At 39.7% G+C, this 226,362-nt stretch overlaps 3 protein-coding genes across 5 annotated transcripts; 1 reads left to right on the forward strand and 2 right to left on the reverse strand.

Moving 5' to 3' along the window:
• Positions 1 to 25,484: 25,484 nt before the first annotated feature.
• Positions 25,485 to 29,232, reverse strand: LOC127436931 (protocadherin-8-like). Of its 2 annotated transcripts, none has more exons than XM_051691464.1 (3): positions 27,054 to 29,232; positions 26,498 to 26,705; positions 25,485 to 26,320 (listed from the first exon to the last, which is right to left on the reverse strand). In XM_051691464.1, exons 1-3 carry the CDS (start codon positions 29,202 to 29,204, stop codon positions 25,980 to 25,982), a joined length of 2,700 nt encoding a protein of 899 aa, XP_051547424.1. In that variant the 5' UTR covers positions 29,205 to 29,232; the 3' UTR covers positions 25,485 to 25,979. The 2 variants fall into 2 exon arrangements, with proteins under 2 accessions (XP_051547424.1, XP_051547423.1); XM_051691463.1 differs by having other exon boundaries at positions 26,805 to 29,232.
• A 43,862-nt stretch (positions 29,233 to 73,094) lies between these two features.
• Positions 73,095 to 219,229, forward strand: LOC127436996 (proton myo-inositol cotransporter-like). The gene is made up of 10 exons (XM_051691568.1): positions 73,095 to 73,819; positions 91,676 to 91,835; positions 98,583 to 98,791; positions 150,386 to 150,494; positions 196,781 to 196,944; positions 197,836 to 197,956; positions 211,389 to 211,514; positions 217,196 to 217,314; positions 217,800 to 217,952; positions 219,000 to 219,229. Exons 1-10 carry the CDS (start codon positions 73,261 to 73,263, stop codon positions 219,224 to 219,226), a joined length of 1,947 nt encoding a protein of 648 aa, XP_051547528.1. The 5' UTR covers positions 73,095 to 73,260; the 3' UTR covers positions 219,227 to 219,229.
• Positions 219,230 to 221,261: 2,032 nt separating this feature from the next.
• LOC127437021 (uncharacterized) lies at positions 221,262 to 226,036 on the reverse strand. 2 transcript variants are annotated; one of them, XM_051691649.1, is made up of 8 exons: positions 225,965 to 226,036; positions 224,811 to 224,883; positions 224,653 to 224,704; positions 224,345 to 224,372; positions 224,182 to 224,255; positions 223,753 to 223,929; positions 223,244 to 223,664; positions 221,262 to 221,497 (listed from the first exon to the last, which is right to left on the reverse strand). In XM_051691649.1, the coding sequence occupies exons 1-8, from the start codon at positions 226,011 to 226,013 to the stop codon at positions 221,265 to 221,267; spliced, it is 1,107 nt and encodes a 368-aa protein (XP_051547609.1). In that variant the 5' UTR covers positions 226,014 to 226,036; the 3' UTR covers positions 221,262 to 221,264. The 2 variants fall into 2 exon arrangements, with proteins under 2 accessions (XP_051547609.1, XP_051547610.1); XM_051691650.1 differs by lacking the exons at positions 224,182 to 224,255; positions 224,345 to 224,372.
• Between the last annotated feature and the right edge of the window lie 326 nt (positions 226,037 to 226,362).

The raw sequence follows: 226,362 nt of genomic DNA on the forward strand, positions 1-226,362 counted from the left end.
GAACATGGAACTTGGTTCAAATGTAAATTTAGTAGTAGATGTCTATGTTGGTGTTTGTTTAGTACTATTATTATTTGTAGAAGTGTATTCTTGAGTTGTAAACTAAGTAGTACTGGTACCTGGAGTTGTGTGTTCAGTGGGAGGCATTGTGGAAATCGTCACAGATGTCACTGAAGGGGTCGTTGTTGTCATCTTTATAGTTGTAGTGTCCACTATTTGGGGTATTGTTTTTGTTGTGGCATTGGTGATGAAAATAAATAAATTAATAACATGTTATAGATTAACTCCTATTTGCATGTAAATGTGATCCCCTTTCTCATGTAAAGTAGACTGTATCACTACCGAGTTTGCACACAACAGCTCACGCCTGATAATAATTTTATAATTTGTTATTAAACAATTGAGCTAACAAAGCAAATACTCATTGTAGTAGCCCATAAACCAAGTTAATTTATATATAGAGCCGTAGCTCTGTTATGCAGCAGAAATATTGTTAGTGTGAAAGCCCAACACAGTTAGTAGTACTGAGTAGTACTGGTACCTGGAGTTGTGTGTTCAGTGGGAGAAATTGTGGAACTGAGCACAGATGTCACTGAAAGGTTTATTTGGGGTCCTGTAGTAGCATTGGAGTTCTCTGGGCCAGTTATTATTGTGAATCCTATTGGGAAAAAACAACATGTTTTTGACATATTCCTTTATTATGTAAAAAAAAAAAAAAAATCTAGTGCAGGGATAGGGAACCTGTTTTTGTTGTAGTTGTGAGTTCTGCTGTAGTTGTATCTGATTGTGTTGTGCTCTGGGAAGTTGGTGATTGTGTTGTGGTTGTGCGTTCCATTGTAGATGTATCTGATTGTGTTGTGCTCTGGGAAGTTGGTGGTTCTTTTGTGGTTGTGGGTTCTAGTGTAGCTGGTTGTGTTGTGGTTGTAGGCTCCATTGTAGTTGTTTTTGTTGTGGTTGTAGGTTCTACTGTAGTTGAATATGATTGTGTTGTGCTCTGGGAAGTTGGTGATTGTGCTGTGGTTGTGCGGTCCGTTAAAGTTGTATGTGATTGTGTTGTGCTCTTGGAAGTTGGTTGTTCTGTTGTGGTTGTGGGTTTTAGTGTAGTTGGTTGTGTTGTTGTTGTTTTAGGCTCCATTGTAGTTGTTTTTGTTGTGGTTGTGGATTCCAGTGAAGTTGAATCTGATTGTGTTGTGCTCCCAGAAGTGGGTGATTGTGTTGTGGTTGTATGTTCTGTTGTAGTTGTATCTGATTGTGTTGTGCTCTGGGAAGGTGGTGGTTCTGTTGTGGTTGTGTGTTCCAATGTGGTTAGTTGGGTTGTGGTTGTAGGCTCCACTGTAGTTGTTTTTGTTGTAGTTGTGCGTTCCGTTGTGGCTGTATCTGATTGTGTTGTGCTCTGGGAAGTTGGTTGTTCTGTTGTGGTTGTGGGTTTTAGTGTAGTTGGTTGTGTTGTTGTTGTAGGCTCCATTGTAGTTGTTTTTGTTGTGGTTGTGGATTCCAGTGAAGTTGAATCTGATTGTGTTGTGCTCCCAGAAGTGGGTGATTGTGTTGTGGTTGTATGTTCTGTTGTAGTTGTATCTGATTGTGTTGTGCTCTGGGAAGGTGGTGGTTCTGTTGTGGTTGTGTGTTCCAATGTGGTTAGTTGGGTTGTGGTTGTAGGCTCCACTGTAGTTGTTTTTGTTGTAGTTGTGCGTTCCGTTGTGGCTGTATCTGATTGTGTTGTGCTCTGGGAAGTTGGTTGTTCTGTTGTGGTTGTGGGTTTTAGTGTAGTTGGTTGTGTTGTTGTTGTAGGCTCCATTGTAGTTGTTTTTGTTGTGGTTGTGGTTGTGGATTCCAGTGAAGTTGAATCTGATTGTGTTGTGCTCCCAGAAGTGGGTGATTGTGTTGTGGTTGTATGTTCTGTTGTAGTTGTATCTGATTGTGTTGTGCTCTGGGAAGGTGGTGGTTCTGTTGTGGTTGTGTGTTCCAATGTGGTTAGTTGGGTTGTGGTTGTAGGCTCCACTGTAGTTGTTTTTGTTGTAGTTGTGCGTTCCGTTGTGGCTGTATCTGATTGTGTTGTGCTCTGGGAAGTTGGTTGTTCTGTTGTGGTTGTGGGTTTTAGTGTAGTTGGTTGTGTTGTTGTTGTAGGCTCCATTGTAGTTGTTTTTGTTGTGGTTGTGGTTGTGGATTCCAGTGAAGTTGAATCTGATTGTGTTGTGCTCCCAGAAGTGGGTGATTGTGTTGTGGTTGTATGTTCTGTTGTAGTTGTATCTGATTGTGTTGTGCTCTGGGAAGGTGGCGGTTCTGTTGTGGTTGTGTGTTCCAATGTGGTTAGTTGGGTTGTGGTTGTAGGCTCCATTGTAGTTGTTTTTGTTGTGGTTGTGGCTGTATCTGATTGTGTTGTGCTCTGGGACGTTGGCGGTTCTGTTGTGGTTGTGGGTTTCAGTGTAGTTGGTGGTGTTGGGGTTGTAGGCTCCACTGAAGTTGTTTTTTTTGTTATTCCAGAAGTTTGCGTTTGTGTTGTGGTTGTAGGTTCCATTGTAATTGTTTTTGTTATGCTTGTGGGTTCTGTTGTCGTTGTATCTGTATGCATTGTACTCTCGGAAGTTGGTGGTTGTGTTGTGGTTGTGTGTTCAGTTGTAGTTGAATCTGATTGTGTTGTGCTCCCAGAAGTGGGTGATTGTGTTGTGGTTGTATGTTCTGCTGTAGTTGTATCTGATAGTGTTGTGCTCTGGGAAGGTGGTGGTTCCGTTGTGGTTGTGTGTTCCAATGTGGTTGGTTGGGTTGTGGTTGTAGGCTCCATTGTAGTTGTTTTTGTTGTGGTTGTGCGTTCTGTTGTGGCTGTATCTGATTGTGTTGTGCTCTGGGAAGTTGGTGGCTCTGTTGTGGTTGTGGGTTTCAGTGTAGTTGGTGGTGTTGGGGTTGTAGGCTCCATTGAAGTTGTTTGTTTTGTTTTTCCAGAAGTTTGCATTTGTGTTGTGGGTTTCATTGTAGTTGGTGGTTTTGTGGTTGTAGGCTCCATTGTAGTTGATTGTGTTGTGGTTGTAGGCTTCGTTATGTTTGTAAATGTGGAGGTAGACGTAGTTGTAGTTGATGAAATACAGACAATGTTTCCCTTAAGGCATTTACTAAGGGAAAAGAACATAAATTATAATCAATAGTTTATGTATATTTAAATTCTTTACATTTGTTATCTAGAATGTTTTTTTTTTTTTTTTTTTTTTCAGCATACAAAAAGTCCATACAATGACTTACCAGCACCGATATGGAGTACAAACTTCATCAAGAGGTGTCAACACTCTGTTCATGAAGTGACAAGTGCAGTTGTCCAAGGTGGAGCATTTGGCTGTGTTCTCATCATAGTATGGTGCCTTTGCAGGGCATCTTGGATAACAGCCTGAATAAAAAGTTCATGTACTGCTTAACACCACAATACTCAAATTAAATATCAAAGGCCCTGTCCCAAATGCACCCTCAGCCCTCACAGTGAGTGAGAGATTGATTACCTTCAAGCTTTGCTGTAAAGAGGTTATTAGTGCCGCAGGTCTTAACCTGGCCACAGGGATCGTAATGCCAGCTGCACTGGCCCTCTTCATTGTAATAGTCACAATACACCGCTGTGGACATGAACAAACACTATAATCACTTGACTAATCCAGCAATGGCTCAAGTATGCCTGTACCAGGAATTGCTTATTCTGTGAAATTTATTAAGAGTTTCCAGAATATAATACAAAAATTACAATAGAATATAATACATACGACACAAATCTGGGGTTCTCCAGTTGATGCAGACGTCCTTTGCATTGCAAGCCTCTGCGTAAGCTGCGACAGCAGTACAGAAGCCAAGAAACTTTCCCTCAAACTCACAAGAACAAGACTCCAAAACACAGGCTTGGTAATAAGGCTCTGGATCCACCTATGAATCATAAAAATTACATAGTATGTTGATTAAAGAAGCTTGCCATTACCACAGTTTGTCCATAAAATTCAAATGGTACAAGGATTTGCCAAAATGCTATCACATGTTTGCAAGATATACTAAAGTGTACTTGCTTTTAAATGCTTAAACTAATCTTTCAAAGATTTCATGCCATGAAAAGAATAAATTCCTTGCAAATTTTGGCAAATCCCAGTAACTAGTTCCTCTCCTTACGTGCTTATAGTAGCAGCTTGGTAACTTGTAAACACAACTTTTTATTACATGAGGAATTAGAAACTAAACACCTCTAAAGATGTTCAACAAATCAAAGAGGTTGCAAATATTCTAAATAGTAAGCTAATTATGTCTCTGGTCACCATGCCAATATTTCATTCAGTTTCATTATGGGGCTTCCTCTTATTTAAACAATACCAGTGTGTTCCAAAGTCATTTGTTTAAATATAAATAGTTGTGCCCTCCCATGTAATTAAAACACCCCCTCGGTTATATCATCCTGGCACCAGCCCTGTGATTAATGCAAATCCTTCCATATTTTCTCACTCAGAAAATCAGTTAGGAGTATGTGTCATACATCAACAAACCTAAAACTTCAAAACCTGAAAACAGTCCAATGAACTAGAGCACAGAGGTCAGAAATGGTTGATATAGAAACTGCATTTTTTTTAGTTAAAGTCAATGAACCAAGAACAACTGCAAGCAACTAAACTTCAGAAGCTACAGTGCACCATTAATTTTGTTAAATGAAAGAACTGGAAGGTACCTTCAGGTGGCAATCTAGGAAGGTGTCCGATCTCAGGATCATGCAGCGTCGCTGGGCCCAGGCTGCACAGTAGGAGTGGCGTTCACAGGGAAATATTTCATCCATCACATCCGAGCAAGGCGGAGCTGCCGTCTTCCAACTGTTCCCAAAGTCCCGCGCACTGAAAACTTCTGAGGAGCTGCTAGTCAGAAGGTCGTTTGTCACCTTTCCATCAAAGTTCCCGCAAAGACCCAACACTCTACCCTAAGGTTCAACAGTTGAGAGAAAACATCAGCATATTGTTTCCACTCACATTATCATATAAAGCATAATGTGATTTACCCAAGTTGGATATGTTTCTGAAACAACAACTTTTGTTGGTCTTGTAACAAGATTCCTCTCCAAAAATTATAGCCATAACCCAACCCTAACCTACACCCTGACCCTGACCTTAACCCCATCCTACCCCTAAAATCTGAGAGAAATTATGTCTCAATAAGAATCCTAACCCTAAACCTAACTTTATCCCTAACCTACCCATGCAATCAGAGAGAAATTATAGGTTGATAAGAACTGGGACTGGGCCAGCATTTAGAGGAGCATTTCTACCACAACAGTGAACTCAAAGACACTTTTTTTTTGGCCAGATATTGTTTTGAAATTATGTCACACTCCTTTCTTCAATTTAGCTAGAAGTACAGTATATTGGCTCTTTTAGTCATACACGACTCCAAAATATTTACCGAAAATATTTGTCATGCCAAGTCTACCATCACACTTAAGATTGTAAATGAATCTTAGGCAAAGCAAGAAATGGAATGTGACTCCTTACTCTCCAACGAGACTCCAGCTGGATGGTGACTCTCGTGTGTTTGTCCCAGATTACAGTGATGCCTAGTCCTGGTACTGAGATGATGATGTAGAGACCCACAGTGTTGATGAAGTACAGAGGCTCTGCCTGCAACACCTTGGTAATCCCTGCCTGGGGTCTCTCACTCACCTTCATATCGCTTAAGATCAGAATCACCTCACCCTATTAAACATTGAGCAGCCATTTGTGTTATTCAGTACCAAATCAACCAAATTTCTGAAACTTCCCTGGCTGAAAATATTGACATTGTTAATACTTTTTTCATAAGAAACATAAAAATAAATGATGAAAGCCAAAACAATAAATGGATGGATAAATATTCGAGAGGGGGTCAAAATGATCATATTCACCTATGATTTTGAGCAAAACAAGATGTGAAAAAAAAAATAATGGCAGCATTATTATTTTACATTTACTCAGAGATAAGTAGGTTTATTACTAAAACCAGTTGACTTCAGCACCCCCTGTTGTATTACATGGCAATGGTGTAAGTCCAAAAATTGAAAAAACAACAACAACAAAAAATACAGTTTTGTTTCGATTTTTTTCCCCAAGTTGGAGTGCCTATAGCTCTAGAAGTATTTAATATATCTTAATAACCTTTTAGATTCTGGTTCAGAACAAACTTTCCTTTTGGTTAAATCTCATAGATATGGGGCTCTCAGTGTGGCTCCATGAAAAACAAAAACATTTTTAATGGTCAGAAACCAAATCTGGGTCACATGGTATGAAGCTATAGGTTTGACATGGAATGACCCATTTACAGTTTCAACACTACTGAAGCATAATGCATCATTATAAGTAATAAACTTTTCACCAATCAAACAACTGCACTTTTAGCAGCAGATTATTTAAGAATATGATTAAACTAAACATGAATCACTTCAGTACTTTTTACATTATAATCAAATGCTGCAGAGACTTTGAATATTAATCTAATTTTCTACCCTTGCAAAAAAGTACTGTGGTAGTACCGTGGGTGGTAAAGTTTTAGTATTAGATGAAAATATCATGGTACTTTTATATACAGTGGCCTCAAAGTATTTGGATTTTTAAACCACATTTAATGTATGAATTTAAGATAACAATATTAATCCAAGCGTGATTACTTTTAATTACTTTTAAATTTTAAAGTCCATCTTTTTACAACATCCAACAACAACAATTATACAGAGGTGATCAGGTACCAGTAGCTCCACTGATATGGCGCGGGAACACGTCAAAGACTCGTCACAGCAAGGAACACTCTCAGTTTTGATTGCAAATTGGCCATGTCCACCAGAAGCAGCATCCTTATACAGAGAGAAAAGGTAGAGGTTGATAAAAAAAAATAAAGTATGGCTTATTGTTTGCAACTGCAGAATCATTCTGTTAAGTTTTTAAGATGATTTCTCATGCAGCAACCACTCACCTTCACTAGGGTGTACTGGCAGTGCCCATCGAATCGGTACCATTTGGAATCAAAAGTGCGGTACTGCCCATTTCCAAACACCTCACAGGCTCCAGAACATGCTTCATCGATACAAGACCACTCACCTCCTCTACAGGTGCTGTGAAACACAAAATCAGATGGTCATTTAAATCAGTCATGTTTGCATGGTCTTCTATATAGATGTTAATGTAAAAATATGTGGAGTATGATGGCCTTTGAACTGATGTGAAAACTGTGAAATGACTTGGGTCTTCCTGTCATTTTAATTGGTCAGGATATCTCAAGGGATAAAATCTTCTCTTTTTTTAATCCAAATATCTCAACGCTCAAATCTTGCAGTATTTACGCTTGCGACCATTTAAGCAATATCACACAAGCAGAAGGGGCATCCTTGATGTCAAATCAGGTGTGTGCATCTTCAGTTTCCAAGTTTGAATGTGTACAGAGCTACGACGGAGAGGAAGATAAAATTTTAGCCTTTACTCATACAAAGCAAAATATCTCCTTTTGGGTTCCACAGAAGCAAGAAAATCATACAGATTTGGAACACCATGAGGGCAGAGTGAATTATAAAATTAAATATGCAGTATTGGATAAATTACTCAAAAAAGTAGTTCATTGCAGATTATTAATTACTTCTCTATATTTTAATTAGATTTCTTAACTGATTACTTAACTGAAAAAGTAATCACATTATTAATTAACTTGCTTTTAAGACACTTTCTTAAACACTTTTCACAGACAAGTGTTTTTCTGCTCAACAAATTCAAAATTATGTCTATATAATAATGTCTACTGACACCCTTTAGCTGTCACAGAAATGCAGACATACATATGAATATAATTCATGTTTTAGATGTATGTGACAGAAAACATATTACTTAGAAATATGTGTAACCCAATTAATGTACCAATTAATGACAGAGAATTTCAGTTACAAGAACTACAAGAATTTAAATGAATGCATTAAACTACATTTTGACTAAAATTAATTATATTACAGTAACTAATTACTTTGTAATCAGATTACACCCAACACTGAACATATGTGAGCTAAAGTGAGGATTCTAGAAGACAGGACTCTTACCATATTTTACAGTTTGTCTCCACACTCTGTCCAGTTAAATACACCCTCCCGCTGAATTGACAGGTGCAGTTATCATGAGTCACACAACCACCATTATGATCCTCAAAAAGGCCTTCTGGACAATAACAGCCACTGATACAGTTGTTGTCTTCCCTCTGTGGATAAAGATCAGCATTTTCACTCAAAGACTCTTGCAGAAAATGAATACTCTTGCGAATGGCAAGATATAATGCTTATTTCCACATTTTAGAAAAATGCTTACAAGTGGCTTGGTCAAGCTTTCACATGTCCTATAAGCTGTGTTTACAGGTATTTGCGAGCAATCCATACAAATCTTTCCCACTGGACAATCTACAAAAGAAGCATAGTAGAATGTACTGTAAATGTTGGATATTGAATCTTGGAATTTACAAAAATCAAATTGTAAGATTACTACTTGATATTGATATTATATTAACTCAAGTTTCAACATGAAGAGGGAAATTCACTGAGAACTTATTTCGCCCAATGATAGCATTGTTTATTTGCACATGCTGTATGCATTGTTTTAGCACCTGGTTCATGAAATTAGATGACAACGTGAGCCCAAAAATTAATACTGAACGTAATTTGCATGGAGCAATTCCTCAGCTTGCAGGATGGTTCTGAGTGCTAGTATATATGGATATTTTATTATATTATATTTAAAGCTGTCAATCGATTCAAATTTCGATGTATAAAGTAAATTACATGATAAACCGATTAATTAATCAAATAATTGCAATTAATCACAGGTAACAATATTTGTCGAAAAAGTCGAGAAAGGCCCCCACATAAAAATAATTCTCCAAATAATGATTAAATAATTAAAAATAATTAGATTTAAATAACTATAAATATAGTATATAATGAATATAATAATTCAGATAATTAAAATACATTGCTTTATTGTGGCACATGAGTAAAGCTTCGATAAGGCAATACAAAAAGTGGCTTTAGAAGACTTGGCCTTTTTTGTTTATTTTCATTTCATTGAACATAAGACCTTAATTTTGCAGTTGAATTTGTCAATCTGTCCAAGGTAGACTTATTATAAGGGCTTTTTTAAGAATGCGTCTATGTACACATGTCAGACGGACGCTTTCGTTTTCGAGACCCCTGGATCCAGCCGTGTTTGAGCGCAAGAACACGTCCTCGTCTTGTGCTGTCTGCTGTCAGTGAGTGTGGTTTGTTGCCAGTACAGCTGAATTTATGTTTACTGCCCCCTGCTGACTGGGACTCGTAAAAAAGATGAAGGTGGTACTGTACAGCAAGCTTGGTGGAAAATTTCCTTATTATGATTAATTGCGTTAATTTTTTAAATGATAAAACAATATAATAAATATTATAAAATTGCATTTACCGCTGATGGTAATAGCAGTTATAGAACTGGCAGTGAATTGCGGCCCCCAAATTTTTATGCAACATTATTTAAAAAAAAAAACAGGTGATTTAATTTACCACAAACATCGACACATCGAAGTTGTCCATTTTCACACATGCTGGAAGACAAGGAAATGTATATTTATGCATTGCATATTGACAATATACACATAAACTTAAGGCTCTTATTTCTACATTCAGCACATATACAGTACTTACAGTGCATTCAAGGGAAACATTTTATCAGCATATGTGTTCCCTGTGAATCAATCCCATAACCTTGACATTACTAGCACCATATTCTACCAGCTGAGAAACCCTTTATGAATGATGCTCATGATGGATATTCATGGAACATAGGCTCAGCATAAAAAGTGTACACAACTGAACACTTTCTCTCACATTTATGATCCTTACCATTGGCGTCTACCGATGACCACTGGACCTGGAGGGACGACGCCGCCTGGGTGGTGACAGTTGCAAAATGCATGAGGGCTACAGCTGTGTTGGTTGTTCAGGTAAGTGCCTGATATACAGCTACACCCCTCCACAGGGTCATCCACCACCTCACAGGTGGGATCAGGGCCCGAGACAGAACGGCAGGTGTGGTTGCACGCCAAAGTAGTGTAGCCAAACCGCAGGTTTCCTTGGCACGAATGAACTGAAAATCAAAATGATAGTGTGTTAGATGTTTGTGTCCTGTCATTTAAAGACAGCTTGAATCAAAACTAAATGTTTGGGCGGTCTTAGAATTACTACCAAAACTTTTCAACAGTGTTTTAAATGATGTTTCGTTTTGGTTACAAGTTATTTAATGAGCGCACAATGGACAGCAAATACACCGACAAAACCATGACCAAGTGCTTTAACATTTTGCAAAAAACTTAAGTCTTAAGATCCTATGAAATCAAAGTGTGGGTTTTGTGGCTTTTAGAACATTTCTGTTTGCTTTGAATCCATCTTTATGTTACTGTACTCCTAAATGTTAGCACTTTTAACATTAAGACGATATACACAAGTCTTTCTTATTCAAGAAAGTGGACCAAAAGATTGATGACTCATCTTACATGGATTTTTGTCAAATAAAATGCTCTCTAGAATGAGAATGCTTCTACTCCTAATACCACCAGCAACTAACTAGCATGTAGCTATCATCGCTTCCTTAGCTGGTCTCTCAGGCTGGTTATTAATATTTACATTGTGGCCTGAAAATTACCTACAGAAATCTTTAAAAGCTTCTAAGTGGACCAAATATCACTGTATAATTTGAACAATGTATAAAGGTTTGTCATCAGCACAACTTCTGTCACTCACGGCAGTTTGTTGTCATTCTCCAGTCATCAACAATGATCCCCTGAGCTGCACACGCTTTGGCGTAATTGCCAAAAGAGATGCACAAGCACTCCTTTAGTGCAGACGTGCACTGACATGTTCTTTGTACACAAGCCTGAGAAGAATCAAACATGGATTAAAAATCAGAACACAACAATGAATTTCAAAAGCATCAAATGTGTGTAGACAAAAGTATATATCCATGCCTCGACAAACGGCGAAACAGGTACGAAGTCGTGACACACAGCAAACACTCCATTCAGATCTCTCAGTTTGTCACAGTTCTCCTCAGCAAATATCTCTACAAACACAAGTTATTATCGTCATTAGACAAAAATCGGACCTCTTAAAGGAATGGTCCTCCAAAAATTGGATTTCTTTTCAAACCTGTATGACTTTCTGTCTTCTGCGGAACACAAAATGATACGTTTTGTGAGAAGTTTACCAGCATGGACTTATTACTACATATTATTTTGTGTTCCACAGAAGAAAGAAAGTAATATTGGTTTGGAACGAAATGATGACCGAATTTTCAGTTTTGGACAATATACCTTTAAATTAATGGGTATCATTGGGGGAATCAAATTTATGCACATACAAATGAGTAGTAACCCATGGCAAAACTGTTAGGCTACATGATATTTACCATTGTCAGTGCTGATGCATGTTGGTATTGGGGCACAGCTGTCCATTGACCAGGACTGGGTAAAAAGCTGAACTGAACTCTCTACAATACCACTGAAAGTGGTGAAGTCATCACTGGTATCATTATTAAAGGTTCCACAAAGTCCTATAATTAAGACAATTGCATTAATAACAACTTTCAAAATGAACCTCTTACACAGTTAGATTTTGTAAGTGTCTTTAGGTTTGCTTATGTTGGGTATGTATGTAGGTGAATCGCAAGAAGCCTTTTAAGAATTTAACATATCTAAATCATATTTTATCAGGAAAAAATTACATATATATATATATATATTCTTATCATATTTATATAAAAAAATTACATTTTATATTTTCTTAAAATTGTCTTAATATTGCTTAAAATTACTTCTGATTATCATAATGGCAAAGCATAAATTAATTAATTAATTAATAATCATCCCATTTATTATTATTTTTTATTATTATTATTATATGGGAAAAACATTATATATTATTTCAATTATAAAGTATACACCATGGAAGTACTGCTGATTGATAAAAAAAAAAACAAATGTAGTACAGTATTTACAGTTTACTGCATTGCAGTATAGATAATCTGATAAGAATGATCATTGAGTATAATAAAATGTACAATAATACTCAAAAGTAAAGCACATTATGGCAATGACAATTTCAAAATGTGTTTAATTATCATTAAAATAATGTCTCAAAATAAATAAATAAATAAATAAATAAGGTCCTAAAAATAGGCATAATTTTATATTTTGCATGTTTTCATGACATTCACTCATATTGTGTTTGTCTGTACCTTTGGTTGTTTGGTCTGGTGGCAAATTCAAATATATTTGAATTTCTGGAGAAACCTGAACTTGCATTTTAAGGCCAAATGAAGTCTGAACTTGAATGAACATTGAAGACTGCCAAAATACTGTGGTGGACTCTGAAACAAAACCCAATAACATGCATAAAGGAGAAAACCAATGTTGTAACACTATTATGAATATTTTTTATCAAGAACCTACCAGTCTGTGACAGATCACTGATATCTATATTGTTCAGCTGTACACTGTTTGCAGAGAAGGTATATCTTTCCTGGAATAAAGACAGTATTAGTAGTGCTATAGAAAACATTCAAGAGGTGCACAAATATACCACAAGTGAATAATAAAATAACAAATAACAAAGACTAACCTGGTTTATATTAAGATATGTCTTTTCAATGTTAACAGCTTGCCCAGAAAACTGGATGTTCAATGTCCAGTTAAGCCCCTGTATGACATGACAGAATATTAGATATTTTCATATATACTGTAAATAAAAATCACATAATGTCCCATTTGAAATCAAATCCTTGCATAAAAACCATTTAGTTTACCCTTGCAGCCACATAGGTGCATCTGTCAGGTAGAGAATACTGTTTGCCATCAAATGTAGTGATGAACTGGCCCTCTATAATACACTTGGGTGGACATGTGTTTGCAGAGCATGACCATTTGCCTCTGATGCAGGTACTAGAGAGAAAAGACAACAAAAAGTTCACAAGCAGTTTTCAAATCTTTTTTTCTTTTTTTTAATTTTTTTTTATGTAAAACTCGATTACATTCAAAAACTAAAATAATTTCTCAAACCTATAATTATTGTCTACAAATCGGTGCAGTGAGGCAGGGCATTCATTTATAAATTTACAATCAGATATTTAGAATAAATGCACCTTAACTAGTCATTTAAAATGATGAAATTATAAAGTTAGCTAACTAGAACTCCTTGAGTTATATAATAATACATAATCTTGTTGTCAAGAATCTCTAGAATTAGGGCTGACAAAGATTTCGGTTCTCACCAGGTCTGGCACTTTGTTCTGCGTTTCTGCCCTGGTAAATATGTTATCCTTGCATGCACACATGGACAGTCCTCCTCATGTATGGAATGGTAACCATCAATACGATCATTCAGGACCTTCCCTGAGAATATAAAAGATAATATTAGAAATTAAATGATATTCACAATGTCATAAGACATACTATGTAGCATAAAATACCTGCATAGCATAATACTCTTTGCTTATGAGAAAAAAAGAAGAAACAAAAACTCTAAAAAAGTGTTTAAATGATGAAGTATGATAAATAATATTGCACTACTACTAATTCCTTAGTTATGGGTTTAGTTCAAAGCAAATCATATTTTCCAAAGAGTCATTTCAAAGTCTTGTTTATTTTTAGAGCCAACGTCAAATATTTGTTTTTTCATGAAAATGTGAGAGACTATAAAGTAAAAATAAACCAAAAGATTTTTACATTTAATACAAGGGTAGGGTGTACTGGTTGGTTGCTTATTAGCCCAAGTGAAAAGAGCCCACCCCCAAGTCTCTATGATATTGTGATCTTTAGATATGTCTTGGGTAGCTTCTTTAATATACCTTTTGGGTTTTTGGCCATTTTACCATACAACAGACGAAAGGTTTAATTCTTTCGAAAAGCAATATTACACTTCTCAATAAGTCTCAAAATCTGAATATTAATTATGTCTGACACATATTATAATGGACAAGCTACAGGCCAAAATGTAATACTTAGGGTGATGGATCAATCCCTAATCACAAGTATTAACAAAACAAGGCAAAACAAAAACGAAACACAAAACAAAACAAAAGGCATGTCAAGGCAAGGCAAAAAACAAACAAACAAACACAAAAACAAAACAAAGAAAAACAAAAAAGCCAAAACCTAACACAAAGCAAAACAAAAACACAAAACAAAACAAAGCAAAACACAAAACAAAGCAAAACAAAAAAGACAAAATCAAACACAAAACAAAGCAAAACAAAAACACAAAACAAAATACAAAACAAAAAGGCAAATCAAAACACAAAACAAAGCAAAACAAAAACTCAAACACAAACAAAACAAGGCAAAACAAAAACAAAATGAAACAAAAACACAAACAAGGCAAAACATATCAAGGCAAAACAAAAACAAAACAAAGAAAGGCAAAAAAATAAATTAAAAAAAAGCAATAAGCAAAACAAAGCAAAACAAAACAAACAAACCAAACATCTGGAAAAACACATTTCCCTTTAAATCTTTGTTTTCAGTTTAATGAATGACCAACCCTGAGCAGGCAGGCAGGTGCTGGTTATTTCTGGGAAAGGCTGTGGGTTGGTGCAGGTCGGGGGGAATGCATGTCCCAACTCTATATATTGCAGGTCTCCAGGACATTTAGGCTGGGCTGCAAACAACATGAACTCTTAGTATTTCAAACATGGTATAAAAAATAATAATAACATTTGTCATTATTAATTTGTAAAAATGGCACTTACAGCAGTTGCTTTTTGACCGCCACACTGTCCACAGTGGACTGGAGCTGCCGCACATCATTGAGAGCTCTTTAAAAAAGGAGCAGTTTGCTTCTCGATGCCTGATGCCATGCATATTTTTATGACACAGTTTCTTGTACTTTGAATATTTATTACCGAGGCAGTCACGGGCATGGGACATGACTTCTCTGCAAATCTAAAAAAAAAAAAAAAAACATCAGCACACATCCACAAACATTAGCAGACGCACATACAACAGTTGAATGTCTTTTCATAAATATTTATTTATTTGAATCATGGTGTTGAGTAGTTTTAATGCAGTATATCATTTCAAGGTAACCATGAAAAGGTTTCTAATTATTTTTATGTTTAAATGTGCTCACAATTATTTACTTGAATACAAAACTGGTTATAGGGCATATGCCTATGGAAAGTAAGGAATAATATACAATCCACCGGTCATTATTGCAAAATAAACCCTGACAGGGTGTAAAGGGTAAAAATGAGAGTAGAATCTCTGAGTTGCCATCTCGTAATTACAGTAATCCCAACACGATGTGATCGCAGCACTAAAATGCATCATAATGAATTATGGATATCAGTATTTAATGGATTATATATGCAGGCTTCTCTATGAAATGTTACTTCAGAGAAAATTATATTTGTTCAGATGTGCGAAAACTCACTTCGTTTGACTGATCTACAGAATCTTGAGTCAGACATTTCCCATCAGAGACAACGTTGTCGAATATCAACTGCTGCATGGTTTCTAAAAAAAAAAAAGACGTATAACACACTTTTGAACAAATGACACCACTATACCAAATAAGTATATGTCATAAAGCTTGAAAGTTTGTTTGTTGAATTCTGTCATCATTTACATCATTTACTTTGTCATTCCAAACCTGATTTTCATTTTTGAGTAAACTATACCTTTAATACTAACCTGAGCTATTTTGGTGCCCACAAAGTCCACTCATACCCTCCACTAAATCCTGATCCATTTGCACCTATAAGAAACATGCAAGGATTACATAAAAATTATAGTGCAGCCAATGCTGGCTTATAGGTTGACAATAAACTAACAACCACATACTTTGATTTGTTGGTTAAATCAACAAATCAAAAGTGTAACATAGGCTAAATCTGGTGTCTAGTGACACAAAAGTGCTTTCTTAAGGTATCTTTAGGATTGTTCCTTTTGTTCAATGGCAACTCACCCTGACCAAACTGACACCATCAGAAACATTGTACCAGGTGACAGACAATGGCAATAATTTGCTTCTGAGCTTGGTATAGATTCCATAATGAAACACATGTTGATAGGTGTGGTCGTAAGGAAGTGAAATTCTGTAAAAAGATTTTACCAATCAGTTACATAACAGCTTTATCAAGAAATATTTCTTAAGCTACTCTTGAGGTTTAGTTAATATTTCTCTTAAATGTCTTTACTGACATGCCTCAAATGGTTTCCTACAGGAAATAGGTGGTTTGTTTAAATTGTTTTTTATAGTCTGGTATAATCCCAATTCCGAAACACTGATTTTGTGTCAAATGTGCCCAAAGTGTAGGTCATGGAGTGATATGCTATGTTAAACTTTGAAAAGCATAGCTAACATTTCCTCCTTAGAATGCATAAGAATGGTAAGAAGCAACTTAGTTTTGCGTTTCTTCAAAATTGTTTTGTATTCCCTCATTATAAGTTTGAGTTCCCTCGCAATAATTTGCACTCCCTCACAATTCATTTGCATTCCCTTTTAAGAGCTTTGCATTCCCTTTACAGTAGTTTGTGCTCTCTCACAATATGCTTCGCGTTCCCTCACAGTAAGCTTTGCGTTCATGATAGTTTTGCATTTCCTCACAATAGTTGCAGTTCCCTCACAATAGTTTTGTGTACCTTCTCAAAAAGTTCTGTGTTCCCTTGCAATAGTTTTGCATTTCCTCGCAATAACTTTGTGTTCCCTCACAATAGCTTTGCATTCTGTTTCCAATAGTTTGCATTCCTTAGCAATAGTTTACGTTCCCTTACGATAAGTTTGACATTACCTCACAATAAGTTTGCGTTCCCTTTTAAGAGCTTTGCGTTCCCTTTGCAATAGTTTGCGTTCCCTCATAACAGTTTTGCATTTCCTCGCAATAATTGCCAATCCCTCACAATAGTGTTGTGTACCTTCACAACAAGTTCTGCTCCCTCGCAAAAGTTTGTGTTCCCTCGCAATAGCTTTGCATTCCCTTTCCAATAGTTTGCATTCTTTAGCAATAGTTTATGTTCCCTTATGATAGTTTTGTATTTCTTCCCAATAGTTTCTGTTCCCTCACCATAATTTTGCGTTCCCTTGCAAAAGTTTGCGTTCCCTTTTAAGAGCTTTGTGTTCCCTTTGCAGTAGTTTGCGCTCTCACAATAAATTTTGCGTTCCCTCGAGAGTTTTGTATTTCCCCGCAATAGTTGCTGTTCCTTTGCAATAGTTTTGTGTTCACTCACAATAAGTTTTGCATTCCCTCTGAATTATTTAGGGATCCCTTGCAATACGGTTTGCATGCCCTCTAAATTGTTTTGTGCTCTTCACAATTATTTTGGGTTCCCTCGCAATAACTTTATCCATCGCTGACAAAAATCAACAATGGTTTCAATACAGTAGCTATAGTTGAACTATGGTAATTATTTAAACCCACAGTAACCATAAAATGTACTGGTATTACTACAGTTTTTTAAATAACCATGATATTCATGGTAAAACCATTATAATAATACAAGAAAAATAAAACTATGATCATTAAAATCATATTTATTCAGCCAAAAAAAGTTTGTTTTACTATAGTAATAACATAGTTAATTTCCATAAGGCATACTGTAGATAAAGTTTTTGTGAGGGAACCAAAAATAATTCAGAGGGAATGCAAAACGTATTGCGGGTGAATGTGAACTATTGCACAGGAACACAAACATTTTTGTGAGTGAACGCAAAACTATTTCAGAAAAATAAATTCCCTCCCTGCCTTACTTATGTGATACTTATGATTAGAAATATATTCTTTATAACACTGCTTTTTTTGTCAATGGAAATACATTTTAATAATTGTATGAGTGTGGGTCAGGTTTTGTCTACAGTTTGGGGACCAAATGTTTCCACAAGGATATTAAAACTTGAAGTCAGTTTATAAGCACTAAATAATGTCTTGGTGAAAAAATGAAACTGTAGAAAGGTTTCTGTGTGGGTTAGGTTTAGGGGATAGACAATATCATGAGCTCAGCAGAAGTATAAGAAACATCAGAAGTGCTCAGCACGGAAATTCTTACCTACTGCCTTCCACAGTCAGTGTGTTGTTGTGAATGAAAGTGATGACTTTATTCACAATGATCTCCACTCTATCCATTAGGCCATTCGGCCCACGCTGAATGATGATGTGACAGTCCACTCCTGCATGTGTGAAGCGTGTGAGTGTTACAGGACAAGTGGACTTCAGATGAAATGCAGTGTTGCTGAACGTCTCAAAGATGCCACTGCCATACGTCTTACAAACATCTGAAAAAAACAAAGACCAGAAAAGTGACAGACCATTTTAGAGTTTTTGTCACTGGTTCGTCACAAGACCAAACAACAACAACCTACAAGACAAAATCTCATTGCTCAACAATATACAAATACTGTATTTAATTGGAAAGTAGATAAAATACAAGACTTTCTTACTTTGAGCGGTAAACACAGAGTTGATATAGCCTGCAAATAAAAGTGAGAAACAGTTTCAAATTCATTCAAACTTTTGCACTAACATACTGTACATCTGCAAAATAACTCTTTTCAAAATCTATTTCAAAAATAATTTTCTACTCTGTATATTCTACTTGTTTTTCAGTAATATATCCAAACATCTTTAAAACAAGTTAAAATAACTTAAGAAGCAAAGTTGTGTAAGATAACTCTTGTTTTTAGAGAATATATCTTAATAAGATGCTAAGATAGTAAGATAAGTTTATTTTTTCTTACTCGACTGGCAATTTTTAAGCATTAACAACAAAAAATTATTAATATATTCTTTTAGATTTCTGCTTAGAACAATAAAAAACTTGTCAAAGCTGTTAGGAAAATAAATGTGATTCAAGATTTATTTTCTGAAAACAAGACAATTTCCTTATAAATTCAATTTATCTTGTTTCAAGAATGTTTATATATATTATTACTGTACAAAAATACTTGTTTAAGATTTTTTTTTTTTTTAGTTTTTTTTTTCATTTATATATATATATATATATATATATATATATATATATATATATATATATATATATATATATATATATATATAATGTTACATATATAAAAATAAAACACAATAATGGAAATGTTAAAAATCATTGCATAAATACCACAAAAATTTGTTACATTTGCTTAGAAAATTTTTAAAATAATAATAATAATAAAACAATTAGCCAATGCGGTAAAAAAAAAAAATGCAATCCAAGATATATTCTCTAAAAACAAGACAGTTTTGCTTATTAAATAAATGTATCTTTCACTGGACAAAAAAATGTTTTATGCTGAGGGCAATCAAACCCTCAGGATCTGTAACATTTATATCTAAAAATAAATAAAACAATAATGGCAATAATAAAAGCTTTCACATAAGACATTTTAAATAATTTAATTTAATTTAAAAATCAGTTAAATTGATTAATAATTAGTCTTTAAAATAAATTATTTAAATAAATAAAATGTTAAAAAGAAATTTGAAAAAGAAATCAAATGGGCTAACCTGAGAATACAATCATTATTCCTAAAAGTGTTGTCTCTTGTAGAGCCATGTTGTCTCATAAACCATCTGCTCATGGGTGACCAAATGCATCAAGATACCAGAAAACCTTCATGCAGCCCTTTTATGCTGAAACAAGCTTCACTGATTTGAATAACATGAGGAAATACTGTAGAGATTAAACATTGACTATATTCACATGAACAAATCAGGAGTTATGGAACACTAAAACTAACAAAGGTTTTTTTATTGCTCTCATTAGACAACTGAGGAGAAATGCTAGCGATTAATGTGGGAATTCTGGTATTTGGCAATGCTTTGTTATTTGAAGGTATATGGGCAGATCTCTTTGACATTGTTCCTGGTTTGGCTCTGTGAACAGTAGGATTTGATTTCAGGAACATGGCAATTTGATCTGTCAGATCTAAATCACACATAATAGCAAATACCTTTTGAAATGGACTTTCAAAGAACTCAAGTCCAAAAAAAGAATATGTGGAAGGCTTTTGAATGTATGCACATTTCCTTCTCGACATCTTTTAACTCCTGTTTGAAAATGCCCTCCTACTTTCTGCATTTATTTCCAGTGAACTTGAGGGAATAAATAAAGCCCAGGAGAAAATCTTGCTGCATTGTAATTCTCTTGAGTACAGATTCAAGAAGGAAATGTTTGCTAAAGGTGGTCAAGATTAAAAGCATTGATTTTGTTATAATGGGTGTTTTTGCAGTAAGTTAAATATTGCATCCTTCTTCTCCCCAAAAAAGCAGATAATATGTATATACATGCCAAGCATGAGAAAGATCCTCATAGCAGCATGACTATTGGACTAAGATAGAGAGTAAACATTAGAGAAATATTAATTAAATCACACAGAGCTGGTTAAGGAAACCCATTGAAATGGAAAACAGCATTTACAGTGAAAGATAATATTATACAAAGCTAAAATATAAAAATAAAATATAGGCCTATTATCATGATCACTTCTTTTCAAAACATACTATAAATAAAATAGTTCCACATACATAGTTCTTATCAGGACATGTCCTGCAGTCTGATATGCTATTCTTCATATAGCCAAAGTGTTTTATGTTATTTTCTCTGAAAACAAGATTTATTATATGTATAACAATAACGCTGCATAAGAAAATGGTTCAGAATTTTTTTCCAAGTGTATTTTTTAAGCATAAACCTCTCTAAATTTTGTTAGATGTTTGCTTAGAACAATAAATAATGCCAATAATATAAGTAAACGTAATTCAAGATAAATTCTCTGAAGACAAGACTATTTTGCACATCATGTTAATTTTTGTTTCTGTATCTTGTTTCTACTTTTTTTTATTTATTATTATTTATTTATATATTTTTACTGGACAAAAATACTGCTTAAGAAAAATTACAATTAAAGCATAAACTTCACTAAAGTTTGTTAGATTTAGTCTAGATTTATTTATTTATTGAAAAATAAAAACACTCAAGATCTGTAATTTATATCTAAAAACAAATAAATCACAATAATGGTAATACAGTAATTAAACTTTTCACATAAATAACATTTTTTATTTAAAAATCAAACATATGTATTACTATTTTGTCAATATAATATTTTTTTCAATAAATAATGTTACAGTTTATTTAAAAAAAAAAAACTCTGACCTCAGAATACAATTATTATTCCTCTTATTAATCTCTTCTTAATTATCTTATTAATAAAATATGTTAAACAAACAAAATTTTTCAAATTATTATATAATTATTAGTCTATACCTGCAGTTTTTAAGATCTCACAGGAATTGAACTGAGAGACTGCATGTGATATATATATACTGTATACACACACACACACTACCGGTCAAAAGTATTGAAACACTTGACTGAAATGTTTCTCATGATCTTAAAAATCTTTTGATCTGAAGGCGTATGCTTAAATGTTTGAAATTAGTTTTGTAGACAAAAATATAATTGTGCCACCATATTAATTTATTTCATTATATTAATAAAGAAAAGCAGCCAATAAGTGCCCAACATAGATGGGAACTCCTTCAATACTGTTTAAAAAGCATCCCAGGGTGATACCTCAAGAAGTTGGTTGAGAAAATGTCAAGAGTACATGTCTGCAAATTCTAGGCAAAGGGTGACTACTTTGAAGATGCTAAAATATAACACAGTTTTGATTTATTTTGGATTTTGTTTAGTCACAACATAATTCCCATAGTTCCAATTATGTTATTCCATAGTTTTGATGACTTTACTATTATTCTAAAATGTGAAAAAATAAATAAAAAAAAAAAAAAAATTATAATAAAGAATGAGTAAGTGTTTCAAAACTTTTGACCAGTAGTGTGTATATATATATATATATATATATATATATATATATACAGTAAATCCCCCCCAAAAACACTGATGTCGTAAGGGGGTGGAATGAGGTCTCAGTTTTATCATAGTAACAACAGTATTTTGGCAGAAACTACAGCTACAATGGTAGTTTTTATAAGGCATACAGTACAAAATATATTAAGGGAGTCATATTTTTAAATCACCTATTTTTTTTTTTCTATGTAAATGTACATATATTTTTATGTAACTTGAATGTAATTCACAATTGTTTGTTACCACAACATCCCTTAGATGAGGCCTCTAAAACTACACAAAACAAACAAGATTCCCATTGTGAGTATAAATGCTAACTATATCCTTTACCTTGTAAGTCGTAATTCCCATAGTTCCATTTATGTTATTCCATAGTTTTGATGACTTTACTGTTATTCTAAAATGTGAAAAAAAAAAAAAAAAAATATATATATATATATATATATATATATATATATATATATATATATATATATATATATATATATATATGTATGTATGTATGTATGTATGTATATATACTGTATATGTACTTTTTTTCTTTCTTTCTTTCTTTGAATGTTATACATCAACTACCCTTAAACACCAAAACATCTAAACTCTTGTCACTTATGATTGTTAATCTCACAATTATCACCGTTCAACAAGAGGCTTGTGAGAAGCTTGAAGGTGCCACTTACAAGTTGTTTTCTGTCCAGCAGGTGGCAGTATGTCTGTTTGACTGGTTTAATTCCTGCTCCCAGCTCATCCTCAATCTACCACAATAATGAAGGCGAGCGGGCCTGACTTCTGACAGCTATGCTAGGGTGGGCTGAGGGATATCATAGGTGGGCATTTGGGATGGGGGAGGGGTTACTCAGACTACTAATTTAATGTCTTTAATTGGCGTAACATGGCGTAATTGTCAAGATCATAAGACCCAAAATAACTATATTTTACACTTTTTCCACATATTAAAAAATATATTGAAATAAATAAACTGATAAACATTGTATATAATCATACGCACACACTTAGTTTACTAATTTTAACCACTAATAGTTCTAAAGATAACTAATATTGGCATTATTTTCATTCATTTTCTGTTATAGCATAATTTACAGCTGCTTTGAAACAACGGCTGCTGTGAAAAGTGCTATACAAATAAAATGGACTTGTCTCATAAGATTGAAGTAATGGAGGTAGTATACTACCTTCATTACTGAGAAACAAAATAAAGCAATACACTTACACTTTTAGATCAATTAGAATTACAGCCTTAAAGCAAATTACAAAGACAAATCAGGGTCCCCACGAATGCAATGATGGAGTGGAGAGAAATAATGTAAAGGAGGAAAATAAGGATGGAGTGAAAGGAAATATATTAGATGGAGAGATCAATAATCCATTCATGCATTATTTCGACCAGCGCTGTGGCTTTGTTGTGTATTTCTTGTCAAGTGTCAAAATTATTGCTATATTATATATGACAAAGTTAATAAATGGCTTTTATTGACATGAAAATGTAGTCTTCTAGGCTTTTTAATTAGATTAGATACAGTTGTTGGGGGGGGGCTTAAGCTGTTATATGGTCTTTTTCAGACCGGCCCAAGCCTTTATGGGGCCCTAAGCAGAATTTGATTTGGGGGCCCCTCGGTGCCGCCAATACGATTGACTATTGTCAATGCTTGATTATTCACACACTATAAATCTAACACACCCATTATCAATTTTATTAGTTGTAGCTGTGTTGCTTACATCATACCAATGTCTGCCTGGCATGTTTTTACCCTTCTACGGTTTTTAATGGTAACAGTAGCAAACCCACAAGAGTGGTCAGGTGTTAATTTGCACTTTGAATATTCGAAGTCTTACAGTACTAAGTGGCATACTTAATGTGGTGTAATGACAAGTAGCAAAATAAACCAGCAGACAATGCATTTACTGTAAACAAGTTAACCACTTGAATTGCTTTTGGTTAAAAAAATTAGCAACATGCAAAAGTGCAGAACAATCAACTACAAATAAAATAACTTAAGATAAACAGTATTACATTAATAATTATAGTTAGAAATATTAATCTTAGGATATTCTACAGTAAACTGATCAAATACAAAGGCTGCTGTGCTATTAACTTACCTGCCACATCCGCTGAGGTTGAAACAGACATGGAAGGAACAGTAGGATCAGTGGATGCAGGTGCTGGTGAGTGCCCTCACCTGCAGAGGATGGACCTGATGAAAGATGAAAATAATAATAATAATTGTTATTATTATAATTATATTTCACTTTCTTTTTTTCAAGGTAGATTGCAAAAAAAGTATATGCTGTATTCATGAAACAAGACGTGTAATAGACACGTGTGAAATTAATGTGGAAAAAAAGTTAAATACATAGAACCCCAAGTACACTTACACAAACTTAAGAAAACCAAACAGTGTTATTTTGAGTGGGCTCATCCCACCCCTGCCCATGCAAGACAGCATAAACTTGTCGAAAAAAATCCCAAATGAATCAATCCATAAGGCTGGATCCAAATGCAAAAGCAATGTTTACATGTCCAGTTGTGGACACACATGATGAAATTACTTAATAACATTTTTTTTTTTAATTTATTTATTTATTTATTTTCAGGATGAAATTATCAACAATCACTTCATGAGCTCAAACATCTGTCTCCTCAGTGAAATGGTGCTGATTTACTAGCAGTTCCTGTTATCTAAATAACCACACTCGTCATATGTTCTTTTCGATTGTATGTGTCAAATACGTATCCAATCAATAACATATATATTTATCTCACAGAAGTAATGAATGGGAGTCGGTTCACCAATGACCGTCAACTTTTAAATGATGTCAGTGCTCAAAGCGCGTGCGGATCAAATCCGCGTGCACGTACTGGATCAGACGCAGCGAGTATAAGCAGGTATAAAGTAGATAGTCACCTATAACACAATATAGATCTATATACTCTTCACAATTGTTTATTATAATGCATTTTCAAATCCCAATCACTGTGATCTTCACATCTACATTTAATTAAACGCTGTTTGCCCACGGCACTAATGTCAGCCATTGTTGTCTCAATGTCTCTGACATGTTTATGAAAAATAATCTAATATGCTAATGAAGAAAAGTGAAAAATGTTAACCAAAAAAATAAAATCTACAGAACCATTAGGGAACGTTCTGTATAAATTCTAATTATAGGTTATCCTGCTAGCTGCAGCATTCTGGGAAGGTTATATGGTTATACAAATAAAACCTAAAACCAAGAACGTTTTATATAAGTTATTTTAATGGTTGTCACTTAAAAACATCCCTGCAACGTTCGGGGCATGTTAGTTTATGGTTATCAAAAATAGAACCTAAAGAGAACGTTCCTACAGTAGAAAGTTGGGCATTAGTTCTAAAAAAAATAAATAAATAAATAATAAGGAAATAAATAAATACATAACCTAACAGGAATCATATTTGAACGTTCAGTGTATGCTGGGTTATTACAATTTCATCCCTTGCATACTTGTAAACAGCGCCCTCTCGTGCCAATAAATAACAATCAAACAGGAAAAAAAAACAAAAACAAAAAAAAGACCAAGTGCAACTCAAACATAATACCCAGTTTATTTTCAAAATATTGCAGATGATATAAAATAAAGAGACATTATTTTGCATTAGCTGCTAACATTATTAGCAGCTTACTTGACTGCATCCATTTAAAATTATGCATATCATTTCCAACAATCATTTTTATCATGAATATAATTGTAAAAATATACTCTTTATTTACAAAAAGCTTAATAAACTATAAACATTATCCACAACAAGATCTGATAAAATCTAAGAGCAGGAAGCTGTAACACTTAAATACACAAAATTACTGATTATTTCTTTGTAAAGACATTTAACACACTCAAAAATAATTTTATAGCCTATTTTTAAGATTTATGCATTTCAAATTTCATAACAAAATTCCATCAAAAGGAATAGCATAATCTTTAACAAAAATGTAATTAATAAAACTTGAAAGTTTATTCATTTAAATTTATCAAAGATTACACAATTCCATTTGTTGGAATTTTGTTATGAAATTGAAATGCGTAAATCTTAAAAATAGGCCCTTTACACTTCACGTGTGGAACAGTGAATTGCTGGCGAACACACTGAGATAGTTATATCTTTCATTTCTTGCACTGTGACTGCTCGAGGTGAAGGAGCTATAGTCAGATAGTCATATTCTCTGTGCAGTACTTTCTCATAGACACTCTGTAAACCAACTGTTTTTGGAATTTGGGCTTGGTTGTTCTCCCTCCTGAGACTGTCTCGAGGAAGCGAACCTGTCTTCGTAAAGGAAGGCAGTTGTTGTCCATGTGCAGAATTGTCATTCGCCCTGGCAGCAGATGGACTCCAGCAGCGGTCTGAATGGCCCAGAATCTTGCACTCACTTGTGCATGCCCACAGACCTTGAGTAAAAAAAGAGTGTGTGAGAGAAAGAGAGAGAGAGAGAGAGAGAGAGAGAGAGAGAGAGAGAGAGAGAGAGAGAGAGAGAGAGAGAGATTACAATCAAGCATAAGCTTTTTGGCCTACATACAAAAACAGAAATCTTATCAACGCAGATGTTTGATATAGCGAATGGCTACCGTTCTGAGCGTTGTTTTGAGGTTCGCCTGTTTTTAAGCCATTGCCGCTTAAATCTGAATCACTGTCACTGAAGTCGCTGTCTCCTTTTCCACTGTCCTTGCCACTGAAATGAGGATCTCGTGTTGAGATTGCTGTGTGTGAACTGCCTTTCCAACTCATAATTGGTTTCACTGCTTCTTTCCCTAAACCGGGCAAAGTGGAATACCCCTATGAAAACAAAGAACACAATCAGAATCAGATGACAAATGCTTACAAATGTGTATTCTATGATATCAAATACAGAATGTGCGAAACATTATAATTTACCTCTAATTTCACACCACGGCTGTTATCCTCTGGTTTAAAAGCACACATCGTCTGAGTGCCATCTTCAGAGCTGCAGCATATGTCACTACCCATCTGGATCGAGCCCGTGAAAACGGGCTTGTTTGAGTGAGGAAGAACTTCAAACAATCTGTCATTCAGGATCGGAATAAGCGGGTCGCTATTGTTTCCTGCCCCTTCCAAATGCATGCTGTCCTCCTTTCCAGAATGAAATTCCGCTAGCTTATGTACCTTACATTTATTGCAAGTGGTTGCTATAAGAATGATGGCTAAAAGTAGAAGAGTGCAGCTCCCCGCCAGTATGACAATTATTACAATTGAAAAGTCCCATTTCTGCATCTTTTCGTCGCTTTTGTGTCTGAAAATGTTGCGGTCACTGGGGAGAGGACCTACAATTATGCTGAATTGGATGGTGGCTGTTGTAGTTAGGGAGGGTCTGCCATTGTCACTGATAGTGACTGATACTCTCAAGTTATCAATAACTTCGTAGTTGAGTTCTTGATTCAGATAAATCTCTCCAGTTGCTCTATTGATGGAGAACATAGAGGTGTCCCCCTCGAAGATTTTGAATGACAGTTCTGCATTGACACCTTCATCAGCATCCCTAGCATGTATCTGGGTTATAACGTACCCAGCAGGAGAGTCTTTGGGCAGTAGAACCACGGCAGAACCATTATTTAGCACTGGCTGAGTGATAAAAGGAGCATTGTCATTCTGATCGACAATTTTTAGATTGATGGTTGCACTGCCATGGAGTTGTGGCGAGCCCCCATCACTCGCTTGAATCCGTAGCTCTAACTGTTTGTGGACCTCGTAGTTGAAACTTCTGAGAGCATAGATTGAGCCAGTAGCAGGATCTAGAGAGACAAAAGTTGACACCGGAGAGCCCATGATGTAGGTGTCCACAAGCTTATAGCTGACTTTGCTGTTTTGTCCTAGGTCGAGGTCTCTGGCCACCACCGTTGTGATGTATGCACCAGGAGCATTGTTTTCCACCAAAGAAACTTCGTAGAGATTTTTACTAAACACAGGGGCATTGTCGTTCTCATCACTCAATCTGATGGTATACTGTGCAACTGTTCTAAACGAGGGTGATCCCATGTCTTCAGCCACAATCGTTAGGTTATACTCAGCAATCTTTTCTCTGTCAAGTAGAGCTGCTGTTACAATCATATAGCTGTCTTCATAGGCTTGTTGAAGCTTGAAATGATCGTGCCCATGTAGTGTACAGTGAACCTGTCCGTTTGCACTCGAGTCCCTGTCCGAGGTGCTTATCAGAGCCACAAAACTGTCCTTAGCAGCCACCTCTGTGACATGTGCTACACCTGCTGTGATGGAGGTCATTGGAGTGATGGTGATTTCTGGTGCATTGTCATTCACATCCTGCACCTGAACGACAATTTTACAGATAGATGGGCTCGGATTAGGACCCAAGTCAGATGCTTGTACATCGAACTCATAAGTTGCTTTGCTCTCAAAGTCAATTGGGCTCTCGAGTGTCAACCGCCCAGATTTTCTGTCCACTTTGAAAAGTTGCTGGATCTCCGTGGGTACCTGACTCCCGAAAGCATACACAACTTCCCCATTTAAACCATCGTCTGGATCAACCGCATTCAAGTCCAAAAGCAGGAATCCCACTGGCACGTCCTCTGGCACATCAACTGAAAAACTGTTGCGATCGAAAACAGGGCTGTTGTCGTTAAAGTCTTTCACTTTGACATTTATCTTTGTGGTGCCAGTCCTTGATGGTTGTCCTCCATCTGCTGCCACGAGCTCTAAAACATATAATGCCTGTGTCTCCCTGTCCAACTCTTTCATTAGCATCAATTCCGCATATTTAACCCCATCAGCTCTGCTCAGCACATCAATGGTAAAGTGACTGTTGACTGATATTTGATAGCTTTGAATGTAGTTCGAGCCCACGTCCTCGTCTACGGCAACATCTATGGGAATTCTAGTGCCCAGTGCTGTGTTTTCTGAAATTTCCAAAGTGGATTCCTTTCTGGGGAATTCTGGAGCATGGTCATTGATGTCCTTTACCTCCACTTCCACGTGAATTAATTTGAATCGCTCCTTAGAGACACTCACAACGTCAAATGCAATGAGACACTGGATCGTATGCTTGCAGATTTTTTCTCTGTCTATTCGCTCTCCAATCGTTAGCTGTCCGTCGCTTTCTCTGAGCCTAATAAAAGACCCATTGAACTGCTTCATCATTCTGAAACTGGTCTTGGAGCTGGCTGAAGGAATTAAGGACAAGTCCTTGGCCAGGTTTCCGATAACAGTGGATGGAGCTTCCTCTTCAAATGTCTGATATTTTATTGTCCTTCCAGCTGCTAATGCTGACAGAAAAGGCAGTGACACAAAGATGAAGACCCCCATCCACCAGTGCCACAAAACTCGACTGCAATGTGTCCTTCCCATGATAGTTTGTTTAAAAAAAAAAAAAAAAGATGCAGCACTTCAAATGAAAAAAAAAAACGATTTTAAAGCAAACACCTATTCAAGTTAAAAAAGATTTTGTTTTGTTATTATACCCAAGCCAGGTTACTCTACTTTGAGATAAAGAAAAGTTGTCTCTCTGCACGCACACCGTCGTGCATGCGTCTTTAACCTCTACACGTATACCAGAAAATTGCAGAGGTAGGGTGGTTTATAGAGAGCCTCATGCAAATGAGGTAATGTCAGGGGCCGTTCTAAGACAGGGAGTGAGAGGGGGAGTAGAGGGTTTCATCTGCACTGAGAATTCAGTGACCCAACATCATGGGAAATAGTCTAAACAAATTATATTTAGACAAAACACAAATTAATAATGAATGCATAATATTTTAGTTGGGGAAAAGTTAGTTTCGACTTTGATATTCTTTGAAAATTTGCCTACAGTGCTAAAGGAACCATCTGAAAAGATCACACACTGTGTGAATTTTTAGACGGTCATTTTTAGAATGCAGCATGATCAACAGGCACACATTTTTTTTTTTTTTTTTTTTTGTTAATATGGGTAACTGACACGAAATCCTTAAATTGGGAAAATCCTTCACTTTTTAAACACCATTTTCTAATTTTGTATAGCCTAATTATAATACATGCATTTATATATATATATATATATATATATATATATATATATATATATATATATATATATATATATATATAAAACCTCACAGTAACTGAGATATTAGGCTATGGAAAACTATTTAAACGTTTAAAAATGCATTTGTTACACTGTTGCACCATTTAAAATGAAATATAAGTAAAATGTGCATTAAAAAATCGACAATCTTAAAAGAAATGGTGAACATTTACAAGACCTATACACTTTTCTTATAGCTAGCCTACTATTTAAATTTTATATTATGTCATTCATTTTACTCAATCATATCCTTGCAGGTGACTGCAATCATTACTTTAATAGCCTATTAAAACAGCAGAGGACATTTAAGGAATAATGCAGTTGGACTTGTGATGATGGACATATTTAGGCTATGTCCTTTTATTTTATACTACGTCTTGGATTTCTTAATTTTGGCATTCATCAAATAATAGTAGCTAAGACCGACAGCGGAGGAAGAAACTATAAACTCACGAGATGTCGTGTGAGCGAATTTGCGATCTCTGTTCTTAAAGTCGTTTAACATGCATGTCACTACTTCCCGCGTAACCTCGCCTGTTGTAGCAGGTGAAGTAACCCCGTTTCAAATAAGATTTATCTCAAGCGCCTGGAGATTTTGGCGGATTTCTATAGTCAGATTATATCAAAGGCTTAGAGTCAGATTATATCAGAGGGATAATAGCATAATAGGGTATCCCATTGGCGACATCAACGTCTGTATTATTCTGCAGTGGCACTCAGAAGGAGCAGAACTTCCAGCAGGTCTCACAGAGGGCTGCGCCTTAAATTGAACATAATGAGGCAGCGCCGCATGCATCCTTTGTGCCATCTCCTCAATACACAATCACGGCCGTAACTCTTTTGACTAAATGAAGCTAGCCAATGAATAATCCCACAGCTCAAACCCTTATTAAAATACATTTAACGCTCGTAACGATCTCAGGGTGCGACTGAGTTCGTCATGGCTATTCAAGAGATTTTCTCTCTTTTTTTCTTTCTCCTTCGCTGGGCAACACTTGCTGTTCAACGGAGGTACAAAGCATTAGTGGGGACAAAGAGAAAGAAAGTCCATCTGTCACCAGTAGCCTACGCTGGAGAGATGGGTGTAGAGTATGCGGGGGATGCGGGAGACACGTCCCCCTCACATTCAATAAAACCAAAGTTCGGCCCCATACTTTTTCACAGGGCAAATGTGTTTACGCTGTGTCTTTCATACAGCAAATGTCTAAATGGGTAAATGCAAAAGTTAAAATTCACTGGTCAATTGTGTAATTAATTCAATACAAATTTTTTATTGATTGAGAGCCTATTTTTCTTTTCTCCCCAATTCGGAATGCTCAATTCAGAGGATGAATCTCAGTTCAATCCGCGCATTTTATCATGTGGCTTGTTGAGCGCGTTACTGCAGAGACATAGTGCGTGTGGAGGCTTCACGCTATTCTGTGTGGCATCCACGCACCGAGATGTGGCTCTACCCACCCTAGCAACCCAATTGGTTGCTTAGGAAGCCTGACTGGAGTCTCTCAGCACGCCCTGGGATTCAAACTTGCAACTCCAGGTGTGGTAGTCAGCATCTTTACTTGCTGAGCTACCCAGGCCCCCCAGCCTTAAAAATATTTATTATATATTTAAGTTCCTCTTGCACTAATCGTTCTGTCCCCCTCACTTTTGAAATGATTGCTATGCCCCAGATGTGTAACTATTACTGCCTGCAGCACATAACATGTTTGCGTGTTGTCTGTTTCACAGATATGATTGACAAAAAATAAAAATAAATTAAAAATAAATTAAATAAATAACTTGTTCTCATTTTGATCTTAGAAACGTGTGACATACTGTATGCCTATCACTGTTTGCACGCAAATTTCTCACAAGTGGAATTAGACAGACTTTAGAGAATCACATCATCACGCGCTGTATTTACATTTTCTAAAGAAACAAGAATCACATAGTGACCATGCCATTGTCAGAGCAATTGTTCTCACGCGAGCATGAGCGTTTTTGTCTAAAGCTGGTCATTTTTGTGAGAGGGCTTAAGGCTTTTGGTATGATAATAGGAGATTGGGATTCTTTGTCACTCACAAAAGCATTAGAGTAGAATTAAGAGGGTAGAGGTACGTGTGTGTGTTGACTAATCGCGCTGCCTGAACGTTTCTCACACACACGCGCGCGCGCGCGCACACACACACAGACACACACACTTTACTCAAAGGTAGATATTATTATAACGCCCCTTAAGAATTTCTTTCTTTCTTCTTCTTCTTATTAGGCTATTATTGTTGTTGTTATTATGGTATTTTCTATTTTGCTACAATGATGTAGAGTCCAAAAGGGCTAAAAAAAAAAAAAAAAAAAGGAAAATGTGCTTTTTTTAGGTCACAAAATGTATCAAGATCTAAAGAAAATATATTTCTATTTATTGAATCTTTATGGAGCAACATAATTGTGAAAAGAAATAATAAAGGTTTTTCGATTCAAATTCAGTTTTTAAAAAAGTTTGCGAGGGAGCCTTTAACCCCATGATTGGGGTAAAAGGCCCCCAGGGGGTTATAGTGATATCGTGTAGTCGTAGACTAGTAATAGTTATAGGGCAACATTTGTCAACTAATGTAAATACTTTTGAGACAGCAAGAGTAACAAATTAAGATAATGCTTATTCAAAATAACCACTTCAGAAAGTTTATTCTGTTAATTTCAATCACATTTGACATTTTATCACATCTCAAGTATTCTATAAATAAATGAATCTCCCCTGTGATTGCATCAGTCACTGTGAGCCCATTTTAAACATTCTTCAATACAAATCTATTCGCCCCACTTAAGAAAAACAATGTGTTTAAGAGGAGCCTTTAGCCCCTGCAGCAGGGGGATTTTTACCCAAAATACTATCCTTTCACGTAATGGACAGTTACTGAAAAGAAAAAATATATATATTTAATCACACTGGAAAGAAAAAAAACCTGTATTTTTTGGTCTCATTCTAAATGTGATAATTTCAGGGATTTTCATTAGCTAGGCCCTATTTAAAAATGATTAAATACTTGATCAAATTGCCTCAAAATCTTTTTGCACACAAACATCTCATGGATCGGGATATTTTGCAGTGTATAGTGACAAGCAGGTGTTTAGGAAAGTACTGTGGTGGATTTTGTTGCTATTTAGTGTTTTGGGAGAAAATAAAATCAAAAGTGCCTTTTACCCCAGGGGGCCTTTTACCTCATTGTATTCTAATCCTGAGGTCTGGAACATGTTGTTGGCACAGAATCACTCTGCGATAAGTATTAATATGGTACACTGAAACTATGATGACGTATGTAACAGCATGCATCTGTCTTCAAGCTCTTACAGAAAGACTTTGAATAAATTCCCCATTAAGAAACAAACTGGTTAACTCATGAATGCAACACATTCGAAAGGGGTAAACATTTTATAGGTCTGCTATAAAGAATTCTGTCGGAAAACCACTCCCCCTTTCCAGTCCATTTAGCATTATCTAAAGGCACTGCATTTACGAGCTGCGTGCAATCTGTGCAGCCCACCCCGACAGATTTCTAATGATTTTCCAATGATGATTAAGAAGGACTTGTCGTCTCGCCTCCTTTTCAGTCTGAGCAAGACCTTTGAATTTTTAACACCTTGGTCTACTTCTCGCTCCATCGCCCTTATTGCAGCTTTTTTCTTCTTTTTCTTATCCTTCTGTCTTTTTTGTTTTTTTCTTTGAGCTGCAGTTATTCTAAAGAAAGACTTGCAAATTACGCTCCCCCTCCATGAATGGTATTTAGTCTTAGATGGAAAGTCCACAGCTCTAAGTAAACCAATGCATAACTGGTCAACAGTAACTTGCAAAATTCAAAAGGAAATGTAAAATATATATCATATGTGGAGCCCAATAAATTGTAAATGTCACAAGAAGCAATGTCATTGAAAGAGTAGCCTATAAGATGAGGGCACAAAGGAGGACAGTAATTACTGAAAAGTATGCCTATGTTCGATTACGTTTTTAAGCATATCCCACAAACCCTCTTTGCTCAGTAAAAACGCTGCTGAAAGTATATGAACTCCATTGAATTCCACAGCATTCTTAATGTGCATTTAGATGTAGTTAATTTCAGGTTTTAACTCACTGTTACATAATTTATATATTATATTTAAGGAATGCACTAACTTATTTGTCCTTTTCAGACTCCTACTCCTTTATTTTCTGCATCTTTTCTACATCTCTCTCTAACTACATATTTCATTATGTGTGTTAATGTATCCGACACTCAGTATTCATGCTATTTGTCTTGCAAGCATTGAGCTTGTTGTTTCCAAAATAAGCAAAAGGCTAACCATAGTCAGAGGTATTGTACTTAAAGGGATATTTCACCCAAAAATGAAAATTCTCTCATCATTTACTCTCTCTCATGCCATCCCAGATGTGTATGACTTTCTTTCTTTGTGTATGACAAAGATTTTTAAGAAGAATATGTTGGTACATTTTAATGCAAATGAAAGGTGGCCAGAAATTTGAAGCTCCAAAAAGGATATAAAGGCAGCATAAAAGTAATCCAGACAACGCCAGTGGTTTAATCTGTGTCTTCAGAAGTGATATGATGGGTGTGGGTGAGAAGCAGATCAATGTTTAAGTCCTTTATTACTATAAATCAGTGGCGTCAATTCACCAAAAGCCAAAGTATGGCAAGTTCCGATGACATCATCCAGTCTTACTTCATCACGTGACAGCATCAAATCAAGTCTCAAATATTTTAATGAATTCCTGACGACATCAATAAGTGCTGCTGCAGCCATCCTCAAATATCATATTGAAGCGCCTATTTACATGCCAAATACTCTATGAAAAGCAGCTTCATATGACTCATTCAAATACATAGTCTACTTGTACTGTACATACTGAAGCCATTCCACAGATTGAAATGCAAGCACAGGTAAAATGATAGTAGAGAGAAAAACAACAAAAATGCAACAGCACCAGCTTTAAAATATGACACACACATCTAAAGATAAATCACATAGCTTTGTCTATAACCCAGCGAATTAGAAAGTTGCTGTTATAAGAATGAACAAAAGTATAACAATAAAACAAAGTCTCACCTTCTGATGATCTTAATATCTTTTAATCTGAAAAGCAATCAATTAATCCATTAATTTAAATTTATTTGTAATTTAGTTGTTGGCTCCTTTATTTAAAATGGTTTGATATTGATGTAAATATTAACAAATTAAACTAAAACAATGATGCCTTCAAGTGTTTCTCCTAAACATTGCTTCAAGTTTTTAAAGTAATTATTCAAGAGCCAGTAATAGGCCTAAAGCAGAGTAATCAAATAAAGAACAGTGTAAACAGTGCTTGAATTTTTGCAGTAACAGTAGCAATTAAATTTTAAAAAGTGATTTCAAACATTAAAAAGTAATCTAATGATAAACAGAACTACTTAAAATATTGACATAATCTTTACTGTGTGATTATTAGATTTACATTAATAGAACTAATGCATTCACAGTTTGACTGATAAGCAGACCTTTCACTGAAATGTATTAATGTTACTAAAGTTATCCAGCCAAGGACGGTGAGTGATTTTCTCTTTTTCTTGTCAATAGCCTATTGATGCTTGATTAATATTAACAATAGGCTTGTAAAAGCTGAAGAAGGTCTATAAGGCTCAGATCAGATATTTTAAGATTTTTTGATTTTTGTCATGTCTGCATCACGTAATACATAACAGCTATATTTACATTAATATCGTCTTACGTCAAGACGGTGAAGATTTTTGTCCCATCTGTTTACACACTTGTAATACATTAATGGCTGTGTCTTTATATTATATCGCATCGAGAGGGGCATTTTAAAGTGCATTTAAATGTTCACGAGCGCAGTTCACCATGAGATAGGAGCGCTCTCTATAGCACGCGCAGACTTTCGCAAGTAACCGTGGATGTAGTCAAACAAACAGCCCGCAGGTACGGAATTGAGTCAGTTAGAATTATTTTTGAAACAAAATTATTTAAACTCGGTTAATCCTGTAATTAAAATGTATTCCTTGGCATTGACCAGGTAGCCAGGGTATGGCAGCTGCCATACGCAATTAACGCCCCTGCTATAAATTCTCCTCCCTGTCCAGTAGGTGGTGATGTGCATGAAGAATGTGAACTGCCAAAAACAAAAGAAGAAGAATGTGTAAGTGAAAGTGGAGATTTATTGCAAAAAAAAAAAAAAAAAAAAAAAAAAAAGGACTTCAATATTTATCTGTTTCTCAACCTCACCTAACATATAACTTCTGAAGACATGGATTTAACCACTGGAGTCTTATGGATTACTTTTATGCTGCCTTTAGGTGATTTTTGGAGCTTCAGAATTTTGGTAACAATTCACTTGCATTGTATGGACCAACAGAGCTGATATTATTCTTCCAAAAATCTTTGTTTGTGTTCTGCAGAAGAAAGAAAGACTTACTGGGATGGCATTGGGGTAAATGATGAGAAAACTTTCATTTTTGGGTGAACTATCTCTTTAACAGTGTTATTACTTAAGTAAACATGCAGTCCTTTAGAATTTGTCACAACATACACCCACTTCTTGTGAGACACAATAGCCTCACATCCAAATAAAATAAAAAAAAAGCAACTTAAAATCTTTAATTTAATTAAAGACTGAAACAAATACAACTTAAAATGAAACCCTGGTCATATAGCATTCTACTCAGCACCCAGCGAAACTATGTTGTAAGAAATATATATATTCCAGATACATTTTTAATCACATTAATTTGATCTAGATTATATCAACTTTAAACATTTAGTGGAATTACGTAAAGAATCCCCAGTCCTTGCAAATAATTATTATGAGAGCTTTTTGGCGGCAGATTGGCTTCTTGATGATCTTGGGGCTACTTGGTCTCACCCAAATGTTCCAGAAGAGAATATCCCTCAAGATGGAGCGTAAAATCGTTAATATGCCGTGACAAAGCTGTCAGTAGCCAGAACAATCAAAGGCGATTCATTGCCGGTCATTACTGCATTAATTATGTCATTGTGGGGGAGATGAAAAGCCTCACACAGATGCCTTCCAATAGAATAAGAACACCTCATGATCATTAGCATCATGAATGAGAAAATGATGTGGGCCTTGTGGGAGAAATTCATTTATTGATTATGTTTCTGACTACATTGACTACTGAATGCATTTATGATATTAATGTTTAGATGTTAAGTTGAATATTAATCCTTAAATTATTAGAATGACATTTTATAATGAGAGTTGTTGACTATGATTCTGCTGATGTGTGTGTGTGTCTAGGCACTGACAAAGGAACGCAGAGCTTTCTCTGAGGCGCCAAGTGGCTAAACATAACAAAGGCTTGTGGTACATTCACACATGTTACAGAATCATAAGGGTCAATATGTCCTGTTTCTAGGCATGTTGTTTATTTAAAGAAATGTAACAAATCAGAATTAATCCTTAGAACTGCTAGATAAAAAAAAAAAAAAAAAACTTTACTCAAAGATATAAATTGTGTTTGGTTGAATTTGCTTGTGTGACTTCTCCGTTCAAGCCTCTCACACTTGTGTATGAGAACTTCACTCGGTACCGAAATAAACTTCCTTCTCTGAGAAAAAGATACAAAGACTTCTCTTGAGTCTTTCTTTATTAGATAATTTCCCTGACAGTTTGGCAACGAGGATGGGATAGGGACGGTCAGCTGATTCGAGATCCTCAAGCTGGCAAAAGGAAAAGAGAAAGTCCATTGAACTTGCAACAGAGACTACAAAAAGAGTCCTGTTTGTCCCGATCAGTAGAGCCCCTTCCCAGTCATACAGGATCAGAAAAGAACCTACGGGTTGAGTTTATATATGCAAGTAGAAGAAACGTTGTTGAATAGGGACATGCTTGGCAGCCTGGGATCGCAAGCTACTAGTAGCCATTGTCTGGGACAATAATGGTGTGGGACCATTAAGTGGTTCTGGATGACCACTGCTAGGAGCAGTGAAGTGAGTCTGGGACTTGAGTGATCACTACCTGTCTGGGACAGGCGTGCAATCCAGAGCTAGATAATTGCAATTGGGCATGTTGCAAAACTGAGAAATTCAAAAAAGTATTTTGTTATCTGTGAATGTTTTTTGTTGACTAAGTGTTGTGTTCAAGAGTTCATTAATAATGTACAAATACTATTGAGAATTTAACTCCCTTCCAAAATTTGAGAAAGAGGAAAAAAGAGAATTTTGTGAGCTGTGCTTTGTGCCATTCTCAGGGCTGTGAAATGTGAGGAACCAGTGGAAGAATCAGGGTTTACATTTTAAATGTTATTAAGCCACTCCTGTATCATCAGCTCCAGTCTGTAATTGAGAGATATCATTAAGAAAAATTACATCATCAGAAGTCAGCTGTGTGGGTAGACCAGTTAGATGGTAAGTGGCTTGATGCTACAGTGAAATAGTCTGTGCACACAGTGTACACTATACTTAAGGATCCATCAGGCAGTCTTAAAGAAAAACCGTCAACAAAGACACAATCAGTGTTGTGTAAAAGTACGTCCAGTAAGTCACTTTTAATGTCAGTAGCCTCAATGCAGTAATCACACAGTCACACAGGTCCTCAATCTACAAAATAGTAGAAGGGTTCAGAGTCACATAACAATGTAAAGTGATATGTGAAAGTGTAAGCAGAACATTCTGATAATGCAGTGAGCACACAGTGGTTAAATGAGCAGTCCGCGCCTGCATAAGTAAGGAATAGACAGAATGGGGAACATGCACTCAAATAGTATGCATGGCCACCAAGTTAGAACATGAAAGCACAGTCAAAGTGTTTGCTGCCACTTGAACGAAGACATGGCACAAAGCCTCTAGCGACTGGGTCCAAGCATTTAGAATAGTATGCAATCGGTCGTTGTTTGTCCCCATGACTCTGAGTAAGAACAGCAGACATGATACACGAGTTTTCAGACACATGAAATCAAAATGTACATCATAATTTGATAAGCCCAAACAATATGCTGTTGTTAAAGCAGTTTTGAGGTGCACAAATGCCAATTTTGCCTCTTTTTTACCACTGCATGTGTTAATTCATACTTTTTGTGGTACCGTGAGCCAATTCCAGCTGTGGTTGGGTAGTTTCCTCATAATACTGGATCCAGGGGTGACAATAAACAGCCAAACTCAAAAATGTCATGACTTGTTGTTTGTGATTGGTTTTGGAATGCTCAAAATAGCCTTAACCCAACTTAGTCCTAAAAGTGAAGCCTAAAAAAAATATACTTCCTGTTTCACCGATTTTAATTTCTTTGTGCTGACCTTGTGACCATTCTCAGCCAGGAAGAGGAGCAATGCCTAAATGTTCTCTTCACACACTTCTCTGAAATTAGAACAGAGCGGTAATTCCTAGAAAAAAGCTGAAGTGCTTCCCTGTTCTGACATAAACCCTTTTAAGTTCTTTGACAGCTCTTCACTTCTCCATATTTTTTCCCTTTTAAACGTAAAAGCAACCCAAATTGTGAATCTTTGTGTACAGGTATGTTAAACAAAACAAAACATTAGCTAGGCCAATAACAGGAAACCAAGATGCAGTGTTAGGAATTGATGATAGAATAGTGGCAGGGTTTGGCATTAATGATCTTCAACAATGAATTGCATCATTTCTTAAACAATATCTTTCAAAGCAGGGGTTAAAATTATACAAACTTTTATACATACGATTTAAAAATGTAAAAAGTTACGGTATTTCTATGACAGTGAAGGCCCAGGGCCCCTTTGTCTGAGATGGTTCTCAAAAGCCAAATCTGTTTCCCATTCTATAAATTATGACCTTTTTTCTTCTCAGGGTATGGTTACCTGGCACAATAATATCAGATTGTGAACATTTGTTCATCACTGAGAGTAAAGCCGTTTGAGTGTGGTTTATTCACTCTGGGTTTAGTGGAGTTCAAGGTTTTGGGGCAGATTTCTATTTCCCCCAATTGTTTAATGCTTTTGACCCAAGAAAGCATACAATCCACTTCCTCTACCCATTTCACACACCTCCCTTTTCAGCAGGTACCCAGGGCAGTGATGCCCTGCCATAGGTTGCCCCCCTTGTGGCCATTTGAGAGTCTTACCCATCATTGGGTCATCACCTCATGCCTCTGGTCTTTTACCACTCAGTCCCATTAGGCAGTCTTTGATCATTTGGTACAATAAAACAAAGATTTCTTGGGTTTGGGATTAAGGAACTCTAGAACCATCACAGTCAGTGGAATCGCTTAAATGTTCTAAAAGAATCAGACAGTTCAACCAAATTCTGAAAAGGCAAAGCATCCTTTCAGTAGTCAAACTCCATTTACAATGGCTATAGTGGCAAAAGGAATGTTGAGATTCAGAAAGAAAGCAGGTCTTCATTGCGAAAGTACAGTGGAGATTGTTCTAGCCAAAGCAAGATTCTTCATTATGAGAGCAAAGTCTGATAAATCTAATGTAAATTAATACATATAAATTAAATATATAATAAAAAATATTCTCTCTCTCTCGTATATATATATATATATATATATATATATATATATATATATATATATATATATATATATATATATATTATTCAAAGCCATCTTCTTGTATGCCAATCTAATTATGTCATCCTGATTATGCCAAAAAAGCAAATTGCACTGATAAGCACACACACTCTGATAACAGTATTTTTTGGGGGGGGGGGTGCTTTTTCTCCCCTTTTCTCCCCAATTTGGAATGCCCAATTCCAAATGCGCTATAAGTCCCTTTTTTTTTTTTTTTCTCAAGCAAAGTTAGCACATGGTGCTGACCATGTGGCTAAAAGGAGGGATGATAGATATTGTAAATAAATGTTGGTTTTGCAAGTAAATTTTGGTTTGTTCCAGGGTTTTTCCTCAGATGCTAAAAATAAAATAAAATAATGTTTTATGCTAAATGTAACATAACAGAGGAGGAAAACACCCAAATGTCAGCTCAACCTCAGCCAATTGAACCATTTGATCATCTAATGATAAATTTCATTTATAATACTAAATGGGTTTTCAAGTGATAAAAAATGGTAATTCAATGTATCTCTGAATGCCTGAGTGTTATTCTAAAAACAGACTGTGCTTATCGCCCACACAGTGGTGGTCCAGTGGAGAGAGCTAATCAGACAATTAAACTACATTGATGAAAGTGATGGCAGAAACAGAACTGACATGGATGCAAACTTTACATGTGGTATTGATGTACTGTATATAAGGTGAAGGGCTCACAGACTGACACGTCTGAGTCCACATGAGATGTTGACAAGGAAACCAATGAATATCTTTGCAGGTACAGGGAAGAGACAATTGCTGTCCGAATGTGGAGCCCTGGATCAGGGGCGTCATGCACCTATTTTTTTTTTTTGTTTTGTTTTTTTTTTTGAGGGGGCACCAAGCTTAATTGGATTTGGACTGACAAAATTTAGACATGTGAATGAATATTTCCACCACAGACATTCTTTTTTACGTGCAATAATCTTTTAACTTAATTATTTAAGGTGCATATACGTTTTTGGAAATTTAAATAATCCAATCAAAATCCTCTTGGCTCAAAAATCTAAGGGGGCACGTGCCCACTTATTCTCAGTGGCCATGATTCCTCTGCCCTGGATGACGGTATGGTTGAGAAACATGTTGAGAAATCTGCATTCACAGGTGAAAGTTGCCCTCCCGGAACCAGGAAAAGGATTGATCCACATTGAACACAGGCGATTGGATCCTTGTCAAGGACCTGAGGAGAAAGACTTGCCACTAACCACGTTGGATGGGCCCGCGGCAAGTGATACTGGCCACTTCAACTGCAGTTCGAGTGGCAGAGAGAGACACATGGATTCATGTGTCACATTGCAAAAAGGTGACAAGGTATAACCAACAAAATGTATAAAGTGTTTCAGGTCAACTGCTAGTAACCGCTCCCTGGTTCACCAACATTGCTGCTGCTGTGTAAAGAGACCACCCCGGTGAAGAAGAAAAAAGGGCAATTGAGATCAACACATGGGAAAGATTGCCCATGGCTGGGAATGTCTAGACCCCGGAAAGGATGTAGCGAAGAAAAGTTTTCAAGGTACCAGTCATATGCGTTTGTGTGATCTCTGTTATATTTGTGATTAAAACAATGTTGATGTTGGAATGTAATGCAAACAAAATAAAAGAAGGTGAACACCAAGAAAGGCAGAGTAGAGTAAGAAGAGAAGAGGCAAGACCACGGTTTGATAAAATAGCATTTGTGTGATAGCAAGGAGATTGTGATGAGGGATATTGAATACTAGCACAATGTGAGGGTATTAAAGGAGGAGGTACTTTTGTAACACTGAACAAAAATCACATGATGGTCCAGAAGTTAACATTAGGAAGCAAGGAAGCGAGGTGAGAAAGACTATTCGTTTATGATAGGATGTGATCATTATGCGACATCCTGGAATGTGAGATCTGAAGCAGAAACCCATCATTCTATGTGTGTACTGACTTACAATGTGACCAATATAGGATATAATTATAAAGTAAAATTGATAACTGTGGCAAGGAAATTGAATATAGACACAATAGATTTGACTAAAATAAAAAGAAGGAACAACTGGAATTGAGGCTTTAAAAATTGTAATCTACTATAGATTAGGAACAGAGTGAGAGACCGGAGAGAATTCAAAATTATCCCCCTCCTCTCACTCTCTCAGTCTCTAAGTTTGATTAACGTGTGCTTGAAACACGAACCGTCATGGTGAAGAAAAATTTAAGTCTGTGAAATGCACCTCTCTCTATTGTTATAAAAGTATAATAATAGCTACAGCTTTCCTCAGCTTACTTAAAGATTTTGTATATTCAGAGGGCAATTTGAAGTTAAGAGTTAATACATAAAATAAGAGATTCAGTTTAAATGTTGCATGTTCATTCAAGATGCAAGCATAGAAGTAGAGGATTTGTTAAAGTGGTCCATCAAAGGTTTACTCAGACACACAAGGATAATGGATAATTTTTGGATGGACCATGGGATTCTTGGTTAAGTGGCATTTTTATTAAATAGATGGAGGTTTGAAACCAATTTTAAGCATTTTAGGTGTAAATGTATTTCTGTTCTGTTGCTGATCAAGATAATCTTGATCAGGGAATGAAAGAAGCATGCAGAGGTGATACCACTCTACATGTGTGAGGCTAGTGAGTAGATGGAATTGCACAAATTTTTAGAGAAATACAATTTTATTAGAGAAATAATTGATTTTATGGGTTCTTAATTCTCTTTCATTATTTCTGTGTTGAATGTTCTATATCATTTTTCATAAATCAAACACCATCAGGGTAACACATGTGAAATTAAAGTAATGTAATAACCATGTAGAGTCAGTGCTCAGTGATACACACAAACACTAAACACCATCATATGGTAACACGTATGAAATTAAAATAATACAATAAACATGTAGACACGGCACTCAGTGTCACTCACACAAACACTAAACACCATCAGGATAACACATGTGAAATTAAAATAATCAACGTAGGGCGCCACACTCCAAACACTCCCATCAGGGACACGGAGCCGGACGCTCAGTGTCACTCACACAAACACTAGACAAACACTAGACACCATCAGGGTAACACGTGTGAAATTAAAATAATGCAATAAACACGTAGAGACGGCGCTCAGTGTCACTCACACAAACACTAAACACCATCAGGGTAACACGTGTGAAATTAAAATAATGTAATAAACACGTAGAGACGGCGCTCAGTGTCACTCACACAAACACTAGACAAACACTAGACACCATCAGGGTAACACGTGTGAAATTAAAATAATGCAATAAACATGTAGACACGGCACTCAGTGTCACTCACACAAACACTAAACACCATCAGGGTAACACGTGTGAAATTAAAATAATGCAATAAACACGTAGAGACGGCGCTCAGTGTCACTCACACAAACACTAAACACCATCAGGGTAACACATGTGAAATTAAAATAATGCAATAAACACGTAGAGACGGCGCTCAGTGTCACTCACACAAACACTAAACACCATCAGGGTAACACATGTGAAATTAAAATAATGTAATAAACACGTAGAGACAGTGCTCAGTGTCACTCACACAAACACTAAACACCATCAGGGTAACACGTGTGAAATTAAAATAATGTAATAAACACGTAGAGACAGTGATCAGTGTCACTCACACAAACACTAAACACCATCAGGGTAACACGTGTGAAATTAAAATAATGTAATAAACACGTAGAGACAGTGATCAGTGTCACTCACACAAACACTAGACAAACACTAGACACCATCAGGGTAACACGTGTGAAATTAAAATAATGCAATAAACATGTAGACACGGCACTCAGTGTCACTCACACAAACACTAAACACCATCAGGGTAACACGTGTGAAATTAAAATAATGCAATAAACACGTAGAGACGGCGCTCAGTGTCACTCACACAAACACTAAACACCATCAGGGTAACACGTGTGAAATTAAAATAATGCAATAAACATTCAGACACAGCGCTCAGTGTCACTCACACAAACACTAAACACCATCAGGGTAACACGTGTGAAATTAAAATAATGTAATAAACACGTAGAGACGGCGCTCAGTGTCACTCACACAAACACTAGACAAACACTAGACACCATCAGGGTAACACGTGTGAAATTAAAATAATGCAATAAACATGTAGACACGGCACTCAGTGTCACTCACACAAACACTAAACACCATCAGGGTAACACGTGTGAAATTAAAATAATGCAATAAACACGTAGAGACGGCGCTCAGTGTCACTCACACAAACACTAAACACCATCAGGGTAACACATGTGAAATTAAAATAATGTAATAAACACGTAGAGACGACGCTCAGTGCCACTCACACAAACACTAAACACCATCAGGGTAACACATGTGAAATTAAAATAATACAATAAACACGTAGAGACGGCGCTCAGTGTCACTCACACAAACACTAAACACCATCAGGGTAACACGTGTGAAATTAAAATAATGCAATAAACACGTAGAGACAGCGCTCAGTGTCACTCACACAAACACTAAACACCATCAGGATAACACATGTGAAATTAAAATAATGCAATAAACACGTAGAGACGGCGCTCAGTGTCACTCACACAAACACTAAACACCATCAGGGTAACACGTGTGAAATTAAAATAATGTAATAAACACGTAGAGACAGCGCTCAGTGTCACTCACACAAACACTAGACACCATCAGGGTAACACGTGTCACTCACACAAACACTAAACACCATCAGGGTAACACGTGTGAAATTAAAATAATACAATAAACACGTAGAGACTGCACTCAGTGTCACTCACACAAACACTAAACACCATCAGGGTAACACGTGTGAAATTAAAATAATGCAATAAACACGTAGAGACGACGCTCAGTGTCACTCACACAAACACTAAACACCATCAGGATAACACATGTGAAATTAAAATAATGCAATAAACATTCAGACACAGCGCTCAGTGTCACTCACACAAACACTAAACACCATCAGGATAACACGTGTGAAATTAAAATAATACAATAAACATTAACTTAACTACATGACATATACTGTAACACAGAACACCCCAAAGTACATAACTGATATTAAAAATAAGAAGAAACAACAATTCTCATAAAATATAATGAAATGTAATGGGTCACGCAGGGAATTCTGGGAATGGCTGATCATTGTTTTTTACTGTAATTTTAACAATAATGCACTGTAAAAAGTACATGTACTCTCTTGTTAAATATAATGTACATTTTTACCATTAATTATACAGGAAACTTATACTTTTTACATCTACAAAATTATACAACATTTTATTGTAAATCTACAGTATTGTCTTTTTAAATATATTAAAAATGTTTACTGAATATTTTACAGTTAATACTCATTAATCAATTAATGTTTTTTTTTTTTCTGTAGCATTTTTACAGTTTTTACCATTAAAATTACAGACATTTTTTACAGTGTAGTTTTGAATGAGTAGTTTGAAATATTATAACTATATAGCCACAGTGGTTTTATTGATTGTGATTTCAATGATTGAATATTTTTTTTCTCTTGCAGGTTTTAAATGAATTTCAGGTACAATGATAATGTGTTGATTGATTAATCAAAAAGGTATACAGTAAATTGTGTTTGATTGATTTTGCTTGTGTGACTCCGCTCAAGTCTCTTGCTATTGTGTATGAGAACTTCAACCAGTACCGAAATAAATTTTCTTCTCTGAGGAAAAGATACAAAGATTTCTCTTGAGTCTTCTTTTTTGGATAATTTCCCCAACAGTCTCATTTCTCAAAAGCATCGTAAGCCTAAGTGTCAGAGAGGAAGATTAAGAGTTTCTAGTAGCGGAGGAAGGTGAGAAGACGAGCCGATAAAGACAATTTTCTCCTTAAAGGGATAGTTCACCTAAAAATTAAAATTCTCACCATTTTCTCACCCTCATGCCATCCCAGATGTGTATGACTTTCATTCTTCTGCTGAAGTCAAAGAAGAATTTAGAAGAATCTCTCAGCACCTTTGGTCCATACAATGCAAGTGAATGGGTGTCAACATTTTGAAGCTCAAAAATCCCCAAAAAGGCAGCATAAAAGTAATCCATAAGAATCCAGTGGTTAAATCAATGTCTTCAGAAGTGATATGATAGGTGTGGGTGAGAAACAGTTCACTTTCACATTCTTCTTCTGGTGTTTTTGGTGATTCTCATTCTTCATGCATATCACCCCCTACTGGGCAGGGAGGAGAATTTCAAGCAAAAAAGGACTTAAATATTGATCGGTTTCTCATCCACTCCTATCATATCACTTCTGAAGATATGGATTAAAACACTGAAGTTGTATGGATTACTTTTATGATGCCTTTATGTGCTTTTTGGAGCATCAAAATTTTGAGCTGAGATATTCTTCTAAAAATTATAATTTGTGTTCTGCGGAAGAAGTCATACACATCTGGGATGGCATAAGGGTGAGTAAATGATGAATTTTCATCCTTAGGTGAACTGTCCCTTTAACATTTGTGCGGTGTTGTTCGCGGGTCAAAAATGACCCAAACAGACGTGTAATATTTTACTTTTTTCTTATTTTATTTTATTATTATTATTATTATTATTATTCACATTTAGATTTTTTTAAAAGATATGTTAAAATGCTAATTTTAATTTTCATATAAAATAAGCAGATTTTATATTATTTTCACTTCTATTAAAAACCATTTCATTTAATTGAAAGAGTGTCAAAACGTCACAATTTGTCATGCATTGGTGGTCTCTGGTGACATCTGCTGGAATAAAAAAAAACAATTACATGAAATAACAAATATGGCCAATAGATGGCCTCATTGCTCTATGTATTTGCTGACCTCTAAATGTTGTAACAAACTTAATTTTTAGATATTATCAAAAGTTACGCATTGGATATATTATTTAGACATTATAAAAAATTCTTATTTGTCAAATTGTAGCATTTTTTTCTCTACCACTTATGTCGAAGTTTCAGATTTTGCAATGATGCTCCAATATGCTGCCACAGTCAAATCTGATTGTGCTACAAAGAAAAGACAGAGTAATTAGTGTGTTACCTGTCATTTATTTCAAACATCAAAATTTCACCATAAACTTTGTCACACAGGGGTCAGACTCAGACTTCAACCTGTGTGGTACATGTGGTATAAATAGACAGGTTTTTCTATACTTGTAAGGGCCAAATGTCCACATCATTAAAAAAAAAAAAAAGTGCTTAAATGGGTCAGATGATGTTGATCTTCAAACCTGTATTTGTGTGGGTGTGTGCGTGTGCTTGTGTTTTCTGCATTGTGGATGTTTTATAGTCTCACCCCTACATTTATGTGTGGTTGTGTTCTGCATTGCATCTGATTTATTTATTTATTTTTTGACAAATTAAAAAAATTTCTGTAAAAATAGTATTTTCCATTCCTTTCCTATGGTGGACCTGAAACACCACAAGTGTGGCTTTTCTCCCAATTTGGAATGCCCAATTCCCACTACTTAGTAGGTCCTCATGGTGGCACAGTTACTCACCTCAATCTGGGTGGCGGAGGACAAGTCTCGGTTGCCTCCGCTTCTGAGACAGTCAATCCGTGCATTTTATCATGTGGCTTGTGCATGACACCGTGGAGACTCCACATGGGAGGCTCATGCTACTCTCCGTGATCCATGCACAACTTACCACATGCCCCATTGAGAGCAAGAACCCCTAATCGCGAACACAAGGAGGTTACCTCATGTGGCTCTACCCTCCCTAGCAACCAGGCCAATTTGGTTGCTTAGGAGACCTGGTTGGAGTCACTCAGCACGCCCTGGATTCGAACTCATGACTCCAGGGGTGGTAGTCAGCGTCTTTAATTGCTGAGCTACCCAGGACCCCCACACCGCAAGTGTTGCTCTTTTTCTTTTTCTTTTTTTTTCTTTTTTTAAACAACTTAGACTTAGCGAATCAAGTCCAGATCTTTGTGTGTGTTTGTTCAGATAGCTAGTGGAGGAAAAGTCACCATGTCTTGTACCACTCAGATAAAGGATGCAATTTTTATTAAAGGAACAAAATCAAAATGGGTCAAAAATGGCCTGAACACCGCATGAAGGTTAAATATAAAATCTACATTCCCTCTGACTGTTTAATGTGTAAAAAACAAAATATGTAGGTAATTTATTTATTTAGGCCTAATTTACTTTCCTTTCATTTATATATTATTTGTATTAGGGTTGTGCCCAAAGCTGAATAACTTATTCGGAAAGGCACAAATAATTCAAAACTTCAAAGAAAATAACAATTTCTACCGGATAATAGAAAAAAACAATATTTATTAGACTGATTGTTTAAAAAAAAAAAACACTGGGATATCATTATTATTATTATTATTATTACAATTGTATTTATGATCTAATTTATATTGGTATTTTTCCACCTGTTGTCGTTAAGTGATTTATAGCGCCACAGTAAATGATAAATAAATATTTGAACCAAATTTTTAAATGAATTCTGTTATTCATTTATTTTTTAAATGTGTTTTTACTTTTTTGACAGCATACATTTTTGAGTTTGCGAAATGCAAATTGTAAAATGAATAAATTAAATAAATAAAGCAAATTAATCCATAAACTATTTGTGGCGAGTAATCGAATTCCTTATCACCGTTTCAGGTGAAAAGTGGGAACGGGAGTTACGCTGTCTGGCCAATTTACCGCGCTCTTCTTAATTATAAAAATGTTGTCTGCTATATACTTCAGTCAGAGCTCAGATGCTCAAAGGCTAAAAGAAGGAAATGGATTTAAAAAAGAGAAATTTACTCAGGATAAGGATTTAACTAAATAATTTATCTAAAAAGTGCTAGCATGAGTGGAGAGATGCGACCCTCATGACAAGAGGTTTAACTGTACGTTTCCACTGGCGCGTGGTGAGAAAGGTGAGCAAGCGTTTTCAATTCATTTCTATGACAGCCGAGCACCACGCTCGCGAGGTGGATTGTGGATTGTCAGCAGAGCAAAGCAAGCTGTTCCCTAGCATTGTGAGCAGCTTTAAGTGGATTTCTTCCGCGCCACTGAAAATGCAGCGTAACACCAGCATTCGGCTGTTCAAATTGTGAGTACAGCGGTTTACTATCTTTTGCTGTGTTTTTTTTTTTTTTTCATTCATAACAAAATACCATCAAATTGAATTGAGTAAGTTTTAACTAAATTAAATGAATAAAATGGAAATACTATAAGTAGGTTTTAGTTAAATATTACTAAAATTTCATGGAATTTTGCTACGAAATGTGTAAATCTTAGACTAAATAGAGGCAATTTTTGGAATGTGAGCTCAAGAGGATCATTTGATTAGACATTTATAAGACAAAAATTTTTAGATTTCGCTTTTGTTTATTTTATTTTTCTTTTTGGCATAATTTTAAGTGCTGATATGCCACGATTTCAGACACATGTGTACAGGGAAGGAATAAAGAAGTGTCTTCTGGCTGCAGCTGCTGCTTCGCAACAGTAACCAGGAAGTGAACATATGTAATATGCTCTGCTTTAGGAGGTGTTTAGGTTAGTGTGGTTGGCAAGCCTCAATCCAGTTTTTTTCGATAAAATGTTATTGTTCTCTCATTAGTAATTTTAGTTACTGTTTTCTTTCTTTTTTTTTCCTTTTTTTTTTTTTTTAATTAACATTTTCATCTTGCTTATTTTTAAATAATTCATTATTATGATGGCAACAAAGCTATCAGGGGAAAAGAAACTTTTAGGGTAAAGTGACATCTGTGCTCCCTTTGACATTTCAAATATCCCCTCAGGTAAATTATTCTGGCGCTGACTCTGAATGTAACCGTCCTCATCAGTTTATATACGAATGCAGATACAGATTAATAGAATTAATTCTTGTTAAGAGAGCAAACACGTTCTGGTTTCCAAGTGGCACAATGAGTAGTAGCCTATTTGTGTGTGTTTTGATCAGAAAGGCAGATCAAAAATGGATGCTCTAATCAGCTAAGGAATGAGCTATATCTTGTGCTGTTTAACCCTGAAAAAGGGCAAGCATATAAAGGTACCTCTGAAAATTAATTCATTGCTATTTGTCAACACATAATAGAGCCAATGTAATACATTTCCATGTTTTTTTTTTTCTCTAAAATATTACATTTATTTAAAATGTTATAGCTTGTAGAAATCATGAAAATAACAATGAAAAGATAGGAGCGTTTGCCTCGAGGTCAGCTGCCTTCCAAAAAAAATGCTGCTTTTTTACTTTTAGCTTAAGATCAATGGGAAAACACAGCGTGGGTTTCTTTAAGGCAGATGCTATTTGCACCCTGGTGCAAATAATGGTATTTTCTGTTTACACTCCAGTGCAAATAGTGTCAGATACTATTTCCACCCATATTTATATTTTAACATACAGTATATGGGGATCACTGAAGTGTGTTTATTGTGTTTATTTAGAGTCCCACAGACACACTACATTAACCCCTACCCCTAAACCTAATCTTCCCTTAGAAAAAATAACCTGTGTTTTACTACAGTAACCGTAGTTTAACCATGGTATTTTTAGTAAATTTAAAGTAACCACAAAATTAACCATGGTTACTATATTATCAACATATTACAGTGGTAATACAATGGTTAATTGCATTAAAACTATGGTTTCTGCCAAAAAAACATGGTTACTACAATATTATTATAGTAATACGGGATGCAATCTACACAAGCGATGCCGTGCCACAGGAACGAGTGCGATCGACAGCTCCCGCCTCTGGATCAAACCCTTCTCTGCACTCCCCGACATTCACCGTGACCAAATCACTGCGATGAAATCAACATTTATATTAAATTGTATCTATTTTTAAGTAGTATTAAAGGAAATATTAAGAGTGGAAACATAAAATTGGATGGGAAAAAGAGTGGGACAAAAGGTGGAATTGAACCGGGGTCGCTAAGACGACATTACACATTCACACCATCTTTACACCCCACACCACTGCAGCAACATATATTGCCTAGTTTTTCATATATTCCTGTGGTTTCACCAGACTATTGTGGTGCAAATAGCTGCACTGTGTGGCAGATGCTATTTACACCAGGGTGCAAATAGTCGCTCCGTGTCTTTAATCAGCCATGGATATAGTTAGCATAAAACCAAATCAGAAGCCGTAGGGTTTCCCTTTTAACAATACAGATTTAACATCTAAATTATAACAATTAAATATAAAAAAATGGAAAAGATATATTATCATCATACTTGGAAGTTGGAATGTAAGTCAATTAAGAATGTAGTAACTTAAGTTTTAGCATATGCCATGAACAGATAACAGACTAATTCATACTTCTCTCAATGCCAGAGTTGGGGGAATTCAGCTTGGCCCATAAAGAGACACTATGAACAAAGTCAAGTCAAGTCATTTTTATTTGTATAGCACTTTTCAAATAAAATGTTTGCAGTTTCTCCCCCTCTGCACCCATGGAGTGCAGAGAACGCCCCTGGGCACTTTGGCAGAATAACAGAAAGAGAATATTCTAAAAAGAGTATATTTTCATTCTAAAAGAGCGGCATACACGGAATGTCTTTTTAAAGATGACTTTCCGTTTGCGTGTTATTCCTGGTTGCGGTTGTTATCGCTCCACTTCTGACGGCCACAATCGCTGTCTAACGTGTCTGGGCGCTGCCCACGGCGAGACATCGTTCGTGGATGGGTCTTGTCCTCATTGCGAGAACATGACCATGGCAACGTTGCGGTCGTGGCTTGCATTTGTAAGAAAGCAAGCCACCCCAGCGGCTCCCCGCCTCGGTCCTTCTACCTACGGGTATGAGGCTGTGCCGGTTAGCACTGGGGGAGATTTGGGGACCTCAATGGGAGCACCTCCGCTGGATAAACCCCCACAGACCTCCCATTCCCCAACACGCTCGCTTGCCCCGGTCGGGCTCTCGGATGAGACCGCCGGCTCGTCTCACGGCGAGTTTGACCTCTTATTCGGAGCCCGGGAAGACGATGAGTTATCGAGTGCAGCATCGGAGAGCGGGCTCGTCCACTCTGACGCAGATGCCTTGGCTGGGCTCCCTCCTTCAGGTGTGGTCGCCCAGTCTCAGGCCGACGCGGAGATGATGGACATGCTTTCCCGAGCAGCCGTGAGCATAGGGCTAGAGTGGAACCCCAACCCTCTGATTGGTTCCTGGGCCCAGAGTGCTGCTCATGTCTTCCCGAAAGTGTATGAGGAGCTGACAAGATTGTGGGGGGCACCTTTTACCCCCGTTCGTGTGTGCCCAGCCTTGGCACAAACATGCCCACACTGGGTTGGCTCCAACGGACTGCGGGGACAATGTTCTTCCTCTGCCCTCCTTGACCAATCTTATGGTGGGTATCAGGAGCCAGGTAAGTGCTTCGATGTCCCTGGACTCAGCACAGCCACGGGGCTCGAGCCCCCGTGATATGGCGCATCAGGCTCTGCCCCGCCGTGAGGTCCCACCCACCGGTACGTCCGACGTGATTATCCCCTTGGTCCCCCTCGCCCGGAGTTTGGACGCGTGGCTTGCACTTCCCAACCGCGATGGCTGACCCAGACCGTCTGACTCGGCTACGCAATTCAGTTCGCCAGGCGCCCGCCCAGGTTCAGTGAAGGGCGAGAGCACCGCTACCTTGCGTGCGGAGATCGCGACCCTTCTGCGCAAGGGCGCAATAGAGCCTGTCCCTCCAGCTGAGATGAAGAAAGGGTTTTACAGCACTTCATCATACCAAAGAAAGGCGGTGGGTTGCGGCCAATCTTGGACCTGTGAGTTCTGAACCGGGCCTTGCACAGTCTCCCATTCAAGATGCTAATGCAAAAACGCATTTTAGCGAGCGTCCGGCATCAAGATTGGTTCAAGGCAGTAGATCTGAAGGATGCGTACTTCCACGTCTCGGTTTTACCTCGACACAGACCCTTCCTGCGGTTTGCTTTTGAGGGCTGGGCGTACCAGTACAAGGTCCTCCCCTTCGGCCTTTCCTTGTCCCCGCGCGTCTTCACGAAGGTCGCAGAGGCAGCCCTTGCCCCACTAAGGGAAGTGGGCATCCGCATACTCAACTATCTCGACGACTGGCTGATTGTAGCTCACTCTTGAGAGTTACTGTGCCCACACAGTGACCTGGTGCTCAGGCACCTCAGCCATCTAGGGCTTCAGGTCAACTGGGAAAAGAGCAAGCTCTCCCCGGTTCAGAGCATCTCTTTTCTCGGCTTGCATTTGGACTCAGTCTCAATGACGGTGCGCCTCACGAACGAGCGTGCACAGTCGGTGCTGAACTGTCTGAAGGCGTTCAGACAGAAGACAGCAGTTCCACTGAAACTTTTTCAGAGAATTCTGAGGCATATGGCATCCTCTGCAGTTGCCACACCTTTTGGGTTGATGCATATGAGACCGCTTCAGCACTGGCTTCAGACACGAGTCCCGAGATTGGCATGGCACTGCGGGACACATCGTGTGGTCGTCATGCCAATCTGTCACTGCCTCTTCAGTCCTTGGAATGACCTAGCATTTCTACGGGCAGAAGTTCCCCTAGAACAGGTCTCCAAGCGCGTCGTGGTTACAACAGACGCCTCCAAGACGGGCTGGGGCGCCGTATGCAACGGGCACACAGCCACTGGCTCCTGGAGAGGCCCGCGGCTGCGTTGGCACATCAACTGCCTAGAGTTGTTGACAGTACTGCTCGCCCTGCGGAGGTTCTGGCCATTGATCCAGGGCAAGCATGTATTGGTCTGGACGGACAACACGGCGACGGTAGCATACATCAACCGTCAAGGTGGTCTACGCTCAGGTTGGATGTCACAACTCGCCTGCCGTCTCCTCCTCTGGAGTCAGCAGCGCCTCAAGTCGCTACGAGCCACTCCTGGGCGACCTCAACATCGCAGTGGACACGCTGTCATGATAGGTTATGCTCAGGGGAGAGTGGAGACTCCACCCCCAGGTGGTCCCGCTGATCTGGAGTCGATTTGGTTGAGCACAAGTAGACCTGTTTGCTTCCCGGGAATCCTCCCACTGCATGCTTTGGTACGCCTTGACCGAGGCACCCCTCGGTATAGATGCGCTGGCACACAGCTGGCCCCCTGGACTATGCAAATATGCATTTCCCCCAGTGAGCCTACTTGCACAGACCCTGTGCAAGGCCAGGGAAGATTGGAGCAGGTCATCCTAGTAGCACCCTACTGGCCCACCCAGACGTGGTTCTCGGACCTCACGCTCCTTGACGACCTGATCATCAGGTTCCTGAGAGGCACTAGGAGATTGAATCCCTCCAGACCACATCTCATCCCCTCATGGGACTTCTCTGTAGTCCTTCAGGGTCTACAGAGAGCCCCCTTCGAGCCCCTGGAGTCAGCTGAGCTGAAGGCACTTTCTTTGAAGACTGCCCTCCTGACTGCACTCACTTCCATCAAGATGGTAGGGGACATGCAGGCGTTCTCTGTCAGCGAAATGTGCCTGGTGTTTGGTCCGGGCTACTCTCACGTGATCCTGAGACCCTGACCGGGCTATGTGCCCAAGGTTCCCACGACCCCGTTTAGGGATCAGGTGGTGAACCTGCAAGTGCTGCCCCAGGAGGAGGCAGACCAAGCTTTGGTGTTGCTGTGTCCAGTGCATGCTTTATGCATCTATTTGGATCACACGCAGAGCTTTAGAAGCTCTGAGCAGCTCTTTGTCTGTTTTGGTGGACAGCGGAAAGGAAGTGCTGTCTCCAAACAGAGGATTTCCCATTGGGTCATTGACACCATTGCGATGACATATCACGCTCAGGACGTGCCACCCCCCATGGCGCTACGAGCCCACTCTACTAGGAGCGTAGTGGCCTCCTGGGCCCTGACCAGTGGCGCCTCTTTGGCAGACATCTGCAGAGCAGCGGGCTGGGTGACACCCAACACCTTTGCAAGGTTCTATAATCTCCGGGTTGAGCCGGTTTCGTCCCGTGTGTTTTCAGGTCTGAACAGGTAAGTTCTGGGACAGCTGGCCGGGTGTACTGCTTGCATATAGCACCTTCCCCCTCACATGAGGTGAAGACATGCGCCTTTGACTCCCAGTCGTGTTCACAAGTTGTGATCCCTGGATGATTTTCCTCCTTAGCCATGTGCTAACTAAGCCCTGTACTGGGGTAGGTGCTCCACATGCTCTGGTTCCCCATAGGTGACCCCATGTGATATATCTTCCGTTAAATCGTTTCCCTGTCAGTAAACTGCGTCTTCTTTGGGCAGAGGCCCCGGTCACCATGCTTGTATAAATTCCTCCCCCCTCGGGTAGGACCTACCAGGTGACTTCTCCACATGACATACTTCCGACAAGACTCGGAAAGACCATGTGAAGTATTTCCACTCGAAATACCCCCCCCCCCCTTCTCTGGGCAGGGTGTGGTCTCCATGGTGTCTTCCCTTTGGGAGTGACACACCCCCAACGTAGACATTTATGGCCCCCAGTCGGTTAACAAATTCCACTCTTTTTGGCGAGAAAAAATAGAAAAAGAGGCCACGGCTGGGCTAGCTTTTCCCTATTTGTTGGGCAGTCGACTTGTTCCCGAAGGACCGTTCGACGCTCATAAGAGCTTTGGGGGAGGTTATGTGACGGCCTGGTGCGCTGGCTACGAAGCACACAGAGCTCTGCCCATCTCGCACCACTAGTCCACGTAACACAGTTACCCCTAGTGTCACTACATCGACACAACATCGAGTGAGTGACAGATAGGGAACGTCCTGGTTAATTTCGTAACCTCCGTTTCCTGATGGAGGGAACGAGACCTTGTGTCCCTCTTGCCACAATGCTGAACTACCCGCTGAAATGGCCGGGACCTTGTCTCGGCTCCTCAGCACAAAACCTGAATGAGTGGTTGCTTACCAGCTCCTTTTATACCCGTATGTCCGGGGGACTGGCATGCAAATTCTACTCGTCAATTCCCATTGGCCTTTTTTCAAAGATCAGAGGAATTTAGGGCTCCCAAGAGTGACCCCTAATGTCACTACATCGACCCAACATCTCATTCCCTCCATCAGGGAGGGAATCTATTGGCATGTGCTCTCCTGTCCCTTCTGTCTTTAGTTTTAAAGTTTTTTTTTTTTTTTTGTGGAGTTATGATGAGTGGATTGACACCGTGATTAGCAAAAAGTTGCCAACCCCTTTCTTAATCGAATACCTTTTATGCACTTTAGTGGGACATTAACTGTTTGCATCCGAGTTGTGAATTTCATTAATGCAATAAAACATAAAATGGCACAAACAATATGTGAATATAGCCACATTTCTATCTCATGTGTTTAAAAAAAAAATAATTTTTTTGTTTATAAATTGAAGCCACATCCAGCTGTTTTTATGTGACATCCAAAAATATTGTTAGCTGATTCTCTCTAAAGAAGAATTATTTCCTTAACCTCTCTCTTTCACTTCATCATCTATGTGTCTGGTAGTCTCTGCAAAGAAAATGTAGATAACAGAGAACATATAATTTCACATTGTAAAACATACTGTAATGTCAAAATCAGGTCTTTTCAACAACTTCCTTTCAAAGGTCAGATTATCCAAATGAAACATTTTTAGGGCAATTAACAGATTTTAGATCTCTCAATATAAATCTAACATGGTAACATGACAAAAGAATGTAATGAACTCTCTGCTGAGCTTGCTGCCGAGAGTAGTCCAGCAGTTGCAGTGATTCCTCAAAATCACAGGGCCTTAAAGAAAGACTAAGGGAAAATATTTGGACCATGGGATAGCTAAACTGTAAATTGATGTTCATTTAGTAAACATGTAACATGTTTATTTAAATTTCTATTTGAAATTTTTTTTTTTTTCTGTGCTGTTTTTGTATCACTTTGTAGACACTAATAAATAAGTAAATTTGCAGGAAGAGCTCACATAAACGCTTTCAGCGGAGATGCTGTTATACACCGATCAGCCACAACATTAAAACCACCTGCCTAATATTGTGTAGGTCCCCCTCGTGCCGCCAAAACAGCACCAACCCGCATCTCAGAATAGAATTCTGACATGATATTCTTCTCACCACAATTGTACAGAGCGGTTATCTGGTTACTGTAGACTTTGTCAGTTCAAACCAGTCTGGCCATTCTCTGTTGACCTCTCTCATAAGTCATTTCCATCCACAGAATTGCTGCACACTGGATGTTTTTTGTTTTTAGCACCATTCTGAATAAATTCTAGAGACTGTTGTGTGTGAAAATCCCAGGAGATCAGCATTTACAGAAATACTCAAACCAGCCCATCTGGTACCAACAATAATCCATGCGATTATCTAATCAGCCAATCGTGTGGCAGCAGTGCAGTGCATAAAATCATGCAGATATGGGTCAGGAGCTTCAGTTAATGTTCACATCAACCATTCACTCCAGAATGGGGCAAATGTGATCTCAGTGATTTGGACTGTGGCATGATTGTTGGTGCCAGGGGACTGTTGGATTGGTCTTGCCTATGGAGTTTATTTACATGAAGTCCCTCTCCTCACACCTATATGCCCATTTCGGCGTGTCTTATGATTTATGACCTTTGCTTTATAAAAACTTAACTAATCATCATAAACTAGGTATCATATGAAAGCTCAAACACTCAACATTCATCCTTTGAAATCCGTTTTGCAATCGGAACATTACAGTGGAAATATGACTTTAAAACAACATTTTAAACATGACGTGAGCGACAGTATGGCCACTTATCTTTTTCTTATGACTACTGATTATCTTTTCCGTATGATTGATCCAATGATTGTTGGAAACCAGCATACATTTCACATTCGTGGATGTGTGGTGTCACGTGATGAAGACGCTGTATTACGACCAGGAAGAAAGAAGCATTGGGATCTTTCTCAGCAGCTGCAAAACACAAGAATCCTCTCACGTGCAAGACAGGTCATATGGGACAGAACACAATTCAGTTAATAATAACTTATACTGTATATGATTTAACTGAAAAATACTGTTTATTATCTGCAAAACATTTATAAAAAAAAGAGAGACTTAAACATAAATTGTATATTTTGTAAAACGTTCCCTGTTTTATTTTCATTGTGTTCACTTTGTAACAAGCAAGCAATGCATTAATGTGAACATTCAAATATCTTGACTCATTTCAATGAAAACTCTACTCTTTGGTTTCACAGGTTCTTTTAATGATAAGCCATTTTCCAATGTCATACTCTACCAAATAATTTCACTGGTCCTTAAAAATAAAGCAATGCAATACTGCCACCTTGTGGGCTGTTAGCATTATATCACTAATACAGCCACACAGGTTGAGTGAAAAACCAATGTTATACACTGAATTCAAGGGCATATCAGCTGCGGGGGACGTGGGAGTCACATCCCCCGTACTCTTTAAAAAGGTGATTTTTGTCCCCTGCACCTTTCCAAGCTAAACCCATACGAGTCCAAATGGTGGATTTGTATATAGTATTCTTTACGTTTTGTTACTTTTGGCTGATTGAGCAACCATCCAGCCAGTCACAGGTGAGTTTCATGAGCCGAAACAACCCTTACATAATAGGCCGTCAGTCAGACAGTCTAATCAACACGGCTCCGTTCATTTCTACAAAGTTGATTTCAACAATGCTCATTTATCCATGTTTTTTTATTGGCATTGATGTTGATCTAACATAATAATCTATAGATATTTATCATTTTCAAGACATACTGTATCATTCTTGATTGGCAGCATTACGTGAAATGCACTGCAGAAAAAACCCAAAGATCAATCCTTCTTTTGAGCACACATTGTAAGTGGAGTTTATATCAGCGTATGAGTCTTCATTAAGTTATGCTTTTTACATTATGTTTGTGAGGTAATAGTTTGATCGGTTGTTTTTGCCAAGTTAAGCAGATTACTACATCTGTGTTAAATATGTGAAGCTATTTTAATGATCAGCTCCTGTTTTTTACCTCTATGTTGGTGTGCAGTCGACAAACTGTAGGAAAAAGATAGATCTGCTGTGTTCTTAGAACACTTCAACATTTTACTGAAGTGAATAGATATGCAGACATGCTTTTTTATACATGAAAACGTACGGACGTTATTGAAACTCATTATAATTATTATAAGGCTATTATTGTTGTCTTTTGATAAAAGTCATACTCAGTAGCTCACAAATTGTAGGGAAATGATAGATTTGCTTTGTTCTTATAATGCTTAAAATTTCTACTAAAGTCTCTTTGTAGGTCTGTAGTACGCCTGACGGGATTATTAAATAACCATCTGATCACGGTTATTTGATCTAATTGTGGTTATTTGAGACAACCTGATTATTGGGCATTCAAATTTCAATCACATTTAATGCCCAAATGAGGGAATTGTAAGTTACCGGTAATATACTGTATAAATGACATGAATGGCACGTTTGTGTGTCATTCAGTTTAACTCTGCGTTCGAGCGTCACTGAGCCACGCCACGGAGGTCAACCAGCTCCTGTCCTGAAGAGTGCATGAAGCGCTTTGCACACTGTCAGCAGAGGCTTGTGCCAAACTCCCACGAAAATATAAACGAACAAGTATAAACTTTGATAGTGAACGCAAAGTGCTCCGGTTTCACTTTAAATGATTGTGTAATGGCAAATGTTTCTGGTTCATACACGCTGTGTTAATGACACGCAGTGATAAAGAGGAGGAGACGCACAATTACTCTCTTCCTGTGAAGTGATAAAATGATTAAATGAAATCTCAAAGGTTTAATCAGAGCATTAAAATAATGTGTGAAGGTGAAGAAATTAGGAAAGAAATATTTTACTATTGCATAATATAATAAAACTAGAATAATATATATATATATATATATGTAATTATAAAATATATGTGTGTAATATATGTGTTGTAATTTTAAAATTGACCGAAATTAAAGTTGACCAAAAAGAGAGACATATTTATTTTTCATGTCATTCATACGTTTTTAAAGCTTTCAAAGGAAATCATAGTTTATTAACATTTTATTATTTGATTTATATATTTGAGGGTAAATATGTAAAAATGACTTCTTAAGGTGTATAAAACAAACAAGCAGAAAAAAGCACACCTTAAAAATTATGACAATTAATCGTAAAAGCCCTTAACGAGACAATTAATTGTAACAGCCCTGTATTATTTGTTTGACAATTAATCGTCAGCGGGGGATCTCCAAGTAGGATTTTGCTTAGGGCCCCCATATGCTCAGAAATGGCCCTGTTTCAGGCCAAAACATCTTGAATGATATCTCAAGAATTATGATTGCTAGCCTCATGCAAATTGGTAATGTATACATTTGTTACCTTCTAGTCCAAATGCTTCAGAGTCTCCTCATGATATATATATATATATGTTTTACTTTTTTCCAACTTCAGAGGCCAGTTGAAGTTGAACATTTATACCCTGATGACAATGTAGCATTTAGATTGAAGAGAACAAGGCTGTTGCTCCACAGTCTTAGATTTTGTTTATAGCTTGCTTGGTTGTTGGTGAACTAAAACTAAGGTCTGTGAATGATTTCTTGCAGATTCTATCATTTTGATATTTTGTTGAGCCCCTTGAATTTCAAAGACAAGATACATATTTTTTTTCTCTCCTTTGAAGTACTTCAGGGGCCTGAACAAAACCTCAAAATGAACTGACCCTTATACTGTACAGTATTACTCATTTGTAATTTGCTTTGGATAAATGTCTGCTAAATGCATGTAAATCTAAAGAAATAGGTCAGACATCAAAGGGCCTATTACAGCCAAATGACAGTTCATTTAATTATTATTATAAAATGTGAATAAATATATATATATATATATACGCACACACTACCGTTCAAAAGTTTAGGGTCACTTACTCATTATATATATAATCACATTTTAGAAAAGTCATCATAATAGTAAAGTCATCAAAACTATGGAATAACATAAATGGAACTATGGGAATTATGTTGTGACTAAACAAAATCCAAAATAAATCAAAACTGTGTTATATTTTAGCATCTTCAAAGTAGTCACCCTTTGCCTAGAATTTGCAGACATGTACTCTTGACATTTTCTCAACCAACTTCTTGAGGTATCACCCTGGGATGCTTATTAAACAGTAGTGAAGGAGTTCCCATCTATGTTGGGCACTTATTGGCTGCTTTTCTTAATTATTCGGTCCAAGTCATCCATTACATAAATACTTATATAATATGTTTTATTATGTTAATGTTGTAAAATATTACACAATTATACAGTGTGTGTGTATATATATATATATTTAGCCTAGTCCTTGGTACAAATGAACAGGTAGAATTCAAATAATTGATTTGATAATCTGATATCAAAAAAATGTATCAAATCTATTTCATTATATTTTTTATTGCATCTCTTCTCTCATTCTTATGATGTATGACGTAGACAATATAACATATAATTTAATCTTACCATTCAGTATATAAACAAGAAAGTTTGATGCAAAATATTCTTATATTTGTGTTTTTCCCCCTTATATTTATTAATTCATTGCCCATGGAAATTAGGCCAGAAAAAAAAAAAAAAAAAAAACAGCATATTGGTGATAACAGGGCTAGTTGTCACACTTGTTTTGTGTTGCAATTTTGTGTGATTTATATAGTGTGACAACATTCCCCATCTCTCCAATAACTTATTTGAATACACATTCACTGATCATTTACATGAATACATTATTACATTAATAAATACAATATATGTTGTGTAATTAAATAAAAACACCCTTAAAGCAATAAAGTATAGATTTTTATAGTTATAGGGCCCTATTTAAAAAAAAGTTTTAAATATTGATCAATTTCTTACACACACATAGTGTTTTGCTTCAGATGACATCAGTTAATCCACTGGAGTCGTATGTATTATTTTTATGATGGCTATATGTGCTTTTTGGAGATGGAAAAAGTTGGAACCCTTTAACTTGTATATTATGGACCCACAGAGCTGAAATATTCTTCTAAAAATCTTCATTTGTGTTCTGCTAAAGAAAGAAGTCATACACATCCACGGTGCAAATTAAGGGGAAAGCTATTTTGCGAATAACCTGATTGTAGTCTCAGCCGATGCAGATCTGAGCAGATCCGCTCCTGTTCGCTGTAAGTCCGCCTCGGCACGTGCCTCAAGCCCTTGTAGAACCGGCGCCAGTCTGTGTAGGGTACAACGGGGCTAAAGGCTCTGCGGGGTAAAAGGCACATTTGATATTATTTTCTCCCAAAACGCTAAATAGCAACAAAAACTACCACAGTACTTTCCTAAACACCTGTTTGTCAATATACACTGTAAAATTTTCTTATTCCATGAGATGTTTGTGTGTGGTGTCTAAATGTTGATTTTGGGGCAATTTGATATAATATTTAATATTTTTTTACATTTTGAAAATGTATGTAGCTAATGTGAATCCCTGAAATTAACTCATTTATTTTGAGACAAAATACTTGTCATATTTGTCATTATCAGTTATTGTTGAAGGTGATCAAATTAAAGGTTTTTAATAACTGTTCAGTAAGTGAAAGGATAGTATTTGGGATAAAAATGCAAGGGCTTAAGGCCCCTATTAAACACATTGTTTTTCTTAAGTGGGGCAAATAGATTTGTTATGCAGAATGTTCAAAGTGGGCTCACATTAACTCATCCAATCATTATGGAGATTCATTTGTTTATAGAATAATTGAGATGTTATGAAATGCCTAATGTGGTTGAAATTAACAGGAAAAGGAGCACCCTTTTCTGAAGTGGTTATTTTGAATAAGTACAGTATTATCTTAATGTGTTACACAAAAAAGCATCTTGCTGTCTACAAAGTATTTGCATTAGTTGGCAAATTTTGCTCCATAGCTATTGTTGCTTTTTCTACACGATATCACCATAACCGCACTCTTACACTTTTCACTAGTCTATAATTAATTGCTTCACGGTTGCTTTGTATTTTATTACGAGTGTGACAACTAGCTCTGTTAACCTAAATATGTTTTTTTCTGGGCCAACTTCTGCAATGAACTTCTTAATATAAGGAAAATATATATTAAATATGCTCAGAAACGGCCCTGGTTGTATTGTTATATTTAGTGGCATTAACAAACTCTTCTATAGTTTATGGCAGAATTCTTATATATATATATATATATATATATATATATATATATATATATATATATATATATATATATATATATATATTTGTTAAAATTTAAATAGTTGCTGGCTTCCACTGTTAACAAGATCTATATTGTGACCAAGGATTATAAAACTTATATAATAAGTATAATCTTTTAAACATTTCATATAATGTTTTGCAATAAAATATTGTGTCTTCATATGTGGTTTGAGAACAGTAAGATACTAGACTTTATATCTTACTGTCCCTACCTCCCCATATGACTTTTTATGAAAAAACACCTAAGCCTGTCCTTAGAAAAATCCTTCATAAAACTCATCTTTTGCAGTATCATTTTCAGATTTATATTAGTAGACAAAAAGCAGACAAAACATCCGCGCCAAATAGCGAAAAACTTATATCCACATCGCTTCGGTGCGCAGGCTCAAAAAATGTAATCCAAGGAGAGAGAAGGCTCGCACACAATGTCCATAGAAAAAAAATATTTTAGGAATTTTATTAAGAGGCCAGAAAGTGAAAAGTGCTGGGAGTGTGCCACATTTATTTAACATTGTTTGTTTATAATGACGGTTACCGTTGTGTGTGTCAGAAAAACTGCCAGTTAAAGAACTGACCTTGAACCTGTTTCGTTGTCTCCTGACTCCTCCATTGCCCCGAACTAAGAACATTTTCACAGTAGTGCCGAAAACCCGGCTTTGAAGGAGAACGCTGTTATGGAGTCCTCACCGCTGGGCGAAGTCTTCAAGACCCTCACCAGCATCCAGCAGTCACAACATCAGGCCCTCATGGAGGTACGCCGGGAGCAGGAACAACGCTTTCAAGTCCTGCTCTAGGCACAAGCGGAGGACCAGCAGGTGCTCCAGAGCTGGATCGCCAGGGAGGGGGCTGGCGCTGCGACCTCCTCGGAGACTGTTCCACCGGTGGCCCTGACCAAGATGGGGTCGAACGATGATCTGGAGGCCTTCCTCGACCTCGTTGAAAAGACCGCAGAGGTTTGGAGGTGGCTTCCCGATCAGTGGGTGGCCCGCCTGTTGCCCCTGCTCTCCGGGGAGGCACAGCTGGCGGCACAACAACTTCCCGCCGCCAGCCTCCTGGATTACAGCCACCTAAGAAAGGCCATCCAGCAACGGGTCGGTCGGACCCCGGAGCAGAGTTGACAGCTTTTCCACTCTTTGTGCTTCAGGAAGGACGGCCGCCCGTTCGCTTTTGCGCAGCAGCTCCGTGACGCCTGCCGGAAATGGCTGCTGGTGGGGGGAACCCGCGGCGTCGTGGAAGTCGTCAATCTGGTGGTACTGGAGCAGTTCATCTCCCAACTTCCCCGAGGCATGTCCGAGTGGGTCCAGTGCCACCACCCGGCGTCATTGGAGGAAGCCATCCAGTTGGCAGAGGACTACATGGCGGCGTTCCAAGGAGGCGACGAAGCAGTTTCTTCGTCTCTCTCTTCTCTCACTCCACCCCCTGTGCCTATGCCGCCGCATATCTAGACGACAACATCATTTACAGTAGTGTTTGACAGCGGCATATGCAACATCTGAGGGCTATCCTTAGAGCACTGAGACAGGCGGGACTCACGGCCAACCCAAAGAAGTACGCAATTGGGCGGGTGGAAGTTAGGTATCTGGGGTTCCACTTTGGTCATGGGCAGGTGCGTCCACAGGTTGACAAAACCGCACCAAATAGGGGGTAAGGCAGTTTTTGGGGCAGGCTGGCTACTACCGAAGGTTTGTGCCTAGTTATTCTGATGTCACCAGCCCGCTGACTGACCTTACTGAAAAGGGGGCTTCCATTCCGGTCCAGTGGACAGAGTTGTGCCAACAGGCCTTCCTTAAGGTAAAGTCTGCACTGTGTGGGGGACTGCTTTTACATGCACCTGATTTCTCTCTCCCCTTTATTTTGCAGACTGATGCATCTGAGAGGGGGCTGGGCATGGTGTTCTCGCAGGAGGTGGGAGGGGAGGAACGGCCAGTGCTATTTATTAGTCACAAGCTCTCCTTAAGGGAGACAAAATATAGTACCATCGAGAAGGAGTGTCTTGCGATTAAGTGGGCTGTTCTGACCCTCTGCTACTACCTGCTGGGGTGGGCCTTCGCCCTCTGTTCCGATCACGCTCCTCTGCATTGGCTCCACTGCATGAAGGATACTAACGTGCAGATCACCCTTTGGTATCTGGCTCTCCAGCCCTTTAAATTCAAGGTGGTCCACAGACCAGGGGTGCAGATGGTTGTGGCTGACTTTCTCCACAGAAATGGGGTGGGGGGGGGAGTAGGCAGGCCGGATGTTGCCCCAGCCTGAGTCAGCGGTGGGGGCATGTGGCATTGGGGGCGAGGTCAAGTGTCGGTCTGCAGGAGAGAGAGAACGGTAAGGCTCGTCACCTGGCTCATAATTATCTCTAACACTTGTCTCTCATTATAGTGATGGTGGAGGGAGACTTAAAAGGCACTCCAGAGCATCAGAGAAGGGAGAGAGTGACCTTAAGCACAACAGCCAGAGTGACTGGGAGTGTGCCACATTTATTTAACATTGTTTATTTATAACGACGGTTACCGTCGTGAGTGTCAGAAAAACTGCCAATTAAAGAACTGACCTTGAACCTCCTTCGTTGTCTCCTGATTCCTCCATTGCCCCACACTAAGAACATTTTCACATGCCTGCACACAAATTCCAACCTAATTCTCAAGTGTATCTAAGAGAATGTCATGATCTATTGTGTCGAATGCCGTACTAAGATCTAAAAGCACTAGAAGGGAAATGTAGCCATGGTCAGATTCATATAGATTTTAATTTAAAATGTTTATGTAAATGTCAAATACCTTTAAACACCAAACAAACTGCTAAACTCTTGTGACTAATGATTTTATATCTCACAATTATCACTGTACAACAATTGAGAAACTTGTGAGAAGCTTGTGAGAGGCCACTTACAAGTTCTTTTCTGTCCAGCAGGTGGCAGTATGTCTGTTTAACTCGTCTAACCTGCTGCCCTCTCATCCACAATCTACCCCAATGATCTACTGCCATTAAGACAAGAAAATGTTGAAAAGATCTCAGCCTGAATGAATAAATCAACTCATAAAGCTGGATCCAAATGCAAAAAGCAATGTTTCCATGCCCAGTTGTGAATATATAATGAAATCACTTTATAACAATACAGGATTTTATTTATTCACCTCATTGTCAGGATGTGATGATGTAATCACTTCATGAGCTCAAGCAGTGTCCAACCATATCTGTCTCCTCAATGAAATGGTGCTGAATTACAATAAATTCCTGTTATCTAAATAAGCACACTCATGGAACATATTCACCCTAGATTAGCACTCTTATCATGAGAAGTCAGTAACCTTAGTGACCATTTCAAACATGAAGGCTAGAACACTAAAATCAAATAGCTTCCGCTCAGTATACGGCTGGTGCAAAACTCCTTTTGAAGGTAGCGATAAACATGTCCAACAGAATTGATCAGCTTTTACTTAAAAACTGAAGCGAAACAGTTTTTGTTTTCTGTTATTTTCTTGAAGTTAAAAAAAAGTAACTAGCCATGCATTTCAAAGACCCCATGAAATGGTTTCCTTTCTTATGTTGGGGTATTCACTATTGAAACAGAACATTTGTGGCCCATTTTTTTCCCAGGGAAAACTTTATATACATACATATATATATATATATATATGTGTGTGTGTGTGTGTGTGTGTGTGTGTGTGTGTGTACTGTATATATGGATACATCATATATACAACATACATTTTACAAAATGTACATCATATAAAACATTTTCCCCCCAACAATTGGCTAGGTGCATAAGATGGCGCCTGAGTGCTTTCACCACACGAGGGTGTGCATGCTTACTTCCGGTCAATGAGTGCACATTTAAACTGAGTGAGATCACAGTGTGATTGTGGTGTGAGTGGGGCTTTATTGTTGCTGTTAGGGTTGACTTTCAAAGGAGACTTGTTAGAGACTTTGCAGAAACTAGAATTAGCATGTTTACAAGTAAAGAAAGAGAGGAGAGTGGTCCGTCCATAACATTATCTACATAGTTGCATGCCTCTGCCAGCAGCGACGAGCTGACCAACATGGTAAATTGTGGGTGACAATTTTCTATATGGTTCTATATGTAAACATTAATAAATGCAACAGCTAATGTGCAATAACAACTAACAATACTTTTACAGCATTTAGTAATCTTGATTCATGTTCATTTCTATGTACACATTAAAGGGGTTTTGTCATGCTTTTATTTTATTTTTTTACTTTATTATTTTCATTGAAGATTACTTATAATTTTAGTAAAGGTTTATGCTTAAATAAAGTCATAATATAGTATGAAATCTCCTTTTTCTACCCTGTTTCTGTTCTCTGTGCTGTCCCCTTTAAAACTTCAATATACACACCCACTGTGTTATGATTGGCTAACATCTTTATAGAGCACACAAGCCCCATCAACACTTTTTTTCCAACAATAGAAGAATTAAAACATGCAAGCAATTTACAAAATCCCCTAAAAGCACTTGGTCCAGGCAATCATTGATAGCTATGTCCCAATTTATGTGAAGCACGCAAGCAAACTAATACAGTTGTGCAGACTGAAATAACAACAGAAAACTGAACAAAGTCAGCACACTGTTGCTCCCCAATACTTATATTATAAGGCAGACCAGATTTGGTGATACGGTAATGCTATATAAAGCTGAGAACAGTGAAAGTAGTACAGACTTGCACAAGCTGCGAATGTAAAGGGTTAATAAATCTGTATCCAGCTGTAATGGGTGGTCAGCTTGTGTGTTCGCCTCTGTAATGGGAAATTGCACCCCTGATAATTTCACTGGTGGACTAGGGGAGGGGATAGCCCTCAACTGTTTCGCTTAATATGGGAAAATGGCTGTCACGATGCATTCATTTCGGGTAAAATATGGGACGTCCTGGCTAATATGAGACACATGAGAAAGCAGCCACTAGCATATACTTCACCACTATCTTCCGTTGCACTCCACACTATCCTTTCTTCTTACATAATAAAATAATTTAATCTCATATCAATATTGAGTGAGCTATTATGCATTTCTTTGGTAATTAACTATGTAAAATGCATGATCCGCTCCACGTTGTCCTGATTGTGGCTTATTTTGCAATAAAAACAACAGAATATACAATTCCTTACATATCAACAAACACAGACAGAAACAGTAGATTAAGTTTGTTACTCATCGGCATTACTGTCGTGCCCAATTTAGCTGGCTTTGCTCCATCTTTTAATATAAGTTTCTTGGCAAAGTCTGAATCATAATTGTTCTCAAAAGAATCCTTAGAGAAATGTGCCAAGCAAAACATATAATCCCACGATGACTGATCAGGAACTTTGTTTAAAATAAACTCCGGTCACCCTTTCCTAATGTTGTCATCCTTCAGAAAGCTATGCAGAGATGCTAAATTTCCACAGCCAGGAACGGCACAACATTTTCTAATTTTCCCCGACATGGCAGTCTCTTTGAAAGTTAAATAACAACTCCATCAATGATCCCTCTAGATGTGTAAGAATGCCTGTACCGGTCCACAGGGGCGGACTGGGCAGAGAAATCGGCCCGGGATTTTATATAGAAACTGGTCTTTTCTGCATATCGCTGCCCCCTTTGGCATAGCGCGGCGCCGTTTTGTGGCCCGTTCTGCATAACGCGGAGGTGGTTATGCATTAATGAAGGCCCCCTAGTGTCTTAGGGAAATCGCGGAAGTACAGAACGAGCCATTTTGGCAACTCGGTGTCAATAAATGCTCTTTTTGGACCAAGGAAGAACGTTTTGAGCTCTGAAATTTACTGTATGTTTTTGTTTTACATTAAATTCTTATATGTCAAAAGATGAACGAAATGAATATTGAAAAAGTGAATATTTTTAGAAGAGTATCTCAGCTCTGTAGATCCATACAATGCAAGTGAATTGGTGCCAAAATCCACATAAGAGCAATATAAAAGTATTCCACACAACTCTGGTGGTTTAATCCATGTCTTCAGATATGATATGATAGGTGTGGGTGAAAAACAGATCAATATTTAAGTCTTTTTTTTTTCACTATATATTCTCCTCCCTGCTCAGTCAGTCTCCACTTTCACTTTGACTTTTACATTCTCCTTCTTCTATTTTTGGCGATTCACGTTTTTCATGCATATCGCCCCCTAATGGGTAGGGAGGAGAATTTATGATAAAAATGGACTTAAATATTGTTCTGTTTCTCACCCACACCTATCATACCATGTCTGAACACATGGATTTAACCACAGGAGTCATATGGATTACTTTCATGCTGCCTTTATGTGATTTTTGTAGAATCAAAGGTCTGGTTACCATTCACTTGCATTGTATGGACCTACAGAGCTGAGATATTCTTCTAAAAATATTCATTTGTGTTCTGCAGAAGAAAGAAAGTCATACACATCTGGTAAATGATGAGGAATTTTCATTTTTGGGTGAACTATTCCTTTAAATGAGACATTATTGAGAACTCCTGAACACCCTCCGAGCAAAACAATTCTCTTATGGGAACTGTTAAGATACAGATCTCAGTATTATCACATTTTGTGCAGGCAGACAGCCGCCATCAGAGCTGTTAAAAGGGCGACTGAAGCTTCTGGTTATAACACTAATTCCTATATGGTATGTGCAGGGACTGATTAATGACCATATCTAAGTGTTGTTGCATGTGGTTTCTTGTCGACCACTGACAGCCTTAACATTGTCTGACTTTTCCTAATAAGAATTATTTATATTTTTGCGTTTGATGAACTAGAAAACAAGCAAAAAATTTGATAAAATGAAATTGGTTTATACTCAGGAAAACAAGTTTCTCTGAACTGACATTTGACCCTACATGCATTTTTGAATCAGACATGCAGGTTATTGAGTAAAATATTTCTATCTGCTTGTCACATAAATAACAATTTGACATTTGTGACTTTATTATTTGCTGTGCTGCATTTAAAGGGCTGTTCAGTGATAACTGGCATAAGGAACAGGCCATTTTCAAAATGGAACATGATTAAACTTTAATGATTGACAGGTTGTGAATCGAACCCATGACCTCATCATTGCTCGTGTCCTGGTCCACCAGATGAACTACAGAAATGCAAAAAACATCTTAGAAGCAAATAAGATCCTCCTGAATAAACTGAATTCCTATTTCCAGATTTTACATTTTTACAGTAGGATCTTAGAGGACAAGATTTGTGTTCAAAATCACTTGTTTAAATGACTGGCATCCTGTTGCTCTGACCCCCATCATCAGCAAATGCTTTGAAAGACTAATCAGAGATTACATCTGCTCTGTGCTGCCTCCATCACTGGACCCACTGCAGTTTGCTAACCGCAACAACCGCTCCACTGATGATGCCATTGCATCTACAATGCACACTGCTCACTCCCACCAGGAAAAAAGGAACACATATGTGAGAATGCTGTTTGTAGACTACAGCTCAGCATTCAACACCATAGTGCCCTCCAAGCTTGATGTGAAACTCCAGGCTCTGGGCTTAATCAGCTCGCTGTGCAGCTGGATCCTGGACTTCCTGTCAAGCAGACGCCAGGTGGTTAGAATGGGCAGTAACATCTCCTCATCACTGACCCTCAACACTGGAGCCCCACAGGGCTGTGTTCTCAGCCCACTCCTGTATTCCATGTACACACATGACTGTGTGGCAACACACAGCTCCAATGCCATCATTAAGTTTGCTGATGATACGACGGTGGTAGGTCTGATCACTGACAATGATGAAACAGCCTACAGAGAGGAGGTGCACACTCTGACACGCTGGTGTCAGGAGCACAACCTCTCCCTCAACGTCAGCAAGACAAAGGAGCTTGTGGTGGAATTCAGGAGAAGAGAAAGAGAAGTCCCATCACCATCAATGGAGCACCAATGGAGAGAGTCAGCAGCTTCAAGTTCCTCGGTGTCCATATCACTGAGGAACTCACATGGTCTGTCCACACTGAAGTCGTTGTGAAGAAGGCTCATCAGCGCCTCTTCTTCCTGAGACGGCTGAGGAAGTTTGGAATGAACCACCACATCCTCACATGGTTCTACACCAGCACTGCAGAGAGCATCCTGACTGGCTGCATCTCCGCCTGGTACGGCAATAGCACCGCCCACAATCACAAAGCCCTGCAAAGGGTGGTGCGAACTGCCAGACACATCATCGGAGGTGAGCTTCCCTCCCTTCAGGACATATATACCAGGCGGTGTGTGAAGAAAGCTTGGAGGATCATCAGAGACTCCAGCCACCTGAGCCATGGGCTGCTCTCACTGCTACCATCAGGAAGGCGGTATCGCAGCATCAGGACCTGCACCAGCCAACTACATGACAGCTTCTTCCCCCAAGCTATCAAACTTTTGAACTCTTGATCTCCCACGATCAAAATACATCAGCACTGCACTTTATTAATCTTATTATCTCACACCGGACTGTCATAAATTATATTCTGTCTTAACAACACACAGGCAACTGACTATCAACCGACAGCCTGAATGTCAATACAGTACAATACAACCTACTGTACATTTTATATATATATATATATTTATATATTATTGTATAATGTGTATTCTATATTGTGTGTATTGTATACTGTACATTGTATGTTATTATTTGTATATTGTGTTGTGTGTAATTATGTGTATATTAGATTTTAAATTGTGTTGTGTTAATCTGATGTTTATTGTATACTGGTATATGTCTCATCACTGTCACGACTGCAATGTTGCTCGGAACTGCACCCAAGAATTTCACACACTATTGCACTTGTGTATATGGTTGTGTGACAATAAAAGTGATTTGATTTTTATATATTTGAGATTGAGAATTTATTTATTGATTTTTATTTTATTTTAGAGATGCCTGTTTGTTTTCAAGCAACTATACAGTGTGATCCACCAATGCTTCTATTTTGCACTCTTTGAATAATTTAAATACAAAAATATTTTCTTTACAAATCATACAGTATTATAAGCGTAAAAATTTAAGTTAAAGGTTGAAAAATTAACACATTCAGAATAAATTCATGTTAACACAGCCCTTTACTATGATTATATAATTTGTAATGAATTATTTGTGATTTACTTAAGTAAATTATAAAAGTGAATTATGTTTTTGGGGGGATTTAGAGGATTCCTTGGGTGTAAGCTAATTGAAAAATGATTTTTGACTGGAATAAACCCAGTTAATTTAGATGTAACCACATGAAGCGCATTTAAGGTGAAATTTTTTTCAGTGCAATCCATAAACTTTTCTTTAGTAAAAGTTGTAAAGACAGGTGTGAATGAAATGTTTAGGTTATGATTCTAAACGAAAATCCAGAGTTATTATGCTTAAAGACAGGCAGAGCTTTAAAAGGCTATTGTGGAGAAGTGCAGACAAACTCTAGAATAGATGATGCTCTGTGGCATCTGTTGCAAATAGACAAGTTTCTCTGCACGTGTGTTGGTGTGTATCTCTGTGACGTCATGCCACGTCATGATGATGCTGAGCGCTACCTTTTGCCTCCACTCTCATCATTCTCTTATCCTTGAGACAGTAGGCACAGAGCAGAGTGGCACAACTTATGAGGAGTCTGCAGAGATCATTCATAAACAAACAAACAAAAACTCAAGGAGACAGCACCTGGATAAAGATCAGCCTACTTTTTCCAGGAATTTTTCAGCGTGTCTTTTCATTATAACTCATCCTGCAGATTTTATTCTTGAGGTTTTTCACTTATGTCCCGCAAATCTAGCGATGACTATCACTTGCGTAGCATGAGCAATCTTATGGGCGAGAGGAGGAAGCGCGCGTCGGATGATGGAGAGCGAAGTCTCATCAAAGCTCCGTCCAGCATCAGCATCAGCAGCAGCAGCAGCGGCCACACGCCCGCCGCATCCTCGGCGCCACCATCTACAGCGCCCGCGGACCTGGAGCGAGCGGCGCGTAAACAGTTCCAGCAGGATGTCACGCCGGGCTTCGTCTACGTCCTGGCCGTGTTCTCCGCGATCGGCGGATTTCTGTTCGGCTACGACACCGGGGTGGTGTCCGGGGCGATGCTTCTGCTCAAAAGGGAGATGAATATAACTGCCCTGTGGCAGGAGTTGCTGGTGTCCGGGACTGTGGCCGCGGCGGCGGTGTCCGCGCTGTTCGGCGGTTTACTCAATGGGCTGTTCGGGCGGCGGGTGTGCATCCTGCTGGCCAGCTTTACTTTCTCCGTCGGGGGAATAGTGTTGGGATCTGCTTCTAATAAAGAAGCGCTGCTGGTTGGACGCCTCATAGTGGGACTTGGGCTGGGTAAGTGACACACACCTGACAAGTTACTATTGTAAACTTGTCGTTGTTTCGAGTTGTCTGTAGTGCTCTAAACCTTTGTGGCCTGATATTATCTGTAACAGGCTTAATGTAGCCTAATTATTATCCTCTTGAGACCCGACCATGACTGCTGTGTGCTAGTAGCCCCTAATAAACATCCAATAATTAAATAAATAAACTAATATATATATATATATATATATATATATATATATATATATATATATATATATATATATAATTATTATAATTATTATTTTTATTTATTTTGTCCAAAAAATATATGCCCTCATATAGGGACAGTGGGACTAAGTTGTGAAGTTTTAAGTCTAAGTTTTTTAATTTTTATTATTATTTATTTATTTATTATTGTTTATTAATGTATTTTTCCAGGAGTGTTGGTTATTCATGTTTTTGAGCCTTAACAGACGTTACAGCTGATTTTCTGTTCAGCTGCTTCGGAAAAGTGTGTATTGGGAAAAACACAAATAAAAAACTATACAATAAAAATGATTTGACTTGATCTGACTTTTATGTTACAAAGTTTTCTTCTACTTTGGCAATAAAATCTCAGTGTTCTTTCTTTGCACTGTCAAACAAACAAGTGATAGCCAGTGCTGAAGCATGTTACTAATTCGAAATTAGCATAATTTATGATACAAGTAATGGCCAGCATCATTCAATCAATGCCAACCATGTTAAAATAAAATTATACATGATAAATTCTGAATCTATGTATTGATTATCATTGTCCCATGTCTGCCAAACATCTTGAGTGGTCCAAACATCATCTGCAGCCTGAAACTGAACTTTTGGTCGGATGTTAGGAGTGAATGCATTTGGATGCATAGAAAAGCTATTGGACACTCCCTTGCTCCCTATTAACCTTCCAGTGTGCTGTCTGACTGCACTGGTATCTGAAAAGTTTGAAATACACCTTATTTTCATCCTTACTCTATATAAAGCCTCTGAAAGCAACATTTTTCAGCTTTCGGATGAACCCATGGATTCTCAATGTGATAATGTACAATAAATATGGGATTTCTTAGGGGAAAATAGACTCATAGTCCACGTCAGTGGTCATTTTGTTTAACAGTGTGCCGTTTTTAAAATGGCATATCGGATGAAACCATAGACTCTAATCTTTTGACTCAAACAGTTTTCAATATAAAAAACGTAATTAGGTTTCTTACCAGATGTAGTTTTGTTGGTGTTTCTCCCAAAGACAAACTCGTGGTTTTGGCACATAACTTGGTGTGTCAAAAGCTTAACCCTTTACTAACCTAAACACGTTAAAGCTAAACTGAGCCGTGGTTAAACGATACCACACGCTCTCTTAGACCACTGTTCAGACAAGCCAAACGCAAGTGGAAAAAGAACAAACTTCAGGTGTACTATGAAGCCCTGAGGGATGCTTTGTCTAACTTTCGAAAAGCGGCTAAGGTTGCAAAAGGCTAAATACTATTCAGACATTATTACACAGAATTGCCACAAACCTAAAATTCTCTTTTCTACAGTCAATTCTGTACTCAATCCATCTGTAAAGACTCTCCCAGAGTCATCTCCCATATCTTATGAGAACTTTCTCAGACTTTTTGTAAATAAGATTGCTGATCAGGGATCTCAGATCTTGCCAACCGCTTATTGCCCATCTGAACTCTCTTCTTGCAAAAATCTCTGGAGTGAGTTTGAACCCATTTCTCTTTCCATTCTTCAAGAAATTATTGTTCAACTTAAGCCCACGTTTTGTTCATTTGATATCATCCCACCACGTATTATTAAGCAGTTGATCGATACTGTGGGGCCAAGTCTCCTCTTCATAATAAATAAATCGCTTATCACTGGTACATTACCCAGTGATCTCGGACATGCCTTTTGGCACTAACTTTCTGGACCTCACACCGCCCCTTTAATATTTTTTTATAAAAAGAAAATATATAATATCACCTAACATGTCTGTGTTCAATGAAATGAGGGGCTGGAGTGGGTGTGGCCTTTTGTCTGGGGGTGGAGCAGTCCTTTCAGGAAGAAAAGCTGCATGGGACACAGTGCCACCAATTGGTAAGATAAATATCACTTTTTAACATGTTTAAATTGAAATAATTTATATAAAAAAATATATGCATGTGCATGAGCATGTAAAGAATAAATCAATATTTTTATTTATATATTAAAACTGTGTTTTTTGGTTTGTTGCCTCAGGGCAACATTGTGCAGTTAGACCACTTTTGTTCGGGCAATATCATGCTAAAGTGTGGAGATGTGCTCGGATGCATAATTAGGACCATATCACCTGGCTGCTCTACCGAAGAGATTGTGAAGGCACTGGCATGAGAAAGAAGGAACACATGAAGCTGTATAACATCAAGTCATACATTGCTGAAGGCCTATGCAACACACACACACACACACACACATGTTGGTGCAGCTATCATTATGAGGACTCTACATAGACATAATGATTTTTATACTGTACCAACTATAGATTCTATCCCCTAACCCTACCCCTACCCCTAAACGTAACCCTCACAAAAAACTTTCTTAATTTAAATTATGGGGACACTAGAAATGTCCTCATAAACCACATTTATAACATAATACCCTTGTAATTACCAGTTTGTAACCTAAAAAAAATGTCCTCGTATACCACTTAAACCTGCCCACACACACACACACAAACACACACACACAAACACACACACACACAGTCATTTGGATGTTGGTTTATATTTTTATATGAAATGTGAGAAACATTTATACATGAGGTGTTAGTGGTAATTAGTAGTAGTTTGTTTATTTGATTGTTTGATGTTTGTGATTAGTTGGAACCAATTGTTTGGTTGATGTTTGTCAAAATAAAAGTTTTTTCTAATGCATATATTGCTTGTTTTCCTTATTCCACGTATCATATGTACTATAGAAAACCTTGGTGCTTCAGTACCCTCATAGCACATTGTTGCCCTGAGGCAACAAACCAATATCTGGTTGTGGGGGGACGGACGGACACATTTTATGATGGATATATTATCAGGGTCCCCCAAGCTCCCAAAAAATGGGGTGAAATATTTTTTTCCCCCCCAAAATACAAATTCATGCCATAGAGGGTTAAGAGACCAAACCTTGACCCTGCTGATCCTATAAATTACAGGCCCATATCTAATCTGCCTTTCATCTTAAAAGTAATTGAGAAAGCAGTCTTACTCCAGTTGCAGTCTGTCTTGACTTCAAACTCCACTTATGAGACATTTCAGTCGGGTTTCAGAGCATTTCACAGTGCTGAGTCTGCTTTGTTAAAGGTTTTAAATTATATTTATTTGACAACTGATGCTGGCGACAATGTGATTCTTGTACTTTTAGATCTTAGTGCGGCATTTGACATGGTCGACCATGACATACTTATTTCTCATCTTGAACACAGCGTGGGTTTAAAGGGAATAGTTTTGAAATGGTTTTGCTCTTACCTGATGTGTAAGTGCAAACTCTGTCAGTTTAGGCACCTCAACGTCATTTACAGCACATCTTCCGTGGGGAGTCCCTCAGGACTCCATACTGACCCCTGCTCTCTTTTCATTATATATGCTCCCAATTTGATCTATTTTTAGAAAACATGGTATGTCCTTTCACTGTTACGCTGACGACACACAGACCTATTTGGCCCTCAAACGTACAGGAAACAATATTTTTGATTCTCTTATGGCTTGATTAAATTATATAAAACTTTGGATGTCCTCGAACTTACTAAACCTAAATGAAAATAAAACAGAGATCATCTTGTTCGGTCCTTCAAATAGTTCTCTTTCTAGTAATCTTAATCTAGATCACCTTGCTTTTTAAGTTAAAACATGTGTAAAGAACTTAGGTGTCCTACTAGACAGTGATCTCAAACTTGATAAACAAGTAAATTCAGTTGTTAGAGCTAGTTTCTTCCATCTCCATCTTTTAACCAAAGTCAAGCCTTTTCTCTCATTGCGTGATTTCGAAAGAGTGTTTATTTCATCTATCTTAGATTACTGTAATTCTCTGTACTCTGGAATTAACTCCACCACTCTGGTCTGTCTCCAAATGGTCCAGAATGTAGCAGCAAGACTCCTGATGGGTCTTCGAAAACGAAAACATATTACACCCATTTTAGCCTCGCTTCACTGGTTACTGGTTCATTTCAGAGTTTATTTTAAAATTCTCTTATTTGTTTATAAATCCCTGAACAACTTAGCCCCCACCTATCTGTCTGATCTACTGTGTTCCACTTCCTATAAGCCCTCTAGAGCTCTTAGATCAGGAACACAAAGACATCTTACTCAACCCAGGTCTAGATTAAAGCAAAGGGGTGAACGTGCATTTGATAACGCTGGTCCCAAACTTTGGAACTGCACATCAGATCCACACCAACACCACCAATTTTTAAATCACTACTAAAAACTCATTTTTTCTCTCTGGATTTTAATGTTGTCTAATGAGTGTTTTGTTTTATTCTTTCTATGTCTCATTACATTTGTTTTTAGATTGTTGAATTATGTGTTTATAGATTTTCTGATTTTGTAAAGCACATTGGTCAATGGCTGTTGGATAAACTGTGCTGTATAAATAAACTTTGACTTTGACTTTACTGACAGCACAGAGTGTCCTGAACTGAGATCAGTCGGTTTAAATTAAATGAAATTATGCATAGTGCATAGCGAAGACAAAACACAGTCCATTCATGCAAGGACGTGGGGTCGCACGAGGTTATAGCCTAAGCTATCAACAAAATAATGGTAAAAATATCAGTAACCATTTACATTAAAGTTCCTTTTGTTAAGAGATTATAAAGAGTTTATTAATGTCTAATAAGTCATTTACAAATGCATTATAAATCATATATAACATGCTTAAAAGGGTGACTTTATGCAATACCTGCCAAAGAGTGACTCATTTTACCTCACATGCTAACAATTATTCAACATTATTAACCTGTGAAAATGTACCTTAATGCAAAGTGGACATGTTTTTATTGTGTACTACTGTTGTATCTATTCTTTAAATTAACTATTACGTTTTTGGAGAGGCAAGTGTATTTTGTTACTTAGTTATTAAGCAGATCTATAAAATATGTCAAGCTGAATTATTACTGTTTGTGATTGGCAGAGACAAAGATAACTAGAACAGTTTATTTTACTTGTGTAAAACTGTGTTTAAGTTGATTACAAATGCACACGCTTCTACGTGTTATTATATGCTAATTTGACAAAATAATAATGAAATATATGATTATATTTTTATAGCATATAGTAATGAAAGGGCAGTACATTTCTAATTTTCCCTTTCAAATCTGATTCTAAGAGATTATTTTCAGATTTACAGTCACTTAAAGCTGTAAAAACATTTAAAGACTAATTTCAAATTGCTTTAATAAAACATATTTAGTAATGGTGAACAGAGCTTACAGCTGTTGTTTCCAGTTTGCCAATTTCCAAATTTCTTTGGCACTACAAGCTGGTTTGATAGCAATATTATACAGCATATACCAACCTCAATATTTAGTTATATATTGTGTGTGTGTCTTTACTGTGTCTAATGCTTGTAATGAGTGTAATTAAAGGTCAAATGGAGCCCTGCTGCAGAAACCAAATAAACCAAACCAAACATCAAAAATCAATCAAGACATTCCATTTTGATATCTGAACATATCTGAAGAAATTCATTTAACAAATGCCATATTCTTGATATATATTTCAGTGATCATTTTGTTCATCCAAATTATTAAATACCTGATAGTTTTAGTTTGACTAATTTTACTATATTAATGAAGGGTTTTCACTGTTCTAAAGAACGTATTTTCCACCTATAAGACAAAATGCTTGTGTTTAAGACTTAACAAAAGCTCACAGTTTTGTTCATTAATGTGAGTTCAATATGCCTGATTATTCTAAAAGATTTCAGTCAGTCTATTTAATTGCTTTGCTTAAAGAGGACTGAGTGAGTCATAAAGTGTGTATAAGATCAAAGGCTCTGATAAGATTTCACGCTGCGCGTCATTGAAAATTCGGAACTATATTTAACGCAGCTAATTAGTCCTGAGTCATAAGGAATCACATGATTTGATTGGGTGGTAAGACTGACAGAGCTCCACTCACTCGAGAGGTATTTCTCATTAATGTGCGTACCACGTGGGGCTTCCAAGAATGAGCCAAACGTCCCTTGAGTGATAGGAAAGAGCAATTTGGCTTAAAGCTTATGGTCTAGGATTACACACTGTCATTAGGGAAGTTTGTTGTGTTCTCAACCTTAATTTTGTCTGGCCGATGCCTTGATTGCTCAAATATAGAGAATCACTTTTGCTTTTCATTCATTTTAGTGACCATACTTATACAAAATACACTTATGGAATCTGCATCCAATTAATCTTATTTTTAAGTGCACATTTCCAAACAACATTAGGGGTGCTTTTCTAAGCAAGCATCAATATAAAGCAACAGTCTGGTTCTGGAAGTTAAAATACCATTCATTTCCTCCATAGGGGAATTGACTTCTAACAGTAATTTATAAACTTTTAAAGACAGGCCTACTGTGAGCACTGAAGTTGTAAATCGATGGTATATGCTTCTGTTGAAGCCATCAGTCAGCATTATTTCATCTTCATTAAAAAATATAAATAATGTTTAATAATGAACTTCTGTTGAACAACTACACTACCTATAATGCTGGAGAGAAAGATCAACCAATCAGAGAATCGTGACAAACAAAGTGCGCCAAAAGTGCTGCGTCCACTCATATGACGCACTGTATATGATGCAATTGAGTCTCCCTACACTCTTAAACTACTTATATGTTTGCATATATCTGAATATTTTGCAATAACATTTTAATATACTGCCTACAGTTGTGCTCAAAAGTTTTCATACCTTTGGAGTATTGGTAATATATGTACCATTTTGAAAGAAAACATGAGTGAGCAGGCAAAACACATTTCTTTTATTTCTTATGGGATTCATATTCATCTGTAGGTTATTACAGAATGGCACAATCATAAAACAAAACATGGCAACAAAGAAAAAAATTAAATGACCCCTGTTCAAAAGCCTGCATACCCTTAGTTCTTAATACTGTACATACCCTTTAGCATCAATGACAGTGGCAGTCTTTTGTAATAGTTGTCTATGAGGCACCAAATTCTTGCAGGTGGTATAGCTGCCCATTTGTCTTGGCAAAATGCCTCCAAGTCATGCAAAGTCTTTGGTCATCTTGCATGAACCGCACGTTTGAGATCTCCCCAGAGTGACTCGATGATATTAAGGTCAGGAGACTGTGATGGCCACTCCAGAACCTTCACCTTTTTCTGCTGTAACCACTGGAGGGTCCACTTGGCCTTGTGCTTAGGGTCATTGTCGTGCTGGAAAGTCCAAGAGCGTCCCATGCGCAGCTTTCGTGCAGAAAAATGCAAATTGTCTGCCAGTATTTTCTGATAACATGCTGCACTCATCTTGCCATCAATTTTCACAAGATTCCCTGTGCCTTTAGAGCTCACACACCCCCAAAACATCAGTGAGCCACCACCATGCTTCACAGTGGGGATGGTATTCTTTTCACTATAGGCCTTGTTGACCCCTCTCCAAACATAGCGCTTATGGTTGTGACCATAAACCTCTATTTTGGTCTCGTCACTCCAAATTACAGTGTGCCAGAAGCTGTGAGGCGTGTCAAGGTGTTGTCGGGCATATTGTAACTGGGCTTTTTTGTGGCATTTTGTGGCAAATACAGGCTGCTCTGGAAAAAGACGGTGTGGTTGTTTCAAGGAGCACAATACGAAAAGAAAGAAGCCTTTCTGGCAACTCGACCATGCAGCTAATTTTTGTTCAAGTTTTGTGCTCCTTGAAACAACCACACATCTTCTTGCAGAGCAGCCTGTATTTCTGCAGCACAACTGTATATACTTATAATAATAAAACATTGAATCAATAGTTTTATATTTTCGTTTTTTTATAAATCGGATTTGCAATGTTGGCTCTATTGACTTGGTCCAATAAGAAGCAACCTAGCAACCACCCAGAACATCCTAGCAACTGCATAGCAACACCATGTCTACCACCCACAACACCCTTGAACTGTGGTGGACATTGTTGCATGGTAAGTACTACTTACATTTTCAAATATAAAAATCTAGATTTTTTTTCTCAGTTCATTCAAGTCTATTATAAATACCACAGTAATCTTCACACATCAACTGTCTTGAACTTCCCAGATAGGTCATGCACCCTTTTTTATTCAGAAGAAAAAAAAATCTAAGAACTGTACTTTAAATCAATAGTTTTATATTTTTTCATTGTTTTTCATTTGATTACGCCCTCGCAATGTAGGCTCTCTTGGTTGGTTTAGGCGTGGGCTCTTTTGACTTAGTACAATAAGAAACCACCTAGCAACCACCTAGCAATTACCCAGAACTAGTGTCATACCGATATATCTGTTATGCCAATAAATCAGCCGATATTTGGCCATTTTGCAATTATCGACATCGGCCACAAACCATGTTCGCTTGGCCAATTAACAGAAGTGTTAACTTGTGTCAGTTCCTAAATTAACCAATAGACAATGGAAAGTAAAAAATGTTATTAAGATTAAGCAAATTTGAGTAAATATTGTGTAAAATAAGCTTTCGTTTCACTTTGGAAATTTTGTGTACATCTGATTTTCAGATAAATTGTATTACTTATTTTGGCATTTGTATCGGCCCTCTGCAATCCTGCTCTCTAGGTATCGGAATTGCCATCGACCACTGAAAAACCCATATCGGTTGACCACTACCCAGAACCCCCTAGAAATCACATAGCAATGCCATGGCTACCACCAACAACACCCTAGCATTATGGTGGAGAGTTTTGCATGGCAATGATTTTCTTACATTTTTATACATATATTGTCTTGTAGATTTCCCAAAAGCTTACTGTGGCTTTTTTCTTTTTTTTTTTTCTTTTTTTTTTTTAAGAAATAAAAATAAATCTTATAATTGACCACTGACTTAAGCTTTAAACGATTGAGTCCAATTATTCTTGCACTGACCTTTCAGGTAACACAAAATCAGAAGGGCAAAACCAGGGTCTAGAAGGGTTTAACCATAAAATGAATGACCTTTTCAACAGCCCATTATCTTCATTTTGGGAGTATGACAGCGAAATCACTCTGGATGCAAGTCATGATTACAGTGTTCAGAAAAACCACCATGAAGTCTTGGTGTGCAAACATACATATTTTCAAAAATACTACAATGTCACTAATTGGTCTTAAGGAAAACCAGCATAATAAGTTTGGTTTTGGGTTCACATGACCATCGGACATGTTTCATAGGGTGGGAGGGGGGGTTCAAATGTTTACATACAATAGGTTCAAATGTTAAAAAAAAATAGTTACACAGAGTGCAACAAAATTGAAAAAACTTCTGGGTCTCGAGATACTTTTCAAAAGTTTGACCATTTTCAACTTGAGATCGTGGCAGCACGCTAAAAACAAACAAACATTCAACTAGACTTTTTTTTTTTCAATAACTAGTGAACTGTTCAGCCATGGTCACCCATGCCTAAAGGGTTCTGGCAATTCCTCACTCTAATGATCCTTCAAACTGGGTGCCAGCCCTTCATACAGATCACAGATGGTGTAAAGTAGCAGTTCAGTTGGCTTGGTGACGTCTGAGCTGATGGTGTGATCAGAGAATTTAAACTGTCCGCAATAGTCTGTAGTCTCCATGACTCCACCACTCTTTTGGAGTGAAAGGCCATTAGAGCGATGGCCTCTCACGTTAAGTGTCTGGGGGAGGCAGCTGGCTGAATGGACGAGTTGTAGCTTTAAGACGCTGTCACTGATAATAAGGGACAGCAACAGCTTCAGTGTGAAGTCCCACACTAATGAGTCCACTCTTTGAAGAACAGTAAACTTAAGCAAAAACATCTATGGTTTCTGCTGAAATATTGGTATTTTTATGTATTATACTCTTGAAAACTTATTTTGTATAATGGTGTCATTGAATTGATACTTTATGTTAAGGATTTCCCAGTGCTTTAAAGCAGTTTTCATAAAAGCCACATATTTACTGATGGCCATTAATGTAAATACTTGCAGTAGAGGATCACTCTTGGCTCACTATAAATTTAAAAGCTTCAATAAGGGTTCACATGGCCATGGAAAAACCTGAATATAAATTCTTAAATATGAGTCTAAAAAAATTTGAAGATAATGCATTTCTAAGTGAATATAAATTCCTACATGTTGAACACTGGAAAAGTCATGAAAATTCTTTGATCATATAGAAATCTGATATATGTATATCACATGTATGGATACATACGTTAGATTACAGTATATAAGATTGTTTTTTTCCCAACTTCAGCCAAGTTTGTGTCCCTGGGTTGATTTTTCTTTTTACAACAAATGTAAACTTTTTGTTTATGTTATATGAAGGTCACATTAAAATGAAAACATTTTATTTTATTTTACCAGGTGTTCATAATTTACTTTTGGTACTTTTCATATGCCTTTTCTGAATAGATTTGACTATTTTAGCCTTATCCCAAACCCACACTTTCAATATTAAATGATGGAAATCCATGATAAATATACAAATTGTTCTATGTTTAAAACTATAATCATCTAAACAAAGAGTTAAATGAGCATACTCTCTCAGTCCTCTTTGCACCTTACAGTGCTTGAGGCAAAGGCAAGGGAGCACCACCTGTTTCTGTCAGCTGCTGTTGTGGGGGCTGTCTGGAGGGTCAGTTTTCTTGCTTTCAGCTCTCTCTCAACTGTCCTGCGCCATGTTACCTTGGGTCTGCCACATTCCTTTTTCCTTGTGGTGTCCAGTGAAGAGCTGTCCTGGACAAGGAGTTGGGCAGCTTCCTGCAGACGTGTTCAAGCCACCTCCAGCGGCACAGCTGCACAACTTCTGAGATGGTTTGCACCCCTGCTCTGCTCAGGAGATCTTCACTGGGGATAATGTTGGGAAAGAAAATCTTCAATATGCGCCGAAGGGATTTGGTTTGGAAGACGTCAAGCTTGGGCTCGATGATGATAGTACAGGAGGACGTACAGGAGGACACTAAGGAGTTTGCTCTTGAAAATCTTGATCTTGGTGTTCAAGATGGTGGACCTCCATATGGGCTTTAAAATAGCAAACCATTGGTTTGCTCTGCTAATCCTGCTGTTAACTTCTTGTAGGCAGTCACCATCAACTGTGATTTTGCTGCCAAGGTAGACAAACTGTTCCACCACTTCTAGGGGACTATCATCAAAGAAGATGGGTTCCTCTACTCTTGAGTTCTTCTTCATCAGTTGGGTCTTTTTGGTGTTGACTTTAAGGCCGATGGTGCTTGCTATATCTGAGAGGCTTTCCACTTTCTGATGCATATATTGGTGTTCGCCCTATGTCATCAGCGTAGTCCAGGTCTTCCAATGCCGACATGAGCATCCACTGGATCCCCTGTTTCCTTCCCTCAGTGGTTCAGCACATCAGCCAGTCGACTGCCAATGAGAAGAGTATTGGGGAGAGGATACAGCCTTGCTTGACACCAGTGTTCACCTGGAAAGCTTCTGACAGATGGTTCTGGTGGATGACTTAATGATGTTAATTAACTTTTGGGGTATCCCATAGTGCCTAAGGATCTTGCATAGCGATGCTTGTTGTAGGCTATCGAAAGCTTTCTCAAAGTCCACAAATACAGTGTAGAGTGTGCTGTTCCATTCATGGGACTGTTCAGTAATTTATTTTAAAACATAAATGTGATCAATACAGAATCTTCCTTTTCTGAAACCGGCTTGTTCTTGGTGGAGAATGGTATCTACTGTTTCAGAGATATGTTAGAGTATGATGTGACTGAAGACTTTGCTGGTAAGTGATATTAGTTTGATACCTCTCCAGTTGTTACAGTTGCCAAGGTCCCCTTTCATTGGTATTTTGACTATGATGTCGGTCTTCAAGATGTCAGGGGATTCTTCCCTGTCCCAGATTTCCTGTAAGATGCCTTGTAACATGTCTTCTGCCTTCAGCATCTCAGAGCATATGCCATCTTCGCCTGGTGCTTTACCGCTTTTCAACTTCTGGATGGATTCCTTTACTTCTTCGATGGTGATTGGGTCCCATGTTTATTTCTAGATCTATTTCCGCCTTTGGAATGTCAACTGTTGTTGTTGGTTCTGGGCGGTTCAAGATGTTCTGGGAATGTTGTTTCCTTCTATCCAGTTTAGCCTGTCCTTCGGTGATGATTGTTCCATTTTCTGATTTAACAGGGAGGTAGTGGGTCTGTCTGTAGTCACCTTTTAGTTTCCTGGTGATCTAGTAAACTGTTTTCATGTCTTTTTGTTCGGCGGCTTCTTCTGCAAGTTTGTCGATGTATTGTCGTTTGTCTCTTCTTGCCGAGGACTTGACTTCCTTGTCTTTTTCTTTGTACTGTACTGAGATTCTGGTGACTTGGTATTCCTTGGTATTTCTGAAATCCATTCCACTTTTTTCTTTTTCGTGGATCCTAGAACCGCTTCTCCAGTTTCCCCTCATCGCTTGATTGAAGGTGCCAATGGGAAGCACTGTTTCATCTTGGAGGACATTGAACCGGTTTTTCAGGGTGATGCCAAATTCTCTCTGGATAAGAGGGACGTTCAGCTTGGCTTCTTCAATGTGTTGGAGTCTGTTCTCCCCTGTAATCGCTCAGCTTGAGAGTCAACTTCAACCACTAGAAGACCTACCAATGTCTGCGTGTCTCATTACCTGTACGTCTTGAAGGAGCGCCTCCACTTGCTGTTGACAATTACATGATCAGTCTGGCTCTGGGTTCTGCCAACTGGGAATGTCCATGTCAACTTGTTGATGTTTTTATGAGTGAAGAGGGTGCCGCCGATGACAAGGTCATTCTCTTCAAAAAGACTGATGAGCCGTTTGCAGTTGTCTAAGCATTCGCCCAGGCTATGTTTTCCCATTGTTATTTCTCTGCCTTCGTTGTTATTGCTAACTCTTGCATTGAAGTCTCCTATAAGGAGGAGTACATCATATCTTGGGATTCTTTGAGAGTGTCTTGTAGTTGGCTGTAGAAACCCTCTTTTACTTCTTCATCCGTATCTTCAGTTGGTGCATATGCAATGAGGATGGATAACTTAGCATATTTGGAATTTATCCTCATGTACAGTAGAATTTCGTTGAATAGTTTCCACTGTAGGAGTGAGTCAGCATTGTTTCTGCTGAAAATGATGGTTACTCCTAGATGTTTGTCATCCTGTCTCGCTGACCAGATTATGGTTTCTCCTGTGTTGAGTTTTTGTTTTCCGGCGCTGGTCCATCTTGATTCTGTGATGCCAAGCAGGCTCAGGTTGAAGCAGTTCATCTCACTCACTGCTTGCACCAACTTTCCAGTTTGAAACAGAGTCAAAGACTGCGGCCGCAGACCTTTTTTTTTTTTTTACAAAGCCTAAAGCTATCACTGAGACCGGTGAGATATCTCAGAACACTTAGTTCAGTGATATCTTTCAGGGAGTAGAAACATTTTCTGCATACCATTCCATAAAAATAGCTTACAGCACCTTTAAATATGCTTATATTTCATACTGAAAAGTATTGATAAAAAAAAACTCCAATACTCTAATTCAAATTGACTACTTGAGCCAAGTGTTTGTGTGTACTATGTATTTTCAATGGTTATTAGAGTATCACATCATTAGCTTAGCAACATGCTAATGCCAAACTCTACTGAAATCAATTGTGTATTAAGTCTCCCATGCGCTTCCAATGAGGAGTGCTGTTTTTATGTGTCACACAGGCTTGCAGCCTATGCAGAGCATTACAAATCCGTCACTTATGATGTTCCGTTTCAGTTACTGTGCTGCCTTAGAAGGTAGCTGCCTATATAAACAGCAGACAGCAGCTCATTAGGTTTTGAAACAGTGCCTTTGAGACTCCTGGAGCAAGCTGTTATTTAACTGTATAAACTCATGATTTGAATTTTGATGTTTCATCATTTCAGATACAAATGTTTGATATAGAATGAACCCTTGGTGAGATGTAAGAACAGGTGGTGTGCATTTTCACCACATTTCAAACAAGCTGCTTCAAGCATGCTACAGTACATTCAGACAGACATCATGATCCAAACAGGCATCATGCCCTGCTTAAACCAGCCAGGTGTTAAGATGGTCTCCCAGCCTGGACAAGCTGGTTTGGCTGGCCTGTTTTGATGGTTTTAGAGGGTTTTTGGCACTTGTCAGCAGAATAACTTCTGAAATGTAATCCAATACGAATTACAAATTAAATTAAAAGTTAAAATTGTAATCAGAAATGTTATCTTCGGATTTAATTTTTTTAGGTAATCTAATCTGATTTCTTTTGGATTACTCATTGGTTGTTTTGATAAATCTAATAATTAATTAAATGTATTAAGTACCAAATGTATTACCTAAATGTAAACCTATCATTAAACATTAGTAATACATAGGAAAAAGTCCTGCACATTGCTGTTGCTTGCAAAAAATATTTAAAAAATTTTAAAACAGTGTTTTGGTCATCCAACCTTTGTCAGGCATTAATGTTTAATTATTAATATTAATTTAAGAGCATAATTAGTAGATTGTGCACTTCTGTTGATTAATTTGTATTGTAATACAAAATTGTATCATTTGACTAATCAATTCTAAAGTAACTGTAATCTGATTATGAACATTTTAAAATGTAATGTAATCCCATTACAAGTATTTGATTTTTTATAATCTGACTACATAATCCAGATTACATGTAATGCATTACTACCCAACACTGCATTTCAGACGGTCAGCCTGGGAGACAAACTGGCTGACCAGCTAAACCAGCTAAATACCAGCTTGGCCAGGATGAGAGAACAACTTAAACAGCAGAAACCAGTTAAACCCCTTCAGGTTTTTTCAGCAGGGTGGTTATAGCTTTTTTGTTATTTTGAAGGCATGCCTAGGTTGTTGTGACATAACATTAGTCTTCCAGTGTGTTTAAAAAATAAGAGGTAAACTGTATCAAACACTTCTGTGTTAAAGGAGAATACATCCATCACCTGAGTGAAGTCGGTGTCTTTCAAAACGTAAATGAAATGCCAGTAACAGCTGATGTCTCACAGTATTGATTAACCTCCTTGTGAATCAAGCAGTGAGGCGTTCCCATGGCAACAGATACGTTGTCTGCCGGGCAACGAGAGCGACAGCAAGCAGTGAACTGGGGCTATTAATAGACTTTATTGCAAGCAGTGATGACATGGACCTTGTCAGATAAATGTGGGCTCTCACTTTTAGTTTGCTCTCTTGTGTAAAGATCATGTAAACATTGGTTCTGTCATACTACATACTAATAAAAGGGAAAGTTTGCCCAAAAAAGAAAATCATCAATTTATTCACCTTCACCTTTGTTCTGAACCTGTATGACTTTCAGTTTGTTCTGTGGAACACAAAAGGAGTTGTTTTACAGAATGTCATACAGGTTTGAAAAAAAAAAAAAAACATTAAATGATGACAGAATTTCATTTTTGGGTGAACTATCCCTTTAAATTTAATTCCCATCCAAATATGTTTGAAGCACATTCACATTTTGATTCCAAGAATAACTTGCTGGTAGGTGATTTGCATAATGTGACAGGTCTGTAATGTATTTGGCGGGAATGAGCAGGATGTGGCTTGGCTATGGCATTGCAGTCCTCTTGAGCCTGATTTGATGGACAGGGAACATCGGCAAACAAAGCATATTTGCAATGTGTTGTCATATGTTCTGTTGTGCAGTTTGGTTTCTCTTACAAAGCCCACCAAAATGAGGTCAGTGTGATAAGGCTTTCAGTGTTTATTACAGTACTGTATTTACATTGCCAAAACATATGGTGAAAATAACATTGAACATATATAAATATACATTTGCATACAGTACTTACAGTATATACAAAAAAAGTGGTTTACTTTTGCAGCTAGTATACTATTATCACTAGCACAATACAAATTATTTATTTATTGCTCAAGGTACTTCTCTGCCCAATACAGTCCGTCTTAAGCATTTTGCCTTTCGACGTGGGGTGGTGTTTGTTGGGGGGAGGCATCTCATATTCAGTGATGCCTTCAGTATGGGATATTCTCCATTTCACTGGCCTTTCGGCATGTAAATACGGGACAGTAGGCATCACATACAGAATGTCTTATTTTCGGCCAAAATACAAGACGGTGTGGCTAATATGGGACAGTTGGCAACCCTAGTCCAAAACTTCTCTTTCCAACCACTGATTTCTTTTTTGCCAATTTTTTCACCATGAGAACATGGAACGCTTGAGCATTTTGAGCACTACAATACAATGCCTTCAATACGGGATGTTTCACCATCCAACAAGAGGGGGCAGGGGGGTCCCTGTTGAGAGAAAATTCTTAAAGATGGGGAAATAGGTCTTCCGTAGCTCTTCATTTCATCCAGAAAACAGGCCATCCCGGCTAATGTGGGACAGTTAGCAACCCTAGTCCAAAACTACTCTTTCCAACCACAGGTTTCTTTTTTACAATATTTTTCACCATGAGAACATGGAATGCTTGAGCATTTTGAGCTCTACAATACAATGCCATCATTATGGGAGGTTTCACTATCCAATGGGAGGGGTTCACATTGAGCGAAACATTGCTGTTTAAAGATGGGACAATAGGCATTCCTTATGGACTTCATTTCGGCCAAAAAACAGGACATCCCGGCTAATATGGGACAGTTGGCAACCCTAGTCCAAAACTACTCCTTCTAACCACTGACTTCTTTTTTGCCAACTTTTCACCAACTTTTCAGGAAACAGGATGCCTGAGCATCGTAGTATCGTAGATACATGTCGTTTTGCTGTCAAACCAGTGCCACGATACCTTCAGTACAGGACATTTTGCCATCCAATGAGAGTGAGACGTCACTGCTCCAAAACAGAACAATAGGCATTCTGCACAGGACGTTTTAATTTAATCCAAAAAAAAAAAAAAAAAAGGGACATTCCGGCTTAATACTAGACAGTTGGAAACCCTACTGTTTTTCAAAAAAAGTTTTTTTCAATACGAGGTACAAGTCCACCATGTTCTGTCTGATGGCTTTTTCTTTATTATCATTGACGTTTACTGCTTCCTCTAGCCATTCAATGAACTGCAATAATGTAAGAAAATAAAACTATAATAATAATTAAATGATTTTGCTACTCTTTATTATCTAATAACGCTTCATTATGTCAAAAAGGCAGTAAAAGATTTTATGATCTAATTAGCATTTCAGAAGTGTAATTGTTGTTATATGTCCACCATCACACCAGAAATCAGTGAATGACCTTAGGGAAAACTAGGGAATGGCTTAAGATCACACATAAATCATTAGCAGCCTCATCTTAAGAAAATTATGTGACTCTGGTGACATTGTTTGCAAAATGATATTATATAGTTACTTCCATGTACCGCGGCAGTTCCAAGGTGAAATGTCCACTGTGTGGTGCTAAAAATGACTTAAATATTCTCCTAAACAGTTGAGGATTTTTAGGTTCATGCTCTATCGAGTTTAAATCTACAAAACCTACCTCTCTATTTTAAACCTTCAACCTAAACCTAACCAAGTGTCATAAAAGCAAATGTGAGATCAAAAAGGCAATTGGTGAAGAAACTACATAATTTTGTGGTGCATCTATGACACTTTTGACTCATGTGTCAACTCAAGTGCTCTTCAGGACTCGTTCCCCCGTCCCTTGCATTGCAATCACAGCACTCTTTTAGTTGAGCTACCACACAATTTGGTAACACTTGAACAAACATCTGACACTGACAATGAGCCATGTAAAAATCATGATTATATGTGATTACAACACATTTTTTTCCTGTCTCTCCTCCATTCAGGTATTGCCTCCATGACCATTCCTGTGTACATCGCTGAAACCTCGCCACCCCACCTGAGAGGACGACTGGTCACTATTAACACGCTGTTCATCACAGCTGGCCAGTTCACAGCCAGCCTTATTGATGCCGCATTCAGCTATATGAAACATGAAGGCTGGAGGTATGAGCTTAAGAAGAAATCTGTACAGTTTTGGTTTCACTGTACCCATGGCTCAAGTGGCAAAGCATTGCACTACCAACAGCAATGTCATGGGTTTGAATCCCTGGCAATACATTCTGATAAAATGAACCTTTAATGCAAGTTGCTGTGGATAGAAGCATCTTTAAAATCCATTAATACAACATTCTAGCATTCAAAGCATTAGTCAGGGGTGTCCAAACTTTTTCGGTCAGGGGCCAAATGCAGAATAAATAGGGTGCCATGGGCCGTATCACTGTAATAATTAAAAAAATGGCTAGAAGCTACTAGATTGCCACTATGCATGATATTTATATTGTACGCCTAATATTATGCAAGTTTTAATCATAATTTGTGCTCTATGGTATGCTTGTGTAGGCCCTACATGTAAATAAAGGATAGGGTATTTCAGTCACAAAGAACTCTTATAATGGAACAGTGATGCGTCTTATACAAAATATTATACTAATTTATTCACATTTTTATCTTTTTGACGTCCATTCAGTGGCACTGCAATTACTCTTTATAGGTATACAATTTTAATTTCTGTTCTGTTGTTACTTGTGTTACAAATACTATTTTAATTTGATCAAAATTATTGCGCTTCATTTTATTTTGTAGACGTGCAAGTGTTTTAAGTGCTCTCTTCTACAGTACAGTATGTCCTCACTCAAATGGCGCTGGGAAGCCCGTGAATCATTTTTCTTGTTTCAATAAAATATCAGAACGAACCAATTAATTACAGTATACTTCCCAGTGCTACAGAGGACATTCTGAAAGAGTATGCTCGGTTCGCACGTCTCTTCGGTGCATGCTCAAGAAACTCTGCGTAGCTGCTTGCACAACAAAGTACATGAGTAAAGTATCTGACCTGATGTCAATCCTTTAATAAATGCATCATTCTTTCTGCGGGGCGCTTCATCCTTGGAAATATGGAGTAATCAAAACTTCTGTAGAACTTCGCCAGTGGATGAAGCTGGTGACGACACAGAATGCATACCTGAGATGATGCTGTGAATAGCTGCATGTGATAGCAACATCCAGTGCCCAGAATATGAATTTCATATAATTTCTCCATAGCGGGCCTAATTCTGTTCCATTTCTAAAGTCTCTCGTGGGCCACATCAGAACATTCGGAGGGCCACAGATGGCCTGCGGGCTGGACTTTGGACACCCCTGGCATTATTGAACAGCCTGTCTCAGCATACAAACTCAAGTTTACAAGGTAGCAGGTTATTATAACAAGCTGAGAAAAAGAAAATTATTGCTGAAAAAGTTTGTGACATCAAAGTTTTGTTTGAGTCACCAAGGCCTGATCCACACTAATCCATTTAAAGGCTCCAATACACTCACAGTGAAGTTCTCGTTTGTTCTTCTATCAGACTTAAAAAGAAGGTAGAAATAGCTGATAAATGGTGGAATGTTTCTGAACAATCAGACACGGCCCACGCTGCTGGGACTAACGTTTAGAAGAACATTTGAATATGAGTTGCACGCTGTCCTGTCAGCAAGCTATATCTAAAATATTAACTAATCCCATACAAAAATCTTGAGTTCATGGTAAACTTGCCGCAAATTGTCCATTGTAGCCAAAGGTTTGCTGCAGTTTTACCACTACCTGTAAATTCTGCCAAACATTTGCAACAAATCACAAGCTCATTTGCATGTGAAAATAATGAGTGTCAAATTTGCGGCAAGTTTAAGGATAGTTTGCCAGAACTCTAGATTTTTTGTAAGGGATATGACATTAAATGTGTTTTCAATGACTACATGCCTCCTACTATGAATAGAATTCACATGAGACCAGTTAAAGAAGATGTTTTAACGTCTCACTGATGATTTAAAGGAATCTATATGCAGTAGATAATGTGTAATTTGTCATGTTTACACTCTGCATTCATGGCATTAATGCAAACACTCTGCACATGGTTATAATATGTAGCCTACCAGTTACCATCTGTTATTATGTCTGTAGACTTTATCTATAGAAAAATCACATGGCATGGTCTTAGAAAATGCCTCAAAGCAAATGATCGTACAGATGTATTTAAATTTGCACAAGCTGAAACACTTCAGCATGTTCATGTTGACTGATCTCGACTGAGTGTAAAAATGAACCAGAAAAGGATGCTGATGTCAATGTAGGTGGAGCACCAGGTCACAGCCACAGATAGCATGGACCAATGGCAGTAAGAAGGTGTTTAACTGCAGGCACAACATTTTCCTGAATCACCGCAATGAACTAAAAAACACCTTTTTTGGTCCAGATTTTGTTCAAAGTAATGTCTATATTTCTTAGGTTTTAGAAGCACATTGGCTCCTTAAGTTTGAAACCTTTGTTTTCAGTTCTCTAACATCATCATTGTCCAAAGTACCCGGAAATGGAGAGTGTTTTCAAAATGTTTCACTTTCAGTGGAGGAAAACACCATTCTAGTGAGGATACACACCTGTATCAGTGTGGACAGGGCCTTAGTAACAAATAAACTTTGTATATTTCTTTATTTTTTTCAGTTATGTCTGTGACATACACCTAATTGGGGCCCATTAGTTTGTACGGGTAGAGATATTGCGCAAAGCTGACACATTTTGCATTAATTTCTCTGAAAAACCTGTTTGCGGTTACTGCTCTGCCATTATTTGAATGTACTGCCACATTATTGCTTGCTGGTCTATTATTGTGGCATTGTAAATTTTAGATTTGTAAAAACAAAGCGAACTGTGATTGGTCGCTTGTATAAATGGGCTGTACTTGGCCAGATTAAGCTACAAAATAGTCTGGCTCTAAAAGACTTTATTTGCACTGACCTAGTGTCATCTGGTGTCTGTCTGCTTTCTGTCTTACTTATTTGCATTTTGAATGGCTGTCTAAAGCCGAGCTGTCTTTGGCAAAAGTTAAAGAGACTAAAATCATTAGGATTCTTTTGGATGGATGAATCTTACAGGAATGAATCCAATGTCTGGATTTGTCTACCTCAGTGTAATGTGAATGTCAGCCCTTTTGAAAAGAATGTCTGTAGCCTTACACAATACACCTTCAGAACAATACACAATAAACCAGAGCAGCTGTAAAATATCCCCCTCGCCATGTACAGCCATTGTTCTAGTTGGAGATAAGATCTGCTAAAGAAGTGAAAATGAATTTATTTATGCAGAAATGTCCTACATGGTCCCGTCTATGCCATTATCTTGTCAATTGAATGGATTGGTGGACATATTACTGATTGTTTAATTGTCTTAACATTACATTCTGTTGTGGTTATTTCTGGTAATGAGTCAGCAAATTAGCATAATCATAAAAAAATTTTTTAGTTCATGATAGTTCTCAAGGTGGCCTATTACAGCACCCTCCACAATCAGCTCTTGTCTCAAAAATAAACTAGTACGCAAGAGATAAATCGATTTGTTTACAGATGATTAAATGCTTAGACACCATGTAATCTTTTCAACAAAATCACATTTGTACGAAAGGGGATGCTAGCACACATATATTTTTGTATGTTTGTGTAGACATAGAAACTTATAATATTACAATATTAGGGCTGTGCTGATACAATCATATATTGATATGCTGCCATACTTTTTCTAATGATATTGTAGCAATATTGTAGATTCCTGATATTTTTGTTTATCTAGTTGCGTATTCATATCAATAATAAAAACGCAGTTTGTCTAAATTAGCACAAACTGTGAGACCAGCGTTTCACAGTACAGTAAGAACCATGGGTATTGTGCGAGAGACTGAAACTGAAACCACAGATTCACATCTCTATCAGAAACACTGGATCTCAATCGTGATTCAATTATGATATGCATCATAATTAGGGATGCACCAAAATGAAAATATTTGGCCGATACCATTTTAACAAATACGTATTGGCCGATACTGATGCAGATACCGATATTTTGCCACTTACCTTATTTTGTCATCAGATCACTGTTTTAAAAACGTACAAAGAGGTACAAAAGCTTTTGTTCTAAAAATAAGTAATATCCACTGAAAATGGATTGAATCGACTGAACACATGACAGGCCAAAATTTTAAAGAGAGCCACAATGAAAGATAAATAGAAGATAAAATTTTAAAAAGACAATATTGAAAAATAACTGAATATCATAGCATGATGCTTGATGTAAATAAAAGTTTATTTTATACTTCTAAAACATTTTTGCACTTCTGTTTTTGCAGTTCAAAACAACATAACTCACATTTTATATGTTTGTACTGTATATAATAGAACATCACAAATTAATATTATGTAAACATATTATGTAGGGCAATTCCACGGAAATATCAACCACATCAGTTAAAAATAAAAAGTTATAAAAGGAGTAAAACACCCTTTTAAATTCTATAGTGGTGTAATAGGTAATGGAAAATGCCATCCAGATGGCTAGAAGGCACCGCTTGCTCACACAATGCTGACTGAAGCTCTAACTGAAGAGCTGATCGCAGTCTATTTTTAAAGCTATGTAACTTTTGGCCCTATAGCGGTTGAAGCATAGAACTGCAAGTTACTTGCGTAGGAACACTGTTTTGGTAATTACGTCAGTTGGGCTTTGGCTCTGGTCTTCTGCACAGATGAATCGTCCTGGTTACTTTCATCACCTCCATTCCCTGATGGAGGGAACGAGACGTTGTGTCGATGTAGTGACACTAGGGGTCGCCTTTGGGAGCCCCAAACATCTCTGATCTTTGAGAAAAGGCCAATGGGAATTTGCATACCACTCCCCCAGACATACGGGTATAAAGGAGCTGGCTCGCAACCACTCATTCGAGTTTTGTGCTGAGGAGCCGAGACAGGGTCCCGGCCATTTCAGCAGGTAGTTCAGAGTTGTGGCAGGAGGGACACAATATCTCGTTCCCTCCATCAGGAAACGGAGGTTACGAAAGTAACCAGGACATTCCCTATCTGTCATTTACTCGACGTTGTGTCGATGTAGTGACACTAGGGGTCCCTATACGAAATGCCACAACTAGCTGAACTGTGTTACGTGGACTGGCGGAGCGAGACAGGCAAACCATTGCGTGCCTCGTAGCCGGCTCAGTAACCTGGCCGTCACGTAACCTCCTCCAATGCACCTACGAGCGTACGGTCCCCTGCACCTCAGGGACAAGTCGACAGCCCAAAATGGGGACAGGCCGCCCCAGCCGTGGCCTCTTTTCTTCTTTTTTCTCCCCAAAAAAGAGTGGAAATCATTCAGCTGGGGGCCATAAGTGTCCGCGTCACGGGAGTGTCCTTTTCCATGGGGAAGACACCGTGGAGATCACACTCTGCCCAAAGGGGAGGCAATTGTGTGGAAATACGTCACATGGTCTTGCCGAGTCTTGTCGGCAGTGTCGCATGTGGAGAAGTCCCCGTGGTAGGTCCTACCCAGAAGGGATGGAGCTTTACAACACGGCGACCAGAGGCAGAGGGGGACTCTGCCCAAGGAAGATGCAGGTTTACCAATGGGGAAACCGTCTAGCAGAAGATACATCACACAGGGTTACATACAGGCAACCAGCGCATGTGAAGCACCTACCCCTGTACAGGGCCTATTAGCACATGTACTAGGCCGGCAGCGAATTTCTCTGTGATCTCGCCTGCCACAGGGCTAAGGAGGAAGGACAACCAGGGTCCATGACCTCGTGAACACGGCTGGGGGGTTAAAAAGCACACGTCTTCCCCTCCAGGAGGGGAAAGATGCTGTACGCAAGTGGTACACCCAGCCAGCTATGTTAATGGTTTTTCCTCATTAATGTGAGAACGAGAAAGAATAAAAATGAAATATTACATGTTATTTGGAGTTCCAACCCTTCTACATCATTATTTCTGAATTGTGCATTTGTTTTCAAAGAGTATTTACAAAGTGTGATGCTAATTAATTATAAATGAACCATCGGTTTTTCATGTTGCCGTTTTCATGTTTAAATCGATTTGCCAATGGTTTTAATTTGGTCATTAATTGGCCGATATATATCAATAAATAAATATCGCGCAATAGTTTGCATTCTCTCGCAATAAGTTATGCATCCCTAACAATAAGGGTTGCATTCCCTCACAAAAAGTTTTGATTTTGTGGTTATGGTTTTACTACAAATACCATAGTTGAACTATTGTTACTGTTGTAAAACCATGGTAAATTTGGTGGTTACTATGGTTTTATTACAAATGCCATAGTTTGATGAGTTTCAGACTCGAGATCGGAGGAGCGAGGAAACGATTATGCACAATTTAGAAAATGAGAAGCACCATACTTTTCACTCTGTTCCTCACACAATGCTATCTTATGACATCAAAACACTTTTACTATAGCGCATATAGCATACAGTAGCTCAGCTGATATAGCGTGGCATTTACGATGCAAAGGAACAGGGAAAGAGTTCTAAAGAGAATGCGAGTTGACATGTGAGCCCGAAAGTGTCATAGATGCACCACAAAATGTCGTGGTTGCTTCAACAATTGTGTTTTTCACATCACATTTGTTTTTTATTACACTATATCGGTTACATTTAGGTTTAAAGGTAGGGAGGTAGGTTTTGTTGATTTAAAACTTTATAGAGCATTAACCTTTTGTTTGGGAGAACATTTAACTCGCTTTTACTGGACATTTCACCTTGGAACTGCCACGATAGGTGTAATGAACCATGTAATATAATTTTGCCAAAATGTTGCCACAGTCACATACTTTTCTTGAGACCAGTCTGAGCTCTTCACATCCAAAATGCTTCTTTTTCATCTGTTTAGATATATGTTGGGTCTGTCGGTGGTCCCAGCTTTGCTGCAGTTCCTTGGGTTCCTCTTCCTCCCAGAAAGCCCTCGCTGGCTCATTCAGAAGGGTCTTACACAGAAGGCTCGACGTGTGCTCAGTCAAATTCGTGGCAACCAGAACATCGACGAGGAGTATGATACTATCAAAAGCAGCATTGAGGATGAGGAGAAGGACAGCGGAGGAGGTGAGAAGATAGTCTTTCACACACTCGCACATGAAAGGAACTCATACTAACACAAATAGTCTCAGAAGTTTTCCATTTCCATTGAGGATTTCATTTATAAATGAATTTGCTATTAAATAGTTATTTCTCAGACTTAGATTCTGATACTCAAGTATAGATCTCTGTCACCAGTGTAACGGTAGCCAGCTGGTACGTGCTGTGCAGTGTGTGCAAACCTCACTCCCCTGGCCTCAAGAGGCGCACTTGCAACTGATGCTAGAGTCTGTAGCCTTTTGCCTCCTCATTAGCATGCCCTGCCGGAGATGCTGGCTTGAGTCCTGTTTGGAGCGGGTCCAGCAGGACCAGTTACAGTGGTGCTGTGACCTGGATGGAAGTTAGGTTTAGGGGGATGAGGTTTACACAGCATGTACCAGCTGGCTACCCTTACACTCACACCTCTAAATCTCACTCCCATCAAGTTCTCGACATTCACACCATAGAAAGATGAGACTGAGGAGAGCACATGAGTACAGGTTTGAAGTCTCTAAGTTGTCCCAGTCTGGAGATGTGGAGATCCCATGTCCAATCTATACCATTTATAAATATATTCTGTTCATGGATGGTCTATTTTTTAGGTTTTAAAGGGTGTTTTCTGTTTAGGGGGAACCATATAGTCACATAAATATCAAATTGATGCTGGATCTTGTCACATATTGCACATGGGATCATCCCAGATACAATTTATTTTAGGACAACAAATAGCTGGTCTATGGACAATCATATTTTAGGACATTTATTAGTATTTACATGTGATGATATTAATGAAACCACCTATGTACATACTATTAAATGTCCTAAAACATGATTGTCCACATGTAAATACTAATAAATGTCCTAAAACATGATTGTCCACAGACCACCTATTAGCCAGCCTTCTAATAAGTTGTACTTGAATAAGGGCACTTCCTGCATGACTAAGCAAAAATACAGGAAGTGCTCACATGCAACTTATTTGAAGGGCGGCAAATAGGTGGTCTGTAAACAATCATGTTAATGGCTTTTTTTGGTATTTACATGTAATATTATTAATCAAACACCCTGTATAGCACTCAGCATACTCAATGGAACACACTTATGCAACTTACAACTCATAACAATGTATAATTTGCATTAAAATGATTGTCCATGAACATGTATTTGGAGGCCATGAAATAAGCTGCAGATGGGACCTTGCTTTTGGATCTTTGGAAAAAATTGCCACACTTTTTATTTCTTTGACTTTATTAGCATTTAAATTAAATATTGTAGGACCTTAAGTGCACCAGGCAGTGAAACACTCCAAAGAACACACAAAGTAATAAGCGAACCTTAAGGAAGAATGACCTTAGGGCTTTTCCAGGCCATAAAACTATGAATCTATTCATTTGGTGGAGAAAGTCTCCGCCAGCTGCATCCTGTGACCCTTCACTAAACAAAAGAACTGTGAGAAAGCTCACATTCCCCTCGGGGAGTCCCTAGTTGAGAGACTGAAACTCCTTTCAGGTTGTTGATTTGAGATAATTAATGGTTGTGCCAAATGGCTGGTCAGGAGATTAGCTGTTCTAATAAACAGAAAATCAACTTGATTTAAAACAAATGGGCCATTGGTCAAGGAGGCCCTGCACCCCACAGGACAGTGACACAGGGTAGACTCAGTATGACCTTCTGAACTTTTGACTCTCTATGCATGTGGGACCGAACGTACAAGATCATTTTATACACAAGGCTTAGCCTGACTATATCATCTACAATAACAGATTTTCAAGCATCACCATGCTCTAAATTAATGGAGTAACCATTATAACTTTTAATCTGGTATCCTATTAGGAAGTTCTCAGTCTAGGAACAAAGGAGGGGAGGTCCCCCTCCTTCTCGAAGTACACTAAAGAGAGCGAGATCTGAAGCTGTGAAGTTCCCAAGACTGGGTTTACTAATATTTTACCCTCTTAAACATATAGAACTAACATTGTTCTTGTCTTTCTCATATGTATATATACCTTAGATATTGTCAGACCTCCTCATGTAATGTTATCCTCACTTTAACCATATGATTGAATGTGTCATGAACGTTATTACCATTGCAATTATTATTATTACATGTTTGGTATCTATGAAGTCCATAGATAATTTCCAGAATGTTGATGTTGGGTAAAATCCTATAACTTGCATTGTATTGTTGCTATCAAAGTTTAGGATTAAAATAAATTTAGTCAGAGCAGGAAACTAAGGAAAAGCATGTAACAAGAGAATGATATGCTAATTAACTTAAGGTGGGAAAAGCTGTTTACGCCTGTGGTCAAGTTAATTTCTGACTGGTCAGAAGTCTTCTGGGTTGTGCCCAGTCAGAAAGGTTAAAACCTCATGACACTGAACGAACCATTGAGCTGAGTTGAGTCGATTCTGAAAACAGAGTCCATGCCTACTTAGAATCTATGCTGAACACAAAGTTTACGCTGAGCACTAAATCTATGCTGAACACAAAGTCTACGCTGAGTCTACGTTTTCTTTTGAGCTGTCAGCATTATCATCCAGTCTTTGTTTTCTGCAAAGTCTTTTGCGATAGTAGTTTACTTCGCCGCAACTGCCTTCGGCCCTTAAATGCACCGCAGCAACCTGCCTGTGAATGAAACCCAGCTCATTCATCTCTTTACTCATCATTCTCGATTGGCTTCTCTGAACCCTTATGTCATCTTTGGCTCGACTCCCAGACCGCCTACACAATGAAACATCCTGGTTACTTTCATAACCTTCATTCCTTGATGGAGGGAATGAGATGTTGGGTCGATGTAGTGACATTAGGGGTCACTCTTGGAGCCCCAAACACCTCTGCTTTTTTGAAAAAAGTCCAATGAGAACTGGCGAGTGGAATTTCCATGCCATTCCCCCAGACATACGGGTATAAAAGGAGCTGGTATGCAACCACTCATTCAGGTTTTGTGCTGAGGAGCCGAGACCAGGTCCCGGCCATTTAAGCGGGTAGTTCAGCATTGTGGCAAGAGGGACACAACGTCTCGTTCCCTCCATCAGGGAACAGAGGTTACAAAAGTAAACAGGACATTCCCTATCTGTCACTCACTAGATGTTGTGTCGATGTAGTGACACTAGGGGTCCCTATACAAAACGGCACAACTATCTGAACTGTGTTGCATGAACTGGTGGTGTGTGATGGGCAGACCACTGTGTGCCTCGTAGCCAGCGCACCAGGCCATCACATAACCTCCCCCAACGCTCTTATGAGCATTGAATGGTCCATCAGGAACAAGTCGACTGCCCAACTACAGGCCATTCCAGTCGAGGCCTCTTTCCCTCTCTTTTCTCCCCAAAAAGAGTGGAATTTGTTAACTGACTGGGAGCCATAAGTGTCTGCGTCGGGAGGTGTCCCTCCCAAGGGCAAGACACCGTGGAGACCACACCCCACCCAAAAGGGGGGGGGGGGTATTTTGAATGGAATATGTCGCATGGTTTTACCGAGTCTTGTCAGAAGTATGTCATGTGGAGAGGTCCCATGGTAGGTCCTACCCAAAAGGGGAGGAGTTTCTACAGAGCATGGCGACCGGGGGCAAAGGGGCCTCTGCCCAATGAAGACGCAGTTTGCCGACAGGGAAACGATTTTGTGGAAAATATCACATGGGGTCGCCTTCGGGGAACTAGCACATGTGGAGCACCTACCTCAGTACAGGGGCACATTAGTGCATGTACTGGTCTGGTCAGCGAGTTTCTCCACAAACTCAACTGCCAGAGGGCTAAGGAGGAAAGTCATCTAGGGATCACAGTCTGTGAACATGACTGGGAGTCAAGAGCACACGTCTTCACCTCAAGGGAAGGGGAAAGGCGCTATGTGCAAGTGGTACACCCGGCCAGCTGTCCCGGAACTTACCTGCTCATGCCTGCCAATACACAGGACGAGACCAGCTCAACCCGGAGATTGTAGAACCTTGCAAAGGTGTCGGGTGTTGCCCAGCCCGCTGCTCTGCAGATGTCTGCCAAAGAGGCACCACTGGCCAGGGCCCAGGAGGCTGCCACACTCCTGGTAGAGTGGGCTCGTAACCCCGTAGGGGGTGGTAGTGGGCGATCCTCTGTTTGGAGACAGCGCTTCCTTTCCACTGTCCACCAAAGCCGACAAAGAGCTGCTCGGAGCTTCTAAGGCTCTGCATGTGATCCAAATAGATGCGTAAAGCTCGCACCAGACACAGCAACGCTAAGGCTGGGTCTGCCTCCTCCTGGGGCAGCACTTGCAAGTTCACCATCTGATCCCTAAAAGGGGTCGTGGGAACCTTGGGCTCATAGCCCAGTTGGGGTCTTAGGATCACATGAGAGTAACCCGTACCGAAATCCAGGCACGATTCGCTGACAGGGAACGCCTGCAGGTCCCCTACCCTTTTGATGGAAGTGAGCGCAGTCAGGAGGGCAGTCTTCAAAGAGAGTGCCTTAAGCTCAACTGACTCCAAGGGCTCAAAGGGAGCTCCCTGTAGACCCTGAAGGACTACAGAGAGGTCCCATGAGGGGATGAGGTACGGTCTGGAGGGATTCAACCTCCTAGTGCCTCTTAGGAACCTGATGATCAAATCGTGCTTCCTCCCAAGTACTTACCATCTACTGCATCATGATGAGCCGAAATAGTGGCTACATACACCTTCAAGGTGAAGGGGGACAGCCGCCCCTCCAGCCCCTCCTGCAGGAAGGAAAGCACTGATCTGACTGCGCATCTCTGGGGGTCTTCGCATCTGGAAGAACACCACTTAGCGAACAGACGCCACTTCAAGGCATACAGGCACCTCGTAGAGGGAGCCCTAGCCTGAGTGATCGTGTCTACCACCGTGGGTGGTAGGACACTTAGGTCTTCCGTGTTCTGTCCAGGGGCCAGACGTGGAGATTCCAGAGGTCTGGTCGCAGGTGCCAGATGGAGCCAAGTCGGACGGTCCAGGTCAACCATCGCGACGGGTTGGAAAGCGCAAGCCATGCGCCAAAACTCCGGGCAAGGGGGACCAAGGGAATGATCACGTCGGACGTACCGGCGGGTGGGGCCTTGCGGCGGTGCAGAGCTCGAGGTGCCATGTCGAGGTGACTCGAGCCCCATGGCCGTGCTGAGTCCAGGGACATCGAAGCACTTACCTGGCTCCTGCCACCCACCATAAGATTGGCCGAGGAGGGGGGTGGAGGAATCTCATCCCCGTAGTCCACTGGAACCAATCCCGTGTGGGTGTGTATGTGCCACAGCTGGGCGCACAGGGGCGGGGGGTCCACCGCTGGAGCGCCAATACCTGCCAAAATGGGACATGGATGGTGGTTATGACAATGGCCATGCGCACCGGATATGTGACCCAGGAGACGAGGGAACCATTCTTTTGTCAGGCTTTTGGGTGCCGCAGCCTCCTGGGCATGCGGCAACAAAAGATTCTCCTCCCGGCCCTCCACCGGGGGATAGAGTGGTCTGTCGACCAGCCCCAGAGAAGTGGGTCTCCTTGCCCCTGAGTCGCCCATCTCGGGGGCGCTTCGAAGCCTTCCTCGGGTTCTTAGTGGCCGGCCGCGAGACGGGTGGGCTCGTCGTCGGAGCCGGGCCACAGAGGCGGGCTGCGGTGGAGCCGGTGTTGTTGCTGCAGGAGGATGCCCTTGGCGATGAGCAGACAGGGTGCAGGGTCTTAAGCCATGCCGGGGCAGGATATGTTGTAAGGCCTCCGTCTGCTTCTTCACCGCCGAGAACTGCTGGGAAAAGTCCTCGACGGCGTCGCCAAACAGGCCAACCTGGGAAATGGGGGCGTCAAAGAACCATGCCTTGTCCGCCTCTCCCATCTTGACCAAGTTGAGCCAAAGGCGGCGCTCCTGGACCACCAGGGTGGACATCGCCTGCCCGAGAGACCGCGCCGTGACCTTCATCGCCCGGAGAGCGAGGTTGGTCACCAAGCGCAGTTCCTGCATCAATCCCAGGTCAGAAATTCCCTCGTGCAGTTCTTTTATCACCTTGGCTTGGTGTACTTGCAGGAGAGCCATGGCGTGCAGGGAGGAGGTGGCTCATCCAGCGGCACCGCAGGCCACAGTTGTCAGGGATGACATAAACCTACATGTCCTGGACGGGATCTTCGGGTGCTCATGCCAGGTGGCGGCGCTCTGCGGACACAAGTGCACCGCGAGCGCCTTATCCACCTGGGGGATCACCGAATACCCCCTGGCCGCTCCACCATTGAGGGTAGTGAGAGCGGGGGAGCTGAAAGACCGGGACCGGGCAGTAAAAGGTGCCTCCCACGATCTTGTCAGCTCCTCATGCACTTCTGGGAAGAAAGGAACGGGGGTGGGGCGTGGCCGTGGGTGGCGCCCCGAGCCCAGGAACCAATCGTCGAGCCACGAGGGTTCAGGGGAGAGTGGAGGGTGTTGGGGAATGGGAGGTCCGTGGGGGGATACCCAGCAGAGGTGGTCCCATTGATGTCCCCACATCATCCCCAGTGCTAACCGACACGGCCTCAAACCCGTAGGTAGAAGGACTGGTGCGGGGAGCCGCTGGGGTGGCTTGCTTTCTTACGAAAGCAAGACACAACCGCAATGTTGCCATGGTCATGTTCTCGCAATGAGGACATGACTCATCCACGAACAATGTCTCCGCGTGGGCAGTGCCCAGACACTTAAGACAACGATCGTGGCCATCAGAAGCGAAGAGATAATGACCGCAACCAGGAATAACACACAAACAGAAAGGCATCTTTAAAAAGACATTCCGTGTGTGAGCCGCTCTTTTTGTGAATGAAAATATACTCTTTTAGAATATACTCTCTTATTTTCACTCTGCCGGTGTACAAATACATTGATTGGGTGTTAAATATTAATTCTGTTAGATTCCCTAAAGATTAGATCATTACTCCCCTTTTAACCAATAGTGAGCTAAAATTCTTACAATATTATCAATAAAACATCATGTTTAGCACTCAGGACACTATGCAGGGACAAAAACGGTTCAAAGAATGGAAACGAAAACCGAAAATGACCAAAAGTCTTTGCAGAACTTAATTTTAGTTGTTCCAGAGTGAAAATGTTATTTTGAAATGCTGGGAACTGGTTAAAAACCGGTTAATTTCATTTGATAATGTTTCATGAAATCAAAGAAGTAATTTCGTTCCGATAATTTTTCATGAAATCGGAGAAGACAAAATAATTTTTCATTATAAACGTCCTGTTCGTCAAAAATATAAAGTCCATGGAAGTTTCCAGAGTTGACAGCTCTGTTATAAAGCATACGATAGGAACGCTGCACTTTTCTTGTAGACTAATAAAAAGAAAAGTAAAATACACAAATTAACTAATGGTTTAAATTGTAAAGCCGTGTCCCTCAAAGTTTGGGAAGAAAATCTTCTAGAAAAATAACTGTCACTTTAAGTTCACAAGTCAGCCAATGAAGCACTTAACAAGATCATACAGGCTTTAAACTTTGCACACTGTCTTAGGGGCCCCTGAGAAGCTATAAATATTAAATTTGTGTCATTTGGACCTTTCTGAGAGGTGTCTACGAAACACCTATGGAAATGAATGGAATAGATTGCTCTTGGGATACGCCCTGGCATCGCAACCAGAGGAGCTTGTGACCCCAAATTTCACATGCTGACACGTCAGATGCCCCTTGAAGACATACTTACGGGGACTAGGCCTAGGTTGCAAAAAAGTATTTTTTATTGTTTTTCATAGATCTTTCTGTCTGCCATAGAAGCCTATGAGACAGACTGCCTGAGAGGCCAGAATGCAACAGTACATTCATCAGATCATTTATCATTATTAGGATGAATTTTGGGATTAAACCATATGCACGGTGCTTAGGGCTTCCCACTGAACACGTTCATCTAAACCACAATGTTTATTTTTCATGAAAAATTACTTTCCATGGACCACCTATTTGGCAGCCCTGAAATAGATTGCACGTGGGCACTTCCTGTGTGACTTCGTGAAAATAACCTTAAATTTGGCGCAAAGACCCGGGGGCTTCTAATGCTTCATCGGAGGGCCCTTAGAAACAACATATTAAAACTCTGTGTGTCCCTCAGAGTTTGGGAAGTACTTTTAAAAAAATCAAGAAAAATAACTGTCACTTTACATTTACAAGTCAGCCAATTAAGCACTTAAGTTCATACAGGCTTTAAACTTTACACACTGTCGTAGAAGACGTAGATTTCAAATTGGAGTGATGGGTGTCCACGAAACACCTATAGAAATGAATGGAATAAATTGCTTGTGGGATTCATCCTGACAGCATGCCCAGAGGTCCCAGACACCACAAATTTCACAGGGTGACCCCTTGAGGGCCTCTTGAAGACATACCGAGAGGGCTAACAATTTCAGTGAAGTTTTGGTCGAATGTCAGAGAACGCCTTTAAAGGGCTCTGGGGGGCACAGTGGGCACCCGCTGTGTGCCCCACAAGGAAATAGATTGAAAAAAAAGTCCACAGAAGGGGTACGATCCATCGCACCAACTATGAGTCCAATGGCAATTTACGTGAATAGGGCTTTCTCCCATGAAACGCATACGTTGCCTTTCTTACCTTACCTTAATAAGACTACTTGAAATACAGTCTGACTATTCAGACCTAAGTGCATTCAAAACAACCAAATTTTAGGCCATGTGCACTATATGTTTTTGTTTGAAAACACATTTGTTTCAAGTTTTTGGCTCTCATCCACACCAGAATGGCGTTTTCCTTTACCGAAAAAGAAGAGTTTCAAAAGAGCTCTCCACTTCCACAAACTTCTGAAAATGAAAAGTGTAATTTCAAATGAAAATTGATTAGTAAGGACATGGTCTTAATCTGAATTTAATTAGATTTTAAACCACATATGGATGTTGTTTAGATTGAGTTTGAAATTATTTTTAATTTCATGTCCTTTTTTGCTGCTAAGACTACAAACAACTAAACCGATCTGAGTTGGATGCAGCAAACATTGGATTTTTGCTGCCTGTCTGAACAAAGCCTTAGACGTGACTGACAGGTTGTTATGAGATACTCGTCTGAAGCAAGATTGGATTCATCCTTGATAAAGGTGTCTGGCCCCAGCCATGTCATTGATATTTAGAGCCATAAGCCAAAGTCCTCTGGGGCATCATGGACATTACACCTTTGACCAAATGTGCACATGCTTTTTGGTCACACAGCTGGGTTTGTGATAGTGCTATGCTCTCACCTCTCAAACGTGTAGGGTCAGTGGTCATTCAAATTGGCAATTGGTAATTACTGAGAGAAGATTACACCAACAGATATTATCAGGTGTTGGTGTGGCAGACATTGGGTCCAAGTCATTGTTCTTAACAGGAGTTCATGCTGAAAGTGATTTGCAGTGACAAAGCAACCAAAAGTACTTCATTTTTAGTGAGAATTGGCAATTTTAGAGAGAGAGGTAAATGTTCTTGTATGACAACATTTGAAACCATTGAGAAGATAATTATAATTGCTTTGTAATCAAGATACGGTGTCTGTTTGTAAGTTGTTTTGCTTGTTTCTCATCTTGTTTGTTTTGATTTTTTTACTGCCATGGAACACCCCTGCACTGATAGAAAAGGAAGCGTGAGATGGGGAGAGGTTTGAAGGAAATGTGATGAGAAATCATCTGTGAAAATGAGGTGACACTGTTAAACATGCCATCTGCAACTGCACAGACTGCGACAGCTAAACTTAAGCATAACATGCAGAGACAGAAAGAGAATGGAAACAGAAAGGGGAAAGAGAAACTGAAAACCTGTTTAGCAGTTTCTTCAATAAAACCGCTTTGATTTAGAATATACAATATAGTCAATGCTAATGTCCAATATATCCCAGCCTGTCAATTCTTATTATGATAATAGCAATAATGTCTTAATTGTAGGTTTTAAAGACAAATGATTTCCTTTTTTTATTAAATCCATAAAGAATATCCTTCAAGGCATTGGTTGCTAAGGTGTTCTGGGAGGTTACTAGAGCATTGCTATGCGATTGCTATAGTATTCTGTTTTTAGCACTTTGCCATGCGGTTGCTAAGGTGTTGTGGGTGGTTACCAAGGCATTGTTATGTGGTTGATAGGATATTGCTTGATTGTTGCTGTAGAATTCAAACTTTTTCTAGCACATTGCTGTGTGGTTCAGTAGTTTGTATGTTAATGTAATCTTGTGTTGAAGCAGTAAACGTATTTGGCTTGCTGTCCGTATACTGGAGGGCTCGGAGCTCGAGACTCGACTCGAGTCCTGATTACCCCCCGGACTTTACTTATTTAGATAATGAATCTAGAGAATAGGTGGAGATGGGGTGGAGGTGGGATGCCAGGAGAGTTGTCACAGGAAGCAGGTAAGCAGCGGCTTATATACTCCTGCTCATGAGCTGTGATTTGTCAGATTAAAATTAACATACTCCTCCCGAACCTCTGTTAATTAACTCCATTTCAGTAGTTCATATGTTAATGTAATCTTGTGTTGAAGCAGTAAATGTATTTGGCTTGCTGTCCATATACTGGAGGGCTCGGAGCTCGAGACTCGACTCGAGTCCTGATTACCCCCAGAAAGGCGCTAAGATGAAAGAACAGTACCATGACTATGGCAGGAAGTATTTAGAACAGCAAGCCAGCAACAATTCTATTTGGTAAATTGGCTTGGCGGATGCTTCTGAATTGTTTTCCCCCAAAAAAATTGTACAGAGGGAGTGCTTTAAGCATTTGTTTGAAGGTGCGTTCTTGTACGATTGCTGGTCGAGAGGGCTACGCTGCGATTAGAAAGAGAGACCACCACTCGTCATAGAAGTGGGTGGGCTCACAGTATGCGAACAGGGAAGGTGAAAATGAGAGTTGGCTCGTGCTGCGTTCGAAAGGGAGGGCACACACTGCGATTCAAACAAGAGACTGTTCTAAGAGAGAGAGGTTTAGCTCATGGCGTTTGAACGGGTAAGCCCAGCAAGCAGTCGAACGGGGATGGTGAGAATGAGAGTTGGCTCACACTGTGTTCGAAAGGGAGGGCTCACACTGCAATTTGAATGGGAGACTGCTCTTTAAAGAGAGAGCGCTCACGGCATTCGAATGGGTAAGCCCAGCAAGCAGTCGAACAGGGAAAGTGAGCACTAGTTGGTCGTGCTGCGTTCGAAAGGGAGGGCTCACACTGCGATTCGAACGGGAGTCTGCTCTATAGAGAGAGAGAGTGCTCACGGCATTCAAACGGGTAAGCCCAGCTAGCAGTCGAACGGGGAGATTGAGAACGAGAGTTGGTTTGTGCTGCGTTCGAAAGTTAGGGCTCACACTGCGATTCGAGCGGGAGACTGCTCCATAGAGAGAGCACTCGCGGCATTCGAATGGGTAAGCCCAGCAAGCAATCGAACAGGGAGAAGGCTTGCACTGTGTTCGAAAGGGAGGGCTCACACTGCGATTCGAGTGGGAGACTGCTCTATAGAGAGAGAGCGCTCACAGCATTCGAACGGGTAAGCCCAGCAAGCAGTCGAACGGGAAGAATGAGAACGAGAGTTGGCTCATGTTGTGTTCGAAAGGGAGGGCTCGCACTGCAATTCGAATGGGAGACTGCTCCATAGAGAGAGAGCACTCACGGCATTCGAACGGGTAAGCCCAGCAAGCAATCGAATGGGGAAAATGAGAAGGAGAGGAACGGGGCTTGTTTGCGTGGGTAGCCTCACTCAATAGACTACCCATAGATAATATGGGAGAAGAGGAGGTGGTGACCGCTATCTCCTGTAATGCTAGCTGCAGCTGCTGAGAAGCGAAGAAAAAAGGCTTCGGTGGAAGCATGGTAAAAAAGCTGCAGTAGAGTAAAGTGGGCCTTCTGTGGGAGCGAGTTTAAAGCACTGCGGCGGCAGTGGATTGAGTATTTACGGGCATAGTGAAGGAGCTCCTGTGGGAGCGCTGCTGTGTTCCCATTGCTGTAGATGCACTTCTATGAAAGTATGGAACTTAGACATTGAAAGCACCTGTGGAGAAAATATTAACAACTGTGTACACACAATTGGGTGGGCACTGTTGCTGTGGTATCGACAAAATCCCCAAAAACTTTACAGATTATCAGGGAAAATACCGATGGTAATTATACTATCGACGTGACAATACAATAATTACTTTTTCCAGTTATCTGCCATTAATATATCAGCCACCAATATATTGTGCATTCCTACTCCTGAGAATTTTTAGTGTGTTTGGGTGTTCTAAGTGGTTGTTAGGGTGTTCTGAGTGGTTGCTAGGGCATTGCTAGGTGAATGCTACTTTGTTATGGGTGGATGTTAAGTGTTTGCTTACTGGCCCAAATGGCCCAAATCTCTGTTGATATTCAGGTCCCTAGATATGACTCAAATCCATCTTTTAAAAATTCTGAATCTATATTGCTTAGAAATGTTACACAAGTCACATGATTTGAGGTATCATTCATATCCGTAGTGCGCATGTTGTGGGATGAGTTACTGTAATATGCAGATATTTAATACTTAAGGGGTTCGTTCAATTCAAGGATGAGCAATAGTAATAGTATTGCTTGCCCTAACAAACACCACTAGTTACAGTATATGGTCAACTTAGTTTCTTGTTTCAGCCTCTTTATACAGTGTTACCAAATTAGAGAATCACTTTATGAGGGTACATTTGTAAAACATGAATCTGAAATAAATGAAGGCAGTATTAAGAACTCATTTCCAGAATGATTTTATGAAACTCTTTTGGAGCCTAGGCCTCTGGGAAACTTTATTATACTGTATACCCAGTACATAGACTATATTTGCATGTGAGCTGGTGTGTTTATGTGTGTACATGTGTGTTGCTTATATTTGTACAACTGTACATCTTGTACTGTGAGCTTTTCTGAACAGTGAAACATCTTTTAACACCTCATGTTTAAATGTCTGCTTTCATCTCCCCACTTCATTATCTTATAAATGGCAAGATTTGCAAGTCTTATTTATAACATGGCAAAATGTAAAATTAAAAAGCATTGTCTTTAATTTTTTTTCACAATCTGTACCTATTTTTGTTCAATTTTATAGCACAAAAGAGAGAAACCCACTCTATACTAGCACAGAAATGCAGAAGTGATTACTAAGCAAAGTCATTGCATGCAAATGGACCTTTTGTACATAATTAAAGCATGTTCTCATTAACACTGGCAGTAAGAAACATTAGTACTCAAGGGGGCGATAGAGTTAAAATGTCTGCACTATTAAACCGGCTGTGTTATTATGCAGGTAGCTAGCTATAAACATGTTGCCAACTGAACTAACTTTTGCTTACTTGATCAGCAAGATTCTCTTCAAACTGTTGCTTCAATGTGACAGAAATTGACCTGAAAAAGAAAATTGTCCATATGTAAAGACAGTTTACGCTACTCCCCACTATAGCGCCCCTTGTGGCAACACTGAGAATTAGTGGTTGACCAATATATCGCCGAGGCCGGCATCGAGGCGATACATTTTCCTGTTTGGCTGATTTGTTTCTTGAGGGCTCTGAAAATTGTCTGCTTGCATGTGAAGCGACTGAGACATGTAAATGACCAGTCACAGTTCATTTTGTTGTTACGTGCCATCGTATTACTACAATATCAGAGCCGCAGCAGACACGTTTGAGCTCATAATGTTAAAGTGCTCGCCTGTTTCATTCTCTCTTTAACTTTTAACTGTCTTGTCTAATGATAAAAAGGCAAATATCAATAAAACTGATATCATATACTGTCTGCAAATATGCGCATATCTCGTTTAAACAGATGTAATAAACAAAGTTCACAAAACTTGAGCAGATCCAGCATCCAGTGGAGTTCTCATAAATCTTCCCCTGAAACAAATATTATAACAGTCTTTCCTTAACAGTTCCCTGTAACTTTTAACGTTCTTTTCTAATGATAAAAGGCAAATATCAATAAAACTTCTATTATTTACTTTCTGCAAATATGCAGATATCTCGTTAAAACAGAGCGCTCATCTACAGTAATATCTTCCTGTGAAGCACGTATTGTATCAGCCAGAATCAAAACTTCAGGACCAGGATCAAAAGTTCCTCTGATCCACAAATCATGACGGTTACTCCATGACAATCCAAGCAGGCGATCCAGGACGTTTAAACTGTCAGTAGATTGCTGCTCACGCTGGATCCGCACGAGCGCGTGAGTGCAACTTCAAAGTAAAAGCGCTTCATGTGTGCTATGTAAATAAGTAAATGTCATATTCGCTATGCACTGTATATGCAATTTGTTACATTCAGTTTTTTTTTTGTGGTTTTTTTTTTTGAGAGAAAATGTGATTGCTAATGTGGACATGCCATCCATGGTTGCTGGACTACTTTGTGTGCTGTTATTTCCTTTTTCCTAATATATTATCAATTTCTTCATGGGCAAATAAATTACTCAAATTTGATGACTAAACAGAAATCAGAAGAAACTGCTGTCTACTATTTAAAATACAATATTATTTTTTTAGATGATTTTTTACAAAGTTTTTTGTGAAAATGTGTAAATATAGTGCTAAATAAGAGTATATTAATTTTTTAGCAATTTTATGTTTGTTATTTACTATATTAAATTGTGTAATATATCCGTATTGTATCAGCCTATTGGCCACCCTGCATTCTGGATATCAGCATCGCCATTAAAAAACCCATATCGGTTGATCACTACTGAGAATGCAACACATATTTGCACTAATTTATATAGTATGTTGTGTTCATACTGGCTTTCGATTTAATGCATTAATTCAGTACAATTATATAAAAAAAATTGCGTGTTGAAAAAATGACACTACCATAGGACCAATTCAAGCATGAATTACCATGTTTTTGCAAGTTGCAGTCAACAGGGGGCAATCAGCACAATCCAGTTGTACATTTTCTATATTGTGGCAAATATTTATATTTGATATGCAATTAATTTGATTAATTAATCAGCGTATAATGGAATAAATTCAGTTAAAAACTATAAGCGATTGATAGCCCAAGATGTGACACATTTCAGAATCCAGAGTTGTGTGAAACTGAGCTTGTGTAGCTTGAAACGCTTGTGTTCACACTTGCATATGATATGTAAAAAAATATCATATCAATGACATCACTTTTGTATTACCAAAAAAGCACATTTCTATTTATTTTGTATCAACATACAAACTACTGAACCACACAGCAATGTGCTAGAAAAAGTTTGAATTCTACAGCAACAATCAAGTAATACAAAAAAAATTTGTATTAATTTTTATTTTTATTTTTATAGAGTGGGACATTGAAAATTACCAATATTATCCTTTGATGAAAGCATAATATGAGAAGATTGGAGCCAAAGGCTTTCAAGTATGGTAATAATGACACCAGAGAACATTAGATCATAATGATCTATACTGGAGTTCTGTGATGATTGCCATGCCATGTCCATTCAACATATTGTCATTAGCTTTTATATTATAATGCTTCCAGTAAAATGATATGGCCAATCTTTTGCGGCTGCTGTATCTTATTCGTTTGATGCATCCTGAAATGTTCTCATTCCTTTGGTTTTGGGGCAACTGTTCCCAAATGAGCAGTAACAGGGACTAGAGGTATTTTAAATTGTCCTACAAACTCTTATCTTTGTCATATCTTTGAATTAATTACACTGACACACGCATTCATTCTCTTAAGCAGGCTAGTACTGTCATTGCTAATTCTGCCATTTTGGTGACATTTATGAGGGATTGTGGGAAGCTGAAAAGAACAATGTCCCAGATACCAAGTTGTGTACTGTCCCTGATGTTCTCTGTCAAGTGTGAAAGCATCATTTTGCATCACACTGTATAAACAGCATTAAGTTATAATGTGCTGTTGACCTGTTTTTACATAACACTCAATACAAAACTAATCAAAAAGGTGCTATTCTGGTTTCATGTCTGTTACGTGTCCTTAAACTTTTGACTTTAATGAGTAAATGTTCTTTTAGTCTTGTGTTTCCAGACAATCTGGTACACATCGCAGCTTATTCTGGCCAAAAAATGGATAAAAAGACAGGAAAAGGTTGTTTGACCTACATGTAAAAGCGACCAACCACAGTTTGTTTTCTTTTAACATGTTGTATTGACGCAGGTTTATAATAGTTCATAATACGTAATACACTTTGCATACATTCGCAATAGTTTTGCGTTCCCGAGCAATACATTTTGCGTTCCCTCACTATATGCTGTAGGGATAATCACACAGCAACCCAATTGTATAGTGGACCTCACCCAAGACACGAAAGTATGTGTTGATCACACATCACTTAAGGTGTAAACGTATGTATAAATGTCAGATGGCCCCTCCCTCTGTTTAGCCTGGGGCACCAGCTAAGAAATTTGACCTTAACAATATAACATAAATTAGAAACATGTAAATTGAAGTGAGTTGGTCATCTGAATAATCTTAAAGATTTTGTGAAATTCTGCCTAAATTTTCACATCAAAAACACATCAAAGAAAAAAATAATTTTATTTACAAAAAGATACACAAGAATATCTAACAACAACTACAAAATGGTACTAATATTCTATAGAAAACTATGAGTGGAGAAGAAAAAAAAATGCATAGGATGGATGGAAGATAAACTGCTCTTTCTCTGGTAACTAATAAGGTAAATACTTTATTTCCAGTTAAACAAATAACTCAAAGTTTATTTGCTAGATATTGGACCAACAGGTTATGCAATCTAAAGAATAGTAGATAATTTATAAGCTGATAATATACACAAATGCCAAGGTCTCTGGAAAGAAGTTTGGATAATTATATTTATATTATACTTGATTGAGTGATGAGCTCGATTATAGCGATGTTTATCACAGGTTGTGCTGGGGTGCGCTGCAGTGGGAAAGGAACTGGATTCCATTTTGCCAGCATGGAACATGAAGCATTGAGGAATTCTGATCTCCTGGAGCTCTGGAACACACAGATGCAGGAAAAAGAGATGGTTTGCTTGCAAGAGCTTAACCTTGTTGCTGGTTGTGTCTGTTATTGTCTCTCTGGATGGGAGACTCAGAACCTGTAGTGTTACTGTTACTGGCTCCTGGAGTGGGGATTCAGAACAGGGTGTATCCATTAAAAGGGTACATTTATCCCTTTATCATGAGGAGGAGATTGCAATTTGGCACCTTTCTGTTTCAGTGTTCTGATTGGCTGTCCACATAAGAGGTGGTACACACAGTGTGGCACACCCTACCTTCTCAGTGTGGGATCACAGTTAGAACAGTGTTTTTAAGGTTTTACCTATGCATTGTTAACTTTCCAAACCACTTCCAAAATATAATTGACAATATGCTGATTGCATAGTGTCTAAATATTATGCTGAAATGTTGGATGTTCATAGGTCAACTTCTGTGAATAATGTGTTAATAAAACAACTGCATACCTGCCAATACTCCCGATTTTACCGGGTTTCTCCCATTTTTTAAACCCCCCCCCCCCTCCTGCTATACTCCCAATTTACATTTTCTACCCATAAACTCACAATTTTCCACATCTACACTTTGCTTATGAGAATGTATTTGACATCCAGGTAGCATTGCCACCTGTCCCATAAAATATGGGATCATCCCATTTTTAAATATGAAATTATGCTTCCCGAATCAAATCAATAGCCTACGGGACATGATTTGTCCCATAAGCTGGTCAGATGCTATCACGGTCAAGTCATTCCCGATTGTTAATGTAACACTGATACAAGTTGGGTAAGGCGTGAGTAAGGGATCGTCTGAAAAGTCCACTCATTGTGATGAAACGCGCTAATACTGTGTGGAGGATGTGGTAAGGGACCATCTGAAAAGTCCACACATTGTGCTAAAACTGTGGATTTGTTTTTTTTATTGAAGAACAGAAAGTTCTCCCTATTTTTCACAATCCAATGTTGGCATGTATGCAACTGCAGTTAACACACAAACAGTTATGTGAATTAACTTAGAGTGGATGTGTTGCAGTTTACATCTATTTTAGGTATTCCAAGCATATGTATGGATGAATTTGTCTTTCTTTGTGGCCTCTCTTTGTTTTAGTCAGTTAATTAACATGCTGCATCTGGAGGTTTCTTAGAAATTTGTATGGACATAGGATGGGAGAAAAGATGTGCCAAAGGAGTTTGGCGCTAAGAAATCATCCATGGACCAATGAGAGGTCCCTTCCAATGTGTAGGTGGATCCAGAGCCTTCCTTCTTGCCCAGTAAAAGATGTCTGGCAGTTGTCTGAGCAGCTTTATCTGATGGCTGCTTGGCATTTGTTTGTGTTGGTCCACCACAGTCCAAACAAAATGTAGCAACTTCACTTCACAGTGGCAATTAGATAGGGGCCCAAGAAACCATCTTGTCTGATATTCACTAAAATTATTTTTGTTCCCTCACAATAGGTTGAAGTTCCCTTGCAATATTTTTGTTTTCCATCACAAAACGCTTTGCGTTCCCTCACAATATGCTTTGCGTTGCCTCACAATATGTTTTGTGTTCTTTTACAACAGGTTTGCATTCCCTCAAAATAGTTTTGCGTTCTCTCACAATACATGTTGCGTTTCCTCTCAATAGTTTTGTGTTCCCTCACAAAAGTTTTGCGTTTCCCCAAAAAAGTTTTGTGTTCTGTCGCAATAGTTTGATGATCCATTTTCCTTGCAATAATTTTGCTTACCCTCATAAAACGCTTTGCATTTCCTCACAATAGTTTTGCGTTTCCTCATAGTAGTTTGGTGTTCCCTCACAATAATTTGCATTTCCTCACAACAGTTTTGCATTCCTTTGCAAAGTTTGGTGTTCCCTTACAGTATACTTTGAATTCCCTCACAACATGTTTTGCCTTCCCTCACCATACATTTTGTGTTGAATCGCACAGTAACCATAATTGTTAACGATGAGATTTAAGATGGTTTCCCAAGGGGAGGACACCACGGAGACCACACCTCGCCCCAAGAGGGGGGGGATATTTAAGTGGAAGAATACATCACATGGTCTTTCCAACCATGTGGAGAGCCTTCAAGGTAGATCCTGCCCAATGGGGGAGGAGTTACTACAACATGGAGACTGGGGCAGAGGGGCTCTGCCCAAGGAAGACGCAGTTTGCCAGCAGGGAAATGAATTAGCGGAAGATATAGATCGCATGGGGTTAGCCTTACAGGGAACCGCCACATGCGGAGCACCTACCCCAGAACCGGGCTCTTAGTTAGCGCGTGTACTGGGCCGGCAGCGAGTCTCTCCGAAAACTCGACTGCCACAGGGCTCGGAGGAAGTCAACCAGGGAACAACTTTTGTGAACACTACTGGGAATTAACAGCGCACATCTTCAGCTCAAAAGGAGGTGGAAGGCGCTATGTGCAAGCGATACACCCGGCCGGCTATCCCGGGCTTATCTGATTGTGTTGCATGCCACTACCTGGGAAGAAACCGGTTCCACCCGGAGGTTGTAGAACCTTGCAAAGGTGTTGGGTGTTGCCCAGCCCGCTGCTCTGCAAATGTCTGTTAGAGAGGCACCTCTGGCCAAGGCCCAAGACCACGGGTAGAATGGGCTCGTAGCCCTACCGGGGGCGGCATGTTTTGGGCGAGATATGCCATAGTTATGGCGTCAATGAGCCAGTGGGCGATCCTCTGCTTGGAGACAGCGCTTCCTTTCCGCTGTGCACCAACGCAGACAAAGAGCTGCTCAGAGACTCTAAAGCTCTGCGTGCGATCCAAATAGATGCATAAAGCACGCACTGGACACAGCAACGACAGGGCTGGGTCTGCCTCCTCCTGGGGCAGCGCTTGCAGGTTCACCACCTGGTCCCTAAAAGGAGTGGTGGGAACCTTGGGCACATAGCCTGGTCGGGGTCTCAGGATCATGTGAGAATAGCCCAGACCGAACTCCAGGCACATTTCGCTGACAGAGAACGCTTGCAGGTCACCTACCCTCTTGATGGAAGTGAGCGCAGTCAGGAGGGCAGTCTTCAAGGAGAGTGCCTTAAGCTCGGCTGACTGCAAAGCTCAAAGGGGGCTCTCTGTAGACCCTGAAAAACTACAGAGGTCCGATGAGGGAACGAGGCACGGCCTGGAGGGATTCAACCTCCTGGCGCCTCTTAGGAACCTGATGATCAGATCATGCTTCCCTAAGGACTTACCGTCGACTGCGTCGTGGTGTGCTGCTATGGCAGCAACGTACACCTTCAAGGTGGAAGGGGACAGCCTCCCTTCCAACCTCTCTTGCAGGAAGGAAAGCACTGATCTGACTGCGCATCTCTGGGGGTCTTCCCGACGGGAAGAACACCACTTAGCAAACAGACGCCACTTAAAGGCATACGGGCGCCTCGTAGAGGGAGCCCTAGCCTGAGTGAACGTGTCTACCATCACAGGTGGGAGACAGCTTAGGTCTTCCACGTCCCGTCCAGGGGTCAGACATGGAGATTCCAGAGGTCTGGGCGCGGGTGCCGGATGGTGCCCCTTCCCTGAGAAAGAAGGTCCTTCCTCAGGGGAATCACGGGGGAAGCTGTCGCGAGGAGCGTGAGGTCCGAGCACCACGTCTGGGCGGGCCAGTAGGGTGCTTACCAGGACGACCTTCTCCTCATCCTCCCTGACCTTGCACAGAGTCTGTGCAAGCAGGCTCACTGGGGGAAAACGCATATTTGCAAATGCCAGGGGACCAGCTGTGTGCCAGCACGTCTATGCCGAGGAAGGCCTCGGTCAGGGCGTACCAGAGCGGGCAGTGGGGAGGATTCTTGGGAGGCGAACAGGTGCACCTGTGCCTGTCAAATCGACTCCAAATCAGCTGGACAACCTGAAGGTGGAGTCTCCACTCTCCCTTGAGGGTAACCTGTTGTGACGGTGCTTCCACCGAAGTGTTGAGGTTGCCCGGGATGCGAGTGGCTTGCAGCGACTTGAGGTGCTGCTGACTCCGTTGGAGGAGACGGTGGGCGAGTTGTGACATACAGCGGAAGCGCAGACCGCCTTGGCAGTTGACATATGCTACCACTGCCGTGCTGTCTGTCTGAACTAGCACGTGCTTGCCCTGGATCAATGGCCAGAACCTCCGCAGGGCGAGCAGAATTGTGCCAACGCAGTTGATGTGCCAACGCAGCCGCGGACCCGTCCAGAGGCTGGCGGCTGCGTGCACATTACCAACAGCACCCCAGCTCGTTTTGGAGGCGTCTGTCATGACCACGACGCACCTGGAGACCAGTTCTAGGGGAACACCTGCTCATAGAAATGAGAGGTCGGTCCAAGGGCTGAAAAGACAGTGACAGACTGACGTAATGGCCACGTGGTGTGTCCCGTGGCGCCATGCCTGTCTCGGGACTCGAGTCTGGAGCCAGTGCTGAAGCGGCCTCATACGCATCAACCCGAGCGGGGTGGCCACCGCCGAGGATGCCATATGCCCCAGGAGCCTCTGAAAATGTTTCAGTGAAACCGCTGTTTTCTGTTTGAACGCCTTCAAACAGGCCAGCACCGACTGGGTGCGCTCGTTCGTAAGGTTCGCCGTCAAGGAGACTGAGTCCAACTCCAAACCAAGAAAAGAGATGCTCTGAACCGGGAGGAGCTTGCTCTTTTCCCAGTTGACCCGAAGCCCTAGTCGGCTGAGGTGTGAGAGCACCAGGTCCCTGTGTGCGCATAACACGTCTCGAGAGTGAGCTAAGATTAGCCAGTCGTCGAGATAGTTGAGAATGCGAATGCCCACCTCCCTTTACGGGGCAAGGGCAGCCTCTGCGATCTTTGTAAAGACGCGAGGAGACAGGGACAGGCCGAAAGGAAGGACTTGTACTGATACGCCTGACCCTCGAACGCGAAACGCAGGAAGGGTCTGTGTCGAGGAAGGATCGAGACGTGAAAGTACGCATCCTTCGGGTCTACCGCCGTGAACTAATCTTGATGCCGGACGCTTGCTAGAATGCGTCTTTGCGTCAGCATCTTGAACGGGAGTCTGTGTAAAGCCCAGTTCAGTACTCGCAGGTCCAAGATTGGCCGCAACCCACCGCCTTTTTTCAGTACAATGAAGTAGGGGCTGTAAAAACCTTTCTTCATCTCGGCTGGAGGGACAGGTTCTATCGCGTCCTTCCGTAGGAGGGTAGCGATCTCCGCGCAAGGTAGCAGCGTTTTCGTCTTTCACCAAGGTGAAGTGGACACCTCTGAACCTGGGAGGATGCCCGGCAAAGTGAATTGCGCAGCCGAGTCAGATGGTCCGGACCAGCCCTCGTGACGGACTGGAAGGCGCAAGCCATGCGTCCAAGTTCCGCGCAAGGGGGACCAAAGGGACAACGTCATCGGATGTACCGGCAGGTGGGGTCTCGCAGCGGGGCGGAGCTCGAGGTGCCACACCACGTCGTGGCCGTGCCGAGTCCGAGGACATCGAAGCACTTACCTGGCTCCTTGTGACCACCCCCGGAACAGCCTGGGACGGGGGAGGAAGAGGCCTGTCCTCGTGACCCATGGAGACTGTCACATCGGGGGCTGTCACATTTGTGCCACAGCTGGGCGCTCAGGGCGGGATACCGCCGCTGGAGCGCCAACCTGCCAAATGGAGTGTTGGACGGTGGTCGTGATGCCAGCCGTACACACCGGATACGTGACCCAGGGAACAAGGAAACCACTCTTGCTGAGCTCTTGAGTACTGCAGCCACTTGGGCATGCAGCGCAATTAAATGCAAAAGGTAACAAAAAGATGAAGATCTGCTTACCAGCTCCAGAGCAGCGGGTTTCATTGTCCCTGGGTCGCCCATCTCAAGGGTGCTTTGAAGCCTTTCAGGGGTTCTGGGCAGCCGCGAGACGGGTGGCTTCTGCTTCCTGCGGTGGGCTCCACGCCGGGGCCAGGCCAAAGGGGCGGGCTGCGGCGGAGCCGGTGCAGTCACCGTAGGGGGACACCCTTGGCGATGAGTAGATGGGGTGCGGGATCTTGAGCCGCGCCGGGGCAGGATATGCCGGCTAGCATCCATCTACTGCTCTACCATCGAGAACTGCTGGGCAAAGTCCTCAACGGTGTCGCTGAATAGGCCCGCCTGGGAAATGGGGGCAGCAAGGAATTGTGTCTTGTCGGCCTCACCCATCTCGACCAAGTTGAGCCAAAGGTGGCACTCCTGGACCACTAGTGTGGCCATCGTCCGCCCGAGAGACCGCGCCGTGACCTCCGTCGCTCGGAGAGCGAGGTCAGTTGCCAAGCGCAGTTCCTGCATCAATCCCGGGGAGGAACTACCCTCGTGCAATTCCTTTAGCGCCATGGCGGACTTGCAGGAGAGCCATGGCGTGCAGGGCAGAGGCGGCTTGTCCAGCGGCACTGTAGGCCTTGGCCGTCAGAGACAACGTAAACCTACAGGCCTTGGATGGGGGCTTTGGGCACCTGCACCAGGTAGCGGCACTCTGCGGGCATAGGTGCACTGCGAGCGCCTTTATCCACCATCGAGGGTAGTGAGAGCGGGGAAGCTGAAAAGATCGGGACCGGGCAGTAAAAAGTGCCTCCCGCGACCTTGTCAGCTCTTCATGCACTTCCGGGAAGAAAGGAACGGGGTGGGGCGTGGCTTTGAGAGGCGCCGCGAGCCCAGGAACCAATCACCGAGCCGCGAGGGTTCAGGGAAGAGCGGTGAAATCCACTCTAACCGACGCTCGCGGCTGCCCGGGAAAGCATGTCGTCATCTCCGCGTCAGCCTGTGACTGGGTGATCGACCCCGAAGGGAGGAGCCCAGCTGAGGCTTCCGACTGGACGAGCCCGCTCTCCGATGCTGCGCTCGAGAGCTCATCACTTTCGCTGGCTCCGAATAAGAGGTCGAACTCGCCGTGAGACGAGCCGGCGGACTCACCCGGAAGCCCGATCGGGGCAGACGAGCGTGCTGGGGAATGGGAGGTCCGCGGGGGGATACCCGGCGGAGGCGGTCCCATTGGGGTCCCCAAATCGCCCCCAGTGCTAGCCGCGCTGGCCTCAAACCCGTGGGTAAAAGGACCGAGGCGGGAGCCTCTGGGGTGGCTTGCTTTCTTACGAAGGCGAGCCGCGACCGCAACATTGCCATGGACATATTCTCGCAATGAGAACATGACCATCCACGAACGCTGTCTCCGCGTGAGCAGTGCCCAGACAAGAAAGACAGTGATCGTGACCGTTAGAAGGCAAGAGATAGCGAGCACAACCAGGAATAACACACAATCAGAAAAGCATCTTTAAAAAGACGCGTCTTTAAAAAGATGTTCCGTGTGCGCTCTTTTAGAGAAATATATACTCTTTTAGAGGGGAAAAATGCTCTTTCAGAAAATATACTCTCTGGTTTTTCTGCCGAAGCGCCCAGGGGCATTCTCTGCAGTGCACCAGTGCAGAGGAGGGAGAAGCCACTGAAATGCGCCATCAGATCCAGCAGAGGTGAATGAACAGTAGTATTCAGCTCAGTGAGCATGACCGTTCGGCTCCGAAGAGAAAATCTGAATGAGTGGTTGCATAACAGCTCCTTTTATACCCGTATGTTCGGGGGAGTGGCATGCAAATACCACTCACCAATTTTCATTGGCCTTTTATCAAAGACCAGAGGTGTCTCGGGCTCCCAAGAGTGACCCCTAGTGTCACTACATCGACACCAACGTAGAGTGAGTGACAGATAGGGAACCAAAACTATTTAAATAAAAATCTTTATCATTCTACAAAAAAAAAAAAAAACATGGTAACTAAAGTAATGGTAACACCATGGTTAATTAATGGTACAAGTATGGTTTTTAAAACCATGGTTTCCACCAAAAAAAAAAAAAGAAACAAAAAAAAAAAAAATGCCCTAACGAAAATGTACCATTGTTTCACTGTAGTAAACCTGCAGTTACCATGTAACCATTTTTCTGTGGTAAGAACCGTGGTTTTAAAAATCTTGGTACATATACCACAAATTAATCATGATATTACAATAGTGAAAAAAACCATCAATCATATATTTATTTTTTTTTTACATAAAAACACATTTCGTTTTATTACAGCCATGTTAATAATTTCAGTGGACAATCTGTGGGTGGTCCATAGGCTTGCTGTCTGGCATTAATGTCCTTTAAACCTGTTTAGGGGTCATTGTCTTTTGATCTCTATCATTGCTCTGTATTTATTTTTTTCAGGACTGCTGTTTACTCCTTGTTACAGTGGGTGCGCATGTGTGTACAGTATATGTCTGTTTTCCAATTGCTAACATTCAATCTGTTCCCAAACCTAGTGAGCTGCCTTGCCTCTTCTGTCTTTATAGGCAGCTGCCTTCTAAGACTGCATCCTAACTGAGGTAAAACCTCATAAGTGACTGATGTGAAACACTCTATAAAGGCAGCAAATCAGTGTGCCTCACAAATAGCTTTCCCGATATGAACTGCACAGAACAGGAGACTCAATAATAGATACCAGTAGAATTTGCTGTATGTTGCAAAGCAATGGCGTACTTTAACGAGTATGAAAATACACAGCACACAAAAATATTGGGTAGAATAGTCCAGTGTTTAATTCGATTTAACTATTTTTAATAATACTTTTCAGTTTCTTTTACAATATTTTTGCACCAAGCTCATCATGCTCATCATGGGCTTGCCTCCTCCATGAGGCATACATACTATGCCACTGTAGAATTTGGACAGAACACGGTTTCTGAGAAGACAGCAAAATGTTCTTGCCTACCTTTCTGATACAGGCTTTGCGTCTGAACAACCACATCTTAAATGCTATCTATATAGACAGCTCACTAGTTTTTGGAACAGAGCTTGTCATGTTTATGTGTTTTGTTCTTGTTTTCATGTCTTTAATTTTCAAGTTTAGTTCCTGTTCTGGTCATGTCATTTCCTGTTCCCTCATGTGACCTTGTCATATGTTTCCCCTGTTCATGTGTCTTGTTTTCATTGGTTCATTGTTTGATAACTTTGTTATTAGTCTTGTCTTTTCATTGGTTAAAGTTAATTTAGTCTTGTTATCTTGTTTATAGTTTAGTCTTGTAATTGGTTGTCTTGTTTACCTGTTACCCATGTCCTTGTATTTAAGCCCTCATGTTTGCCATTGTCTAGTGTCAGGTATTGTGTATGTAACTTTGTATCTTTTGAAGTCAAGCCAAGTTTAAGTCAAGTCATGGTTTGTTTATGTTAAGTCTAGTCAAGTTGTTTTTGTTTTGTTCACGTTTGTAGTCAAGGTTTTTGGATATCACGTTTGGAAATAAACTACACTTGGGTTCATCACTTCACCATCTCTTCGTCTGCCTGTTTCCAGCATCGTTACAGAGCTATTGACTTCAGAGTTATCACTTGTTGTGACAGATGATTGTAATGAAGCTGAATGTAATCGATCAGTGCTCACATCAAAGGTGCCCTTGTTTGATGTCTTCATCAGAGGATATGAAATCAGGTTCCTAATGTCAATGTGAAGCAGTCTAACAGAATTCGAGTCTGTAGAAATAGGAAGGAAAATGTAAGTCGTCTTTCAGAATTGAACTTAAACATAAATTAGTTGTTTCTAAATTAAAACTCCCAAATACTGACCGGTTTGGTAACGTTTAATAAAGCTACAATAAGATGATGATAATGTAAAAATCTTCACTCATATACATATAGACAGTTGAAGTCAGAAGTTTACATACTCCTTAGCCAAATGCATTTAAACTCAGTTTTTCACAATTCCTGACATTTAATTGTAGAAAACATTCCCCGTTTTAAGTCAGTTAGGATCACTACTTTTATTTTAAGAATGTTGAATGTCAGAATAATTGTAGAGAGAATGATCCTTTCATCACATTCCCAGTTGGTCAGAAGTTCACATACAGTTTGTTAGTATTTGGTAGCATTGCCTTTAAATTGTTTAACTTGGGTCAAATGTTTTGGGTAGCCTTCCACAAGCTTCTCACAATAAGTTGCTGGAATTTTGGCCCATTCCTCCAGACAGAACTGGTGTAACTGAGTCAGGTTTGTAGGCCTCCTTGCTCACACATGCTTTTTCAGTTCTGCCCACACATTTTCTATCGGATTGAGGTCAGGGCTTTGTGATGACCACTCCAATACCTTGACTTTGTTGCCCTTAAACCATTTTGCCACAACTTTGGAGGTATGCTTGGGGTCAATGTCCATTTGGAAGACCCATTTGCGACCAAGCTTTAACTTCCTGGCTGATGTCTTGAGATTTTGCTTCAATATATCCACATTGTTGGGCCTCATGTGTTCAGATAGAAGACAAAGGCAGGCCTAACAGTCATAAAAACATAACTCAAGCCCCCACCTTCTAAGTCGTAAATTTTACTGATAAAAATCGCACCAAAATCAAACAAAGGGAGTCCAAAACAGACTACAGATCCATGAAGCCTTGCCCTCTAAAGGATCGAGCTCTCAACTCCTATTGGATGAGGCACACCACAGAACGACCCTCAAACATGACATCATCAGGACTTCAAATAATTCTGAAATGCTTCCAAAGTTGCTTCCAGCGACTTAGTTCACCGAATACGGACGTAGCTTTTTGCTGCTCTCCGGTGCAACCTTGTGGCTTAAGGAAGTAATGTCCGACTTGAAATTGTTGCCATACGATCTCCATCTCGCTGGACGAGTTGAGATTACTCTGTGTTCAACCGAACACTCTAACGGATCCGAAGATGAGAGCTGAGCAATTCGCATCTTCATCCGTTGGCCTACAGAAGTGAAGAGATTAAAGATTTCTCTTCCATCTTCAATCAAGTCGACATTTCTGAGTTCTCCGCCAGCCCGCCGAGAATCAACAGCCGTACCGCCCGCCGACAGCGCGAGGAAACGGCCCCCGTCATCACCCGAGCCTCAAGGAACCGGGTCAAAGTTAAAGGATGGAGGAAAACACATTCTACCTGTGTCCTCATGCGATTCAAGTAAGAGGTTTACGTCTGGGCAGAGATAGAATATTATAGCGTGTTATTCTTGTGTGTCAAGGTTTTTGCTTGTACAGTTTACGGACCGCCATGTCCGCTAATTATTAATACTCAGGGTATTAATTATCACGAATTTGTTTTGCTGTATTGTGGTCCAACCAAATTGGACTGTTGTGCATTTTCGCCATCGCGGGTGAGACAGCAACTGAGTTCATCCATTAAAGAGTCAAATAACAAGGGACTTTTACGAGCCCCGCTCGTAAAACCGCGTCTCTGAGTGATGAACACGGCTGCTTTATCTCCAGCTATCGCGAAATCGGCTTTCGGGCTGTCACTTAATCATCTCTCTCTCTCTCTCTCTCACTAACCACACTGACACACACACACACACACTGTCACACACACACCTTATGTGTTATAGAATTATTTTTATTTCCATATCTAATCATATCACTGTTTAGTTTGTAGTTGTAAGTCGGAAGTTTATTGACTGCATTGTATTAATTATTAATTGATATTACTGCATAAACAAACTTTGTTTATATTACAAAGAGAAGTGTTTTGGTTTGTTTTGCATACGCCTGTGTCATGCTGACGGGATGTCAGTGCTCGGATTCAAACCTTCATTCATTGTTTTTTTCCCGAAAATCGATATTCTTCGGATGTCGATTTTCCTAAGAAAACAATCTAATATTGAGACTGTTTTAATATTCGGTTATTAGTCCCTGATTTCAGGGTGGTGCCCCGTCAATGTTAATCCTTATTAATATTCTATTGATTTTTGATAATTGATAATTATCTTTGATTGAATTTGAATGATCAATAAGCTAGTGTTAATTTTAATTAACGTTTCAATTAACGATTATCTTTGATAACTGTTGATTTAAAGGATTAAAAAAGCTAACATTGATTCTCATCAATGTTCTATTGACTTTAATAATTAATAATTATCTTTGATAATTATTAATTATTGCTAATAACCAAACTTGCTCCTAAACGTAACACACTACATTTACTGGTCATTATGGCCAAACAGTTAAATTTTTGTTTCATTAGACCAGAGGACATTTTTCCAAAAAGTAAAATCTTTGTCCCCATGTGCACTTGCAAACTGTAGTCTTGCTTTTTTATGGTGGTTTTGGAGCAGTGGCTTCTTCCTTGCTGAGCAGCCTTTCAGGTTATGTCGATATAGGACTCATTTTTACTGTGGATATAGATACTTGTCTACCTGTTTCCTCCAGCATCTTCCCAAGGTCCTTTGCTATTGTTCTGAGATTTATTTGCACTTTTTGCACTAAACTACGTTCATCTCTAGGAGACAGTATGCGTCTCCTTCCTGAGCTGTATGATGGCTGTGGGGTCCCATGGTGTTTATACTTGTGTACTATAGTTTGTACAGATGAACGTGGTACCTTCAGGCTTTTGGAAATTGCTCCCAATGATGAACCAGACTTGTGGAGGTCCACAATTATTTTTTCTGAGGTCTTGGCTGATTTCTTTTGATTTTCCCATGATGTCAAGCAAAGAGGCACTGAGTTTTAAGGTAGGCCTTAAAATACATCCACAGGTACATCTCCAATTCAATACACCTCCTATCAGAAGCTAATTGGCGAATTGTCTAAAGGCTTGACATCATTTTCTGGAATTTTCCAAGCTGCTTAAAGGCATACACATAGTGTATGTAAACTTCTGACCCACTGAAATTTTGATATTGTCAATTAAAAGTGAAACAGTCTGTCTGTAAACACTTGTTGGAAAAATTACTTGTGTCAAGCACAATGTAGATGTCCTAAAGGACTTAACAAAACTATAGTTTGCTAATATTAAATCTGTGGAGTGGTTAAAAGTTTTAATGACTAAGTGTATGTAAACTTCAACTGTGTATATACACTACCGGTCAAAAGTTTTGAAACACTTATTCTTTATTATAATTTTTTTTTCTTCACATTTTAGAATAATAGTGAAGTCATCAAAACTATGGAATAACATAAATGGAACTATGGGAATTATGTTGTAACTAAAAATCCAAAATAAACAAAAACTGTGTTATATTTTAGCATTTTCAAAGTAGTCACCCTTTGCCTAGAATTTTCAGAAATGTACTCTTGACATTTTCTCAACCAACTTCTTGAGGTATCACCCTGGGATGCTTTTTAAACCGTATTGAAGGAGTTCCCATCTATGTTGGGCACTTATTGGCTGCTTTTCTTTATTATTTGGTCCAAGTCATCAATTTCAAAAACTTTTTTTTATTATTAAATTTTAGTTATATAATGAAATAAATTAATATGGTGGCACAATTATATTTTTGTCTACAAAACTAATTTCAAACATTTAAGCATACGCCTTCAGATCAAAAGATTTTTAAGATCATGAGAAACATTTCAGTCAAGTGTTTCAAAACTTTTGACCAGTAGAGTTTATATATATATATACACTATATTGCCAAAAGTATTCGCTCACCCATCCAAATAATTGAATTCAGGTGTTCCAATCACTTCCATGGCCACAGGTGTATAAAATGAAGCACTAGGCATGCAGACTGCTTCTACAAACATTTGTGAAAGAATGGGCCGCTCTCAGGAGCTCAGTGAATTCCAGCGTGGTACTGTGATAGGATGCCACCTGTGCAACAAGTCCAGTCGTGAAATTTCCTCGCTACTAAATATTCCACAGTCAAATGTCAGTGGTATTATAACAAAGTGGAAGCGATTGGGAATGATAGCAACTCAGCCACGAAGTGGTAGGCCACGTAAAATGACAGAGCGGGGTCAGCAGATGCTGAGGCGCATAGTGCGCAGAGGTCGCCAACTTTCTGCAGAGTCAATCGCTACAGACCTCCAGAGTTCATGTGGCCTTCAGATTAGCTCAAGAACAGTGCGTAGAGAGCTTCATGGAATGGGTTTCCATGGCCGAGCAGCTGCATCCAAGCCATACATCACCAAGTGCAATGCAAAGCGTCGGATGCAGTGGTGTAAAGCATGCCGCCACTGGACTCTAGAGCAGTGGAGACGCGTTCTCTGGAGTGACGAATCACGCTTCTCCATCTGGCAATCTGATGGACGAGTCTGGGTTTGGCGGTTGCCAGGAGAACGGTACTTGTCTGACTGCATTGTGCCAACTGTGAAGTTTGGTGGAGGGGGATTATGGTGTGGGGTTGTTTTTCAGGAGCTGGGCTTGGCCCCTTAGTTCCAGTGAAAGGAACTCTGAATGCTTCAGCATACCAAGAGATTTTGGACAATTCCATGCTCCCAACTTTGTGGGAACAGTTTGGGGATGGCCCCTTCCTGTTCCAACATGACTGCGCACCAGTGCACAAAGCAAGGTCCATAAAGACATGGATGAGCGAGTTTGGTGTGGAAGAACTTGACTGGCCTGCACAGAGTCCTGACCTTAACCCGATAGAGCACCTTTGGGATGAATTAGAGCGAAGACTGCGAGCCAGGCCTTCTCGTCCAACATCAGTGTCTGACCTCACAAATGCGCTTCTGGAAGAATGGTCAAAAATTCCCATAAACACACTCCTAAACCTTGTGGAAAGCCTTCCCAGAAGAGTTGAAGCTGTTATAGCTGCAAAGGGTGGGCCGACGTCATATTAAACCCTATGGATTAAGAATGGGATGTCACTTAAGTTCATATGCATCTAAAGGCAGATGAGCGAATACTTTTGGCAATATAGTGTGTATATATATATATAAACCATGTCTTTACCCAAATACACTTTGATAAACCTATGATAATTATATTTGATTTTGAGGGAAATTGCATACAGATGTCATTCGCCCATGCGTGTTCACGTCATATCCGTACACAGAGAAAATAAGCTCCAGCTACTGTAGCGAGTGTATGGTGTGGGAGTAGCGTGAAGCTGAAAGTTTGTCACAACGAATGAGAAAAATTGATCACTGATCATTCAAAATGGCAAACCTCCAGGGAATCACTTTGTAAAAACAAAGAAAACCCGAACAGAGCAGAGTCTACAAGCAAAAATGGAAAGCGAATCAACATCGGCTTGGCTTTTAAGAGGTGGCGACAACTCAGAGAACTGAAAGGATTTAAAAGCGACCCAGAGATGGCTTTTTCTTACTCAACAGGTAAGATATTTTATTGATAGGTGTAACCCAGATGTAAAATCAGAGTAAATTATATTTTAAGTTATAAGTTTAAAACTAACTAAAGTGCATATTTAACTAAAATATGTGAAGAAACAAAAGACAAGTAACTAGAAAGAGAATGAAAACCAAAGAGTCAGAAAAATATGCAAAATTGTATATTTATTATTAATACTTGCAAATATATGTAAAACATATTGCAGATAAACTTGACCAATAAGTTTGGATCAGCACTGCAAATGTAATTTATCCAATCAGCCAATCTTGCTGTAGCCGCTGACTTCACCCTAGAGTTAACGCAGACAGACACAGAACAGACGAAGAAGTAAAGAGCAACGAGATGCCGATCAACTGCGCTGTTAGGAATTTATAGCAGCAAAAGTCTGAAAAATAGAAAAGATTAGTTTAATCTTAAACTAAAGCTCTAGAAAAAGAGAAAAATACATACCTGAGAGTGAATCTTGATGTCTAATCGAGATAAAGCTGAGTGATGAAGTAGTCACTGTTCGTCCGGATAAAACCTGGAAGAAAAGAACAAGTTTAGTTAATTATCGAGGAAATCGGTAAATTTAATCTTATATTCTAAATATAAATGAGAATCAGAAACGTAAACTTGTTTGAGTAAACTTAGTTGAGAAACTGTGTTGTGTAAATGCTACCACGAGGCATAGCATTTAGATCTAAAGCTAATGTATGTATTGTAAGTTAAGAAAGTTAAAATAATTGTCTGAAATGTTAGGAAATGTTTCTGAGAAAGTTTTCCTGCTTTGTGCAGGCCAGTTTTTGTATATATGTGTTTTGTTTGAGTTGGATCACATTTTCAATGAGGATAGTGAACATTTCATCCTGGATGTTTCTGCACGAACTTTCTGGAAAGTTTGATGGCGAGTCAAAAACATAAGAGTCTTATCTGAACTGTGAATATCTTCTGTTCGTGGATTTCTGAATAATGTTAAATTCATCTTTACTTTGAATTCATTTGACAACAAAAAGGTCGAGGTATTTGTGAATCTGGACATTTATTGAATGTTATTTAGTATGTTTGGTAATTCAGTTGATTGATTATTGTTTTTTTAATTGTATAATTGTTTATTTGAATTGTATAGGTAATTAATAGGTAACTGTAATTTTATTTGTTTGGTTTCAATTACATTTTATTGACTTTATTTGGGGTAAGAGTTACAAAAAAGTTCAATTTGATAATAGATTAGGAATTAAAATTGTTAAAACATATTATTAACTTTCAAATAAACTAAACAGGCGTAATTAGATTAAATTAACAATTTGAAGGGAAGAACATTGAATTTAAATCTCTGACTGTGTTTATTGTATTTTATTTAAGATTTATTTGTTGTATTGTTTATTGTTTTGTCTGTAAAGTTATTCAAGTAAATCAATACAAATCAGTTATTTCACTAAAGTCGGTTGTTGAGTGTGTATGTGTACATTTTGCCTCCTCCTTGGCCCAAACTCTTTGCAGCCCAGGTGCCATCACACGTGCTACCCATACTATGTGCATGCCACCCGCTACATATGGGTTATGTATAGTTGTGTAATCACATACACACACACACACACACACATCTGTGTGTTGTGAAATATAATATTTATACTGTAATCGGCACAGAAATCTTCACTTGCTAGCACACGTGTGTATTTTTCTTTATAATGGCAATAATTTATATAAATAAATCCTTTAGTCCTAGGCTTGCCAAGGACATGTGAGTCTTGGAATGATGTTGACCACTGGTTGGTCACAATGACAATCTATAAATGAGTAACTATAGTGGTCTGTTTGGCCAGAATATCCTGCAGTTATAAAAACTTTACAACGTTTGACCTTATCAGACTAGCAATCGTTATGTCTAATGTTAACAAACGTTACCTAACTTTTATAATGTAATTTATTTCAAAACATCAATGTTTCCAATAAGTCAAAACAACAGCATAAGATATGGCACTTATCTGCTCAGATGACGTGTTTTTTTTTTTTTGTTTTGTTTTGTTTTGTTTTTTCAAAATCATTTTAGGAGGGAGAAAAGTTTGCTTAATTGAAGAATCACCCAAAACACAAATGTGTGTGTGAAGTTGTGAAGCATATGGCTCATGCCAGCAGACTGCACTCACACTGCCAACGGCTATACTATAGTGTGATCTCGTCACATTTGGGTGAACTTCACAGTACATCTTTAATTAAAAAAGGTGACAGTGAAGGTGCAAAAGAATGAGAGAGAGAGAAAACCTCTATTCCCCTGCAGGATTTTTCTTGAGTTATTAATATTAAATGAAAGTGGGAGTACAGCATAGCTCCATCATAATCCAAGCTGCTGCAGTTGTCAGCAAACCTCCTCTGACTTTTACAAATACTAGAGTCTTGCTTCTATATAATTAGAATGAGAAGTATTCTCAGGGCTGCATGGACTATAGCCAACATTGAATTTCTGGAGGGCAAATATATAATGAGTTATTCACTGCTGTAATTAGTAACTATATGAAGACTCTGTACTATTGTTGGGGTTTTATAACTGAGAAGATGATAAATGTTGGACTTAGAAGCTCTTTGAATTAGGATATAATTATATAAACAGCACTGGGAAATCCAATTCATCGTAACAAATCCATTTCTTTTTAAAGAACCATTTCAAATAACTGATTCACAGAGGCGTTTGAGTCCTCACTCTGCAGCTGCTTCTTTGCGCATTAAGGATAATGTCTTATGGTGTGCAGTGTGTTTGATTGGCTGACAAATGTTATGTAAGTCATCCCTTTTGGATGACAAAAAAAAGTTTAAAAAATAAAGTGTATTGGTCACTTGTCCAGTGTCCTGCCTGACCAACTAACTGACTGGAAAATTACACTTCTCAAGCCTCCTGTCCTCCATTGTTAACCTTTCCTCTTCTGTCTGCCATGACCGTTTTAAGTTTTCTTTTACACACTGGCTGCAGGGTGCCATCAGCAAACAATATGCTTTTGTTCCCTTCATCACTGATGTCTGTGCACTCTATGCCTGGCGAAATGTCACTAGCCATCTGGGAACATATAGTCCTTTCCAAAGGCCATGAAAGTGAACCCTTATATTACAAAACCTGTGGCTTGTCTAAGTGATAAACCTGTCAGTATACTGATCATTAATGTCTGCATGGTGGAAAATGTTGACATTTAGTCAGTCATGGTGTAATATACTGTTAAGGGAGTTTGAACTGTTAAGGGAATGTAATTCAGTCACTGCAGTTGGGGAAAATCTGTTATGATGGTCCATTGTTATGTTTGCAATAAAAAATTAGCATAATGCTTATTGGATATTGTGCAGTATGAACTATATACTGGCTACTAATTATTTATTGTATACTTTTATTTAAAGGCATGAATAATGACCTCAAAATGAATAACGGATTCATCTGAATAATAGAAAAAATATTTGTATGCCTGATTATCCAAAAAGCACAAGGACCAAATAAACATATCTAAAATTACAACAAATTTATGAATCTGTGCAGCCAGTATTTTTAAAGAGTAAACCTTATGAATGAAAATGTGCACGGTGTGATTTCAGATCGGATGGCCGCGGTCTCGACTCCGTTTGTGGTCTCTGTTAATTGTGCATGTCTGGAGCTTGTCAAGTGTAACATTAACTAAGATATGACATCATGTATACTTTCCACTTCTTGAAATGTCTATGTTAATGTATCACATGATTCACATGTGATTCTCATGTATTCATTTATAGCCTAAACCTGAGCGCGATGTTAAATTCCTGACTTGAATTGATTTAACATCGGAGCCTGTCTTTCCATCTCTTAAAGTTGAACACATTTATATTCACATCAGCGATTAAGGTTATTAACTGGATAAGACTTTATTCCAAAAAAAAAAGTTAAAATGCTCCATAACGGTTTAAATGCTCCACAGAGTATTCATCTATTAGGAATATTCCTCCTAATGTAAAACGAAGAAACTGAAACATGCTAAAGGTTTCTTTTTCTTCTTTAAACTGTGCTAAATTTGAGAATGTTAAGTGTTCTTGACCTCTGGTAAGGTGCTATGTAATTTAACATTATTATTATTATTATTATTATTATTATTATTATATTATTATTTAACTAAATAATGGTGTCTTATCGTAAAAACAAATCCTGATAGATTTACGGGACTTTCACCTGTTTGTAGGCTATATTGATTTAATTTTAATTTACTTTAATGTTTGAATTTGTATTTATTATTCACTGCAAAAATTTGTGTTTTACATTTTCACATTTAGCTTGTCACCTCCTGCCTTCAGAATAATGTTGTTATACATGAACAGACAAACAAAAAATCTGTTTCATGCAGATATTAATATCTGAAATACCAGGAGAAACCAAAGTTAACAACATATTCCACAGTTAATATAGCCAACAAATTCAGCTTCATCTGGTAAGAAAAAAAAAAAAGAATAAAATACTATTTTTTAAAATAATAATTGTATAATAATAATAATAATAATAATTATTATTATTATTATTATTAGGTTATTATTATGAAAAGGCATACACAAGGCCTATTTTCTTAATAGAAACTATAAATGTAAGAGTAACACTTAAAAATGGGCATTTCATTTAGTTTTGACGCACTTCCGGGTTAAGCCCAGACCACAACCGGTTCAATATGAACAGATACAGATACAAATACAGATAATGGCTTTGCTGCACACCCCTGCTTTTATTGATAGGATAATAAAGAGGTGACAGGAAACAATAGGTGGTGTGTATTAAGAACCGGATTCAAACTGGGGTTACTTGCATTAGCACCACTGTGCATTGTGTCACTTAAAACAGTATGCAGTATGCAAAAATAAATGTTTCCTACAGTAGGATGCTACATTGTTGCCAACATGATGCCACGGGAAGTCTGCATATTATTTCAGAGAGTTCCAGGATCCTAGGATTGGCCACATTATGCCAACTCACTGACAAGCGCCATCTCCTATCAGACATGTTCGCATCGGCTCCGTGATGTTTACCTTCCCCCATGGCATGCCCCGTGGCACGCCCCACAGTGCGTTGTGTCAACAGCGTGGGAGACCCAGGTTCATGTCCCTGTTTCACATTTCGGTAAGCACCGACTGATTTTAGCTAAAGAAAAGTCAACCTTCTGTTTCCGATTTCACTGTGAGATCAGTCTGATGTTGCAACAAGACCTCATTACGTTGCATGTTTGAATCAGTGAGTGACACAAATAATGCAGTTCCCTATCTGTCACTCACTCGACGTTGTGTCGATGTAGTGACACTAGGGGTCACTCTTGGGAGCCCCAAACACCTCTGATCTTTGAGAAAAGGCCAATGGGAATTGGCGAGTGGAATTTGCATGCCACTCCCCCGGACATACGGGTATAAAAGGAGCTGGCTCGCAACCACTCATTCAGATTTTCTCTTCAGAGCCGAGCGGTTGTATTTCAGCAAGCTGAATTCCTCTGTCAATCCATTCACCTGTACAAAAGCTGTTGGATTTATTGCACATTACAGCGGCTTCTCTCCCTCTTGCACCGGTGGAGTGCAGAGAACGCTCTGGGTGCTTCAGCAAATTAAAGAGTATATTCTTCCTCTGAAAGAGTATATTTTCCTTTTAAAAGAGTGGCACTCACAGAGAGCTTCTTTTTAAAGATGTCTTTCCATTTGTGTAAAATTCCTGGTTGCGGTCGTTACCTCTCCGCTTCCGATGGCCACGATCGCTGCCTCACGTGCTTGGGCACTGCCCATACAGAGGCGGCTTTCGTGGACAGATCATGTTCTCACTGCGAGAACATGACCATGGCAACGTTCCGGTCGTGGCTTTCCTTCCTCAGAGGGAAAGCCATCCCAGCGGTTCCCCGCCACGGTCCTTCTACCTACGGGTTTGAGGCCGCATTGGTTAGCATTGGGAGCAATTTGGGGATTCCAATGGGAGCCGCTCCGCCAGGTAACCCCTCACGGACCTCCCATTCCCCAGCACGCTCGTTTGCCCCAGTCGAGTTCTGCGATGAGAACGCCGGCTCCTCTCAGGGCGAGTTCGAGATCTCATTCGGGGTTTCTCCTCGGCACAGGCCCTTTCTTTGGTTCGCCTTCGAGGGCCGGTCGCAACAGTACAAGGTCCTCCCCTTCGGTCAGTCCCTGTCACCTCGCGTCTTCACGTAATTCGCAGAGGCAGCCCTTGCCCCGCTAAGGGAAGTAGGCATCCGCATCCTCAACTGTCTTGAGGACTGGCTGGCTCTAGCTCACTCTCGAGACTTGTTGTGTGTGCATAGGGACTTGGTGCTCAGGCACCTCAGCTGGTTGGGGCTTTGGGTCAACTGGGAAAAGAGCAGCTCTCCCCAGTACAGAGCATCTCTTTTCTCGGGTTGGAGTTAGACTCAGTCTCTATGATTGCGCACCTCACGAGCGCAGCAGATGCACTGTCATGACAGGTCATGCTCAGGGGAGAGTGGAGACTCCACCCCCAGGTGGTCCAGCTGGTTTGGAGTCGATTCGGTCAAGCGCAGGTAAGCCTGTTTGCTTCCCGGGAATCCTCCCACTGCCCGCTCTGGTATGCCCTGTCCGAGGCTTCCCTTAGCAAAGATGTGCTGGCCCTGGGGGCCGCGATAGTATGTGTTCCCCCCAGTGAGCCTACTTCCACTGACCCTGTGCAAGGTCAGGGAAGATGAGGAGCAGGTCATCCTAGTGGCACCATACTGGCCCACCCAGACTTGGTTCTTGGACATCACACTCCTCGCGACAGCCCCTCCCTGGCAAATTCCCCTGAGGAGGGTTTCCCCTCTCTGAGGGACGGGGCACCATCTGGCACCTGCGAACAGACCTCTGGAATGTTCATGTCTGGCCCTTGGACGGGACGCAGAAGACCTAAGTGGCCTACCACCCATGGTTATAGACACAATCACTCAGGCTAGGGCTCCCTCTACGAGGCGCCATATGCCTTGCAGTGGTGTCTGTTCATTAAGTGGTGTTCTTCCTGATGTGAAGACCCCAAGAGATGCGCAGTCTGATCGGTGCTTTCCTTCCTGCAGGAGAGGCTGGAGGGGTGGCTGTCCCCCCACCTTGAGGGTGTACGTGGCCGTTATGGCAGCGCACCACAATGCAGTTGACGGTAAGTATTTAGGGAAGCACAACCTGATTATCAGGTTCCTTAGAGGCACGAGGAGGTTGAATCCTCCCAGACCGTGCCTCATTCCCTCATGGGATCTCTCCGTGGTCCTACGGGGCCTACGGGGAGCACCGTTTGAGCCCCTGTAGTCAGTTGAGCTAAAGGCGATCTCTTTAAAGACTGCCCTCCTGACTGCACTCACATCCATCAAGAGGGTAGGGGACCTGCAGGCGTTCTCTGTCAGTGACATGTGCCTGGAGTTCGGTCCGGAATACTCTCACGTGGTCCTGAGACCCCTACTGGATTATGTGCCCAAGGTTCCCATGACCCCGTTTAGGGATCAGATGGCAAGCACTGCCCCAGGAGGAGGCAGACCCAGCCTTGTCGTTGCTGTTTCCAGTGTGTGCTTTATGCATCTATTTGGATCGCATGCAGAGCTTTAGTCACTCTGAGCAGCTCTTTGTCTGTTAAGGTAAAGGGAGCACTGTCTCCAAACAGAGGATCGCCCACTGGGTCATTGATGCCATAGCTTTGGCATATCATGGCCCGGACGTGCTGCCCCCCTTGGGGCTATGAGCACACTCTACTAGGAGTGTGGTGGCCACCTGGGCTCTGACCAGTGGGGCCTCTTTAGCAGACATCTGCAGAGCAGCGGGTTGGGCAACACCCAACATCTTTGCGAGGTTCTACAATCTCCGGGTTTAGCCGGTTCTGTCCCGTGTGTTGTCAGGTACGAACAAGTAATTTTGCAGGACAACTGGCCAGGTGTACCGCTTGCGCATAGTGCCTTCCCCCTCCTGGAGGCGGAGACGTGCACTTTTACCCCCCAGCCGTGTTCACGAAGTCATGGACCCTGGATGTCCTTCCTCCTTAGCCCTGTGGCAGGCGAGTTGGTGGAGAAACTCTATGCCAGCCCAGCATGTGTGCTAATAGGCCCTGTGCTGGGGTAGGTGCTCCACATGTGCTGGTTGCCTGTATGTAACCCCATGTGATGTATCTTCTGCAAGACAGTTTCCCCGTTGGTAAACCCGTGTCTTCCTTGGGCAGAGTTCCCTCTGCCACCGGTCACCGTGTTGTAGAACTCCTCCCCTCTGGGTAGGACCTACCATGGCAACACTTACATTGGTAAGACCATGTGATGTATTTCCACACAATTACCTCCCCTTCGGGTAGGGTGTGGTCTCCGCGGTGCCTTCCCCTTGGGGAGGACACCTCCCTGACATGGACACTTATGGCCCCCAGCTGAACAAGATGTCCATTCTTTTTTGGGGAGAAAAAATGAGAAGAGGCCACGGCTGGGGCAGCCTGTCCCCATTTTTTTGGGCAGTCGACTTGTCCCCTGGGTGCGGGGGACCGTACGATGCTCGTAGGTGCATTGGAGGAGGTTAAGTGATGGCCAGGTGCGCTGGCAATGAGGCACGCAACAGCCACATAACACAGTTCAGCTAGTTGTGGTGTTTCGTGTAGGGACCCCTAGTGTCACTACATTGACACAACGTCGAGTCAGTGACAGATAGGGAACGTCTTGGTTACTTTCGTAACCTCCGTTCCCTGATGGAGGGAACGAGACATTGTGTCCCTCCTGCCACAACACTGAAACGGCCGGGACTTTGTCTCGGCTCCTCAGCACAAAACCTGAATGAGTGGTTGCGAGCCAGCTCCTTTTATACCCATATGTCCGGGGGAGTGGCATGCAAATTCCTTTTCTCAAAGGTCAGAGGTGTTTGGGGCTCCCAAGAGTGACCCCTAGTGTCACTACATCGACACAAAGTCTCATTCCCTCCATCAGGGAACGGAGGTTTCGAAAGTAACCAAGATGTTATTTTTAATTGAAGTTTGTATAAAGACCTTTTTGTCCAGTCAGACAATGAGTAAACTGGAAATGGAAAGTCGAGTGCATTGCATTGTGTAATACAATACCCTAAACAGTGTGCTCTTGCTTTGTACCATATATTTTGACAAATGTAGAAGATCTTTTAGATATTCCATGCATACAAAATATTTGCATACTGGTAGTGTTTTTGTTGTTGTTGTTTATATATATATATATATATATATATATATATATATATATATATATATATATATATATATATATAGGTCATAAATTGTTGATACTGATATAAATATCTGGGTCAATGCTGTTTTTTTTTTTTGTTTTTTTTTTTTGGATCTATTATGTTATTAAAAAAATCATCAAAATTCCAATTCACAATTTTTTTTTCTTCAAAGTGATGTAACCATCTGGACAGTAAAATAATTTATAAATAAATGAAAGTCTCAAAATAAAAGTCTTTAGAATAATCTTTTAATATTATTAACATCTAGATATTTCAGTCACAATCTCCTGAAGTTAGGTAAAAATTAATGATTATGTTTAAGGTGCGAGGAAAGTATTTGAATATCTTTTTCTTAATGGTATTAATAAGATGCACACAGTTTTGCTGCATTTTATAATATATTCACTCAGAATCACTAATCAATATTTTAATTCAGATAATGTGCACTATCTACTGACAAGATTGTCGGCAGACTTTGAAACTGAAATTAGGAACAATGATCACTTCCGTTAATCATCCAATTGGTACAGTTATCAGCCAATGCAATAATCTAAAAATGGCCATATTTTAGCAGATTAATTGGTCACTTGTGCAGAGCATAAAACAAAAATAATATCCTGGAAAAATAGTATTGTTTTTTGGAAGTATGCTATGTTAGTATAATGCAATCTTCACACCCTTATGCAACCTTGCAGAAGTTTATTATTATTATTATTATTATGTGACACCTTGAACAAGTAAAAAAAAAAAAACCTGATTTTTCTGTTATGCTTTTTTTTTCTTCTTCTTTTTTTTTTTTACAGCACATCATTTTAATGCATAACAATGAAGCATTTCTGTCTGTATTTCTTTCTTCCATGAAACACAAAGGGAGATTGCTAGGCAGAATGTTAGCCTCTGTCACTATTCACTTTTATTGCATCTTTTTTTCCATTAAATGAAAGCGAATGGTGACAGAGGCTAACATTCTGCCTAGCAATCCCTCTTTGTGTTCCATAAAAGAAAGAAACTCATATGGGTTTGAAACAACATAGTGTTGAGTAAATGATGGCAGAATTGTAATTTTTGGCTAAACTATGGCTTTAAGTATTCTCTGTTTGGGAACCACTGTTCTAGAAGACAAGAGAGAAAAAACGTGAGAAAGCTAGAGCGAGACCACGCTCCCATCTCCTGGGTATGTCTGGAATCCTAGCAACCAATCGTCCAGGGCACTCATAGACAACTACCCACCTGCCAGGGTGCATCTGTGTAGTGGTGTGCATTGAACTTAACCAAGCCCAGTGAAAGAAATTCAGGGATTGAAATTCGGGGATGCCTGGCAACCAGTCCACCTGAGGTTCGGTCCGTAAAAAATATCAGACAGCCTTATGACACATTAATGTCATTGTGTCTTTGTTGCCATGGTGTTTATGAAAGACTAGAGCTCTAGTCTCGATGTGCATTAAAATGACACACAAGTGGTCAGCCGCACTGGCAGGAACTTGTAGCCCAATTAGCCTGAGCATAATGCTTGATTAGAGAGTGATGAATGCAGTTGACTGCCTTTTGTGCTTCGCACATCGATCTGTCTGTTGTCTTTGAACCAATTTGTGAATGGGAGTCGCTTGATCATAGGCAACCCTATTGATTATGGGTTTGTCTACAGTTCAGTTGGTCAGTTGTTCATTGTTTTTTTTTCTTTTTTTTTCTTTTTTTTTTTTTGGTGCTGGTGGCTATGGTGTTTAAAGGTACAGAATACAGTCACACTAAACTTTGCAATCCATTTACTGCCATTCATATGCGCGCGAACTTGGTAGAGCAGAAACGCTAGCTCAGGTGAAGAAGTTTTGTCTTTCACTGCACACAAAAGTTCCAACCTGGTCTCATGAATTCTCATTACTGTACCTACATTTTTGCAGTCTGATTTTTGGGGGGCTCGTTGTACGCATCATGGCAGTTTCCTGGTGAAGTGAACACTAGAGGCGCTACAACAACAAATCATGAGTAGAACTGTGTCTTTCATGTCACTTTTGCTTCTTCTGACAGGTTAGGCTAAGTTTAAGGTTTAGGGTAGGGAGGTAGAGTTTGTGGATTTAAAAACTCAGGTTACAACTGTAACCTTGGTTCCCTGAAAGGAGGGAACGAGACACTGCGTCAAATTGCTGATGCTATGGGGAGCTCCTTGCAGGAGCGGAAATTTGTGAAGCCCTTTATAATCGACGTGTACGTCATCGCAAGTGTAGGAGCCATACATATTAGTTTTATTTTATAAAATGTATGTGTTCATTTCAATTGTTATCAAACAAATCCATTTCAGTTTATTATAAGAGTAATATTGTTGATGGTTTAAGTGTGTGTTTATGTTCTGTGAGTTTGTGCCCTCTATAGGTATGGAGGGAAAGAAGGTTTAAAAGGGTGTATGCCACCCCTGGCAGCTGGGGGTGCTGGTACAAGAGCACACAGTCATTTGACCGTGCATATGGTGCTCACAGCTCATTGTAATACAAACTTTAAAGCTGCTAAAATGTTATCTGTTTGTTTTATTTTCTTTCAATGAATTCAAGCAACATTTTGTTTCATTCATCTGCCTCTGGATCTATTTTTGCACGCGTCAGGACATCATTGCATTAACATCTCCCATTGTGGATTTAAATCAAGGGACAACACTAGGAACATTTGGAAAAATGTAACCTTGCTTTTACCACTACAGCAAGCATAAAAGTCGGAATTTGTCACCATCTCTTCAGGATTTCTTCTGAAGGGAGAAATCAGTAGTTCGGCAAGAATATGCAGCATCTCATCCCTCCTTTCAGGGAACCGAGGTTATAGTTATAACCTGAGCATTCCCTTTCAAGTCAACACTGTGTCAGTTTGCTGATGCTATGGGGAACCTACTGTATGCCACAACTCTATGCTGCTGATGGCATGCAAACAATGTGCTACTAACCACAAAAAGGTAGAAAAGCGCAAACAAAACTCCACTTCATTTACCAAATAAGATGGAGGAAGAAACAGAGCCCCTTTTCAGCAAGGGGCAGAAATGCACAATGAAACTAGCCAATGAGTAGAAATTTGTTTTCCTGAAAACAACCACCAAAGGTAAGAACCAGCAAAAGAACAAAAATGCCACTAGCATGTGAAACTTAAACATTACAAAGTGCCCAGCAGAACAATTAAATCAACTCTCCTGGCTAGGACTTGGGAAAAGAGACATCCAAGTTATAGAACCTGGCAAACGTGTTAGTGGAAGCCCAGCCTGCAGCCAGGCAAATATCCCACAGGAAAATTGACTTTGAGACCCAGATGCTGCAGGTGAGTGAGCAACAGGTCCCTGTGCTTCCAAGCCAATTCCTCCGAGTGGACCAAAAAGAGGCCTGTTGTTGAGGTAGTTCAGAATTCAGGTGGCACTCAGCCCCAGTAGACATCACCACATTTTATAAATGTGCGGAGATATGGAGACATGGTCCGGGCCTTCTTCGGAGCTGGAATGAACAGATCTGAGGACTCTGATCCGCGCTTCACGATGCTGACATCATCAAGAGCGCTTGCTCTGCCCAAAAGGAGCCTTTCCGCTGGGATGGGAGACTGAAAGCACAATTTTGTGCAGTGGCGAGGGGCGTTGGGGCCTGACCGGCATGTTAACTTTTACTGTTAGCAGAGCCTGTGAAGGAGGCTGAGCACTGACTTTGGCAGGACGTTGGCCTGAGGAGGAGCGCGAGGGAGTCGGTTGCACATTTGACACACTAAGCCTTGGCATAATGTGCTTAATGGCCTGCAACTGCTTCTTTGCTGCCAGGAACCTTTCGGTGAAAACCTCAATGGCATCACCGAAAAGTCCCTGCTGTGACACCAAAGCATCAAGCAAGGCAGTCTTGTCTTTGACACATATCTTGGTTAGATTAAGTCAGAGATGACGCTCCAAGGACACCAGGCTACACATTTACCTGTTGATGGACTGGGCGGTCACTTTGGTAGCCCGGAGCGTGAGGTCAGTAGCGCGACACAACTCCTTGAATTGCTCAGGATCTGGACCACTGTCGTCCATTTCGTTAAGCAGGTTAGTCTGGTAGGCCTGCAGCACCACCATGGTGTGCAGAGCTGAGCCAACCTTATCTGCTGAAAGGCTTGCCCGCAAGCAAAGATGTAAAGCAACACGGTTTGGACAGAAGAATCGGTCAGGCTTTCCATCCCGGTGCGGAAGAGGGGTAGAGATGGGCCGCTACTGCCTCCTCCACCAGGAGAATCTCAGTATAGCCTTTGAATGGGTGAATGCCACAGGCGAAAATGCTGTATGTGGAGACGAGGAGACCCACAAGGCTTGCGCCAGTGACAATTCCTCCTCAATATCTCTATACTCTGAATCCTGGCTTGCACAACTCGTGTCGTCCTTCCGAAAGAAGGCTAGCTGTGAGTGTCTTGGCCCTCATGTGCTCGCAGTGAATGCAATCTGTGTCACCGGGTGCAGCTTCAGCGTCGGCACGGCCCAGGCACAGAACACAGCACTCGTGCCTGTCAGAGAGTGGGATAAAACACTTGCAGAGTGGAAATAATATTTATAAAGACGTTGTTAAGCAAATGGTTCTTTTAGTGCTTGTGCAAACAGTGAAATACACAACTCACACACAGTAAGTTTTGTTAGTATCAACTTAGCTTGATAAAGGATACGGATGAAGCTTCCATGCTTGAACACAGCATGGAAGATAAAATTAATCCACTTCAGATGAATTTCAAATCCAGCGGCGACACAACAGCTCATCCGTCTTCTCACGCACGCAAAGCAGAGAATCCACTCATTATGATGTGCAGACATGACTCTGAAGAACAGAGAGGCTTAATCATCAGAGCACCAAAGGGAAATAGAAAAAAAAATCTACTTGCTTTGAAGGTGTGCAGGTATCAACGATGAAGCAAAGATTCACACATTCAGATAACAGAGATGTGAAACGCGAGCCTGAAGAAGAAAATTTTGATGAGGTGGCAACACATTTGTACTTTTATGCTCACGATGATGCACGCGTCAAGGGCGGGACGCTGAGTACCATCTACCAATGAAATTGACATGATTATAAAGGGCTTCAGAGATCGCCACTTCTGCAAGGAGCTCCCCATAGCATCAGTAAACTGATGCAGCATTGTAGTGATTGACTTGAAAGGGAAACCAATAGTGCAATAACCTTATAAATTTAATCTATTTTTAATCTCACATTTGTTTTTATGACACTATCAGTTAGGTTTAGGTTTAAGGTTTAGGGTGGGCAGGGTTGGGAGGGTTACTTTTGAAATGTATTCCACTACAGATTACAGAATACATGATGTAAAATGTCATTTGTAATGTATTCCGTTAGATTATTCAAGGTCAATAACGTATTCTAAATACTTTGGATTACTTCTTCAGCACTGGTAGATTTTTTCACTTGTTTTGACTGTAAAAATTCTTCCAGTACAGTAAGACAAAATACACATGTTAAAAATACATTCTCTGATAAACCAAAATATCTTATGCAGTGTTGTTTCTAAAACAAGATCATTCAAATGTGTTTTAAGGATTTTTTGATATTTTTACAGGAAAATACAAAAATTATTATCAAGAATAAAATTTTTGCCCTAATATCAAAGGTCTTACCAGAAAAAAATTAATTATGATCTAACGTGAATTTTCTTGATAAAAAATATGATTGTGCCTGGTAACGTGCATGTAAAATGGCTAGAAATAGCATTTTAGCTTAGTGTAAAGCTGACAATTTACACAAGTTTTATTTCTATTTCTTCTGCCCCAAACTTACTTCAGACTTACTTCTCTGTCTGCTCGTATGAATGTAACACATCATAAGAAAGTGTTTCACCGCTGTTCAAATGCACTTTGGATCGCATCATTTATATGTATAAATGTTTTCCATCTGAAAGGACTAAATATTAAATGAAACAAATGACAATAAAATGCAAAGTAATCTCTTCAGTAATCAAAATACTTTTTGAATGAAACTGTATTCTAATTACCAATGATTTAAATTGTAACTGTAGTGGAATACAGTTACTTACAGTATATTTTGTATTTTAAATACATAATCCAGTTACATGTATTCCGTTACTCCCCAAGAGGGTGGGTAAGTAGGTTTTGTTGATTTTAAGCTTGATAGAGCATTTACATTTATCCTCATCTGTTTGGGAGAAAATGTACCACACTTTTAGCAACACACTGTGGACATTTCACCTCGGAACTGCTGCGACACATGTAATGAACCATGTAATGTCATTTTGCATAAATGTCAGCACAGTCACGTAATTTTCTTGAGATCAGGCTAAAAAGTTACATTTGGTGAACCCTGTTCTGCAAATTCGTATAGCAATAAGATGCCTGACCAATAGAGGATCTTAACTTCACAATTTGACCCATCGCTCAGTGCAGTTCAAATTAATTTAAAACCTCAACAAAATGTTCCACAAATGCTGCAGCTTGGTCTTGTATTGTTTTTGTGGTAAAAATACTTTATCTACTTAAAGAAAACCTACCAGGCACTGCAGGCAGGTATTTTAACAATTTTAACAGTTAAAATAAAAATGGTTGCATAAAATTATGAGGTACAGTAACGTACAGTAAAAAGGTGTAGTGTAGTATTTTAATTACACTTTATAATTGACCAATTCAAATGTACAGTTTACATTCATTTAAAACCTCGACAAAATGTTTCACATGCATTGCAGCTTGGTCTAGTTTTGTTTTCAAAGTAAAAAAACAAAAACAAAAAAACCTTGTCTACTTAAAGAAAACCTACCAGGTAGGTATTTTAACAACTTGGACAGTTTTAAAGTACTTTAAAACTTCAACAAAATGCTCCTCAAATGTTGTAGCATGGCCTGGTTTTGTTATTGAAGTAAAAATACATTATCTGCAAAAAAACAAATACCAGGTAGGTATTTTAATGACTTTGACTTGTCTTACGTTGAATTTTGGTTGTATAAAAGACATACACTAATTCCAACTTTTCTCAAAGTTGTTTTGAATTGCATATCATTTCATGGTTACATTTTTTGTTTATATGGTAACATTGTTTTATTTAAGGTGTGGTTTTAAGAACATTTTTAAAACAATGTACTGTATTTAACCCAGCTGCAACCAAAGTGCATCATCATGAAATGGTGTAAAACATTTTGTTCATTCTGGGTTAGAGACAGCAAATTTAAGGATGAATATACAGTAGTATGTTAATTAAAAAAAAAAAAAAAAACCTCAAGAGCTTGATTGAAGACCTTATTCAATAGGCTATATTCGGAAGGGTACAATATCAGCTCACATATTGTGGTGCTTCTATGACACTTTGTGATCACGTGTCAACTCGTGTGCTGTTCAGGACTCGTTCTCCGGTCCATTGCATCTTAAGTTCAATGTTCAATCACTTAATAAATTGTGCCGTTTAATCACATTTAAACAAGCTTGTAAATATAGTTGGTTATATAATGCAAACATTAAAATGTATCACCTTACAAGTCATGCGCTACAGTAAAAGTGTTTAGATGTCATAAGATAACATTATGTGAGGGTGAAAAGTATGTGTTTTTGAACTCTATAATCTAATGTTTTACTCTTGATTTGTGGTAAAATTAATAAAAGTCATTGCTGTTGTAGTGCCTCTAGTGTTCTCTTCACCAGAAAACTGCTGTGATACCTACAACAAGCTATGTAAAAATCATTTTGCAAAAATTTAGGTATAGCAATGGAATCCAATGAATATGAATGTCTTGACAAAACTAACAATTTAATAAAAAATTTAAAAATCTAAATGGATGAATCAGACCAGATTGTCAAGGAAAAGCAGCTAACAAGTGTACAGTGTACATGGGAACTCATTCAATACTGTTTGAAACTTATGAAGTTGAGAGAATGGCCAGAGTTTGTGTTACAGTATTTCATGGTTTTGTTGATGCTATTATTTGAGTAATAATAAAGAATGAGCATCTGTGTTCAAGCTTTTGACTGGTATTGTACTTGTGGGTGTATTTCTTCAGATATCTCTTGATATTTATGAGTTTTCTATGGTAATCTCTCTGCTGTGCTTTAAGTAAATGTTGAAATTAATTTAATAAATGTCATTCTCAGGGAATGAAAAAAATGATTGTACTAACAAATGCATGTACTTTATTTTAATGTCATGGATTAGCCTCCTATTCGAAATTAGCTAATTTTGGGAAAACCAGGGGTGAAGTATCTCTAATTTTGTTATTTTAACCCCAAAATGTGTAAAAAAAAAAAAATTATTGACTATCTGTCTACTTTTTTAATATAATTTTTACATTCATTGGTCTTTTCATTTGACACTTCTCTAATGCTTCACTTAAGGTGCGTTTGCCCTTAAACCTGTAATTACCTATGAAGTACTGTAAGTCTAACAAATTTTCATTCAGCCGATGCTTTTATCCAAAGTGCATGACATTATACCTATTACACAGGAACAGTCCCCATGGGGCAACCTGAGGTTAAATGCCTAGTTCACTTCAAGTGCACAATGGTAATAGCTCCTGGACCCCTTCTTAATGAATTTGAACCAGCAACTTTCCTTTTTTCATTTCAAGTCTCTGTGCTCGACATATCTGGTCTAAGAGCAAAAGGAGACCAGGCTGTCAGCCGCCCACTCAAAGCTGTTACCCGCAGAGCAACAGTTTCTCTCATTTTAAAGAGACTTGTTGATTAGATGCTTAAAATTTTCCACAAAGACTTTGCTTCCTCTGATTCATTCTCAAACAGTTACCCGAAGACTCTGTGGAGTAACTTCTCATTGTCTGATCTGGTCTACAAAAAACATCATTTAATTTCTTTCCTCATTAACATATGGTGTTATTTTAGCGGTGCTGTGGGCGGTTTCCTTTTTATGCAGCCTTAATTGTTTGTGCTTATTGTTAGTATAACAAGATCCTTAAAGGAACTTTAAGATCCTTTTGGTTGTTGTTGACCATAATAAAGTACAATATAGGACCCTTGCTTACTGCCTCATTTTTGGCCTTGCATGTTCAGGCAGTCCATTTATGAAGTCAGAAATGATTGCATTGAATATCCTCATTTTGAAGACATTTCGTCACACAATAAAATCTTCATCTGTGTGATTTTCACTGCTAATTAAATTCCCTTTGGAACAGTGCTGACAGAATCAAACACTTTTCTTTTGTAAGTTTTAAAATGTGAATTTATATTAGAACTTACTGAGAATAGCTTGTGATGTCTTAAAGGTGAAGTGTACCATTTTTTGAGATTAAAGCACTCTCTCCTATTCTAAAGACAGCTAGCATTCATAGATTGACTTCCTGAAAAGTTCAAGGGTCAAGCAATGGTTCATTAGGATGGTACTACCTGTTTGCCAACCAAGGGAAGACAGGGCCATGTTTGGGAAACCTGTCTGGAAGCAGTCATTATTCTTGCAATTGTGGTTTGTGCTGTGGAAATTACACATTTCACCTGTAGGCTAGAAACATATTTACACAGATGTGAGGACTTGGCCAACGCATTGCTAAAGCGTGGTCTGGTTGAACATGCTGAACGTGCATTCATGCACTACTGTAACAATGTTCAGTACTCAAGGGGGCAATATAGTTAACTTCAAATGTCCATGCCATTAAACTGGATGTGTTATTATTCTAGTAAGTTTTTATAAGTTTATTGACTTGACCTTACTTGCTCAGCAATATTCTTCTCAAACTGTTTCTCCGCCATGACAAAAGTTGACTTGAAAGGGAAAGCTCACAGTAGAAGCGGACAGTTCACTCTAAAGTCTGCTAAAGCGCCCCTGGTGGCAACTTTGAGAATGCAATTTTGTTATAAATCACTGTCTGACACATTTCGGAACGCAACAATGGATGTAATCGACCTTGCGTAGCTAGAAGCATCTAAGTTCACATACTAGCGTAGAGTACTCAATGGATTAATTTATTGTTGATATTATCTCAACATGTCATTCAGATGTCATTCTCTACATTCACATCTCGAAGATGTAATTTTTGAGCATTTGTAAACGTTTTCTCAAGTGGTGGGTTGCGACCTAAAAATGGGTTAAATGCCATGAAAAAAATTTAACTAACCAGATAATTGTGCATAGTTGTGAAAGCAAAATAAATAGGTTAGCCAACTTTCAAAAGGTAGGAGAAAACATTTCCTTTTTGTTGTTGATGTCAAAGGTCATATGTAAATTCATCAGTCACTTGTAAGTAAGCCAAATTAGGTAGATACTAATATAGATAGGTTGTGTGACATGCCCTCATCCTATAAAACCACAATAAAACTATGCAAGGTAAAAGTAATATTAATAAATATTTTGTTTTAAGGACAATTTTGTTTACTACAGTTTTGGTACCATATTGGATCGCAGCTTGATGTCCAATGTAAAATCTTCGTCTTAAAGCAGTTGAGCACCACTCAAAATGAATGTACAGTATGTGAGTCAGCTCTTTTTATCAGATTTGATCAGTTTGTATACACAATAATTATGGGACAGGGATCATTCTCAGATTTGCTCTGACAGACGTCTTGATGTATGCTTACTGGGGACGGAGGCATTTCTCATAATGGCAAGCGTGAGTCACTCTTGTTTGTGTTGATGAAGGTTTATGTGTTGACATAAGTGTGTGTTTATATTTGTGCTTGCAGAGGGCCCAGTGATCTGGCGCATGTTGACCTACCCTCCAGCTCGGCGTGCTCTCATTGTGGGCTGCGGACTCCAGATGTTCCAGCAACTTTCTGGCATCAACACGGTCATGTAAGTCTCATTCACTTTATTTACAACTCAACTCAAGTCAACAAGGCAAAATAAAATACTGCTGTATCAAGTCTGATGTAGCATGTGATTGTTTTCTGAAATCTATAATGTTAGTCAAGGTTTCTTGCTCAAAAACAGTCATAAGCTCTGTTCCAAAACCTATTAAGCTGTCTTCCTATTTACTGTCTACAGTCAGCTGTCTACCAAGGAGCCGTTCAGACCGAAAATGTTCATAAGCTAAAAAAAGCTAGATGTAGCGCAATGAATAGAACTGAATGCAGGTGTCTCGAGTCTTTTTTTTAATTAAAAAATATATATATATATATATATATTCTTTTTAAAAAAGAGACACTGAAAAAAAAACTATGATGTTGTGCAGCAGTCAAAGATGTCCATTTGCATAGTAAATAGCTCATTTTTATTCAGAAAAACAATTGAAAAATGGTGCAGATGGATGGTGAAACGTGTTAGGTGTGAACGGTTCAGTTTGACATTAGCATGATGCTAAGCTAAAAACACAATACTCTCATAACAAAATTACAAATCACACAATTATTGGGTTACATTTGTAATTGATATTTTTTCAGTAATTAATTAAATATTTACAATTTCCCACCCTCTCTCTTATCCTTTAGAATTTAACGGCTGTTTTGTTTTTTCTGCTTTACCTTTAACCCTTAAATACAAACCTTGTTCTTTCATGACTAGGGACTTATTACACAGCTTTTACAACATTCATTTTTTGAAGTTATGCCCTCAAATCTTTAGTATGCCTCAACCTTATACAGTATATATGTTCCTAATATTTTCTAATTTTCTAATGGTGTAAATTCATTAGTGAGCCAATTTATGTTATGGTGTCATACATATTATACATGCTATTTGTTACTCTAGGTGGCGCTGTTGTTTCAGTGATTTACTTGATTTGATATTGCTATTTGACGCAGAAGCAACATGGAAGTAAAACAAGTGCAACACAGTTACAGAATGATATGGTTATTTCCACTGGGTGTACTATTGAAATTCTGTAAGTTGTACGTCTATTTAGATCCAGGTACCTAAGAAAATATATGTGTAGCTTATGTGTCATGTGTAGCACTGGCTGCCGGTTGCTGCACATATCAAGTACAAGGCTCTGATCCTGGCATAAGGAACAGTTGTTGGGTCTGTGCCAGCTTACCTACAAGCATTCCTGCAGAGCTACGTTCCCACCAGAAGGCTGCGGCCTGTAAATGAGCGGCACCTCATAGTACTATCACAAAGAGGCAGCAAATCACTTTTGGCTTCACTGTACCTTCATGGTGGAATGACCTTCCCAACTCCATCCATAAAGCAGACTCCCTCTCTGTCTTAAAAAAACGAATAAAGACACATGTAGGTAGTAGTTATTTATTCACTTTTACCGATATTACTGTGCCTTTAATTCCCATTTTAGCCCACCTTTAAGTACCTTGCTAAAGTGCGTTTTGCTTTTCGTGATCTCTTTTCTTTTTTGCTCCTTATGTGCTGAACTATTTTTTAAACATTGTAAGCAATCATGGAATGTGTGCTGTTGCTAGGCAACCCCTCATGGCAAAATGAGAAGTGTTTATGGATGGGAGAGAGAAAATTGCGTGTGAGAGAGTGTGTATTTACTTTTTCTCAGCTGTCATTTTGGAAGATGATAGGTCTTGACAGATGGATCTAAAAATGACATTCCCGATCGATCAAACATCTTCTGTCATTGTCAATCAGTCACAAGTTGGTTTAGTCTGAGATCATAGCTGCTAAAATTGACTGGTACGCATGCACACACACTAAATCTAAGTGCCAAGATAACATAACCTTCATATATAGAGAGAATGAAGTAGTATTTATGATGTTTACCCTGATTTCCTATGTCATATTTGCCCACAATCACCCTCTCCAGACTCATTCCAGCTCTGTCAGACGTCAATCCCCAGTACACAGGGTGTCTTGTTGTGTGATATGTTGTCTGTCAAGCTTAACCTCTAGAAAATGCATTTGTCAATACCTCTCATGGAGCAGGGGAACAAATGCACTGGTAATATTGATTTGGCTCAGACAGGCACACATCCAAATCTTAATCAACTCTGATTCGGGCCAGTTTGCATTGTTTTCTGGTATCTATGAATGTTATTTCAAAACAATGTCAGCTCTCTTAGAACAGAAGAGATAACTTGTATTCTTTTATTCTGTTTGAAAGCCTCCCTGCTGGAAAAAAATATATATATAGCTTAATTACCATACAATTCCATTTCTGGACTAGGCTGGTTTATGCTGGTTAGTGCTGGCTTAGTGCTGGTTTAGCACTGCTCTAGCTGGTAGACCACAATAGCCATTTGTTTACAAGCAAAACCCAGCTGGTGAAGTTGGTCGACCATGGACGTGTTTCCCAAAAGTATCATTAGCCAACTATTATCGCAAGTTATATGGTTACCAACATAGTTCAACGATTTGGTGTTTCCCGAAACAAATATTTTCGTAAAGAGTATCACAAAGTTGTGTGGTTGGAACTGCAGCTCTTTACCAGTGGTTAGAAGCATTGCTGTGTGGACATCATTTCACTTGGCTGTGGCTTCCATATCTTTTATTTCATATATGTCTCTCATTATATCAAGACTTTGACAACTTTTACATGCACTTAAAAAGCGGCTTACTCTAGGGTTTTGCAGATAGCTGCATTCTGAAATGCAAATGTACTTAAACATAAATTCTGAAATGTAAACACGAAAGCAGCCGTTTAAGGGATTAAAGACTGTAATGAGAAAGTGCTTTTACACACTTTTTCTGTCAAAGAACATGGCTTATGTATACATGTTAACGCATAAGTGGCGTTCTTATATATTTTTGAAGAGTGTGCATGTGCATATATGCTCAAGTGCTTGGGGGGATCCCAGGAGTCTGATGTAGTGGGAAGCCCCACTATTGCAACGCAATGTATCTGTCGCATTAAACAGTGCACACTGCTTTCGTGTCTTCATCGGCTTCCGTGCATTTAACGGCTTTTTCCAACAATGCATTGTACTATGGTGGTTAAGCAGTGAGTTATGTCGGTGTACAGGATACACACCCCAGTATTATTTTTTCTGGAAAGGCTGCTTAACCACAAAGAAGCCTCGTCTCAAGATAATTTGGAGTTGTGCTCCATCCAGCTATCTATAAATGCAAAAACGCATCCTGCTCTATGAGGCACCTTTACTCATTTTGTGCTGTTCTCTGTAAGGGCTAAAGTATACTTCAGTTTTCCGCATGCAGCTCTTTTCTAGACACATGGACAGTTCTCATAATTGCACACAGTCGCTGCATACTGATTGTGCTAAAAGATTATCATAAAGCAGTCATAGTGCACATGTGTCAAACAAGTCAGTATGGGGTCACGGTTAAGAGTATACATTGAAAGTACTCGACCGTGCACCAGATGATCCCCACCAGGCCTGCCAGCACTACACCGCCAACCCCAGGCTATCCGATGTTCTTTGTAAACATCAGTCCAATCTCAGGACTGCTGAAAAAAATGCAGAAAATTAAAAGATCCAGCCAACCTGAGTAGGAATCAGTCACTTCTGTTCCCTGTCTGTCACTCACTCGATGTTGTGTCGATGTAGTGACACTAGGGGTTCGCTCTTGAGAGCCCCAATCACCTTTGCTTTATTCAGAAAGCGCCAATGAAAGTTAGTGAGTGGAATTTGCATGCCACTCTCCTCACCGGACATACGGGTATAAAAGGAGATGGCATGCACCACTTATTCAGACTTGTTCTTCGGAGCTGAGCGCATGTGTGTGTTCATCCCGTCACCTTGCTATCGCTGCTCGATTTTACGGCACATATCAGCGGTCACCCTCACACAGTTGAGTGTTGTGCTTCCCCTGAGTCCACAGGTGTAAAAAAAGAGTATATTTAAAAGAGAATATTTTCTCTAAAAGAGCTGGCACAAACGATTGTCATCTTTTAAAAGATGTCCTTTCGCTTTTGTGCTACTGGGTATGACTGTTATCTCTCCCCACTGGATGGTCACGAAATCTGTCTCGAGTGCTTTGGTCCGCCTCAGGGCAGATTTAATGTCTCCTTCACGGCTCGTGACGAGGATGAGTTATCGGTCGCAGCATCAGAGGGTGGGCTCCTGCTTTCAGAAGCGGACGAGTCTACTGAGCTCCCGCTCTCAGGCGGTAGAGCTCAGGACAAAGCGGACGCTGAGTTGGCAGCCGTGCTTGCCCGGGCGGCTGCAAACATTGGGCTTGAGTGGAACCCTCTGCCCCGCCCTGAGCATTCGCGGCTGGATGATTGGTTTCTGGGCTCGGAGCGTGGCTCACAGCGCATGCCCTGGGTTGGATGATGTCCACTTTGGTGGTCCAAGAGCGACACCTGTGGTTCAACCTTGCGGAGAAGGTCCACTCTTTGGCGACACTGTCGAGGACTTCGCCCATCAGTTCCCGACGGTGAAGAAGCAGACAGAGGCCATTAAACACATCCTGCCGCGATGCAACTCAGCCACCTACTGGCCTCCGAAGTCCTGTGCCCTTCTGCCTCTCGCTAAGGCCGTCCTCCTGCGGTGTCAGCCCCAGCTCCCCCACCATCAGAGCCTGCATGTTGGCCTATGAGAAGAAGATCCTCCCGCAGGAAGGCGGCACTACCTGCCCGTCAACTGGCCGCTAGGAACCCTGGACGGGCTTCGAAGCGGCCCTGGGACAGGCAACCCAGGGACGAGGTTGCTGACCCTGACTGGCCTGACCCAGGTAAGCATATGGGCTCCACTCCTGCCCCTGAGCCAGCACAAGGTGAGTACCCTCACAACATCAACAGGTACCTTCTGGGCCCCGGCACCCAGTTTGTCAGTAAAAGAGCAGTTTTCTCATTCCCTGGGTCATTCTCCAATGCTCGCATCAGCCAGGCATTGGAAGTCTTTCTGGTCAACGAGTGGGACGTGAGTATTTCCCTTGTTTTCCGTCAAAGGAAAGCCGGCAAACAGGTAAGTACGGTGGTTCTTGGGGTCGCTCACCTGCCCCAGCCACCGTTGAGGGCTCGCAGGGCAGCATGCCTCCCCCGGACGATCTTCCCTGTGGGGCGTCTGCTCTGCCTCGCTGCTAACCACCCACCCCAGGTGTGATGCCTTTAGCGCAGAGGCTGCAAGCCTGGTTAGTTCTTTCCCGTCCATTGTGATGGCTCATCAGGATGACCCGGCTTGGCTACGCGATCCAGTTCGCCAGACGACTGCCCAGGTTCAGTGGAGTCCTCTCCACCATGGTGCGAGGCGAGGATGCCTCGGTCCTTCGGGTGGAGGTCACCACTCTTCTGGCGAAGGGAGCAACAGAACCCGTCCCCTTAGCTGAGTCGCACAAGGGCTTATACAGCCCTTATTTTATCATGACTATCACGCCACGGTGCCACCAAAGTTTCAGCCCTTGGTTAGATCTGGCATTTCTATGGACAGGGGTTCCCTTAGAGCAGGTCTCGAGGCACGTCATGGTCATGACGGATGCCTCGAATTCGGGCTGGAGTGCCGTGTGCAATGGGCAGGCAGTATCGGGGCTCTGGACAGGTCCCCGTCTGCAATGGCACATCAACTGCCTTGAGTTGCTGCCAGTATCACTGGCCCTGCGGAGGCTTCTGCCATTGATTCAGGGCAAGCACGTGTTGGTCCGGATGGACAACACAGTGACTGTAGCGTACTTAAACCTCCAGGGGGACGTACCCTCACGTCGCATATCGCAACTTGCCCGCCGCCTCCTCCTTTGGAGACAGCAGATGATGAAGTTTCTGCGAGCCACTCACCTCCCGGGCATCCTCAACCATGCAGCAGATGTGCTCTCATGGCAGGTAACGCTCCACGGAGAATGGAGACACCATCCCTGCACAGTCCAGCTAATTTGGGAGAGATTCGGGGAGGCGCAGGTGGACCAGTCCTCTCACTGCCTCCTTTGGTACTCCCTGTAGGATTGAATCCCCCTAGACCGTGCCTGGTTCCCTCTTAGGATTTCTCTGTGGTCCTACCTGCCTTACAGAGAGCCCCCTTTGAGCCCCTGGAGCAGGCCGAGCTCAGCACTTTGTCACTGAAGATGGCCCAACTGGTGGCGCTCACTTCTATCAAGAGGGTTGGCGACCTGCAGGCGCTCTCTGTCACCAGCGAATGCCTGGAGTCTGGGCCGGCACACTCTCACGTGATCCTGAGACCCTGGCCCGGTTACGTGCCCAAAGTTCCCACCACTCCCTTCCGGGATCAGGTGGTGAAACTGCATGTGCTCCCTTCAGAGGAGGAAGACCTGACCTTGTCATTGCTGTGTCCAGTTCACACCCTGCACATCTATTTGGACCGCACGCAGAGTTTTAGATGCTTGGAGCAGCTCTTTGTCTGCTCTGGAGGGCAGCAGAAGGGGAAAGCTGTCTCCAAACAAGGATGCCCCATTGGATTGTGGATGCCATTTCTCTGGCTTACCAGTCACAAGGACTGCCATGCCCTTTGGGAGTCTGGGCGCACTCCACCAGAGGTGTTGCGTCCTCCTGGGCACTGGCGAGGGGCGCCTTTCTAGCAGACATATGCAGAGAAGCGGGTTGGGCTACACCCAATACCTTTGCGAGGTTCTACAACCTGCGCATAGAACCAGTTTCGACCCAAGTGTTACAGGGTGCACTATCTTGTCCACAACAGTTCCCCGCAACTGGTGAACATTGGACACCTCATTAATTCTTTAAGCACTATTTGGTGACTAACTCGATGCAGGAGTAACACCCCCAGGCCCAGTACTCGTGGTATGCCCCTTTTCAGGTGAGCCCATGTACTTGGGCTCAGCGCACAATACGTGGTGATTCCCCCCTCGGTAATCCCGTATGATGCCTTTCCACTGTTAGGTTTCCCCTCAGGTGAACCCTGTGTCTCCCCTCATCAGAGGTCTGTTATGCCTTGGCCACTGTTGCTGTGTACCCTCTCCATAGATAGGGTCTTCCCCAGTGGCATCATTCCATATGTGAACTTCCCCGTCGGTAAGTCTATGTGAGGTATTCTCCACATGTTAACCTCCCTCCGGTAGAATGTAATGTCTCCGTAGTTCTCTCCCTCATGGAGAGGGAAGAGCACTTCCCCTGTGCGATTCTAGCAGGTGCTCAGTGGGAAATTGCTTAATACAAAAATCAGGAAATGCCACCGCCTGTTGTCTCCTCGGGTAAGTGCTTCCTCCCACCTTTATCAGGACCAGGGAGACGCCTTACCTAACTCGCTGGAAGGTCACAACGTGGTCGAGCGTCACTGCGAGGCACGCAGCAGCCTGCCCGTGTCTGCTCCTCTGTACCTTGTGACACGGTTCAGCGCCTGTGGAGTTTTGTATAGGAACCCCTAGCGTCACTACATCGACACAATGTCGAGTGAGTGACAGACAGGGAACGTCTTGGTTACTGATGTAACCTCTGTTCCCTGATGGAGGGGACGAGACATTGTGCCCCTCCTGCCATGGCACAGAACCGACCGCTGACATGGCCGAGACTCCCTCTCAGCTCCTCAGCACAACTCTGAATGAGTGGTGCAAGCCATCTTTTATACCCGTATGTCCGGGGCGGAGAGTGGCATGCAAATTCCACTCACCAATTTTCATTGGCTTTTCTGAATAAAGCAAAGGTGATTGGGGCTCTCAAGAGTGAACCCCTAGTGTGACTACATCGACACAATGTCTCGTTCCCTCCATCAGGGAACAGAGGTTACATCAGTAACCAAGACGTTTTCCTTGTTGGTTAATGTCTACACTGCTAGAAAATCATACAATTAAAACTAAATCAACAGCACTTCTGACATTTGCATGATCTATAAACCATTCACCTCTCTCCTCTGCCCTCCTCCTTTGATGATTTGCTACTTTTTTCACATACAAAATAACAACCATCAGCAGTCAATTCTCCATGTCACAAACCCACAGACACCCATCACCAACACACAACCCACTCCTCTCCTCTTTTTCTCCTCTCTCTGAGGCTGAGGTCTCTGAACTTCTTCTCTCTAGCCACCCTTCTAATTGTCTCCTCGATCCTATTTCCTCCCATCTCCTCCAAGCCATCTCTCCTTCAATCCCCACTGCTTAAGAAACCCACACTAAACCCTGCACTCTTAGAAAATTACAGACCGGTCTCTCTTGTCCCCTTCATTACAAAAACACTTCTACAAGTCATGTGCAACTAGGCCTCATAATTTCTCTCCCAGAACAACCTGCTAGACAGAAACCAGTCTGGCTTCAAAAGCAGACACTGAACTGAGACTACCTTGCTGTCTGTTATTGAAGCTCTATGGCTGGCGAGAGCAGCATCCAAATCTTCTGTTTTCATTCTGCTGGATTTGTCTGCTGTTTTCGACACAGTGAACCACCAAGCCTCCTTTCCACCCCCTCAACAATGGGCATCACAGGAACAGCAATTCGCTGGTTTGAGTCTTACCTCACAGGAAGATCCTTCATGGTGTCTTGCAGGGGAGAGGTGTCCAAGTCACACCAACTAGCTAACAGGGTACCACAAGGTTCAATGCTTGGGCCTCTCCTATTCTCCATATACAGGTGCATCTCAATAAATTAGAATGTTGTGGAAAAGTTCATTTAATTCAGTAATTCAACTCAAATTGTGAAACTCGTGTATTAAATAAATTCAATGCACACAGACTGAAGTAGTTTAAATCTTTGGTTCTTTTAATTTTGATGATTTTGGCTCACATTTAACAAAAACCCACCAATTCACTATCTCAAAAAATTAGAATATGGTGACATGCCAATCAACTCAAAACACCTGCAAAGGTTTCCTGAGCCTTCAAAATGGTCTCTCAGTTTGGTTCACTAGGCTACACAATCATGGGGAAGACTGCTGATCTGACAGTTGTCCAGAAGACAATCATTGACACCCTTCACAAGGAGGGTAAGCCACAAACATTCATTGCCAAAGAAGCTGGCTGTTCACAGAGTGCTGTATCCAAGCATGTTAACAGAAAGTTGAGTGGAAGGAAAAAGTGTGGAAGAAAAAGATGCACAACCAACCGAGAGAACCGCAGCCTTATGATTGTCAAGCAAAATCGATTCAAGAATTTGGGTGAACTTCACAAGGAATGGACTGAGGCTGGGGTCAAGGCATCAAGAGCCACCACACACAGACATGTCAAGGAATTTGGCTACAGTTGTCGTATTCCTCTTGTTAAGCCACTCCTGAACCACAGACAACGTCAGAGGCGTCTTACCTGGGCTAAGGAGAAGAAGAACTGGACTGTTGCCCAGTGTTCCAAAGTCCTCTTTTCAGATGAGAGCAAGTTTTGTATTTCATTTGGAAACCAAGGTCCTAGAGTCTGGAGGAAGGGTGGAGAAGCTCATAGCCCAAGTTGTTTGAAGTCCAGTGTTAAGTTTCCACAGTCTGTGATGATTTGGGGTGCAATGTCATCTGCTGGTGTTGGTCCATTGTGTTTTTTGAAAACCAAAGTCACTGCACCCGTTTACCAAGACATTTTGGAGCACTTCATGCTTCCTTCTGCTGACCAGCTTTTTAAAGATGCTGATTTCATTTTCCAGCAGGATTTGGCACCTGCCCACACTGCCAAAAGCACCAAAAGTTGGTTAAATGACCATGGTGTTGGTGTGCTTGACTGGCCAGCAAACTCACCAGACCTGAACCCCATAGAGAATCTATGGGGTATTGTCAAGAGGAAAATGAGAAACAAGAGACCAAAAAATGCAGATGAGCTGAAGGCCACTGTCAAAGAAACCTGGGCTTCCATACCACCTCAGCAGTGCCACAAACTGATCACCTCCATGCCACGCCGAATTGAGGCAGTAATTAAAGCAAAAGGAGCCCCTACCAAGTATTGAGTACATATACAGTAAATGAACATACTTTCCAGAAGGCCAACAATTCACTAAAAATGTTTTTTTTATTGGTCTTATGATGTATTCTAATTTTTTGAGATAGTGAATTGGTGGGTTTTTGTTAAATGTGAGCCAAAATCATCACAATTAAAAGAACCAAAGACTTAAACTACTTCAGTCTGTGTGCATTGAATTTATTTAATACACGAGTTTCACAATTTGAGTTGAATTACTGAAATAAATGAACTTTTCCACGACATTCTAATTTATTGAGATGCACCTGTACATGACATCACTGGGAACTGTCATTTAGGCACATGACTTTTCCCATCATTGCTATGCTGATGATACAAAACTCTACCTCTAATTCCAGCCTGATGATCCAACTGTAGCTGCACAGATCTCAGCCTACCTAGTAGACATCTCATGTTCAATGAAAGAACACCACCTCAAACTCAACCTAGCAAAGACAGGGATTTTCATTGTTCCAGCGAGCCCAGCTACACTTCACCACTCAGCTAGACTCATCAACGAACATACCATCTAGGACAACCATACATTTTGGAGTAGTGTTTGACGAACAGTTAAACTTCACGGACCACATTGCAAAGATGGCCGATCATGCAGATTTGCTATGTACAACATTAGGAAATTCAGACCTTTCCTTTCTGAGCATGCTACACAAATTATTGTCCAGGCTTTTTTTGTATTGAGACAGGACTAATGCAATGCTCTTCTGGCAGGACTTCCTGCATGTACAGTCAAACCACTACAATTGATCCAGAATGCAGAGGTACGTTTGGTCTTCAACAAGCCCAAGAGAGTGCACGTCACTCCTCTCTTCATCTAACTGCACTGACCCTTGTGAAGGCTGCTGCACCGGCCATGCTGCCTGCATAATTAGGTTGTGCTAATGTTTCCTATAATCATGTACCAATAAGTCTGCTTTCATGCTAACAGCTTCCTCTCCCCTCACTTGATGCCCTCCGAAGCCATTATTCACATCTTAATTGCTATTTAATGTTTTATTTAGTGTAAAACAAGTTTGTTGCTACACATAAGTACCAAAGTGTTAACATTTCAAGTTATGAGGGTTGTAAAGTGCTTGTGTTAATATTGCAGGGGTTATCTTTGGTTGAAGATGGAAATTTTGTGTGTTCCTCTTAGCAACCATGCCATATCTGTGCTTGGATATAATGATTAGATTAATCCCTGTTGCCAAAATAAGCAGAACAATCTGGATTCTCTTTGTTTTAATGAAGACAGAGGCTCATTAGAGTCACTGGTGGTCATCAGAATTACTGATCAGTTTAAGTGACACAGCACTGGCCTGTTTTGGCACACTTTGTCTTGTTTACTGGGTTTGTGGTCTGGACAGTGCTGGCACTATCTTGGAGTCTTTGGTGCTTTGTGGTATGGCGTTTACAGAAAATTATATGTAATTTACCCAATAAATAATAATAAACATTTACGGATAATTTGTATCCGTCCATCATTTTGACAGAAAATAATACAAGAAAGGAAACTTTTTAAAACTCAACTAGAGAGAATTAAAATTTGCATCTATTTCCAAATGTATTTACATGCAATAACACTGTATGCAGTTTGTGAACAAAGTAATTTTCTTCCTGCTGTCACCAACATGGGCAACTGAAGTAATTTTATCCAAAACTAGTCAACACGTAGCAACATGTTGACTAGTTGCAAAATGAATCGACTAGTTGGGGCAACACCTACTCTGTCATTTTCTCGAATTGTATGGAATTGTGTATGATTCGTGTTACAAGCATTTCACTGACCATCTGGTGCATTTTGCACCAAAAAATGGCAGCTCTGATCTGATTCTTTCTTCATGCAATTTTTGGAAGTGAGGCAGTGTGTGTTTTTAGCAGACCAACCAAACAAATTTGTGTTTACTGAGTACTGGGTTGATACAATAAGCCCTTCTGAGGAAAAAATTGTTGCTAAATTTAAAAACATTTGCAATGTTCATGCCATAAAATCTTTGAAATAACCGAGGCTCATTATAGAATGTGCCAGATTCAGTTTTCTTCCACACTGTTTTGTAACCAGCGACAAGTGATTAAAGTTATCTTTCCATGTAAGTTTTTCTTCTAACCATCCAAAACCACAATCAACAAGTTACAGGACATTTTGTTGGACACTTAGTCTCTATTTGTTGTGCCGTTGTGCTACTGTAGGTAACCAGGACAACAGTGAAATCTCATTGGTTTAAAATCCCACTGAACATGACTGGTAATAATGACAATAATGAAACAGTTTTTCCAAATTAGGTAAATAAATGTGTTAGATATATTAATCTCTAGCATTGACAGCTGAACGGTGCAGGCAGGAGGCTGGTCTAATGTTTGTAGAACAGCAACAGTGATGCCTACTGTACAGGGATGAAATAGTTTTTCCATTCAATTTTTTACAGGCTCGGTTTGAATACACCTTCCGTAGGACGTTTGTCTCGCAAAATTATCACAGATTTGGTGTGAACAAGCCTTTGCTATAGTAAAACTGTGGTCAGTTTGTTCACAGGGATTGCAAAACTAAAAACTAGTTACCATATATGTTTTTTTTTTTTCTTTGTTTTTTTTTTTTTTTTTGGCAGAAACCATGGATTTACTGTACTAATGTTGAAGTAAATATGCAAAGTATACTCAGGGCTGTTTTTGAGCATATGGGGGCCCTAAGCGAAAACCTGCTTTGAGGCCCCCAGAAACCCTTGGATCATGACATACTTCCTTCCCTCTCAGGCCACAAGGGGGCCTCCTATATCTGTCTGATTGAGACATAACAGATGCCTGAGTCTTACTCGCAGCTTTTAGTATGTTAAAAATAAATAAATAAATAAACAACCTTGCTTTGCGGGGCCCCCCTGGTGGCTTGGTGGCTATAAGCACCCACCTATACCGCTTATAGCTATTAACGGCCCTGAGAATATTATATACTGTACTTATTGTGTGGGCAAGCAAAACTATTTCATCAACAAAAAACAAAAAAATTATAAATCCTGCTCATTCCTCTAAGGTGCTCAGTATGCAACAGTGTCCATTCACCCACTGCTTAAAGGTGCAGTATGTAAGATTCAGAAACCCTTGTTATTAATGAAACCTGTGGCCGTTAAGTGAACTGCAGCCAGCTACCTGTTGCTCCTGCTCGCACTCATGCACACACTCCATAGGGACGCAAGCGAGCGAGCATCAAACAAAACAATGACGTAGCGTACAAAGAGACTGAACGTGATTCACCGGCATCATGCTGACAGATGAGGTAGCATAATTAAAATTACACAGTTAAGATTGTTTTACTACAAACTTTGAGACTGTATATTATATTTGACTCTCCAGTGCTGGAACAGGGTTAAAACAAAGTGTGATATAGGTCTGACTATGCGAGACTGTAGTTTGAAGTAATCACTTTTCTTTGCATGATACATTGACTGCATTTATACGATAGCCTATGTTGGTGTTAGCTAGCTAGCTTCCATCACAACTGTCATTTTGATATATCGATGCGCTATTGTTTTATAATAATAGAATGTATATATTTTCTGTATAACCAAGTTACGTTACACTAATGAATGGTCTTTTTGCATTATCTTGAACATTGTCTAGCATTCATTTCAAGTGTTATTGTAGTTTACCTTGCTGAATCATTACAGATTAACATTATGACAGTTACTGTGCAGGCAAGATCAAGTTAGCTAAATTAAACAGATCAATCCTTATGGCACTATATTTCACATGCTTTTTAGCTATGTATGTTTACCTGTACAATAAGAACGTCAATTCAGGGTCGGTTTTGATCCCCAAAACCAAACGAAGTTCCCTCCAGGAATCAAATGCCCTGCCAATGTTCACTCTAGTTTTCGCTCAACCACAATCATGTTCCCGCTTAGCCAGACTGGATTTAGTAGATACAATTTTTTAATGTTTATTTTTTAATTTTTTTTGCTTGGAGTTTGTGTAGGAGTCGGTGTTGTGCTATTAGCCGGACATTTGCTGGATTCCATCTCTAAGATAGCGTTACCTAGTTTTGCAATTTGTTGTTGCTGTTGAAGCAGAAGAGAAGCTATTACTGAGGCAAGGCTCTCGGAAGCGTGCATAAACATCACATCCTTTGGATTTTCCCAGCAAAAGCGACCCGCTCCCTTCGCATCAAAATCAGTCTACAGGCTTTAATAGGCAACCTAGGAAGTCCGGGAAGGGCTCATTTTTTAAGTTGCATTACAAGCCGTTCACACATTTGCAAAAAAATTACAATTGTTACACATTGCACCTTTAATGTTTTTAATGACAGAATGAACTACAGTGCCATAAAGTATTGCAACTGACATATTAAAATAAAAACCATAGAAAATTATACAAATATTTATCTAAAGTTCTTGATTGTAGGTATAGAAACTATATATTTTAAGTTTATTAAGATGTATACAATAAGAGTGTGTAAAATACATATTAGAATGCATGAAATATATAAGATTGTAAAGAGACTCAATTGCGTCATTCACAGTGCATCATGGGAGTAGATGGTCACTGCAGAGGTCTTTTGACACACTTTGTACACTGTAATTCTCTGATTGGTGGATCGTTTCTCCTCAGGATCATGGGTAGTGTAGTTCTTCACCAGGAATTCCTCTATTAAACACGATTTGTAAGAAATTAAGTTCAAATATTTTGGACTGATGGCTTCAACATAACCATATCCCATCTATTAACAACCTCGGAGCTTATGGTAGGTTTGTCATAAAGGTTTATAGGTTAAAAAATTGTATAAATAAATTATAAAAATGTTATTGTATTCTTGTCTGTATTTGTCTGGGAACCAGACTGTTGCTCACTTTTGCTAGTCAGTGGCTGGTGGAATTAGTGGGGAGAGGCATTCTCATTCGTGACAGAATTAATGAATCTATGTAGAGAGACATGAGTCATCAAGATTTTGGTCATTTTTCCCAGATGAAAAAAAAAACGTAAATTTTAAATGCGTATATCTGCTAACATGAAATGTGTATGTAGGTTTATTTTGTCAATATTGTAAACAATTTTGGTGTTATGGGGTCTTTAAAGCTGTTAGCTTGGATAGACTTCATATATAGTCGTCAGATGAATGGCTTTCATATGTTTAAATGAATGGCTTTCACATGGTTTTCATAAACATTATTGCATCTATTTGTATTTGTACATTCAGATCAGTGTGTGTCTGTATTACCGTATAGAATATGAGCGTGACGCGATGTTCATTCCTTTCATTAGTGAAATAGGTTAGTCCCCATGGGAGCATCTCTACCACCTTCTCTGTCTGTCTCACTATCACAGTCTCACTCAATTTTACACACACACACACACACACACACACATTTCTCTCTGCCTTCAATGCTGAGTGTAAGTCCACAGTATCCTCACCATTCTGTGCCTGTTCTCCATTGTGTCCCTTCACAGGCTCCATCATGGAGACGGATGATGACTTACATTCAACCAAACATAGCAAAAGCAATCTGTTGCTCCATGAGACTGTCTGCATGCTGTAGCCTTGCAGAACGCTCATTTATATTCAGGACAGCTACTAGGGAAACCAAGACCCTCCAAAACAAGCATGTAAACTTCAGTATTTTTTATTTTTTTAAATCAAAGGAGATGAAAGCAAAACAACCTGTTTGATTCATGGCACAATATACTGTATTGTTAACCTTATGAAGCAAAACGGGAACACAATATTACTGTCATTAATATTTCGTAATGGTATTTGCTAAGGCAAGCATCTATTACTCATACTTTGAATTAGGGATTTTGTTTCAGCTACAGGCATGAATAAAACTTCAAATAGTGCGACTTGTTTATGGTAACTTATGATTTGCATATGTCGAAAGAATAAAACAGGCAACAAAACTTTGAAAAACAATAAAAAACAACAATAAAGGATTATATTGGAGGAGGGACCCAAGTAAAAGCCAGAGGCCAGTAGCTCTTTTGAATTGGGCCACCTAGTAACGCCCTAGCAACCACCTAGAACACCCTCGTAACTGCTTAGCAATATGCTCTTTTTATTCTAAAAACACTTTTTTGAACACCTTAGCAACTGCAAAGCAACATCCTGGCAACCACCCAAAACAACTTAGCATTGGAAATTATTTATTTATTTATTTATTTATTTTTTATTTATTTTTAGTTTCTAATAGAATATTTGTTAATATATATTCAAATAATTATGAATGTTACTAAACTTTGATTTATATATTTTTATATCTTGAATCATATTTGAATGTTGCATCCACAGCTGGCCTGTTAAAACATTTTATAATGTTTATTAATGACACATTAATGACTTATTTGTCATTTAAAGTGTTAGATAAGCTACTGAAAAAAGTAATCCACTACCAATTACTAATTACTTCTAAAATTGTAATCATATTACTGATTTAATAATTGAAAAAGTAATCACATTACTTATTACTTAACTTTTAAGTTGCTATCTAAAACACTTTTCACATAAAAGTTTGTTTTTCCGCTCAACAAATTCAAAATGTCTGTATTTCCTCCTTTCATTGTTGCACATAAGTTAATATGAACCAATGTACATATGAACATAATTCATGTTTTAAATGTATTATTCTACATAAATAATATATATATATATATATATATGTGTGTGTGTGTGTGTGTGTGTGTGTGTGTGTGTGTGTGTGTGTAACTCAAGTAATGTACTTGAAAGTTATTAACTTATTTGAAAATCAGTAACTACATTTAAAATTCTTATCAAATTAATGGGTTACATTATTTATTTTTTTTTTTACATAAAAATGTGATATGCTTAACTACAGTAATTCATTAATTTGATTACAGTCACTAATTACTTTGTAATTAGATTACATCCAGCACTGCTTATTACTATAAAGTGTTACCAGAAATATTGAAAATGCCCAACAAAACGAGTAACTAATGAGTAACTTAATCATACATACACATTGGTGTCACTGTGAGGACTCACAGGAATGGAGGTAATGAAATTTGCTGTACCCTAACATTAAATCTAACTCTCATGCAGACCTGTTGATATCAGTGAAGCAAAACATCATTAATGAGCATTTCAAATAGTGAAGACCACTTCAGATATCCCCACCTGTCATTTTTGACAGGTTTCTCTATATACACATTTTCAAAAATGTGGTCCTCACAAGTATAGACAAACATTTGTCAGCCATCATGACATTCTGCACAATCACGACCCAGCCGTGGTATTGTTAAGGTTTCCGTCATTTTAATGCTGCCTCTGAGCCCTTCACCGCATGCGAGAAAGACAAATGGCTGTTGAACTCAGTTTTGTCTCGCGGAGTGTGGCTGCCGTAAGACCTTTGAGAAAGCCTCATAACATTAAATGTCAGTGTGAGGTGTGTGTGCGTTTGGCTGGAGTGAATGAGGCAGTCTGCCGGCCAGCGGGAGTCTCCTATAAAAGAAAATTGGGTATTTGAGAGTGTCTGATATACACCAGTGTGAACGTCCATGTTTTCGGCATAGTAGGGGGTTTTATTGTACCCTCAGAACAGAGCTAATGACAATTTAGCACATGCATTCTAGTTACTTAAAGCAAATGTTCACCCAAAAATAAAAATTATGTCCTGATTTATTCACCTTCTCACTCACCCTTTGTCTGACTTCAGAAAGAACAAACCATTTTCGCAGCTTGCGAAACCAATTGGTTTCTATATATAGTCTTTTTGAACTGGGGAGGAGGCCACTAGTCCATGTGTTTAGATTGTTGCAACCAGTTGTGGATTGAGTGCACTTCAATACTGATTTTTCTGTATATGGTGACAGCAGAAAACACCACAAACTGCATTCCAGTGTACAGTAGTTGCATACACTAGTTGCATGTCATTTGTTTTGCCAGACTAATCTCATTGTGAAATCGGAAACAGTAAGTTGAACTTTCTTTTGCTGAAATCGTTCTGTGCTTAACGAAATGTGAAACACTGCCTCCAGTAGCCAAAGCTGTAACTGTTGTTGGGCGTATGGGCATATGTGAGCTCCATTTTCCCAAGTGTATCTGTCTGTGTCCCACAAGACGACAAGGAGTACCCACTACACAACACGCCTGCTCCAAGTATCGTGTAATACACGTATATTATAAAGCCATTCTATTGTTGGGCCTCATGTATTCAGATAGAAGACAAAGGCAGGCCTAACACAAGTCGTAAAACCTAACTCAGCCCCCACACACTATGTCGTAAATCTTACTGATAAAAATCGTGCCAAAATCAAACAAAGGGAGTCCAAAACAGACTACAAATCCATGAAGCCTTGCTCACTAAAGGATCGAACTCTCAACTCCTATTGGATGAGGCACACAACAGAACGTCCCTCAAACATGACATCATCAGGAGTTGAAATACCTCTGAAATGTTTCGTGAGTTGCTTCCAGCGACTTTGTTCACCAAATATAGATGTAGCTTTTTTTGCTGCTCTCCGGTGCAACCTCGTGGCACAAGGAAGTAATGTCCGACTTGAAACTGTAACCATACAATCTCCATCTCACTGGACGAGTTGAGATTACTCTGTGTTCAACCAAACACTAACGGATCCGAAGGAGACCGCCGAGCAATCTGCATCTTCATCCGTTTGCCTACAGAAGTGAAGAGATTAAAGATTTCTCTTCCATCTTCAATTAAGTCGACATTTCTGAGTTCTCCGCCAGCCCGCCGAGAATCAACAGCCGTACTGCCTGCTGACAATCATTAACTGATATTACTGCATAAATAAACTTTGTTTATATTACAAAGAGAAGTGTTTTGGTTTGTTTTGCATATGCCTGTGTCATGCTGATGGGATGTCAGTGCTCAGATTCAAACCTTCACTCGTTTTCTTTTCCCTAAAATCGATATTCTTCGGATGTCGATTTTCCTAAGAAAACAATCTAATATTGAGACTGTTTTACTATTTGGCTATTAGTCCCTGATTTCAGGGTGGTGCCCCATCATTGTTAATCCTTATTAATATTCTATTGATTTTTGATAATTGATAATTATCTTTGATGATTGTTGAATTTGAATGATCAATAAGCTAGTGTTAATTTTAATTAATGTTTCATCGATGTTAACAATTAACGATTATCTTTGATAATTGTTGATTTAAAGGATTTTAAAAAACTAACATTGATTCTCATCAATGTTCTATTGATTTTAATAATTAATAATTATCTTTGATAATTATTAATTATTGCTAATAACCAAACTTGCTCCTAAATGTAGCACACTACATTTACTGGAGCCCCATATGAGGTTTTAATGAGTTAGATCCAATTAATTAATTTAAATATTAATTAATAACTACAGAAATAATTATTAATTATTTCTGATAGTAACTTTGATCTAAACAACCAGTAAAGCCCTACACTGTTGGCTAAAAGGACTATTAAAATCCTATGCAATCACTTCAAGCAGTCTGATTCATGTTGTCTTAAATGTAAAAATGTTGTATTCATGTATTGACACTCATGTATTCAGACAAAGGCAGGCCTAACACAGTCGTAAAACCTGACTGAGGCCCACACACAGTCATAAATCTTACTGTTAAAAACCACACCAAAATCAAACAAAGGGAGTCCAAAACAGACTACAAATCCCATGAAGCCTTGCTCACTAAAGGATCGAACTCTCAACTCCTATTGGATGAGGCACACAACAGAACGGCCCTCAACCATGATGTCATTGGGAGTAGAAATAACTCTGAGACCCTTCCGGGCATTGCTTCCAGCAACTTTGCTCACCGTGTGTAAATGCAGCTCATCACTGCTCTCAGGTGTAGCCTCGTAGCACAAGGAAGTAACATCCGACTTGAAGCTGTGGCCATACAATTTCCATCTCGCTGGACAAGTTGAGATTACTCTGTGTTCCAGAAGGAGTTAAAGGAAGGATGAACACACATTCTACCTGCGTCCTCATACGATTCAAGTAAGAGGTTTATGTCTGGTCAGAGATAGAATATTATAGTGTGTTATTCTTGTGTATCAAGGTTATTGCTTGTACAGTTTACGGACAGCCGAGTCCGCTCATTGCTGCTAATAATACTCAAGGTATTACTGTAATGTACTGTTATCATGAAAGAGATCCGCTGTGTTGTAGTCCAACCACATTGGACTGTTGTGTATTTCTGCCATTGCAGGTGAGACCGGCACACTGAGTTTATCCATTAAAGAACCAAAGACCGCAGGATGGTTTATGAGCTGAGTGATAAGCTAACAGCTGCTTTCTCTCCCACGATCGTGAAACCGGCTTTGGTGCCGCCACTTTATTCTCTCTCTCTCTCTCTCTCTCTCTCTCTCGTACTAACCACACACACACACGCGACCCCTCACAAACATTCTCGCACACACTTTTGGCTTGTAGATAACTTTGTGATAAAGCTCAGCTTTGTACCTAAGTTATCGTACAAGCGGAGACACACGGTAAACTGGCAGACGCCATTTACCGGCTTTTTTCCGCCCATATTCTCTGGCCGGAAATCTCGCGTGACGTACTCTACAAGTCCGCCATTTTGTGCACGTCACACCTTACACGCACACCCATTCACACACACACACACACACACACACACACCTACCTTCCTCTCATGTGTTATAGGCTTATTTTGGTTACCATATCTAATCATGTCACTGTTTAGTTTGTAGTTGTAAGTCGGAAGTTTATTGACTGCAGTTTATTGACTGCATTGTATAGATTATTAATTGATATTACTGCATAAATAAACGTTGTTGTATTTCAAAGTGTTTTGGTTTGTTTTGCATACACCTGTGTCAAATGCTGGCAGGGGATGTCAGTGCTCGGATTCAAGCCTTCATTGTTTCCTTTTGAATGTCGATTTTCTTAAGAGAACAATCTAATATTGAGACTGTGTAACGATGTTGGCTGCTGACAATGATGGCAATGACGAAGATGACGTGAAGATGAAGAACCCAAGTGCAGTTTATTAAATAAACGTGAAATCCAAAACCCTAACTACACGTGAACTAAACTAAACATACACATGAACATGACTTGACTTGATTTAAACATGGCTTGACATAAACATGGCTTGACTTAAACATCTACGATCACATCCAATACTTGACAACCAGACAATGCAAACATGAGGGCTTAAATACAAGACATGGGAGAACATAAGCCAATGAACAAACAGAACTCATAACAAGCTAATTAAAAAATAAACCAATGAAAACATGACACATGAACATGGAGGGAAAACAGAAATCACATGACCAGGAACTAAACATTTCAAAATAAAAGACATGAATCAACAGAATACACATGACATATCCCCCCTACTAAGGGGTGGCTCCCGACACACCAACACATAAACAAAACACGTAAAACATGACATAAATTCAAAGTTCTTTAGGGAGATGCGGGGGGGGGGGGGGTGTCTTGAGGCATGGGGCGTGGCATGGCGAGAAAGGGCGAGGGGCATGGGACCAGGGCAAAGTCCGTGGGGGGTGAAGCCATGAGAGGCTCGAGGGGTGGAGCCATGGAAGGTGGAGCCGTGAGAGGCTCGAGGGGCAGAGCCATGGAACGTGGTGCCCAGAGAGTAGCCGAAGACTCGAAGGTCCAAGGTGGAGCCGATGGCAGGGATGACCAAGGCGGTGCTGGAGGCTCGGAGGAGCAAGGCGGAGCTGGGGGATCGGAAGACTGAGGTGGAGCCAGTGGGACTGAGGACCAAGGTGGAGCCGTAGGGAAGGAGGTCCCCGGTGAAGCTGACAGATCGGAGGGACGAGGCGCAGCCAGAGGATCAGAGAGCCAAAGCGGAGCCAGGTGACCGACAGACCAAGGAGGAGCCGGAGGAACGAGGGACCCCAGCACAGCCGACAGGCTGAAGGACCGAAGTGGAGCCGAGGGAATGCTGAGCTGAGGCAATGTCGAGGGACCGACAGGCCAAGGCGAAATCCAGGGCTCGGAGGGTCCAGGCGGGGTCAGAGGGCCGAAAGTTCCCCTTGCCTGCTCAGGAGAACTAAGGGTGGGTATAAGGGTGGGAACCATCTCCAGGTCCCACTGCTCAGGTGTGGCTGTTACATGGCATGGAGCAGGCTGAGGCGTTGCTGTGATGTGGCATGGAGCAGGCTGAGGCGTTGCTGTGACGTGGCATGGAGCAGGCTGAGGCGTTGCTGTGACGTGGCATGGAGCAGGCTGAGGCATTGCTGTGACGTGGCATGGAGCAAAAGATGGCGCTAGCTCAGTGACCATGACTAGAAACTCTGGCTTGGCGGCCATGACGTGGACATCTGGCTCGGCGGCGGCCATGTCGTGGACCTCTGGCTCGGCATCCACCTCCCCCACAGTGAACGGGGAACCAATGAACTGTAGGGCGAGGTCGATATATTGAGCCAGGCTGAGGGAACTGCAACCGCCAGACATCAAAAAAGAAATGGACTCATTCAGTCCAAATCTAAAACAGTCTTTGAGGGCAACCTCATTAAAGTCCACCTGGAAAGCCAGCTCGCAAAAGTCCTCCACATAGTCCTCCAGGGGACGATTCCCCTGACGTAGGCGCAGAAGCCGAACTGCTGGGTTCATGGTTGGTCAAGTATTCTGTAACGATGTTGGCTGCTGACAATGATGGCAATGATGAAGATGACGTGAAGATGAAGAACCCAAGTGCAGTTTATTAAATAAACGTGAAATCCAAAACCCTAACTATACGTGAACTAAACTAAACATAAACATAAACATGAACATGACTTGACTTGATTTAAACATGGCTTGACATAAACGTGGCTTGACTTAAACATCTACGATCACATCCAATACTTGACAACCAGACAATGCAAACATGAGGGCTTAAATACAAGACATGGGAGAACATAAACCAATGAACAAACAGAACTCATAACAAGCTAATTAAACAATAAACCAATGAAAACATGACACATGAACATGGAGGGAAAACAGAAATCACATGACCAGGAACAGGAACTAAACATTTCAAAATAAAAGACATGAATCAACAGAATACACATGACAGACTGTTATACTGTCTGGTTATTAGTCCCTGATTCCAGGGTGATGCCCCGGTAATATTAATCCTTATTAATATTCTATTGATTTTGATAATAGTAATTATCATTGATGATTGTTGAATTTGAAGGATCAATAAGCTAGTGTTAATTCTAATCAGTGTTCCATTGATTTTAATAATTAATGATTATCTTTGATAATAATTAATATTCTATTGAATTTGATGGTTATCTTTGATTGTTGATGTGAAGGATTAAAAGAGCTAACATTGATTCAAATCAATGTTCTATTGACTTTAATAAATGATAATTATCTTTGATAATTATTAATTATTGCTAATAACCAAACCCGCTCCTGAACGTAGCGCACTACCTAGTAACAGCCTTTCAGTTGGGCGCCTTTCAATGGCCCAAACTAGGCATTAAATATTTGGGCATTTTATTCCCAGCAAAATTATGTGATTTAGTCAAGAGTTAATTTTGACCCTTTAATAAAAAGGTTTTCGAGCGATGTGAGTAGGTGGGCTTCATTACATTTATCGATGATTGGGAAGGTTAATGTTATTAAAATGAATTGTATTTCAAAATTCAACTACCTACTACAATCTCTCCCTGTAGATGTCCCACCCTCTTATTTTAAGCAATTTGATAGTATAGCAAAGTCCTTCATTTGGAATGGAAAGCGTCCCAGGTTACATTTCAACAAGTTACATAGGCCAGTTGACAAAGGTGGGCTAGGCCTACCCAAGATTTTTTTTTATTATTATGCATTTGGTCTCATACATTTAGCTCACTGGTCACTTCCACCTGAGAGAGCCCCTCTCTGGTTTGGAATTGAACAGGAAGTTATTGCCCCTATTTTATTATTACAAAGCCTTTCTATTAAACTAATTAGAGAAGTTAAGTCGCACCCCGTCATCTCGCATCTGCACGCGTGTGTTTAATTCAGACATTTATTTAAATGTTGCCACGAGCATATGGCTAAACCCAAAGCTGTGTATTGGCGATTCCCCTTTCTGCTGGTCGGCGTGGATTGTGAGGGGTGTTAATACACTCAGTTCTCTCAAGAGATTATGGGAGAGAGATTTAAATTTGGTATTGGAGGAGGGAGTGTAGGCTAAGATTCTAAAAAATGTCAAGTCTATATCTAGAAATTTTAGAGTCTGTCTGATGCAATTTAAGATTTTGAATCGATCATATTGGACACCCTCTAGATTGTATAGACTTGGTCTTAAAGACACACCCACCTGCTGGCGATGCCAATCAGAAGACGGGGACACAACCCATGTTTTTTGGGGATGTGTTAAAATACAGGAATTTTGGTTGAAGATTCAGGGATTTATGTGGGATGTGCTGGACACATGGTTTTCATTTTGCCCCAGACTTATTAATTTTGGGGATAGCCATTTGAGAGGTTGGGTCCTGGCCGGAGTTATGGTGGCCAGGCGAATAATTCTCAGGGGGTGGAAGACAGCTGGGGCACCCTCGTTTCGGGAGTGGTGCGGGGAGATGTGTGAGGTTGCGGCATTTGAGGAGGTGATATATAGAAGGTTGGGAAAGTGGGATTTGTTTAATAGGAATTGGGGTGGATATTTTGATTTTTTGGAGGGTTCTCGGGGAGGGGCAACAGAGAGGGATTTTTGATTTTTAGTTTGATGTGTATGTGTACGCTTGTTTTTTGAAAGTATATTTTTTTTAGCTTGTTTCTAATTTTTTGTTATAATTGTAAGATATCACTGTAATGCGTGTTTGTGTCAGGTGGGGGGGTTCGGGGGGAGGGGTTTAATTTATATAATTGATTCCGTATTTTATGTTGTGTTTATTGGTTTTTGTAGATGGAATCAATAAAAATGTTAATAAAAAAAAGTAAAATGCGGAATTGCACAAAATTTGACAAATTTGGGATGAAATGAATGACAAATTTACAATTAATCAAATTAAAATAGTGATATGGCCAAGTGTGATCATTAACATGTAAAACCCAACATAGAGTATGTTTTCTATCATGATACTGCCTCTTTTGTTTTGGCAGGATTGTGACAGTTTCCTCTGCCCATCTCTCAGGTTGTCCCATGCACTGTTGTTTCCCTCTCTCCCTCGTGTTTCTCACAGGTGCTGCTCAGCAGCGCAATCAGTGTTGCCATGGCAGCGCTGATTCACACTGCTCGTGATTATTGGTAGCACCTGTACCCTATCTCCCTTTGCTCTATATATTCTCTCCTTTGTCTCATCTTTATTGCTAGATTGTTGTGTTGTGTGCGCTCTTCAGTTTTGTCAGTCAGTCCATTTGAGTTCCTGTTTGTTCCCATTCTTAGTTTGTTTGTTAATTAGTATTTCTTGCTTTTTCTTTTCTGGGTTTTCTCCCCTGTGAGTGTTTTTGTTTGCATTTTAGTTTTGTTAGTTTTCTGTAATTTTTCACATACTTCTTATCCTGATTTTGTTTTCCTCCATTGTGAGCGGTTTTGTTTGTATTCTGTTCTGTATTTTTAATAAAGCCATATCATTGCCATCCTGCATCTTAGGAAACTGTTAATTTTTCATTTTTCTAATCATTTTAAATGAGAAAAGGCTAAGATTTAGAAAGCTACTGCATTAATGATGGTACTTTTCCACAACAGGGGTTTGAAGCTGTCTGGCCTGTGGCCTCAAGACCTGTGTAGACCTTGACCACATTCATCTTTATCTCACCCAAACACTCACCAATTACCTCCTCTACCCATATCAGAACCCCCCCATCTCCATTTCTCACTGTCAGACATCTCTGTTGATTCCTTGACTCATATTTAGAAGTCATGGGGTGTATTTGCTATTCAGGGTCACAGCCTAGGGCTCTTCAAACAGATGCATTTTCAGATGGGAGTTCATCTCACACATTGGCATGAGTCCACGGCTTTCACCATGTCCTGCTCAATGTCTATCTTTGAGTTTATTTGTGTGCATAGGCGTACGCAGAGAAGTTGGCTGCACAATAACATGTAGCCGAGACTTAATGGTTTCATACCTGTTAAGGTCAGTCCATCTTGTTCTTCTATTTTTCAGCTTCACATAGGTTCTTTAATCATCCACATCAGCTATAAGCCAAGAAAGTAGTTTTTATTTTGTTTGACAAAACCAGATAGTTGTTAATTTATTTGGTTACAATGAACTGAAGTAGTGACACATTAAAAAAAAAAAAATTATAGGTCAATGTTTTTATCGTGACTATTAATGTTTTCATTTTTTTAAGGACTTTCCATTTTCCTTTTTTTTTCTTCTTTTTTTTTTCTGAAACATCTCCATTACAGATACTGGCTTTTGAATCTCCATGTAGTAAAATCCACTAATATTTTGTCTACTAACAATGTCCAACATGTACTTGTATCACAGGAGATTTGTAATGTTTTATGAATGTCATGAAAATTCCCACCACAGTGTCATTTCCATACTGATGCTGATGGAAATGACATCTTTTACATTTTTGTAATGGTGGACTCCTTCAAAGGCTAATTTCATAGTTAACATTTAATGTATCCTTAAAACAAAATTAAATAATATTTTCACACTTTTTGCATAATTTGGCAAAATTACAGCTTGATTAGGAATGATGCCCAATAAAAATAATTTGTTCACAAGTGATAATTACTGCTGGTTACATATGTGACTTTGCATCTGGTTACCCGGCACTATTTTGTAATAACTAGATGTGTACTATGTTAAGCCTAATCATGAAAATGTACTCAGTGAATTCCAAGTTGCTGCTGCAGAAATGGCAATCTGACCCCGTGAAGCCATGTACAATGGAATTTCACCGGGTCAACCAGAATTCCATAAATAGGTGTAAAAACAAATAAAAACTTACATTTTCAATGGGCAAGTCTGTTCTTCGACAGGGCAGTGCCAATGTAATAGTCGGTAAAACAAATAGATAACTGACCATATCACAAAAAGCATAAGGAACTGGCGAGACAAGCTGTCAACATAGGGCTCAAAACGAATTGCAGAGTCAAACAACAGCTATACAATGGCTGCGTTTAACATACTGGCTCAACAAAACCTTCTGTAAAAAGGCAGGTTTTGGACTCTTGAATCCTCCAGACAAAACTGCATTGTGGAGCCACAGAGCATGCAGCTCGCCAACACATCTCGCACTGCGTCAAAGAATGCTGCAAATGTATTGATTTCAATGGAGATGGTGCACCAAAAGGACAGAGAGGGAAAATGCAAGGGTTTCCAAAAGTGAAGCTCTGTCATGTGACCAAAAGTTGAAAACAATTAAACTTTGCTGCAACGCGCCCTGCTGTATTCTTTCCCTGTCCTCTATTATCTTTGTCTGTCAGACTAAAAAGATAGTAATTGTGGAGAGAGAGCCTGAAGAAGTGTTTTAATGTTTACTGGTACATTGTCAAAAATATATATTTTAAATAGCCATCCGTGACCGCCTCTTCCCTGTGTGGTACATACCTTTCTAACGGACCTTTTGCACTCCCATGCATCAAACACTATTGTGTTAGCGCCCTAACAGAGTGTGAGCATTTAAAAAGTGTCCTTAACACCATGCGAACAGATCAAAGCTGTTGTCGCTCCCAGACACAATTTCAGGGTCTGAGGCAAGTTGTACCACATTTCTGTCATTCATTTGTTTTAGGAGATTCGGCCTGGGTAAATACTCACGCCCGACCCCAATCGGGCTAATCAGCCGAGGAGAAGGATAAGTGATGCGGCAGTTTGGGAGAGAGAGAGCTACAGGCAGCTGCCCTGTATGCTTTATGTTTGTGTGTTTTTGTGTTTGAGTTTATTAAAACATTACTTTGATGCTTCGTCCGGTTCCCACCTATTCATTTCCATTGAACCCTGTTACATTGGTGCCAAAGCCCGGGAAGGATAAGGGACGTGCCATCGTAGAGTCCTCGCCACTACCATCCAAATGTGCAGCCGTGGCCATCCGCCAGGGGACGGAGTTGCTACCAGCCACCTAGACGTGGAGGAACGGCCACCATCCTCGAGAGGAGGAGGGGCACACTGCCGACCGCCTGGAGCGGTGGAGCCACTGCCAGGGGCAGAGGAGTTCCCTACTAGAAGCCAAAAAGCAGAGAGGTGTTCCATCCACCAGGGGTCGGAGGACTGGCTCCGGTCCGCCCGGGGAGGAGCGGCTGTTGTCCACCAGAGGGTGGAGGAGTGATCGAGGACCAGGCGACGGCATGTCTGGGAACTAGCAAGTACGTTTTTCCTCTCTCTATCTCACTCACTGTCGCTCTGCGTTGGCCTTTCCCTCTCCTCTTTTTGTTGTTTCCTCCCGGAAAGGGGAAGGATGTACGTCATACTGGGGGTTCCCTGGCCTGAGGCATAGGAGGGAGGAGTGTGACAAGGAGGAGGGTGGGGCCGGGCCGTGACTACGCACGCCCGGCCCCCAATCGGGCTAATCAGCCGAGGAGAGGGATAAGTGCAACGAGATGTGGCAGTTCGGGAGAGAGAGAGCTACATGAGAGCTGTATGCATTTATGTTTGTGTGTTTTTGTGTTTGAGTTTATTAAAACATTACTTTGATGCTTCGTCCGGTTCCTGCCTCTTCATTTCCATTGAACCCTGTTACAGCCTGATCGGCATTTAACATTACATACTTGTTAAGAGCTGTTGAAGAAGTTGAAATCACGGTCTGCTCGGTCAACACAGGCCGATTAAAAACAGTGGTTGGCTTGATATCTGAATGCGGCTGAAACATCCATATCAATGGAGATATGCTACAGCGTCTATTTAGTAATGCCTTGTTTCAGTTCTAATTACCTGTAATGTTCCTTTCAGAGAGTGATTGCAGCCAGCGTTGCACTGAGCATTGAAATGTACACACTCTGTTAAGAAGCTGTGAGAAACGTTCAGCCATCTTTAAGCCACCGCACTGTGATCTAACCTGTTCAGCAAGAACAATTTTATACAGTGTGTTGTGTGCATTGTTAAAATACTTTTCAACTCGATTATTAATATGCAGGGACCGCTTATACGCTCCCCCGCATGCTCAGACACATCCCAGCTTTGCTGGCTGCTGGCATCCGTGGTCAAGATTTCTCTCCTCACTAAGGGTGGTCCCAAAGCAGGAAACCCCCGTAGGAGAAATTTTAAGCTGCGCACGGGGTCTAAAAATTGTGACCTTACCCCCGTTACTTTCACAGGTGTCTTTCAGTCACCCAGCCATGAAAAGGGGGCATACAAGTAACATCCTTAACTTGACTCCTTATTTGCTGCAGCTAGCATCCCTCCTAAATGTAATAATGTGAGGAGCCAGACAAGCTTGCCCGGCTTCACTCAGATTATCATGCGTAAAACACGAATATGCGCATCTTGCTGGGAGAATTTCACTGAATCCTGATAAATTGGATAGCCTACACAGGAGAAAGATGGTACTTTATATGGTTGATTGAAGTACTAAATTTGTGACATGAGTCAAGAGGTGCTACAAGTTGTCTGTTAATTGTGGTGGGCTCTTTGTGCACAAAAGACAGTCACGTAAATTCGGAAATGAACAATGCCTTTTGTGCAGCAAGGCGGGCTGCCTGCACACACTTTGTAATCAACCTAAATTTTTGCAATAAAAATGTGAAGTACGCCTCTTTTAAACCAGTCTTGTGGCTTCAGTGTGCAGAGGACATCCAATATTCGCTGCAGGTGAAACGTAAGAATTATTCTTACTATTATTATTAGTATTTTACATGCAGAGAAAAGTACACAGATAATTTATTTGCAACTGCTGGGAGTTTTACCTCCTATATAGCATCTTTTCCCCACAATGTTTGAATTCTAGTAAGCGTGTTTTGTGTTTCTGCAGGATCGTCGCAACTGTGGAACGAACCCCAGAGCTGGAATGTGCTTGTAACCATAGGCACATCTAATAGGCATGTTGCAGATACACAAACAAACTAAAAATACGTCTTCAGGATGTTAACACACATCAAATAAACGTCCGATGATGTATTAGAGAGTAGATATATTCGTCAACGTCCGTGACGAGTCACTGCTGTTTGAAAGATGTTTTAGTGTTTTTGGGAACATGTCTCTGAGCAACAAGACGATGCTATAAATATGCTTTGTCAATGTAAAGCCGCTTTTTTTTTACAAAGTCAGTCAAAACAATTTGACGTCCAGTAATCATGCAAGATTCTGATAGGGAAGACACCACTATCCAAACCTGGGGGCACGCCTGAACCAACAAGCCCATGGCTTCATCATAGTGACGCATTATTGAACCCGCAGATCATGAAGATATGTTCACCAGACCTGCGGTTGCAATGTCTGATCACTTTGAGTGAAGTACTTCAGATAAAAATGGGCAAGGATGTTAGTAACACATGCCTATTAGACCAAATGTGCGTCTCTGTTCCACATTGATTATCTTGGATCTTGTCTTTAATGCTTCATCGGGCAGCACTTTTAAAGATGCCACTACCAGTTCTATCAAACGGCCCAATGCCTGCTGGACTCTGTCCCTTCATTAAGGTTGGCAGACGCAATGCGGTTCAAAGTAGTCGAATAAGCAGATTTTAATGCCTGCGAAACCTCCGTAAAGGAATGTACTCATTGACGCCACATACGGAATCAATATCATTCGCACCTGTTAATGATCGGATGTGTGAGCGCACATGCCTCTTCACTGCCCAATTCTGAGCTCACAGATCTTGCTGGCAGAGATTATTAGTCTTGCCAAAACTCAGAAATTTTCACCGCACCTGTAGTCATTTTAACTCTACAAGTAGTCATTTTTGGATTCCCGTTTCGAGAGAGAAGCTGTGGCCGAAGCTGTTCTCTTGTGCTGCCACACATAGTCAGCATAAAGCAAGTTTTCAGTTTTAACATCCACCCCCGCGGGCCTAGCGCGCCATGTTCTGCGGGGCATTGTGTTGCAGTGTACCATACATGGGCTTTCCAAAGCCTCTAATACTAATCCTTTTCATAAGTAGGGTATAAATTCCCCTACAGTGCCCCCTGGAGTGAGTTATTTTTGCATGTGACACTGCACAGCCAGTAGAGGGGGGCAGAGTGTAGATAAGTATTTATTTATTTTTTTCATTTTAATTTTTGATTTCTTGTCATAAAAAAAAAATACTGTATATAATATAGTAAACGTGAACAAATGGGTTATGTATGCTGTCCTGTATTTGTTTTATTAATTTAGTATTTATAGCTGTAAAAAACAAATGAACAAATAATATCAGCAGTCCGGTTTGCCTATATGCGCTGTTTGACTTCTCAGACATTGTGTATGTGTGTGTGTGTGTGTGTATGTGTGTGTGTGTGGGCGGGTTTTGGTTGGTTTAAATTTTTTAGGTTACAAACTGGTATTTACAAGGTTATTATGCTATAAATGTGATTTATGAGGACATTTCTAGTGTCCCTATAATTCAAATAGCTTAAAAAACATAATAAACTATGTTTTCTCTTAAATGTAAAAATGCAGAAAGTTTTTTATGAGGGTTAGGTTTAGGGGTAGGGTTAGGGGATAGAATCTATAGTTCGTACAGTATAAAAATAATTATGTCTATGGAGAGTCCTCATAAGGATAGCCGCACCAGCATGTGTGTGTGTGTGTGTGTGTGTGTGTGTGTGTGTGTGTGTGTGTGTGTGTGTGTGTGAGACAAGCGCTAATGTAAACAGACTTGGCTGCATGCATCGGATAATCATGCTCAATCTGCATGTTTTCACTGCGAGTATATGAGATTTACATTGTTATCGTGCTGCTTTAGTGATAGTTTGGCTGTCTGTTTCATAAAACAAACGTATTATATTCCTGAAAAGACTGTTTGAGTTGCAGTTTGTGTGAATGAAAACCGCATCTGCACCTAATAATAAGCAGACGTGGCTGCATGCATGGGAAGATCACATTTAGATATGATGGCTGTGCAAATACAAGCTGTGAAATGTTATCATGGTCCTTTGTGACGAGTTAGATGTATGTAAACTCAGCAAAAATAGAAATGTCCTCTCACTTTCAACTGCTTTTATTTTCAGCAAACTTAACATGTGTAAATATCTGTATGAACATAAAAAAGATTCAACAACTAAAACATAAACTGAACAAGTTTCACAGACATGTGACTAACACAAATGGAATAATGTGTCCCTGAACAAAGGGGGGGTCAAAATCAAAAGTAACAGTCAGTATCTGTTGTGGCCACCAGCTGCACTAAGTACTGCAGTGCATCTCCTCCTCATGGACTGCACCAGATTTGCCAGTTCTTGCTGTGAGATGTTATCCCATTCTTCCACCAAGGCACTTGCAAGTTCCCGGACATTTCTGGGGGGAATGGCCCTAGCCCTCACCCTCCGATCCAATAGGTCCCAGACATGCTCGATGGGATTGAGATCCGGGCTCTTCACTGGCCTTGGCAGAACACTGGTATACCTGTCTTGCAGGAAATCACGCACAGAACGAGCAGTGTGGCTGGTGGCATTATCATGCTGGAGGGTCATGTCAGGATGAGCCTGCAGGAAGGGTACCACATGAGGGAGGAGGATGTCTTCCCTTTAACGCACAGCATTGAGATTGCCTGCAATGAAAACAAGCTCAGTCCGATGATGCTGTGACACAGACCATGACGGACCACCAAAATCACCTCCAAATCGATCCCGCTCCAGAGTACAGGCCTCGGTGTAATGCTCAATCCTTCGACGATAAACGCGAGTCCGACCATCACCCCTGGTGAGACAAAACTGCGACTCGTCAGTGAAGAGCACTTTTTGCCAGTCCTGTCTGGTCCAGCGAAGGTGGGTTTGTGCCCATAGGCGATGTTGTTGCCGGTGATGTCTGGTAAGGACCTGCCTTACAACAGGCCTACAAGCCCTCAGTCCAGCCTCTCTCAGCCTATTGCGGACAGTCTGAGCACTGATGGAGGGATTGTGCGTTCCTGGTGTAACTCGGGCAGTTGTTGCTGCCATCCTGTACCTGTCCCGCTTGTGATATTCAGATGTACTGATCCTGTGCAGGTGTTGTTACACGTGGTCTGCCACTGCGAGGACGATCAGCTGTCCTTCCTGTCTCCCTGTAGTGCTGTCTTAGGCGTCTCACAGTACGGACATTGCAATTTATTGCCCTGGCCACATCTGCAGTCCTCATGCCTCCATGCAGCATGCCTAAGGCACATTCACGCAGATGAGCAGGGACCCTGGGCATCTTTCTTTTGGTGTTTTTCAGAATCAGTAGAAATGTCTCTTTAGTGTCCTAAGTTTTTATAACTGTGACCTTAATTGCCTACTGTCTAATAAGCTGTTAGTGTCTTAACGACCGTTCCACAGGTGCATGTTCATTAATTGTTTATGGTTCATTGAACAAGCATGGAAAACATTGTTTAAAACCTTTACAATAAAGATCTGTAAAGGATTTTTACAAATTATCTTTAAAATACAGTGTCCTGAAAAAGGGACATCTGAGTTTAAATAAAATAAACGTATTCTGTGTTTTAAAAGACTGTATGAGAAACTGTTTGAGTGAATATAAACTACAGACCATTGTAGCCTGCGTCGGCACGAAAGCCAATTTGAATCTGGCAGCTTGTAATGTAACTGGCTGTTGCAGAAACACATGTGTGTGACGCTACTCTGCGGGGCCCAGTATGAAAGGGTTAACCAATGAGGCTAACTTAAAGGTGGGGAACTGGGTACATGACTGGAAATACTGGCATACCTCAGCATTAAAATGTTAAATAATGTGTGTATTCACTCAGAAACTGCTGTACTGGGCACTGTTAGAAAGACCACTCTACCCAGGACAGAAAACACAATACTGCAGGGACACAGCTGATGGAACTCTATTCCCTAATAGCTGCGCTCACACCACTGCAGGTTCTCAGCAGAAAATTGTGTCACTGTGACAAAAATTTTTGCAAAATGATATTAGAGTATGTGGTTCATTACATGTATCGCTGCAGTTTCGAGGTGAAATGTCAACTGAGGAGCGCTAAAAGCAATATAAATGTTCTCCCAAAAAGATGAGGTTTAAAAGGTTAATGCTCTATGGAGTTTAAAACCAAAAAATGGCTATATCCCTACCCTAAACCTTTACGTAAACCTAACCAATAGTGTCCTAAAAAGCAAATGTGAGATGACTAACCATAAAACCCTTTTTATTGTTTTTTATTTTTTTTTAAATAAACAAAACCAACATCCCTACCCTAAAACCTACACCGAAACCTAGCTGATGATGTCATAAAAGCAAATGTGATATGAAAACTACAAAAGCTGAAGCAACCACGTCCTTTCATGCCGTTTCTATGACACTTTTATCTCATGAGTCAACTCCTGCACTTTGCTGGGCTCGTACCCCAGTACACTATAGCTGAGCTACCATGCAACTTAGTCATGTTGGAGTAAGCTTGTAAATGTCGGATATGTAATACAAACATCTTTCAAATCATGTGTTATATATTTGACAAAACATTTGTCTTAAGATGGTAATTTTGTATCTTCTGCTTTAGTGTGTCAATAGGAAATATCAATTTCATATTGGCAATAGTGGCAATAATAACGACATAATAATTATTTATTATTTATTTACAAATATATCATTTTTACTAGTAAGAAGTACATAGCTGGCATGTAAAATTGGAATTTTACTAGTTCAAAATTAATTGTAGAAATCTGTAATTGTGTTTGGAACAGAAGTGACAGATCATTGTGAAATTCTACTAGTCAAAATGCAGTTACAAGTGTCAAAAAGTATTATTTTTATCTAATTGAAATAACAAAAAAATTATATCAAGAATGGGTATTTCCACAAGTAATTACTTTTTAATCAAGAATGAATGTTTTTACTCGTGCAAATGTAATTCCTGATATAAAATAAAGTTTTACTAGTAGTAATTTCATACCTGTTATCAAAGTATTTTAACTAGTGAAAATTGAATTGAATAGGCCTATCTGTAATTCATATCCAGCACATGATTAAATGTAGAATGGGCTTATGATACCTCAACAACCATATGCATTTAAACTTGGCCAAGTTGTGTCTTACATGCATCTCAAACCACCTCCTGAGGTGGTTCGAATGATTAGTTTTCTATCCATCTTGCATTTTGAATTGCATTTACACTTGTTTTTTCGTGATTGGATAGCTAACCGTTCAGTAAAATCACATGAAGCGACCAAGTCTAAATCCTTCCTATGTTACTCACCGAGCCACTTTAAGATGAATGGTTCTGCAGTAAAGATCATTTGAACAGGTCCACAGAGGTCACTGACCCACTGCGAGCAGTTCTGTATTATGAAAAAGAAAGAAAAAAAGTCCTGCCCATAGTGAGGGAGGACATGACACATGTCTTTATCTGTCTTTATAGCGAGAACTCATCAATGGCTTGTTCTCCAATCTTCTAATTTCCTGATCTTTGACACACCAATTACCACAAACAATACCTCATACCTTTGTTATCATTCTACAGTACTGTACCCTCTCTCATCTCTTTAATCAGGACTTATCTACTGTGACCAATAGGAGAGACAATTAGAGAGTGTGGTTTATCACAGAAGACCCATGGTATAGCCAACAAAAGGCTCCAATTTGAGCTCAGAGGCTTTTGAAGATTAAACCAGACTAAATCAAATAATACACAAGGGAATACTGAGGATAGAGGACACACTCTGAGTGGCCTGGATCTGTAGACATAAAAAAAAAAAAAAAAAAATGTATGCACTCCATCATGCAATAGTGCATTCATGTCATCTAGGCACCTTTGGTATACTGTTTTCAGTACTATGTACTATGATTTGAGACACAATTGTGGGGTGCAATAATGCAAGAAAGTATGTTTTTAGAAAATTCCAGTTCAATAAAAGTTAAGCTCAATCAACAATATTTGTGGCATAATGTTTTTACCACAAAAAATAAATAAATACATAAATAATTACCTCGTCCTACCTTTTCTTTTAAAAAAAAAAAGAGCCTCACTGTTACCAAGATTTTTGTTTTGTTTGTTTTATAGAAAGTGAGGACAAATCTAAAAAAAAAAAAAATTGTGGCAATTAACATTATGCAAATGTTGTTGATTGAGCTTAACTTCAATCAAACCTGGAAAAATTCTTTAAGTACATACAGCGGGACCACGCAGTTGCAATACTTATTGCTTCTGGCAAGGCCTTGATGGTTGTCCTGTCTTCATGGAAGTGGGTCCCTTTTCCTCTTACTGCTCATATAGAATTCCTTCCCATTAAATGTGCGTTAGCTGATGAAATAACATTACTGAATAAATGACTGGGGAAATGCTCACCAACTCGCAGATGAGACCTCTGACGTCATGAGTTGAACAGCTGCATTAATGGAAATAATTAGAGCGATGTAATTCCATATGATCAGAATGAAAACAGAAATCAGAATCTGAAAACAGGATCCTAGTAATTGTCAATAACGTATGAAGGAAACAAGGATAAGAAAGCTAAATTATTTAAAAATTACATTGTAACACAAGCAGGACTTCATAAACAACGGTAATGAGAAATAAACTATGTTATCTTTCTAGGAACGTAACAGGTCATGGGAAATAACAGGATGCAAGAATAGCTGCTTTTCCACCATTGGGCCGAACGGTTCTGAGGACAGTACGGAACGGTTGTAGTAGCATTTCCACTGGAGAACGGATTTCCACTTGAGCACGGCACGAGTACAAACCGTTCTCGGCCCGGAATTCTCAGCATGGTTAACTAACCGTACTCAACCGTTCTCAATCGTGCTGGTAAAATGGGTTTAGTACATGGTGAATCGTTTAATGTATCTTCATTATTTGGTTTATGATGGTTTATAAGTATTATAGCCTACATATATTTTTCTACATGCCTTTTTCATCAGGGAAGTAGATTACTAACAACATGGTCCATGTCTTTGCTGTTTGTTAGCAGAGTAAAACCAGGGGAAAAAAGCAGTCCTAAAACTGGAATTTGCAATTATCGCCCATAGCGCACTCGCTCCGATGTTTACCTCTTACGTCATCGCCAACAGACGGGTCTGTTCTCCTGATTTCACCGCACCATAGTGGAAAAAGAAACTAACCACAGCACCTGGCCCGGATCAGCATGGAACGGTATGGTTTTATGTTGAGAACTGTTCCACGCGATGGTGGAAATGCGGCTAATGACAATGCTGAATTAATACTGGGATGACCAACATAATCACACAAAAAAATTTTACATGTTTCTTCCGAATGTTCAGGAACCCTAAAATCGACCACATTTTTGCTGAATTACTGACAGGAGGCATCCCCCATCAAACGTTTTACATCAATTCAAATGTGATCACCTTTTCCTCTGGCACTACTTGTAACACATTGCGCAAGCAACCTCTGAGACCAGGAATTAATCATATTCTAAGAAACAGTGATAAGCATGATGTGGAGGTTGCATTTTTGCTCTAAAAATACATTTTTACTCCACAGATGGTAAGGTTTAATGTTGGGGTTTGCGTTAGGTAGTAGGGTTAAAAACATATGCTTTCCTGTCAACTGTATTAAGTCATTTACAGCTCAAATTCAACTTGCTTTTAGCGCCATGCTGTGGACATTTCACCTGGAAACTGGAGCTCACACATGCCATACATTCATCAACACTTACAGCTTTGTTTGAATTTTGGTAAGCACAGACCGATTTCAGCAGCAGAACTTCTGACCTACTGTTGCCAAATTCACTGTGAGATCAGTTTGGGTTGTCAGTTGCATCCATTTAACACTTAATGTCAGAATTTCTAAATTCCTACTTGAAAAAGTCCAATGGAACACCACATGAAGTCATGCTTTCAACTTGGAAACTCCAGATTTCTTTGACATGCATGCGAATGATGTCACATGAATGTGGCAGCACCCAAGGAGATGTAAGAAGATTGCTTTTAATGATTAACATTCACTTTTAAGGAAATAAACTGCATCAATGAGTCAAAGTTCCTACATCACAGTTACTAAAGCAATACCACATGAGCAAGAGTGCTGTATGGCCAGTGATGCGTCCGAGTGCTGATGGTGTGAGAAATCTGTACTCATGGAACATCTCTCGTACAATCAGATTCGAGGACCAGAACTAACTGTTGTGCAAACCTTTTTAGAGACAAGTGTAAAACACAGTAAATGATCATCTCTGTTGATAATTGTACACCTGCAGATCAAATGCTAGTACTGCATAGCATTGTTTATTCTCAGTAATTTGGTTGCTTGGAGATGTTTTTATTGACAGTAAAATGTGTACAATTGAGTGTGTAGTAAAACTGTACACCAGTACATACTACCACATCATGAAATTGCATCTTTAGACCAAAGCCCCCTTGTTGTGTTAAGTTTGTGCTTGCATGTAGTTAATGTTAGATTATAGTTAAATTCATTTCCTTATGATCCATTTAAAAGTGCATTTGAAAAATCTAGATTTTTTTAACATTGGTGTTGTGGCAGCCAATTTGAATGATGAGTATATTTGTAAGGGCAATAAAACAAAGGTGAGGTGGTATTAGGGTTGCCAACTTTCTACCAGCCAAATCTGTACCGCTACTGTGCCTCATCCCATGCCCTCTGAGAGTCCCCCTTGAGCATTTTGTGGGAGCAGGACACCATACCAGCACCTAATAGGATTTTTGACTTTTTTTTTTTTTTTTTGCATCGTTGCCGTTACAGTGTACCAGAGTGTACTGGCTAACTTTGAACACTGCCAGTAAGTAGTGTGTAACAGTCTCACGCCTGTTACTAGGCTATGTTTTATAATGTCATTTTCTTCTTCCCTGTTAGGGGGCGCTAAGTTGCTTAAAGCACCACATTAGAGTAGCCTGAGGGGAAGTCATGATCAACATGGGGGAATAGCAGCATGGCCTGCTCTCTACCTCTTTTTTTCTCTTGTCCTTGTTGAGAAATGTCTGTTTAATGCTTTACTGAAAAGGACTTCACATTTGATGCTTACAACTTCGTTTGGTGTTCCGGTAAAAACTGTTGTGCTAAGAGGTTGGAAACAGCTAGAAGACCAAGAATTCTGTTTTCTTTTTGGAACATGTGGATTATTAAACTTTGGAACAACACTCCCGACGAGGCGGTTACACTTCCTTTTCTTCATTCCTCATTTACTGCATGGAGATCGATGGTGGATTATTGAACTGATTATAGAATTGTTTCGAGATCTGTTTTGCTAACAATGTTCTCTATTTTTACATGTTTTGTTTATGCTGAAATTAGATTTATTTTAGTTCTTGTACTTGGTTTATTTCTTTTTGTTTGTAAATACAAGTCATCTTGCTGTCTAAATAACTTGTGCTGCTATGTTTTTGTTCTGAGATAAGACAATATAATGTAGGTAATCCCTCCCTACTATAGCTATGTTCTTTTTAAGGAGACAGATATAGATTTGGCACCTGAGACAGTTATAGATTTGGACCTGCATTTATTGTGTTTTTCTGTTTTACCCAGTTGAATTTATGGCAAGTCAATGTTCTGGGGCAGGGGATGAGCAGGAGCCCAATCCTGATTTTACGGAAGGAACTTTTGTGACAAAAAGAGAACCCATGAGAATGCTCATCACAACCCACAGTGGTTGTCAATATCAAGTTGGAAGGAGAGATTGAGTCAATTTGAAGAGACTGACGATTTGCCCAGAGTTCCTTTTCCTCCTCTGCCACCGCCAGAACCAGACTTTTGTGTTGTTGTTCGAGAATTGGTTGAAAGGCTATCTGAATGAGTTATGACCCTTGAGGAATGCCTTGGGGATTGTGCACAGAAGGTGAGTCTGTGTTCTACACAGGAGGAGGTTGAGAACAGGTGTAAGCTGGTAGAGGAACAACTAATATACCGAGTAGGAAGGGAGTGTAAAATTGTTCAGAAAGTACTGGAGTTAAGTATTTAAGACTTAGGAAAATCTGTCATCGATTGTCTGAAGAGGCGGGATGCACTAATCGACCATAAGCTTAAGTCTTTGACACCCATGTCTTCAACCCCAGCACACCCTCTTCAAAGCCTACCTCCTATTTCATCAGTCTCCAAAGTCATGAGTAAAATCTATCCTACCCAACCCAATCACCCCTCTTTACCTGTTCCTGACGGTATTCCAGCAATTCCCTACCAACCACCAGTAAAAGTTGAATTCCCACGTTTTGGATGTAGTGAAGAGGATGACCCAGTTTCCTTCTTCAAACAATGTGAAGAACATCTTGCTATATGACCTCTTTGTGATTCAGAAATTCTAGCCTCCATTATTTTGGTTCTAAAAGGCACTGCTAAGGATTGGTGGCTAGCTGAGCTGAGAAGTGTTCAGACATGGGGCCAGTTCAAAGAAATATTTATGCATTCATTTTTGAGTGGTGATTATGAGGCAGTAGCTACTAGGAGGCTTCTCGAGAGGCAGCAAGGTGCCCATGAGAGCATCCGTGACTTCGCCTACCATTATCGAGCCTTATGTTTAGGATGGAAGAAGGATATGCCTGAGAAAGAGGGATCTTAAAAGCTATTTTAAGGAATTGCAACCCACGTCTGGCCAGCCTGCTCCGAGGAACCGTAAGGGATGCGAGTGAACTGGAAAGGATTGGCACTCCAATAGAGAGGGATTTGGGTGAAGTCAAACGCTTTTGAAGTAATGTTAACTCTGAGTCTCAGAAGAGGAAAACCCACACTGACAGAGACACAACCCATAAACTATGTAAGGCTAACACTCGGGTTGTGCAGTCACTCCACAAGTCCATAAAACCAGATCTCAAAATGGACCCCTTACCTATTGTGCTTTGTGGCAGATACATCCAGGCTATGGTGGATACAGGTAGCACCCTGTCATTGATTCAGGAGTCTAGTCAGAGTCAACCAAAACATAATGAGCAATGGAAGTCAAGTAAGGGACGAATCTTCCTGTTGGCCAATGGCCAGGTGCAGCATGCCGTGGGGATATCTAAGTGGGAGTGGGAGCTACGTGGAAATTCAGTGTGACATTATATGTATTAAGAGACACAGATCTAACAGTTCCAGTAATTCTAGGGATGGATTTCTTTATGTCTTCAGGCATAATTTTGGATTTTAGGAAGGTTCAGTATAGCTTACCTGCCAGGGATGGTGGCTTTGAAGTGTTTACACTCTTGCCTGTAGAGTCACCTCCCAAGCCCTTGCTGATTTTCAATCTTGCCCTGCCAATTTCAGAAGAGTCCTCACCAACTTTTCAAGCCATTCACCATTTGGTCGGCCAAGCTGTCTCTACCGTCAAGTTTAAAAGCTTGCTTGAGAATCTGATGAAAAATTGGCCTGTCTGTACCCACGATATTGGTCACACCAAAGTGGTCAGACATCGTATCATCACCACGGATGAAGTACCGGTAAGAAAATGAGCTGACAGAGTGTCAATAAAGAAACAACAGTTCATTTACCAAGAGATCAAAGAGATGTTGGACAAAAACATAATTCGTCCTTCAGTGTCACCTTGGGCTTTGCCAGTTGTCATTGTGCCAAAGAAGGAAGGTGGATCAAGATTACCGATTACCGAGGGCTTAATGCAAAGACCCACTTGGATGGCTATCCAATGCCCCAGATTCAAGAAATATTGGAATAACTGCATGGAGCCGTGGTTTTCAGCACATTAGATTTAAAGAGTGGATACTGGCAAGTAGAGATGGATCCTGAGAGCATACAAAAGACCGCTTTTGTCACTTTTGCTGGCCAATATGAATTTCTTCATCTTCCTTTTGACCTTAAAAATGCCGCAGCATCTTTTCAACACTTCATGGAGGGTGTTCTGAAGGATTTGAAAGGAAAATGTTGCCTCATCTACATAGATGGCATAGTGGTCTACTCAAAAGATGAAGAAGAACATCTGAAACACTTGGATCCAGCCTTCAGTTACTTACATAGAGCAGGCCTTACCTTAAACTTAAACAAAATGTAACCTAGTCCAAAGGTCGCTTACCTTCTTGGGTCATGTTGTGTCAGGACAAGAAGTCAAGACAGATCCAGCCAAGGTTTCAGCTGTCAGTGATTTTCCAGTGCCACAATCACTAAAATTTTGGGGATTAGCAGGGTGGTACCATCGGTTCATCCCAAATTTTGCAGAGAAAGCAGCACCTCTTCATGCTTTGAAGCAAAAAGGAGTCACTTGGGCATGGACCAAGGCCTGTCAAGAGTCCTTTGAAATGATCAAGCGTGCCTTGATAAATGCTCCAGTCTTGATTCCACCAGACTTTAACAAGCCGTTCAAAGTTCATACCGACACTAGTTAGGAAGGTTTTGGAGCAGTGTTAACCCAAGAATCCAAAGGGGAGGAGCATGTTGTCACATATGCTTCTAGGCTTCTTCATGGAGCGGAGAAAGCCTACTCAGTGTCCGAGAAGGAATGCCTTGCTGTTGTATGGGCCATTGAAAAATGGAGGCCTTACTAGAGGGCAGGCCATTTGAGGTGATTACTGACCACGCTGCCCTCACTTGGGTTTTCCATCACCCCAAGCCTTCATCAAGGCTCACTCGATGGACCATTTGTCTTCAGGGTTTTGAATTCATTGTCAAATACAGGAAGGGTCAGTGCAATGTGGTGCTGGACACTTTGTCACGGAGTTTGAAGAAAACATCAGCACCTGATAGGATAGCTGTTATCAAAGCCACAACTGGACTAACTTTGCCAGTGCTCAGCAAAATTACCCTGAGGTACAGGACCTAATCCAGCAAGCCATTTCTCAAACCAACCCAGACTCATCAAGAATCCACTATGTGGTCAAGAATGGATTTCTTTTCAGGAGTGTTCCAGATGGGCAGAAAGGACACATGTTACAATTGGTCATACCTGCATGCCTTCGAGGGGATTTTCTGAGATACGCCCATGACAACCCTCTTAGTGGTCATTTTGGGCATCTGAAAATCCTTTGTCTTGAGCAGAGAAGGGTTTTATGGCAAAGTTATCTGCCAAATGGAAAGGCCCTGCTAAAATTTGCAAATGTCTAGGCCCAGTTAATTATTCTATTTCCTTACTCAATAACCCCGATCAAGTCAACACAGTTCATGTCCAAAATGTATAGCCCTTCTTTGGTCAGGTAGAAGTCCTCTAATGAAGGGAGGGGTATGTAACAGTCACAAGCCTTTTACTAGGCTGTTTTATAATGTAGTTTTCTTCCTCGCTGTTAGGGGGCACTACGTTGCTTAAAGCACCACATAAGAGTAGCCTGAGGGGAAGAATAAGTCATGATCAGCATGGGGAAATAGCAGCATGGCCTGCTCTCTACCTCTTTTTTCTCTTTCTTGTCATAGTTGCGAAACATCTGTTTAATGCTCAACTGAAAAAGGACTTCACATTTAATGCTTACAACTTCATTTGTTGTTCCGGTAAAGAACTGTTGTGCTAAGAGGTTGAAAACAGCTAGAAGACCAAGAATTCTGTTTTCTTTTTGAAACGTGGATTATTTAACTTTGGAACAACACACCCGTCAAGGCGGTTACACTTCCTTTGTCTTCATTTCTCATTAACTGCATGAAGATTGATTGTGGATTATTAAACTGATTATTGAATTGTTTCGGGATCTGTTTTGCTAAGACTGTTCTCTATTTTTACATGTTTTGTTTATGCTGAAATTTTCATTTTTTAGTTCTTGTACTTGGTTTATTTATTTTTATTTATAAATACAAGAAATCTTGCTGTCTAAATAACTTGTGCTGCTATGTTTTTGTTTCTGAGATAAGGCAGTACAATATGTAGGTAATCCCTTCCTATTATAGCTGTGTTCTTTTTAAGGAGACAGTTATAAGTGATTATCATAAGGGTAATATAAAAAAATCATGTTAAGCATTTTAACTAAATCTGTAGGTTCAGGTCCATTTTTCTTGATTTAAGAAAAGGTCTATGCTGTTTGGGTACCCTTGATATCTGTTGACTTAGGCCTGAAACATGCTCTTTAATGTTTATGTGGACACAACACAAACACTTCTAGCTACGCTGGTTCAATTTTTTGCATTGCTGCTTTCCGAAACTGGTCAACAGGTTGCATACACAGGGTTGCCCCAAGGGGCACTAAATTGCTAATTGTCATGTGTAAACATTTTTCTACAGTCAGTGTTCGTTTTAGGTCAACTGTCATAGTGGAACATAAGCTTGAAGAGAATCTTGCTAAGCAAGTAAAATCTAGATAAACTGTCAAAATTTTTATAGCTAGCAACCTACCTGAAAAATAACACATCTAGTTTAATAGCCCAGACATTAGAAGGCAACTCTGTCACCCCCTTTAGTACTGAGGTTTGTTACCACCACAGTAAAGCAAGAACACGCATTCAATTTGTACAACGGGAACATGAGCTAGTAATTGTGTAAAGTTTGTGGACTAACTCATTCATTCACACTTGCTGTAAGTGGCAATTATCAGGGTCCAAGCACATATGGCCAGAACATGACCAAAATAATCAAATTTGACAGAATAAATCCTATGGATGCTGTGGACAGCTGTTTTTGTGAAATGTTTTATTTTATTTGATCACAGTTGCACAGTTACGATTTCCTTAAGGTATAGAGCCCAGCATCCAATAGAATGATAAGAAAAAGAAGAATATATTTTGGATTGTTGGACCACTTTTATTTGAGAAAACAATATGCAATATTAGGTTGTAAATTCATTGCTGTGTTTTATGTAATTAAAGATTTAGTTAAATTTTCAACAAATTATGAAATTGGTAAAGTTTTGTATATTCATTTGATAGGCACTGTTTTTGATGATTAAATAAAAAAACACAGGATACAGGACAATTAAATCAGGAAAGAACACATTTGAGACAAAATAAACCAAATTTCATAGGGCCATACTGTTGTTGGATAGTTGTTATTTCCTGTTATTTTTGTACATAACACTGCATTACAAGAACAATAACACAAAGTCAAAGAGGATTAACAAGGATTTCTTATCTTGATGCTCTATCTAGTGGACAAAATCAGAAGTACACCCTTCACCTGTCATTTCATAAAAAGCAATCTTAAGGAAACCATTCCTGACTAATTGTTTATAATAAGGCAGTTTTTATTTCTCTCGGTTGAATTTGAGCACAGACGCAGTCTGTTTTGGAACTCTGCCTAATTAAACTTTCCTTTTAGTTTGAAAGTGGCACAGTAAACCAAACAATAGAGACCCCAAACACGTGCTTTCTCACTTTTTCCTTCAATTGGCACTTTTAAAATTGCTTTTTTATCATAAAATCTCTGTTTTTTCAAACTGTGCTCAGTAATGGTAAATGTAAGACTGGATGTCCAGACTTTTGATTAGGGGCTGTTGGACTGCAAAACAATTAGTTTAAGTGTATTTAATTTGGATTTATCACCTCTATTCAAGTAAGTACTGACATTTAGTTTTGGACGGAATTGATCATATCATGGAAAACAGGATTTTCATTGCTCTTTTGAAATATGAGTTTGATGTACTATGTAAACATATTCAGCATTCACAGTGCAAAACTCCCTCCCCAGTCCACCCAGATAATTTATTTAAGAAAAAATAAAATACCAGAAATAATTAAATGACACCACAACAATGAATAAATTAACATAAGACTGCCCACATTTACATTTGAACAACTATTCAGAATTCAGCAACTTCGATATATAAAAGATATATTTTGAAGTTTTGTTTATGAATCATGCAATGCTGAATGTCTTGAACATTTTGTTTGAAATTTAAAAGTTAGCATGCAAGACTACAGCTTTAACACTTTTGATGAAAGGTAAAATAATGCAAATCCCTTCATTGTGAAAAGGTCTAAGTGAGAGAGAGAGAAATGGAGCAAGAAGACAGGATTTTACTTTGTGTTAATGAAGGTTTTCCTGTACCACTCCTTTGTGTGCCAAAGAACACTTTTGCTCAAGTATTGCTCTCTCACTTAACCTCACATCCATTATGCAGTGCTGAAGTGCTGATATCACAGGCGAGTGTGTGTGTGTGTGCACGTTTCTTAATAGTATGAGGATTATAACACATCCATGCACAACCCCTAAATTTCATGTTAATTTAGACAGAAACCACAAAATAATTTTTAAAGGCAAGGCAAGATATTTGAAGCATTTAAAGCCCTGTGAACTCTAATACGTGACAATCAGTTGTGAGCAGGCATTCTTGATGCAGAAATTAGGCTCTTGCGCAAAAAAAGATGGGATGACTTCAATGAGAGTGAGGTGCCTGAGTTGATTGCAAGGCTGCTATCTCTATGGTTGGTTTGTGGTCTCTGGCTATTTTCGAAATAGCATACTAACTTGTGGCTACTCTACATTAGGGGCAGTTGGAGCTGAATCCCACCATATGTGGTGCTTTTGTGCAAAATGCGTGGCATATTCATACATTTATTTGAAGAAATAAATGGGAGGGAGATGTTTCATTCATACAACTTGCAATCATAACAGTCCTTTTCTTTGAGATCAGAATCCATATATCAAAAGTATTTGATGTTCTTTAATTATATTTTCTTTCTTCACGTAACCTGAACAAAAGCTCCCAGAAATGCACAAGGGAGTTGTAAGTGGGCATTCCTGATTTCAAATATACATCTGTTGCCTTTTCGTCCTATCTGTAGGTACTACAGCGCCACCATTCTGCAGATGTCAGGAGTAAGAGATGAAAAGATGGCCATCTGGCTAGTGACTGTGACAGCCTTCACTAATTTCCTGTTTACTCTGCTGGGCGTTTGGTTGGTTGAAAGGGTGGGCAGACGAAAACTAACTTTGGGAAGCATCTTTGGTAAGACATTAAAACAAAAAGAGTATATCCCAATTAAACTGATTTTGGAGAAACTTTTCAGAACCATCATTGGAGAAACTTTTAGAGTTTGTTTGCTACTGGATGTAGATTTACTCAATAGATACTGTGTCTGTACCACTATATTGATTAAACCAGGGCTAGTTGTCAGTCTTTTACTTTGGTGGATGGGGTTACTTAGTGTTAGGATATTTTATAAAAGTAAATTCCTGTATAAGCACATACCTTTAAGTCTTTGCTATGAAAAAAAGCTATTCAACATTTCCACCGTTATTGCCCAGGATGATATCATGCTGTTTGTCACAGTGGGAACCTGTTGTTCATTGACAATGAATACATTTACATCTTATTGCCATCTTTTTTGAAATATAAAACACTATCTGAAAAAAGTAAAAAAAAAAAAAAAAAATCGAATTAAAAATTTTTGTAATTACATTTCAGCTATATTTACAGTATATTTACAAACAATTATGAAACACAAACCAATCCTTGAAACAACAACAATGGTTATATTGACATACAAAAATATCAAACCATTGTTTTGTGCAACATAAATTGTAATTAAAATATTGTATAAAATTTCAACATATAAAAACATGTGACAACCTACCTCAACTTGACGTTTTTTAAAAATACCCTTGTCATGAATACATTTATTCTTTTCACTTGTTTACCCACAAGTTATTACAGAAATACATGATATTGAAATTTAAGTTTGTAGAACAGTTTGAAGACAAGTTTGAACTACTGTTGGTGTTTTAAACCAACATATAAAGAAAACACATTTTTGACTCAAAACTTGTATATAATTTATATGATATAAATATTATATTTTTGATACATTATGCAATTACATGTTGTCTCTCTTTACAGGAACTGTTTTGAGTCTTTGTATCCTGTCCGCTGGCTTTCTCCTGTCAGCCCAGCATTCTCCTCCCATTACATTACATCTGACAGACCCCACGACACCCAACTCCAGCTGCACAACACATCTGTGAGTGTGAATTAATGGCCATGCTTATATTCTAGAGCTACTCAACAGAGGTAAGATGAATAATTCATATGTACACTATAGAGGATATAGCAGGCCTGTATATACTCTCAGTGGCCACATCCGTAGGTACAGCTGTCTTGTTACTTGGTGGCTTGTCATTTACCATTTCATTGAACATAACTGAAGTGACAAACCCCAGGGCTGCCCCCGACCAAAGATTTTCCTAGTCGACTAGTAGGAGTTAATTTAAGCCATTAGTCAACTAGTCGCACGTTTATGATATTTATTTAATTACTTGAATATATTTTTGGGGGGAGGCATCAGAAAATGGTTTGAGTTCTAGGGCTGAGAAAGAATGTTATAAGTAACATTGCTAATACTGTTCTACATTATAGAGAAATACTAAACCGTAATAATGAGCCTTTAAAATATATATTTTACAAGCGCATGCACGAAGCGAGCCACAGCAACACCTGCAAAAGTGGTAATGATTCTGAATGTGTCTGAAAAACCAGCAAGGAGACTGTCTGAATGTTTTGTTAATTTATATAAAGAATTGCACATTAGGGTTGTGCCAATAGAAGATGATCTCGGGGATCGACGATGATCAGAGTGATCGCCAATAGCTGATGCCTTTGACGATGTCAAGATGATATTTGGCTCATTTTCCCATGTATTAAATAATAATAATAATTATTATTATTATTAGGCTATTATTATCAAATTAATATTACAAATAATTTGCCCGTAGACAAAGAAGAAACACACTTTATTATATTATTAAGAACAGATGACAGAAAAGCCATATATGCGCATGTATGACGTGCTGATACGGAGGCGTGCAGTCTCGTGGAACACGTGCATCTAAAAGGTTCTTACTATTTCTTTCTGTCTTCCGATTTTTATTTTTATTTTTATTTTATTTTTTGCAAGATCAGTATTGTCTATGAGTGCTGCAAATGACCTCAGACATCTCAGCTCAGGAGGTGTTTTGAGTTCAGTTCACTTTATTTCCACAGAGCAGATTATTGTGACCAACTCTGCAGCCTATAGCCTACATCATTTGTGTAAGTAATTTTCCGCCATGATGTTAAGACAGATTCTTGCCTGACAGTAAATGGAAATGTGTATATATATATTATTCTTTTATCACTTCATTATTTTAATTGCTTTTTTTGTTTCGTTTGGAGTGCAATTTGAATTTAGAAATGTATTTGATTTAAGTTTTTCGTTTTTTAAATAAATGAATTTAATTTTCAATGCAAAATCACTAAAGCAAGAATATTCAGCCCGGGGGTTGCCGATGTAATTGGATATTGCTATATATATATATATATATATATATATATATATATCGTGAAGGAGGGAAAAAAACGAATTTATTCACACACATTATGTATTTTCCCGGATAACGAAATGCACAGATGAAGTAGGTTCTTTGCCAGAGAGATGTTGACAACTGTTGTAAAACCATCTTTCAAAAAGGTGAACAACACACATTTCAATTGCACTTATTTTTTTTTCCAGTTTCATTAACATTTTTAGTTAAAATAAATAAAAAATAAAGTTCTAAGTTTGAAATCAAGGTGCTGTATTGTGTAGGCTTAACCCTAACCCTGCTTAATGAAAATTACCCCATAGTACCACCTAGCGTCCAACCAGCGGTAATACTGCTTAGTCAGTTTCCTGTGGAGTTTTTTCTGCGACCAACCGACCAATCAAAACTTGGTCAACCAAGACTCTTCTCATCGACTAACCTTTGGTCGACAAACCCCCAAGAGCATGCATATGTTAAAGGTGCACCAAGTAAAAAAGTTTTGCACCTAAAGAGATAAATATTACAAATGATTTAAGTTCAATCATTAAACGCTACATGGTGCAAGCAGATAGGTTCTTGGGCATGAAATCCTAGCCAATCAACTTGCTTTATTCCCTCTTTATAAAGCATTTAAATTGATCAGTTGTTTGCAGGTAAACTGGTTACACTGCAGCACATTATGAGAGTTTTCTCTCTGAAACCCTCCTCCCCATGCACCAGAAGTTTACATATTTACATAATTATTGACCTGAGGGGGTCAAGAGCTACAACTTACTTCCAAAACACACTCACAACAGAGGTGGCTGAACAACACATTATGAATGGTGATGAAAACAAAAGAGTTTTGGGGCACTTTGCTGTATATCAATCATGGGACAAAAGTGTGAAGAGTGAAGACGATGGAACAGTTTGAAAATCTGCAAACATTTTCAAAGGAACAGTTTGAGAATCTGCAAAAATCTTGGATGTTTTTTTCAAACTTTTGAGTAACACTTACTTAGTTTACTAATTTTAACCACTAATAGTTCTAAACATAAATAACTAATATTGGCATTATAATCATTCATTTTCTGTTATAGCATAATTTCATGTACAACTGCTTTGAATCCATGCCTGTTGTGAAAAGCGGTATACAAATAAATTTGACTTGACTTGAATGGAGTGAGAAAAGCATTCAGAGCAGTTATTGCCATCTGCTTTGAGAATTGACATAATTCAAAGATATTTATTCTTCAAGGAGTGTTTTGTGTTTAAAACAAGTGAAACTCTATTGACAGCATTTGAGGCACAGTGTTGATTACCACAGAAAATAACTTCGACTCATCTCTCTTTTTTAAAGAAAAAAACTGCATGCAGTAATGCACATGTAATGAAAGTAGATGGGTCCAATACACAAAACATTAAATACACACCGTTTTTCGAAAGTGTAGCCACAATTTTTAAGCATAATACATGTTAATATGGCTCTAGTGTGATAAAATTGCTTACTAATCTTGTCTGTGTGAAGTTATCCAGTATTTCAACTCCATTGTCATGATGACGTAACAGTAGTAAACCATGTAGGCCTATATCCCGGAAAATTTAGCTTGATATAATGGATGCAAAAAAGAGAGCTGACATGACATAGTGTTTTTGGTTTTTATCATTTTCTTCTGTTTTTGATCAATGTAAAGAGGAGGCGAGAAGCAGCTTTCCTGGTTCAGGTAAGGATTTATTTTTCTCTTTGCAATATTCACTAAGTTGAACTATAATCACACACCGCTTCACCAAAATAAAACTCTCATCATTTGTAAAAACTCTTGCTTCTTGTTCGGGTCTGTGGTGCCCAGGCTTTCTCTCCTTTCTACTTGCGGTGTGGCTCTATTTATCCGCTCTCCCCGTGCTTACTTCCTACAGGACCCATCCGCGCAAATTCCCTTTAATAAAACTCTAAAATCAGGCCAATCAGTCCCCAAAATCAGCGGATGGGTGAGGCGGGAACTAACCGCGGCCTCCACTCTATGCTTTTTCCCCCGGAATTTAATCGTCAGGGTCACTACCGGATACTTGTGAATATCCCCGTGTACACATTTCACCTTCACCGTTTTAGTTGTGACCAATGCCTCGGGTTGAACCAGGCGTTGGTGGATAGTGGTTTGATTACACCCGGTGTCCACCAACGCTTGGTGAGTACCCCCCTTGACACTTACCGGTATCCGGTACGCTCTGGCCCGGTCGGGGGCAGCCTGTGGTAGGTCAGAGACCCACACCACCGTCCCCAGCTCCATCAGTGGGCACTGATCTCGGAAGTGGCTCGGGTCTCCGCACCTCCAGCAGGCCGGCCCAGGCGCTACGCCCGCACTTGCGTCGGCGGGCGCCCCCCCCTGAGGGGGAGAGCGGCAGGGCATTGGAGTAGGGAAAGGTGTCGCCTCCCACACCCGGGGAACTGGTCTCAGTGGCTGAAGTCCTCCTCGTCTACATGGGGCAGGAACGGAACCTGGAGAGAGAGCAGAACGAGAGGAGAGAGGGGAGGGGGAAGAGACAGAGGGAGGAGAGAAAATGTAGGAGGGCTCTTCCGCCCTCGGAATCACCGCCATGTGGTTCTCCGCAAGCCGGACAGCTTCCTCCAACGATGCCAGGTGGTGGCACTGGACCCACTCCGCCATCCCTTTTGGCAGTCGATGTGTTAATTGCTCCAGCACCACCTGATCGATAATTCCATCGACGTCACGGTCCCCCGCTAGCAGCCATCTTCAGCAGGCTTCACGGAGCCGCTGGGCAAAGGCAAATGGGCGGTCGGAGCTCTCCAACTTCAAGCTCCGGAAGAGTTGACGATTTTCCTCCGGAATGCGACCAACCCATTGCAAGATGGCTCTCTTTAAATCTCCGTAGGCCAGGAGGCTCGTCGCTGGCAGTTGTTGAGCCACGAGCTGGGCTTCCCCGGACAATAGTGGGATCAGTCGGGCTGCCCATTGGCAGAGCGGCCAGCCCCAGATCTCGGCGGTCCGCTCAAACAAATCCAGGAAGGCCTCGGGGTCATCCGCCACCCCCATCTTCTGTAATGCGGGCGGGGGTAACGGTGTGGGAGTGTCCGGGGTCACGGCTGAGGACGCCTCCTGGCTGAGGAGGCTCCGGATCGCCTGCCGGTCCTTGGCTTGAGCGTGTAGGAGCTCGACAAACCGGCGATCTTGGTCTTGTCGGAGCTCAAGCAATGTCTGCTGGTGGCTCTGATGTAGGCCAGCGAGGGCTTGGAGGATCTCCGCCAACTGGGAGGACTCTACGGGACGACTTCCATCCATTTTCAACCCAAACTTCAATTTCCCGGATTTCGGCACCAGTGTAAAGAGGAGGCGAGAAGCAGCTTTCCTGGTTCAGGTAAGGATTTATTTTTCTCTTTGCAATATTCACTAAGTTGAACTATAATCACACACCGCTTCACCAAAATAAAACTCTCATCATTTGTAAAAACTCTTGCTTCTTGTTCGGGTCTGTGGTGCCCAGGCTTTCTCTCCTTTCTACTTGCGGTGTGGCTCTATTTATCTGCTCTCCCCATGCTTACTGAAATTAGAGACAGGTGTTAGACATAATTTAGCTCAGGTGTAAGCGCCCTTACCGCTTTCTCTCTCTCCGGAGAGATGCTTGACCACGCCCCCGCTGCCACAATCAAGCTGTCATGTTATCCTGTCCATGATCAGACATAGAGAAAATGTGATGGAATATGTGCACTGTCTAAACAGAACAGCCTCCCCTCATTAACAGCTGCTTCATGTTTGGAGCACGAGTAGCAGAACTGCAGCCAACAAACATGCTCGCTTTGGTGCGGTTATGGACTGTGGTCCATTCTGATGAGCAGAGGGTAGTTAAAAACTTTACTCAATTAAAAGTACAGTTACTTTAAAAAAATAATTACTCAAGTAGAACTAAAAGTAGTAATGCTAATAATTACTTAAGTAAGAGTAAGAAAGTATCCAATTAAAGGAATACTCAGGTAGCAAGTAACTAGTTACTTCCACATATAGCATAATGGACATTTGCTAACCAATATTCCATTACATAATACACATTTAATATGTATTATAAACTAATAATAATTATTATTAGGGGTCAAGCCCTGAAGGGGTGAAAGACCCCTATTGTTTTCGTTAGTTTTCTTCTTCTTCTTCTTCTTCTTCTTCTTCTGCTCTTGAGTCTATGGCAGCCCATAGAACCAACTGCAGGAAAGTTATGAAATTTGGAACACAGGTAGAGGACAGTCTGGTCTGTTACCACAGCAAATTTGGCATCTCTAACTCAAACCCTCTAGCGCTACCAACTGCCCAAATTTGCACTCACGTTTATGTTAATAACTTTTGAACCGTGAGTCCTAGAAACGAAATTCCTCTGATTCCTTGGCTCAAGACGATTCGATTGCACCCTATAATGTCATTTTCTGTCATGAAAATCATTTAGAATTTTCTGAAAAACCTACTTTTTCGAACTCGTCCTAGGCCGTTTGTCCGATTTGCACAAAAATTGGCCTGCATCATCTAGAGGTACTCACGACAAAAAAGTTATTCACAGAATTTTGATAAACCATACCGTTTTCGAATGGCGCTTCAACTAATTTGACGAAGAGCACGGCAAAATGGACGTGAGGGTATATCTCCGTAACACCTTATCGTATTCATACCAAACTTATTATTTGTCATAGGCACCATGACTCTAGGGTGCCTGCTCGGTTTCGGAACAGTGCAATCTAGTGGTCACGAGATATGAAAAAAGCTCATTTTTGCTTATAACTTCTGAACAATTTGTCATAAAATCATCAAATTGGTCTCATTAGATTCAGTGGGGTATAGCGAGTCCAACGATATGAAAAATTCCTATGTCGGCCATTTTGGACGTTGGCCATTTTGAATTTAGTCCTAAAATGCTGTATTTTACAAACGACTTGGCGCATCGTTACAAAACTCGGTGTGTCTTTGGCACCATGTTCTGAAGGGACACAAAAAGTTTCGGGACAGCGCCACCTTGTGGTCAAAAATTATAATGCTATTTATAAAAATGCTAATAGCTATTGACTCCTTTTGCCTACTGTCATGAGACTGGTCTTGATAGATTTCGTGGTTCATGCCGAGAACAATGATAGCAATTATGTAATGATCGAGCAAACTTCCTGTCCGCCATTTTTAAATTTTTTGAAAACACCTAGACTGTTTGTCCGATTTGCACGAAAATTGGCCTGCATCATCTAGAGACACTCACGACAAAATGTATTCACAGAATTTTGATAAACCATATCATTTTCGAAAAGCGCTTCAACAAATTTGACGAAGAATGTGTAAAATTGAACTTGAGGCTCTATCTCCACGACACTTTGAGGGATTGGGACGAAACTTCGTATGCGTCATCACCATGAGGTTACCTGCAGTGTTTTGGCGCACTGCCCCCAACTGGTCAGGAGATAGAAAAATAGCTATTTTGGGTTATAACTCTTGAACGCTTTCCTGTATGACAACCATCATGCCCAGATACTACCTGAGGAGTTTCAGAACAGCACCACATACAGGACAAAAATTCTAAGAACTAGCTATTTTTTGTTAATTTTAAAATAAATCTGCATTTTTTTTTTATGATTGAAAGTTTACTTTTTCTAACTCCCCATACACTGTTCATCGGACTCTAACCAAAAACATGTCACAAAGCTTCTTTTGCTGCTCATGGTGCCAATAATTGGCTTGACCCCAGTATCGCTGCTTGCAGCTATATTTATTATTATTATCATCATTATTATTATTGGAAATTCATTATTCACCCTCATGTTGTTCCAAACTGTATGACTTTCTTCCATGCAACCCAATTAAGGAGATATCAGACAGAATGTTAGCATTAGTCAACATTTACTTTCACTGCATGATTTTTTTCCCCCTCCATATTTTAAAAGAGAATGGTGCCTGAGACTGTCACTGTCTAACATTCTGTCTAACATCTTTGGGGTTCCACAAATTACAGAAAGTCACACTGGTTTGGTGTCATGCCTACTGTCTGTCACGCCTACTGTCTGCCATGCCTACATCGGTCTCCCCTTCTCCCGCTGTCACCCAATCTAACTCTTCAGTCTTCTGAGCCACTCATCTCAATTATCAGCCACACCTGTCCCCAATCTCATCATCAACCAGAATGCTACTTATACTCAACACTTCATCTCATTTGTTGTCTAGTCTTGTCAATGACAGTCCAGACTTTCCTACTGTCCTCAAAGAAGCCTGTGTTTACCTTTTCTAGTGGAATTATTTCAGTTTGTTTCCTCTACTTTCTGCATTTGGGTTCACTACTTTTTTCGTATCCATCTCCATTGTGGCAGAAGACTAAACCAGACATGAACCCAGCAGTGAGCCTTCTTAACTTGCGTCAGCAGAATCACTCTCTGGAGGAATATGTGGTGGACTTTTGTGAATTGGCCAATGAAGTGGACTTTAATGACATGGCTCTTAAGGACCTTTTTCGGATTGGGCTAATCGGGTCAGTTAATTCTCTCATGCCTTATGGCCAAAGCCCATGGACTCTGGTCCAATTTATCGTTCTGGCGCTGTTGCTGTGAGCATTGGACTTCACATTGGGGGCTGTAAAGGATACCGACCCTCCTACAGTGGATTCCACACCAGAGTTCCCCATCATTCCCACCAATGTCCATGAGCCAGTGGCTCTGCCTGCCACAGTCCACGAGCCAGCGCCCATGCCTGCCACGGTCCACAAGCCAGTGGCCACGCCTGCCACGGTCCACGAGCCAGCGCCCACGCCTGCCACGGTCCACGAGCCAATGCCCACGCCTGCCTTGTCCATCCCAGATCTAGCTTTTGGAGCCTTGTCCGTCCCAGAGCTAGCGTTTGGAGCCTCGTCAATCCCAGAGCTAGTGCTTGAAGCCTTGTCCATCCCTGAGCTAGCGGTTGAAACCTCTGCTGTCCCAGAGCCAGCGCTTGATGACACTGCCTCCCCAGCTATCCTGACTGCTGAGCTCTCTGAGACTCTGCCCTCTTAGTCTCCACCCTCTGAGTCTACACCTCCAGCGGCTCTGCCTGCTCGGCCTTCCGTAGCCTCACCCTCTGATCCATGGCCTCCTGCGGCCTCATCCTCTGATCCTCGGCCTCCAGCAGCTCCGCCCGCTCTGCATTCCGCGGCCTCACCCTCTGATCCTCGGCCACCTGCGGCCTCATCCTCTGATTTTCAGCCTCCATTTGGCCTTCCGTGGCCTCTCCCTCTGATCCTCGGCCTCCTGTGGCCTCATCCTCTGATCCTCGGCCTCCAGGGGCTCCATCCGCTCAGCCTTCCACGGCCTCACCCTCTGATCTTTGGCCTCCTGCGGCCTCGCCTTCTGATCCTCAGCATTCTGTGGCTCTGCTTCCTGAGGCTCCATTCGCTCCACCTCCCGTGGCTCCACCTTCAGCGCCTCCACCTCCTGCAGCTCCGCCCCCTGAGTCTCCTTCGGCTCTATCCCCCGAGTTTCCTGCGGATCTGCCTCCCTGGCCTCTGGAGCCTTCCCCCTTCCTGGAGCCACCTCCCTGGCCACCGGACCCAGCTCCCTTCCTGGAGCCATTCCCCTGGCCACCAGATTCCGCCCCCTTTCTCAAGCCTCCATTTCGACCATCTGGATCATCCAGACAAGGATGACCCTATGGTCGGGTATCCTGTGCCTCCGGAGCGGCCCGTGGTGCAAATGCCTCCATCGGTCTCCCCTTCTCCTGCTGTCACCTGATCTAACTCTCCAGTCTTCTGAGCCAATCATCTCAATTGTCAGCCACACCTGTCCCTAATCTCATTATCAACCAGAATGCTACTTATACTCAACACTTCATTTCATTCATTGTTTAGTCTCATCGATTACAGTCCAGACTTTACTACTCTCTTCCAAGAAACCTGTGTTTACCTCATCTAGTGGATTTATTTCAGTTTGTTTCCTCTATTTTCTTTTGGCTCTGCCTTTTGTTTGATTGAGAGTTGTTTTTATCATTAAAGTCCCTGCATTTGGGTTCACTACTTTTTTTGTGTCCGTCTCCATTGCGATATTTGGAACATCATGAGAGTGGGGAAATAATGACAGAATTTTAATTTATGGCTAAACGATCACTTTAAGGATGCTTGTTAGATTTGGACGAATCTATCAATTAGAAAAAATGTTTGGAAAGCAAAAAAAAACAAACAAAAAAAACATTTGAACAATGTTCCACAGGCCCAATTATATATAATGCTGAATAAAACAAAGCAAGATCATGTTTTATTAATGCCTACTGTCGCTATTTTACAGCTTTTTAAAGTCCTGCATGGATTTATAGTCAAGTGTAGGTTCAGTATTTTCAGTGTCGAAAGAAATTAGATCATTAGTTCTAAACTGCACCTTATCTCTGTGTTTGGAAGCATGTTAGGCTTATTTAAGTTCAAAACTTGTTCTCTGTCCATAAGAAAAACACACCGCATCTGTCAAACGTAGAAATGAAATGCTCTGCACACACACACATACTGTCTGCTAGCGCTCCAGAAGTCAGCACGCGATTGGCAGCGCAAAAGACATTTACACTTATTGCAGATGTTTTCATCGATTTATGAATGCTGATATATACTGCAGCATTGATATAAAGATACTTATAAACTGAGGTCATAAGTTACAGAATCACCCTAAAATCGACCATCACAATGACACAGACGAGCCCATGTAATCACAATTGCCGAAACTTACCACAACATGCTTTAAGTTGAAGCTGCAAATGTAATTTTGAAAAATATCTGCTTGTCTTGGTATAAGGCATTGCATAATGAAAGGAAGTGTTTGTTTTGAGTGCTTGCTGCTGCTGCAGTGATGAGATTGACTCGAGTGACAAAGCGCAACTGTAAAGTTCCGCTGTCATAAAGTCCCATTCAAAAATCTCTCAATAAATTATGCATTTATTAAAACGTATTTAATTAAAACCAGTAACGTAGCAACAGGAACGTCATCCATTGTAATGAAGTAAAAGTACATTTTCTTTTCATTAGACATTTACTTAAAGGTGCAATATGTAACAATTTTCATGTAATATTCGCCTTTTTTTTGCCAATGTGTGAACGGCTTGTAACGCAACTTAAAAAATTAGCCCCCCAGGCTTCCTAGTTTGCCTATTAAAGCCTGTAGACTGATTTTCATGTGAAGGGAGCGGGTCGCTTTTGCCAGGAAAATCCAAAGGATGTGACGTTTATGCACGCTCCCGAGAGCCTTGCCTCAAGCAGTAATAGCTTCTCTTCCGCTATTCAACAGCGACAACAAACTGCAACACAGGTAACGTTATCTCAGAGATGGAATCCAGCAAACATTTGCCTGCACAGTAACTGTCATAAACAATGTTAATCTGTAATGATTCAGCAAGGTAAACTACAATAACACATTAAATGAATGCTAGACAATGTTCAAGATAATGCAAAAAGACCCATTCATTAGTGTAACGTGACTTGGTTATACAGAAAATATATACATTCTATTATAAAACAATAGCGCATCGATATATCAAAATGACAGTTGTGATGGAATCACATCAATACTGAATTGTGTTAACATATTTAGAATGTACAGTCTATTTTATAAACAGCTACTGTCATCATCCACCAAATTTAGCTAACAGCTGTTGATAAAGCTGGCTAGCTAGCTAACACCAACATAGGCTATCGTATAAATGCAGTCAATGTATCATGCAAAGAAAAGTGATTACTTCAAACTATAGTCTCGAATAGTCAGACCTATATCCACACTTTGTTTTAGCCCTGTTCCAGCACTGGAGAGTCAAATATAATATACAGTCTCAAAGTTGTAGTAAAACAATCATAACTGTAATTTTAATTATGCTACCTCATCTGTCAGCATGATGCCTGTGAATCACGTTGTCTCTTTGTACGTTACGTCATTGTTTTGGCTGATGCTCGCGTCCCTATGGAGTGTGTGTACGAGCGCGAGCACGAGCAACAGGTAGCTGGCTGCAGTTCATTTAACGGCCACAGGTGTCATTAATAACAAGGGTTTCTGAATCTTACATACTGCACCTTTAAGAGTAAAAAGTACCCACCATTAAACATACTAATAAAAGTAATTTTTTTCCATAAAGTTCTCAAGTAAATATAACAGAGTACATGTAGCGCATTACTACCCACCTCTGCTGATGATTGATTTTGATCTCACCAAGGTGTTTCGTGTAAAAGCCCCTCGTATTACTGTTCGTGCCTGCCCATAACAGCTGTTACATCCATTAATTTTTAAATTCTCCACTGTAATGTGACCTAAAAATTATATTATATTAAATTACAGTAATTAATTAATTTGTAATCAGATTACACTAAACATTTGTCACGAAACATGTAAGAATCAGAGAGATTTGATCTCACCATCAAATCCCTATTTGATTTGCACTGGTGTTGGGAGTTAAACGTTGATTTGAGAGCGATTAACAATAAAAATGTTGGTCTGTCTATTGCACAAAGTAATCGTTTGTCTTCAGATGAATTGGATGTTTCAAAATCTTTCAAATTTTTCCTTTTATGTTCCATTGAAGAAAGACAGTCATACAGATTTAGAGTGACATAAGGATGAGTAAATAATAACTGAATTTGCACTTTTGGTTGAACTACTCTTTAAATCCACTGTCTTATATGGCACAATTCAACAGTGTAAGTTATTCCAAAATAATTATTTATAGATAAATGATTAAAATAAAATTGGTAAATATCTATTTAGGCTTTGTTTTAGGCTGCTTTTGTCGATAATGGTTAAAAAAACACTCACATTAAGGTCTGGCTCCATTCTTATATGGAACGGACACGTTTCACCATCCAATCAATTGGCTCCATTATGGTATGGAAAAGGCACTTTTCTCCATCCAATCAATTCCTGATGGATAAAATCAAGCCCCACAACAGATATTCTCTTGTTGAATATTCTATTTATGTATATTTATAGAATATTAAACAGTGAAACAGAATATTCGGTTGAATAGAATATTTCTGTTTCAAATATGTCACATTATGGACATTAATTGGGTTGTGTTTCCTGTTGCCTTTAATCTGCATCTGGGTGGAAACTACTGAATAAACATGTATGACTATATCAGAACTCTTGTGAGATTATACCATTTTATTATGTGTTTCTCTTGCTTTAGTCAACAAACAATGCATTGGCCTCCAACCTAAATAAAAATCTGTTTTTTGTTTGGCTCTGTTGGTGTGTACTTTGCGGTAATAACTGCAACTGTGAGGGGGTCCAGGCTGCTTGCTGTTCTTTAATGTCACAGTAATAGAGTGTCTGGAGAGTGTTATGAGGTTACAGTGTCCCTGCAGTAGTTTGAGAGAAAGTGCCGGCTCTCTCCATCCTAATTTAAACTCACACCTGTCCTACAGTTCACCATGCACCACAGACAAAACAAATCATGTTTATTTTTCTGCTAATGGATGCGTAATGGCCACGCTGTCATCATATTTGTGCATACACAATTATGAATGCCGTGTACTCAAATATTCTATAAAGGCATACATTGTTTAATGGACACACTGTAATCACCATGCAAGATCAGATGACCAAGACTTTTGGAGTGTTTATTAAATTAGTTGCAAAGCAGCACTGGATTGATGTTCTTCAAAACTTATGTATTAACTTCTGCTATTTTTGGTTCTTGTAAACTTTTAAAGGAATTTAAGGCCAAGTCCACACTAATTGTTTAAAACCTCAGTTTTCAGTTTCCTATTGTCATCGTTTTCCAAAGTTTGCAATTATGGAGAGCATTTTCAAAAGTCTCCATTTTTGGTGAAGGAATTACTTTTAATATTATTATATTTTGTAATTTAGTTTTTCATGACCATTTTTCACATTCTCTCTGACCCTTACAATTATACAGGCTGTTTTTGCTACTGTACCTTTAAATCTACTATTTGAAAATTACCTCTGTTATGATCAATAAACCTGAGTATACTAGCATAGTAAAATGAAGTGGCTGAATACTGAATAGTTACTGAAAAACCTTGCTTGGGTAAAGTATGACATCCTCAGAAATTAGCTGAATATGGCATCAAAGTAACATTTAAAATTCAGACCAAAGGTGATGTTGTTTTGGCTCTTGTTCTTAGAGGCTATCTTGCCTTGTGTTTTAGGTCATGTGAGCCCTGTATGTTGGACCCTAGCTGTGGTTTTTGTTATGAGGAGAACAGCACTGCTGTGTTTTCCTCCTCCTGTGTACCAGTCAATCCGGCATCCACTGAGAGAGCAGCGTGGGGCAGGTGAGTCACCAATGATGCTAAGACTGAGAGTGTGTGTTTTTGGGCATATTATGCATAGTTATTAGTTTTACAGTACTAAGTTCCCTGTCAAAACTTACCACAAGAGAAATCTATATATGTCCATGGCCCATATTACAGAAACATCTTACGGTCTTGTTAAGAACAAACATGCTAGGTGTCAACATGATCACACAGAAAGTTGGTATGTTGTTTCCGAGACTTCCAGTAACCTACTATCGGCCACGTTATTCCAACTCATGACAAGCGGCATCTCCTATCAGACATTTTTGCATCTGCTCCAGCATGTTTACCTTCCCTTGTGGCATGACCGGAAGCGAATCGCTTAAGCAGCGTGGGAGTCACAGGTTCAGATCCCGCCTTGAAACCAGGAAGTAATCACATAATCAGTGACAAGTGTGATTCAGAGGTTGCATTTTTCCCTCTGACATTACATTTTTACTCCACTGATGGTTAGGTTTAGGTTTGGGTTGGGGCATACAGTTTATAAAACGTGCATTCCTTTTCACTGTATAATAGCCTGTACAGCTGAAAACAACACATTTCACAAATCGCTTTTGGTGCCCCTCCATGGACATTTGATACTGAAAATGGAGCTCACACATGCCCATACACTCAACAGTTACCGCTTTTGCCACTGGGGGCAGAGTTTCTCATTTCGGAAAGCACAGACTGATTTGAGATCAGTTCAGTAAGATAAGTCTGTAGCAGTGTTGTATAAAGTATCCATTCATTATACTTAAGTAAAAGTAAAGATACCTTCATGAAAACTAACTCAAGTAAAAGTTAAAGTAGCTCATGAGAAAACTGCTTAAGTAAAAGTATTAAAGTATCTGAATTTAAATTTACTTAAATATCAAAAGTATAAGTAAATTGCATAAATTAGGGAACAGCTAATTTGCAACTTGTTTGATTGGCGGTGCTCATCATTCACTCTCATGCCATCCCAGATGTGTATGACTTTTTTCTTCTGCTAAACACAAACAAAGATTTTTAGAAGAATATTTCATCTCGGTAGGTCAACACAATGCAAGTGAATGGTGACCAGAATTTTGGAGCTCCAAATCGGAGATGAAGGCAACATTAATGTAATCCATATGACGTCAGAGGTTTAATCAATGTCTTCTGAAGAGATCCAGTTGGTTTAGGGTGAGAACAGACCAAAATATAACTCCTTTTTCACTGTACATGTTGCCATTGCAGTCTCTAGGCACGATCATGATTTCTAGCTCGATTACACTTCCTAGTGCTTGACACATGTGCAGAGCGCTAGATAGCACTATAGGAAGTGTAATCGAACTTGAAACGTTGATCTCCAAGGAGATGGCTGTCAAGATGTACAGTGAAAAAGGAGTTATATTTTGGTCTGTACTTACCCAAAAACAACTGGATTGTAAGTAAGTAAAATGTATTTCTAAAGCACACTCAGCAAAGCTGACTGAAGTGCTGAACAGAAAAATCGACAATACAGTAAAATAAAACAATCTCAATTGATACTGCAAAACGCTAGAGAATACAAGTGCATTTTAAGCCTGCATTTAAAAATAGACAGTGATGAAGCTTGTCTAATGTCAAGTGGTAGCTGATTCCATAGCCTAGGGGCAGCAACTGCAAAGGCTCTATCACCCTTATGTATAAAACATGACCGGGGAATATGCAATAATAGTCTGTCAGCAGATCTTAAAGACCTAGTAGGTAAGTATGGCTGTATTAAATCCACAGTATATGATGGGACCTGGTCATTAAGATCTTTAAAAACAAACAACAGTATTTTAAATTGTATCCTGAAATAAACAGGAAGCCAGTGCAGAGGGGCCAGGATTGGGGTAATATGATCAAATTTTCTAGATGATGTAAAAAATCTAGCCACAGCATTTTGAACCAGAACCTTCATTTTGAAGACGGGAAAGAGAGGATTGAGGAAGACCAAAATAAAGGGAATTGCAATAATCCAATCGAGAGGTGATAAAGGCATGAATAACAGTCTCCAGGTCTTGAAAAGATAAAACTGATTTAAATTTAGCAATCATTCGTAACTGATAAAAAAAAAAAAGTCAATACTGAATTTATCTGTCTGAATAAGCCGAAGTCAGAATCTATAATGACACCAAGATTCCTTACATGCGAGTTAACATTGGGGAAGTATTGGCCAAACTTATTAGCAAGAATGCTTCTAGATTCAGCAGAACCAAAAATAATCATTTCAGTCTTATCATTGTTTAGCTGGAGAAAGTTACTCGATAACCACTTTTTTATGTTTTCAATACAGTCCAAGAGAGGCTGAACAGAATCACCTGATTTCAATGGCAGATAAAGCTGTGTGTCATCAGTATAAAGATGAAATAAGATACAATGTTTCCTAATAATATTTCCAAGAGGGAGCATATACAAATTAAAAAGAACTGGCCCCAGAATGGATCCCTGTGGAACCCCACAGAGAACAGGAGCTACAGATGAAGAGAAACTATCCATAGTGACAGAAAAAACCCTATCTGTGAGATAAGATTTAAACCACTGTAGTGCTGTGCTCTTTATACCAGCCCAATGTTCCAACCTCACGAGGAGAATACTATGATCCACTGTATCAAAAGCAGCAGTAAGGTCTTCTAGAATTAATACAAAATTTTTCCCAGAGTCAACCGTAGACAGTATATCATTAAACACTTTCAGCAAAGCTGATTCTGTGCTATGATAGGCTGTAAAACCTGATTGTAGAGGTTCAAAAATGTCTGTTGACTTTAAGAATGGAAGTAATTGGGATAACGTCCTGGCTACTTTCGTAACCTCTGTTCCCTGATGGAGGGAACGAGACGTTGCGTCGATGTAGTGACACTAGGGGTCACTCTTTTTTTTTTTAAAAAGGCCAATGAGAATTGGCAAGTGGAATCTGCATGCCACTCCCCCGGACATACGGGTATAAAAGGAGCTGGTATGTAACCACTCATTCAGGTTTTGTGCTGAGGAGCCGAGACCAGGCCCCGGCCATTTCAGCGGGTAGTTCAGCGTTGTGGCAAGAGGGACACAATGTCTCGTTCCCTCCATCAGAGAACGGAGGTTACGAAAGTAACCAGGACGTTCCCTATCTGTCACTCACTCGACGTTGTGTCGATGTAGTGATACTAGGGGTCCCTATACAAAACGCCACAACTAGCTGAACTGTGTTACGTGAACTGGTAGTGTGTGACGGGCAGACAGCTGTGTGCCTCGTAGCTAGCGCACAAGGCTGTCACGTAACCTCACCCAACGCTCTTATGGGCGTCGAACGGTCCATGAGGATCAAGTCGACTGCCCAACTACAGGGACAGGCTAGCCCAGCCGAGGCCTCTTTTCCCTCTCTTTTTTCCCAAAAAGAGTGGAATTTGTTAACTGACAGGGAGCCATAAGTGTCTGCGTCGGGGGGTGTCCCTCCCAAGGGGAAGACACTGCGGAGACCACACCCCGCCCAAAAAGGGGGGGGGGGTATTTTGAGTGGAATACATCACATGGTCTTACCGAGTCTTGTCGGAAGTATGTCATGTGGAGAGGTCCCATGGTAGGTCCTACCCGAAGGGGGAGGATTTTCTACAGAGCATGGTGACCAGGGGCAGAGGGGCCTCTGCCCAAGGAAGACGCAGTTTGCCGTCAGGGAAACAATTTTGCGGAAGATATCACATGGGGTCGCCTTCGGGGAACCAGCACATGTGGAGAACCTACCTCAGTACAGGGACTCATTAGCGCACGTACTGGGCCGGTCAGTGAGTTTCTCCACAAACTCAACTGCCAGAGGGCTAAGGAGGAAAGTCATCCAGGGATCACAGTCTGTGAACATGACTGGGAGTCAAGAGCGCACGTCTTCACCTCAAGGGAGGGGAAAGGCACTATGTGCAAGCGGTACACCCGGCCAGTTGTCCCGGAACGGCTCAACCCGGAGACTGTAGAACCTTGCAAAGGTGTTGGGTGTTGCCCAGCCCACTGCTCTGCAGATGTCTGCCAAAGAGGCGCCACTGGCCAGGGCCCAGAAGTCCACCACACTCCTGGTGGAGTGGGCTCGTAACCCCGCAGGGGGTGGCAAGTCCTAAGCCTGATATGCCATCGTGATGGTGTCAATGACCCAGTGGGCAATCCTCTGTTTGGACACAGCGCTTCCTTTCCGCTGTCCCCCAAAGCAAACAAAGAGCTGCTCAGAGCTTCTAAGGCTCTGCGTGTGATCCAAATAGATGCGTAAAGCTCGCACCGGACACAGCAACGCCAAGGCTGGGTCTGCCTTCTCCTGGGGCAGCACTTGCAGGTTCACCATCTAATCCCTAAAAGGAGTCGTGGGAACCTTGGGCACATAGCCCGGTCTGGGTCTCAGGATCACGTGAGAGTAACCCGGACCAAACTCCAGTTACGATTCGCTGACAGAGAACACCTGCAGTTACCCTACCCTTTTGATGGAAGTGAGCGCAGTCAGGAGGGCAGTCTTCAAAGAGAGTGCCTTAAGCTTCCGTGTCGGCGTGAGACCGGGCGACCGTTCCCGAAGGAGGAAGCCCAGCCGAAGCCTCTGCGCCAGACTGGACGATCCCGCTCTCCGATGCTGCGCTCGATAACTCATCGTCTTCCGGAGCTTCAAACGAGAAGTCGAACTCACGCTGAGACGAGCCGGCGATCTCGTGCGAGAGCCCGATTGGGGCTGGGAGGTCCATGGGGGGATACCCGGTGGAGGTGGTCCCATTTATGTCCCCAAATTGCCCCTAGTGCTAACCGACGTGGCTTCAAACCCGTAGGTAGAAGGACCGGTGCGGAGAACCGCTGGGGTGTTTTGCTTTTTTATGAAAGCAAGCCGTGACCGCAATGTTGCCATGGTCATGTTCTCGCAATGAGGACATGACTCATCCACGAACGATGTGGGAAGTGCCCAGACACGTAAGACAGCAATCGTGGCTGTCAGAAGCGGAGATATATCGACCGCAATCAGGAATAACACACAAACGGAAAGGCATCTTTAAAAAGACGTTCTGTGTGTGCCGCTCTTTTAGAAAGAAAATATACTCTTTTTAGAATATACTCTTTTAGTTGTTTCTGCTAAAGCACCCAGGGGCGTTCTCTGCACTCCACGGGTGCAGAGGGGGAGAAGCCGCTGAAATGCACCGTAGAATCCAGCAGATGAGGTGAATGAATTTCACGGATGACTTCAGCTTCAATGAATAGAACCGCTCGGCTCCGAAGAGAAAATCTGAATGAGTGATTGCATACCAGCTCCTTTTATACCCTTATGTCCGGGGGAGTGGCATGCAAATTCCACTCGCCAATTCTCACTGGCCTTTTTTCAAAAAAGCAGAGGTGTTTGGGGCTCCCAAGAGTGACTGTTGTCCCAGGCAACTGATTTCCTACATAGCAGTACTAGTTTCATCTCTCTCATATTCCTGCGCGCTTCCTTTCTTTTTTATATAACATAATAATTTCAATTTAAATCAATATTTCATGTCCATTTATTTATTTATTTACTTATATTTTCAGCCTTTTATTTATATCCCTGTATTATGCATTGTGTTATATCATCTATTTTTCTCTGTTAGCTTATTTTTACATTACGACATTACATTGGATGTAAACCTGCAGCACTTTTTGCAGCACTAATTCCATAAGGACATTTTTATCAAATTCTCCCGCAGCTATTCTATGTCTGAATCTACTCCCAACAGGTGCTCTAATTCCTCACATGAGGCTGATAGCAGTATATGGGCTTATAACTTCTGTCCAACCTCTTACTCATGGGTTGTGCTCCTGGGACTAGTGCTCTATCTTGCATGTTTTGCTCCAGGTAAGATCAACATTGTTTTTTGTAACTGCAGTTATAGCTTCATGACTGATAAAACTATGTAGTTTAGACTTTTGGAAAGAAAACATTAGGTAAAGGATGAAAAGAATAACAAAGTTTAATTCTATCTATCACATTTGTTCTTTTTTTCTTTTTTCTTTTTTTTTTTTTTTTTTACTTATTTTAACTGAACTGGGGCTTAGTAAGGTAAACTGTTCATTTAGCAATATGTGCTAAATTACAAAAAAATAAATAATAATAATAATAATAACAATAATCCTTTTTTCCTGTGTGTGGTGTTCTGGTTAAGGCTCTGGACTGGTAACCAGTCTGAAAGGTTGCTGGCTTGATTCCTATTAAGATTGATATTCATATTATAAGTCACTTAACCAGAGGTTGCTTTGGGGGAACTGTACCTGTAATGCATTCATTCATATGACAAGTGGGGGTCAGTTATCTTACAGAATGCCCTCTTTACTCCCTGACAGGAATGGGACCGATGCCATGGACAGTTAATTCTGAAATCTACCCTCTTTGGGCCAGAAGCACAGGCAATGCATGTTCATCCGGGGTGAACTGGACCTTCAATGTGCTGGTTTCTGTAACGTTCCTCCACACGGCCCAGTACCTCACTTACTACGGTAATACATTAATTATTGCATCAACAGCAGTAATGAACATGACCTTTATGCCATGCCAGCATCAGTACTCTATTTGATCTCTCAACTTCAAGCGTGTACTATGCATAAGGGCATTTTAGAACTAATTATACTGTATATCCATGACTCAGTGTTAGTTTCCCCTTGAAGTCAAAATTAAATCCGAAATTTACCCTATTTACAGGAACAAGTAAATGTTCCTGGTCTTATTGTGCACAATTTATCAGTGCATGTTATTCAAAAGAAAAGAAAAAAACAAAATGTAATTACCTGCTTTACCTCTGAAACTAAATTTCCATTTACGTCAACTAGGCCACGCAATTTATTACATAATGTTAACCAATATCCAAATAGCTATGAAGGTCTGGTTCTGGTATGAACGGCCACTTTTCTGCATTCAATCAGTTCCCGATGGATAAAATCAAGCCCTGTTCTACATTTATTTTTTTTCTCATTGAATATCATGTTTAAGAAAACTTCATGTTATGGTAGTAAAATGGGTGTGAACAGTGTTGGGTATATTCTGATTACAAAGTAATTATTTCCTGTAATGTAATTACTTTAGTAGTCAAAAATTAGTTTAACATTTTAAATTCTTGTAATCACATTACACATTACTGACTTTCAATGAAGTTAATTACTTTAAGTGCATTACTTGAGTTACACATATTTCTAAAATAATATTATGTAGAATGCATTCAAAACATGAATTATGTTAATATTTACGTCTGTTTGCATTATATAGAAACATTATTTTGAATTTGAGCATAACACTTTTCTGTGAAAAGGGTTTTAGAAAGTAACTTAATAGTAAAGTAATTAATAATGTGATTCATTCTTTAAATGAAGTAATTTGTAAAGCACAATTTTAGAGAATTAATTCATGATTTTTAGTGGATTACTTTGAGTAACTTACCCAACACTGGTTGCGAATGCCATTTTATGGTGACTTAGTTATTGTAGTAAACATTTCTGTAACTTCAAGGCTTTTGCAGTATTTTTAAACAGCATTTCTCCATTGTTTTCCAGGTGCATTCTTCCTCTACTCCAGTCTGGCCCTGATTGGTTTCTTTTTCATTTATGGCTGTCTCCCTGAAACTAAAGGCCGGCGACTAGAAGAGATTGAGTCATTGTTCGAAAACCAGCTGTGCTCGTGCGGTATCTCAGATTCTGACGAGGATCGGCAGGTGGAATACATCAGGGTCAAAGGGTCAAACTACCACTTATCTGACAACGACGCGTCAGATGTCGAATAACTCTTACGAATCATCTAATTTGGTAAAAGGGGATAATGAGGTATAGATGTTCAGCCTCATTTAACCCTGATGTGATTGTCAGGTCAGCCCACTGTACTGGTCAGGTTGAGCCCCTCTCATTCAGAGAGATGCACCACGATGGAAACAACAGGGTTGCAGAACACACACAAACAAGAACACGCAGTGCCAAGTCAGCTTTTATAATATCGTCAGTATGTTTTTGTGTTGCAGTTCGCAGATCTGCTGGCACGTTGCACCACTGTCAGAAAAATATCCTTATTTACGTGAAATGTTTGAGTACCAAAACAGTAATTTGTATGCAGAAGTGTGTTTTTGTTTATTTTAATGTCTACAATGTGAACAATGCAAATTTTATATCTAAAGCAGTACAGTTTAAATTGGTGTTACTGTATATAAACTAATCCAAATCAATTGCTTAACATGATGCGATCCCCTTAATATCAATTAAATACAATAAGCTACAGTGTATAAATGTAATTATTTATGTCCATGTGGCCTCCTATTTAAAATCTTTGCAAATATACAGTGAGGCTTATAAAACGTGTAGCATACCACATTGTTTGTAATATGCAATCTGCCTTTTGAATGTCTGGTTTTTGAAGTAGTTTTTTTTGTAAATTGAGACTAAAACTTCATTACAAGTAGGACCTTCATAATTAGAGATCATTGGCCAGCGTTGGGTCAGTTACTGTTTTGTTTTTTTACTCAACAAATTCAAAATAATGTTTATATTTCTTCCTTGTTTATTCTCCCCAGAAAGTAATATACTCGTTACACTGACTCTGAAATTTTTTAAATTATATTACATTAACTAATTACTTTGTAATCACATTACAACTAACACTGTCATTAACACTAAAAAGTGTTATGTAGCTTTCGGCAGTCTCCTGTGATAGTGTACTGTGGCCTTAAAATATTTTTACACTTCTTTCTTCTGTTTTTATTCATTATGTTTTGGACTCATTTCCAAGTTTGCTTTTATATTTATTTATTTATTTATTATAATTTTATTTTGTCTTCCTTATAGCCTAGTGTACAAAAGCCATTGCCTTGGTCTTGTCCATGAAACAGTGTAGGATTACTGTTTTTACAAATACCGAAGTATCCAATGTTTTTTTGTGCTACTATGTAAGTATTCAAATAGACAAACAGCTTCACATCAACGTGTCAAACTGACCTTGAAATTTCTATGTTGTGGCTGTAGCTTTATCGAAACCAAGTTGATGATTACTGTAAAAGCAACCAATAAATTATCGACTCAAGTTCTTGTTTAAAGGTTAGCATAATTGTGCACATCTTTGTTGTGCACAGCCTTGTGTATTGTGTGTTTTGTTGGGTTACATTATTATGTGTAATTTGACATTTTGCATTGGATATAAATTTTAATTTGTTAGAGTGAAGCACAAATTAATTGGACGCAATGTAGTTTGATCAAGTTTGCAATTAGTTCAGATTTTAAGAACAGCGAACCACATATCTAACATTTAAAAAAAAATGGTTTCAGAGAAAATAAATTTGAAAAGTGAATCAGTGAATCAGTCTATGATGTTATTTAGAGGTTTATTGACCAGTTTCATGTGTACCAGATGTATTTACATTTTTGACTGTGCATGGACGGTGCTCCATCATGGACAACCTGTTGTGTTATAACCAATGAACACATCTAATGTTTTTAGTGTATGGATGTATTTTTGTTTTTGTATGTGAATCAAAAAATTCAAAAAGCAGTGGTTCTGCCATTGATGGAAACTAGTGAGGACAAATGTTGTGTTGTACAGTATTTGATTAATGTTGCTGTAAATGTTTTGCTAGATTTATATTCTATAAAACTGAATATTTGAACTTTGAAATCTTGAAAAGTTGAAAATGTACTTGGAGATAATCAAAATAAAGATATATAACTATCTGATGTTATTATGATAATTTTTTTACATTCAATTTTCAACCCATCATCCATAGAGAACACATTGTAACAACATTTACTTCTATAACTCACAGTTGGTAAAATTTCCTTAACTTACTTTTTTCTTTGCTTCAGCATTAGCAAAATGTCAGCAATTTCTTGTAGTTTCTTGGTCTCCTCAGAGACCCAATTCACACCTCTATCTGCCGTGAAGTTCTTCTTCTCTTTCACAGATTCTTCTGCACGCCCGACGTCCTTGACAGAGTTTTGCGTCACACTTTCTAACTGTGGGCCCCCACACCTCTTGATTTTCATTCTGCTTTCCAACTGCTGCTCTTCTTTTAGTTCTGTAGTAAACAGAGGATGTAAAAATGTACTATTTCTGACCTGAAACCAGAAGATTCAGACTTTAAAAACAATATAAAAACTGCACTTCACCCAAAACTTAAAATTCTCTCATACAGCTCCAAATGACAAAAGGAAAACTAGTAAAAATGCTAAATTCTTGATATCAGCAATGGAATTACTACTAGTGAAATGCTTGTTTTTTATATTAGTAATTAAGTTTGTAATTAAGTAAAGATGTTAACTCTTGATATCAAAATGATGTCATTATTCACGGAAATACACATTTTTGATATCAAAATTGGAATTTTAATTAGTAAACACTGAAATTACATTGTAACTGTGCAAATCTGCATTCCTAATATCAACAATTGAATAACAATGAGTAAAAATGCTAATTTTTGAAATCTGTTATTTGGTTTTCACTAGTGGTTGTTCATTTCAGATATCTGGACATGGATTTTAGATATCAGTACATTGAAGAGTATTTAAAGATATCTTAAAGGCTTTCTTACCAGTTACAATCACATTACAGGTTTTTTTTTTTAAAATCATCATTGCCATTAATAAAAAACAATTTACAGATGACAAAAATGTAATTCAATTGTTGATGTCAGGCATAGATATTTGCACAAGTAACGATGTAATTACTGCTGATATCAAACATTATCACTTATATAACAAGTATATCGCAAGCCAAATTGACTTTTAGTCATGTGCAGGATATTAATTCTTGATATCAACAATTCTTTTTCCTAGTTAAGATGCTAATACTTGATATCAGGAATGCAATTACTACTAGTGAAATTGCTAAATTTTGATATCAGTAATTATATTTGCACTATAAAAAAAGACATTCACTCGCACAAATAAGCATATACATTCTTGATATTAAAAATTACATTTTTACTAGTAAAAACTGTCATTCTTGATATCTGTAACTGCATTTTCACTAGTAGAACTTCACAATGACGTGTCATTCACTCCCATTCAAAATATAATTACAGATATCTATAATTAATTCTTATTAGTTGAAATTCCAATTTCACATATCAGCAATGCACTTTTTACTAGTGAAAATTATAATTTTTAATATCAATAATTACATTGTAACTAGTGCAAATATCCATTCCTGATATCAATAATTGTATTACAACTGGTGAAAATACTGTTTCTGATATATGTAAATGTATTTCAACATGTTGGATATCTCAAAATGGATTTGGGGTATCAATAAATTGGAAAGTAATTAAAGATATCTTAAAAGGCTTTTTTACTAGTTACAGATATCAGAAATAAACATTACCACTAGTGAAATCCAAATAAAACCAAAGTTACTGCGCAACTTGATTGTGCTTGAACAAGCTTGTACATGTTATGTATCACCTCAAAAGTCATGTGCTGTAATAAAAGTGGCATTGAACATAAGATAGCATTGTGTGAGGAACATGGTGAAATGTAAATGTTTATGAACCGATAACCTGCCATTTTACTTGTGATTTGCATGAAAGTGCAAAAAAATGTGTTCGTTGTTGTAGCAACTCTAGTGTTCATTTTACCAGGACACTGTCGTGGTAGGTACAACGAGCCACGCAAAAAATGTTGGTATAGTAACGTGATTCTATGAGACCAGATTGGAATTTTCATTTTTGGGTGAATCATCCCTTCGAGATGATCCATATAAGAGTTGGTCTGAAACATGTGGAAAATGTCTTCAGTAAGGTTTCATTTAGGTTAGTTAGTTATACCTGATGCTTTGATGATTGTTTTGCCCAAAATTGGTGTTGGAGGTCTTTTCATGCTAGCCTGACTTTGAGGTTTACGGAAATAGAAGTCTATTTGTGATTTTGGAAGTCTCTGTGCCTGTTCATTTGTTGCTGATGCCCCCAACAGTATCTTCCCTGCTCTTGTGTTACCATCTTTTGGAGAACTGCGTGTAGTTGGAGTGAGCAATCCATTGAAATGAAAAGACTGCCGCCTAGTGGTAGGGACGCTGGTTTTCTGATCAGCCGCAGGGAAACTGGAACTGCTGTGACTGTCTGCATAAATAAGCGAACACTGAACTGAGACATCCTGGCAAGACAATGCTGGAACAGCTGCCGTTTGTGTCCCAGCATCCTGAGTCATTCGGGAATTCTCATTATTCTCATTATGTGTTTGTGCTTCAGTCTGCAAATGAGAAGAAACAAATTGATCTTTACTGTTTTTCTGTCCACAGTTCATTTGCCTTAAAACCATCTGTAACTCAAAATTTTACCTCATTTTGACAATTACAGTTAGACTTTGCCTTCTGTTTGCAGGATGGGTCTTGTGAAGGTCTTGCTGTGGATTTGTTTGCTGATGAGCAACAGTGCTTTGATACAAGTGTCTCTTCTGCATGGCATATTGGTTTGATTGAGGAAACACAATGTAAACACTGCTCATCATCTTCATCCTGTCTCACAAGAGAGAATCATATTGCATTATAGAAAATGCTTTTTGTGATATGTTTTATGTAAGGGCTTATGTGCAACCAACAGTAACTGTGGCCCCAGCATACGCCTCAAAAATTATTTGTGCACTTGTTTGACACTTAAACTGTATGAACTGGATGGATGGATGGTGGGTTTGTGGATGGATTGATGAATGAATAGAGACAGACAGACAGACAGACAGACAGACAGATAGATAGGTTTTGTTTTTTTACATCATCTGAGCTGAGATAACCTCCTCCTGTAGACTCACAAACATGTTCAAAGCCATTGCTACCAACAACTGCACCTGCTGAAACATAATAAAGCCGTTGTTCTGAACCAAGCTAAACTATACTTTATTATATACTGATAATATTAACAAAAAAAAAAACTTACACGTGTTGCAGTCAATACATGCAGATGCCTGACATAAAACAAGACCTTTAGATAAGCACAGTTCTAAAAACAAGCTGTTTGCTGCACGCAGATGTCTATTATAGATTTTAACCGTAAGGGGGCAGTATATACCAAAAACTGATATTCGCCCGATTTGTCAACATTTTCAGATCCATATTAACCAGTCAATGATCTCTTGATTTTTGGTGGAGTGGAGTGACTTTATGCTGAAAATTAGTTTATGAAGCAAGCCTAGATGACTCTTATGATAAGTGGTATACTTAAAGTATTTATCTTTTTTTTAGTACCTGTGTAAGGAAGTGGCTATTGTGGTCCATGTTTTGTGATTCAGCACTGTTTCTGCCAAGAAAACAATGGAACATTACCAGTAATTAATTATAATGAAAATTACTACATGGAACATTCTATGGGAATGATAAAGAACTTCAGCATTTAATCAACTCACTGGACTCTTGTGGAGGAAGAAAGTGTTGTTGTTTCCAAGAAGATTTGTATTGTTTTCTCTGTGTGGGAATTTTCTATTAGCAATAAAGGTGAAAAACTTGGAAATTTCAATAACTGATTCAGTCATTCATCATAACCATGTTTCTGGAGTACTACAAAATACGTAAATATAATATTTACACATCATATTGGTTTCATATGACTAAAAAAATAAGAAAATGCTATTTTTATTTATAGGTTATTTAAACTTCAAAGCTATAAAACAGAAACTCTAGAGATATTATTCTTAAATTATATTACTGGTAATTGTCAGTAGGGTCTTTGAAAATTATCAAAAGTAATTTTGTCTTTAAAAAACAGGAGCAAAGCATGTTTGTTTATATGCATTACATTTATTAAATATATTAAATATATTAAATGCATTATAAGTCATTGATTTGCAGTTATAACAACATGAATAAAATGGGCAACTTTTATTCAATACTGAGCATTTAAATTTACATGTTATAAATGTTTAATAAATACACTTATTCATCCTTATATTAATCAAAACCATAAAATACTGTAATTCATAATTTATGTCATGCCGCTAAAGTAAGTCATTATAGTTAGATTAAAAGGAGGGATTATGTCATTTTGTTACAGTATGCTATGCTTTGTGTTTATATTCATTCCTGTAATATCTTGACTCATTCTGTTGTCACTTTCCGTGTAACGTTGATGTCAAAAGAATTGATGTTGCTTCTCCAGGTGCTGTCCCAACTTATCTAGTCCTAATTATCTAAAGTCCTCTGCAAAAACACTTTTCAGGTCTTCATGTTCATTCACAGCATATATCTTATACTGTAGACTTAAGTGTTAAAGCATGATGACCATTAAACCATACTGAACTTTATGTACAGGTTTCAAATGTTGGTGACTCCATAATAAACGTTTCATATGTTACCCTTTTACATTAAGGTACATTACAAATGTTTAATAAGTGTAATTAAGCATTTATAACGTAAGGTAAAATAGCTCGCTATTTGTATGAATGTCACCCTTTTTATACATGATACTATAACCACATATCAACTATTTATGATGCATTTGTAAATTACTTATTAAAATAGTTTATATAGATTTTAGCCTTCTAATATAATTTAGCCTACTCACCTGTAGAACCTTCTCTTACTGTTACTAAACACACTATAAGATACATCATTACCTTGATCTTCACAATCCCTGCTACTGAAATCTAAGAACAGCGGCTCTTCCTGTTGCTCACTGTTCTTTAAAGGTCTGGGCGGGTACATAACTGAGTGCACCGGAAGCTCTTCTGTGTCTGTGCTGCAACAGATTATCATAATAACATGTTATAAATCTCTCACACACCCAATCTCTTATCGGCACTTTCAGCTGAAATGTGTTGATATCTGTGCTTACTTTGATAATGTACTCCCAAACTGAATTCCAGCCACTGAGCTTTTGTGTGGGAGACGTGCTTCATCAGATGCATTTGTCCATGGATTAGCTAGCTTCATCGGCTGAGAGAACGGCACAAACTGATACAG

This window comes from Myxocyprinus asiaticus, chromosome 47 (assembly GCF_019703515.2).
Source record: "Myxocyprinus asiaticus isolate MX2 ecotype Aquarium Trade chromosome 47, UBuf_Myxa_2, whole genome shotgun sequence".
NCBI classification, from domain to species: Eukaryota; Metazoa; Chordata; class Actinopteri; order Cypriniformes; family Catostomidae; genus Myxocyprinus; species Myxocyprinus asiaticus.

Bases quoted from the DNA above. Each gene is read 5' to 3' on its own strand.
- LOC127436931 (XM_051691463.1), bottom strand. From the start codon at position 29,204: ATGGGGGTCTTCATCTTTGTGTCACTGCCTTTTCTGTCAGCATTAGCA. The intron at 26,706-26,804 runs GTAAATTATAAT...TTGTTTTCATAG, and splicing joins GCCGTGGTGTGAAATTAGAG to GGGTATTCCACTTTGCCCGG. The intron at 26,321-26,497 runs GTAGCCATTCGC...TTTTTACTCAAG, and splicing joins TCAAAACAACGCTCAGAACG to GTCTGTGGGCATGCACAAGT.
- LOC127436996 (XM_051691568.1), top strand. From the start codon at position 73,261: ATGTCCCGCAAATCTAGCGATGACTATCACTTGCGTAGCATGAGCAAT. The intron at 98,792-150,385 runs GTGAGAAGATAG...TTGTGCTTGCAG, and splicing joins GGAGAAGGACAGCGGAGGAG to AGGGCCCAGTGATCTGGCGC. The intron at 196,945-197,835 runs GTAAGACATTAA...CTCTCTTTACAG, and splicing joins AACTTTGGGAAGCATCTTTG to GAACTGTTTTGAGTCTTTGT.
- LOC127437021 (XM_051691649.1), bottom strand. From the start codon at position 226,013: ATGATGTATCTTATAGTGTGTTTAGTAACAGTAAGAGAAGGTTCTACA. The intron at 224,884-225,964 runs GTGAGTAGGCTA...TATTGCTAATAG, and splicing joins AGTAAGAGAAGGTTCTACAG to AAAATTCCCACACAGAGAAA. The intron at 223,930-224,181 runs GTAAAAAAACAA...CTTGTGAGACAG, and splicing joins GTTATCTCAGCTCAGATGAT to GATGAAGATGATGAGCAGTG.